This window comes from Triturus cristatus, chromosome 3_2 (genome assembly GCF_964204655.1).
Source record: "Triturus cristatus chromosome 3_2, aTriCri1.1, whole genome shotgun sequence".
NCBI classification, from domain to species: Eukaryota; Metazoa; Chordata; class Amphibia; order Caudata; family Salamandridae; genus Triturus; species Triturus cristatus.
Genome location: NC_140584.1, coordinates 1,158,344,739 through 1,158,633,096, shown reverse-complemented (window position 1 = coordinate 1,158,633,096; position 288,358 = coordinate 1,158,344,739). Strand labels below are relative to the sequence as shown.

The 288,358-nt window shown below is 47.2% G+C and overlaps 1 protein-coding gene and 1 long non-coding RNA gene across 2 annotated transcripts; one reads left to right on the top strand and one right to left on the bottom strand.

Moving 5' to 3' along the window:
* Positions 1 to 37,948: 37,948 nt before the first annotated feature.
* On the bottom strand, positions 37,949 to 38,384 carry LOC146859325 (uncharacterized). The gene is made up of 3 exons (XR_014979761.1): positions 38,327 to 38,384; positions 38,137 to 38,237; positions 37,949 to 38,053 (listed from the first exon to the last, which is right to left on the bottom strand). It is a non-coding gene; the product is annotated as an uncharacterized LOC146859325 (long non-coding RNA).
* Positions 38,385 to 75,005: 36,621 nt separating this feature from the next.
* LOC146859324 (purine nucleoside phosphorylase-like) lies at positions 75,006 to 236,992 on the top strand. Its single transcript, XM_085649986.1, has 6 exons — positions 75,006 to 75,450; positions 120,027 to 120,196; positions 121,253 to 121,356; positions 197,986 to 198,161; positions 199,626 to 199,816; positions 230,840 to 236,992. Exons 1-6 carry the CDS (start codon positions 75,374 to 75,376, stop codon positions 231,052 to 231,054), a joined length of 933 nt encoding a protein of 310 aa, XP_085506112.1. The 5' UTR covers positions 75,006 to 75,373; the 3' UTR covers positions 231,055 to 236,992.
* Positions 236,993 to 288,358: the final 51,366 nt, after the last annotated feature.

The following is a 288,358-nucleotide window of genomic DNA, read 5'->3' as shown; positions in this document are numbered from 1 at the left end:
CTGCCTCTCATTTTACTGAGTTATTCTTAGACAGACTTTACCGCATAAAAAATAGTACCGGTAACGAAATATTTACCACATAAATTGGCGCCCGAATAGGGACACTTTCTCATCTCACGCGCCGGCGGTGCGTTGCAGGCCCGGTCTCCTGCCACAGCTGAACGGACAACAAAAACGCGTATCTGCAGGATTTCCTGTGTCTCCTTCCGGCCAAGCGGGGACGACTGAGGCTGCGATCAACACCCAGACGAGGCGGTGAGAAGTGCGAAGTATCCCGACCAGAGCCTAGCTGAGAGAGCAAGATCCGAGGTATACAGAGACCCGCCAGGTTCCGAAGTTCCGAGTCCAGTCGAGTCGAATCCAGTCCGGTCCAGTTTCAAGTTCCGTTCCGAGGCCTTCCGTTCCGAGCTACCCGGTGAGTACCATTACCGGGGAGGCATTTAACGTGCACATAGTCTGTGCCGGTCAAGACGGGTTTGGGTACACAAATCCGGTCTGCACTGTTTTAGCAGTGTATCTGTACTGTTTAGCAGTATATATAGTATGTAGTGCATAAAAATAAATATTATCCAGTGTCAGTATAATGTCAGTAACTAGTTTCTTATTAGTTATCATTGTTCGTAAAACTATTAAGCGTTAAATGTTTTAAATACGTTCTATATATTGTGGTATGAATGACTGTTCATTATTGTGTTTTCTCGTATAAAGTGTGTTCTAGAAACAAGATCTAAAAATGCCGCTCTTTTCGAAACTAAGACAGATCAAAACTAGAAAAGGTGTACTCGAAGAAGCTGTTCCCATTCCACCTAGGGATACTCCAGGATACTTTATGTATCATAAGCATGGCCTAGATGCCGTATTATTTCTTGATTTATGGGTAGATTACACCAAAGAATTACAAGAGAGTCAGAGATGGCCCGCAGCGGGGACCTGGGATGCAGATTGCATCATGAGAGTAGAAGAAGAATTATGGAAAAAGAAAGCCAGACAGTCACAGAAAGATGCCATTGAATTATGGCGTAAAGAATCATATAGACGTACAGAAAAAGCACACCGACAGGAAGAGAAAGGTAAGGAGAATTCAAATAAAGTCCGAGAAAATCTATTACTTGAGGAAGGTACCCGAGTAAAATCAGAACAAGTAGATAGACAAAGAAACGCCCTTATGAAATGGTATGTATCCACTTCTGGCCGAAGGGTTACCTAAGGCTACTCCGGAAATACCAAAAGACTTGCCAACTCCATTGTTTCCGATAAAAGCACATCCCAAGGGGCATCCCCGAACCGCAGAAGATGTTTTTCTTTCCCGCTATTTAGATGACGCAGCTCCCGAGTATGCTAATACCGCATCACATAGACTGCTTGCCGATAATGCTCATCGCCAAGAGCATTCGTCTGTACCTCCGCAACAACCCGCTTCGACACACATTCCGACAAGCACATCTGTTTCTACAGCTTTTCCCGCAACGACGGTTGCTGTCTCACCCTCAACAAATCCTTTCACGTCCAGCACCCCAGACGGTGCTACAGGAGGTACGACAGACATTTTTTCTACACCACCCAGAGGAAATAAATTTTCCCTTAGAGATTTAGCACACCAACGTACGCCCAAACTAGCCACTCCCGACATGCTTAAGGAACTTCTAGTAGATTGTAGATATGATCCTGTGCCCGGTAAACGGGACGAAATGCTGCTGTCATCATTACGTATCCGACGAGCTGCAATATATTTAACGAAGTTACCAGGAATGGATACACATTTAGAAAATATATATCACTTTGTCCAGTCAGGGCGAGGTCCTGAAAGTATTAGCAGAGCCATGGAGTACCAGAAAGCGGAGGTACAGGGACAACTGTTACGTTTCCTCATAAACTGTGTAATTAGAAATCAAGACCGGCCTGGGGTAAATCCGGAAGAAATGCAAACACTTGTCACTTGGGGCCGGAATATATCAGAAGGAAGACATGATAAACAGTTATGTATAGTAGCTATGTACCGAAAGATCCGCAAGGAGGTAGAACGAATACACGAAGAAAGATTAGAGGTAGACGCCGCTGATCTAAACAGAGAAGAGGAGGAGCAAGAGTCAGAGCAAGTAGAAACGATAGCTTATGTAAGTAAAGGAAGACCCCATAATAATACCAGAGGTTTTAACGACCCAATACGTCCAATACGTCCAAAATATAATAGACATTGTCCAAACCCTATGCTAAATACAAAATCCCCTGAACACTTATTCCAAGCCGCTGATAAATTACTCCGAGATCAAAGGGGGTACCACGTGCTCGATTCCATGGACGAACAAGAATTAGCCAGGTCAGCAGTACAGTGGGCTGACAGTCCCGGCGAATACAATGATGATGTACTTGCACACACGTTTCTGAATCTAGACCCATATGAACAGCGTTTAGCTAGTATATACATGATTCAACACCTCCTTATATTATATAAAGGCCAACACTCCGATCCAGGACCCTTACCTGACATATTGACAGAACTACTCACGAACATATGGAGAGGGTCAGGTACTGATTTGATTAAGGAAATACTAGAATCCCGAAATCAATATTTAAATTTCGTATGCCCAGAACACGTCTCAGTTCCCATAATGGGAAGAAAAATGTATCACATAGATAGACAGAACCCGTTACGCGAAGTGCACCCGATCAGAGGTGCCGACGATAATTTCACACGCGTGTTTGTGTACACGCCTATAACTCAACTGGAATTATTAGAAATGAAGAAAGTAGTACCCAGCCATGACAAAGATCCAGCAGGTTTCCACCGTGAGATAAAAGACATGTTACTCATGGGAGAGTATACCTACCCCGATATTATGAAAATATTAAAAGTCCTATTACCCGCAGGTGTTTATGAAAAACTCAAAGAAAAAGAATGGGAGGTAGGAGACCAAAAGATAGATTGGACAGCATTAGAAAACGAAGAAAAGGCCCGAGCTGCAGGAGCAGGGCTTGGGGATAAGACTACAGCACTAGCAGGATTACTAATACAGGTATTGCCACGTTTATTAACTACGAAAAAGGAAGACTGGGGAGCAATCTCAGCCTGTAAACAAAAACCAGATGAAGACACTAGTGATTTCTATTCTCGATTTGAAAAATGTTTCAGTATAAATAGTGGCATAAAAGCCAGTAGTGAGTCATATCCACATCTGTTTGTGACAAAATTAGTTGAAAATTCTCTGCTACAAGTCAAGAATAGAGTATTAAAATTCGAAGTACCTGGCAAGGTAATACCCCATCACAGATGCTACAGATGTTACAATATCATCACAATAGAATTAGAGAAGAACAAGAACACGAACAAAGACGTATGAAAGATACAAAAATGAAAATGCTTGTTGCACAGTCAGTTCCAGCTGATAGTCATCAAAAGGGTGATTCCACAGGTCCTGCAAAAGGGACATGCAACTATTGTAAACAACCAGGTCATTATATACACGATTGTCCAGTCCTGAAACATAATATAGCCACAGGTAGAACACATGAGAGACCACGTCCACCCAGACAGGATCAGAATAAACAACAGACGCCTCAGCAGGCACAACCTAGGTTAGCTCCGCAACAATTAGCTCCGCAGCAGGCAGCCCCACAACAAATTGTAGTACCACCACAAGCGCAGCCTATGGCTGCAACACAAGCAACGACACAACAGATGTATCAGTATGCCCAAACAGATTATCCCGATTATCAGCGATACACATGAAATAGCCTAGAGAGGGAAGTTGGCTTACCCCTTATTGAGGTTCCTGTAGACCAAGAGGGACCTTATGTACATAGTGAACTATTAGGGGAAGACAGAAAGTTTTTACTTGATACAGGGGCAAGCAGAACAACTATAAGACACAGTGAAGTTCCAGGGGCACCCCTCTCAGGCTCACAGAATATTTCCCTTGGATTCTCAGGAAAACCTTTAATTAATGATGTAACACAACCTCTTCCACTTACGGTAGGTCCATTAACACGTACAACAGATTTATTGCTTACTAAATCATGTCCAGAAAACTTGTTAGGTATAAAAACATTGAAAGCTCTAGGAGCCATAATATGTTGTTCTCCGGAAGGAGTACGACTATTTTTACGTGACTTTAAAGGTCACTACGTATCCAGAGACATGGATCACCGACTGCAGAATTTACCTACACATTTATGGGCACAAGGCCCCACTGATGTTGGTTGCATGAACATTACACCATATCGAGTTACACTGAAATCAGGAATAGTATTACCACGAATGCGACAATACAAGTTACCTCCAGATGCTGTAGTGGCTTTACTGCAAATCATTGATGAGCTCATTGCACAAGGAGTTGTTGTCGAAACCGACTCCAATGTATGTAATTCTCCGATAATTCCGATTCTTAAAAGAACGGATCCAAAAGCTCCACCAGTATATCGATTAGTTATTGATCTGCGCGAATTAAATAAATGCATTGTACCACAATACCCCGTGGTCCCAGATATCTCTTCATTACTCACAGCTATTGACTCAGAAGCAACGTTCTTCACTGTAATTGATCTCAAGAATGCTTTCTTTAGTGTCCTAATTGATCCGGAAAGTCAATATTTATTCGGATTTAGTTTAAATGGACGAAGTTTTAAATTCACACGCGCACCTCAAGGATTTACAGAAAGCCCCAGCATCTATAGCCAAGCACTGAAACGAGAACTTGACAGTATCCACGTGCCAGTTAACACTGCCTTACTTCAGTATGTCGATGATCTACTGATCACCGCCCGAAGCGAACTTGAAAGTGAAAAAGCGTCACTGACGGTTTTAAAATTCCTGGCCGACAAGGGGCACAAGGTGTCCCCTTCTAAGCTGCAATTCTGTGTCCAGCGAGTTGTTTACCTTGGGCACTCGCTGTCCAAGGAGGGAAGGCAGCTTACATCCGACCGCATCCAGTTAATTGCTAACATGCCACCACCCAAGACACAAAAGGAGGTGCGGGCTTTTATAGGCCTCACTTCATACTGTAGGCAGTGGATCCCTCAATATGCATTTCTAGCAAAACCACTCATCCAGTTGACAACACAGGAGGCAGCCACATCGACTGTCCTCCCTTGGACTCCAGAACATACACACGCTTTTGAAAGCTTAAAGAAAGCTTTATGCCAAGCACCTGTCCTAGCAACACCATGTTACAGTAAACAGTTTACACTCTTCGTTACAGAACGCGAAGGTACTGCTTTGTCAGTACTCACTCAGGAACAAGCAGGATCACACAAACCATGTGCTTATTTCTCTAGTACATTAGATCCAGTAGCTCAGGCACTTCCAGCGTGCCTGAAATCGGTGGCAGCAACAGCTTTAGCAATCAGACAAAGCGATGCCATAGTGTTAGGACACCAACTGACAGTACAAGTACCACACGCAGTAGAGGTTCTCTTGAACCGCACACAGACACAACACTTGACTATAGCGAGACTCACTGGTTACGAACTGACATTGTTTCAGCCACATATAGAAATCAGACGTTGTAATACGTTAAATCCTGCCACACTGTTACCAGTGAGCGGAACAGATCCATTGGCACATGATTGTGTCGAAGTCATTACTGTCACGACGAAACCCAGACAAGACTTGACAGACATCCCTTTGACAGATCCAGACTTGACATTGTATGTAGATGGGTCATGTATGAGAACAAGTACAGGAGAGCTAGTGGCCGCTTACGCAGTCACAACAGACACTGAAGTCATTGAAACAAATTGTATTAACACTTTGTCAGCTCAAGCAGCAGAGCTCACCGCTCTGACACAAGCCTGTATTCAAGCCACAAATAAAAAAGTCAACATATACACAGATTCACGTTATGCATTCGGAGTCGTCCATGACTTCGGCGTACTGTGGCGAGAGAGAGGTTATTTAACTTCTCACGGTGCCCACATTCAACACGGACCCCTCATTCAAGCCCTATTAGACGCGATTCATCTACCTACTGCAATATCGATTATGAAATGCAAAGCCCACACAAAAGTTACCGATATCATTTCTCAGGGTAATGACCTAGCTGACAGAACAGCTAAACAGACTGCTCAGAATCAGACTCTCACAACTGACATGACAAAGACAATAGTTCCGACACCAACACATTGCATGACAGTTAAGGATCCCGCCCTTGATGTAATTGACATACAGACACACGCTACACCAGAAGAAATAAAGAAATGGACTGAATTAGGAGGGATCCAAACAGATCAAGGATGGATGACGAAGGAAAAATCTATATGGTTTCTTCCCGACTCTATGGTCCAAGTCATCATTAACACTATACATAGTCCAGCGCACCTAGGAGAAAAAGCTATGCCAGACAGCATTCAACACATTTGGTTTAACAAACACTTGCGAGCCGCAGCTAAACAAAAGGTTCGTACCCGTATGATATGTTGTCAGTTTAATCCAGGTAAAAGCATCCCCGTAGAACAGGGTGGATTCCAAACTCCCGATCATGCTTTTGAAGTCCTCCAGATGGATTATATCCAGATGGAACGATGTCGAGGATTCAAATATGTTCTCGTAGTTGTCTGTGCTCTTTCCCGTTGGACAGAAGCATACCCGGTTTCAGATTACACTGCCCCGACTACTGCCAAACAGTTAGTTCGAGAATTCTTCCCACGGTACGGTTTACCACGTGTTGTCTACTCAGATAACGGCCAGCCGTTCTCATCCGAACTAATGAAACACGTTTCCCTTCTATTAGGTTATCAATGGAAATTTCACTGTGTCCGACATCCCGAGGCAGCAGGTCTCGTAGAACGCCATAATCAAACTTTGAAAATTAGATTGTCCAAAATATGTAGAGAAAAAGGAGTTGATTGGATAGTAGCCTTACCAGTTGCGCTCTTTTACATGAGAATGGTAGCACATTCTCGAACAGGGCTATCCCCGTATGAGGTGATCTTCGGTAGACCACCAAATATGTGGGGGACGCCTATACCTCGTAAAATCACTGACGTTGACTGTAATATGCTGACAGATTACCTGGCTTCCTTGATGTCTGCACTACAATCTTGTCGTTCACAGGTATCCGCAGCTTTTCCCGACAATACTGAGGTGAAACCCCATGACGTGGTTCCTGGGGACTTGGTGTTGGTCAGGAATTTTGACCGGAAGACCCAACTGGATCCTAGGTGGAAGTCACCGAAGTTAGTTTTACTCACCACAAGGACAGCCGTGAAAATCGAGGGAAGAAAAGGATGGTTGCACTCGAGTCATATCAAGAAATTTCATGGACTACCATCCAATATAGAGACTAAACCCTGTATTTCCTCAAAGACAGACTCAAAGATCCCCTTGGTTGAGCAATCGAACTCAGAAATCTATAAACTAAAATTGAGATCCAGTAAGTCAGACAATTTGATTGTTTAAGTCCTCTCCAAGGTGAATCGGTTGAATTTGTTTCTGACATGTATCCTCTGGACCGGAATAGAGAAAGAAATAATCAAATGCTGCTCAAGAAGCAAGCGTATTGTAAATCATTTCGTAGTCATTGTACAGTAACATTATTAATTTTGTTTTTTCTAAGTCTTTTGATTATCATTGTCAGCATCCTATTGCACATGTATTACCCTATTCTTAAACGTGCTTACAATATAACTGCAGAACATTCTTTTAGCGAATTTCCTCCGCATGAGTTGTCCTATAGATTTGCGCTGCGCAACAACACTTTTATTAGTATGTTACATCATTCCCATCAAACCAGCAATGCCACAAATTGTTGGATATGTGGCCGACTCCCTCCCTATCAGAACTATAAGGGAGTCTTGCCCCTCTTTCCCTATCCGTTTACACACAATGGCTCCTGTGGAGCATGGTTTAGTTTGATTAATTCCCTAGATTTAAATTCCGCAGTTTATCAAGACAACTGGGTATGGGGAAACCTGAACTTAGTTTTGCTTAAAGTCTGCTACCCTAACAAGGAGGGACTTCCCAAAGGAACCGGAACTGATCTAGAAAATGAAGTATATGGATTAGGTAATTTTACACTTAACCTCATGATCCTGAACGTTGAATCTGAAGCTACACCAATCTTGCCCGCCATGTCCGTATTCCCAGTAAAAGGGGAACTATGTATAAGAAAGAATGGCTCCATACACATGGGCCATAGTAAATGCACCACTGTAATAAAATTCAGTGATCAAGGCAAGTCTACATTTAGAGCTTCTCGTCATTCCTACTTTATATGTGGCCAGACCGCATATATACGCCTACCTTTAAATTGGGATGGTACCTGTTACATAGCATTCCTTCTGCCACCTGTTTTCCTAGCTCCTCCTGATTATCATAGAAATACCCATTTAGTACACAATAGACGGCAGAGAGATCTCCCAATTGTCGATTACACTGAAACAGCATGGGAGAAATACACAGATTTCAATAAAGGTTTCTTTCCCTATATAGGTACAGTCACTAATAGTAAGCTGATACGTAGATTAACCAGAACCCTTGAAGCAGTAGTGAACGAAACTATTTCCGCCTTAGGCAATTTAACAGAAGAACAGTCTGCTATGCGGATTGTTGTGCTTCAAAATCGTCTCGTCCTTGACGTCATCCTGGCCGATAGGGGCGGAGCTTGTAGGGTCATCGGATCAAGTTGTTGCATTTTCATACCAGAAAATTCACCGTCAGTATATAAAGCCATAACCCGCCTTCATAAGATTGTAAGCCAGATACACCAGAGTCCAGGCACCTGGACTTGGTCCGGTTGGTTCTGGGGCGTGTTGTCAGCCTGGGGATGGAGAATACTATCCTTCCTAGGTATTGGCTTTCTCATACTATTCAGTTGCTGCTTATGTCTACAATGTGGGCCAGCGATTTGTGGTCTGTGTGCCACCTCGTGTATCCCACATCCAAGTTTTCGCTCGAGATCCCGGAAGAAGAAAGAAGAACAAATGATGCTATATGAACAGATCGATGGATTGATGAAGATCGATATCTCCTAAGGGTCCGAAGGGGACAAGGAGGGAATGAGGAAATATGAATTTTGTGATCAGTTATGTCCCCTATCGTAGACCCCAACGGCTCCATGTGCATGCTATAAGTACATGTATGTTCCCTCCTGCTCCAGTTCTGAAGACGCAAATATATGAGCGTCCACCGTCAACATGTCCTCTTTCAGATCCGCCATGAATGGGTCAGATATTCCATTCCTAAGTATGAAAGGCCACCGACTTTATGTGGTTCCCTTTCCACATCTCACAGATTCAGGCGAGTAGGCCCGAATTCTGTCATCAAGCCTTTTCCTGCCTTCTGCCTCTGAAAGCTCCAGTCTGAGCCCGCATCTGTGACCATGAACTTTGTCTTACTCCCTGCGCGGCTAACGGAGCCTGATCCAGCCTGTCGCCTGCCAAAAACTGTATTTCACCTTCGAGATTATCTCCTTCGCTCCTCATCCGATGCATTCCTGTCTAGTAGTTTAGGTAAACATTCCTCCAGCTACCGTGCAAAGGGCCAGGCCTCGCTGCCCTCATGCCAAGTAATTCATAGCCCCGTTACCATGGAATATTCCTACCCCCTCGCATCTAGTGTAGACACTTAGACGCTTGTACACGCACTAACAGTCAGTATAGTCAGTATAGAATAAGATTCTATCCTAAGAGACCTTTCCTTTTGGATAACACAGTTCTTTAAACATAGGATATTAGATATGATTTGGAATTAGGTTGACATAACCCCAGACTTCTGTCTCCACATGTAGAGCTAAATGTCAAGTCTCCTTCACCCTCTAGTTGCACGTCAATCACACGTCATGCAGCTGCGCGCGCATCTCTGCCACATATTTCTGCTGACATTGCAGGATTCTTTTATGGATCCACCCACTTGTAACATCATGTTTAAATGACGTATTTTAGTTACACCCATGTTTAGTTACGTATGTACAGCTTATCTGAGTTATCATCTGTCACGCCTCTTGCATCTGTTTTACTGTAATGTATTTTCTATAAAACTGCCTATCTGTCAATAATATATGTTCCTTCCTTCCTGAACTTTCGTGGTGATGGAATAGAAGGCCCACAATTCGAATTGTGTTCCTTTGTATAGGAATAAAGCCTTTTTAAACCCTCTAATACCACGGATTCTGCCTCTCATTTTACTGAGTTATTCTTAGACAGACTTTACCGCATAAAAAATAGTACCGGTAACGAAATATTTACCACAAGGGCGCCACCAGCACTAAAGCCGGCCCTGCCCTCATCCCATTGGGGTAGGTGCTGTGGGGGCAGATTGCATGATTTTGTAACCTCTTCTGGTGCCATTCGGTGTTCTGGAGGTATCCTTGCGCCTCTGGGAGGCGAAAACTGCCTCTGTGGAGTCCTGGATCCGTTGCTGCCTCGCTCTCCCTGGCTGAAGCTGTCACAGAGCTCTGGGCCGGTCCGTGCGCATCTGTAGGCCCCTAACACCAGCATCCCTCTGCAACCCCTTAAGGTGAGAGACGCTAGATGTTGCAAGCAGTTGCACCTCCATGTAAGGGCAGTGACACACACAGAGGAAAGCTCACATTCTGAGATATAGTTGCCATAGTAGTTTATTCAAAAGTTTATTCAAACGACTGATGTGTTTCTACCGAATGGTCTTTGTGGAATTATTTCTGATATTTATATGTGTTGATCGTCTTCATTGCTTAAGTTTGCTCGCAAGAAAGTGTCACTCATAGTCATAGAAATGTCACTCATAATTTCACTGAAATTATGAAAATGTCACACATGATAATCTAAAACCTTGGCAGCTATGCCCCCAGCAGCCCCTGTTTTCCAGCCTCCAGGGGCCCCATCAGCGCTGTAGCGCACACAGGCAGCACTACACTCTCTCGCCGGCATTGGTTGTACCAGAGAGTTGCCTCATAACAGTCCTACCTTATAAATTAAATGGTGCGTGCCACATGCTGTGGGTGCAGGTGACCCGAGCTTCCAGGCCCAGAAACAAGGGTTATTGAAAGCAACTGCCTCGAGGCCAGAGACCATTTGCATATTTACATACCTTTATAAACTGGTTACAGAGGGTTCGTTTATTTCTGGTTCCAGTACCCCCTGGGCCCCCACTCTGCCTACTCCTTGCATTTGAAATTTACATTTACTGCTGTAGTGTGAGAATGCATTTCATGAAAAGGAATATAAAGTAGGGTTGACAAAAGAAAAATGCCAGCCATGTGTTTAAAGAGCCTGGAAAGACGTTGTTTTGGCACTAAATAGGGCTATAAATAAAAAAGTATGTATTCATTTGTAATGTGACTTTTCTGTCTTTGCTCCCTTAAATTATCAGTCATGGATAAAATCATTCAGGCAGCCCTAGAACACATTAAAGTGCATTCTATTTATATTTGCTGTTCGAAGTATGCACAGATAAGTGCTGATTATGCGGCTTTAGGTGACTGCTTATTTTGGTATATTTGGTAGGTGGTGGGCCGGGCTGCTGGGGAGGCCCCCTCATTGTGCTTTGCAGGGGGGCCCCCTCAAGTTTTGTTACGCCACTGATTTGCAGCTGCCCTGACATTTGGACATAGGGCATTTGAGCCCTCTGAGACGGCCAGTTGGCCAGGGTGACTGTTAGGTTGATAGGGCGCCAGGCCCTAATGTGATTTATGTGGTGTGCAGGAAATGTGATTCATGTACTGTTATTTATGCACCTGATTTATGCCTCTCCCGTGGTTTATGTTATGAGGTTTTGCATACTGTGGTTTATGCTTGGGAGGTTATTCTCCACTGTGATTTATGCCTAATGTGAGTTATACTTAGGAGGTTATGGTCTATTGTTTAGGCTTATGAGGTTGGCGTATAATGTATTTTGCGCCTGATGTGATACTGTACATAATATGGTTTATGTTGCAGGATAATGCTGAGTACATTGTTTGCCAGTAATTACTTGTTGTGTTCTAAGTTTATTATATGTTCTACATTTACTATGTTCACTTTGTGATGGTTCTGACAGTGGTCCAATTGGCCCTGTCAGGCGTATATAATCCCCTGTAAATATTGCCTAGTGCCAGTTGGCACCATGTATGTTGTGTGAGTACTATTCTAATGTGTTTATGATAATACAAAGGCTATTTTTGATATACCCTTGTGTGGAGTTCCTTTTGTGGTGTGCCTGGTGTGTTGCTCCTGTGTGTGTGTGTGTTGTGCAAACGCTTTACACATTGCCTCCGGGATAAGCCTGACTGCTCGTGCCAAGCTACCAAGGGGGTGAGCAGGGGTTATCTTCAGCGTGTAACTCCCTTGCCCTGACTAGAGTGGAGGTTTCTGCCTGACTCTGGCGCAAGCCTTAGCCAACCAGAAATCCCATTTCTAACAAACATTCAAACCTGGTGGCCTCCTCCTGCTTTTTCACATTAAAATTTTAAAAAAAGATCTTACCATTCTTACCATTATAATGTAGGAAAACAGTAATCATTGTCTTGGTATTATCAAGGATTAATTATTGTAATGTACTATTTGTAGGATGTCAAGTACGTCTTCTTAATAAACTTCAGACTCTGCAAGATGCAGCAGTGAGAGTTCTGTGGGAGTTACCAAAATTCTGATCAGTTTCTAAATCCATTTGGAAACTTCACTGGCTTCCAATTAGGGATCGGATCCAGTTCCAAGCACTTTGTTGGGCGCTTAAGGGTTTACATCATGACTGTTCACTCTTTTTGCAGGACATTTTTCACTGTTACGTTCCCCCACATACTTTAAGATCTAGTACAGCTAACAAAGTACAAATACCTAAAATAAAGAAAGTTTATCAGGGTGGAAGAGGTTTTTCCTAAATGGCAGCAAAATAGTGGAATCTGTTGCTGAATCACCTATGAGCTCAACCAAACCTTCTGAAATTTAGTAAGGATCTAAAAACCTGTTTTTCTCCTTGGACCAGCAGGTTGGTGCCCTTTAGAAGATGGATTTGCTTTTGTTTTCAGATTATTGACAATATTGAGGGTGTGGCTATGTCGAGCCTTGGAATGGCCGCCTTTTGAAGGGGCTCCACAGACCAGGCTCCATTATCCTTATATATCGCCATCTGAATACGCAATCAGCCACCACAGAACAACACAACATGCTGCGAAGCTAAGCTGCAATGCCTGAGTGCACTTTGGAAATTGGGTACTCTTTGGAAGCCAAGTTACACAACACAACTGGGTGCAGACATGTTGGAGGGTAACATGGCTGCCGTGCGACTCTAGAAAACGAAACTGATCCAGCGAGCTCCTGAGACCGCGGGCGCCTCCAACAAACTGGGCGGTAGCGGTGAATTAGTGGAGCTAAGTGCGCCAGTCAGGAGTCAAAGACACACACATACAAAGATCCTGAGCCCTGCAAAGCTCCTGTACCGAGGGCAGAGGCGCAGGTGACACTCTAGGCCATGTACCTAGGAGCGAGCAGCTGATCATGTATCCGAACAGCAGAGATCGTCGGACCCCCAGTGACTGTGGAATACACTGCACAAGCTGGCCTGAAGGACCAGACGCAATCGTGAGGCGCCATGAGTGACGGTCAGGGTTTGGGGTGGTGCGGGGCTGAGCACGCTCCTACTACATAGGCTTGGACCCCTCACGGTTCCAATACCGCAGGGGCCACATGGCGGTGGGTAGAGTAATTGGGCTTGTGCCGCGGTTTCTCCCATTGGGGCTGGCTCACCGAGGGGCTCAGGTGCTGATTTTGGGCGCCTAGGTGGGTGAGTGAATTGAGTGACCCCTGGTCTGCCTTGTCCTACATCCCGCATTCGCATGACGGATGCGAGGGCCCGATTTGGAGCCACGGGTGACACTTGTTCCTGGCCTGGTCTGGCAGACTGAACTAGGCACTGGGCCCCCGCACTGACTCGAGTGGGTGCAGGTTTTCTCCCCAGTGGTACAGGACGGCGTATACTCCACTGAAACACACATCTCAGGCCCACACTAGACCAAGCAAGATGTAGGCTGGGGAGGAGGATATAGCGGTCTGCACCACATAATGCTAAGCAGCACCAGTGTTATAGCGCTACTAACCTGCATCAGTCTCACGTGGTATAAGCCTATGGAGGCCTGATTTGAGACCACAGTTGTCACTCGCTCCAAGCCTGATCTGGTGAAATAAACACTTGAACCTCACCTCCACATACAGATCAACGTGATCGAAGCTTCTTTCTCACGATGGGAGGAGCGGGCATAGTCTCCTACTACACGCGCCTGGGGCCCACATTAAACCTTGCATGATACAAGCTGGTGCCGCGGATACAGCGGTCTGCGCTCTGTAAACATTAGAAACAACGCTGTAATAGTGCTGCTGCCCTGTATTAGCTCCACGTTAATTAAGCCTTCCATTACTGCATACTGTGTGCGCGGCTATTGTTCCAATGGGGAAGATGGACCCCAAACATGCGAAGATCCCCTTTGAAAATAAAAGCCTAATCAGGACAAACGATACAGGCCTGGAACTGGACAATGCCCACGGTTCCAGAGAACACGCAGAGCAACAGGAAGAAGACATTTGTACTATTCTGCTGGACGTGCGCACTGGCATCAAAACAGTGGACAACAAGATATACGCTCTTGCCTCAAGGCTGGACACAGTAAGAAGCGTGTAGACACTTATGAGGGTAGGCTAGACACTCTGGAGAACAGGCTGTCGGATACTCAAGACTCTAATGTAGAATTCAGAACACAAATCCTTAATATGGAAAAAGTATTGGCTGTAATAAAAGCTAAAAATGAAGACTTGGAAGCGAGCTCTCGGCGCAACAACCTATGAATTATTGGGCTGCCGAAATCGACTGCCATCCCAAAAATGGAACCTTACATTGAAGACCTACTGCGTGACTTATTTGGGTCAGTATTCTTGCAAGTCATGATCATTGAGAGGGCTCATCGCTCGTTGGGCCTTAGACCCCCGCCAGGAGCAATGCCGTGTCCAATAATCGCACGCCTTTTGAACTACAGGGACAGAGACGCCATTCTCAGAGCAGCCAGGGATAAGAGCCCTGTAACCCATCAAGGCAACTCCCTCTCCTTCTTCCCTGACTACACACCTACTGTTCAAGCAGCACGGAGGCAGTTCATGCCAGCGAAACAAATTCTACAGAATGCCTCTGTCTCATATGCGATGCTGTATCCCGCCAAGCTTAAAATCACCTATGACGGAAAGACGCAATTCTTCACAGATGCTAAATCAGCTCCTAAATATGCTAAACACATAGGTGCAAGGAAATCGCTCTCGCTTTCTTCACAACAAGCCGCCTTGGAGAAGAACCTAAAGTGACAATGATTAATATACTAATCAAGTAGCTCCACACTGTGTTCCATGCATTCTTCCCTGTAGTTGCCGCGGACAACTCGCGAAGCCAGTGTGAGGTGGCTCAAGTTCCCTTTGAGTGGGGGAGGGTCTCAGGTACTCTTCAAGTAGCTGTGAGGCCAGCCATGCCTGTTGATTGTCTGTTGGGCAATGATTTAGAGAACTCCCATGGGCTAAGGTGGAGAGAAGGTCTCATTTGGAGATGTTGGGTCTGCCTGAGTGGGCGTGTATGATCACTCGGTCTATGGCAGCCAGTAGGGGTGTTCAAGAGGCTCTGGAGCCTGAAAATATGGCTCAGACCCCTGCCTTAAAGAGAAGAGGTAGGGGGCGCAGGAAACCGGCCCCCATAGTTCCCACAGTCCAAGAGGAGGCAGACCTTGAGGGGGATGCCCTGGAACCTACAGGGGAGCAAGTGGCCATACTGGGGGACCTGCCTGAGCTGACCCATTGGCAGAAGGAAGGAGGCCCCTCCAGGGAGGAATTTTGTGAGGAGCAGAAGTGCCCTTCTCTTGTGAGTTTGCGGCAACAGGCCACAAACCAGGCAGCAAGTTATCAGTCTGGATCACATTGGATCTACTGGGAGAACGACCTCCTGTAGAGCAAGCCTAAGGTTGCTGAGCCTGGGTCAGCCCATGTGCTGGTGGTACCCCAGTGCTTTAGAGCCTTTCTACTGGGTTTGGCTCATGATGTACCTTTAGCTGGACATCTGGTGCAGGACAAGACCTTTGAGAGGCTTGTCACCTACTTTTATTGGCTCCAGATGCGCAAGAGTTCAGATACTCATTGTAGGACTTGTCCGACCTGCCAGGCAAGTGGGAAGAGTGGAAGGAAGCACAAGGCTCCTTTCCAACCTTTCCCTGTGGTCGGTACCCCCATTGAACGGGTAGGCATTGACATTGTGGGGCCTCTCGACCCCAAGACAGCCGTGGGAAACAGGTTTATCCTGGTCTTGGTGGACCATGCTACCCGGAAGACATCCCTCTCAGGACAGTGACAGCCCCCGTGGTGTGACGTGCACTGATGGGGATTTTCTGCTGTGTGGCGTTCCCCAGAGAGGTGGTGTCAGACCATGGTACAAACTTCATATCTAATTATATGAAGTCCCTGTGGCAGGAGTGCAGTGTTACATACAAGTTCACCACTCCTTACCACCCCCAAGGTAATGGGCTGGTTGAGAGATCCAACCGGACCCTCAAAGGCATGATAATGGGTCTTGAGGAACCTATGAGATGTAAGTGGGATATCCTCTTGCCATGCCTTCTGTTTGCTCACCAAGGGGTGCCACAGAAGTCCTTGGGGTTCAGTCCCTTTGAACTGCTGTATGGTCACCCGGTAAGAAGATCTTTGAGTCTGGTCAAGGAAGGCTGGGAGCAATCACCCAGGAAACCTCCCCAGGATGTATACAGTTACATGCTGGCCTTCAGGAACCAGACTAGGCGATTCAGGCAACTCGCTCAGGTGAATCTGGAAGCCAGCCAGGAGGAGATGAAGCGGTGGTACGATCAGAATACCACTCTGATTGAGCTTCAAACTAGCCAGAAAGTTTGGGTCATGACCCCTGTAGAGCCCTGTGCGCTCCAGGACAGGTGGACCGGACCATTTGAGGTGGCGGAGCGCAAGAGTGATGTCACCTACCTGGTGAACTTGCGGTCTCCTAGAAACCCTTTGCGGGTCCTGCATGTTAACTGCTTGCAGCACCACTTAGAAAGGTCCAAAGTGGGCATGCTCCTAGCAACAGATGAAGGAATGGAGGAGGAGACTGAGCCTCTTCCTGACCTCCTGTCTGCAACAGAGCAAGATGAATCAGTGGATGGTGTCAGCCTCTCTGCCACACTGACCCCTGAACAGCAGCAAGATTGTCACCAATGGGGGGGCGTGGCCAACTGCCGACAGGGATGGCCGCTTGGTAGCTGAGCTCCGGCGTGCCACTCGCGAACTATCCGCCTAAATTGATCAGCCCCGGCCAAAACATCGCCCGAGGAGTTTCCTGCATGCTGCGGATGCTTGCAGAGCCGCGGGTAGATTTTGGTACTGCTGTTCGGGGATGGTTCCGGACACCAGCTCCGACTGAGGCGGCCTCGCCGGGCAGAAGTATTGCCCTGCGGGGCAAGTGCGCAGAGCAACACCGTGGCTGAGGCCTGGTTCACGAGTGGATTGGAAGAGCAGGCCGGGCGGTTCCCCCGCCCTGACTGCATTCCGTCACCCCGGAGCCTGCCAGCACGATAACGAAGCAGGTTGGTGAAGACTGCGGGAGGGGTCAAAATCGGCATTGCTTTCTGCGGACCCCCCTGAGCTGCTGCGTGTCTCAGTCACCGGTAGGTTGCATACCCGGGTGGGAGTCTCCCCGCAGAACCTAATGACCACAAAAACTGTCACCCCTTGCACTCCACAATACACTAGACGATTCAGGGGGCCGCGGCTATTTTTGAGTGGAGGCTTACTCTAACACTGCAGAGACCCTTGACTACCACAGGGCCTCTCCTGGCTTACGCGATACCCCATAGACGGGGACACTAAAGGACTGTTTGCCACCAGTTGTGTGCAAGGACCCAGCAGTGCTTCCCTGAGGGGGCCTGGGAGCGTCTGTGGCCCTGTTGGAGTGGCGAAGGCAGCGGTTGCACACCATGTGAGGGGCTGCCGCTGCTTTTGAGAGGAGGCTTGGTCTGGAACTGCAGAGACCCTTGACTACTACAGGGCCGCTTCTGGTCAATGCGATACCCAACATAGAACACTGGGCTTCCGGTAGGGACACTAAAGGACTGCGTGTTGCCCGTCATGTGCTAGGACCAAGTAGTGCTTCCCTGGAGGGGGCTGGGGGCGTCTGTGGCCCTGTGCGAGATTTAAGGAGTGGCAAGGGCAGCGGTTGCATACCATGCAAGGGGAAGATGTGAAGCACTACTACGGCTGGGATTAGATCTGGGCCTAATACATTTGTGTTTGGTGGACACGGAGATACTGGACCGGAGAGCCCCAACTCGCACCTAAGTGGGACTCTTCGCACTTGGAGCTGGAGGCGAGTGATCGGAGCCCCCGAGAGAGCTCGAGGCGTGCTTCATTGACACAGGGTTGGAGGGCCAAGTGCGGCAGCCAGCAGGCTGAGTGTGTTACCACGGCAGGCGGCAGTGGTGGTGGGTGCCCCCTAACCCTGCAACCTCACCCCTCCCACGGTGCTGAGATAGCGACGGGCCGCAGCGGGAGAACGGCAACACAAGCCAAGCTCAACAAATTCGCATGGCAGAAGTCTCAGGAGGAAACGCAAGGTGGGGCCGGAGCTCAGGGGGAGGACCGGGAGGCTTCAAACAAAGATCTCCTAGCGGCAATCACCACGGTGTGGACCTCTCTCAAAAACCGAATCGACACGGTAGCTATGGAAATGGCCTTAATGAGGGAGGACATAAGGAAGATGGCGGACCGGGTGAGCACAATCAAGAGCACGACTTCAGAGCTAGTGACTGACACCACCCTCCTCAAGACACAGGTCACCGAACTGCGCAACTCCCAGGAGGCAATGGCGATGCAACTCGATGACTATGAAGGAAGAATGCAACACAATAATGTCCGAATTCTTGGTGTTCCGGAACGGGCGGAGGGGCCAGCCGCCGATCTGTTTGTTGAGGAGCTGATTTTAAAACGTCTCCAACCAAGAGGACTGTCCAAGTGCTTCTCCATTGAACGCACCCAACGAGTGCCTGGGGTAAGCCAAAACCAGGGCCCCCCCACCCGCTTCTGGCCTGAGTATTTAATTTTCGTGATCGCGACGTGATCGTACAAACTGCAAGAGCTGCCCCTACACTGATGCTGGAAAACAGTAGAGTTTTATTCTTCCCGGACTTCACTTTGAGGGTCCAGAAACAGCGCCAAAGTTTTCTGGAAGTGAAACGCGCACTCAGAAACCAAGAGATTAAATATGCCATGTTATTCCCAGCCAAACTCCGAATTGAAGCAGATGGAAAACTGTGGTTGTTTACCAGGCCTGAGGACACTTGGGACTGGCTCGACGGCTGGCGCACAATGGGCAAGAGAGCACATAAATCTACTCCTGTGGCTGGAGGTACCAATGAGTGGCGCCAGCAAAGACGATCCCCACCTCCCTCTGATTCAGAGTCTCGGAGCCCTCCGGGATGATAACAAACAATAGGCCATTTCCGGGATTGGTTGGTGTTCTTTCTGGTTCTCTTAGGTTGCAGGGACTAAATGTTGTATTCCTGTTATAGTTCCCTCTTGTGTCGTTTGCTGGACATACTCGTGTGCCACAGATCGTCTGAAATCCAACGATGTCTACATTTAAGAGCTATACCTCTATGTCGCTATATAACTTTAGTATAATGCAGTACTTTTCACCCTCGGGGGCTTTTGGCTGGGGTTGGGTATTCGGTTTAATGTTTGTTGCCTCAGGGAGTGGGGTTGTACACGTTCCTGAAGTTGATAAGGGTAGGCGACAGGCACTCTGCAAGTTGGGGGTGGCGGGTGGTTTCTGACCCGTTATGCATGGAGTCAGGGAGGGGGGGGTTCAATCTGGGAGGGGGGGCTGTTTCTGTTGTGTTTTTCTATGTTTTGTATCAGTACTATACAACGATTGGTTCTCCAATGTCACCAATTGGTTCACAGCATTTAGTCAATATAAAGGCCATTTATGCTGCCTCTGGCGACCAATGACACTCTGCTATGTGATGAAGGGAGGACCTGGGGACCCACGAACGGGTGAGTTCATCTGGCTGCACATATCTCTTAACGACTGGAGTGATGACTCGTGGCTTAACACTTAATTTGTCCGCGTGGAATGTCAACGACTTGATATGGTGATGCTGCAGGAGACGCACTTGGTCGGAAACTCCTGTGGGACTCTGAATAGAAAAGGTTACAAAATGGTAGTTCACTCCGGATTTACCTCGGGCTGCAGGGGGGTGGGGATTCTCCTTTGAAAGAGTTGTCCATACATTATCCATAATACCTGGACTGACGCTCAGGGCAGATACGCAGCAGTCACGGGCTCATGGGAGGGGCACGCCCTTAATGTTGTCTCTGTCTATACACTCCCAGGATTACAACGACTGACGTTACGTGACATAGGCACCTTGCTGTTGGAGATGCCTCTGGGGGTACTAGTGCTGGGGGGGGATTTCAACCTCACAATGGATGGTTCTCGAGACCGTCTGCCTCCCCGGGAGGAACCACGGAGAGGCTCGCAGCTCTCAGAATTTGCTAACGCAATGTGAGTGGTGGACATATGGCATTGGCTTAACCCGCAGCATACACACTTCACATTCCAATCTGGGGCGCATGGTAGCCAATCTCGAATATATTACATATTCACGCACGCTCAGGATATCCACTACTTCATCAGCTCTGGCCGCCTGGCCAGAGGGATCTCCGACCATTCACCAGTCCTTATGACTTTCGGGGTACAACAGAACAGACGTCCTGGTACCATTAAAATACAGCCGTGGGTTTTAAAGATACCTCAAATCAAAGAGGCCCTCCGAAAAGATACTGAATACTATTTCTCCGAGAACGTGGGCTCCGTCGACTTGGCTGTGATGATATGGGGAGCATTCGGAGCTGTCATAAGGGGCAGGGCGTTGTCGTTGACAGTGGGGTATGGGGCTGAGCGATCCAAGACGGTGGGTGAGCTGCAAGCGGACATGTTGAAACTTGAGGATGCGGTGGCGGGAACCCCCAACCAGGCTGACAAACATAGCCTTACGATTAAGCGACAGGATTATAAACAACATCTTCTAGAAGAAGCCACGTTGCGGTCTCTGTCTTCCCGACATAGGATCTACGAGCAAGGTGAAAGGACAGGTAAACTCTTGGCATGGCTGGAACACAAAGAGCAGGCGTCACGGTGGGTCCGTGCGATAGCCGGCTCAGATGGTACTCTTCTTACTGACCCTCAATTGATTGCTAATACATTTGCATCTTATTTTGAGGAAGTTTATAACATCCCACAGGCATCTCAGGCCCCGATGTCGACCGACCTCCAAGCGACTTTTAATATGGTCAACATCTCCCCACAGGATAGAGAGGCCCTAGAGGTGGACATCACGGAGACCGAGATCCAGAAGGCCATACATAATGTCTGATCTGGCAAGGCGATGGGTCCCAACGGGCTTCCTGTCGAGCTTTTTATACCTATGACAACAATACTAGCTCCACACCTGTTGAATTTATATAGCGAATGTTTTGCGTCGGGTCTCCTTCCGGCAGATATCCATACGGCCGCTATAGTAGTCATGCATAAACCAAACAAGCCGGAGGAAGATTGTAAATCGTATCGCTCCCATCTCGTTCTTGACCGTCGAGGCTAAGATCCTTGCCAAACTCCTGGCCAATAGACTCCTTCCCTATATTACCGACCTGGTCCATCCGGATCAGTCCGGATTCATGCCGGGGAGAAACACGGCTCGAAATCTGCGACAGGCACACGGGCCCTTGGTTGGATTAATACTATTGAGGAAGACCCGATCCTGTTATACTTAGATGCCGCCATGGCATTTAACACCATAAAATGGGACTTTCTCTTCGCGGTGATGGCCCGTATGGGATTCAGACCCAAGCTAATACGCTGGATTAGGCTCCTATATACACTACCCAAAGCGCATGTTGTCGTCAACAATCACTGCTCGGCCGCTTTCACCCTTCACCGGGGCACGAGACAGGGATGCCCTTTGTCTCCCTTACTATTTGCCTTGGTGTTGGAGCCACTCACTGTCTGGGTTAGGGGGGGTTAGGGGAGATCCGGAGATACGAGGGATCAAATGGACAGCTGATCACTAGGACCGTATTTTGCTATACGCGGATTATATCCTTTTATATCCGGTATTTCCAGCGCAATCTCTGCGGCGGGTGTTACACATTTTCCATATGGATACAGGATAAACTGGTCCAAGTCCCAGATGTATGTGTTATGGGGCACTCCCCCAGCTAGCCCTAGGGGCTATGAGATCCCGGTGGCCCTCAGAGGGTTTCGTTACTTGGGCATTTTTGTAAACCCAGATGTTGACCTCTTTTCTGAACGTAACCTGCTTGGGCCTCTCCAGCATCTAAAATCTGATGCAGCTCACTGGCGCACCCTCCCTCTCACTCTCCTGTGGCGTGCATACCTGTTCAAGATGCTTGCACTCCCGCATTTTCTTTACGTATTACAAAACACTCCCAATCCTATTCCTGACTCCTGTTTCTCCCAAATTGATAGCACATTGTGGAGCCTCTTATGGGAAGACCGTACCCCACGAATCGCGATGAATAAGCTTACCATGGGCTGGTATGACGGAGGTATAGGGCTACCAGACTTACGACTATATTACCAGGCCTCCCAGATAACTCCAATCAATAGGTGGGTGTTTGGCTCGCATGGCGAGCCTAGCTTCCGCACAGATCATTGGCTTATGGAACGGGCGGCTATAATAGGGTGCTATACACGAATCCCCATAAACTTCATTTAACTGGTCCTACAGCCCGTGCGGTAGAGACTTGGCACGTAGTCACTGGAAAATTGGGATGGAAGGGACGACTGACTAAGGCGATGCCACTATGGGAGCCTGACATCCTGGGACGCCTTAGTCGATGCCCAGGATTTGATAAGTGGGACACAATTGGTATATACACGGTTGGGGACATGTGGGTTAAAGGGAAGCTGGCCTCATTCACTGAACTCCAGACAAAGTACCAATTGGCTTCATCCGAGACCGTTAGATACTTGCGGATTAGTCACGCAATCTCGTCCGCTCTGCCAAAGGATACTTCTCTCCCTGAAACTTCCCCCTTGGAAGACACGTTATTATTGGACCCCATGAATAACAAGGCTATATCGCTCACTTATAAGAAACAGGTAAATAACAATGCAGATACAATGCTAAAAGTGAGGGTTAGTTGGGAGACATACCTGGGAAGCATGGAAGATGACGACTGCTGAGACGCACTGGCCTTCCCCAGGGAAGTGGCCATTTCCATGCGCATACGGTTCATTCAGCTGAAAGTGCTCCATCGGGTCTACTTTGACGCTAAGCTCCTATTTAGAATTGGTAGACGCCCTGACCCGCTCTGTCGCCGGCATTGTAATCAAGTGAATACCTTTGCACACATAATATGGGACTGTCCACAAATCCAGCAGTATTTGGTGGAGATCACCCGCCAACTTGAGAGGACGTGTGACAAGCCCCTATGGTTGTCTCCACAGCTCTGTCTTCTTAATATTTGGGGAGCGACAGACCTTTCCCAGGCAGAACAGAGTTGGGCCTTGATGGGCTTTGTAGGAGAGTAGGATCTGCTTCACATGTTTACCCCCACTTTTTGATGATGTTTCACTGTTTTTCGACTTTAGTCTGGCTGGGACCCTGCTATTCAGGGCCCCAGCCTAGCTGCTTCCTCTCTAAAATGATTCCATGTACTTTAGGTACAGTTCAGATTGGATCTGAGGTGCCCTTGTAAGTCCCTAGTATATGGTATACTATGTACCCAGGGCATAGGTACTCCAGAGGCCTACCAGGGGCTGAAGCATGTATTATGCCACCCCAGGAAAGCCACCCAAAATGACACCACAGGTCTGCTACTGCAGCCTGGGTAAGGTGGTGCATGCACCCCTTACTGTGATATAGGTTACCTATATCACTATATATATACATATATAAACCTATAAGTCACTACTATGGCAGGCCTTATCAATCCTGAAGGTAGAGTGCTTGGTTCTTATGTGAGAGGATGTCCCTGCATGAGCAGAGCCCCTCTGCAGCATTTGGAGACCCTTCTCTGATGCTTTTTGTAGTACAGCCTGACAATATACTCTTAACTTGGGACTGCCTGCACGGAAACATGTCTTGTTTGGTGTCAAACACCCTGGAATCATACCCCCACACCAGTAACTGGTGTGGTAGTATGATCCCACCCTTCTAGAGGGAGAGACATGACAGCACTGGTATACCCGGTACAAATTTAATAGAGCCCTGGCATCACAAAATGGATGCTGTAGCCACAAACACGGGTCTTGCCTCCTGATGCTGACTGAAACTCCGGCAGGGGAGGCCTGGACAATAGGTTTCCTGTCACAGGGAGGTGTAACCACCTCCCAGACAGGCTTATGTGTATTGGGGCTGGGTGGGAGCACTCTCTGAGTGCTTTGAAGTCCTGCACTGGGGGCACATTTGGTGTCCCTGTGCATAGTCCAGCTCAAGCCGGTTCAGGGGCTTCGAGCCTCTGCTCTGGCACAAAACTGGACAAAGGAAATGGGTGTAGCCACCCCTCTTTCCAAACCCTCCCATAGGTGGGTCCCCAGAGTATGTCCAACCCCCTACCTTAGTATAAGAATGGGACCCCTGTCCTTAGGACTTTAGAATACCCTGGACGAAACTCTGAAGCTGAATCATGGACCTTCAACGCTCTGCTCAAGACCAGAGGACTGAAGAAATCTCCCTTGGGGTCAAGGAATGACTCCCCTGCTTGGCAGGCACCAATGAAGCAATTTGTCGGTCTGCATCATCGAAGCTCCCGTCGGACTCCGAAGTATTTGCAGCCCAGGAAGAGGATTTCCAGACATCGCAGAGGCCGATCCGAGTCCCCAGCAAAGCTGAGACCCGCAGCCCTCGTGAGTAGCGTGGAACCAGAACTCCTGGTCAACGTGCATTTCTGCAAGTGCATTGACTTCTCAACATCTCTTGAAGTCATACTTGGGCTGACTTGTAGCCCCCACCTCGTGCACTGAATCCACCAAAGATTGTCAGCCTGGTCATTCCGAGTGATCCGTGGGCCACCATTTTGTGTTTCATCTCAAGGTCCCTTCGCAATCCCTGGTCCGTTGACTGGTGGGTCCCTGAGGGGGTAACTTTGCTTTTCCTTGGGCTTTCCTGGTTGCTCCAGATGTGCTCTGACTTTCAACCAAGTGGTGAGTCCCACAGACATTGCTGGTCTGCACTGAAGCATCTTTCTTGTTTCTGCGTGGGTTGCTGTTGCCAAGGCTTGTTGTGTCCAATTCGGGCACTGACACTGCAGCACTCGACATCCTTTGTGGGACAGCTCAAATCCAGCTCCTGGTCATCCTCGATGCCTCCTGGACCTCGTGGCTGAAGAGTCAAGCTTCACCTCTTTCACCTGAAATCACCCGACATCGGTGGGCATCTGCTCATCGCCTTCCTGGTCACCGGCAAGTGACCCAGACTATGTCCCCTATGCTTTCAGGTTCTTCTCATCTTCGATCCAGGCTTGGATCTCTTCGGACACTTCGCATTTTCACAGCAGCAGCACTTCTTCACCAGCTCCCACTGAAATCGACGATGCGACCCGACACCAAAAGGCACCTATGCACCCGACTTCCCTGGGTGAGGTAACACGAGTACTCCCGTGGGTGCTAGCCCTAGAACTTCCTAAGTCCAAAAGGGTTTGGTCCTAACTCATTTCTAAGTGTCCCTAATCTTTAAAAATCTAACCGCGACTTTCCCCATAGAAGCTAACGGGAGCTCGCGGCTGTGTTCACACACTGCACACGGCCTCCGTGGGTCCCCTGTGTCACTACCTTGGGTGGTTCCTTGGGGTCCCAGTGATTCTATAGGCTCTAGGCCTTCTGTCTAGTTAAGTCGTGGTTCTTATACCACTATTTTAGTATATGGTTTTGCTCGCCCCTAGGGCCTGGCGTGTATTTGTGCTATTTTACTGTGATTATTGAAGTGTAACGTATCTGTTTTGACCTCTAGTCTCATAAAGAGACTAGGAGGGTGTGTTTAGTAATAAATACATATATTTTATATATATACCTGGTGTGGATATCTTTCATTTAGTGACTCAAGAAATTATAGACTGGTAAAACAAAGCTGCTTTACATTACTTCAAGACTTAGCCTGAAGGCTGCTCTCCATAGCTACCACTAGGATAGCTTTCAATAAAAGTTGTCTTTAACCTATAACCAATACGGGGTTGTTTGGACTGATAAAAGGTGCCCACTAGAACTAGTGGACAGCATATATCAGGCCAACTTCTCACAGGCTTTATCATCGCGACGCGCAACATAGCGCAGAAATGGGGGGTGTACGCAGGTGGGTACGTGGGCAAAAGACATAGACACAGCTATGATTGCCGAAAAGACAGTGTTCAAGGGACGGGACTGTCCTAGCAAGTGGGACCATAAATGGGGAAAGTGGAACAAGTACAGAGGAGACATTTGCATTTCCCCTATGGTAGAGATGTGGAGAGAACGACAACCTTTGATGGCCCGGTTGACAGCAGAGGGGGTGTCTCCTCCTCCTTCTAATTAGCAGATGTTCTGACGCCTGATATATGTCATTCTATTTGTTATGTTGTATAGCCTTTTCTTTGGCAACTTCTCTTGCACTTGGCTGGCTTTTTAAGAGGGATGGTGAACTGCAACACTATTTGCTTACTTCAGAGGTAGATGTAAAGCTCTCCGAAACAGGGGTGAACAACGCAAATATGGTTCAGATGTGTACTATGTAAAGATGCAATGTTGTTGGAAAACGAATAAAAAGTTATTAAAAAAAAAAAGATTGTCGCCAACTATTCTGGTTCTTCCTGGTTCCTGGTGTCACTGGGTGGTGCGTCCATGATGTGGACACTGGGTACAGTCTTCCTGTGAAGCACAAGGCTTACCAAGTGACTGACAGGGTCAGAGCTCACATCAAGGAGGAGGTCTCCATGATGTTTGCCTTAGGGATGATTGAGTCCTCTAACAGCCCTTGGGCCAGCCCAGTGGTCTTGGTCCCAAAGGCTACCGCGCCTGGTGACACACCCGGACTCCGGTTCTGTGTGGACTACGGAGGACTCAATTCAGTCACCAGGACTGACACGCACCCTATCCCCTGATGAGCTCATTGATCGGTTGGGGGCTGCCCGGTACCTCAGCACGTTTGATTTAACGTCTGGGTACTCACAGATCACCTTGACTGATGGGGCCAAAGAGAGGTCAGCATTCTCCAATGCTGATGATCTGTCCAGACTTTTCTGCCATAGTGAAGAGAACTCCCAAGGGGAAGGGTAGTTCTCCCCACATTTCAGCTGGAGGGGCATGTGTTAGACCTGGTACCACGGACGTGAGTCTCCTTTCCATTTTTCACTGATTGCCTCCTCTGTTTTTGATATGTTTTGCTGGTTTAGATGCTTTGGGCACTGTGCCACTGCTATTCAGTGCCACAATGCAAGTGCTCCCTGTAAGAAACTGGCTCTTTAGATACTGCACCAAAGTGAGGTACAGTGTGTATAGAGTCCAAGTGTCCCCAAAGGTAGGCAGAGGGTAAAGTTAGATAGAACCTTACTCTCTAAAGTGGTAGCTTGGTCGAGCAGTAAGGCAGTATCAGAGCACAGTGTTAAGCATTTGATGTACACACTCAGTCAGCAAATGAATTCACACACTCAAGAACTGAACTCTAGCCCAATTGTTTTTGTATGAAAAGATACACTTTTAGTTTATTAGAACCAAGCAAGCCTTATACAGGTAAGCATTCAATTCTTTTCAGTATTAAGTTACTTGTTGTCAACAGTTTTAAAAAGCAATGAAGATTGTACTTGATTTGATTTACAGGGGATGCAATAGGTTACTTAGTAATTGAAATGGACGGCTTTTTAAAGTAAATGCATGTAAAATTACTTTTGGGTTACTCTTGTAATCCAATGCTGGACTCCTAGGTTCAGCACTGGGACAATTACTTAAAACAGGTAAGTGATTACGTATTCGTAGTTTGTGCGATTTTTAAAGAATATTTTCAGATTTCAAAAGTCCACACTTTTTGGACCAGTACATTAAAATACTCAGGGCCCGATTCACAGAACTAACTTAAGACAAAATCCTAAACTTACTACCATTTTCGTATTCACAGAAGGCACTTACTCATTTTCGTATTCACAGAAGACACTTACTCACTTCGGTATTCACAGAAGTTAGGAGTCCTAAGTTTAGGACTCCTAAATGCCTTCTGTGAATACCGAAAGCCTTAAAATTAGGATTTTTCTCAGTTTAGGAGTCCTAAAGTTAGGACTCCTAACTTTACTACTACTAAACTGAGAAAAATCGTAATTTTATGGCTTTCGGTACTCACAGAAGGCATTTAGGAGTCCTAAAGTTAGGAGTCCTAACTTTAGGACTACTAAATTGAGTAAAATCCTAATTTTAAGAGTTTCGGTATTCACAGAAGGTATTTAGGAGTCCTAAAGTGAGGAGTCCTAACTATACTATTACTAAACTGAAAAAATCGTAATTTTATGGCTTTCGGTATTCACAGAAGGCATTTAGGAGTTCTAAAGTTAAGAGTCCTAACTTTAGGACTACTAAATTGAGTAAAATCCTAATTTTAAGTCTTTCGGTATTCACAGAAGGTATTTAGGAGTCCTAAAGTGAGGAGTCCTAACTATACTATTACTAAACTGAGAAAAATCGTAATTTTATGGCTTTCGGTATTCACAGAAGGCATTTAGGAGTCCTAAAGTTAGGAGTCCTAACTTCTGTGAATACCGAAATGAGTAAGTGCCTTCTGTGAATACCAAAATGGTAGTAAGTTTAGGATTTTGTCTTAAGTTAGTTCTGTGAATCGGGCCCATAGGCTTTTCCTGTAAATTGCAGGTAAGTTACTGTTGTGCTACATTTGTAATCCAGTGCTGGACTCCTAGATTCAGCACTGGGACATCTACTTAAAACAGGTAAGTAATTACGTTTTTGTAGTTTGTACGATTTTTAAAGAATATTCTTGTATTTCAAAAGTTGACAGAAACTTTTTTCACAAAGAACCCCAGATGTTATCCTATGGAAGGAAATTCAATTCACAGGTAAGTTACTTTTTAGTAACTTTTCTTACTCAGTGCTGGACACCTGGGTTCAGCACTGAGACCTTTCCTGCAAACAGTTGAGAAAATTCGGTTAGGTTATTGGTGCGATTTTTAAAGAATATTCTTAGTTTTCAAAAGTCGACACTTAGAAACTTTTTGGGAGAAAAAGTGTCAATGTAAAAAATCAGGAAAATCAGGTTATCAATTTCGAGGTAAGTATTCGGTCTTTGGACTTAGGGTTCTGGGGTTAGACTCAGGGGTCCCCCAGGGTCAGTGATGCACTGTTGTTGCACCCTCAGCGGCACTGGGGCAGCCGGGCGCAGAGTGTTGAGGCCCAATGTTATCCTATGGAGGATAGGGGGGCTCTGGTTGGAGGCTGCTGGCAAGCAGTCCACGGGTTTGTGGGAGCAAAGCTCCTAGGGTTTAGCTCAGGGCAAGTTGGGGACCAGGTTAGCTGTTTTGAGGTCGGGTGCCCTGTTGATTTCAATGGAGATTCTCCGGGACAAACAAACACTGCAGGCTCGGGGACGAGGATCTTCCAGGAGTGACCATCACCTTGAGGGGTAAGTTGGGATGTAGAGGGTTGGTTAGGCACCGCTGGGTTGGGCACACAAGGCCGTGGGGCGTCGGGTGCAGGGGTGCCATGGGACGTCGGATTTTCTTACCCGCTTTGGTCATGGTAGGGGCGGTCCTCTGGATTGACGCTGCAGGCGTCATCTGGAGGCTTGAGGCAGGTCAGAGGTTGCCGGATCTCGGGTTAGGATCACCGGGGGGACCTCCTCGTGGTATTTTTCCACTCGAATTCGGGCCGGTTTCAGTGGGTGCAAAGTGGACTGGAGGCGCGGTTCCTGGCTGGCACCAGAAGCTGCAGTTCAAACATGTCAGGTGTTCACGAGAGAAACAGCTTGGAAAGTGAAGGCAGGCAGGTCCTCTGGGGTTTTTGAGGTTGCTGTCCGCTGGACACGCCGGGTTTTGCAGGAGCAGGTTCGAGGGGAGACAGGCCTGTAGGGCTGGAGCCAAGTCAGTGGGTGTCGTCCTCTTGTTAGCTCTGCACGGCTTCTCGCCCTTCTTCTTCTCTTCTTTTTCTTGTCGTTGCTGGATCTGGGGAAGGAAGGTTCAGGGTGCCCCTAAAAACTAAATTTAGGGGCGTTACAGGTAGGTAAAGGGTAGGGACCAATGGGTCCCTTCCCTGGGGTGGGTACACACCCTATTCTGCCACTTTCCAGTGGGAGGGGGGCAGGAGCCTGTCCCTGGTTGGCTGGGTCCCCCATCCTCAAGATAGCGGGGCCTCGAGGTTGTGCTTCACCTCGCCTCCCCCACCTGAGGGGTGGAGTTGGCAGAGGTGGGCACACCTCTTTTCCTCACTTGCTTTTCCCGCTGGTTTTCCCGCCCAAAGTGGGGGGTAGAACCAGTAGGGACCAGTTGCTGAAAGCAGCAAATGGTCTGTAGAGGCTCACAAAGGTGGCAGGCCTTTGAAGTCTCTCCTTCGTGAACCTTGCCGATCCTGGGGGAGGAGGCTTGGCACCTCGTCCCAGGATGTGCATTGTTTCAGGCCCCCGAGAGCAGTGAGGTCTTGACCCAGGGGACCAGAAACATGTCTGGTGGTGGCAGCCTAAAAATCCACTCAGTCAGGTCACTAGTAGTTGGTGGAATTTCAGGGGGCATCTCTAAGATACACTCTGTCGTGCATTTTACATTAAATCCCACACAGGCATCAGTGTGGGTTTAATGTGCTGAGAAGTTTGATAGCAAACTTCCCAGTCTTCAGTGTAGCCATTATGGTGCTGTTGAGTTTGTAATGACAAACTCCCAGCACCATATACTCTTAATGGCAGCACTGCACTTACAGTGCCCAGGAATGGACTTGGGCACTGTAGGGGTACAGGGCTCATGCACCTGTACCCTCACCACTGGCATAGGGCACCCAGCTAGAGGGGTGACTGATGTATGCCAGGGCAGTGGTTTGTGGGCATGGCACACAGGGATGTGGGTCATGTCGACTCTTCACTTTGTTCTGCACCAAGGCACTCAGTCTGCAAAGGCAGTGTGTGAGTGTCAGGGTACAGTGCCTCTGCGGGTGGCACAATAAGTGCTGCAGCCCTTAGATACCATCTCTGGTCACAGTGCCCTGGGCACCTGTCATACCATTTACCAGGGGCTGACATGTGGCCAGAGATGCCAATTGGGTTTGTTTTTGGGGAAAGAACACAGGCCCTGGGAACCTGATTGGCAGGGACCCAGGGCACACCAAGGAAAAGTGCATCAGTAGTCTGGCAAAAAGTGGGGGGGTTACTGCAACAGAAACCCACTTTCCTACACTCCCTATTGTAAATTCATGTATTGATTAGTGACTCCATGATTGGAATATTTGATTTACTTGTCCGACCTTAGTATAGTGCACCATGTGTGCCCAGGACCTGTAAATCAAATGCTGCTGGTGGGCTTGCAGCACTGATTGTGCCACCCACAGAAGCAACCTGTAAAGTGTAACTCAGGCCTGCCATTGCAGAGCCTGTGTGCAGTCTGGGACTGCCATGTTGACTTGGCAAGTGCACCCACTTGCCAGTCCCTAACCCTTCCCTTTTCTACATATCAGACACCCCTAAGGTGGGCCCTAGGGCAGAGTGCATTGTACGTAAAAGGTAGGTCATGCCCTGATGTATGTGGCTTGACCTGATAGCGAATTACAGCCTATTTAGTTTTTCACTGTTGCACGGCTACCCTTCCCTATAGGCCAGAATAGGCAGTTTTATTATAACATCTTATAATCCTAACTGACCCAGGGAACATGGTAGAAATTCGAGTTTAGTATGCCTGAACTCAGAATGATAAAATACATCTTTTAGTGAAGTTGGTTTTAACATTCTGTGTTTGAAAATACCACTCTTAGAAAGTAGGTATTTTCATGCCTAACCATCTAACCTGCCTCTGCTAGCTTGTGTATTGTATGTCTGGTTTTGAGAGTGAAAGGGACTGGGGGGCTCCAGGAGACAGGGTGAGTCGGTACTAGGCTGAATAGGCCTATCTGCATGAGGAGTGGTGGGAGGAGTAGCATCTAGGCCTGAATAGGGCTGTGCCTGCCTTCCACAATGCTGGCTCCACCTCCTGGGGTGTGTCTGATGACCCCGGCCCACACTGACAAAGGAAGAAGGTGTGCATTGGCAGAATGCCCCCAGAACTGGTTTGGACTAGGTACAGACACTCTCTGCCTTCAGAGACAAAGGATTTGCTAGTATAAATATTGGGGCCTAGACCCCAAGACTTTAGATCACTTCTGGGAAATCAAGACAAACCTTTGCCAAGGAGAAGAACCAAGGAAGCTGCAGGAGTTTGGACTTCCCCTCTGCCAGTGTGCTGTTTTGCTGGGTTCGCCTGCAGTGGTTTCTTTATTGCCAAGGAAAGGAGAAGGAACTTTTAAGGAACTTTCATCATCTTGCAGGATATTTCTCCAAGGGCTTGAACTTGAGCTTGCCTCCTGCTAAAGTCTCAGGGCTACAAGACTTCACCACCAGCTCCCCCCTGAATTTCCTTCCTGGGAATTCTGTCTGCAGAAGCCTGCATGTCACTGGGAGCTGGAAGCGCGACTCAATGAGAAGAAGCATGTCGCCGTCGCAGCTGTTGCCGTCGCATCGACGGAGAAGCGTTTCGCCGCCACAGAGGCTGCCGCCGCATCACCAGAGAAGCATTTCTCCGTCGCAGCTGTTTGCCGTCGCATCACCAAAGAAGCGTGTCGCCACCGCAACGGTCGCCGGCGCATCACCGGAGAAACGTGTCACAGGGCCTGTCGCGGCTCAGAAGTTGTCGAGTCGCCGCACGGCCGTCGGGCATGCACACATCACCTTCACATCATCACATCGCATCAAGGGCGCGATCTTATCGTATCGCACCGGAATTGTTGCATCGCATCGAGGCACCATCTTGCCGCATCATAAACGGAACGCAGTACGAGGATCAACGCATCAACTCTCCGGTAAGGAACAGACGCTTCCTCTGCTCTGCACAAACATTGAGGCATGATGCATCGCCTCCCCCGAACCAAGGGACAGATGCATCACCCTCCCTGCGAACCTTTTGTTTGTTTTGCGTTACGCATCCAAGGTACTTTTGTGAGAAATGTGTTGTATTTATCATCAACTTGAACTAAGTTACTTCTACCACCTTTAAGTCTATTTTGAGTACAGTATTGTGGATTTTTGTCGTTTGTGGTCTTGTGTTGAGTCTAAATAAGGAATACATATTTCTATAAAACCTGTGTGGTGTCCATCTTTAGTGTTTTCACTGTATTACTGTATGTGTTCACAAATGCTTAACACACTGCCTCTGACATAAGCCGGTCTGCTCATGCCAAGCTACCAAGAGGGTAAGCAGGGGTTATCCAGGAGTGTAATCCCGTTTCCTTGACTTAGAAGCAATGGTCCCTAGTTGGTCCCTATTTGGTCAAAGGTACCTACCTCTGCCAACTAGAGACCCCCAGTTCTAACACTCGCTTTATACAGCAATGCAGAGCGCATCCCGCCCTGGTATTGATGAATATTTAGAATCAATTGAACTATTCTGGTTGAGTGATGCCCATTGAGATTACTTAGACAAACCTTTTTCGATAGAAGACATCACACAGGTTATTAACAGCCTACCTGGGAAAAGGTGCCTGAGTTGGATGGCCTGACCACCACCACATTCTATAAAACGTATGCGGAGGAGCTGGCGCCCCAGCTTTTGGATGTATACCAGTAGTCGATAGAGATAGGGATCCTCTCGCCGACCATGCGCGAAGCCGCAATTATCTCTCTTTTAAAACCAGATAAGGCACTTAACCTGTGTGATTCATATAGACCACTGTCATTAATTAATCTGGACGCAAAGATCCTAGCCAAACTAATTGCCAATAGATTACAACAGCTATTATCACTAATTGCCAGACCAGACCAGTCAGGATTCATCCCGGGTAGGTCGACGGCCCACAATCTGCGCACCTTCTTCGCTACGGTACACCAAATTGACCCCCAACTGCCTACAGTTGCGTTGTTTCTTGAAGCAATTAAGGCGTTTGACTCCTTGGAGAGGCCCTTTTTATTTACTGTCCTACCCAGATTGCGATTTAGTCCCAACTTCATCCAACTAATATGCCTTCTCTACTCTAAACCCGCAGCCCGTAACAGAGCAAATAACCTAATATCGTAACCTTTCGATATAACCCAAGGAATAAGGCAGGGATGCCCGCTCTTGCTACTGCTGTTCGCAGTGGCTATGGAGCCCCTGGCGGCCAGAATCCATCATCATCACACCACACGGGGGTTGGGATTCATAGAAAGAGGTCTTATATTATCAGTGTATGCAGACGACATAACATTATATATTCGCAAACCAGATGAAAACCTCAACCCCGTGCTGAGAGAAGTCCTTTGTTACGGAGGGATGTCTGGAATACAGAGCAACTGGTCGAAATCCTCCATTTTACCCTTGACTGATGCTCCGCTAGACACCAACTTAGAATTCCTGCTTAAAGGGGCTGATGGCACTGTTAAGTACCTTGGGGGTGTGGTTGATCAGAGACTTGCAGGAAATATGGCAAATTAACTTTGGTAGGTTACTAGTTTGGCTGGAACAAAAGTCAAAATTTTGGGCTGCCCTGCCTTTGTGGCTAGCTGGCAGAATTGCTATCACTAAGATGATAGTTCTTCCTAAATTTTTATACATTTTAGTTAATGTACCTATAAGTCTAACGAAAGCCTTTTTTAAGTCCCTGCATTCTATTGTAATTGCCTTAGCGTGGGCCGGTAAACAACCCTGCGTGAGCTGGGAACTGCTAACACGTCCATTGTCAGGAGGTGGAATGGGTGCGCCCGACTTTGAACTCTACGCGCTTTGTGCGCAGGCCCAATTCCTCCAATTCTGGATATATCCCATCCCATTCCAGCCGCACATGGCCATCGAAACAGATATAGCTGATACCACCCCTCTACATGCGGCTGTCTATAAACCATATCAAAGATCAGCAAATGAGATAATGATGTTGAAACCTTGCGTTGGGCTTGGGAGGATTTAAGGAAGCGTGTCAGGAATAAACGATAAACGGAGGAACTAACACGCGACCCCGACAAGCGACGATCAAGGGAAATGACAAATTATATGTTTGCCCCTATATAACAATCAGGAAACGCGATATATGGATTTATACCTACATGGAATGTATGCGGTTCCAGATATAAGAGCGACCGAGATTGCATCCGGCCACTAATATGAACACGGAATGAAGACTACTTTGTCTATGCGTCCTATGACAAGTATTAAGTCATCTTTGCAAGTTCTCAGCCATCCGCCAAGGACTCTAGAGGTACTCCTATGAGAGGAGACATTTTTGCCGAAGTACGGTCGTACCGGTGAATTCGACATCAGAGTTGAATATATATATACATAAGGAGAAAATATCTTGGGTCCTGAAGAAGGTGGTGCTATGTGGAGTTTTCACCACCGAAACGCGTCGACGCCTGTCTTTTTAGTTTGTTAAATTTGGTGTAGTTAGGGAGAGACAGGGATCAGTGACTTATGTCTGATACTGCCTTTGGTAAATCCAAATTAACACATATGTATGACACACTGCTTGTCTATTATTGTTCTCCTTTTTATGGCATGTTATTTTTATAACTGCAAAAAACTGTTTTGCGATTTTATCATTTTAAACTGTGTATGATTTATTGTGTTGTATAAAAGACCTTTTGGATGAATTTACATTGATTATTAAAATACAGATATATTTGATACCATTTTTTGTTTCATGATAAGTGCTTCTTATATATTCAGTATTGAGGGGGGCAAGAAAGTGGTAATGTGAGTTTGTGTGATGATTGAGAGGATAGCAATCTTTGATCAATAGCCAAGAGGTACACATATTTTTATACTAAGCGTGTCAGAACTCCACTGCTTTACGCGCCCTCTACCTCAGTTGCACATCACCCAAATTTTCACTTTCTTAATGACAGGGGTTCTATAGAACAGGCACGCAATATGGGCATTACTACATTAGGGGACCTATACCCACAGGATACCTTTTTAGAGCAACCACAACAACAGGAAGACACTCGGGTACCAATCCTGAATGTATTCTTGTATTTCCAGCTCCGAGCCACTTACAAGAAAATGCACTCTACTTTCCCAGCCCACCTAGATACAATGAAGCCGCTAGAGCACTTACTAGCTACACCATCACCTCGTAGATTAATCACTGGATTATATAATCTCACGCAAACAAACACCCCCTGGCTTCCCCCAGAGCCCTAGCGCAGTGGAGAACTGACCTGGAGGACCTACCCACAGACGAGCGATGGTCATTTTGCTGCTCACAGCTGAGCTTTTTATCCGCCAACTATACATTAAGACTCATCCACTTCAAATTCATACATAGGATGTATCGCACCCCCATGCAATTATACAAACTGGGGTTGCATCCGTATTTGCGCTGCTGTAAATGCAAACATGAAGAAGCTGCCTTTCTACATGTAGCATGGAATTGCCCACTCATTGCTGAATTTTGGAAAGGGGTCTACGATACTATACAAGCTGTTACGGGAGTGTTGCGGGAATGTACCCCTATGGTGGCACTGCTGGGTTATGTGAGGGAACTCCCACCTGAGAAACGCCGTTTGGTGGCCATGATGCTACTTGCGAAGCGCAAGCAATCCCTCTGCTGGGGTGCCCCTAGACCCCCGCCGGATTTCTGATTGGGTGAGGGATATTGCATACTGTCAGGAGCTAAATGAACATAATAGGGTCCCTGATATGGGGATGTGAGAAGAGGAGAGCAGGGAAAGCAACACAATTTAAACAAGGACCTCTTCTCTACAATTAATTAAACAGTGGGAAATATCTCCACAATCGTCACACAACAACAACAAGCAGGTTCCACAGAATTGGATTCACAATTTCATTAATCAAAATATATATATTATTTTTGTATTTATCATTTTATCTTTGAAGACATTATTTTATATGTACAAATAGACATGTGTTAATTGGGTCACATCACAGTAGGAATTAAACGTGAGACAGAAACAGGACATATATTTTGGCAACAAAGGCAGAATTCATGTTTTGATTCAAAACAAACAAACAAACAATACAATTACCCTATATAACAAAAATATACATGTAAAAACAGTGATACATTTCATAAATATGTACAATAAAATAGAAATGTAGCCTAGAAGACAACAGACAATAAGTAGAAGACAAAAGCGCCGACGCGCGTTTCGGAGTAGGATCAACAGACCCTAATTTCCTTCGTCAGGGCGCAACAATCCTTTAGTAGTTGGGAAGGGTGTCAGAATAATTCACAACTGATTCCATAGTCTCTTCTCACGAGAGAAAACTTTAGGACGGCTTTGAGAATTTATAATAATATTTGTATAGACAGTCTGTGGAAACAAGGAAAACAACAAATATAAAATAATCTAATTATACGAACAAGCTAGATGCAATCTAAAGTGGAGCCAGCAACACGGTTAGAGAACCAATAATTCCCAAAAGTAGGAAAAAGAGTAGAATGGATCACACTAAGTGTACTAGAATAGATGTATCGGTCTTCTACCGGAATATACAGATGAAGCAAGAGCTATCAACCAAATACACAAGAGTCAGCTGGGAAAAGAAAGATAGATAGAAATAGTGGAAAGAAGAAGATAACGAAAAATAGAATAGAAAACATCATGAAATAACACCTACTAGGCAACAAGTAGAATGAGGACACCGCTAAATGAAGGGCCAAGGGCAAATAATGCACTTAATTGGAATACCAATAGGCTGCGAATGAAAAAGGGGAGAAAAGTAAAAAAATATATGATATACTTAACAGACTTCATGGACAGACTTTATAAACTGTCGTGAAGGCAGGAGACTAGTAAAGTGAAGGCAAATACGAACCCAAGAACACAGCTGTTTAAATAAGTCCAGCCTATATGTAGGGTAATGGTGTTACAGGCGGTCTTGGGATCCTGACGTAGAGTGAAACAACTTAACTCAGAGCACGTATGGGCTGAAGAGAAAAAACGAAAATAATTAAAGAGTGTAGAAAACCGTAGACACTGATAAAGTAGCGCTAAAGGGGATCCGACTTACGCAAACATAATTGATTTAAGAAATGTAGGACCGGAAAGCAGATTCATAGTGCGGTCGCATATCAGGTCAGGAAGTGGATGCAGCAAAGTGCTAGGATAATCCTAAAATGAAGGCAAGAGCTCCAATTAACTACGAAACAGAAAGGATATGTAAGCTACAGCCATGAAAGCGTAGCTGCTATGTTAATTACCTGAAGGATGTATAGCAAAGCCGATAGCATAGACCATCCGGGGCGGTGTCCGTATCCAAAGACTCTCCGGCTGGAATGTCCAGGACTGGGGATATAAGTATTGAAGAAAGCCCGGGAAAATTACTTAGAGATAGGGGGCCTCCTGACGTCCTTCAGCTGCACGTTATTCACGCCCCCTATCTCTAAGTAATTTTCGTAGTTAATTGGAGCTCTTGCCTTCATTTTAGGATTATCCTAGCACTTTGCTGCATCCACTTCCTGACCTGATATGCGACCGCACTATGAATCTGCTTTCCGGTCCAACATTTCTTAAATCAATTATGTTTGCGTAAGTCGGATCCCCTTTAGCGCTACTTTATCAGTCTCTACGGTTTTCTACACTCTTTAATTATTTTCGTTTTTTCTCTTCAGCCCATACGTGCTCTGAGTTAAGTTGTTTCACTCTACGTCAGGATCCCAAGACCGCCTGTAACACCATTACCCTACATATAGGCTGGACTTATTTAAACAGCTGTGTTCTTGGGATCGTATTTGCCTTCACTTTACTAGTCTCCTGCCTTCACGACAGTTTATAAAGTCTGTCCATGAAGTCTGTTAAGTATATCATATATTTTTTTACTTTTCTCCCCTTTTTCATTCGCAGCCTATTGGTATTCCAATTAAGTGCATTATTTGCCCTTGGCCCTTCATTTAGCGGTGTCCTCATTCTACTTGTTGCCTAGTAGGTGCTATTTCATGATGTTTTCTATTCTATTTTTCGTTATCTTCTTATTTCCACTATTTCTATCTATCTTTCTTTTCCCAGCTGACTCTTGTGTATTTGGTTGATAGCTCTTGCTTCATCTGTATATTCCGGTAGAAGACCGATACATCTATTCTAGTACACTTGGTGTGATCCATTCTACTCTTTTTCCTACTTTTGGGAATTATTGGTTCTCTAACCGTGTTGCTGGCTCCACTTTAGATTGCATCTAGCTTGTTCGTATAATTAGATTATTTTATATTTGTTGTTTTCCTTGTTTCCACAGACTGTCTATACAAATATTATTATAAATTCTCAAAGCCGTCCTAAAGTTTTGTCTCGTGAGAAGAGACTATGGAATCAGTTGTGAATTATTCTGACACCCTTCCCAACTACTAAAGGATTGTTGCGCCCTGACGAAGGAAATTAGGGTCTGTTGATGCTACTCCGAAACGCGCGTCGGCGCTTTTGTCTTCTACTTATTGTCTGTTGTCTTCTAGGCTACATTTCTATTTTATTGTACATATTTATGAAATGTATCACTGTTTTTACATGTATATTTTTGTTATATAGGGTAATTGTATTGTTTGTTTGTTTGTTTTGAATCAAAACAGGAATTCTGCCTGCAAAATATATGTCCTGTTTCTGTCTCACGTTTAATTCCTACTGTGATGTGACCCAATTAACACATGTCTATTTGTACATATAAAATAATGTCTTCAAAGATAAAATGATAAATACAAAAATAATATATATATTTTGATTAATAAAATTGTGAATCCAATTCTGTGGAACCTGGTTGTTGTTGTTGTGTGACGATTGTGGAGATATTTCCCACTGTTTAATTAATTGTAGAGAAGAGGTCCTTGTTTAAATTGCATACTGTCAGGAGCAACATGTGGCATTCTGGGACCTTATGCCCACAGCATCTCGTCCAAGGGACATAGGTGAGCCTTTCAATGTCTGGTTCAGCGGCCGAGATGCGGACATCCCTAAGGGTTCTAGCCCAGTGCCATATGTCTCCCCATCAGGGTTGCCCCAATCGTAGCCTCAACACTCGCCACTTTGCAATACTGTCCCTCGCATACATGAGTTCGCTTAACTTGAAACACGAGAGAAGGGAAGTCAAAGGGCGGTTCTGGTGTTGCTGGATCTCTCAGCGGCCTTCGATACCGTCCCCAACAATGGACTACTTAGAAGGCTTGAAGAGGGCGGTATCGGAGGCATGGTACTCTCATTGTTTGGTTCCTTCTTAAAGGACCGACAGCAAACTATTTGGCCCCCGCCTTTCTCGGCTCCTATTCCTCCCATGAAGGTAGGGGTAACACAGGGCTCTATTCTGAGCCCAACGTTGTTCAACTTATATATGGCCCCTCTTGCACTTGTAGCCGAGAAACATGGGGCGAAAATAGTGTTGTATGCTGACGACACACAATTGCTGTTTACCAGTGAGAGGAGCACTGAGTTAAATGGGAACGTGATCAACACCTGTCTGTCTGAAGTGTTCTCATGGCTTAGGCACTTTCAACTAAAGTGTAACTCTGAAAAATCAGAGATTATGTTCTTCGGCTCCCATCCCAGTGCAGCTTGGCACAACTGGTGGCCACAAGACATGGCCCTGCCCACTATGTCACTCAACGTTGTGAAACATCTGGGGGTCAAATATGATGACTCTCTTTCTATGAAGGCGCAGATTCAATTAGTGGCCGGGACCTGTTTTGGAATTCTGGGAATGTTAAGGAATTTTCTCCCCTTGATTCCGGTCTCTCATAGGAAGACGGTAGTCCAGGCCCTGGTGGCGTCAAGACTGGACTATGTTAATGCTTTGTATCTTGGCCTTCCTGATTACTTACTCTGCGGCCTACAGGTGCTTCAGAACGTGGCGGCTAGAGCCGTTTTGCTGGCCGGGCCTAGAACACATACGTCCCCTCCTCTGGCCTCCCTACACTGGCTCCCTGTGTGGAAGAGGATTCATTTTAAAGCGTTGGTGCTTGTTTTGAAAGCCTTCCATAAGATAAGTGCCCCGTACCTTGGGGAAAGATTCCAGCACTATATTCCACGTCAAACCCTGAGGTCTTCCGCCAAGTGCCTGACCATCACCCCAAAGATACGGCTCTCCCGGATTGCAGGCAGATCCTTTCAAGTGGTGGCGTCTTGACTCTGGAATGGCCTACCCATCGCTCTCAGACAGGTTAAGGATCTCCTTGCTTTCAGGAGACAACTCAAAACCTGGCTTTTCAGACTATAATTTCCAGGGGCGGCGTGTGTGGCTCTGTGTTGTCGAGTTATTTGAGACTTAGCACCGGGACACTCCATGGAGTACCGTGCGCTTTACAAATACCAGCTAAGATACCATAACATAACTTAGCCATCCTTCCATTCCCCATTTACGGAGTCTAACTTAACATGTTTGTTTAGCCTACAGCTGACATAGCTAAGTTTCAGTCACTACAGTTATGGGAAATGTGATGTTGTAGGATATTGATGTTAATTAATGTTTTACATAGCGCGTACTTGACCCAAATGGGGTATCAGAGCGCTTTACATAGCACCAGTTACGTTACATGAGGACACATATTCATTTTTTTTTAGGTTTTCTTTATTCTGGTTTTTCTTTTCCTTCAAAAAGTACGAGACACAATGGAGCACTGTATCTAATGTTTCTTTGATATTGATATGTAACAACTATCATAATGATGTAATTTGAAGCAATTTTGTGAAGTGTTAACATATACATGTGCTTATGTTATATATATATGCCTGAACAAAATTTCAATTTTTTTTTTTAAAGATTATTATTTTTTTTTTTTTTTTTTTTTTGAAACCGTTTATTACAAAACTCAAAAAATATACAAAGATGGGCCTACAACCTTCTGGCCGGCCGCTAGTAAACAAAAGGAGCATATGATACACATTGTAGAGCGCGCGTTGCGGCTAAGGAAGATGCACAGGAGTTAGCAGCGTTGATAGCCACACCATCCGGACCCCACTGTACGGTTTCATTTTAAACTGAAATAACAACCAGAAAAAACAAAAACCACAAGGTAATCTACAATCAGAAATAGCAGCATGTGCTCCCCTGAGAGGGGGACCCTACCAATCCATAGGAGTATCAAGAAGGGGAAGAGATCAGGATTAGGGCTGGGTAAAACTCAATGCCCGGAACAGGGAAGATGGGTCGGCTACGGGGATGGGGCAGGCGACGGATCGGGCAATAACGGTGGAGTACAGATTCCCCCGCGGTAGGCGTTCCAGGGGCCCCAGACTTTCACCCATGTTCCAGGCTTACCTCTCGCAACATACACCACCTTTTCCCGAAACATGCACCAATCCATATGTTCCTTCCAGGCCGAGACAGTCGGGGACCTCTGAGATCCCCACAGTTGAGCAATATCACGCTTGGCCACCATATATCCCAGAGTCACCCACCACGTCTGTGGCGCCGAATAGTCGGTAGGTTCCCACACATTCAACAGGCATCTCCTCGCTTCGGGTAGCAGCACCACATGCGTAACCACACGCAGGACCTCATGCACACCACGCCAGAATCGCTCCACCTCCGGGCATTCCCACAATATATGCAGAAAGGTCCCCAAAGCGCCACACCCACGCTTACACAACCCGTCCACAGCATAGCCCATACGCAGAAGCCTCGGCCCCGTCATGTAGACTCTGTGGAGTATCTTGAGCTGGACGAAGCGAAGGCGGGCCGGTATGGCCACCTCTTTCGGGGAGGCCACCGCAAGGGTCCAGTCCTCGTCGTCCAGCTCCAGTCCATCGGCAACCCAAGCCTCACGAAGGGCAGTCAGCAATCCCGTGCGGTCATTGATCAGTTTTTTGTAGATCAGTGAGATCGTGCTGTCCGGAACGTGTCCATCCAGCACTCTATCCTCAAGGGGGGAACACTCCGGGATGGATGCAACGTCCGGGAAGACGGAGCCCAGTGCATGACGGATCTGCAAATACCGAAAGTACTCCCTGCCATGCAAGTGGAATTCCGTCTGCAGCATCTCGAATGTTTTAAATCCTCCCCTCGTCCAGAGATCCCCCACCTTGCTAATGCCTATTATGTCCCACTTCTCGAAGCCCTTCGAGGTCCACAGGGAGCCCAACTGCTCGGAGGCGTATAGTGGTGACGCCCGGGTCAGACGATCCTTCCACCCCATCGCCACATTAGCCGCGTGCCACACTCGCACCATGACACGCGTGGGGCCGGTCAGCCGAGCGTCGGGCGTGCTGGAGTAGAGCGCTCGATTATAGTCCCCACCCGGGAGTAGCATCTTATCCATTTCGAATGCCGGGTTTAAAGCGGGCCCATACAGGCCGTGATTAATCGCAGCCAGCTGGGAGGCCCAATAGTATCGTTTGATATCCGGGAGGGCAATCCCGCCGTCATACCATGGGAGCATCAGCTTCGCCAGGGCGATACGCGGCCTCCCGTCCCAGAACAGGCGGCGCTGCAAACTCTCCACCTCACGGAAGTAGCGCGCTGGGACGGGGTCCATAGTATTCTGCAAAGCGTAGAGGAAGCGCGGCAGAGACATCATCTTAAACAATGCCGCCCGGCCGAGCGGCGAGAGCGGCAAGCGCCGCCAGCGCGTGACATCTTCCTTCAGGCGCTGGAGGGGGGGAAGCAAGTTCCGATCATACCGGGCCTCCGGGTCCAGAGTAATGAAGACACCCAGGTACCGGAATCCCTGCGGGGCGATCTGGATCGGACAGCCCCGCGGGAGAATGGGCGCCTCCCCAGAGAGAACATACACGCACGATTTAGCCCAGTTGATGACAAGGCCGGAGTTACGACCAAATGAATGCAAAACATCAACCAGTACTATAAGTGAGTTACGTGGGGAAGCTAGGTACAAGAGGATGTCATCAGCGTATAGGGATACGCGGTCCTCATGCTCGGGGGTCCAACGGAGACCACGGATGGAAGGCTCCCACCGCAGCCACTCTGCCAGGGGCTCCAAGGCAAGCGCAAAAAGGAGCGGCGATAAGGGGCAGCCCTGCCGCGTGCCCCGGCCCAGCTCGAACGGAGCCGATACTCTACCGTTCACCACCACCTGCGCCAATGGGCCCGAATACAGCAATTTGACCCAACTGATGAACCCTGCGCCAAAGCCAAACTTCGCAAGCATCGCCCAGATGTATGGCCATTCAAGCGTATCAAACGCCATGGTGGCGTCCAGGGATGCCAAAATGGCCGGCTCCCGTATGTACTGAACACGTGCAAGCACCCCATGCAATCGCCGCAAGTTAAGAGCTGTGTTACGATGGGGAATAAAGCCGGACTGATCCTGGTGAACCAGTTCGCCCACCACGCCGACCAGCCGATTGGCCAGGACCTTGGCGAGAATTTTAGGCTCCGCGTTCAGTAGCGAAATGGGCCGATAGGATGTAACCCGGTCCCGAGGTCTCCCCTCCTTGTAAATAACCACGATTGTAGCCAGACGCTGGTCCAGCGGGAGGGAGCCCACCGAATGGGCCTCCAGGAACATCGATCGGAGATGTGGTGCCAGCGTATCCGGTCTCAATTTGTACAACTCGATGGGGAGACCATTAGGACCCATGGCCTTGCCGGAAGCGACCGAACGTATGGCGAGGGCGATTTCGTCGGAGGTTGGAGCGGCGTCCAACGACACTCTGTCCTCCTCCGAAAGGGAAGGCAGCGCGATATCCCTGAGCAGGGTACGGGAATCCTCTTCAGAGCAGGAAGACACCGGGGAATACACCCCACGGAAATAGTCCGCGAAGCAGGAGACAATTTCTTCCGGCTCAGTAACACACACACCGTCTGTTTTCTCAATCAGCGGGACTACACGACTCGCTCTCTCCTTTTTGTCCAGCCACGCAATCAATTTACCAGCCTTATCACCCACATCATACAATCTCCCCTGTTGCTCTCTACTGAGGCCCCTGGCTGCCTCCGTGACGAGGGCCCTATAGGCCGCTTGCTTGAGTTGGAGGACATGCAATACGGCATCCGTCACCCCACTTTCTAGATTACCCTCCAACTCGGCTATCTCAGCTTCCACCCGGGTCACCTCCTCCCGCTCGCGCCTCCGGGTGTGGGAAATGATGGACAGGGCCTCTCCTCGTAGTACTGTCTTGAATGCCTCCCACAGTGAGACAGCCGAAGGCACGGACCCCAAATTCTCGTCAAAGTAGCGCTGGAGGGATGTAATCAATTCAGAGCGAATAGTGGGGTCGCGCAAGTACCAGGGATTGATCGGGACCACCCTACCCTCACCCCTCGGAAAAAGGTCCAGGTGTAACAGGAGCGGGGAATGGTCCGAGATACCCCGTGCCAAATGGCGCACCTCTCCCACCCTCCCAACATAGGCCGCCGGGACCAGGACATAATCTAGTCGTGAGAGACTACCATGGGCCCCCGAATGGAAGGTATACTGTAAATGCGTGGGATGTTTTAAACGCCAGCAATCCACCAATCCCAAAGTGTCCAATAGACCAGAGAGCCACGCTAGGGCCCGGGGGAGGTCCCTAGGGGGGTGACGATCCACAGTCCCGGAAACCACCGCATTGAAATCCCCCCCCACCACCAGAATCCCCCCCGGAAGGCCAAGGAGGAGGCGCCCCAGGTCCGCAAAGGTAGTCGACTGCAGCCCCGGTGGGACGTATACTGACACAAAAACCACCACTTTGCCCTCCATCCTTCCCACCAAGACCGCGTAACGTACCCTGTCGTCATGGAGCACCTCATCAATCTCCAGCGGAAGCGAGTTCTTAACCATGATGCCCACACCCTTTGAGCCAGACGTAAAGCCCGAATGGGCCACTAGGCGATAGCCACGCCGATTCATGGCGCAGAAGGAGTTGCCAATGAGGTGTGTCTCCTGCAGAAAAACTACATCGGGCGAGATTCGCTTCAAGAACTGCAGGACCACCCCACGTTTAATCCTGTCCCCCAGTCCATTCACGTTCCAGGACAACAGAGTTAGTTCCCTACCCCCCATCATAGACAAGAGCCACCATTCGTCCCCCCGAGAGCACTATAGAGCTAGCACAATGATACTTTTGCCTTGTGGTGAAAACGAACAACACCCCCCCATCCCTACCCACCCACCCCAACAAAACTCCCCCCTCCCTGCACCCCTGCATGAGCCTGAACAGCCCCCCCAACGTGCAGTGTGCCTGTCGTCCCATATATATAATAAAAACTAGCTAAGCCCCCTAGAGGAGGAGGGAGAACCCCCAAGAGACCCCACACAACCTCCATAGGAGGGGAAATTATACAGACAGATGCTTAATCGAGAGTGGCAACATTTTTGTCCAAAGTGAAGCCCAACATCACCCCCTCAGTCCCGATCCAGTGTGCCGTCTCCCCCCGCCGCCCTCCCCCCGCCCCCCAGATCACGATCCCCAGACAGAGTGTCCAGCCAGTCTCCGGCCGCTTCGGGGCGATCAAAAAAGTGCGTGCGACCCTCTACCTCCACTCGCAGCTTGGCTGGGAAGAGCATTGCGTATTTAAGGTTCAAGTCCCGAAGACGGCGCTTGACGCCTTGGAAGCTCAGTCTCTGCTTCTGGACCGCTGGGGTGAAATCCGGATAAAAGTTCACCTCCATGTTGTCAAGCTTAACCGGCCCCAACAGTCTGGAGGCTTGCAGGATAGCGTCTCTGTCCCGAAAGTTGAAAATCCGGGCAATGAGGGGCCGCGGAGGGGCTCCGACCTTCGGCCTTCCCCCGGGAACCCTGTGGGCCCGCTCCACCGCGAAGAATTTACTCAGCCCCCGTGGCTGGAGATGGGTAGCGATCAGGTCCTCCACAAATAGGTCCGCCGCCGCTTCCTCCCGTCCCTCGGGTACTCCGATGATGCGGATGTTGTTTCTCCGGGCCCGACTCTCGGAGTCCTCCAGGCGCCGATCCATAAGCGCGCTCGCATGACTAAGCCGGCGCACCTCTGTTTGTAGCGCCGCCACATCAGTAGTAAGGCCCGATGCGGTGTGGGCCAAAGAATCAACTCGGTCGTTGGTCTTGGAAAGATCGGCCCTCACCAGGCCAACATCCACGAGGACCGAGTCGATCTTCTGTGCCAGTGTGTCGAACCGCTGGCCTACCGAGGCCTTCATCTCGGCAATGGCGCCCATGACATCCCGCAGAGTCAGATCCGTGGGCAGGTCCGGGGCATCAGGAGGGTCCTCAGGGGATTTGTGCGGTCCGCCGGGAGATCCCTTCTGGAGGGTATAGCGGTCCATACTGTTGGCCTGATGGGTGGTGCCACGCCGGGTCGGCTTGGTCTTTGCCCGGTCTCCATCTTGTTTGGTGGCCATGGCCACTAGTCTCCCGGTCGCACCAGTCACGTCGTGAAGGGCAGGCAATCAGGGCCACAAGCTCCGGGGGGGGCCACCCCCGATCGGCGGGGTGGGTCACAGCCGGCGGGCAGGCCAAGTCTCCCAGCGAGACCACACCAACACAAAGAGCCCCGCAACCCAACCCTGCAGTGATTGCAAGGGGGTGCGAAAGCGAAAGAGCGGGGTGCGCGACTCGCCAGGCCCGGCCCGCCGCTGTTGTTCACTTTGTCACTGGGTCACCCCTCAGCGCAAATCCGGGGTCTGGCGAGGAGAAGGCCGCAGACCTCAGTCGGTGCTCACTCCGGTGTCCGAGGTCCGATTTGACAACGGGAAATGGGTGCCACCTCAGCTCAGGCTCACCGACACATTCCCCTCATCCAAGACAGGATAAATTCAGGATAGTCGTGGGAGGTTGCGGAGGTCCTCGGGAGCCTCGCACCTACGCGGCCATCTTGGTTGCGCGCTAGGCTCCTCCTCTTTTTAAAGATTATTGACAATATTGAGAGTTCTTGCCATTAACGCTAAGATGCCCATTTTTGGGTAAAAGTGCACTCTATAAAACTATTTAACATAACATAACTTCTCTGGAAGCTTCCCACGCTGACACCTTTAAGAACATTGCCTTGGTAAATGCTAAGTCGGGATGTCACGCTAATGATAGTGTAAGGACAGACTAATGCTTTACACCTACGAACCTCCAATGAAGGGGAATGTTCATGTCTGTGCAGTTCTTTTCTGTGTTCTGGTTCTTGAACTGATTATTTTGTGCATGTTGCACCACCTTAACTTCGCCCGTAGGTTTGGCTTTGTATTCCTTCCAATGTATTTTAACACCCTCATCTTGAGGTGCTTGTATATCCAACTGTTCTTGGCTTTGTAATAAACTAACTAAACCTAATCGGGAGTCTGTGATTTTTCGGAATCATAGTTCAATGGAACGGTAATGATTGATTGGCTAATGATTTCTCCTCCCCCCCCGTGCTTTCATCCTGATACAAAGAGCCATTGACCAGGGGTTCCAGAGCAGATCTAGAACGTGAAACCCGACTTCTGCTGATGCTTTGGAGTTGTTCAGCCAACCAGGACAATGGGCGTGGGGATCATCTCAACATGACCAGCTCCAGGATCCCTCCAGGCCCTATATCACCGCACAGCCCTGCCAAGTACCACGCATCAGTCGTTAGAATAGCGCATTTCAGTGTGGTGGTCAAGTAATCATGCACCTGACCAATACTGCCCGACGATTGAAACAAAAGATAGCTGATGTGGTCTGAGGGGCAGCGCGTAGTGCGCATGGCTTCCACCAGGCTTGGGGGTGTCTCTGCAGCTATAAGCTGCTACAATGTAATAGATTCACCCGAAACACGCCACAGCATCATTAACGTCTAAAAGTTCAGGACAGGCGCTGGGGCGCAAGTGGTGAGTGGTGGCTGCAGTTTGAATAAACTGGTGGATACAGGGAGTGGCAGTGGCAGCGGCGCGCTGCTCACACCCTCAGTCAAACAGTTGAAGGTCCCAACCAATGAATCCGCTGAACTCGCACGGACCATGGCAGCCTCTGGGGTTGTTCCCCAGCAGCACACCAGCCCAATCATGCCCAGACTGGTGCTTGCTGTGGTGGGACTCTTTGCAGCGAGGTGCAGCCCGCACAATTGCCGTTCCTCAAGTCGACTCACTGACTAAGTTGTGCCACAGCAAGGTATCTCTCTTTCCTTCAAAGTGCACTTTCAATTTTATTAATAGCGCTTTCGCGTCTCCAGTGCTGCCAGTCCTATTACTTTCAATTCCAGCGACCTTAATTCAGAGCACCGCTCACGTGGTCAGTGCCTGCCACTGAGTGTCAGTGTAGTAGCTCTGTGACAGCCCACAACTGAAAACAAATGTGTGCAGGAGCCCCTCTGTTCATCTGGACAGTGTGCGGGCTCTGCATTCACACTACATTACGTTATGCAAGTTAGATGTGTTGTAATGGCCTGCTTTGGAATTGTTTAGCAGTGACATTAGTATATTTATATCTGAACCCCTCTCGTTATGCGCATGCTCAGAGTGCTTCTGATCTTCATGATGCGTTTTTGTCTAAACAATTACATTTTATGTTTTTTAGTGCATGATGGCGTCTTGAGGTCATCTAAAAGCGCTGGGAGTTCTGGCGTCAGTTTTCATGTTACAGAGCGCTGCCATCCGCATGTGGTGTCCTGCTCTCCTTATGAGACCCGCTAAGCAGCATATTGCTTGTAAGACATGGACGCTTCTGTTTTTATATATGCTGAAAACAAAAACCTTTTTTGAAAAACAGTATGAAAACGGAAAAGGGAGAAATGGTCCCTTGAAAAGAAATCCCACTTGGACTAAGTTACAGTTCACAATTATTGGTTCTAAAATGTATGTCTCAATTACCTCCATTGATCAGCTATGTGCAATTTCCACCTCCATGGAGTTTTAAAAGTCAAGCCTGTTGCTAGCCTGAAATATGAAATGGCTCCTCACAGATCCCCCTCCTGTAACAATAATCTTAGAAAGGGCAAATAGGTTAGTAACTTTGCAAATCAGGGGTTTTGTAGCAGCTTGAAAGTATTTCCAAAGCTAATTGTTTTAAAGGGCTTAATTTCTGATATTTAGTTTTTTCCATGGAATTATGTGCTTGGTTTTATTTCGGGGGGGAAATGTCCATTTCTGGTGATTTGCTGCAGTTTTAAGATCTTCTTAGAGTTTCTTAATGCTTAAATGGGTATAATTTCTGATATTTATGTGTTTCCCTCGTCTTCATTGCTTGATTTTGCTCTCGAGAAAGTGTCACTCATAGTCATTGAAATGTCCCTCATAATTACTCTGACATTCTGAAAATGTCACACATAAGCAATCTGAAACCTTGGCAGCTATGACCGCCCATGAATGCAACAGCTCCCTGAAGGCCTGGCTGAATATGCACGGCAAGAACCCCAGCAATGGCAAGAAGATCATGCTTGGTGAGTATGTAACTGGTTCTATTGTAAAGCGCTTAGGGTAAAGCTCGCGCTATATAAAAACGCATACATAAATACAAGAGGTTCGTGAAAAGTCTAAAGCGGTCTCTATGCCAGACAATAAAACAGAACTGGAGGCTACATGCAGTCCCTGACGTCAGAGATTAATGGTCCACTACTTTCACTCAGCACAGTCCCGCCCTTGGTGGTGCTATGGAAACGGGACATTTCCTGGGCCCCTCCACTGCTCTCCAATGACCTGGTATCTGAATTCCTTAACAGCTGCTAGTTGATTGTTGTGATGGAAGTATCAGAGGCATGAGGTGAGCATAACTGACTTTTATTTCGTGCAATAATACCAGGACGAGGAGCCCACATCCATCTTCATGCAGCATCGAGTGCCCAGCAAGATGGCGTCCGCTAGTTCAGACGTGTAGGCTGACCGCTCCCAATGCCGGAGCCCGCAAAACGCTAGTCTTGGGGGAAAAAGGAGACAGCCGCACTACAGAAGGAGGACCGCGTGGAGGAATACAGCGGACGGGGGAAAAAAACACAAGAAGAAAGGGAAAGAAACTTCGGAAAATCATTGACTTGGTGCAACGCCGGAAAATCACTGACCTGGCGGTCACCTGCGGCATGGGATGCTAATTGTTTCTGCGGTGCTAGCGGCAACGTTGGGCAAACTCTGCCGGAGCCGCTGGGCGGTTACATTGTGCAGACTTCGCTGTTGGGCTGCTGATTTCATCTGAAGGCGATTCGGAGGCTTAGGAGGGAAATTCCTGCAGTCCATGGTGTAATGATGGGCACTAGGCCCTCATGCTGCGCTGCAAAGACTCCCGCAGGACACATAGTTAGTGTAGTGGGAATGGCCACGAGCATGGGCGCTCGGCCTTTTTATTAACCACGTCACCTGACACAGTGACGTCGGTGGTGGGTGGGTGTATAGTGTATCACTGGAAGTTAGAACACTAAAACGTGTCCAGGCACGGACACTACATCCCTCCCAATTTTTAATGACAAAAACCCAAAGTCAAAATTCAACCTGTGGGAGAAAGAAAGATATACACAGATGTGATACAGTGACCAAACTTCTGCAGAGTCTCTCACGCCTCAACTGCTTGGAGTCACAGATGACGTTCTTCCTGCCGCTGAGACCAACAGTTCACTGTGGCACCAGCCATGGGTGCTCGATGGATTCTGTCTGTTGCCGGCTCTGCCTTGAAGTTGTCCTCACAGTCTTTTCTTCACTTTACTTCCATGGCGACAAACGCAGTTGGAGTTCATGTGGTTCACCGCTAGATGTTGCCGTTCATCTTTCAGTCCTGTCCTTTTCGTTATCGGTAGCGTGTGTCTTGCTTGGCAAAAGACGGATTGTTTGCAAGACACCCCTCTCACCATGATGCCCCTCTTGCGGGTGTTCCCCTGCCACGGGATATCCCTGAGGCCCTCTTTATCAGACTTGTCCTGGGCTGGGTGTACTGTATCGTGTTACTCGCATGCCGATCAGTGTGGGTGCAGAGGAGATGACAAGTCTCACCTCAGGTTCCGCAGTCGTACCTGGAGGGTAGCTGTTGGCTCCTGTCTTCGCGCGCGATTTCTTCATCCTCCTGGGACCTTTGCTGGAGGGCGGCTGATGACCATCTCTCGTCGCGGGGACGCTCTCTCACTGGCATCCCTGAGGCCTCTGCCCCTGAGTCACCACGGCTGGCGTTGTCCAGTGTCTGTGTGACCCCAAAGGTGGATGTTCCGAATGATCCAGCCTGCTCACCTCTGCAGATCCCAGGTGTGCTGAAGCATCGTGAAGCAGATGGTCTTCTCTCCGTGCTACGGGTGTTCTCAGGACTTGCGCTCCATGTTCTGGCACTTGTCGCCTTCCTTATCTTCGAGGTGTGAGAAGTCTTGCCACACTCCTCTCTCTTTCCTCGGTTCTTTTCTCCGTGAGGGTGTCGAGTCACTCTGACTTCTTCTCCTCCCACTCTTAACAGTGGCCAACGTGCCACGGATCTATTTCCTTTTTCTCGCCTTCTTGCAGTGGCAACCGTGCCACTCAGATCTCTTTCTTTCTTCTCTTCTTCTTGCAGTGGCAAACGTGCCACTCCGATCTCTTCTTTCTTCTTTTCTTGTAGTGGCAGTCGTGCCACTCCGATATCTTCCTCCATTCGCTTCACGACGTAACCTGGACCGTTTCTGTTCTCCTCTGGTCTGGCCAGGCTTCTCCATGCAGCGCGCGCACTCTGCACGTGTTCCCCCTGGTCTTGTCCTCGTCCGAGGACACTCTCTCCATCTTCCTCAGCATCTAGAGTTAGCGTCGTGACCTTCTCTTCGTCTTCTCCTTTCCCCGGCTACTTTGGTTGTCGAAGTTCGTGGGGCCATGCTCTTGGTCCTCTTCGTTCTTGAACTTCTTGGACCACTTGACGGTCCACTCTGCCGATCTCTGGCAGGATACCTTCGGTCTTTTCGTCAGACCTCTTGTTCCGTAGTTTCACTGACCCTTGCGTCGGTCACCTCCTTTTGCAACCCCTGGTGGGTTGGCTTCTGTGTGTTGACCACCTGGCTGGTCACTTGTTGGTGTGCTGTCCACTCTGACCCTTGCGTCAGTCACCTCCTTTTGCAACCCCTGGTGGGTTGGCTTGTTGGTGCGACCATTTGGCTGGTCGGCTTGTTGGTGCGATGTGCACACTGACCCTTGCGTCGGTCACCTCCTTTCACAACCCCTGGTGGGTTGGCTTTTGTGGTGCGACCATCCGGCTGGTCGGCTTCACGAGGTGCGTCACGTCGTGTGACTACCTGTGTTCACGAGGTACGTCACGTTGTGTGACTACCTGTGTTCGCTGCCTTGTCGGGCGCTGGTGCGTGCTCATCTTAGTACCGTCGTGGTACATCTTCAGTGTAGCATTGCTCATTGCACCGTGTGATCTCTGGTTGTGGTGGCTTCTTGGCGCCACTGGGTGTGCCTCTGCATCCTTACCCTTCAGTGTCGTTGGATACTTGCTGCGCCCATCTTCTTCAGTGGGTTCCTCTCTTGTAGGCGCTGCTGTGTACCTTCCGCGTCCGGGGTACATCTGCGCTGAGTCCTTTAGCTCGCTCGAGGGTTCGTTCCACTTGATGCGGCGACAGTGCGATCCTCGCTGGGGTGGGTGTGGCTAGACCCTTTCCTTTCTCCTTGTCGCCGTGGGATGGCACTGCGTCCCTCTGGCACACTGTCGTCCGCCTCCATGGCTTCCCCTTGTTTGCTGACTTTGAACATGCTGTTTGCATTGCTTCCAGTGCAGTTGCTGGAACCGGCCACTAGATGGCAGTGTTGCTTCCTATTTCATTCCACAGCAACCTTCTTTGCTGCTAGAACTTTCTGTCTTGTTTCCTTTCACTCTTCCAGGCTTCACCCGGCCATGTAGAAGAGCTGGAGCCAGCAGAACATTGGAAGCAGGACACCACCAGACAGCAGGTAAGTCTTTTACATGTGTGTGTTTGGGGGCAGGAGGGCACAGGCATTGTCAGTGGGCTGCCCAGGGATGAGGCATCACTCTATGGGGCATAGTGGCAGTCAGTGCCATCGCGCGCACGTTTTGGTTTACTTTTGGCGGCGCTGGCCGCTTGCCTGCAGTTCTTTCGTACCGCTGGGGGTCCTGCGAGATGGGGCATGACCCAAATGGCCGGCGGCGGCCGTTCTTCGCTTGTCTGATCGCCCTCCCTGCCCGCGGCAGCTTCCTGCAGTCCTCGCATGGCAGGGAGGGGAGGGGCACTCGCGGAACTCCTCGCCGCTTTTACGGGCATTTCCCTGGGCTGTGGATCATGAGGCGGACCGCCTCGCTGCCTTCTTGTGCACTCCTGCAACTGCGCTTTCGCTGACGCTGTTCTGCCCATGCTCCTCCCGCCTGCGGCTCACATGCTGCGCGGGCGGTGGGCGGTGGAGACAGGGGTCGCTGCTCGGTGCTGTGGCTGCGGGTGGGCTCCGCTCTTGCTTTTATGTTGATTCCGCCCCCTTCCCGCAACCGGTCTCCTCACTTCACGGGCCGCGTGGGGGGGTGTGCTGATGCCACCCTCCTCTGCCCGCGGGTCGGGAGCTTCCCTTCTGTTGCTCACCGGGAGGACGAAACGGGGTGGGCACCCGTAGTCCTCCGATCACGCCCGGTCGCCTTCATCGTGTTCCCCATCGCGGGGCTCACCTTCGGCCGGCGGGCCTCCTCCGTCCCGCAGGTGGGCTCCGCGTGGTTCACTGCACGTGCAGGGGTCGTGGCCGACGCGGGTGGGCTCCGCTCGGACCACTCTTCAAACCGGGCACGGCGGCAGGCTCGACGGGGTCGGGGTGGGCACCCGACCTCCTCCCGCGGGGTCACAGCATCGCGGCCGATGCGGGTGGGCTCCGCTCGGCTTGCCTTCACCACGGGGCACAGCTGCAGGGTTTGACGGGGTCGGGGTGGGCACCCGACTTCCTCGGCGCTTTCTGCCTGCTGGGGGGCCTTCACGCAGGCAACTCTCTCCCCCTTTTCCTACAGCTGGGCTGCTGCACGCCAGGGCACAGCCCCCTCATCGCCAGTGTAATGATGGGCACTAGGCCCTCATGCTGCGCTGCAAAGACTCACGCAGGACACATAGTTAGTGAAGTGGGAATGGCCACGAGCACGTGCGCTCGGCCTTTTTATTAACCGCGTCACCTGACACAGTGACGTCGGTGGTAGGTGGGTGTATAGTGTATCACTGGAAGTTAGAACAATAGAACGTGTTCAGGCACGGACACTACACATGGTAATGCCTCCTAAAGGAATGCGCGGGAGACCGCGGCCGCAGGAAGATGTACAACCTGAAGGAAACGCCGGTGTTGCAAATAAGACGCCAGGTAACTTTACTAAAAGCACAAAAACGGATACAAATATTGTTGGGGCTAAAGCTGATACCCGTGTCAACTAAAACTATTCCGGCACTTTTCTCAGCTGGTAAAGATTTTTAAAAAAAGAGTAAAAAGATGGGCCATATACAAACTGAGGGAATGGATGGTGTGGGGGAACAAGATGGTATGGAAAAAAATATGGAACTTAATGAAGATACAAGGCTTGGGGAAAACGCAGCTTTTATGCCTTCAGTTAGTCCCTCATTAACCCCCCTCTATAGTGATGATATGCCTGAAAATCAGATGGATAAGGATCAGCACTCTATACAAGACGATGTGGGTTTTCATATTCCTCCTAGTACCCCAGGTGTGACGCAGATGGTGGATACTCCTGATTGTAAAGTTACTTCTAAGCCTAGAACTGCAAGTATTATTAGGGACATTAACATTGGGGTAACTGTAGATGAAAACTGTGATATCCAAACACAAATACTAGATGCTGAATCCGGAGATTTTTTTCTCTTTATCTGATCAGTCCACTTCATCATGTGAGGACATGGCGGCAATTTTTTCCACACAGGCGAATGGGGTCGGTGGCAGCGACCACAACAGTGTGTATTTGGAAGACTCTGGCGAATTCCTGGAAGGTAGCCCCCATACTGTTCGTAAGAGAGTGGAGCATAAAACTGTTAACTCTGAGTTTGAAAAAGAACAGCTGAGTGGTCTACAAACAGACACAACACAACCTCCAGAAGATATATCTTTGACTCTAATTTACCCATCAATTATGTCCAACTGGGAGGAAACAAGATTGGAAAGTCAGAGAGTACAGAATCTCTGCGGAAACTGTAAAACTCAGTACGACATGTCGATAAGTCCTGCTCGGATTTTACCTCAAGATTCACTGAGGCGGAAATCACGCATCTCAAATTTAGAAGTTGAACTTGTGGCTCAAAAGGCTCTGACTGAATCTCTGCGCACTATCAAAGAGGACACACAGTGGAAGTTGGCTGACTTAGAAAATCGTGCACGAAGGACAAATCTCAGAGTGTTGCAGATTCCGGAGGGGCGGAAAGGGCAAGACTCTCGTAAATTTATAGTTGACTTGTTTACAGATGCTTTTCCCGAGCTTACTAGATGGGATTGGAATAGAGAGATTGAACGAGCACATCGCCACCCGTTTAATATTCGTACGAAAGCAAGTCAAACACCTGATAGACCTAGAGCTTTTTTAATCTCTTTTAATAGCTTTTTAGCTAGGGAAGATGTCTTTCAGTTAGCCCGGCCAGACAAAAAAAGAGCAGGGAAGGATTTTGAGTTTTTTGTGTAAGACCAGACTTTTGCCATTTTACTGTAGAGAACCGCTGGCAGCTACGCCAGCTTATCCCGCTGTTTCAAGGTAAAGGGGCACAAGTATTCTTGATGAACCCGGCTAAACTTAAAGTGATCTTTCAGGAGCGTACTTGATTATTTTCCACCGAGGTCTCTGCTAAAGAGTATTTAAAGTCCATGTAGGGTTTTTTTGAGTTGTGGTATGGCTGGCGGGATGGGACTATGCTATCTAATTGGAGGATAATGCATTTGATTTGTTGGATTATCTGGTTTTTGGTAGTCTTGGACAGAATTGTCTTTAGCTGCACAGGCATATCCCGCCCCCTATGTAACGCTACTCTATCGGTTTTCCTTTTTTTCCTTTTTCCCCACTTCTCTTTATTATGTTTTATGTTTATTTGTTCTCCGCCCAGTCCTGAGAGGGAAGGTTCTCTCCCTCTCCACATGACTGGGATGGGGTTTGCGAGCAACGGCTTTGGGTTGACTCGAAGCTTGTCATCTACTGGATCTACTGGATCTTACCGACCGATTTCCTTGGTTAATTGCGATGAAAAAATCTACGCTAAAATATTGGCCAATCGGCTAGCAAAGGTTATTCTCCCCTTAGTATCTCTGAATCAGCATGGGTTCATACCTGGTCGAGGGACGGTGGCTCATGTTAATAAGGTTGTGACTTTATTTGATATTGCCGAAGGAACGGTTGATACTGTTAGACGCTGAAAAAGTGTTTGTTCGCGTTGCTTGGGACTATTTATGGAACATCATGTATCGGGCAGGATTTGGACACGGGTTTATGCAGGCCTTACAGATATTGTACAAGTTCCTGGTTGCCAGAATCTCTGCAATGGGTATGGTTTCGGAACAGGTTAAAATAAATAGAGGAACTCGACAAGGATGCCCCTGCTCCCCCCTGCAGTTCGTTCTCTATATCAACCCTTTTGTAGACATGCTGGGAAAAAGTTCCCTAGTTAAACCCTTTATGGTTCAGGAGGTTTCACACTCTGTCTTTGCTTATGCGGACGATATAGCCATTACTACTGTAGATCCGGTCACGGCTATTACAGAGGTGGAACACTTAGCACAAGAATTTAGCTAGATATCAGGTTATAAGCTCAATATAACAAAAACACAAATATTATGTACAAATAATATTATGTCAGATGATTTAAGAACTGTTAAAGAAGTAACATATTTAGGGTTTAAATTTGAGTATCTATGAAAGAACTGGTAGAAGTTAACTGGCTGGATAACGACTAGGATTAAAGAATCCTTAGAAAGATGGGGCGGCTACATCTAACATTGGTGGGTAGAGGTAACATCTTAAAAATGAACATATTGCCTAGGGTTTTATATTTTTTGAGATCTTTCCCTTTAGAAGTGACGCGGGCTCAACTTCAACTACTGCAATCTCTGTGTGTTAAATTTCTTTGGGCACCAGGTAAACCTAGACGAGCTTCAAGGTTTATGACTCTTCCAAGAGAACGGGGGGGGGCTGGTCGATACCCGACTTTACATTTTGTTATTATGCATGAGAAGAGGTTAGTAATATAGCAGAAGCTCCGTCAATTTTTCAATTGTTGCTTGGGGCGGAGGTAAAAAATTGTCTGTTCAAAGAAGTTGATGGTAGTTACTATAAGAGGACACGTTTTAAAGTCATTGATGCTGTATTTAAAGTGTGGAAAGGTATACGGAAATCATTTTTATGGGAGGGGTTAACATATCATACACCTACAAATGCCTTAAAGATCTTCCCACCCATCTTTTGGGACCATGTTGCGTTAAGTTGGAGAAATAAAGGCATCCTGCAAATTGGTGACTTTAATGAGGCTGGGGGGCTTTTTCCTACCTTTTTGGACTTTGCAAGGCGATATAATCTACCCAAGACGCAGTTTTTTAAATTTCTTCAAATTCGGGACTTCCTTGGTAGGAAAAAGTTAGTACCAGCACCGCACAAACTCATTGAAAGTATAAGGCGCCAGGAGAAAATAGGGGTGCTGTATAAGATTCTTTTATCCTCTAGGGTAGACGATTTGGAGAAACATAATATTAAATGGGCTAATGTATTTGGGAGAACATGAGATATCCTTAGAGAAAGCCATCATAATGTCTAGGGAAACCCTTCAATCGGCAAACCTAAAGGCCCAATTTGTTTAAACTGCCTTCAATTTATATTATACTCCCGCAAAGATGCTGAAATGGGGGGGAGGCAGGATGGTAAATGATTTCGTTGTGGGGAGGATAATGCTGATAATTTAAAAAATGTTTTATTCTTGCAGCAAACTGTTTAGCTATATATCGGATATCGAAAAGTTTTTGTCAGCGATTACTGGAATATCTATTAAAATTACTTCAGCTATGATGCTGTTAGGTATTGGACAGGAGTTAGAATCAGGGAAACCTATGTTCAAACATCGTTATTTTATTCTTATGGCTATGGTTGTTGCTCGTCTCTGCACTGCTGCTGTTCGGCTTCACTCTGGGGCCCCCGCTTTTGAAAGGTGGCGAGCCAAAATGTATAATATATTTAATTTAGAATTTAGTCTGTACTCGGCAAAAGGCTCAAGGCAACGAAAGACTGGTATTTCTATCTGGGGGGCGTTTTACGAGCATATGGATGTATGAAACAGGATGTTTTAGATTGTTCTGATACTGTGGAGTAATAAATAAAAAAAAATTAAAAAATGGCCCCCGGCAATTTCCTGAGCAACCGCTCCACCTGGAATCCAAATCATCAAACAACAACTCGCCAAATAAGAACACAGTGCCTGTAATTAAATTTCAAGTGTATGAATGAGGGGGTTTCGACTAGTTAGGTGGGGAGAGCGCAGGGACCGAGGGAGTTGGTTTGTGGGACTTCAAAGGGACTGTTAATACAACCATATGTCTTTGCATTGTAGTATGTGTATCTCATTGAACATGAATGTAACCCAATGTAAGTTTAAGATCATGTTTATGAATGCTATTACTTAATAAAAAGAAGTTTAAAAAAATGTATGAACGAAACAAGGTACAAAGAGGATACTGGGCCAGGCGCTGCATGGTTAAAGCTTCGGATAGATTGGCGGCTCGGAGCCAGAAGCAGTGAGTTGCGGGGCTCAGGAGCTCCCGGGAAGCTGTGATGTGTGCGGCGGCGGGGTTTTCGCAGTCCTCACAGGCTACGTCCAAGACTGGCGGGGACCTTTGAGAAAGTGAATTGTTTAGTGGTGGGCGGTGCCTCTGGCATGTGCAGTGAACTTGAGTAAACAAGCATTGCCATAGCCAATAGGTCTCGCTTTTGGGACCTTATAAGTATTTAGTTATGCAGCACAATATCCTTGGTGCAACTACATCAACTGTTGCATGACTAAACACTTAAAAGGTCCCAAAGGCGAGACCTCTTGGCTATGCCAATGCTTGTTTGCTTTGGTATTTGGGTATTTTCTTTATAGGTTCACGATCTCCTTTCTTGACATGTTGAAAAGGAGTTTTGAAATGTGTTCTTAATATCTGTATATAATAATATTCGATTGAAATGTTTCACTATCACTATGAAATATTTCACTATCACTAAATAAATTTATATAAATTTTGCATGTCCTAGTAGAAAAAAAGAAGAAAAAAAGTCAAAATTGAGACCCGTAATTGGGTTAACTTTGCAGCCCTGTTGAAGCCTTGTTGAAAGCAAAATGCCTTGGCTGCACTTGCATGAATTGAAACAATAAAGCAAGATTTGACTTCAAGATTGAAGGCCCAAGAACCATTCTTTGTTTACTCTGTTCAACTATTGTTGCCTCTCTATTTATGTGTGTATTATTGTTTTGTATGGTCTATAAGCAGCGGACCTTAGAGTCAGGCAACTTTGTAATATTTAACAAAACAAAAAAATTGTGACTACACCAGGAGGTGCAACCACAAATCCATTGGCTGCTGCTTAATTTGCGTATAGTGATTTACGATATGTACTACGATGATCCTTATTAGGTTTTCTTATGAGATATAGTAATTGGCTGTATCAACTGTATTACTCTGCACTAAATCCTACAGACAGGTATTTTGTTACATGGAAACTCACAGATTATGGCAATATGCAGGGGTTATGGTACTGGTTACCCCCCTGGACCAACTTAGTATAGAAGATTTGCACTGTTAGGACAGGTATGGTCTGTTTATAGTGAAAAGTTATGATCCGGGTGGCTGGAACTGCGATTGTGCAGTTGTGGTGGCATTTACACTTACTTACGGATTTAACATAATCCATCATCTGCTACACAGTCTGCATATTTCAACAAAAAACAATGTTTCCAGTTCAAAAGTTACTAAACGCTGTGACACGTATTGCCACACAGTGGAAAGCCCTTTGCAAAGGCTGACTGGCTACCTTTCTGTTGCTTATAGCTATACTTGATTGTTAATCTGCTAGTAATGAAGTGCAACGAATGCCCAGTGTTAAAAACAAGCATTTGCAATGCAATAGCACCTCAGGTTTGCGAGAGTTTAAGCAATTGGCATTGTATAGGACAATGCCTTATTTTTCTGTTTTGCTAATTAACGCATAAATAAAAGACAGTAATTTACAATGCCAATAGGTCAAACTTGTAACTGCGAGACCTATTCAAAGAAGCGGCCGTGATTGTCTCGGGCTGCTCGTAAAGTGAAATCACGCATGGCGAGCTGAATATTGCAGGGAAGAATGTCTTGCCTGCAGTAGGAGAAACTCATTAAAGAAAATAGTGCTTACAGACTAAAAAAGACGTACCGTGTAACAACCGAAGTAAAAGGGCCAGTCCTCCTGGGAGGTTACAAATTAAGACAAGGTGGTACTAAGGAGGGACTAAAAAACCTATTAACAAATCAGAAGTCAGCATTTTCGAAGGGGAATGACACAAGCCAATGACAAATATGGGCGGAGAGTGGGCGGGGCTTCTATTCCATACTCCAATACAGCATGCCGCAGAGCAGCACCCAGTCTGAACTAATGAGAAAATAATGAAGTGATACTGTCGCAAAATGTGCTGCATTATGCGGCAGAATTTAGCCAACCCTGCCCCATAATTTGGGCCTGTGCTGCTGCCTAATTCCAGTGGCGCTGTTTATGATAAAGGCAGTAGGACTGACATATTGATTGTGAGAAGAATATATTAAAACATCAACAGGCATTTAGGAGTGGATTGCTATTTCTCTGTATTAAAATCAGACCACCGATATTTTGTAACATGAAATGTTACAGACTACATTTGTATGGAGGACTTTGGTTTTGGTTACTGCCTCATAAAACCCTACGGCTAAAATATTTGCACTGTAATAGTTCTTGCTAGCATCTCTTCGGAGGCCCTGACAAGCTCAGCTGTCTGGCACAAAACTTGTAATAAACAAATCATTATATAATAAATATGTATAAAAATAGCCATACAAATACATAGAGGGTCTTTGGGTGAGCTCTCTTCTGCCAATGGTCTGTCTGAATGTCATCTACACTCTTCTTCCATCCATGACCGTGTACTGCATGGGACAATGGTTCAGTTCACATCAGTGACTGTCTCTCCTGCCCTGGGAGTGACAGTATTTTCTCATCACATATACATATCCACAGTAAAATGTGTGCTCTTCGGTGTCGGTGCTAGTTGCTCCTTTAGTTTTCAATGGTCTCCTTTTATAATTCCTCTCATTTATTTGCTTCTCTTTTTTATCATCATTTTTCTTAAGAGGATACTACAACCTCAAAGGAGTACGGACAGGTCGCTTGCTGCTTATGTCATCTGCAGTGCACAGGATCACAAGTTGCCTGTTCATCCAAACCAAGAGACCATTCTGCAACGCTGTTGTCCATAATATATCCTTTTACCATTCCAAGATGTCAAAAATGTTGGTCCTAAATGTGGCAACCATGCTGGAATTTTAAGACAACCACAGACTGTGTGCTATGCCTCACGAAACAGACACCCATTGCTATATTCAGTTTCAAGCATATGCTAGTAGTGTTTAGGCTCCAGGCGGTTTTCTTTTTTCTAAATGTATTCTTTAAATTTATCTTTAAAATATTGTTGAGCTTGCATGTTTTTTATTACAGTTGTGTCAAAAAAGGCAAAAAGAATAGTTTATCTGAAGAAAACTGACACACATGACTCCACTTAGCATGCACTTTCATAACTACAACACATCACAAATATTTACTAATACATTAGCAGAGTCTTTTACTTTATAGCAGCAACTGACGTATAGTGCAGAGACATTAGGACGCATGGGCTGTTAGGTTTATGCAAATAGGAATAAACTGCCAGATATTTTGACAGTCAATATAGTTCCCTATATAGTTATCTCGATAACACTATCTAGTAGCAAAATGCAATAAGTAGGGTGAGGTAACCTACTTACATGGCTGGTAGACAGAGTGCCTAAAGCAAGTAATATTTATTAAACATGCGGGCTGGTCAAACACCCGCTGTGTTTTCCTCTTGCTGGCTACTGATTGAAGTATGTTACCTGATTATCAGAAAAGTAGTCAATGGCACCACAAGGATAATATTAGGATTTTTCAATCTGAAGCATAACATCTGGTTGTCACTGCAGACCAAGTGTTACTCAATATTTAAATGCAAGGACAAAAGGAATGCTGTACGCCTGGCAGAAATATCACTGCATCTTAACACATCTGTACAATTGGAAAATCAGAATTCCATTAAATGAATGGCTCAGCCCCTAGTTCAAGCGTGAATTTGGGGAGTGTGAGAAGTTGGCCTGGTATATGATGTTCACTAGTTAAAGTGACCACCTTGTACCATGCCAAGCAACCCTTATGGTGTGGTTGTAAGTCAACCTTTTCGGACTAGCTGCCCTAGTGGTAGCGTAGGCTAAGCAGTCTTTGAGGCTAAACTCGTGAAACGTGTTAAGCAAGCTGTTTTACCAAATGTAACCCCCTTTTATACCAATGAAAGGACACCACACAGATATATATTCAAAATATATATGTATTTATTTCTCAAAGTAACCCCTAGTCTCTTTATGAGCACAGGAGCACAAATCGTCAAACAAGATTACAATAGAATACACAGAAGTTGCACTTTATATGGATAGGCCCTGGTGGCCACTCAAACCATATACTAAAATAGTGGTATAAGTACCACGAACAGAAAAGGGAAAAGGCCTAGGGCCTCTAGAATCGCTGGGCCTACAAGGAGCTAACTTCAGTTAGTGACCAGGAGGTCCCCGGGTTGCGTGTGCAGAGCAAATAGTCACACGCGTGCTCCCATAGGTTTCAATGGGTGCGTAAAAAGTACAAAGTTACTGCAAAGAGGATCTTCCGGATGACCTAGGAACTTAAGATTGGAAACACAGACACTAGAGATGATTCTCTACACTTGGGCACCGGAGTGCCAGCTTTACCTCACCCACAGGAAGCGGGTGCATAGGCGTCGAAGTGCGTCGGGTTTCTTCTATCTGTTCAATGGAGCCTGTAGATAAAGATGCTGCAGGCGGTCGGTCGGGAAGAGATGCAGTGGATCCAAGGGTGGATCGGAGATGTTGAAGACCTGTAAGCAGAGGGGACAGTGTTCACAGCGTGGCACCAGGTGGGTACCAGGCGATGTCGGGTGCAAACAGGAAGGAAGGTGTAGCTTGTCTCTGCAGCCACGTGGTCCCTGAACGTCGACGACGTCCAGGAGTCGGTTCACGAGCTTTTCCACGCAGGCTCTCGCTGTCGGCGGTGTCGGCGACTTGATCGAAGCAACCAAGCCTTGGCAAAAGCAATTGTTGTAGGAAAGGAAATAATCTGATGGTTCTGACCAGCAAGGTCAGAGGGACTGCTCCTTTGGAGGGGAGCAAGGGCCAGTCTGGAGCAACCAGACCAGCGGTGTATTTCGTGAAGTTCGTCGCCAAGATGGCCACTAGCCAGCGGGCCAGCAACCGGTTAGGCGCGTCGAGTGGCAAAATGCAGAAGGGCCCCACGCAGATCGTGGAGATGCTGGAGGGCTCACCTTTGGTGCAGATGCTGCTCGGGTGTTGGGCTTCTCAGATCCCAAAGCACAACTTGGAGGGAGCCTCGGTTGTTGCACTTGTCAGCTTGTCGTAGTCGTTCCAAGATGGCTGGCTCCACGTGTCTCGGTGCCTCCACGGGTCTCCTCTTTTCAGGGACTGTGGATCGGGCGGTGAGAGGTCTGGAGGTCCAGGTCTTGTCAGTCTCTGGGCTCGGGCTCCGGCGGGAGGCGGCGGCAAAGCAGACGTTGATTCGCTGGATGGTGCTTGCGTTAGCAAGGTGGTCACTCCCTGACCACAGGGGAGATTGGCTTCAGTCCTCTGTGCGGCAGAGCGTCGAAGTTCCCGTCGTCTTCTTAGTTTCAAGTTGATTCCAGGATGTCTGAAGTCTTAGGACACAGCTCCTACCTTTAAGCGGATTCTAGGGGCCGGACTACCTGCTAGGTCCCTCCCTAAGGGTGGGACCAGGAAGGGGGGTGGTTACACCCCCAATCCTTTGTCCAGCTCGCCCCAGGCCCGGGACTGGTGTGCCCCAGGACCGGTTTGAACTGGCATATGCACCGAGGCTCCTTGTGAGCCTCAGGCATGTCTGGTTTCTTTCAAGCCCTACCTGACCAATACACAAAATCCTGTCTGGGGTGGTGCACGCACCTCCCCTGGCAGGCAACCCTTTGTCCACACCTCCCAAGCTAGATGGACTCCCAGCAGCAGGAGGGCAGACTTGTGTCTGTGGTGGCAGCATCCATTTTGTGGAGCTGAGGCTATGTCTGATTTTACCCGGGTTTCAGGTACTGTACATGTCGTGTCCCTCTAGAAGGGTGGAATGCTAACCCCGTCGCCAGAATTGGCGAGGGGTTAGTATTCCAATTCGTATGACACCTTACTCGACATGTTTTGATAAAGCCAAACCAAAGTTAGCATTTAACCGCGAGGTTCATAATGCACTTAAGAGTATATGGTATGACGATATCTGGAAACAGTAGAAGGAAGTGGTTCCGACCACTGCAGACAGGCTCAGCTCATGCCAGAGCACCATCTCACATGGAACCAAGCTCTCTGCCTTCAGGATTGTTAAGGCCTGCCATAGGAGTGACTTATAGGTTAACATGTGTCCCATTTAAGGTTAGGTATAGGTATACTACACCTAAGTAAGAGGTGGTTACACCAACTTACCCCAGCTGAGTGATCAGCCAGTTGTGTCAAATTTGTTAGGCCAGTCCAGGGGTGGCATAATACATGCTTCAGCCCCTGGTAGGCCTTAGATACACCAATGCCCTGGGTACCTAGTGTACACTGGTACAGGGGCTCACAGGGTGATCCAATTCCAATAGGTTATGCACCTAGGGTGCACAGTGTCAATTTAGTAGAGAGAACAGCAGGCTGGGGGTCTGATTGGCAGGCCCACAGCCTCAATATGTCAAAAACCAGTGAAGCAAAAAGCAAAAATTTGGGGTGACCATAGGATAGCAGACCCTACTCTCCTACACAACCCCCCCCCCAAACGCTGGGACATTAAACTAGCCTTGACCAGTCTCGTCTTCATGTCCTAAGTGGAAGTACCTGGAGAGACCATCTGCATTCCCATGGTCAGTACCTGGCCGGTGCTCCACTGTAAAGTCCATCCCCTGTAGGGAAATGGACCACCTAAGCAGTTTGGGATTTTCACCCTTCATCTGATTTAGCCACAAGAGGGGCTTATGGTCGGTCTGAATCTTGAAGTGAGTGCCAAACAAGTATGGCCTCAGCTTCTTCAGGGCCCACACCACAGCAAAGGCCTCCCTCTCAATAGCTGACCAATTCTTCTCTCTGGGGGTCAACCTTCTGCTAATAAAAGCAATGGGTTGGTCTTGACCATCTACATTAAGTTGTGACAGCACAGCTCCCACACCCAACTCAGAAGCATCTGTTTGGACAATAAACTCTTTGGAGTAGTCAGGACTTTTCAGGATAGGTGCAGAGCACATGGCCTCCTTCAGGTCATCAAATGCCTTTTGACAGCTTACTGTCCACTGAACCTTTTTGGGCATCTTCTTGGATGTCAGATCATTAAGAGGAGTCACAATGGACCCATAGTTCTTAACAAACTTCCTGTAGTACCCAGTCAAGCCCAAGAAAGCTCGAACTTGAGTCTGGGTGGTTGGAGGGGACCAGTCCTTGATGGATTGTATCTTACTCTCCAGTGGTTGAACTTGGCCTCCACCTACAAGGTGGCCCAAATACACAACCTTACTCTGCCCTATCTGGCACTTAGTAGCCTTGATAGTGAGGCCTGCCCTTTGCAGAGCCTCAAGAGCCTTCTTCAGGTGGATCAGGTGATCCTCCCAGGTGGTGCTAAAGACAGCAATGTCATCAAGATATGCTGCGCAAAAGTCATCCAACCCAGTAAGGACTTGGTTCACCAGCCTTTGGAAGGTGGCAGGTGCATTCTTCAGACCAAAGGGCATCACCACAAACTGATAATGCCCACCTGGGGTTGAGAATGCTGTTTTGGCCTTAGACTCCTCAGCTAATCTGATTTGCCAATAGCCAGCTGTTAAGTCAAATGTGCTCAAAAAATTTGCAGAAGCTAGTTTGTCTATGAGCTCATCTGCCCTTGGAATAGGGTGTGCATCTGTCCTGGTGACAGCATTGAGACCCCTGTAGTCCACACAGAACCTCATCTCTCTCTTGCCATCTTTGGTGTGAGGTTTGGGGACCAGAACCACTGGGCTAGCCCAGGGGCTCTCTGAGGGTTCAATGACACCTAATTCCAGCATTTTATGTACCTCAGCCTTTATACAGTCCCTGACGTGGTCAGGTTGTCTGTAGAGCTTGTTCTTTACAGGCAGACTGTCACCAGTGTCCACAACATGGGTACACCAGTCAGTTTGGCTAGGTATTAGGGAAAACAGATGTTGAAATGATTGTAGAACTTGTCTACATTCTGTCTGCTGATGGGCAGTGAGGTTGCCTCCAAGGGTCACTCCTTCAACTGAGCCATCTTCAGGGTTTTGAGACAACAGGTCTGGGAGAGGGTCACTCTCTTCCTCCTGTCCCTCATCTGTAGCCATAAGCAAGCCCATGTCTGCCCTGTCAACATATGCTTTTAACCTGTTAACATGGAGTACCCTGTGGGGACTCCTGGGAGTTCCTAGGTCCACCAAGTAGGTGACCTCTCCCTTCTTTTCCAGGATTGTATGGGGTCCAGACCATTTGTCTTGGAGTGCTGCTGGGCCCACTGGCTCCAACACCCATACCTTCTGTCCTGGCTGAAACTCAACCAAGACAGCCTTTTGGTCATGCCAAGCTTTCTGTAAGGCCTGGCTTGCCTCAAGGTTTTTGGATGCCTTCTCCATATACTCAGCCATCCTGGAGCGGAGACCAAGTACATAGTCCACTATGTCTAGCTTAGGCTTTTTGAGAGGTAACTCCCATCCTTCCTTCACCAAACACAGTGGGCCTCTCACAGGGTGCCCAAACAACAATTCAAAGGGGCTGTAGCCAACCCCCTTTTGTGGGACCTCTCTGTAAGCAAACAGAAGGCAGGGTAGAAGGATGTCCCATCTTCGCCTGAGCTTTTCAGGTAATCCTTTGATCATACCCTTTAGGGTCTTGTTGAATCTCTCAACAAGCCCATTGCATTGTGGGTGATAAGGGGTGGTGAACTTGTAGTTGACACCACATTCCTTCCACATAGCTGTCAAGTATCCTGACATAAAGTTGGTACCTCTGTCAGATACTACCTCCTTAGGAAACCCCACTCTGGAGAATACTCCCAGCAGGGCCCTGGCCACAACAGGTGCTGTAGTGGTCCTAAGGGGAATTGCCTCTGGATACCTGGTGGCATGATCCACTACCACCAGTATAAATCTGTGCCCAGATGCAGTGGGAGGATCCATGGGACCCACTATATCTATTCCCACTCTTTCAAAGGGGACCCCCACCACAGGTAGTGGTATTAGGGGGGCCTTTGTTGTGCCACCTGATTTGCCACTGGCTTGGCAGGTCACACAGGAGCGACAAAACTCCTTTGTATCTTCATTCATGTGAGGCCAGTGAAAGTGAGGGACAAGCCTGTCCCAAGTCTTGTTCTGGCCTAAGTGTCCTGCTAAAGGAATATTATGGGCCACGGTAAGAAGGAAGCCCCTAAATTGCAGAGGTATGACCAACCTCCTGTTGGCACCAGGCTTGGGGTCTCTACCCTCTGAATAAAGGAGCCCTTCATCCAAATACACTTTATGGGTACCTTGAGCATTCCCAGCAGCCTCAGCAGCAGCCAGCTGTCTGAGGGGTTCAAGAGAGGGACAGGATAACTGAGCCTGCCTCAAGTCAGCCCTTGAAGGTCCCCCTGTCCCCAGAAACTCAACCTGATCAGGTTCAAGCTCTTCAGGGACAGTTCCTTCAGGGTCCTCTAGATCAGCTTCCTGGGAAGGCTGATCATCACTCTGAGGCAGGGGGGAAGGCACAGCCTTGACCCTCCTGTTCTTCTTCTTGGTAGGTGCTTGGTCCATTGTTCCAGGATCCAAGACCTGAGGTTCGGTGAGGCACTTTTTGGCCTGTGACCTGGTCACAGCAAGGACATGTGATGATATACCTAACATCTCTGCATGAGTCCTGTACTCCACTTCTGACCATAGAGAACTCTCTAGGTCATTGCCCAACAAACTTTCTACTGGGAGGTCTGCACTAACCACAACCCTTTTGAGGCCAGTTACCCCTCCCCATGAGAAGTTAACAACTGCCACACTATGTGAAGTAGTGGCATTGCTGGCATTGGTCACCAGGTAGTTCTCACCTGGTATGTACTGTCCAGGGTCCACAAAGCCTGGTGTCACCATGGTGACACTGGCACATGTGTCCTGTAGGCTTGAGCCACTTTTTTCATTGATTAAAGGAGTCTGTCTGTACTTGCCCAGGTTACTGGGGCTCACAGTCAGGGACAAATCAATGTCCCCATCACAGATCAAGACTGCCTGTGTCAGGGTTCTGTCTAAGTCAGAATCTCCTTCAGTTCCCATAGTGATTCCCACTACACCCTTTGTCTGTGGACCAACACTGCTAACAGTAGTACTGGGAGCAGGTGCCTTAGGGGCAACAGTGTTGGGGGCTCCACCCTTTTTGCAATCACTAGTCCAGTGAGTTGTATTTTTACAATGATTGCACCAGGGTTTCTTTTGACCTTCTTTCTTCTTTTTGGACTGTTGGGACCCACCCTCCTTAGCAGTAGTTTGGGGCCCTGTTGAAGACTTCTGGTCTTTAGGTTTCTGATCTCCACCCTTTTGGTCTGTTTTCTTCTGATCACCCCCTTGGCCCTGGTTCTGGTTCTTTTGCTTAACCCTGGTTCTGACCCATTTGTCTGCCTTCTTTCCCAATTCTTGGGGAGAGGTCAGATCAGAGTCAACCAAGTGTTGATGCAGTTGCTGGTTTTGACAGTTATTTAAAATCTGTTCTCTCATCATCAAATTATACAATCCTGTAAAATCAGATACCTTACTTCCCAGCAACCAACCCTCCAAAGCCTTAGTGGCACATTCAATGTATTCAGACCAGTCCTGAGTCTGTGTCTTTTGGGTGTCTCTGAACATTAACCTGTACTGTTCAGTGGTTAAGCCTAACCCATCAACTAGGACACTCTTCAGGACTCTGTAGTTTCTGACATCCTCTTCTCTAACAGTGAGGAGTCTGTCTCTGCCTCTTCCTTCAAAGGAGAGCCAGAGGATTGCTGCCCACTGGTCTTCAGGAACCTGCTGTACTTTGCAGGCTCTCTCAAGAGCAGTTATCCATTTGTGGATATCATCCCCGCTTTTGTAGGGGGGCACAACCTTAGACAGGTTCCTATTATCAAAGACCCTATCTTTGTCCTTAGGGACAATGCTGCCACCAGTGGGTATAGACCCACTCTCTCTAGGTTGCCTAGCCTTGTTCAGTTTTTCTTCCATCAGGGCTACCTCTAGCTCCTGCTTCCTGATCCTCAGCTGGGCTTCCTGCATTCTGGCCTCATGTTCCCTCCTCTGAGGGGTGGTCATCCTTTTCCTGGAGTGACCTTGAGAGCCTCTAGAGCCATGAGAAGCATTGGATTAGCCTGAGCGATTCCTTTGCCTCCCAAGCCCTGTGTTAAGTCCACTGGGGAGATCCAATGGGGTAAACCCACTGTCAGTCCCCAATAGCCTTAGTTTAGCTGGGCCAAGTATAACACTTGGCACTGGGCTAGTTCTCCCTTCATCCTCACTCACATCTGTATCCCCATCACTTTCCTCCTCTGTAGTATGGTGTTCATCTAAGGGATGGCTATTGGGAGGGGGTACCTCAGTGGCATCTTCAGAAGGGGGGCCTCCTGTTCCTGTCCCTAAGGGGGCTAACTGGGAAGCTTTCTCGAGCTCTTTCTGATTCTCATCATTTTGTAAGAGTTCTCTGAGCTCTGCAGAGGTAGGGTTCTTGGGCTGTTTAAGGCCTCTAAGAGTTGCCAAATGCCTGAGCTCATTCTGATTTAGGGAAGCAAAGATGGATGGTGCCCTCTTGGGGTCACTCTCAACAGAGATGGGTACCTTGGACCCCTCTGCCCCAGCCATTGCTCTTAAGTGTGGGTGGATGTGTTGCAATCTACCTACACTTGGGTTTACCTACTAAACCTATCTAGTAGTTGTAGTCAGGGTGTGCTACTCCCTTTGCTCTACAACAACTAAGTTCAGTAGAACTTAAGTATATCTAATCTTGTTTTATATGTACCTAAAGGTACCTGTATAATCTTTCAATTGGTAACAAAGAGATTACAGAGGTAAAACACAGCAAGCTCAAATCCAACCGCTGCTCACCAATGTGGGAAGTTGGCCTGGTATATGATGTTCACTAGTTAAAGTGACCACCTTGTACCATGCCAAGCAACCCTTATGGTGTGGTTGTAAGTCAACCTTTTCGGACTAGCTGCCCTAGTGGTAGCGTAGGCTAAGCAGTCTTTGAGGCTAAACTCGTGAAACGTGTTAAGCAGGCTGTTTTACCAAATGTAACCCCCTTTTATACCAATGAAAGGACACCACACAGATATATATTCAAAATATATATGTATTTATTTCTCAAAGTAACCCCTAGTCTCTTTATGAGCACAGGAGCACAAATCGTCAAACAAGATTACAATAGAATACACAGAAGTTGCACTTTATATGGATAGGCCCTGGTGGCCACTCAAACCATATACTAAAATAGTGGTATAAGTACCACGAACAGAAAAGGGAAAAGGCCTAGGGCCTCTAGAATCGCTGGGCCTACAAGGAGCTAACTTCAGTTAGTGACCAGGAGGTCCCCGGGTTGCGTGTGCAGAGCAAATAGTCACACGCGTGCTCCCATAGGTTTCAATGGGTGCGTAAAAAGTACAAAGTTACTGCAAAGAGGATCTTCCGGATGACCTAGGAACTTAAGATTGGAAACACAGACACTAGAGATGATTCTCTACACTTGGGCACCGGAGTGCCAGCTTTACCTCACCCACAGGAAGCGGGTGCATAGGCGTCGAAGTGCGTCGGGTTTCTTCTATCTGTTCAATGGAGCCTGTAGATAAAGATGCTGCAGGCGGTCGGTCGGGAAGAGATGCAGTGGATCCAAGGGTGGATCGGAGATGTTGAAGACCTGTAAGCAGAGGGGACAGTGTTCACAGTCACTAGCCAGTGACCAGCGTGGCACCAGGTGGGTACCAGGCGATGTCGGGTGCAAACAGGAAGGAAGGTGCAGCTTGTCTCTGCAGCCACGTGGTCCCTGAAGGTCGACGACGTCCAGGAGTCGGTTCACGAGCTGTCCCACGCAGGCTCTCGCTGTCGGCGGTGTCGGCGACTTGATCGAAGCAACCAAGCCTTGGCAAAAGCAATTGTTGTAGGAAAGGAAATAAGCTGATGGTTCTGACCAGCAAGGTCAGAGGGACTGCTCCTTTGGAGGGGAGCAAGGGCCAGTCTGGAGCAACCAGACCAGCGGTGTATTTTGTGAAGTTCGTCGCCAAGATGGCCACTAGCCAGCGGGCCAGCAACCGGTTAGGCGCGTCGAGTGGCAAAATGCAGAAGGGCCCCACGCAGATCGTGGAGATGCTGGAGGGCTCACCTTTGGTGCAGATGCTGCTCGGGTGTTGGGCTTCTCAGATCCCAAAGCACAACTTGGAGGGAGCCTCGGTTGTTGCACTTGTCAGCTTGTCGTAGTCGTTCCAAGATGGCTGGTTCCACGTGTCTCGGTGCCTCCACGGGTCTCCTCTTTTCAGGGACTGTGGATCGGGCGGTGAGAGGTCTGGAGGTCCAGGTCTTGTCAGTCTCTGGGCTCGGGCTCCGGCGGGAGGCGGCAGCAAAGCAGACGTTGATTCGCTGGATGGTGCTTGCGTTAGCAAGGTGGTCACTCCCTGACCACAGGGGAGATTGGCTTCAGTCCTCTGTGCGGCAGAGCTTCGAAGTTCCCGTTTTCTTCTTAGTTTCAAGTTGATTCCAGGATGTCTGAAGTCTTAGGACACAGCTCCTACCTTTAAGCGGATTCTAGGGGCCGGACTACCTGCTAGGTCCCTCCCTAAGGGTGGGACCAGGAAGGGGGGTGGTTACACCCCCAATCCTTTGTCCAGCTCGCCCCAGGCCCGGGACTGGTGTGCCCCAGGACCGGTTTGAACTGGCATATGCACCGAGGCTCCTTGTGAGCCTCAGGCATGTCTGGTTTCTTTCAAGCCCTACCTGACCAATACACAAAATCCTGTCTGGGGTGGTGCACGCACCTCCCCTGGCAGGAAACCCTTTGTCCACACCTCCCAAGCTGGAAGGACTCCCAGCAGCAGGAGGGCAGACTTGTGTCTGTGGTGGCAGCATCCATTTTGTGGAGCTGAGGCTATGTCTGATTTTACCCGGGTTTCAAGTACTGTACATGTCGTGTCCCTCTAGAAGGGTGGAATGCTAACCCCGTCGCCAGAATTGGCGAGGGGTTAGTATTCCAATTCGTATGACACCTTACTCGACATGTTTTGATAAAGCCAAACCAAAGTTAGCATTTAACCGCGAGGTTCATAATGCACTTAAGAGTATATGGTATGACGATATCTGGAAACAGTAGAAGGAAGTGGTTCCGAGCACTGCAGACAGGCTCAGCTCAAGCCAGAGCACCATCTCACATGGAACCAAGCACTCTGCCTTCAGGATTGTTAAGGCCTGCCATAGGAGTGACTTATAGGTTAACATGTGTCCCATTTAAGGTTAGGTATAGGTATACTACACCTAAGTAAGAGGTGGTTACACCAACTTACCCCAGCTGAGTGATCAGCCAGTTGTTTCAAATTTGTTAGGCCAGTCCAGGGGTGGCATAATACATGCTTCAGCCCCTGGTAGGCCTTAGATACACCAATGCCCTGGGTACCTAGTGTACACTGGTACAGGGGCTCACAGGGTGATCCAATTCCAATAGGTTATGCACCTAGGGTGCACAGTGTCAATTTAGTAGAGAGAACAGCAGGCTGGGGGTCTGATTGGCAGGCCCACAGCCTCAATATGTCAAAAACCAGTGAAGCAAAAAGCAAAAATTTGGGGTGACCATAGGATAGCAGACCCTACTCTCCTACAGGGAGTACCTTCACTTATTTTCCCCCACCTAAAGAGCGGAATACAAAATAGTGTAATGGCCAATAGTCAGTTCTCTTAAAATGAGAAAGAGTTATTATGGTTTGTTATTGGTCATGCGAAATCACTAGACCCAAAGGACTCTTGGCTACCTTTCAACAAACGGTTCCAGGTTTCTTATAGAGCCACTGAGTAATGTGCCGATTTAAAATCCAAAATACAGCGCCGGATGGCCGTGGTAACTTTTTGATGTTCTTAAGACTCTAGAAAGTTGGACTGGATGCCTTAAGGGCGGTGGCAGTGTCCCCATCCAAGGCTTGGCGTACTCAGTGAGCAGGCAAACTTGGTCTGAAATACGTAGCGCACAGATGCGTCACGGGGAACAACGGAGTGCCTGCTCGCAATAACAAAACCGCCCTGAACCAGCGAGTCGGAGAGGTGAGTCAGGAAGGTGAGTCAGGAAGGTGCGGGGCTCGGGTTGCGCAGGCGTGGTAGCACCGCAGGCAAACCAGCCCTGAGCGAAACCCCAGGCCCGTTTGCAACAGGGGATTAGTGTGTCGGAAGAGAAACGAAACTGAGGAAAGTAACATAAACCCAGGTTGAATCAAGGCTGTCAAATTAAAGAGGCGAGGGGGTTGGCTGAGGCCTTATGTAAACGGAAGTAGTGCTCGAGTTGTGAGGTGTGTGGCTAGCACCTGGGAAACAATCTGGGGAGGAGAAAAGAGCATTAAGCAAACAGGGAAACCGGTTTAGTGAAGAGAATTTGCGCACACACGGTAATACTGGAGAGACACGTAGCAGCAGCAAGAGCCAGGTGGCGCAGCTGCTTTTAAGAGGGCTAGGTTTTAACTTTTCTAATGTATATTTACATTATAAGGATCGAAATGTAAGGAGGCTGCATTTAAAACACACAAAAAAACAAGCCATCGCGGCCGGGAAAGTGATCGTGATCAAACATCAAAGCGGCCATGCGGCCGCGAAAGTGAAAGTAATCGCGGGCAAGCACATGACCACGCACATGCACTGTAGCTCTAGGCTGGCCTGGTAGCACTTTTTGGAGCCCTCTCAAAAAGTCTCGCCAGACCAGCGCATGCGCCGGGTCAGGCGAGACCTAAAAAGCTCCTCACATGGAGCGGCTCCATCAGCTGAGGTGGCGGGTCCCCGGACTGGGCTCGGAGCGGGAGCGGCGTCTGGCTCTCAGCCAGACCTCCGTGCCAGCGCCATGGGCCAGCCCCCAGAGTGCGACGGCTGCCCGCGCAGCAAAGGCGTTTCGTCTATCCTGAGTATCCTCACAGTCTGCTCTGGGTCTTAAAGTTGATGTACTTCTGTACCCCGGGTCTGCCTTTTCTTTCCCGCGTGCTGTACCTCGACTTTCAATCTTCCAATGGCTCCGCACCCTCAAAACCCTCAGAGGAGAGAGGACGAAGGCACCCCAGAGGCTGAGCAGTCCCACAGCAGCAGGTGAGAGTAGGTTAGGCCCATTCGAGGAGACTGAGCAAAATACTGTGCGACTGATGTGTGGGCACAGATTGGGCAGTGAGCGGAAGACGCAAGGTGGGAGGAAAGGGAGCTGAGGAGGAAGGGCGTTGGGTGTGAGGGGGGAGAACGAGGATGGAGGGCGGGAGAGACGAGGGAGGAAATGAGGATGGAGGGCAGATGAGCATTAAGGGCGGCAAGACGAGGGAGAAGATGAGACTGGCGAAGATGTGATAATGCAATAGACAATGGATGGAGAGGAGAGAGCTGAAGGTCGTGGGGTGACGGGAGATGCCGATGAAGGGGGCGGCGGGGAAATTGAGACGTGGAAGGAAAGGAAGATTGAGAGGTTCTGGGGAGGATATAAGTGGACGCCGGAGAACTTTTGGAAGCGCATGGTAGAAAAGAATGCAGGAGCGGGTGGATGGAAGGGGCAGTGAAAGAGGATCGATGGAAGGGGAAGTGAGAAGAGGATGGATGGAAGGGGCAGTGAGAAGGGATGGATGGAAGGGGCAGTGAGAAGAGGATGGATGGAAGGGGCAGTGAGAAGAGGATAGATGGAAGGGGCAGTGAGAAGAGGATGGATGGAAGGGGCAGTGAGAAGAGGATGGATGGAAGGGGCAGTGAGAAGAGGATGGATGGAAGGGGCAGTGAGAAGAGGATGGATGGAAGGGGCAGTGAGAAGAGGGTGCATGGAAGGGGCAGTGAGAAGAGGATGGATGGAAGGGGCAGTGAGAAGAGGATGGATGGAAGGGGCAGTGAGAAGAGGGTGCATGGAAGGGGCAGTGAGAAGAGGATGGATGGAAGGGGAAGTGAGAAGAGGGGGGATGGAAGGGGAAGTGAGAAGAGGATGGATGGAAGAGGCAGTGAGAAGAGGATCGATGGAATGGAAAGTGAGAAGAAGGTGCATGGAAGGCGCAGTGAGAAGAGGATGGATGGAAGGGGAAGTGAGAAGAGAGTGTATGGAAGGGGCAGGGAGAAGAGGATGTATAGAAGGGGAAGTGAGAAGAGGGTGCATGGAAGGGGCAGGGAGAAGAGGGTGCATGGAAGGGGCAGGGAGAAGAAGGTGCATGGAAGGGGAAGTGAGAAGATGCCGATGAAGGGGGCGGCGGGGAAATTGAGACGTGGAAGGAAAGGAAGATTGAGAGGTTCTGGGGAGGATATAAGAGGACGCGGGAGAACTTTTGGAAGCGCATGGTAGAAAAGAATGCAGGAGCGGGTGGATGGAAGGGGCAGTGAGAAGAGGTGAATACAAGGGGGAGTGAGAAGAGGATGGATGGAAGGGGCAGTGAGAAGAGGATGATGGAAGGGGAAGTGAGAAGAGGGTGCATGGAAGGGGCAGGGAGAAGAAGGTGCCTGGAAGGCACAGTGAGAAGAGGATGGATGGGTGGATGGAAGGGGAATTGAGAAGAAGGTGCATGGAAGGGGCAGTGAGAAGAGGATGGATGGGTGGATGGAAGGGGAAGTGAGAAGAAGGTGCATGGAAGGGGCAGGGAGAAGAGGGTGCATGGAGGGGGCAGTGAGACGAGGGTGCATGGAAGGGGAAGTGAGAAGAGGGTGCATGGAGGGGGCATTGAGAAGAGGGTGCATGGAAGGCACAGTGAGAAGAAGATGGATGGAAGGGGAAGTGAGAAGAAGGTGCATGGAAGGGGCAGTGAGAAGAGGATGGATGGGTGGATGGAAGGGGAAGTGAGAAGAAGGTGCATGGAAGGGGCAGTGGCACGAGGATGGATGGGTGGATGGAAGGGGAAGTGAGAAGAAGGTGCATGGAAGGGGCAGGGAGAAGAGGGTGCATGGAAGGGGAAGTGAGAAGAAGGTGCATGGAAGGGGCAAGGAAAAGAAGGTGCATGGAAGGCACAGTGAGAAGAGGATGGATGGGTGGATGGAAGGGGAATTGAGAAGAAGGTGCATGGAAGGGGCAGTGAGAAGAAGGTGCATGGAAGGGGCAGGGAGAAGAAGGTGCATGGAAGGGGAAGTGAGAAGAAGGTGCATGGAAGGGGCAGGGAGAAGAAGGTGCATGGAAGGCACAGTGAGAAGAGGATGGATGGGTGGATGGAAGGGGAATTGAGAAGAAGGTGCATGGAAGGGGCAGTGAGAAGAGGATGGATGGGTGGATGGAAGGGGAAGTGAGAAGAAGGTGCATGGAAGGGGCAGGGAGAAGAGGGTGCATGGAGGGGGCAGTGAGACGAGGGTGCATGAAAGGGGAAGTGAGAAGAGGGTGCATGGAGGGGGCATTGAGAAGAGGGTGCATGGAAGGCACAGTGAGAAGAAGATGGATGGAAGGGGAAGTGAGAAGAAGGTGCATGGAAGGGGCAGTGAGAAGAGGATGGATGGGTGGATGGAAGGGGAAGTGAGAAGAAGGTGCATGGAAGGGGCAGTGAGAAGAGGATGGATGGGTGGATGGAAGGGGAAGTGAGAAGAAGGTGCATGGAAGGGGCAGGGAGTAGAGGGTGCATGGAAGGGGCAGGGAGACGAGGGTGCATGGAAGGGGCAGTGAGACGAGGGTGCATGGATGGCGAAGTGAGAAGAGGGTGGATGGAAGGGGAAGTGAGAAGAGGGTGGATGGAAGGGGAAGTGAGAAGAGGATGATGGAAGGGGAAGTGAGAAGAGGGTGCATGGAAGGGGCAGTGAGAAGAGGTGAATACAAGGGGGAGTGAGAAGAGGATGGATGGAAGGAGCAGTGAGAAGAGGATGATGGAAGGGGAAGTGAGAAGAGGGTGCATGGAAGGGGCAGTGAGACGAGGGTGCATGGAAGGCGCAGTGAGAAGAGGATGGATGGGTGGAATGGAAGGGGAAGTGAGAAGAGGGTGCATGGAAAGCACAGTGAGAAGAGGATGGATGGAAGGGAAAGTGAGAAGTGGATGGAAGGGGAAGTGAGAAGAGGATGGATGGAAGAGGCAGTGAGAAGAGGGTGCATGGAAGGGGCAGTGAGAAGAGGGTGGATGGAAGGGGCAGTGAGAAGAGGATGGATGGGTGGATGGAAGGGGAAGTGAGAAGAAGGTGCATGGAAGGGGCAGGGAGAAGAGGGTGCATGGACGGGGCAGTGAGACGAGGGTGCATGGAAGGCGCAGTGAGAAGAGAGTGCATGGAAGGGGAAGTGAGAAGAGAGTGCATGGAAGGGGAAGTGAGAAGAGAGTGCATGGAAGGAGCAGTGAGGAGAGGGTGCATGGAAGGGGAAGTGAGAAGAGGGTGGATGGAAGGAGAAGTGAGAAGAGGATGGATGGAAGGGGCAGTGAGAAGAGGTGAATACAAGGGGGAGTGAGAAGAGGATGGATGGAAGGGGCAGTGAGAAGAGGATGATGGAAGGGGAAGTGAGAAGAGGGTGCATGGAAGGGGAAGTGAGAAGAGGGTGGATGGAAGGGGAAGTGAGAAGAGGATGGATGGAAGGGGCAGTGAGACAAGGGTGCATGGAAGGCGCAGTGAGAAGAGGATGGATGGGTGGAATGGAAGGGGAAGTGAGAAGAGGGTGCATGGAAGGCGCAGTGAGAAGAGGATGGATGGATGGAAGGAAGGGAAAGTGAGAAGTGAGTGGATGGAAGGAGAAGTGAGAAGAGGATGGATGGAAGAGGCAGTGAGAAGAGGATGGATGGAAGGGCAAGTGAGAAGAGGATGGATGGAAGGGGAAGTGAGAAGAGGATGGATGGAAGGGGCAGTGAGAAGAGGATAGATGGAAGGAGAAGTGAGAATAGGGTGCATGGAAGGGGCAGTGAGAAGAGGATGAATGGAAGGGACAGTGAGAAGAGGATGGATGGAAGGGGAAGTGAGACGACGGTGCATGGAAAGCGCAGTGAGAAGAGGGTGGATGGAAGGGCAGTGAAAAGAGGGTGCATATAAGGGGTAGTGAGAAGAGGGTGGATTGAAGGGGAAGTAAGAAGAGGTGAATACAAGGGGGAGTGCGAAGAGGGTGCATGCAAGGGGCAGTGAGCGCGTGATGGGGAGACAAGGACAGGGGAGATACGAGGAGATGAGGCTGGCTGGGTGCAGGGGAAACAGACGGACTGATGGAGACGACGATGAGGAGGAAATGAGAATGTACAGGAGAAGGGGATGGAGCAGAGGGGAGCTGAAGGTGAGGAGAGATGGTGGAGGAGCGATGGAGTTCTAAAAGAGAGAGTAGAGAGGTAGTGGAAATAGAAACTCAGAGAGGTAATGATGAGGGAAAGGGATGAGGATTTAAGGGGAGAGGAAGAAGGGGGAATGCGCTGGAGTACGGATGAGGATAGAGGGATAGGTAGAGAGGGGGGAAATGAGGATGAACAGATGGGGACAGATTTGGATGGAGGGGTGATTTTGAGATGGGTGAGAAGAGGTGGATGGTAGGAGTATGGAGAGGCAGGGAGGTAAGGACCAAGGATGCAAGAGGATGAGGACGAAGGGGTGGCTAGGATGCGAATGGAGGACCAGGGTCAGTGTGGAGGTATGGCCAGAGGGAGGAACGGAGGGGCAAGAGTCTGATGATGGAGGCGTCGGGGTATGAGGTTGGAGAGGTTCTTGTGTATAAACGCACCGGACGCAGTTTATGTATACACATTTAATGTCTGGAGCACAGCCTGTACACTTCCTTCAGCGACCTCGCCAGCTGTTCACTGCCTTTCTACTGCATTCAGATACTTGAGCACGAGCATCAGAATGCAGTTACCAAGCAACATACATAACACACCCCCCTCCTTTATATTTGGAAAAAGAGTATACAATATACTACAACACATTTAACACAATTACAATATTCATTTAAGTAAAGGAGGTATGATCTATGGGAATCCTAACAGTACTAAGTAACTATATAATACTAAAAACAAGCATTTGCAATGCAATAGGTCTCGCATTAGTAAAAGTTTGAGCTTTTGGCGTTGCAAATAATAATGCAACACCAATAGCTGTTATTTTCAGTAATGCGAGACCTAAGTATGCCACTATGGCACAAAATGCACACACAGATGACAGAACAAGGGGAGTACGTATTTGGTAAACAAAAGATATATGATTACGATGTAAGCTATAGAGACAACACATTAAAAAAAAAGTACAACATAATAGAGGGTCGGAGTGTCCTTAATTATTAAAGAGAATCAGAATGTCAATACGCCAAAGGCTTCATCATGTTACTAATAGGAGCTCCCTTCACAAACACTTACAGCAGTTCACAGTTAATTCGACACACATCCCCCATACCCCTGGACAGTAGCAATTAAACATTTCTTATATAGACTATTAAATAACTACTTGCCAGTGAAAAACAGCCCTGCACACACCATCTACACTAATACTGCAGCTTCCGGAACACATACCAGAAATAGTACATTGCATATTGCACAACTACACGCTGGTAGTATGATTGGAGTTAGGAAGGCGTGGTTATTAGGGGCAGTTTTTGAAGGTATGGGTTAGAATCACAGAGGCAGGAAAAGCAGAGCGATGAGAGGTAGGCGGGAGCCGTTACTAGGGCGGTGTTTGGGGATAATAGGATAGAACCACCGGGGCAAAAAGGGCAGTATCCCTGGAGTTACGAGGGCATAGTTACTAGGTGTGGTTATTGGAGGTAGGGAGTAGAGTCACAGATGCGAGAAGGACAGAGTTAGTGGAGGGACGAGGGAGCAGTAGGGGTGGTGATTATGGGTAATAGGGCAGAACCACTGGGGCAAGAAGGGCTGGGCCACCGGTGGTATGTGGGAGCAATTACTAGGGCTGGTGACTAGGGGCAATAATGTAGAAGAACCTAGGCAATAAGGTTAGAGTGGCATCAGTAGCGAGTAGGGCTGTTTATTGAGGGCAAGAGGGCAGTAGAGTAAGAGTTCCCGCAGCCGGTGGAACACACATCCCGTGGGACTTGCACGTGCATGGATTATATGCTCTGGTGTTTAGGGTGAGAGCAGAGGCGCTGAAGCAGGCGGCGCGCGCACTGGTAGCACGCTTATGGGGCAGTGTAGTGGCTTCATATACGGGTGCATTGACACAGGGGCAGTGGGCACTGAGGCTGAGGGGGCGGAGACTAATTCTGAGGCAGAGATACTGGGGCAGGAAGGGAAAGGGGAAGAGACACCGGGGCATGAGTGTGCACGGGGTGGGGACAGGCATACAGAGCCCGCGGTAGTATTAGGTTGTGTGTTGTGGCAGGGCGCAGCTATAGCAGGTAATGGTGGGGAGAGTGTTTTTGACAGGGCTACTGGCACCCGGGGCAGGAGTGGTCAGGGACACAAACACAGAGGACAGTAGAGGTTAGGGGGTGGGGGATACAGATATTGGTAGTGTTAAAGGGACACAGACACCAGGACAGGAGCGGGCATGGGGTTAGGGGCACATACATAGGGCACAGTTGGGTATGGGTTTATGGGCAGGGCTACAGGGACAGGCAGGGGGGCAGGATCGGATAGGGGCACAGACAGGAGCGGGAAAGGGCACAGACATGAGGACAGGAGCTCAAACACGAGGATACTAGCGGCCAGGGACACAGACACGAGGATAAGAGCGGGCAGGATTATAGACAACGAGGAGAAGGATGGCCAGTGAGTTAGGGACACAGACATGGGGAAGGTGGGTATGGGGTAGCAAATGGCAGCCCCGGGCAGCATGTTCACAGCATAAGAAGCAAGTAGTCGAGAAGGGAAGTAGCGCTGCGGTACTCACTAGGTCCTTGGAGGTGCCAAGGCGCTTCACCTGGTCCAGGGGCAGCAGCTGGTTGGAATCCTCTGCTACGTGGTGACAGGTTCATAATGGCGAGTCCGCAGCCACCAATGCTTTTGGGGCCAAGTGGACCTCAGAGAGACCGAGGCAAGCCTGCAGTAGTGCGAGTGGCAGTGGCGTGCTCAGTAGTGCGAGTGGCTGTGGCGCGCTCAGTAGTGCGAGTGGCAGTGGCGCGCTCAGTAGTGCGAGTGGCAGTGGCATGCTCAGTAGTGCGAGCGGCAGTGGAGTGCTCAGGAGTGCGACCGGCAGTGGCGTGCTCATCGCCTCAGCTACCCCAGACCTTTTAATTATCTGTGACCCTGCCTCTGCCATGACTGTGCTACCCGCAAGATAATTAAACAAGGGTTTCAGCTATTGGCATTGTAAAAGACAATGCCCTTTTTTACGTGTTGTTTTTTAAAACAGATAAACTAAAGGCATTGTCATTTACAATGCCAATAGCTTACAACTCTCGCAAATGCGAGATCTATTGCATTGCAAATGCTGGATCTGTGCCCCATGCCTCTTGCAGGTTGTGATGTTGTCACGACCATGGAACCAATGAAAGTTAGGAGAAAATACATCTATAGTTATACAATGCTACAATTAAGACGTTAGTAGTGAACGTCTTAATTATAATAGTGCATAATTATAGTTTTCTTTTCTACTAACTTTCACAATGCAAAGGGGAGAGGATGTGGCCTCACGGCTAGAGCTGCTGACTTTGGAGCTGAGGAACGAAGTTGGAACCTCGGTGTCAGCTCAGCAACCTGTGATTCTGGGCGAATCACTTAATCTGCCCTTGTCGACCAAAAAACAAATGTTTCCTTGTGTAACGTAACTGGTGCCTATGTAAAGTGCTTCAATACCTTCGGGTCGAGTTCACGCTAATAAATCTGCAAAATATTTTTTAAAAATGCCTTCAAATACCAAGCAGTAGAGGAGGAGGTAGCTGCAGTTCTGGTATGCAGTGTCAAACAAAAGCGGAGGGGTGCCACATTTATGCAAGGATGGGGTGGGGAGCTTTCCTTTCGGGGCACTGTCCTGCATACAACAAATGCATTTTCGCAGAGAGGCTGAGTGCCCTACAACTTTTACTGGCATAGCAGGCATTTGTTTTTCTCCTCTTAAAGTGCAAGCTTTGCTGCTGTTTTTTTCAACATTTAAAAACAAAGTATCCCTTAATTACATCGTCCCAGAAAATCGCTTGTGCGTCGCAGCCGGGTACTCGCTGGCTACAGGTTAGTGCACCAAGTGGGTCCATGCTGGTGCTTCAGCCCGCGAGACGCTCTACAATCAATCAATCAATCACTGCATTTGTAAAGCGCGCTACATACCCGAGAGGGTCTCAAGGCGCTGGGGAGGGGAGGGTGCTACTGGTCGAAGTGCCAGGTCTTGAGGAGTCTTCTGAAGGCCAGCAGGTCCTGGGTCTGTCGTAGGATGGTGGGGAGAGTGTTCCAGGTCTTGGCGGCGAGGTAGGAGAAGGATCTGCCACCGGCGGTGGTTTTTCCGATGCGGGGGACTGTGGCGAGGGCGAGGTTGGCTGAGCGGAGGCTTCGGGTGGGTTGTGGAAGCTGAGTCGGTTGTTGAGGTAGGTGGGTCCGGTTTTGTGCAGTGCTTTGTGTGCGTGGATCAGGAGCTTGAAGGTGATCCTTTTGTTGATGGGGAGCCAGTGCAGGCCTCAGTTGGAGTGTGATGTGGCTGCGGCGGGGGGTGTCGAGGATGAGTCGGGCCGAGGCGTTCTGGATGCGTTGGGAGTCGTCTCAGGGGCTTGTATGTAGTTCCTGAGTAGAGGGCGTTCCCGTAGTCGAGTCTGTTGGTGATGAGGTCCTGGGTAATGTTTTTTCTCGTGTCGAGGGGGATCCATTTGAAGATCCTGCGGAGCATACGGAGGGTGTCGAAGCAGGACGCGGAGACGGCGTTGACTTGCCTGGTCATAGAGAGAGTGGAGTCGAGGATGACCCCCAGGTTGCGTGCGTGGTCCGTGGGTTCCGGTGTTGTGCCTAGTGACGTGGGCCACCAAGAGTTGTCCCAGGCTGATGGGGTGGGTCCAAGAATGAGGACCTCCGTCTTGTCTGAGTTCAGCTTCAGTCTGCTGTCCTTCATCCAGTCGGCTACGGCCTTCATTCCTCTGTGGAGGTTAGCTTTGGCGGTGTGGGGATCTTCGGTGAGGGATATGATCAGCTGGGTGTCGTCGGCGTAGGAGATGATGTTGAGGTTGTGTTGTCATGCGACGTGGGCGAGGGTGGCCATGTAGATATTGAACAGCGTCGGGCTGAGGGAGGATCCCTGTGGGACGCCGCAGATGATCTCGGTGGTTTTGGAGCGGAAGGGTGGGAGGCGGACGCTCTGGGTTCTGCCAGAGAGGAAGGATGTGGTCCAGGCCAGGGCCTTCTCTTGGATACCGGCGTCATGGAGGCGTGCTGATAGGGTGCGGTGGCAGACCGTGTCAAAGGCTGCTGATAGGTCCAGGAGGATGAGGGCGGCTGTTTCTCCTTTGTCCATCAGGGTCCGGATGTCGTCAGTGGCAGCGATGAGGGCGGTCTCGGTGCTGTGGTTGCTGCGAAAACCGGATTGGGAAGGGTCCAGGATGCTGTTAACTTCGAGGTAGCGGGTCAGCTGTTTGTTGACAATCTTCTCGGTCTCTTTTGCCGGGAAAGGGAGCAGGGAGATGGGCCGGAAGTTCTTGAGGTCCTTGGGGTCCGCCTTGGGCTTCTTCAGAAGGGCGTTGATCTCGGCGTGCTTCCAGCTTTCTGGGAAGGTTGCTGTCTCGAAGGAACAGTTGATTGTTTTCCGGAGGTGGGGCGCGAGGGTGCGCTGGCTTTGTTGAAGACGTGGTGAGGGCAGGGGTCCGATGGGGATCCGGAGTGGATGGAGTTCATGGTTGTGATGGTGTCTTCATCGCTGACGCTGGACCAGAAGGTCAGACGACTGGTGCGAGTGGTAGTCGCAGGGGTGGTGCACTCGGTGGTGGGTGCGGGGGGGGTCGGAGTTGAAGCTGTCGTGGATGTCGGTGATCTTGCGGTGGAAGAAGGAGGCCAGGGAGTCGCACAGGTCTTGAGATGGCGGGATGTCGTTGGTGTTGGAGCTGGGGTTGGAGAGTTCTTTCACGATGCTGAAGAGCTCTTTGGTGTTGTGTGCGTTGTTGTCTAGGCGGTCCTTGAAGGCGGTCTTCTTGGCGGTCCTGATGAGTTGGTGGTGTCTGCGGGTGGCGCTCGAGGTCTGTGTGGTTGTCTGGTGTTCGGTCGTGGAGCCATTTCTTCTCCAGCTTCCCACAGGTGTGCTTGGAGATCCGGAGGTCCTCGGTGAACCAGGCGGCTTTCTTGTTGGTGTGGTTGGTTGTAGAGGTCTTGAGAGGGGCGAGGGTGTTGGAGCAGTCGTTGATCCACTGTGTGAGGTTGGTCGCGTCGGTGTCTGGGTCGGTGGGGTCAGTGGGTGGTCTCAGGGCGAGGGCGTTAGTCAGTTGGTCCTCGGTGACCTTGCCCCAGCAGCGGCGTGGTAGCTGTTGGGTGCGGTGGTGTGTGGTGGGTTTCCTGAAGGTGAAGTGAACGCATCTGTGGTCGGTCCAGTGTGGTTCAGTGGTGTGGTTGAAGGAGACGTGAGGGCTTGTGGAGAAGACGGGGTCGAGCATGTGTCCAGCGGCGTGGGTAGGTGTCGTTACGAGCTGTTTGAGTCAGAGGTTGGCGAGGTTGTCAATCAGGGCGGTGGAGTTGGCGTCGTTGTTGTTCTCGAGGTGGAAGTTCAGGTCCCCGAGGAGGATGTAGTCCGTGGAAGCGAGGGTGTGGGTGCTGATGAGGTCGGCGATGGTGTCACTGAACTGTGGGCGGGGTCCGGGAGGTCTGTAGATGAGAGTTCCTCTGAGGGTGGTGTTGGGGTCGGTGTGGATCAGGAAGTGCATGTGCTCGGTGGTCGGTGTTTGTTGAGATTGTGATGGAGTCTTTGTGGATGATGGCGATTCCTCCTCCCACTGCGTTGGTGCGGTCTCTGCGGCAGATCTTGTAGCCCTGTGGGATGGCTATGGCAATGTCTGGTGCAGAGGTGGCATTCAGCCAGGTCTCTGTCAGGAAGGCGACGTCGGGGGCGGTGGAGTCTAGGAGGTCCCAGAGTTCGATGGCGTGCTTGCGAGCGGAGCTGGTGTTGAGGAGGATGCAGCGGAGGTGGTTGGGTTCTCTGGCTGGTGGTGTGGAGGGTTGGATGCTGGTGAATCTGCAGTTCCGGCAGGTGAAAGGCCCCTGGGTGCGTTTCGAGGTGGCCCGGTAGCAGGGGTGGTCTCGTCTGGAGTTGAGTGCGTGGAGGGTGCAGTCTGGCGTTGCGGGGGGTGCGGGGACTAGGGGTTCTGGTGCTGGGTGCGGTTCAGGCACGGACGGGCGCAGACGGGCTTGCCTTAGGCGCGCCCGCTGCGCTCGTCCGCTGGGTGGCCGCTTTGCGGCCTCCATATGAGGGCAGAGGGAGGGAGGAGCAGCTGGGAGGTGGGAGCGGGGCGGCCAATGGGAGTGAAGGGGGCGGGGCCACAGGGGCTCAGCGGCGGGGGAAAACCCGGGGAAAAAACGGCGGGAAAGGATGGCGGGAGAGGGACAACAGAGCACAGGGGTACAGAAAGCAAAACACAGGGGCACAGAATGAAAAAAACAAAGTGGCACAGAAAGCCAAGCGCAGGGGTACAGAATAAAAAAGGGAGCGAGCAGTCAGGCGGCAAAAGTGGCAACGGAGGTTAAACTCACAGGGGGCTGCGTGGCGGATGGGGGGAGCGACCTGCCTGGTGACAGAGTCAAAGGTCGCTCTCTACCACCGCTTCGCGGCCTCCATATGAGGGCAGAGGGAGGGAGGAACAGCTGGGAGGTGGAAGCGGGGCGGCCAATGGGAGTGAAGGGGGCGGGGCCGCAGGGGCTCAGCGGCAGGGGAAAACCCAGGGAAAATCCGGGAAAAAACGGCGGGAAAGGACGGCGGGAGAGGGACAACCGAGCACAGGGGTACAGAAAGCAAAACACATGGGCACAGAATGAAAAAAACAAAGTGGCACAGAAAGCCAAGCGCAGGGGTACAGAATAGAAAAGGGAGCGAGCAGTCAGGCGGCAAAAGCGGCAACGGAGGTTCAACCCACAGGGGGCTGCGTGGCAGATGGGGGTGCGACCTGCCTGGTGACAGGGTCAAAGGTCGCTCCCCCCTGTAGTCACTAGTAGAGGAATGAGCTGCGATGGGCAGGGAAAGGCTGCGACGAAAGGAAGGGGCGCGTGAACGTTGAAATACTGCCCAGCGGAGCCTCGTCGCTCGTCCCCCGGGGATGAGAAGACACGGGCGGAAATGACATTCCAGTCAGCGCCGAGAGGCCAGCCGCCATTTTCACAGCCAGAGGGGAAGCCATGCGCAAGACAGGGTGTAGGTATTAGGCGGGGTAGAGCCCTGTGCAGGCAGAGGAGCGGGGGACTTTACATGCTGGAGGGCGGGTAGCCGCTGTCTTGGCCGGGGGTATGGTGGAAGCAGAGCTCTCTGTCAGTCAGTATGGAGGGAAGAGGTGCGGCCATGACTCACCGGGGAAGATGAAACGCTCTGCCCTTCGGGTATGGAGGAGAAACTGCAGCCAAGTGAAAAATCTGCAGTTCAAGTTCAAGGGTTTCATGCAACATAGCCGGATTTAGTGGGCAGTTCAGGAGGGGAATAGTTTGGCATTCTGTCTAATGCATTTTATGCTGCCTGCTTTTATAGTTTTCGCCATTCCTACACATTAGATTTTGGCATTTAACCCTTTCAGTTTTCTAAAGAAAATGTTTCCTCTATCGTGGAAGTCTAAACCTTCGTAGCTTGAAGATATTCCTCTTGATCATGACATTGACAATACCTCATCCTCAATGCATGGAAGAATGGTTGGCTGTCGACATCAACCCGGAATTTGAATGCATGGGCATTTTGAGAAAGCATCGTAAAATCAACACATGTCGTGCAGTCATTTCTGTATCCGATAGCCCGAAAACTCACTAGACAATGACTGTAGGCATACTAAAATCACCATTTCTTATTTAGTGATTCCATCCTCATGATGACCTTTTCCTATTGTATTTTGCTATTGTTTCACGCGCTAGCATAAAATTAACAACTTTTCCAAAAACGCACTCCGATCATGTTCCAGAGTAGTGGTTGTGAATTAAGATTGGCGGAAACTGAAACGCTACCAGTGGAATTTGGTGAAAATCACATCTTGTGAGCTTCCCTTTACCTAGAGACAACAAAAAATCACATCTTGTGAGCTTCCCTTTACCTAGGGACAACAAGCCAGCGAGTGGTGCGCGCACGCCACAGCGAGCCATGTGGTTTCAATTATCGCGCCCGTGTCTGGGCACGATAATGGAAACCACATGTCAGCGGTGCGTGTAATAGACACCAATAGGCCATGGGCGGAGCAATGCGCCCGCCTTTGGCCAATTGCGTGCTGCCTTTTATACAAAGAAGCATGCAAAGGCCAATAGCGTGACCCAAAAGGAATCACACACGCACGAGCGTGTGCGATTCCTAGACCTGTTTTCAAACCCCCCTACAAAAAGTCTCGCGCTGCGCGAGCAGAGCTGCACACTGCACCGCTAGGTGCGAGACCTAAAAATATGATAAGCATAAAAATTGGCAACAAAAGGAGAAAAAGAAAATGAAGGATCATCTACTCTTGTAATTCTGTTTCGTCGTGTACGTAATCTTGCAGCCACTTCGAGGGGTTTCTCACCTCATGTTTGCTCTCATTTCTCCTTCCTCTTCCCCAACTATATCATTATCACACAAATAGTCTGACATAAGTTGTTCCGCAAAATCATCTCAATCATTCTCTTTTACATTTTCTGTATTTTCCTCAACAACATCCTCCGCCACATTCTCCTCATTAGTGTTAACCTCATTTATCTTCTCATCACACGTTTCCAACCACTGAAAATCTTTACTGATCGTAACTGGGAACTCCCTCCCACCCCCCCTGTTTCTTTGAAATAGGAGCCACACGTTTAAGATTCCAAACGTTGCCATTAGTTACCCGAACTACATTTTTAAGAGCTTCTACTACTTCCCCTGGTTCAAAATAACGCCTCTCTCCTTTCCTTAGTTTGTTTGGTTTCGTTACTCAAATCCAATCCCCCACTTTAATATTACCAGGTTTCGCACTGTGTTTCGCATCATAATACACCTTCGTTCTAGAGTGATTATCAGCCAGTCTACGCTGGACAGATTCCGGGGACCAATGTTGTACATCAGCTTTACATAACCATTGTGGGGTGTACTAAGACTTGGGGGTGCGCCTTTTCATAATTTTGAAACGGGCTAACTGCATAGCATCATGTTTAGTAACTCTGTATGCTCCAGCAGCTTTGAACAATTGAATTTCCCTAATCCAACTTGTTGATTATCGAAGACTGGATAAACCCCTTAATCACTCTGTTGAACCTCTCAATGGTTCTATTCCCACTTGGATTGTATAGAGAGGTTGTTTTCTGTGCTACCCCACTTTTTTGAAGTACTCTTTGGTAGCATTGGAAGCGAATTGCACCCCATTATCACTGAGAACGGAGCTAGGCAAACCTTATGACATGAAAATTGAGTCCATAAATTCTAACAGTAGTGGTGTCAACCTTGTCAACAATGGTTACTGCAGGCCATTTGGAAAGCAAATCCATAAGGACAATGATACATTTCTGACAAATTCCCACTGGACCTAAAATATCTATTGCTACCGTATCCCATGGTTGCTTAGGAGTAGGTTCATCTTACATAGGTGGTCTCAAGGTCTGTAAGGTCTTGTCAGCCGAAGAACAGGCAGAACCCTCCCTCACAGGATGCTATCGGCTGTAACATTCATTTTAATAACAAGTTCTGAATCTTTAATATTCAGAATCATCTCTTTTGCCAATGCGATGCAGCACGCGCAACAAAATTCGTTTTATTTATTTTTCTCATTACTTACCTGAAATCGTCCGTATCACGCATTTTACAACCCCCCTCCTGCCCCACCCCACCCCACGTCACCGCTCAGTGGCACGCCCTATACGGGCCGTGGCTGCTGTTCAGAGATCTAGGGCTAAATCCATTGTTTCTTTGCTTCCCATGCCATTTCAGTTTGAACCCAGCCATATGGAACTCAATCTTGACCCTACGCCCAGGAACAGTCCAGCACAAACTGCCAGGCCAGGTCCTCCCTGGATTGGAAACAAGCATCCTAGGACTGGTTTTGGGGTTTCACCCCTCATCAGCCAGGTTAGCTTGACTCCAGTGGCATGGAAAGCACGGGACCCTCGTTTGGGCATGGGATGGGTATGCCCACACGTGGGTCCTGTGCTCTCCATGTCACTGGAGTCAAGCTAGCCAAACTGATGAGAGGTGATACCCCGAAACTGGTCCTAGGATTCTTGTTGCCAGTCCAGGGAGGACCTGGCCTGGCAGTTCGGCTGGACTGTTCCCATTGGGCTCAGGGTCAAGACTGATTTGCATATGGCTTGTGTTAGAAGTTGGGGTCTCTAGTTGGCAATGGTTTGCACATATGTCCAAGTAGGGACCCTTCTTCCTTTTCAGGGTAAGGGGGATACACTTCTAAAATAACCCCTGCTCACCCCATTGGTAGCTTGGCACAAGTAGTCAGGCTTATCTTGGAGGCAGTGTGTTAAGCATTTGCACATAACCAACAGTAACACAGTGTAAGCACTACTAAAGCATACCACACCAGTTTAGAAAAATATCCAATATTTTTATATACTTAAGACAAGACTAAAAACAATAAAAATCCACAATACAGTACAAAAAAATCTTCAGTTATCAAAATAAAGTTCCTTGAAGTCAATAGCTCCATTGGGGGCTATCACGGCGTTGAGAACAGCAAATTTCAAACAGTTCTGGATGACCGCAGCGCTGTGGGCCAGCTACGGTGTCGGGGATACCTGCAAAACAGTAACTTTAGAAATGCAGGGTGTTGGTGACCTCTCATTGAGCTCCGAAAGCACAGCGTCCGCAGGCATCGATTCCGGGGGTTCGGTGCAGGAGTCGTCGGGCCCTTGAAGTCACTCGCTTTGCAGATCGAATTCCTCGCGGTTGAAGTCAGGAGGGCTGGCGTCGGGTGCTGCGGTGCGAAGTGCAGCGGGGCTCTTCGCGGTGCTTGCAGGTCACGGTGCAAGCAGTAGTGTCGTTGTTGCTGAAGCGCAGTTGTCGGCTGACGAACTGGAGTCGATGGTGCCGGCGTCGGTAGGCCAAGGCTGCGGTGCGGGATGATGACGTGCGTCGTGTAACTTATGAAAGGTGCCCTCGAACTAGGGTGCAAGCAGCGGCGTCGATGTCGACGTGGAGCGGCGTCATCTGGGATACCAGAGCGACGGCGTGGAGCAAAGCATTGTGGAGTGCAGTGCCCACAGGTCAGGGTGCAAGCAGCGGCTCGGTGGGGACATCGGGAGGCATCGTCAGTGAGACCAGGGTTGCGGTGCGGCATTGCGGCGGGGCCCTCTGCGGTGCCTTCAGGACACAGAGTCAGCACCGGCGTCATAGACGGCATCAGGTTGTTTTTATGTTGCAGCACAAAACACACAGTCCCCAGTGCTGAGGGCAGGAGAATTTGAAGTCTTTGCTGTTCCTGAGACTTCTTGAACAGGGGACAAACTCTACCTCAAGCCTTTGGAGAAACTCACAAAAAGAGATTGAAGAAAGTTCTGTCCAGTCCTGTCACTGCCCAAGACAGAAGCAGCCACTGCAGGCCAGCACAGAAAAGCACACTGCAAAGTGGTAGTTCCTCCTCACAGCTTCTCCAGCTATTCTTCTTGGCTGTCTTTTTGGTCCACAAGAGTTCTAAAGTTCTGGGGTCTGGGCCCCAATATTTATACCACTAAATCCTTCATTCTCTGAAGGCAGAGAGTGTCTGTACCCAGTCCAAACCAGTTCTATCCTCACTGGTGAAGCTTCCTGGCAGGGAATGGAGATGGCTTTGTGCAAGGCAGACCAGGCCCATTCAGGTGCATGGGAATCTCCTCCTACTACTCTAAATGCAGCCCAGGGCTATTCAACCCAGCCCTGACACATCTGGCTCTCTGGAACCACTGCCCTTCTCCAGCCCCTGTCATCCCAAAGCCAGACAGAGAAGCCACAACCCCAGCAAAGGCACACAGGATGGCTAAGCAAAAAAATACATACTTTCTAAAAGTGGTATTTTCAAACACAGAATGTAAAAATCATCTTCACTAAAAGGTGCATTTTAACATTCTGAGTCCAGACATACTAAACTTTATTTTTCTACCTTGTTCCCAGGGGTAGTTATGTTTATAAGATGGTATAAACAAACTCCCCATTCTGTCCTATGGGAACAGGCAGCCTTGCAATGGTGAAAAACAAAATACACTGTAATTCACCACCAGGACATGTCACACACATCAGTACATGTCTGTCCTACCTCTAACAAACACAGCACCCTGCCCAAAGGGGTATCTTGGGTCTACCTTAACCCCTTCTGTGCCACGCCCTTTCCCCCTCCTCTGCCGGGCGTTGTATTAGTGGGTGGGGTTCATGACAAGATAGTCTCGTCATGGGCACAGCGCGACCGTGCTCCATGACGAGACTATCTCGTCATGGGCACTGAAGAGGTTAAGGGTGACTGACATGTAGAACAAGCATTTGCAATGCAATAGGTCTCGCATGTATGCAAGTTTGAGCTATTGACATTGCAAATAACACTGCCTTTTATTTTAGTTTTAGTTTTTAAAACATAAATAAAAGGCTTTGTCATTTACAAAGCCAATATCTTAAACTTGTGTAAATGTGAGACCAATTGCATTGCAAATGCTTGTTATGTCTCCCGTCTTGGACTGCCACCTCAGAAGTTGACGGATGGCTTTGAGGCTACTGAAAGCATAAAGTCGTGAGGTACGTTTAAAATAATTTTCTCCGCTAATTCTGATAGTGTTACATTTCTGAAACCCAGAATATATGACAGAAAGCATTTTGTGAGAGTTTGGGCCACATTGGGTGTCGTGCACAACTGACGCATGCGTATAACATACAGGACACTGTGCCGCCAATAGAAGTTTAGAACACCGCCTCCCTCTAGAGAGCTTCTTGCATGTACTCGGAAAACGGTCCTGGGCTGAGTTTACTTTGCACAGTGTATATATCCCTACGAAGCTTCACTCTCTCAAGCTTTTTCCAGGCAGTCGATTACACACCTCGGAGTGAAAAGGTGTGCCAAATGCGCAATAAAAGGTGCAATTCAATTAGAGAGCGCTATTTCCCGCAAGGGCCCTAATGCAAGCAAGGAATATATCCCCCTGTCATCTGGTTTGGTAAAAACAAGAAAGCTATGAGTGGGATGCAGGGGGCCCCTAAAATCCCTGGGCCTGCTCTTGCACCTGCTGCGCTATTGATAGCTAGACCGTATTAACAGAGGGCTTTCGAGGCCCCAGTACCTTGCAAGTGATGGAGAATGCCATAACCATCTGGTGTGTGCGGGTCCTGCAATTAGTATTCATTGTTTGCATTTTATTTTATTGTAGCATTGGTATTGAAGCACTTCCAGCTTGCTACCCCTTCAGTCTAAGAAGGGTGTTTCAGAGCTACTTCAAGCATCATGCAGAGATACCTAAAACACCCTCTGGTGAATATTGTATCAAATGAATTGTACATCTGTTTCTTCCTATTCTAGTATCTATATTGGGAACACCTTGAAGCAACCAGTGATTACTTTGTGTTGGGGAATTAGCAAACAGCAAACCTGCAACACTCATGGCGCTGGTAATACCTGAAATAGGATTGGGTGTAATGCATTAAGGAGTATGATACACAATCTAAACTATAACAATGAAATATAGTGGTGATGGGGCTTCAATGTGCATGGACACCACCCAGTTCATAGCAGTGCTGTGCGCTACAAAAATGCAACGCCAAAATGCACGTCGGAATATTGTAGCCAGAGACGTTTCAGGCGTGGTCAAAGTGGGCTCTGGCCCAGGGCCCCAGCCTTTCAGGGGCCCCCTGATAGAGCCAGCTCTGTTCTGCAGAGTCTTACCCTGATACCTTGAATAAAGTTTGAACAGATGGTTTTAAATACCGTTTTCCTTACACTTATTTTTAATGTGTGTGATTTGGGAGAATATATTACATACATCAAAAATATTTCATTTTGATCAAAACAGGACCTCATATATGAGAAATGGGAGGGGGTGGGGTAACAGAGATTATTTGCACTAACAACATCGACATTTTTACAAGTTTGGACAATCAAATTCAGCGAGACCAGTGGTCCTATGAAGAATTCAGTGAAGGAAGAATTCCGGCAACCCGTAAAGACATTGTTTCAATGAAACTTAGGGAGATTCTGCTATTTATGGGAAGTTTAAGTAATGTTAACATTTTCAGGGAATTTCAAATTAGCAATGTATGTCTCGGGACAAAGGCCGGTAAATGCGCTCCGAGGCTACTGCGCAGTCGTATGAAGCGATTTTAACAGCCTTGGTTACTCCAAGTAAAATAAAGAAATAAAATCTGCCCGTGTGATTGTTTACCGGTCAGGGAGACCAAGTGGAGTCGAACTGTAGACAGTGGCACTTACCTAGCACTACTCGTCCATGGAGACCCTTGATTTTCCTGCAGGTGAATCCCAGTTTACAGCAGCTGTAAATCCTCTTGAAGTTGTGGAAGAGATGCTGGTGGGGAAAGACAGGCCTGGGGGGTCCCGAGTCAGCAGGGGGCACCCGGAGCCTAAAAGGGGCTTCGTCATCCAGTGAGGCCAATTTGCTGTGCCCGCTGCTTCAGGGCTGGCTCATGTGCAGGCACTGATGCCGCGGGTCTGCTCTGCCGAGGTCATTGTAGTCCACGCTGAGACCCATGTCCTCGGGCCTTCCGGTGGCCCAGTGCCGGGCGGACACTGGGCTGTGTCTGGGGTAGAGCGGCAGGGCCCGGCCCTCCTGGAGGAGAGAGAGCAGACAGCAAAGGGCCAGAGCGTCCAGCATGGCACGGCGCAGAGGGCAGTGGGTGAAACGCAGTCTGTGAGGTGGCATAACATAATACAGCATGAGCAGGGCCCGTAAATACTGCTCCGAAAGAAATAATACCAAGCTAAACTTAAAGCACGGCGAGCATGTTGTAATTAATGAATGTGGGCGCTGTGCTATACATAATGCGCAGGGCCCGTGTATGTCAAAGCTATGAAGCGTCTGCTGTGGCAAAATAAAATAAGTAGTTCTCAAAGGAACTAACAAGTGCAGCGTAAGTAAACTGTACTTAGTCAGTGCTGCCTCGGCAGAAAACGGAAATGACATGACTGATCGCCAGCCAACAATAAGCCACATATGAAGAGCAATGCCAGAATTAACCAATGGCAAGGGGCAGGAGAAATTACCCTCCATATTTTGTTTATTATAAGTCTTGCAACAGCGCATGCGCTGTCTAGGCTCGACCTAAAAAGGGAATGTTGGGGCCTGGCAAGTGGGTGCACTTGCCAGGTCAACATGGCAGTTACCATCTGCGCACAGACTCTGCGGTCGCAGGTTGGAGTTACCTTTTCAGGGCTACTTCTGTGGGTGGCACAACCAGTGCTGCAAGCCCACTAGTAGCATTTGATTTACCAGCCCTGGCACTCTCAGTGCACTTTACTAGGGCCTCACCAGTAAATCAAATATGCCAAGCATGGAAACACCAATCCATAACATAATTTACAACAGGAGCACTTGCACTTTAACACTGAACAGCAGTTAGAAAGTACGCAGAGACACTAAACCAGCAAAAACAGTCAAAACCAGGAGGTCAGAAAGCAAAAAGACTGGGGAAACACGTCAAAAGATGCCAAGTCTTAACAACTGGGTTCAAACTGATATGTCATGGAGAGCACAAAAACGATGGATTTCGGCCCAGATCTCTGTACTGGGGTGAATGTATGACATTGTTCTGCATTCTGTCCATCATTTGATCTTTTTTCATTTTGTCACCCCGAGTGGGACGGGTATGCCCAGATGGGGGCCCCATGCTCTCCATGCCACTGGAGTCAAGCTATCCTGGCTGATGAGGGGTGAAACCCCGAAACCGGTCCTAGGATGCTTGTTTCCAGTCCAGGGAGGACCTGGCCTGGCAATTTCTGCTGGACTGTTCCCATTGGGCGCAGGGTCAAGACTTATTTGCATATGGCTGGGTTCAAACTAGAATGGCATGGGGAGCAATACAACTATTAATTTAGGCCCAGGTCTCTGTACTGAGGTGAATGTATGACATTGTTCTGCATTCTGTCCATCAATTGTTCTTTCTGCCTTTGTCACACTGAGTGGGACGGGTATGCCCAGACATGGGTCCCACGCTCTCTACGCCATTGGAGTCAATCTGTCCTGGCTGATGAGGGGTGAAAACCCAAAACCGGTCCTAGGATGCTTGTTTCCAGTCCAGGGAGGACCTGGACGGGCAGTTTGGGCTGGACTGTTCCCACTGGGCGCAGGGTCAAGACTGATTTGCATACGGCTGGGTTCAAAGTGGAATGGCATGGGGAGCAAAAAAACGATGGATTTAGGCCCAGATCTCTGTACAGGGGTGAATGTATGACATAGTTCTGCATTCTGTCCATCAATTGTTCTTTTTGTAATTTAAAACAATGCATGGCACAGTTTCTGTTAAAGTCCCTAAGTAGTACACGGCACACACCCGTAACCACCATCCAAACAAAAAAAACATAGGAAACAGGAAATAGCGTGGGCAAAGTAAAAATCATTTGATCTTCTAACGAAGACATGGCGCACAACAATAAATATATTATAGTTCAAGAATAGCTCACTGATAACTTGGCTGGCATGTATCCAAATGAGCCCTCAGGCATAGATCCCTTTTAGAAAAAAAAATGAAGTCTTGTGATAGGCTTTAACTTCCAATTAATAAACAACCGGAACAGTCGAAGAAACAAATCGCTTCAAAATGTCCATGGCAATAGTATCAGCATCGGTACAGCTCCGAACTCATCATCAGTTTTTCTTGTGTATAAACGCACTGGACGCAGTTTATGTATACATATATATTGACTGGAGCACAGCCTGTACACTTCCTTCAATGAACTCTGCCAGTTGTTCACTACCTTTTTACTGCATTTCAATACTCGAGAATGAGCATCAAAATGCAGTTACCAAGCAACATTCATAACAGACGTGAAGGGAGAGGATGAGGGGTGGATGAGAATTGGGGTTTCAAATGAGCTTTTCAATGAGTATAACAAATGTTTTAAACGTTTAAAGTGATGTTGCTGACTGAAGAGAATCCAGATGGCTTTGAACTGCAGTTATGTGTGCATCCCCTGCAGCAGGTTGACTTGCTAATCTTTCAACACTTTTCCAAGGTAGGAAATATAAGATGGGTCGCTCGATGGCAATACATCAAAAGAACATAATAGTGACATTTCATACATGTGATTAACTCCCTCCTAGCCCCCTCAGCCTCTGCCAACACTGAGGTCTCACAGGAGCTATGTGATAAAATGGCATGCTTTTTTTATGACAAGATCAAGGACATATATTCCTCCCTGGAGATATCCAATGTTGGGGGTCAAAGGCTGATCGTCCTTCGGATTCTCTGGTAGCTCCTCCAAAGGATTGCCGCTTGATCGCCTTTCCCCCTATACTTCAAGAAGACACGGAGCAGATGTTAAGTGGAATCAGTTCTGGCTCCCCTATGGAACCCTGTCCCCTGAAAATCCTGAAACTAGGAATAGAGGCAATTGTGCCTCCTTGACCATAGTTCTTAATGCCGTTATTACTTCTGGCCAGTATCCCACCGCCTGGAAAATGGCCGTGGTTAAACCTCTCTTACCGAAGCCCTCTCTGGATCCGGCGGAATTAAAAAAAACTATCGGCCCATTTTCCTGTTGCCCGTCCCAGCTTAAATCTTGGAGAAACACCTGAACCTCCATCTTAGTACCTATTTGGAGGATCATCAGCTGCTAAATGGCTCACAACATGGGTTCAGAAGTGAGTACAGTACTGAGACGGCTTAACCGTTGTCTTTAACAACATTCGACAGCAGGTTGACACAGGTCACACTACCTTACTGATCCTTCTGTACCTGACGGCAGCCTTCCATACCATCTCTCCCCATAGATTAGCTGGGAGGCTCCAGAAAATTGGGATTGAGGGCTCTGCCCTCAATTTGCTTACATCTTTCCTTACGGAACGAGCTTGAATTGTTAAGATGGGTCAATTCCTTTCTGCTCCTAAACGGCTGTTCTGAGCAGTTCCCCAGGGATCCTCATTGAGTCCTACCTTCTTTAACCTTTATGTAGCACCGCTTGCCAGGGTTGTAAGATCTTTTGGCCTAGAAGTGTTATCCTATGCTGATGACACTGAAATCATGATTACCATCACTGAGAGTGTTGAAGCATCAGCAGCAAATTTTAAAAGCTGCATGCAGGCGATAGCTGCATGAATGGTAGAGAACTATCTAAGACTTGATGGGGAAAAAACCGTGATGTTAATTTTCGGAGACAATCGGGAGATTAGGTCCAGGGCCTTGGTGGCCTGATACACTTGGATCCTGCCCTCGCCCTGGCCTCAGTGCCAAAAATCTAGGCATCATAGTTGATACCTCGCTTTCCTTGGGCCCCCAAATAAATAGAACAGTCTCCACCTGCTTTGGAATGATAAGAACCGTCAGAAAGATATGTCAATTTCTTTCCCTCTCCGCGTGGAAACAAGCAGTGGTGGCCCTTGTGTTGTCCAGATTGGATTACTGCAATGCCCTTTATGTAGGAATAAATAAGGGTCTCCTACACCGACTCCAACTTGTGTAAAATGCTGCTGCAAGGCTGGTGATGGGCCTTCCTAAATCCCACTCTGTTGCGGCAACCATTCGGAGCCTCCACTGGCTTCCTTTGGTTCGGAGAATTGTGTTTAAAGCCCTGTGTTCGGTGCACAAGGCCTTTTACAACACGGGATCAGAAGGCATTAAAAAACTGTTTCGGAGATATGTCCCTGGTAAGCAGTTAAGATCTCCCAGTAAGAATTTGGTGACTGTGCCTTGATTCAGAAAATCTAGATGGGGGGGGTAGGTCCTTTTCACTAGCTGCAGCCAAATTGTGGAACTCCCTTCCTCTTTCAATTTTGATTCTGGAAAAAAGAAATTATTTCGTAAGGCCTTCAAGACCTGGCTCTTTACCAATACGAATCTGTAAGCCCTCTATCCATGGACACCCCTGATCATGATCTCTATCCGCAGCGCCTTAATGCCCATGGGCTAAGTTCACGCTTTATAAGGCCTGTATTCATTCATTCATGTCATATTCAGTTCTATGAGCTTAATGGCTGAACACTGATTTACACATGTTTTGTAGTGGTTTTTACACTCAGGTACAGCCTTTTTTTTAAAAACCCTCTTATATTCTGTGTTTGATGCAACTGGTTAGCTTACAGGACTGTATTTAGTTTAGACTCCTGTTCTTTCTGTTTTTTAGAAAATTTGAGAGATGACCCCTTATGAAGGGTAAAGTTATTGACCCAAAATGCATTGGGTTTTTGATTTGATCATGGAAAATCATCATTGAATGGAATATTTTTCATTGTTTATGAATATATCACTGAGAAGAAAGAATAAATAAATATTTGAAATGTGAAAAATACTGGATTATATTGGAATCATTGGATCATAATTTGAATGAACTTGATGACCATCACTTTTTAATCATTGCTGTTGTGCTCCCGCCACATTTGACACGGCTGGAGTCCCCGTGGCAGTAATTGCTCATGGGTCATCCTAGATGTGGCAAAAAAAGGTAGGGGAGTTCCAGAAGACAGGCAAAAGATTAAAGAGCACATGGGATGCACGAAAGGGGCAACGTGGCGTAGAAAGAAGAGGGCCATGGTAGAGGCAGTGCATTCACATTGGAAAGGATCCAAAGTTGTGTCTGTGCCAGGTTAGTTGAAGAGACAATAGGCAAATCAAAAAAAGAAAAGTTTGGAAAAAGAATCAAGAAGCTGCAGAAAGAGGTGCTAAGCTGATGAGGGATGAATATGGAACTTCATATGGGAAACAGGAAAAGGGTTATGCCAAAGGGAATCTGCCCGCATATCCAGCAGGTTAAAGAAAAGCCTGGAACATCACCATATCGGCACCCGCAGGTGCTTTGCAAGATACACAGGGCAATGTCTGATAGGAAGGTCAAATTGAGTGCGGCCTCAGACCGGGAGAGGCAAATGAGATGGCCTGGGCAAACCCCCCTATATCCTTGATGGATGAACAGGGAGGAACTATCTGAGAGCTGCACTCAGAAACACCAAAGAAAGCTGACAGATTAGAACAATATGCTGGACAGAACATTGGAGGCCTGAGGAGGAGGCCTGGCCATAACAGGGACTGACGGACCTTGTCACTGAATGAGAATTTCAAGAAGAATGAGGTAGCATTTAAAGAAGTGACAAGTTTTGGAAAGAATGCAACAGGGTTTACATTTACAGTCCTGGGGAAGTATTTAGCTTCAATCAGGGCAGGCAATATGCCTATCTGTGAGTGCCAGTTCTGTGTGTGGGCTGATTTTTGGTGTTTGTGGGCCTATGTTTATGGCCTGGTGGGCCAATTTTTAACTGTCAATTTCCCCGCTACTGGCACAAACGTTGACTGCATCAAGTAAAAATGCACGTAGCCTCCCATACCTTCCAAAACACAAGTTAAAAGTTATGGTAGACCAAGATGGTGCACAGTTCGGATAACAAGGTGCATTGGGCCTGGTCCCAGGTTACCTTCGAACTTGGAAAAACTTTCAAGAAAAAGTCGCTGAGAAGGTAAAGTTCAGTGGGGCAAGGCAGCTGGCGGTGTCCGAGGAGGAGGCATCATTGGCAGAGAGCTATTGGATGTAGTCATCGTGAAGATTTTTATGTTGGGACTTTGACACCCTTTTGGAAGTCAAGAATCTCCTAAGAATAATACAGGCTGTAGCCGACTAGGGCTCCACAATGCTGGATACCATTCATGAGAGACCCCAGTGAAAAGGATTTGCTGCTGTGGAGAAAAACATAGCTGGAGCTACAGCAAAGTCATGCTGACCAGCGATGCACCTTGTACGGATCAACGAGAAGGTAGATCATAGGTTTCCTGTTGATTCTCAGGCCACTTCTTAATGGAAAATTTTCAAAGTCCCAAATTTCGGCTTTTAGCTGTTTGGGCACCTTTAGCCCCACTTCCAATGGTTCAGTACAGGTTGGGCACCACTTGAAGGGCAGGAGTCACTTCAGGGAGGGTCCAAGTGCAGGGTTCAAGGTTGTTGGCGCTTGTGTCTTGGTGGCTCAGAGCAGGACGCCAGCTAACTAGCCGTTGGAGTCACTCTAGCAGTCCTGGGTTAAAGCAGCAAGGTAGTCCTCAAGCAGCAGGGCGGTCCCCTGAAAATGTAAGGCAGGCTTTAGGCTGTAGGGCCAGGAGATGCCCGTGCAGGTAAGAGCGGTGGGGCAGCGTGATGGGGAGCTGACAGACGATGAGGGAAAATAAAATATTTTTAAAAAAGGATACATTTTACCTGGCGTTGACCGAATCGCCAAGTCAGCGATGCAGCAAGCGCAAGGAATATTTTCCCTCGTCATCTGTGGACACCCTCCACCCCGCCCCACCACTCTTACCTGAATGGGCCACTCCTGAGCAGGGCAGTCATCTAGAAGTAGCATGGCAATTCTCTGAGGTACAGCATGACTGTCCTCTGGAATACAAGGCAGTCCTTCTGAGTGTCCTCTGCAGTTCCAGGAGTGAACTGAAGAGCTGGTCTGAGGTCCAATATTTATTTCTCTTGCCAACCTTTGAAGTGGGAGAAACTTCTACACTCTCACCCATCTGGTTCAGATTTTTTTTCCATCGTCTGCCCTAGCTCCAAGTTGTCCAGTGTGACAAAGGCTGGTGTCAAATTCCTTTATGAGTGTGCTGCAGGCAGCCCTTTGAAATGTAAGTGAGACAGGGAACCGCTCCACCCCATCCATCCTGGCAGGATGGCCTATCCTACCAACATTTAGTCCCCCTTTGTCTCACTGTCTGGGAGGAATAATCAAAGGCCAACTGCCAACTATTCACAGTTATGTGACTCCGGACCCAGACTGAAGGCACCAAATGTTTAGAGCAAGAAAATGCAAACTTTCCAAAAGTGGCATTTTTGAAATTCAACTTTTCTATTAAAGAGTATTTTAAATTACAATTCATTTGAGACCAAACATTACATTTCTACCTGTTCCCTATCGAAAGTTAGCATTAATTAAATATGATAAGGTAACCCAAAATCATCCAATGAGAGAGGTCGGCCTCACAATAGTGAAAATCTGATGTGGGAGTTTTTCACTACCAGGAGATGTAAAACTTAAAAACATATGTCCTATCTTTTAATTGCAATGCACCCTGCCCTAAGGGCTAGCTTTTTAGGGCCTATGTTAATGGTTACTTATATGTATTAAAAAGGGAGATTTAAAGCTGGCTAAAGGGTAATTTTGCCAGATCGAATTGACAGTGTAAAACTGCACAAAGGTTGCACTGGCAGTCTTGAGATATGTTTTAAAGGGCTACTTAAGGGGGTGGCACAATAAGCGCCACAAGCCCACTAGTAGTAATTTACAAGCGCTGAGTTTATGTAGTACCACTTTACTAGCTACTTATAAGTGAACTAAACATGTCAATTGTCACCATAACCAACTGAGAACTTCTGTATTGGACATAAGCCTTCCCACAAGGCAACCATCAGGTATACTAGAATAAAATGACAAATATGTACACAATACTGTTTTCAAAACAATATAAAAGCCCTACAATTAGAGGTTTATAAGGATTACCAAAGTGCAAATCCTCTATTCCCATGGTTTGGATGGGTTACCAACACCAAAACCCTTGCCTACTATGGTAATTTGAAAGTTTTGATGTAATACCTACCTTTAGGCTTTAGCACAGTGTAATACACAACCTTCCGTAAAAGCCTATGGTTTTCAACATGTGCTTTTCTTAATTAGTAAGGCCCACTTGCTTTGTAATAACTTTTCATTATAAACAGATCAGGAATCTGACCTACATTTTTCCAGTCAACTGACAAAGTCTCTAGCCTTTACCAGTGACTTGACACTATACAGAACATAGGCCTACTGGAGTGTGTTTAAGATGGCAACCATCAGACATCTAGTTATCTGATATGTACCAAATTACTCCTGGCAAAACAATATACAACCCCTCTCAATACATCCTAAAAAGAACCATCAAAGTGAAATTCTACTCTCCAAGTTTATCAGAGTGGGTGATTGATAACAAAACCCTTGCCCACTATGGTAATCTGTGGGATTTCATGTAACCAAATTCCTTTCTTAGGCCTGCTACATGTGATAAAATCCACTGTTAGAGGCCTATTGACTTTACCATATGCTTTTTGCATTAAGTAAGGGAAGTTAACTGCCTTTGTAGTCATTTTTTATTATGAACATCCCAGACCTATGGCATGTGGCATATCATTTCCCTGCACACCTATCAAGCCTACAGCTGTTATCACTGCCTTGTCACCATAACCAACTCAGGCCTACTGTATTGAGTGTAAGCATTATCACAAGGGACAATCAGCATACAGTCATAAAATTGCAATTATATACAAAGTTACATTTGGCAACGGGTTGTTTAGGGTTGGCCAGCCAGATCTCTGAACATACAGAATATGAGGTGTAACTTCATGCCATCTCCACCAACCACTAATTCCCTTCACCCGTAAAAGAATAAACCATTCCACACACTTTCCTTTTTGTCTTGAAACATTGAAGGGCTCAGTAAAAGTTTTCACAATCCTGATACAACCTCTTTTCTAACGTTGGATGATGTAATTTGTCTGTAGGAACCTGGATGGAATCAGTGCCGCTGTTAGAAATGGAATTTTTGGCAGGTTAGAGCCTAGGCCAAAGCCAGGCAAAAACCACCACTCTAGTCAGGATAAGGGAGTTACACATCTAAAATAACCCCTGCTCACCCTCTTGGTAGCTTGGCACGAGCAGCCAGGCTTATCTTAGAGGCAGTGTGTAAAGCATTTGCATATGACCAACAGTAATACAGTGTACACACTACAAAAGGACACCACACCAATTTAGAAAAATATCCAATATTTTTATATAATTAAAACAAGACCGAAAAAGTTCACAGTTCCAAAAATATGCTGCTTAAAAAGAGTTCCTTGTGTGGATAGCTCCATCTGGGCTGCCACAGCGTCGTGAACAAAAAAAAACAACAGTTCTGGCTGGTCGGGGTCGCGGGCCAGTTACGGTGTCGGGATGACCCGCAAAACAGTACCTGTGAGAAATGCAGGACGTTGAGGCCCTTGAAGTCACTCGCGTTTGCAGGTTGAGCTCCTCACTGGTGGAATCAGGAGCGCTGGCACCGGCAGGCTTCGGGTGCTGCGGTGCGAAGCGGTTCTAAAGTTCAGGGGTCTGGGACCCAGTATTTATGTCCAAAAATCCTTTGATCTCTTAGGCAGAGAGGGCCTGTGTCCGGCCAGAACCAGTTCTGCCTTCTCTGGAGTGATTTCCTGGCAGGAGGTGGAGACGGCATTGTCAGAGGCAGACCAGGCCATTTGAGGTGCAAGGAAATCCCCTTCCCCCATCGCAACCCAGGTCTATTCAGCCCTTTCCTGACCTACCTAGACTATCTGGAGCTCCTCCTGCCCCCCAGCCTTCTGTCATCCAAATCCCAGACAGGCAATCCACATTCCAGCAGAGGCACACGGGATGAATGAGCAAGAAAATACCCACAGTGGTATCTTCAAACGCAGAATGTAAAAATCACCTTCACTAAAAGATGCATCTTTAGATTCGGAGTTCAGGCATACTAAATTTTATTTTCTTACCGAATTCCCTGGGCCAGTTATGTTTATATGTTATAAACAAACCCCCCATTCTATCCTATGGGGAACTGGTAGCCTTGCAATAGTGAAAAACCAAATTGGCTGTAATTCACTATTAGGACATGCCACATACACCAGGGCATGTCCTACCTTTCACATACATTGCACCCTACCCACAGGGGTACCTTGGGCCTACCTGAGGGATGTCTGACATGTAAGAAAAGGGAAGGTTAGAGTCCGGCCAGTGTGTGCTCTGGCCTAGTCAACATGGCAGTTACAACTGCACTGCAATGGCAGGTCTGAGTTACCGTTTTCAGGGCTACTCACGAGGGTGGCACAACCAGTGCTGCCGGCCCCCGGGTAGCATTTGATTCACCGGCCCTGGCACATGCAGTGCACTTTACTAGGGGCTAACAGGTAAATCAAATATCCAATCATGGAAACACCAATCCATAACACAATTTACACAGAGAGCATATGCACTTTAGCACTGATTAGCAGTGGTAACGTGCCCAGAGTCCTAAAACCAACACAAACAGGTCAGGGAAAAATAGGAGGAAAAAGCAAAAAGTTTAGGGATAACCCTGTAAAAAGGGCAATTTTCAACAGCCGCTAATACCAGATTTCATTGAATTTAATACTTTAGCACAGACAACAAATAAAAGGTTGATTCAGTGACATGTACGTTCCAACAAGTCACCAATGCTCTCATGAAGAGCACGCACAACAGGCGGAGCTCCAGGCCCAAGTGGTATTACTGTTGCATTATTTAAGCACAATAAGAGGTGGAATGGAATTTGACCTGACTAACCAAATGTTGGCCCTGCATTCGAGCTTCCTTAAACATTGCTATAAGATAAAGGGCACCAAAGAATCCTCTTTAAAATCATATATCTGATCAGAGATAAATCTAGAAAAGAGATCCCATGAAATCTCCTGGAGGCTACACTTGAATTCTGCACTTGGGACATTACAGGCACCAGACCTCTGGGGTACTCATCTTTCATTTCCTGGTTTTAATGGGCAATAAATAAAACTAAGACTTTGCTATTGTTAAGGAGGTCATGTATGTTTGGTTATAAATACTTATGAGCAACTCTGCCCACAAAGATATTTGGCAAATACTTACTTAAACGCTGACATTTATGTGTCTTTGGTTTGGCATCATTCTCAGCCGTGGAGTTTTTCCTAGCTGGACACAACTGCTGAGCACTAAGGAATGTACACTTGGTAAATACACTGTTTGCAAGTGTCCATCCCTAATGTCAGAATGGTGAAAATGTCTTCTCTCTTTTTTAAATCACTAAGCAATTCGATCTTGTTGCCAGGCTTTGAAGTTTATCATTAATGGAGAGTATTGCCAGTATGTGACTAGATTCATTGAGTATATGATAAGTCAAAGCCAGCTTGACATATTTTTCTTTTCATTTTTGCTAATTTTATATTTTACGTGTGTTCAAATATATGTTCACAGATATTTAACACGTCATTATTGCACTGTAATGGAAGCATTTTAATGTAAATGATCATATCATATTGTTGATTGTACTTTACCAATAGGTTTTGATTCAGAGATTGTTGCTGCTTATTTTAAATGTGTTTTAATGTTTTTAAGTACCAAAAATAAATTGCTTGCTACAATTGGCAAAGCAAACTACTATCTCTACTAATAAAGCTAAATAAAGATTCTCATGGTGCAAACTTTACATGCCCACGGTTTGTCAGAGGTGTACCCAACACTAGAACCCTTGCTTATTACAGTAATCTGTGAGAGTCCATGGAACAAAAAACCCATCTGCAAGCTTTAATTCAGAGTATTAACAATCCACTCTTAAATGCCTATTCACTTTAACGTGTGCTTTTAGACAATTAATATGCCAGGTCTACTGCATTTATTGTAACATTTCATAATAATCAATTAGGCCTGAAGTCTTTATTATTGACGTCACCATAACCAACACAACCCTACTGCTCTGAGTGTAAGCTTTCCACAAGGCAACCTTCCAACATACAGTCCTAAAAATACAAATCTATTCAAAATTACAGTTGTTCGTGTGGATCACCAACACAAAAATTCTTGCCTACTACAGTAATCTGTGAAATTCCACATGAATAAATACCTCCCTACAGGTTTAGAACAGTGTAATAACATTCCTTCTTTACAAGCTTATCTCTTTAACACGTTTTCATAATAAGCAGTGCAGGCCCACTGGCTTTGTCATAATGCTCCATAATGAGCAGATCAATCCTATGAAATCATCTGTCATTTCCAGTGAACTGATGAACCCTTTGCCCTTTTACCATTGGATTTACACCTTGCCCAACACTGGCCTACTGTAGTGCTCATAAACTTGCAACCATCATGCATACAGTCATAAATGGTAGAGCTGGAGCCCAGCCAGGATGGCTACATTCTTGGGCTAAATGCACATGAAAACAGCCGTTGCACACCTGTTTATCAATTTACTCTTGGTTATCATTGTAATCCTTTTTTGCGTGCAGTCTGGGCCCGCGCCTCACCTCGTTGCGCGGTTTATATTGAGAATCAACAGCAAGCAGCATAAATATGCTGCAAACCCATTCGCACTGCTTCAAGAAATATGTTTACAAATTTTTCAATATTTAGTTCATTTTATTTCTGAAATGTTCGCTTAGTTTCCAACTTGACAATTAATCACAATAAAGTCGTCCGAATGTCCATAAGCTTAACACAAAATAGTTGTGCCCATCCGGGCCTCTTACTAGTTGCGTCAGGACATTTCATTCATGAATTGCAGCAAAAAATCTTATTCCCAATGCATTTCGGGCGACTTTAATTGCCCTTCGTCAGGGCTGTTACAATAGAATAATACAAAACCCATGTTATTTTGCCATATTGCTACTCAAAAACGTTTTTACAACTTTGCACATTGTAAACATTGCCTGCTTAATCTGCCCTTTTGAATAAGTGATTAACAGAATAACTAACTGTGGTAATCCTCCATATGTGGAACATGCAAGAAGAAATACATACGAAGATCGTAGTTGTGGTTGTAAGGTTTATTCCAAGGAACTGAGTACAACAGGGACCAGCAGCTCACCCAGCACAACGGATACAGAGTGCAGAACATCCCTTCAACCCATAACATTCTAGATATCTGTGTAGATTCTAATCCAACCCCATGAACCTACTTAAAGCGATATGCCATCGCTACACATCTCCCTTCTCAATTATATTTAGTTTACAGAAACAAATTCACAAAACTCACATACAAGATTGTTAAAAATAAAAACACAAGAACTTGCATAATACATTACTTAAAAACTACAAACCCTTCAAGTTTCCTGGGAGCTGTAATACTCCTGCCAAACCTGCTCACCCTGCTCCCAGCGGTACCTTCCTTGATTGGCTCTTTATTCTGTGTTTCACCCTCGATGCTCTCTCCCTGAACCTGACCATCCTTTACTTCCACCAATTCAGGGGTTTGCTCACAGATGTTACCATGATCACCAGAGACAACTTCACCTGCTCCATTCTGCACCATCTGAGATCCCAAAAGGGATGTAGACTGTGCACTCATGCCAAAATCCATATCCCCTAATCTCTCATTACGTTTTCCCAACGACGGGAACACATCCATCCACCAATAGTCTCTTCTCCCTTCTGAAACACAACTTTTTACTGAACCACGATCATTCGAAAGAGCAATGCGACTCATGTGATGGATACTTCCATCATCAAGCTGCACCATGTTTCTCATGACCTTTTTAATGGTTCTAGGATCTGAAAATCTGGGTTGCAACTTGCTTGATTTTTTTGCATGTTTAACCCTTACACTTTGTCCTACTTGGACACATGGTTCTTTTGTACCATGTTTCTTATCGAAATAAACTTTATTCTTCCCCTGCAAAATCTCCATGGCCTCTCTTATCAGCATTCCAATCATACTTCCTGCTTTTGCCAATCCACCCAGGATTAATTTTACAATGTGGAAATCTTCCACGCATTAAACCAAAAGGACTCTCCCCGATTGTGTCATGGGCAGTAATTCTATAAGACCAAATCAACTTGTCCAATTCATCATCCCAATTTTTATTACCTCTCTTTGCCAATTGCAAAATACCTTTTAGGATTCTATTGACCCTTTCCACTACTGAATTACCTCTAGGGTGATAAAGCGCTGTGAACTTCTGTTCAATCCCCGTGTTCTCCATAAATTTTCTCATTAAGTCAGACTTGAATTGAACACCATTATCCGTAAGGATACACGCTGGAAAACCCTCTCTCAGAAAGCATTTCTGCAAAAAACAAATAACTGTCTCTGTGTTCACTTTCGTAACCACTTCAACCTCAATCCACCTTGAGAACAAATCCACTAGAACCACTAAGTACTTGGTGACACCATCCTGCCATTCCAAAGGACCCATAATGTCTAAAGCAACTTCTTCCCAAGGTAAATTTGGACAAGGCAGTGACGACATCGGAGGATTGAGTGTTTTCTGTGCTTTGTCAGAAGATTCACAATTAATACACTCCCTTACAAATCGTTCAATTTCCAAGACAATTCTTGGCCACCAATATAGTGCTTTAATGTTCCTCTTAGTACGAGAAACTCCTGGGTGTCCTTCGTGACCAATCACTATAATTCTATTTCTCATGCCAAGTGGAGGTATAACTCTCCCACCTCTGCAGACAAATTCCCCATCAAGACTCAACTCATCACGCACTTCCCAAAAAGCTCTTAATGTCACATCACGTTTGCAGTCATTTGACCAACCTTGGATGACCCTATTTCTAACAGTCTCCAAAATTTTGTCCTTGCTACACTCCAGGTGCCAGTCACTTTTGCGCAACCCTATAGTGTCATCAAATATACCCGCTACAGAGAATTCACACCAAGGATCTAGGTCAATTTCCTTCATGGGTAAAGAAAGTCTCCTTAAGAAATCCGCTATGATATTCTTTGCCCCAGGAACATACTTCACCTCATACACAAAATCTTGGAGTCGCATAGACATCCTTGCAATTCTCGCTGAAGCTCTAGATAACCCCTCAGTTGTCAAAAGCTTCATCAGCGATTTATGGTCTGAACGTAACAAAAATTTCTTTCCCCATATGAACTTCCTAAAGTGTTCCATTGCCCACACACAAGCTAAAGCTTCACGTTCTATCACTGAATACTTCTCTTCTGTTGGATACAAAGAGCGAGACGCAAATGCTATGATTACTTCTTTACCATCATCCGATAATTGAGACAACACTCCCCCTAGACCTGTGCCGCTGGCATCAGTCGTGACAATTGTGAACGCCTGTGGATCAAAACCCTGTAATGTGGGAGCATGAGCAATCGCTTCTCTTATGCTAACGAATGTGCTCTGACATGCAGGCGTCCACTCAAACACAACTTTGTTTTTCAATAAAGTTCGCATCTCATGCGTTTTCTTTGCAAAATTATAGACAAACTTGGAATAAAATTCCGCCAATCCGAGAAAAGAACGGAGTTCATCCTTTGATTTAGGTGGAGGCGCCTTAAGAATGGCTTCAACCAAACTACATTTGGGTTTTATGCCAGAACAACTAATCTCATGGCCCAAATATGTGACTGACTTTTCAGCAAACCTACATTTGCTGCCTTCGGCCACTAAACCATTTTCACGAAGAATGGATAATACCTCACTTAAAATCATGTCATGGTGTGTTCTATCCTTCCCCATGATTAAAATGTAATCCTGAATACTGCTACTTCTTGGATGTGATTAAAAAGGTTTGTCATGAGCCTTTGAAATACTGCAGCAGCAGATGCCAATCCAAACGGCATGCGTTTAAATCTGTAACACCCAAATGGGGTGCAGAAAGTGGTAAGGTGTCTGCTACTCTTCTCTAAAACCACTTGATGATAAGCTGCTGATAGGTCCAAAGTGGAGAACCACTTTGCATTCCTAGTTACCGACAGCATTTCATCAATCCTTGGAAGAGGAAACTGGTCCACCAGTATGTTATCGTTGAGGTATCTCAAATCCACGCATAAACGGGCTTTGCCATTCGATTTGCGTGCTACGACCAATGGAGAAACCCATTCAGCAGCTTCCACCGTTTCGATAACATTATTTTTTAGCATTTTCTGCAATTCTGCTTTCACTTCATCTCTTACAATGAAAGGGATGTTCCTTGCCTTGTGAATTTTAGGAATAGCCCCTTCTCTTAAGTGAATACGATGTGTAAACCCCTTTAATTTGCCCATGCTGTTTGTGAAAACTTCTGGAAATTCTTGTAAAACCCACTTCTTGTTGTCTTCCCCATCACAAGAGACTAGAACTTGCTCTTTGCTATTCGGGTTCAAGATAATGTCTAAAGACTTCTGATCCTTCCACCCCAACACTGATGGGCCTTCTCTGGCTACATATAGTTTCCCTACTGCTTCTCTTTCTTTAAACCTGAAGATTAATGTTCTAAAACCTAACATATCTATTTTGTCCCCTGTAAAGCTTTCAGCAGAGACGTCATTAGGTTCCAACCACTCACCAATTTTACCAATGAATAATTTGTTCCAAATGTCTTGTGAAACTATGGTGAATGGAGATCCCGAATCAGCAGCAAGTTGGACTAAAATGCCACCTAACGAGACCATGCATAATGGTTTAGAAGCAGAACTTCCAGTTATATTCAGTACCCCTTTCTTCCTTTGGATGCAATTCACCTGTATTTCTGCATCGCTAGCAGTTGAGGAACTATCATCATCCTCTTCTTGAACGCACTTTACTTTACTTTTATCATTAATTTTTTTCTTTCGTCTGCAAACTCTAGAGAAGTGTCCAACAAGCCTGCATTCTAAGCACTTAGCCGACTTCGCAGGACACTTTTCGTAACCCGCAGAGTGTGAATAGCTCCCACATCTATAACAAATCAGATTCCCACCCTTCCTATCATCAACATTATCCATTTTTTTCTTTGTAGTGAAATCTGATTTGCTTTTTTCAAGCCTTGTGCTTGCGTTATTTTTGGACACACTTTTCTTTACACTTACTTTGCCTACAACCTCACTGGTGTTCGTTTTATCATTCGAGAGCGTGGCTTTCGCACATCGCTCTGAAAGTTCGCCTTTCTTAACAATTGCAATTATGTCCTTAAGACAACTTTCCCCTTCAATCCACAACTTATTCTGTAAAGATTTATTCTTAGTATACATGACAACCTGATCACGTATTAACTCGTCATGCAGTTGGGCAAACCTGCACTTGCTCGCTAATTTCCTTAGCGCAGACACATATTCCTCTATGGTTTCTTGTTTATCTTGTTTCCTGTGGAAGAAAGCATGTCTAGTAACAGCAATACACACAGACGGAGAAAAATAATCATCCAGATCTAATATGGCCGATTTAAAAACGTCTATGTCCCCCTCTGATCTTTCAACCTTGACCATTTCATTGTAAATGCGTAAACCTTCGGGGCCTAAGGAATACAGCAACATCCTCTTCTTCCTTTCAGGTGAGAATGTTCCACTGATGTCCTTTAAGTTAGCAATGTAATTAATTAAGTACTCCTTCCAGACTAACCATGCTACCAGTGGTTCGCCAGGCGTGGATAAAAATTCTTTTGGCGAATTAATGTGTGGATTTGCAAAAGTTCCATCACCCGAAGCGGCATTCCTCGTGTCAGTGGATGAGGTGCCGGTAGGCATTTTGGTGAAGAATAAAGCAAAGGCCCCAAAAAAAAAAAAATTAATGAATACGAACTATTCCGCAAAATTGTGACTTAAACACCACTTCCAGTCTGTTCCTCTGGTAATTTCAAAGGAGAAAAAAAAATCACCATAAAAAGTTGCTGTGCAATAGTAAATTACCAACTTCTAGAAATCTCCCTGTTGTACTCAGTGCAAAATATCTTTTTTTTTATATATAACTTGAGCTGCTTAAAAGATAAAACAGTAAATGATGAAAAAACAATCCATTTGTTCGCTACGTTCCACTTTTCTTCCTTCTTTTTTCTTAAAATTTTTTTTTACCTTTATCCCCTCCTAATTAAACCGTTCACTTCAACAATCTGACAATCTGTTAGAATCGTCTACAGCATACTTCAAGCTTCTTTGTGTGAAATTGCTTCGTTCGTGACACGTTGTCATGGTAACGAAACTTGCTGATGGAGTTCTGGGGGCGTTTCACAGCGCAAGGTAGTGACGAGTTAATACGTCTTCCCCACGTACGCTCTGTCCGTCATGAACATCGAGCTGTCCTTGCATCAATGCTGACGTGCAGTTGTTGCAGACTGAGCGCGAGGTAAAGGACTCGCGGAACCCAGCAGCGTTCGTTACCACTTTTGAAAGTAAGCCAACTCCTTTAATATTATACAGTCACGAAACTTGGCAAAATTAGACAAAGTATGCTTACCGCAATAAAGGCGGTCCCCACAGAATCCAAATGAGACCAAACGATGCGTAGACAAATTAATATTCCCTTTTGAGCTGGTTGAAGCGAGAGCATGGAACCCCAAAAAAAAATATGTCCGTTTCGCTTCTTCTGAGGATTCTTGGTTACGATGGTCCGTCCGTAAATATAGGGAATAGATTGCTTTTACTACTTTCTTCGTTTTTTCTTTCTTCTTCTTGCTTAAAGTAGTTTTTTTTTTTTAAAGATGATCCCAAAACGTCGCCCAAATTGTGTGGTAATCCTCCATATGTGGAACCTGCAAGAAGAAATACATACGAAGATCGTAGTTGTGGTTGTAAGGTTACAACAGGGACCAGCAGCTCACCCAGCACAACGGATACAGAGTGCAGAACATCCCTTCAACCCATAACATTCTAGATATCTGTGTAGATTCTAATCCAACCCCACGAACCTACTTAAAGCGATACGCCATCGCTACACTAACCCTCAACTCACGTACATGTATTAAATGCCTGCATTCCCATTAATACATGTACGTGAGTTGAGAGCAGAGATGCATGAATTTGATTTCAAGGTCACGTTAAATTCACTGGGGGACGTTTAGTGTTTATCCAGCAATGCGGGTATAGTTCTGGCAGGTTTTACATCGTGGTGGAGAGGGGGAGGTTACCGCGCTGAATTAACTCTTTACATTGACAGAAGGGTATTGAGGGTTAGTTATTCTGTTAATCACATATTCAAAAGATTAAGCAGGCAATGTTTACAATATGCAAAGTTGTAAAAACGTTTTTTAATTGTCAAGTTGGAAAATAAGCGAACATTTCAGAAATAAAATGAACTAAATATTGAAAAATTTGTAAACATATTTCTTGAAGCAGTGCAAATGGGTTTGCAGCATATTTATGCTGCTTGCTGTACATTCTTGGGCTACCCATCTAACGGTAAGTAGCCCACACTTCCTATTGGCAGCTGCCTGCACTGGGCCAACTCCCCCAATACTCCCAGGGGCATACCTCCCCTTAGTTTGCTGCCTCTCAAACCACTATTGTCTTTGAGACTGTGCCACACAGCATGCGTCGCCCTTCTTTGATTCAGAATCACCTACTAATTTTTTGGTATAGATGCAAGTAGTGATAGGATATGCCTGGGAGCCAAATACTAGTGGGTGTGTGTTGTAATTGTTAAATCTTAATTGGTATTTCCCATGTTCCACTTCTCCCCCTCCCTCCCTCTCCAATTGTTCTCTCCCATGGAATGTTGGTAACGTTCTAAGGTGAGCGCCTCTCAACTGTCACTGAGGCTATGGAATTCGACATTGTTAGATTAAACTTATTTACCTGGTGATTCGTCTGTCTTTATTACACTGGCGACGAGTTGTTGCGGGAAGGGCAACGGTCGTTTTCCCCTTCATCGGTGGCCTGCAGTCAGTGCAGTAAGATTAAGAATCCTTTGGATGTCGTTTCGGAGAAGTCCGTGACGGAAGGTGCAGGAGGAAGGACACCGCGCCGTGTCAGGCATCCGCATTGAAGATTTTGAAGGAGGAGTTTCTCATCATGTGATTTAGTTTTCTAATCACGTGTGGTGAAAGGCGGAACCTGTTCTCACGAAGTAGGAGGAGCGTCCGACCGGAGTGCTTTGCATTTGCCTCAGCTTTGGGAATCTTCGCGTCCCTCTGGCAGATTGATTCTACGGAGCAGGTATCATCGTCGATCAGGTGATCACAGGAATTGTGCTGGACGTGGAGGTATCCTGGTGCGAACAGGTATTTGAGTGCTTATGGCTCTGAGGAGGCTCCGGTGAGTCTTGCGTAAGAGTTTCAAGTACACTGAGGCATTGGGATAATTGTGTTCAACTCTCTGAGGAGGCTCCGGTGAGTCTTGTGTAGGAGTGGAATACTCTGAGGTACTCGTTTTATTTCTGTGACACAGGTGAAAATATGGAAGGTGTTCGCGTCTGACTTTGACTTTGGTGAAGTTTTCAGCTACAGTGGACCTTTTCCTCCGTTGAGGTGTCCTCTCAGGCAGTAACTGGAACTGAGGTGCAACTTTGATTGGTTAAGAGGATTCTGACCTAGGGATTTCTAAGTCATCATATTTATATACCGCATCCATTGGCACCCACTTTGAGTTCAGTAGCTTTATATATTATTCCATTTATCATAATGGCAGCGGCAAGTATGAGTCAACCGCTTCCGTTTTTATCGGAAGCAGGGGAACCAAGCATGACCTGGAAAAATTGGAGGAAGGGATTTGAAACTTATTTGATAGCTATAGGTGCTAATGGGTTTTCAGCATTACGCAAACAACATATTTTATTACATAACTTGGGGGCGGAAGGGAGAAAAGTGTTTGACAGCTTACCTGAGGTAGAAGAGGATGATGAAGAATTAGAAGAAAGAGATGTGTATACAGTGACCCTCAGGAAATTAGAATTACAATTTGCAGATGACATTATTGTGGTCCTGGAAAGACATAAATTTTATGGTAGAATCCAAGGAAAAAATGAAAGTGTAAGCAACTACATTGCCATTTTGAGAGGTATGGCCAATACTTGTGAATTCAACGAGCTAACAGATTCTCTTATCAGGGACCAGCTTGTTAGGTGTACAAATAATAAGAAAATACAGGAGAAGTTACTAGTGGGTAATCCCGATTTGAAAAAAGCTATAGAAATCGCTAAAAGCATAGAGCATACTGCTGTATGCATTAAAGAAATGTCAGTTCAGAGTGATAAAGAAGTGAAAGAAGTGGGAGAAGAACTCAATAGCGTATGTGCTGTAAGCAGTAAAAAAAAGTATGATAGTATCAATGAGCAACAGAGGAGGAATATGGCTCAGGAGAACAGAATGAGATGTTTCAGGTGTGGGAGCTCAGGACATTTAGCTAATAATATGGGATGCTGGGCAAGAACAGCGTTGTGTAGAAAATGTAACCGTAAGGGGCATTTTGCACGCATGTGCAAGGACATGGCAGAGAAAAATGTTAATTATATCGGCAGCTATGAGGAAAGCAACAGTAAATTTTAAAGGTTGATGTGGTTGGGGAAAATGGTGTTCATGCGATTGATTTACCCAAATGTGAAATTGAACTTGAAGGACAAAGGGTAGAAGTTTTTGCAGATTCTTGTTCCCCGTTTACCTTCATAAATAAGGAAACTTTTCAATCTAAGTTTGAGGAAAATTCTGTAACACTGGAGGAACCCGATATAGTGCCTGTGGGGTATAACAAAGACCCCATACCATTAATGGGCATGACAGTTATGAAGATAATGTTCAAAGGAAGAAGCACGGTGGGTAAAGTATATGTAGCGAAGTCTGGTTCTAACCTATTGGGGTGGGCCCATCAGAAAGATTTAGGCATCAAACTTGATCCCAGTGCTGAATGTCCTGTCATGTTAGTGGATAGATCGGTGTGTGGCATGGATGTAGTTAAGGAATTCCCTGAAGTGTTTACGGAGAAAATTGGATGTCTTAAGGATTTCCAGCACAAAATAATTTTGAAGGAAAATGCTAAACCTGTGGCACACAAGTGTAGAAATGTTCCCATATTGCTAAAAGAACCTTTAAAATTAGAATTGGAGAAATTAGTTAAACAAAAGATTATTGAGCCCATTGAAAGTGCTGAATGGGTGGCACCCATTGTCATCACCTCCAAACCTGATAAGAAAGCTATCAGGTTATGCATTGACTTGAGGGAGTTAAACAATAACATATGGATTGACAGACATCCATTACCCAATATCAATGAAATGCTGAGTCAGGTTGGGGATGCTGAGATTTTCTCTGTGATTGATTTGTCATCAGCATATCACCAAATAGAATTACACCCCACCAGTAAACATTTAACGTCTTTTATCACTCCATTTGGGGCTTTCAGATTTTGCAGGATGCCATTTGGGTTGGCATCTGCAGCTGCAGTTTTTCAGAGGGCCATGCAGAAAATTCTAGAGGGTGTTAAATGTGTATTATGTTTCCAGGATGATTTACTTATTTTTGGGAAAAATGAAGACGACCATAATCAGAATTTTAGAAATGTGTTGGAAAGATTGAGAATTGCAGGATTAACATTAAGGAAAGAAAAATGCCAAATTGGAGTGAAATCTGTTACATACTTAGGTCATGTAATCTCTAAGGAGGGTATTAAACCTAAAATCAATTTGGTAAATGCTATCAAATCTGCACCAGAACCTACAAACAAAGATGAAGTCAAGTCCTTTCTAGGATTGTTGGAATATTATTCCAAATTTGTAAAAAATTTTGCGGAAGTTACTTACCCTTTAAGAGTATTGCTAAAGAAGAATGTAAGATTTACATGGGATAGAGAGTGTGAAAAGGCTTTTAATGAATTAAAAGAATGTATAAGCAATGCACCTTTTTTAGGAAACTTTGACACATGCAAATCCACCATACTTACTACCGATGCTAGTATCAAAGGCTTGGGAGCCACACTAAGTCAAGTCATAAATGGAGAAGAGAGAATTGTGGCTTTTGCGTCACGATCTTTGACGGATGCAGAGGCAAGATACTCTGTCATTGAAAGGGAAGCGTTGGCATGTTTTTGGGCAGTGAGGCATTTTAGGGTGTTCTTATGGGGAATTCCTTTCGTCATAAAAACTGATCATAAACCTTTGACAAATGTTTTTTCTGTAAAAAACATAGAAAGAACCACTCCTAGAATTTCTAAGTGGTTTTTGGGGTTAGAAGCATACAATTTTAGAATTGTATACATTCCAGGCCCCAGCAACCATGCAGCAGATTTTTTATCTAGATTACCTTTAAAGGAAAAAGGAGAAGAGTTTTGTGAACCGGATGAATTTGTGGTGGCTAACATCACGGAGGGAATACAAGAAGATGAGTGGAAAATGTGTGTAGAGAATGATGCTGTGTTCAAAAATGTAAAAGAACTCATAACCAAAGGGTGGCCAAATGAGAGTTCTAAATTGGAGAGTAACATTAGAGGCTATTGGGATGTGAGAGATGAACTTTCCTTACAAGATGAAAAGGTTGAGAAGTGAGGGTGTACCCCAAACTTTAATAACAGACAATGGGGTACAATTTACGTCTTCTTTAATGAAGGAGTTTTTACATACTTTTTCTGTAAAACATCTATATTCTGCGCTTTACTGTCCCAGAGCCAATGGCCTGGTAGAACGGGTGAACAGAATGATCAAGGATTGCATTCAACTCAACAGTTTGAGAGACACAGACATAAACAAAGAATTAGATAACATGATTTGGTCATATCTTATAACACCCCATTCTGTTACAAAGATAACACCGTTCCGAGCCCTTAAAGGTAGGGAACCTGGCACCAAATTGAGTCCGTTATGGTTGGTAGGAAACCATGCGGAAGTAGTAAAGCGTAAAGAGATGATGGAAAGAATAAAAAGTCATCAAGATCGCTATGTAGAGAGATACAATGCTAAGGTATCTGAGAGAGGAACTAACTGGAAAGAGGGTGATTGGGTAAGGGTAAAGTTACCCACCCATACACCTTCAGGATCCTCGAAGTTTTCAGAAAGAAAGAGGATCGGCAAAGTTTTCAAAAATGTTGTGTGTTTGGATGATGGTCAAAGGTGGAGCCAGGACAGAATCGCCAAGGATGACATCATTGGTAGTTCCAACGCAGGTGGCACACCTTCAGTAAAAGTCTATGGTACAGAGAATGCTATACACGATGACAGATGTTTAAGAACTCATTGTAAAAGACCTGTTTGGCATAGGGACTATAAAATGACATAGTTGCTTGAGGAACATGTTAAATTTCTCTGTATGGGAGGAAGATGTGTTGTAATTGTTAAATCTTAATTGGTATTTCCCATGTTCCACTTCTCCCCCTCCCTCCCTCTCCAATTGTTCTCTCCCATGGAATGTTGGTAACGTTCTAAGGTGAGCGCCTCTCAACTGTCACTGAGGCTATGGAATTCGACATTGACAGATTAAACTTATTTACCTGGTGATTCGTCTGTCTTTATTACAGTGTGCCCTACTAGCAACCTAAACTAGGTTAAGACAGACGCGTTTAAGCTCTGCCGTTTCTGTTCACCTCCAGTCCCTGTTTAAACAACAGTATGCTTAATGCATGGGACAACATTTCCCTTCGTATTAAGGGGTGGCGTAATGCTTTATCTTTGCCTGGACAGTGTTGGGTACTTGGTGTCATTCGGTATAAGTGGATGTCTGCACACTGTGCCACCAGGAAGAGCAAACGCCTTGTTCCAGTCGTCTAACAGTGTCAGGCTTTTGCCTTTGCTAGTGGTCACTTTTTGTACATTCCATGATGTTTTCTCTGTGACCTCAAGGTTATCATGCTTTGGGCTTCCTTGGCCATGGAACCGGAAGAATGTATGCCAGAGGCACTAGTGGCCCACACTCCGCGCACTTAACAAAACGTTCTTCTTTAAACCATTTCACATGTGCATGGTGTGCGGTGTGTGTAATATCGATGGGATCACCAATATATCTTGGTTATCTGGATCCCAGGGATAAACTACTCTGGGCGGGGATGAGTCAGATAAGATGCTTGTGCCAGTCTCCATTCCACTGTGCGTCTGCATTTGGCCAGTTATCTCGCTGTATAAACTTGCTCTTCAAATAGACAACTCTAACAATGTTATCACACGTGATGAGGTTCAAAGGTCTTTAGGGCTGGTGGTTTCCGGTTTGTGGAAGCCAAACACCCCTCCTTTATGAGTGAGTTTACTTGGAGCACACCTTTATGGACCTTCTGCAATCCACATCTTCCCTGCTCTCTTCCAGGAACACGTATGAGGAGTACAAACACACGGCTGACTGGCTGCTGGCGAACACCCACCACCGGCCCACTGTGGCTATCATTTGCGGATCTGGGCTAGGAACCCTGGCAGACCTTCTGAAAGAACAAGTGATCTTTAAATACGAGGACATTCCCAACTTCCCAAAGAGCACAGGTAGGGGGCCACCTGTCCAGGTCATAAGGACCAGTATCTTGGAACTCGTTGTCAAATGAGATGTCATCTGTGATTGGGAGGGAGACAGTGTACTACTTTTACCAGTGGTTTAGTCACAGACTTGACTGTGAACTGGATTTCTGAGCCCGCAGAGGTACACAAGAGAAAGGTTTAAAAGCACACTCTGTGTAAGTGAAAGCAACTTGAGTACTGGAAAGGGACTGATTATCTGTAATCCATAGGGCTCCTACTATAGTTTTATGGTACACAGCAGAGTTAGCTCCAGTATGGTTATCCGTCTCATAACAAATATTCATAGACTCCTGTTTATGCCTCCCTGCTTAATATATTTCTGGGCTTGTAATCAGGGAAAAGTGCTGTGCAGAAGAAACGAGGTGTTCAGACCAGGGGTTCTGGCCGGCCCATGCAGGGATCTGTGAATGGGATAGGTGCAGTTGAAACTGAGACCGCCATCCATCCTTGGACATCCCTGAAACCAGAGCCTTTCTATTGGGAAGCTCCCTTTGCCCTATAGTTTGAAGGGAAGCGGTGGTGGTCTCCTTCAGACAAATCTCTACCTGCCTACAGCGTTTTAGAATTTGTTTACAGGACAGTGAAAATGTAAATGGGCAGTTTAACCTTAAAGCTGCCCCCTTCTGTAGTGGGATGCTCTCCCTTCTTCAGTCCATCAGCATGGGTGTCACAAGCTGTGAACATTACGCTATCACCCTCCTTGGAATATTCAGATTGTGGATCTAGAAAGGGAGCATGGCAGAGAAGCACCTCTTCGGCGTACATGTGATGATGCTCTGTTAATCAGCCACTGTCTTACTTTATATGCTGTACTGCAAATAGTTTCTTGTAAAATCTTTCAGATCTTAACTCACATGGAAGTGCACATTGTTTTGGTGTTGCTGCCATTCTAGTTACATGGCTGGTGTTTCACTTACTTTAAAATGCATGCGTAACACAGGCATTCACCACGTCCAGTTTGCCAGGTGATGCAGGCTGTGAACTGTGACCTTCTTCTGACCATCTTATCTCTACTCCACACAGTGCAGGGCCACGCTGGGCAGTTGGTGTTCGGTGATCTGAATGGTAAACCCTGCGTCTGTATGCAGGGGAGGTTTCACTTGTATGAGGGGTATCCCCTGTGGAAGGTGAGTGCATCTATTCCTCGTTCTACTTGTATGACATTTGTATTTCTCAAGATTAACATGTTGAATCTAGTGGTGCATCTGTATGTACTTCACAGTTGGTGTCACAGCATGTAATTGTGGCCATCTCCGCTTGGTGTGCACAGAGATCATTTCAAGAGTGATAGTCCTGATAGACCTGCTCTTTAAGTGAGCCACAAGTTAAAACATATTATTCAGGGTTCCATATTCCTGCAGTCACTCACTGCACAGAAAATCTATAGAGGTACCATGCACCTCCATAAGGTATCCCTCTGGAGCAGGGTGAGTTACAGTCACAGGGCGATGTAGGTATCTGAGTTGAGAGAATGGAGGTCTTGTTGAGTTGCCCCACTAACAAAGGAGAAAAGAGAATTTATGCTAGCTTATGTGTCTTTTTTACTACACTGCAATCTGCTACACTCTGTGGTACTATGTTTTTCCTCAATTGTTGAGGCATTGGGAATGCTAGGATTTAAACTCCCTCATCAAGCAAATCACATAAGGGACCGTACTTAATTATTTTCTGTAGGCTATCTCCTTTCAGCATTGATCTCCTTTCAATATTGAATATCAATGCTGGAATGGCTAGCAAGACTACTGGAAACTTTCCATGAGAGCTTGGGGATGGAATTGATGGGCAGAATGGGTGGCTCCCAAGGACTGTCTGGGGTTTCCGAGGGCAACCCTGCAAGCTGGTCTGTCTAGTGGTTGTTCTGCTGCAGTGTCACAGCACATACTGCCAGATCACGAGTTGGTGCCAGTTTCTGATAACTCTGGGGGTGGGGAGGGCGTCTGGACTGGGATCAGCCAGGCCAGTTAGGGGACTGTTTGTATGCCATGGACAATTCTGAACATGCACTGGCAACAATACAATCTGCTTTAGTAGGTCGGGTTGAGGGCATAGTTGCTTCAATGATTTTTTGCTTACAGTATACACAAAAAAGACTTTGGGTCAACCCCTTTCAACTACTGACTTACTTGTTTGAGCCTCTTTCAGGCATTGCCTTAAGGCATTTACAACCACATTTATCTCTCTCCACATGTTATTGGCTGCTTGATGTATCACCTCACCTCCTGTGGAATACTTGCATTGCAATGTATGAGGGACTATTTCACATCTAAAAGGTACACTCAACCGTTACACTGTTTGTCATATTTAATTCTTTATTTAATTCATGCATTCTATACTGAATGCAATCTTTTTTTGAGGTCTGTATTTTGACAGCAAAGGTGTCTGTTAGTAATTGAGCTACTGGTTGAGGGGGTGAAATCATACTCAAGCAGTGATCACAATTTCTGTGAGGGTGAAGTCACTAGCAAACCCCAAATCAACCTGTGTTTAACCTGAGCTGAGAGCTTTGCACACACAGACAAGCTTAACTTAGAGGCAATGTGTAAAGTATTTATACAGCACTTCAAACCGTAATAAAGTGGAAAAAAACACAAGAAATATTCCACACCAATTTAGAAAAATATGATAAAATGTAATACATTATTTGACACCAAAACAACAAAAATCCAATCAGTCGAACCGGAGATATGCACTTTTAAAGATTTAATTAAATATAGTGCCTAGAAGCACAAAGTGCCATCTCTGGTTACCTGATCACCCCTAACCAGTACAAAGTTGCAAGGTCAGGCTGACTGCAATGGAGCACATGCAGGATACAGGGATCAAGAAAAGTCTGCTGACAAGAGTACTTTAAATCCCAGTGGCAGAGCGTTAGGAGATCACACATCAAGGATGCGCTGTGTAGCAGAGGTGATGCAAGGTTCTGGTGTGGAGATGTGTCATGAAGATTGCCAGGCAAAGTCCTGCATCATCATCAAGGATGCAGTGGAAAAGGGGCTTGCGATGTGAAGTCCTGCACCGAACATGCATTGCTCACTGGCTGGTTCAGAAGAAGTTGCCGGACTGGGGTGCACCACTTGGGATGGTAGGACTCACAGCAGACAGAGTCCAGGTGCTGGGTCCAAGATGGTTGAAGCCTTCTGTCCATGAGGCTGTGGTCAGGAAGCCAGCAGACTCGTCCTTGGAGTCACACTGGTGGTCCTGTCCTCAAAATGCAGTTCCGGTCCTTCAGCACCTTGAACTGGAAGTGGCCCTCTGGGGTTGAGAATGCTGCTATCTCTTTTGCCCCTTCAGTCAGAGCAATCTGCCAGTGTCCTACTGTGATGAAAGGTTTTGAGGAACTTGGCAGAGCCTAGCCGGTCAATAAGCTCATCAGCTCTAGAGATGTGGGGTGTGTCAGTCTCAGTGACAGAATTCAGTCCTCAGTAGTACACGCAGATTCTGGTGTGGTGCCCAGTGGGGCAGCCTTGGGTACCAGCACCACTTGGCTAAACCAGAGATAGTTGGAGGGCTCAAACACCCTTAGCAGCATCATCTTGGAGACCTCCTCCTTGATACTGGCCCTCATCCTATCCAACAGCTTGGAAATGTTCTTTTTGACAGTCAGGCTGGCTCCATTATCTATGATGTGGGTACACAAATGTCTAAGGGATGATGGAGAGCAGAGAAGAAAATGGCACCAACAAATGGTGATAGTCACTCTACTGGGGTCAGAGTATGGGAAAGGTTAACACCCTCTACTGACTCATCGTGTTCTTGAAAAGACTGGAGGTCAGGGAGAGGTTTCCTCTTCCACTCCTTCATCTGTCACCAAGAGCATGATGACCTCAGACCTCTCAAAGTGTGGTTTGAGGTGTTCATATGGAACACCCTTAAAAGGTTTCTAGGGGTCTTGAGATCCACCAGGTGGGTGCTATCCCCCTTCCCATCTTTCACCTCATATGGGCCTGTCCAGCGATTCTGGAGAGCACTGGACTCTACAGGCTCCATGAACCACACCTTCTGGCCGGGCTGAAACTCCACCAAGAGTGGGCTTCTGGTCCTACCAGAGTTTCATTACTTATTTGCTGGCCTCAAGATTATCTATTGCCTTTATCCAGAAGTGCTGCATCTAATTGCGGAGTTCCAACATGTAGCTGATCACATCCTGAGAGAATTTCCTTGGAGCCTGCTTCCACCCTTCTTTTATAAGGCTGAGAGGTCCCCTAACAGGATGTCCGTAGAGCAGTTCAAATGGGCTAAACCCAGCCCCTTTCTGTGGCATTTCCCTGTAGCCAAAAAGCAGGCATGGTAAGAGCATGTCCCACTTCTGCCTCATGGACTCAGGTAGGCCCATGAGCATGCATTTCAGGATCTTGTTGAATGTCTCAACAAGCCTGTTGGTTTGATGGTGTAAGGGTGTGGAGAACTCATAGGTTACCCCACATTTATCTCGCTCAAAGATGGAGTGCCAATGACAGGTAAGGGAGTCAGAGGAGCCTTAAGTTTCTTCCCTGCTTTCCCGCTGGCATGGCAGATGGGACAGGACCTGTCTAAGCCTGTCTTCATCCTGGGCCAATAGAAGTGGGGACCAAGCCTGCCATAAGTCTTGTCTTGCCCCAGATATCATGGCAGGGGTATATCATGAGCCAAACCTTATAGGAAGGCCCTGTAACACTGAGGGACCACCAGCACACGTTTTGCCCAGATCCAGGATCCTTAGATTCACTATATAGGAGGTCATCCTCCCAACAGATATGGTGATCTACAGAGATACTACCTGCTGCATGGGCCTCAGCTTGCCGCCTCAAGCCCTCTAGAGTTCAGCACTCTTTCTGCACCTTGCAGAATTCCTCCCTGGTGGGCCCACCCTCAACTTGCTGAGCAAGCTCAAGCTTGTCTCCCAGGGCGGCAGTGTCCTCCCCTGTAGGATTGACTTGCTCTGAGGACACCAGATGACACCTCACACTAGTCATACTGACTCATGTGTCTCTCAGAGCCTACACCCTTTGCCCATTGATGGTGACTTACTGCCTATATTTAGAAGTATTTGAAGGCATATGGGCTTTTGGCACCATTACTCTGTCACCTAGGGACACCAAGGTAACCTCTGCTCTCTATCCCAAGCTAACTGGGACAACCTCCTCCCCAAGCGCTACACTCGCCAACCCAGATGTGGGGGGCTGTGCTCCCTTGGGATATTTGGTGTCACCATTTGAGTGTTCATACTTGGAGCACTCCGTATGCTGGGGGACAAACCTCCCTGCCTTGTGATCAAAAAATCCCTTCTTCTTCTGCTTAGGTTGGGACTGGTTACTATGGTTCCTTTAGGAATTATTTCTGGGCCCATAAAGAACTCCTTATTGTTAAGTTTTTCTCCCTCCTCTTTCATCTGGTGGGAGCTTGGACCACTGTTCTGGTGATGCCCCCAGACACCTTTTTGGACACTCTGGTGCTGGCCCAGGTACGCCTCCTTAGCAAGCTCCCTCAGGTCAGTGAGCTTACTATCAATTAGGTGCTGGCTAGCTCTGTAAAACAAAAATTGAACATGTGCACTCTTAGTATCAGATTAAACAACCAAGTAAAATTATCAACTTTGTTGCCCCACGCCCAACCAGTCAGTGCCTTGCTGGCATAATCATGAAAATCCACCCACGTCTGGTCTACATCTTAAGGCTATCCCTGAGCCTGATGTGGTATTTCTGTAGGGTGAGTCCAAACATGGTGATAAGGATGGTTTTCACTGGGATGTACTTCATCTAGTCCCCCTCCTCTATTGTAAGCAAGGTATCCCTCCCTATCGGTGGCATGTGTTTCCAGAGTGATGCTCCCCGAAATTCTTCTGGGGCACTGTGTATCTTAAGGGTCACCTCATAGGCAGAAAACCATGTCTTGCTTGTCTAGCTTTTAGGTGCAGCTCTTTGAGACTTATTTCATGACCCAATCGCTTCCAAGGCTAGTCACGCCTCCATCTTGAGTTTGGCCATTTCCAATTGAAACTCCCTCTCTGCCTCCCTGTCCGCCAGCTCCTCTCGGGGCAGGCCATGAAAAGATACACTGTTTCCTGCTCTGGTAGGGAGTTCCAATTCCATTGATGAGTCGGCCACCTCTGCTGAGTGCTGCCTCTCAGGGCTGGTTTCCAGGCCTTGTTCTTGTGCATCCATATCGTCCTCCCCATTCCCATTCTCTGTTGCTGTCAGTAACTGGTGGACCTCCGTCCAGGCCTTCAGAGCTATTTGAAGCTCCAACTTTTTGGTGCACTTATTGCTTTGCAGTCCCCTTTCCTTACAGAACTGTTTTAGCTCAACTACAGTGTAAAGTTCCATGTTGGTCAGCTCAAATTCCATTACTGCAGTTATGGTCAAAGATGGGCACATAGCAATGAGAGTAGATTTGGAAAAAGCAAAAGAGTCAATCAAGGAAAATTAAAAAAGTTGTATCAAATGATTTATCTGAATTCTTTTTTAATGTAACACAAATTTACTGTGTCGAACTGCACAAACACAAGCCTGAATCTCATCGCTGAACACCAATGCTGGAAAATGGATTTCTGGTTGCGGGGAGGGGCCCTACTGAAGTAGCCACCACAATTGCTGTCAGGGTGAAGTCACAAGTAAACACCAAATTAACCTGTGCTTAACTCTCTGGCAGCTTGGCAGAAGCAGTCCGGTTTAAGTTAAAAGCTTTGTGTAAAGTATTTGTACAGCACTTCAAACTAATAAAGTGACAACACAACACCACACAAGAAAAATCCCACACCAATTTTATCTAGTCACACCGGACCAGGACAAAGTCACAAGTTCAGGCTGACCACGATGGTGCGTGGGCCGGACACAGAGATCAAATTAGGCCCGCTGAACAAGAATACCTAAAATCATGGTTGTGGAGTGTTGCGAGATCCCGCAGCGAGGATGCATCGCTCAGCAGAGGCGATGCGAGGTCCTGGTGTGGAGAGCCATCGCGCAGTGGCAGTTCCAGGAAGTTGTGAGGCTGCCCATAGTTTCCCTGCTGCGATTGCTTCTCCCTTTTCTTCCACTGCCAACTGGCTATTCACTTAACAGGTCGAATACTACTTCTAGGCAGCGCCGAGATGCCCCAGGGTGATTTGAGCGATATCTAAAACAGCTAACATAACATAACAATGCTCTAGGATGCTTCCTCTTCTTAACTCGTTACAGCCCCGCTCCCCATAGCAGTTGGCACAGAAGTCAATCTTGGTGGGTAGCAGCACCAGCGGTGTATTTCAGATCCAGATCTGAGAGCCATGCTACCTATATATCTTTATGGGTCTATTCACCACTGTGCCCCCGGCAACCAAGAGCTGGTGCTGCTGTGGATTAGTGGGAAGTGGATGAAATGGGTTGGGGGTCTTCGTGCCTTGGGAATAGGGGGCAAAACCGGTCTTGGATTGCTTGTGATACCTTTCAGGGAGTACCGTGCTTGGCAGATCAGGCTGGACTGTTCCTGTTGGAGTAGGGGCAAGACTGATTTGCATATTGTTGGGTTCAAACTGAGGTGGCATGGTGTTCAAGATAATGTTGGACAGGGATCTGGTCAGAGTAATTACCAGTAACTAAGATTCATTCGGCATTCCGTCCATCACTGTTTTGTATAAGTTCGAGGCATGTGGGCTGCTGAATTCATATCTGTGCATAGATCGCCGCCTAGTGTTGGGTCCGGATGTTTGCACGTTGTTGTCCTGGAAGAGTCTTCGAAGTATCCTTGGATAGGTGACTCCTCCCCTGGACTACAGTGCGCATGGGCATCCTCTCCATCCTCAGATTGTTTTTTTCCGCCATTGGGTTCGGATGTGCTATCTTAGCTCAAGTTAGGAAAATATTTTTTCAAGGCCAAAAGGCCTTTAGTTCGCGTCGGTACTGTTTATCGATCGGGTTTCGATAGAATTTGTTAGTTTACTAACTTTCAGCACCGACTGCTTTCGCATTTACCTGTCCATCGACTACTTCGACGATGGAATCCAGGACGCCATTCAAAAGGTGTCCGGTATGCAATGCGAAGTACCCACACATCGACGTCCATCCGGTGTGCAACAAATGCCTTTCGCCGGACCACGACGAATCAACATGCATGGCCTGTGCCCGGTTCCGCTCGAAGAAGACTCTGCGGAATCGACGAGCGGCGAGACTCGAGGCGCAGCACGCGGCACCGGCCCCGACAGACATCTTCGGCGAGGCCGAGGACGTCGAGGAATTGGAAGTCTTGCCCTCCAGTCCCGTTTCCGAACACGAACCCGGATCGGACGAGGAAGACGAGTCACTCTTCCACAGAGGTGAAGACGACACCGAGGTAGGAGACGACGAGGAGGCCTTCGGGGCCGAAGAAAGTAGCTCCAATGATGAACAAGGCCTACCTGTTCAAACCGTTCAAACACCAGTGCCACAGCCTATGGCTCCGGTCGAGGGATCGCCTTCGGGCCTTACCCGAGACCCATCCCGCAGTTCTTCGGCCCCGCCCTCGGGCCCGGCCTCGGACGTTCAGCGGCAGCCATTACTACATAAACAGGCTGGTTTCCCTATCACAAAACCGAAACCGAAAGCTGCTCAGGTTCCACCGAAACCGAAACTGAAAGTAGCGCTGGTCGGATCGAGGCCTTCGACGCCAGCGCACCGCGTCGGCACCGACCGCACCAAGAGGGACTTCGGTGCCGAACTTGAGGCGGGCGACGTTGGAGTCGACAAACGGCAAAAAGCCATCGGCACTGACAAACCTGCTCGGCTACCGGCACCGACGACACCAAGGGCCGTACCGCCTGCTGTGTCTCACATCGCTCCCTCGACGACACCTAAGCCTCAGGCATCGAAGACTTCGACGGTGATCTCTTCACCCCGACTCGATGACCCGCCGGCACCGAAAAAATCTACGGCCGCCTCTACGAGCCTGGCCGGTGCCAAAGCCTCGAAGGCGCCCCAAGTACGACCTGGTGTGACGCAAGGCAGCAAAACCACACCTGTCCTCCAGGACACATCGGGCTCCGGTTCGGTCGGAGCTCCCGCAGCCTCTTCGGTGCCGACCAACATTACCTTCGGCTTGCCTCCGTCAACAATCCCAAAAATGTTCCAACTCAGGACACGGGTCACCCAACCTACGGTCACACCTGCTGAGACGTCTCCAGCACGTATCATCGACGCCGGCACTGGCAGAATGATTCTCCAGGACCGAAGGATAACTTCGGAGCCGCCATTGGACCCTTTCAGGATCCCACTAAAAAGGAAGTTGCCTGCAGAATCGGAACCTCTCCTTTATGAACCCTTCCATTCATCCTACCAGGATCCACACCGGTTCTCCCCCACACGCTCCGATACAGACGCATTGGAGGACTACATGGCTGACCAAGTCCCCTACCATGTAGACACGGACCCTGATGACCAGCAGGACCCTGATCAAACTTGGGGCGACCCTGCAGACCCCAGTGCACCTCTCGATGCACAGGATCCACAACTCTATGGGGCAAAGACATCTCCTACGGAGGATACTGCAGCGTTCAATGCTCTTATCGAACGTGCTGCCAATAACCATGGGGTGCAGCTTCACTCTGATACCATCGAAGATGACTTTCTAATGGACACCTTTGCATCCTCAGAAAGACATGTAAAGACTCTGCCAATGTTGAAGGGGGTCCTCAAACCAGCCAAGGACATTTTCAAAGAACCCACCAGGGCACGAGTGATAAACCCCAGGATTGATAAAAAATACAGATCAGCACCTGGGGATCCTACTTACATCAGAGGACAATTACCACTCGACTCCATCGTCGTAGCGAATGCACGCAAGAGGGCACACTCGCAAACAACAGGTGACGCTCCTCCCCCGGACAAAGAGTCCAAGGTGTTAGAAACCTCTGGCAAGCGAGTTGCCGCCCAAGCTGCCAACATATGGCGCATAGCCAACACTCAGGCGCTCCTTGCTCGCTATGATAGAGCGCACTATGACACACTTGAGCAAATATTCCAACATCTCCCTGACCAGTTCAAGGAAGGCGCAGAAATGCTCATCAGAGAAGGACAGCTACTAACGAACGCTTCCATCAAATGCGCACTAGATGTTACAGACACGGCTGCCAGAGCCATAAACACAAGCGTCATGTTGCGACGACATGCCTGGCTACGGATCTCAGGATTCAAGCCTGAGGTACAAAACAATATACTGAACCAGCCCGTCAACCCCGACTATTTATTCGGGCCAGAGGTTGACACCACCCTCGAAAAGATAAAAAAGGATACGGACACTGCAAAGTCCATGGGCGCACTACAAACTCAGTCCTTTCGGAGCGGCTCCTTTCGTCGCCCCGGAAACAAGGGAGCAGGTAGAGGACAGGGGTCACAACAAACATATAACAAAGGCAATACACAGACCACCTATGATAAAAACACCCGAGGTGGATATCGTGGCTCCAGCACAAAGGGCAGAGGACGCGGCTACGGCAACACCAGGTCCTCCCCCAAGAACAAGCAGTGACGCCCTCTCCCTTCCTCCCGACCACATAACACCTGTCGGGGGAAGGCTACAAAGGTTCCTGTCCACGTGGAATTCCATCACCACGGACAGGTGGGTCAAAGATATTATAAAATACGGTTACTGTCTGGAGTTAACCTCCACTCCACCCACAATACCACCAAGAAGCCGTCCTATGTCCTCAGAGCACTTAACGCTCTTACAGCAAGAAGTGCAAAGTATGCTTCTAAAAGGCGCTATAGAGGTCGTACCCATCCACGAGCAGGGTGCGGGAGTGTACTCCCTCTACTTCTTAATTCCAAAAAAGGACGGGTCGCTCAGACCTATATTGGACCTGAGACCCCTGAACCAGTACATTCTTTCAGAGCACTTTCATATGCTCACTCTACAGCAAGTCCTTCCGCTTCTCAAGCAGGGAGACTTCCTAGCCACACTGGACCTCAAGGATGCGTACTTTCACATACCCATCCACCCCTCACACAAAAAATACCTCAGGTTCACTGTTCAGGGGCAGCACTATCAGTTCAAAGTCCTTCCCTTCGGCGTGACAACAGCGCCCAGGGTTTTCACGAAGTGCCTAGCTACGGTGGCAGCACATCTACGGAGGCAGCATATACACGTCTACCCCTACCTAGACGACTGGCTCGTTCAAGCGAAGTCAGCCCAGCAATGTGCAAGCCACATGTCCCGCACCATTCACCTTCTTCACAGTCTGGGATTCTCACTGAATTATCCAAAGTCCCATCTCCAGCCCGCACACGTACAACAGTACCTAGGTGCGACTATAGACACTCTGGCGGCCACAGCTCAGCCAAATTTAGTGAGGATCGACAGCATACAACTGCTGATCTCCAAATTCAAACCCAATCACTCACTTCCAGCGCGAGTGTTCATGCAGTTGATAGGCATGATGGCCTCCTGCATCTTCATAGTCCCGCACGCGAGATTACATATGCGCCCACTTCAGGAGTGCCTAGCACGTCAGTGGAATCAGGCTCAAGGACAGTTAAAGTACCTAGTGTTGGTGAGCGGTCGGGCATACAACTCTCTGCATTGGTGGAATCCACAAAACCTTTGCAAGGGCCGACCGTTCCAAGAGCCTGTCCCACAAATAGTACTGACAGCGGACGCGTCTCTCCAGGGATGGGGAGCTCATGTACTCCACTACACAGTGCAAGGACTATGGACAACACAACAAAAGAAGTTGCACATCAACCTTCTGGAATTGATGGCAATCTTCCTAGCCATGAAGGCATTCAAAGTACATCTATGCAACAAGGTCGTGTTGATCCGGACGGACAACATGACCGCAATGTACTACATACAGAAACAGGGAGGCACACACTCTCCACAGTTGTCTCATCTGGCTCAGAGCATGTGGAAGTGGGCCATTCAAAGGAACATGTTCCTCATGGCGGAACACCTCCCTGGCAAGGACAACCAGATGGCGGATCTGCTCAGCAGACACAGCCACCAAATGCACGAGTGGGAGTTACACCCATCAGTACTCCAACCGTACTTTCAGCAGTGGGGTCATCCGGAGATAGACCTATTCGCGACAAGCGAAAACGCAAAATGCCCAAGCTTCGCCGCCAGATTCCCACATCCGCAGTCGCAGGGCAATGCGATATGGATGAACTGGTCCGGCAGATTTGCGTACGCTTTTCCCCCAGCGCCATTGATACCGCTAGTGGCCCGCAAACTCCGACAACACTCCCTGACACTCGTCCTAGTTGCTCCCACGTGGGCACGCCAGCCGTGGTACACCACCTTCCTCCAACTTTCCGTGGTGCCGCATCAAAGGCTGCGGATCAAACCCGCGCATTTGACGCAGAACCATGGAGAGGTTCAGCACCCAGATCCGCAACAGCTGAATCTGGCGATCTGGCTCCTGAAGTCCTAGAGTTTGGCTATCTCAACCTGCCACCTGACTGTATGGACATCATCAAGGAGGCCAGGAGACCCACTACCAGAGCTTGCTATGCAGCCAAATGGAAAAGGTTCGTCATTTATTGCGGTAATAATGACATCAACCCGCTGGACGCATCCATCCAAAACATCATCTGTTATCTCTTACACCTATATAGATGCAATCTGGCGTACACCTCTATACGTGTCCATTTGACCGCAATATCAGCCTATCTGCAAACCAGGCAGCACCTCTCTCTATTCAGAGTGCCTGCCATCAAAGCATTCTTGGAAGGGCTCAAACGAGTCATTCCACCTAGTCACCCACCGGCTCCAATGTGGAACCTCAACTTGGTCCTCACACGCCTGATGGGTCCACCCTTTGAACCTCTACACTCATGCGAGATTCAATTCCTTACCTGGAAAGTGGCCTTCCTAGTGGCGATCACTTCCCTCAGAAGAGTTAGTGAACTCCAGGCACTAACCGTTCAAGAGCCATTCATTCAGGTTCACGCTAACAGGGTCGTACTACGTACCAACCCCAAGTTCATGCCCAAGGTAATATCGCAGTTCCACATGAACCAGACTATTGAACTGCCCGTTTTCTTCCAAAACCCACAAACTGTTGCAGAAAGGGCACTACATACACTAGATGTACGGAGGGCCCTCATGTACTACATCGACAGGACTAAACCATTCAGGAAGACAAAACAACTGTTCGTTGCCTTTGCCCCACACCACAAAGGTAACGCCATCTCCAAAGCAGGGATAGCCAGATGGATAGTTAAGTGTATTCAAATCTGTTATCAAAAGGCAAAACGCACATTAACTATTCCACCACGAGCCCACTCAACACGTAAGTTGGGGGCTTCCATGGCCTTCCTAGGAAATATTCCCCTGCATGATATATGCAGAGCAGCCACATGGTCCACTACACACACATTTACAAAACACTATTGCGTAGATGTGCAGTCAAAACAGCAGGCAGCTGTAGGACAGGCTGTTCTCAAAACACTTTTTCAGACCGCTGCAGCTGGCACGGGTAGCCGCCGCTAATAGAGGGCACTGCTATGTATTCTATGCACAGATATGAATTCAGCAGCCCACATGCCTCGAACTGAATATGCTACTTACCAGTATGCATCTGTTCTTGGCATGTAGGGCTGCTGACATTCATATCGCCCTCCCTCCTCCCCGGCGCCTGTCGCAGCTGCAGCTCTCAGAATTACTGCAAGCATGGTCATCACTTTATGTTTCTACTCCATCACTGCCACAATGGCGAAAAACAATCTGAGGATGGAGAGGATGCCCATGCGCACTGTAGTCCAGGGGAGGAGTCACCTATCCAAGGATACTTCGAAGACTCTTCCAGGACAACAACGTGCAAACATCCGGACCCAACACTAGGCGGCGATCTATGCACAGATATGAATGTCAGCAGCCCTACATGCCAAGAACAGATGCATACTGGTAAGTAGCATATTCATTAGGTATCGAGTATGGCAAGCACTACCCAATGACACTGCAGTGGCAAGCCCCACACACGGAGGACCAGCAGCATCTGTGGTGCACTTTAGTGCTGGGAGCCTTGCATGTGTGATCACTGGATTTCCACTGAAGAGGTGCTGATCTCCTGGCACACAAGAGCTGGTTGTGCAGCAATAATCCGGGTGTAAATCGACTGTCTCAAGCTTCTCATGTAATACATATGTGTTTAATTTTTCTGCTTGTTCTAGACTGTCAGTATAGCGCCACTTATTAAATATTTTCTATTAGGCTATACTTGCCCACTCTACCTATTTAGGTAGTGTTTTGCCTCTGATCAAACAGTCCTACGTCCCGTGGATATTAACACCTTCTGTGCAGGTATGTGACCATTCACATCCTCCACTTTACTTCTGTAGTGAGTAAACGTTGCATCCCTCCAATATGAGCAAGCACCAGAGGGATTCCCTTTTATAGCCCCCACCTCAACAGCTGCCTGAGGCTTTTTCTGTGAATGATCAGTGTGTATAGCAAACTGACATCACTGTAGCAAGTGAAAGTAAAAGGATCCATGTTCAGTGCTCAAGGGCACAGCTCAGCCATCCGAGCACTGATCACAACATGAGAGATATAATTGCAAAGAAGAGTGTTAGACCTGTCAGCTTTAGGGTGGTCTTCCATACAACTGTTTGCCTTCCTCCATTTTTCTGATCTTGTTTTGATGGCCTTAGGACTCTGAGCACTTTGCCACTGCTAACCAGTGCTAAAGTGCGTGTGCTCTTTCAGCTAAACATGGTAATTATGGCTCATACCCAATTGGCATATGTAATTTACTTATAACACCCTAGTAACGTACACTACATGTGCCCAGGATCTGTACATTAAATGCTACTAGTGGGGCTACAGCACTGAGTTTTTCCACCCACTAAAGTAGTCCGTTAAACATGTCTCAGGCATGCCATTGCGACAGCGCACACATTTGGCACTGGAGGCTTCTTGGTGCTATTAAAAGATGTGAGCCTGTGTTGGCAGCTTAAACTGCCATTTCGACCTGGCAATAAAAAACCTTTACTATACCCAACACTTTCTTTTTAATACATATAAGCCACCCCTAGGGTAGGCCCTGAACAGCCCAGCGGGCAAGGTACAATGTATTTACAAAGTAGTACATGTAATTTTAAGTTTTACCTGTCCTGGTAATAAAAAAAACTCTTAGATTAATTTTATCACTACTGCAAGGCCTATATCTCCCTTAGGATGACATTGGGATTACCTTATCAAATTTTGTTAGTGTAATATACAAATGGGAAGATATATTTGATTCAAGTTTGGTGTCTCCGGGAATCCTAATTTAAAATCCTAACTTATGGGGAAGTCGAATTTTATATTACAATAATGGAAATGTAACTTTTGTAAAGTTGGCATTTTCATGCCTTAGCCGTTTGATACCTGCAGCCTGTCGCTGTTTACATGACTGGGGGATCACTGACAGAATATCGACGATAGGAATATCGAGGTACACAAATATCGTGTACAGAATATCGATGACAAGAATATCAACATCCTATCTCTACAAAGGTAAGTACAAAAATATCGAAACCACAATATCGCTGTTTAAAATATAATTGTTCAAAATATCGTTTTTTTTAAATGTGTTAAAAATAATATAAAATAAAGTAAATAATAAATATAATTAATAAAAACATAGTTAAAATTATTAAAAAATGTTTAAAATTAAAACTGATAAATGTAATATAAAAACAATTAAACATTCATATATAAAATTATTATATATATTTACTTAGTAATCTTGATAAATATTTTTTTTTTAAATTATAAAATGTTAGAAACATAATAAATATTATATATATATATATATATACCTACACCTGTAACATAAATATAAAAAAGAAATATATATAATAAATTAAAATAAATATTTAATTTTAAAAGAACATTTTAAACTACATTAACTAAAACAGTAGGGAAAATGTTGAATAGCATAAAGAATAAAATTACTATTCCCACTCCAGGGAGTGTAAAAGTGTTGGAAAGCGGAGGGGATAACATTAATATTACCACTACAGCGAGTGCAACAGTAGGGAAAGTGTTGGATAGCGGAGTGGAATAATTTACTATTCCCACTCCAGGGAGTGCAACAGTAGGGAAAGTGTTGGAGAGCGGAGGGGAAACATTTACTATTCCGATTCAAGGAAAGGCGGTGCAGATCCATTTGTCCTCTTAATGGGAGATTTAAATTGCCATTTATGCCCATATTTAACCTCAGTAACCATGGACTGGGATCTTTGTCCAGTTAGTAAAGGGCCACACTTCGAGCACAGCTCGGAGGGTACATCACTTACAAAATTAATAGGTAGTCACTCATTAGTACATACCATGGATCTAGTAATCCCAGGGCCAAAGGCTACCTTGGTACCAACTTTTAAAGGCAGGGGATGTTCGTCTATTATAGACTACATCCTGATAACTGCCTTTGCCAAACAATGGGTGGGGATGGTATGCACTAAATGGAGTCCCTTTAGTGATCACAATCCCTTATTTATAGAAATACTCTGCAGGGGTTATGTTGAAATGAATAAACAGCTAGATATTATCTTACAGCCTTCAGATCAAGGAAGGCGCTTAAAATGGGCAAAAATCAATGCCTCAGAATTTTATATTGCACTGATAGTAAAGGGGAAAAAGTGGGTTGAAGAGTGTCTAGATTTTAGAATAGAAGGAGCTGATTTAGTATCTGCCTTCAGCGAACTAACTAAATTGGCCGAAAAATTATTGGAGGCGAAAGGTCCTAGAAAATCTGGGACCCACCCAAGATGGTTTGACGCAAGTTGTGCACGAGCGTTAAGAAATCTAAAATTAAGCCTTAAAGTAATTCCAAGGGACACAGTGGAAGTGGTAAAGTGTAGGAAAATTTATAACATTAAGATCAGAGAAAGGAAGGCTTCCCTAAAAGCAGAACTATGGGCTGACTTAAGAGAGGCCGGTGAAAACAGGGATTTTACTGAATTCTGGAAAATCATAAATAGGCCCTGTTTTCACGACCAAAATGCCCCAGTTATTAGCACAAATATCCTCCCGCAGCAATGGATGACCCACTTCGAGAGCCTTTATAACCAGTCTAAAGATCCTAAACATAAAGGGGAATGGGATGGTAATAGGAGCTGGGTGCAGGATTTTACACTCTCCGAGATTATCCAGGCAATTAAAGGGTTGACTCCAAATAAAGCCCCCGGGCCTGATGGCACCCCCCCAGATTTGTATAGAAGTAATATTGACTTGTGGGCCCCAATTTTAACGAGGGTGTTAAATGCAGCTATCAAGACAGGACTCCCTAGGTCGTGGTCCACCGCCTTAATTGTACCTATTTTCAAGAAGGGAAATAGGGACAATCCTCAGTGTTACAGACCCATATCACTGATCGACGTTTCTGCCAAAATACTGGGGCGGGTGATCCTAAACCGTTTAATGATCTGGACAGAAGAGCACCATACAATAGTGGATACCCAGTATGGTTTTAGAGCAGGAAAGTCGACCAGTGACCAATGTTTAAATTTATACCTTTTGGTCGCTAAATACACCAGAGCGAGCAATGGTACTATATATATGGGTTTTATGGATCTGGCGGCGGCCTTTGACAATGTAAATAGAAGTAAACTTTGGGAAAGGATGAGCACTTTGGGGATTGACCAGGGACTTATAAGTATCCTAAGAGAATTACACTGGAACACCACAGCCAGGGTTCGCTTAAGTATGGAGGGAGGGCAAACTGACTCCTTTCCATGCTCTAGCGGAGTAAGGCAGGGATGCATTCTTGCCCCCTTCCTTTTCTCATTATACATTAATGACCTGGAGTCATGCCTCATAGCCCGGGCGGTGGACTGCCCCAAGGTACGGAAGCGTCAAATACCGGTACTATTGTACGCAGATGACGCGGTCCTGCTCGCCCGGACACCAAGAAGTCTCCAATCTCTGATCAATGGATTTGTGGTCTTCATGGAAAAATTAGATCTGTCCGTGAATTTGACCAAGTCCTTTGCACTGATTGCAGGCAAAAAACCCATCAAAAAACCGGTGTTTAAAATCGGGACTCATACCATGGGCATTGTAACCACCTTCCCATATTTAGGTCTATTACTTGATGGCAAGATGCAATTTGACAAATTACTAGAGGAACACTGTACTAAATTGGCTTCCTCATGTGGTGCAATTATGAACTTTGCACAGAGGCTGGGACGTTGGTCCCCAGAGCAAATAATGAGCTTGTATCGCTCAATAAGCACAGCCAAAGCAGTATATGGAGCCGAGGTTTGGGGCTTTAGGGATGCCAAACAGTTACAACTAGAGGAAGACAAATTCATCCGTAGAATCCTCAAGATCCCACACTCAATACCAGCTGAAATTGCCCATTCCGAACTCGGAATTCCGTATATTGTAGATCAGGTCAAGATTAGACCGGTCTTGGCTTGGCTTAGTATTTGGGCTAACCCGGAGGCTGTATTAAGCCAAGAAATCCTCTCTGACTGTATACAAATGGACAAAGGGATGTCAATCCCTTGGCTGAATTATGTTAAACTAACTTTAGAGTCCGTAGGTCAGCACACCCTTTTTAGCACCCCTGCATTAATCACAAGGAACAATAAATTACAAATCAAAAGACTGTTGCTTGACAATTTGGAGAGGCTTAGGGAAACTAAAGCTTTTGCACTAAAACGGTCAGTGGTAGCACACTCCTTAGTTAAAGAGGCACCGGGTATGGAACCGTACCTATTTCTGATGTATAATCACCAGGATAGGTTTTTAATGTGCCGTTTTAGGCTCAATTTGTTGCAAAATATTTTAGCTTATCCGTCTGGTTTTACTGCAACTATTGAGCAGAAGGGTGCCTGCGGCTGCGACAACATGTCTCCGCAGGACACCCTTCATTTTGTATTACTATGTCCATTTTATTGTTACCCAAGGCGTATGTTTCTGGTTGAAATCTTAAAAAATGGAAAATTTCGGCATGCTAAAATAGCCCTCTTGTTTTTACAGAGAGCAAATGATATGCATACCTTATGTTCAGTAATAGGTTTTCTAAAAGCGGCAGTAAGACTAAGAAATACCAGAGACTAACCTATCATGAATAATATATTGATTCTTTTTTTTGTATTTTAACAGGGTGATAGATGGTTAATTTTGATATTGATGTGATAAAAAATCATGTATGTTTCTGTGTTTTAAAATATGTACTTTTTATGATGATTTTTAACCATCGAAATAAAGAATTAATTGATTGATTGATTGATACTATTCCCACTCCACGGAGTGCAACAGTAGGGAAAGTGTTGGATAGAGGAGGGGATACACTTACTATTCCGACTCCAGCAAGTGCAACAATAGGGAAAGTGTTGGGTAGCAGAGGGGATAAAATTACTATTCCACTCCAGGGAGTGCAAAAGTAGGGAAACTGTTGGATCGCAGAGGGGATAAAATTACTATTCCCACTCCAAAGAGTGCAACAGTAGGGAAAGTGTTGGATAGCGGAGGGGAATCATTTACTATTCCCACTCCAGCAATTGCAACAGTAGGGAAAGTGTTGAATAGCGGAGGGGATTAAATTACTATTCCCACTCCAATAATTGCAACAGTAGGGAAACTGTTGGATAGCAGAGTAGAATAAATTACTAGTTCGAGGCATATGAGCTGCAGATCACACACTAAGGATAAGATCGCCATCTGGTGTTGGGCTCGGATGATTGCAGGTTGTTGTTGTCTTAGGAAGAAGTCTTTGGTCACAAGATAGGTGACTCCTCCTCTGGACAACAGTGCGCATGGGCATCCACTCCATCCTCAGATTGTTTTTTTCCGCCATTGGGTTCGGATGAACTTTTTTCCGCTCCAGCAGAAAACTTCTAGCAATCACAACAACTCTCAAAAATTTATAACTCGACATCGAAATCCCATCGGACCGGATCCGGACGCGGCTGATGGAAAGGACACCCTTTAAAAAATGCCCCCAATGTGGAGCAAAGTTTCCTCATACTCATAGTGATCACCACGAGGTCTGTAATTTGTGCCTCTCACCAGACCACAACGAATCCAGCTGTCCAGCCTGCGCCGCATTCCGTTCGAAGAAACTATCCGGGACCGAAGAGCTCGACGCCATATCCTGGCCAAACCGGTTCCGGAACCAGAAGACATCTTTGCACAGGATGTCCCTGACGACGACTCCGAAGACCTCCAGATCGTGTCCGAGGCCGACGATTCTGATCCGGGGCAGCCTGTGAGTACCAGCTCCCCTACCCCAATCCCACCAAAAAAGACATTGGTCAAGACTCTGCCAGCTGGGCCCAGTCGCGATCCAAAATCATCTTCAGAAGCCCCGCTCCCGGGCCCGGCTCCGAAGAAAACTAAGCCTGCAGGTGGCTCGGGCTCGAGCAAACCTCATATTATTGTGCCTCTAATACCTTCGGCACAGAAGCAGGCTCCGAGGCCGAAATCTCCATTGGCTCCGAAACGTCACTCGGCACCGACGTCTCCACCGGCACTGAAACGTTCTTCGGCGCCGAGGTCTCCACCGGCACCGAAAGGCTCGTCGGCACCGAAAGGTCCTTCGGCACCGAAAGGTTCTTCGGCACCGAAAAATCCACCGGAACCGAAAGGTTCTTCGGCACCAAAAAAAAAAGTCCACAAAGAAACTGCCGATCTCACAAAATCCAGATCGGAACCAAAAAAGTCGGCGCCAAAGCCACCTTCGGACACTGAGGAACTTTTTTGGCCAGATCCAACGCAAAAACGGATTTACATAAATCCTAAAACCGGACATGTCACAGAGGTGCCGTACAAGAAAAGGAAGCTGGACACAACACCTCCTCCAGCTCCTCCAAAGAAGAAGGACTGTGCCACTTCACCCATATGTCCTTCCTCTCCTACATTACCTCCTATCCCATCCCCCCCACCCCCACCGCCTTCACCTCTACCATCTCCTTCTCACACACCACCTCCACAGGATGATGATGATTTAGGGGGAGGGGGAGACCCAGATTACTTTAATGATCCCACTGATCCTACTGATCCCTTTACACTCCCGAACACAGCACCGGTAGATGAATGGGCTTACCCTATGCCTTATATGCCTGATCCCACTCCATACCCCTCAAAACCCTCCCCTCCTGATGACCATTTAGGGTTTGGTCAGCTTATAAACAGGGCGGCACTGTTTCATGGCGTCACTATGCATACCGACACACCTGAGGAAGATTTTCTCCTCGACACCTTTGAGCAGTCGCAAAGGACAGTTCACATTCTACCCATGATTAAGGGAGTGATAAAGCACGCCACTGAGGTTTTTAAAGACCCTGTTAGGGCCAGGGTTCTCAACCCCCGGATCGAAAAAAAAATACAGACCGGCGCCACAAGATCCTGCGTATATCAAAAAGCAACTCCCCTTAGACTCTCTAGTCGTGTCAAATGCCAGAAAAAGGGCGAACTCCCAAACAACCGGAGACACGCCGCCCCCAGACAAAGAGTCTAAACTCTTGGAGGCTTCCGGCAAAAGGGTTGCCGCACAAGCGGCTAACCACTGGCGTATTGCCAATACACAAGCCCTATTGGCTCGCTATGATAGGGCTCATTATGATCAACTAGAGAACCTTTTGCAACACCTGCCTGATCAATACAAATCACAGGCCAATGACCTCATCCAAGAGGGTAAACTAATATCAAATGCCTCCATCAAATGTGCATTAGACGCAGCGGACACCGCCTCTAGGGCAGTCAACACAAGCGTATTGCTTAGACGCCACGCATGGCTACGCATTTCCGGCTTTAAGCCAGAAGTACAAACCACCATTCTTGCTCAACCCTTTAATCAGGAGCAACTATTCGGACCCGCAGTAGACACTGCATTAGAAAAAATGAAGAAAGATAATGAGACTGCCAAATCAATGGGAGCATTGCAGTCTACTCTACCCAGAGGCTCCTTTCGTCGCTCCTTTTATAGAGGGGCTTCCAAAAATGTGGGAACAGACACCTCTTCCACCTTCAAAACATCAGGTCAAACATCCCCTAACAGAGGATATTGTAGAGGAGGTTACAGGGGAAACAATACTAAAGGCCGAGGACGGGGCAACAACAACACCCGCACCTCTCCAGCCACTAAACAGTGACTTGCCACCACTCCCCCCAGACCATTCCACTCCGGTCGGGGGAAGACTTCAACAGTTCCTACCTGTCTGGAATTCCATCACAACAGACAGGTGGGTAAGACAAATTATCCAGTCTGGCTACTGCCTCGAACTCATAAACACCCCCCCAAACATACCACCCAAGCACCGTCCCATGACGTCTCACCACCTCACGCTCCTCAAACAAGAAATTCAGTCTTTGCTTCAAAAACACGCAATAGAACCTGTTCCACTACAACATCGGGGCACAGGAGTATATTCTCTATACTTCCTCATTCCCAAAAAGGACAAGACCTTAAGACCCATACTAGACCTCAGACTACTAAACCAGTACATACAATCGGATCATTACCACATGATCACTCTCCAACAGGTCCTTCCATTACTTCAACAAGGCGACTTCTTTGCCACATTAGACCTCAAGGACGCATATTTTCACATCCCTATGCATCCCACTCACAGGAAGTATCTACGATTCGTGGTAGACGGTCAGCACTATCAGTTTACAGTTCTTCCATTCGGAGTAACAACCGCACCCAGGGTATTCACCAAATGCTTAGCAGTTGTGGAAGCATATCTCAGGAGACAACAAATCCATGTCTTCCCCTATCTGGACGATTGGCTCATAAGAGCCAATACTCTAGACAGATTTGTTCTCCACACTCACCGCACTATTCAAACCCTACACAACTTGGGATTTACCATCAACTATCCAAAATCTCAACTACAGCCCTCCCACGTACATCAATACCTGGGAGCCACCATAGATACATCCAAGGCCATAGCTTATCCCAGCACAGCCAGGATAGCCAACATACAAAATCTCATAAAAAAATTTCAAACACAACACTCTCTTCCAGCAAGAGTGTTCATGCAACTCTTAGGCATGATGGCGTCATGCATCTCCATAGTACCCCACGCACGCCTTCAAATGCGTCCCTTACAGGAATGTCTTAGCACAACAGTGGAACCAGGCCCACGGACAACTTACTGATCTGGTGTTGGTGGACAGCCGCTCACTTTGTTCACTGAAGTGGTGGAACACCATCAACCTGTCTAAAGGGCGGCCGTTCTTAGAGCCTCTTCCACAAGTTGTGCTGACCACCGACGCATCTCTCACAGGGTGGGGAGCCCACCTCCTTCAACACACCACTCAGGGCAGGTGGACCACTCAACAAAAACATCTCCACATCAATCACCTAGAACTTCTGGCGGTGTTCCTGGCACTGAAATCCTTCCAAGTGCATCTAAAAAACAGAACTGTCCTCATCCGCACGGACAACATGACCACAATGTATTACATACAGAAGCAGGGGGGGACACATTCTCTACAACTTTCCCAACTTGCACAACAAATCTGGAGATGGGCAATTCCCAAAACATCTACCTGCTAGCAGAACACCTCCCAGGGGTTCAGAACCAGGTGGCCGACCTCCTAAGTCGCCACACACAGCAAATACACGAATGGGAATTACACCCCAAAGTCCTACTCCCATTCTTCCGAAAGTGGGGACAACCAGACATAGACCTGTTCGCCACACAAGAAAACGCAAAATGCCCAACCTTCGCCGCCAGGTTCCCACACCCACGGTCAAAGGGCAATGCAATATGGATGAACTGGTCAGGCAGATTTGCGTACGCCTTTCCGCCTCTCCCACTCATTCCATTTGTGGTACGCAAACTGAAACAACAGTCGCTAACACTCATCCTAGTAGCTCCCACTTGGGCACGTCAACCCTGGTTCACCACACTTCTGGAACTATCGCTAGTTCCACATCAAAAACTGCGTCTCTCCCCGGATCTATTAACCCAGAACCATGGAGAAATCAGACACCCAGATCCTCAAACACTGAACTTGGCAATCTGGCTCCTGAAGTCTTAGAGTTCGGGTACCTCAACCTTGCTCCAGACTGTATGAATATCATAAAAGAAGCCAGAAGACCTACTACTAGGGCATGCTATGCTGCAAAATGGAAAAGATTTGCTATTTACTGCACTAACAATAACATACAACCACTGGATGCTTCCATCCAAAACATCATTTGCTATTTACTACACTTGCAAAGATGCAATTTAGCGTATTCCTCTATACGTCTACACCTAGCGGCATTAGCTGCCTACTTGCAAAATAGACAACACCTGTCCCTCTTTAAGGTACCAGCCATTAAAGCGTTTATGGAGGGTCTAAAAAGAATTATTCCTCCAAGGTTACCGCCTTCCCCAGTGTGGAACCTTAATATTGTTCTAACAAGGCTCATGGGTCCCCCATTTGAACCAATGCACAAATGCGAACTGCAGTTCCTAACATGGAAAGTGGCTTTCCTTGTCGCAATCACATCCCTGCGAAGAGTAAGTGAAATACAAGCCTTAACTATTGAAGAACCCTTCCTACAACTACATCGTAACAAAGTGGTTCTTAGGACAAATCCTAAATTCCTCCCTAAAGTCATCTCCCCTTTCCATCTAAACCAGTCAGTCGAACTGCCAGTCTTCTTCCCTAATCCAGACTCAGTAGCTGAGAGGGCACTTCATACCTTAGATGTTAAAAGAGCCTTGCTTTATTCCTGTCAAGAATTCCTGTCATGCGAGGGGAGGAAAACGGTAACCAGCGAAAACGGACTACATCTCCCAGGATGCTTAGCGGTTGAGAGGTTATGTAAACAGGAGAGCTGTTACATAACTCAAGGAAAACACGCCCTTATGTAAACAGGAGAGCTGTTACATAACTCAAGGAAAACACGCCCTTATGTAAACAGGAGAGCTGTTACATAACTCAAGGAAAAACACGCCCTATAAAGGGAGGAACCGGGAGGTACAACGCTGTCGGATATTGTGTTTACACCGACGTACCTGCTTAGTGAAGAGCAGTGTTCCGGAGTGGTGCTCCAGTAAGGCAAGAACGGAGGTAGGTCGAGTCGTTACTCCCTGGGCCGTGTCTTGCCCCATCGTCACCTGTGACGGACCCGGAAGCTCTACCGGATAACCATTGAGCTTCGCTTTTTGACTCGGCTGAGTCAAAGCGCAGTGGCGCTTTTGCTGGTTGGAGTCGTAACTCCCAGCCCGACCAGAGATACAGGGACTGCCAGCTGTAACGCACACCAGGAGGTGTTTGCCGCGTTACAGACTCGGAAGTCCACGGGATCGATCGAGCGGCTGCTCTCGGTTCAGTCTTCTTTGCTGGTGATTGGGGTATCGGTGACGCATCACCAGGAGGTGACTCCGCGTCCCAGTGCAGTCTGAGGAAGAGGTTGAGCGGCTGCTCCCTTCAGGTAGAGACCCCGGCTGGGTGTTTCCCTGACTCCTCGATTCTCCCCAACACTCTTCGTGCCCCTCACAGCCTACCGATTGGCATTGTCGGCCATTTCATTTCTGCCCTCTGTTGGCATACGCCGGGATCGGCGTATATGCAGAGGACAGTTAGGACCATCCGTGCTGTGGGCTGGTAACGTACTTAGCCTGGAGGATTCCAGTGACTATAACCTTTGTTTATTCCTTGTATTATTTTTGCCTTCATTAAAATAACTAAACCTTCACAAGTGGTTGCGTTCTCATTATCGTGTCTGTTAAACGATCCTGAGACGTTCAGGGCGTTACAAAATATCCGACCTTAATAACACTAACTGTCTCCCGGTCGATAACAGACATGGCAACACTTGATGATGTGCTGGCTGCTTTAGCGACCGTGCAAATTGAATTGGCTGCCTCCAGGCAAGAAACAGCCGATGTAAAAGCCAGACTGGATGCTATCCAATTGGACCCGCTCACGCCCAGCACCTCCCTCACGAACCAGACCCCTGCGGTAGTAGTGGAAATGCCGGTAGCCGTCCCCTTGGCAACACCAGAGAGGTACAGTGGGGATCCTAACACAGTGCAGGTATTCCTCACACAAGTGGCGCTACATTTATCGTGCAAACCAAGGGCGTTCCCCACGAGTCAGGCTCGTGTGGCTTTCCTTATATCCTATTTGGCTGGAAACGCGGCACAATGGGCCGTACCTCTGGTGAGCAGGGACGACCCCATCTTATGTGATTGGGGTGCTTTTCGCGAGGAATTCCTGAAGGTCTTCGACAGAAGGGCTGACTCGTACACGGCGGACCGTGAAATGCTTGAGTTGAGACAGGGATCCAACGACCTGGTGCAGTATCTCAACGCGTTCCGAAGGCTGGTTGCGGAAACCAAGTGGCCTGTTGCTAAACAGACGGCGCTCTTCCATCACGGGCTGTGCGATGAGCTCAAGGACGCCGTGGCTCATATTGACCCACAACCCAAGACATGTGAGGGCCTTATCAACCTGGTATTACGGCTGGAACATAGGCTAAGTGAAAGAAAGGGGGATCATGGGAGAAAAGGAAAATCCCTTCCATCCTATGTGACAGTGGGAAGTCCTGAAACTGCCACCGCATCCAAGGGAGAACCCATGGACATTGGCGCAATACGAGCGAGCCTCACAGCCACGGAGAAAGAGTCACGCCGTAAACAAGGATTGTGCCTATATTGCGGCAAAAAAGGCCACTACGTACGTGAATGCCCTGCCAAACCGAAGACGTCACGTTATCGGGCCAACCGGTCGGTAACAGCCGTGGTGGACGTACCGGCGGAGAACTAGAGGACTCTCAGACCAAAGAAGGGGCATCTCGGAGTCACTCATCCATCCCTTCACTTTCCAACTCGGTCACTAAGGGACAACGACACCTGTTTCTCACGGTGCACGTGGGAGTGCATGACCAGTGGATACCCGTTGTGGCCATGGTGGATTCAGGGGCCACTGGCATGTTTATGGACCACAACGAGGCATGCAGGCTAGGGCTAGTGCTTCTTCCCAAAGCTGTACCCGAAGACGTCTATGCTGTAGACGGAAGGCGATTGGTGACGGGGCCCATCGGGCAGCACACGGGGGTCCTTCCGATGAGATGTGGGAGGAACCATTTGGAACAAATCGATTTTAACATCATCCGAGCGCCCCAATATGGCGTCATATTGGGATTGCCGTGGCTACAGAAACACAACCCCTCTGTGGATTGGCCAACACATCGCATCGAACTGACGTCACCGTATTGCATCCTGCATTGTGGAATAAGAACGGAATCCCTTGACGCAGATGAGAGCGGGAGTCAGACGGTGGCTACAGCGGCAGAAAAAGATGTGGCTCTCCCCCAGGCTTATCACAGTTTTGAGGATGTATTTGATGAGGTGAAGGCGGAAGTGCTACCACCACATAGACAGTTTGACTGCCAGATCGACCTGGTGCCAGGGGCCAGCGTTCCCAGCGGCAGGCTGTATGCCCTGACGGAGCCTGAAAACGTGCATCTCCGGGGGTACCTGGATAAACTCCTCAGGCTAGGATTCATCCGCCCGTCCAAGTCTCCGGCCGCCTCGCCACTCTTCTTCATCCCGAAGGCTAATGGGGAGCTGAGAGCCTGTGTGGACTTTAGGGCATTGAATGCGATAACCGTAAAAAATCGGTACCCCTTGCCTCTCATCAGTGTACTTCTGGAACAGGTCAAGAAAGCTCGTATCTACACCAAGTTGGATTTGAAAGGGGCATACCATCTGGTGCGCATGAGGGACGGAGACGAGTGGAAGACCGCCTTTAAGACCAGGTTCGGCCTTTTTGAGTACCTCATCATGCCGTTCGGTCTGTGCAACGCCCCGGCAGCCTTTCAGTACTTTTTGAATGAGGTTTTCAGAGAGGAGTTGGATATCTACGTGGTCGTATATATCGACGACATCCTCATCTATTCGTCCAGTGTGGAGGAGCACGTACACCACGTCAAAGCTGTGCTCCAAAAGCTGAGGGAAAACATGCTGTTTTGTAAACTCAGCAAGTGTGACTTCCACGTCACATCCGTGGAATTCCTCGGAGTGATGCTGAGTCCAGAGGGACAGGAGATGGCAGAACGAAAGATCAAGGCGGTGAAAGAATGGCCGGTGCCCCAAAGCGTGAAGGACGTCCAAAGTTTCATTGGCTTCGCCAACTTTTACAGGCGGTTTATAGATGGATTTTCAGGATTGGTGGCCCCAATCACACAGCTACTGAGGAAGTCCAAGGAGTTTGTCTGGTCCCCTGAAGCGAACACAGCCTTTGAGGCCCTGAAAAGCGCCTTTGGTAAGGCGCCGGTGTTGGCTCACCCCGATCCGGATCTCCCCTACGTGGTGGAAGCGGACGCATCGGATGTGGCGCTGGGGGCTATCTTGTCCCAATGCAACCACGACACAGGGGTGCTTCATCCCGTTGCGTACATGTCCCGCAAACTCAACGACGCCGAACGCAACTACCATATTGCGGAGAAGGAGCTTCTCGCAATCAAGGACGCCTTCACCGAATGGAGGCATTGGTTGATGGGGGCAAGACATGTGGTATCGGTGTACACGGACCATCGGAACCTACAGTTCATGACGGCCACAAGACACCTTTCTCCCAGACAGCTGCGGTGGATGATCTTCTTTGCGGGGTTCAACTTCCGCATCACATATCGGCCAGGGACGGAAAACCGGAAGGCGGACGCCCTGTCCCGTCAATCTGCAGTTAAGGAACCATTGCCTGCGACCGAGCATTCCATCATTTCCCCGAGGATGGTATTGGGGGTTATCCAACCGGATACTTTCCTGAGGGGAATAAAGAGAGGGATCAGGTCATTCGCATGGCGGAGGTGGCTCCTCAGTCACAAAGAATGGCAGCTGAAGGACGGGATACCCCTGAAGGGCAGGTGCCTATTGATACCCACGCCTAGGCTAAGGAAACAAGCATTCATCTGGTGCCATGACTCTCCATGCGCAGGTCATTTGGGCTTTGAAAAAACGGTGGCTAGCATGGGACGGCATTTCTGGTGGCCAACCATGAGAGTGGATGTCAGGAGGTGGGGACAGGAGTGTCCTACGTGTGCTACCATGAAGGCCGACCATGGCCGAACCCAAGGGCTCTTACATCCACTTCCGACCCCGGATAGACCATGGGATAGCATATCACTGGACTTCGTGGTGGGCCTACCGGTAGACCAGGGGATGATGGCAATACTGGTGGTGGTGGATTACTTGACGAAAATGGGGCACTTCATCCCCTGCAAGAGAGTCCCTACGGCCGGGGAATTGGCGTCACTACTCCTAAAGAATGTGGTACGACTGCATGGATTACCTGGGGTGATCGTGTCGGACCGGGGGTCGCAGTTTACTGCGCAATTCTGGAAGACTTGGTGCACTGCGCTGCATGTTAAGACCGCCCTGTCCACCAGCTACCACCCTCAAACGGATGGCCAAACCGAGCGCCTGAACCAAACGCTCAAACAGTATCTGCGATGTTTTGTGGACCAGGGCAGGGAAGAATGGGTCGACTTGCTATGGGTTGCAGAGATAGCCTATAACAACGCCACTCACAGCTCCACACAGTCATCTCCGTTCTATAGCAACTATGGCCAACATCCCAGGTTCTTGCCATTTCTACATCCGTTCAGAGAGGACAGGATTCCCGCCACAGCGGACAGGGTGGCACACATAAAAGACACGTTGATGCGCTCAAGGGCTGTCCTAATAGAGGCCAAGAGAAGATACAAGGCTGCGGCAGACAGGAAGAGAAGGCCCGGGCCACTGTACCGCACTGGAGACTACGTCTGGATATCCACATGAGGTTTCGAAAGAACAGTGTGTTCCATCCCAAGTACATGGGCCCCTATCGAATTACCAAGTGTATGGGTCCCGTGAACGTGAAGGTGTGCTTGCCCCAGTCATTGCGGATACACCCTGTCTTTCATGTATCATTGCTCAAACCAGCACCCTCCAAGCCGTCTGGGACACCTAGGCCGGTATGCGTGGAGTCGGAGGTGGAGTATGAAGTATCGGGCATACGGGCGTCCAAATGGCACAGAGGGAAGCTGTGGTACCTGGTTGCGTGGAAAGGCTATGGCCCGGAGGAGCAGTCATGGGAACCGGCTGAGGGGGTTCATGCTCCGCGCTTGGTCACCTTGTTCCATCGGCGTTTTCCTGCCAGCGCTGGACCCGTGGGGAGCCGCTGAGAGGGAGGATGTACTGTCAAGAATTCCTGTCATGCGAGGGGAGGAAAACGGTAACCAGCGAAAACGGACTACATCTCCCAGGATGCTTAGCGGTTGAGAGGTTATGTAAACAGGAGAGCTGTTACATAACTCAAGGAAAACACGCCCTTATGTAAACAGGAGAGCTGTTACATAACTCAAGGAAAACACGCCCTTATGTAAACAGGAGAGCTGTTACATAACTCAAGGAAAAACACGCCCTATATAGGGAGGAACCGGGAGGTACAACGCTGTCGGATATTGTGTTTACACCGACGTACCTGCTTAGTGAAGAGCAGTGTTCCGGAGTGGTGCTCCAGTAAGGCAAGAACGGAGGTAGGTCGAGTCGTTACTCCCTGGGCCGTGTCTTGCCCCATCGTCACCTGTGAAGGACCCGGAAGCTCTACCGGATAACCATTGAGCTTCGCTTTTTGACTCGGCTGAGTCAAAGCGCAGTGGCGCTTTTGCTGGTTGGAGTCGTAACTCCCAGCCCGACCAGAGATACAGGGACTGCCAGCTGTAACGCACACCAGGAGGTGTTTGCCGCGTTACAGACTCGGAAGTCCACGGGATCGATCGAGCGGCTGCTCTCGGTTCAGTCTTCTTTGCTGGTGATTGGGGTATCGGTGACGCATCACCAGGAGGTGACTCCGCGTCCCGGTGCAGTCTGAGGAAGAGGTTGAGCGGCTGCTCCCTTCAGGTAGAGACCCCGGCTGGGTGTTTCCCTGACTCCTCGATTCTCCCCAACACTCTTCGTGCCCCTCACAGCCTACCGATTGGCATTGTCGGCCATTTCATTTCTGCCCTCTGTTGGCATACGCCGGGATCGGCGTATATGCAGAGGACGGTTAGGACCATCCGTGCTGTGGGCTGGTAACGTACTTAGCCTGGAGGATTCCAGTGACTATAACCTTTGTTTATTCCTTGTATTATTTTTGCCTTCATTAAAATAACTAAACCTTCACAAGTGGTTGCGTTCTCATTATCGTGTCTGTTAAACGATCCTGAGACGTTCAGGGCGTTACAATTACATCGACAGAACCAAACCTTTTCGAAAAACCAAGCAACTGTTTGTTGCTTTCGCTCCACCACATAAAGGCAACCCTATTTCCAAATCGGGTATCGCCAGGTGGATAGTTAAATGTATCCAAATATGTTACCAGAAAGCTAAACGTACTCTTACAGTTCCCCCTAGGGCGCACTCCATGCGTAAAATAGGGGCTTCTATGGCATTCTTAGGGAACATTCCCTTAGAAGACATTTGCAAAGCAGCCACATGGTCTACTACACACACCTTCACTAAGCACTACTGTGTCGATGTGCAATCCAAACAACAGGCTTCAGTAGGCCAAGCTGTCCTAAAAACTCTATTCCAAACTGCTGCAACGGATACAGGTGACCACCGCTAGGGGGGACACTGCTATATAGTCTATCCTTAGTGTGTGATCTGCAGCTCATATGCCTCGAACGGAATATGCTACTTACCAGTATGCATCTGTTCTTGGCATGTAGAGCTGCAGAGCCACACACGCCCACCTGCCTCCCCGGGACCTGTATCTGTTCCAGCACTGTCTTAATTAGACACTACACATGGACATCCTTTCTCTTTACTTCTTATACACTCCGTCATTTCCCATCATGGCGAAAAACATGGATGGATGGAGTTAATTAATTAACTAATAACAATGAACAATCAAATAAAAAACAATCAGTAATCAATTAATTCACACTATTAAGACTATAAAATAGCAAAAACGAAATATTAAATAAAAAATATATTACATTTTAATTACTTCCCACAATACTCCCCTACAAAACTTCAACACGCTCCTAAAAAATGACACAATTTACATATTTACCAATTAATTATTAATAATGAATAACCAATTAATAAGTAATAATACATTAATTAACAATATAGCATATTATATACACAAATATTAATGAATAAAAATTATTAATGACTTATTTATAATTAAATTACTTCCCACCGTATTCCCGAATAAACCCACAACCCACTCCTAAAAAATAAGACAATTAACATATTTATCAATTAATAATCAATATCCAATTAATAACTGATAACAAATTATTTAACACAATAAACAAAATAAAATAGTAAATACATAAATAGTAATTAATTAATTATAATTAAATTACTTCCCACCCTACACCCCTATAATCCCACAACCTGCTCCTAAAAAAGACCCAATAATGTATTCACCAATAAATAATTATTAATTAATAATTATTAACTAATTATTAACAAATTAATTAACAAAATCAACAATATAAATCATTAAATACATACATATTAATTAATACAATTATTAATTAATTAAATATAATTAAATAACTTCCAACCCTACTCCCCTATAAACCCACAACCCGCTCTTAAACAAATCACACAATTAACATATTCACCAATTAATAATAACCAATTAATAACTAATTATTAACAAATTAATTAACACAATTAACAATATAAATGATTAAATACAAAAATATTAATTATAATTATTAATTAATTATAATTAAATTACTTCCCACCCTATTCCCCTATAAACCCACAATCCGCTATGGAACTAAAACGCAATATTTAATTTTTATAGAATTAATAACTTCTAAAAATTATTAATAAATATGTTATAATTAAAGTACTAAACACTAAAATACATTTTGATATTATTAACAACGATATTTTGACTAACAATATTACTAACTTCGATATTAACAAAAACAATATTTCTTACCTGCATGTCGATATTGTGATCAACGATATTCTTGCAGGTCGATATTGTGTCTCATCGATATTTAAACATCAATATTATGGCAAATAGAACCCATGTATCTCCTCGGCTGAGCGGCGTATACCTGAGCAGAAACCCAGACATCAGCACTGTAGTGTGGATTGGATTCATCACAAATGACCCACATCGTAGCACCACAGTCCTTGGAATTGACGCATCGCCCCGACGGCATGGTGTGTCCACATCCCAGGTCCTCACATGTCTCATCAACGGCAGCCTCAGCAACAAACTCCCCATCGCAGCCTTGCTTCTCCTCCAAGCCGACGCATGGCCAGCTGTGCGCTCTATCGCTGATGCCAGACTTCACATTGCCAGTCTTGTTGATGGGACCCTCAATGTTCACGCAACAGGACCTCGCACTGTAGCATTGCCGCATCCTGGAACTGGCGCATCTATCGGCTGCGCGGCACAGCTTCATCGCGGATCCAAGCTACACTCCTTAACCAGGATTTAAGCTACTCTGTTCAGCAGGCCTAACTTGGTCCCTGTAGCCAGCCCACGCTCCATTGCAGTCGGCCTGAACTTTTGACTTTGTCCCGGTCCAGCACAACCAGATATCCACAGTAGCGCTTTGTGCTTCTTGGTGCTATTTTCGCTATAAACTTTAAAATTCAATATCTCGAGTTTGACTAATATGATTTCTTCATTTTGTTCTTGTTTTATTTATTAAAAATTACTCTCTTCTTCTAAATCTGTTATGGGCTTCCTTTGTGGTGTGTTTTCACTGTTTTACTGTTTGAAGTGTTGCACAAATACTTTACATATTGCCTCTAAGTTAAGCCTGACTGATCTGTTCCTAGCTACCTAAGGGGTGAGCACAGGTTAACTTGGACATACACCCCAGTCAACTAACAACCCAATTCCTTGCAGGGAAACACTCCCCTTTCCAGTTATACTTCTCCTTGGTGGATCCCTGCTAGCTGCTCGCAGCTGGAGGGTGGTTCCCAAGCAGAGATCCAACCATTAGCCACCAGGCATAATTTCAAGGGGGCGTGCCCCCTCAGGCATGGCCAGTTAACCCTCCCATTTCTACCCACCGAGGAACACTACAGTTTTTCCACTACCATGGGGAAGTGAATGCAGGATTTACCCCGGTCAGAAAGCCCACCAGTCACTAGCGATCGTTTTTTTTTAAAGAATAAAAAAACAGCGCTTTTGGGGCCATTCCGTCCTGATATTGCTCCACATCCCTCACCCCTAGTGCCTATACAGTTTGAGTCCCAGGGTGCAGATGGGAGAACTTACCCCCAGTCGCCCACCTGAAGGGGGGAAGAAAACCAACCAGTCAACAGGTATAGACTGATCTCAGAACATTTTCACATGGTCATGCTACAGGATGTCATTGCCCTTCTACAACAGGGCAACTTTATGGCAACACTGGATATCCATATGGATTTAACTGTATAATAATATTGGTCCTTGCGAACATTGCATATTAACGAAAGTATTGTATGCTTCATGTATACGTTTTGATGCATTATTGTTATTGACTGCATGCCTGATTTCATATCCTTCAGCTGAGCTGTATTATCTATCATTAAACTTATAAATAAAGATTTAAAAAAAAAAAAAAAAACTTTATGGCAACACTGGACCTAAAGGACGCTTACTTTCACATACCCATACACCCTGCTCATCGCAAGAACCTCAGGTTTACCATAGCAGGAAAACATTACCAATTCAAAGTTCTTCTGTTTGGAGCCACTACCGCCTGCGCCTTATGTTTTCACAAAGTATGTGGCTGTAGTGGCAGCACACTTAGGACGATAAAACATTCACGTATTCCCGTACCTAGACGACTGGCTCATCAAAGCCAGCATTCATCACCAATGTCAACAACACTTTCAGTTGACAGTAGATCTACTCCACAGCTTGAAATTCACCTTCAGTGTCCCAAAATCTCACCATCACCCTCTTTAGATTCAACCTTGGCTTAGGGGCAACACTCAACACACAGTTGGGGTTAGCCTATCACCTTCCAGCTCGCATACAACATTTTCAAGTTATTTTACCTCACTTCTAGCCAAACATAACTCTCACAGTTCAGACCGTATGGAATTGGGCTCTTCACAATCACATTCATCTCATGGCGGAATATCTGCCGGAAATGGACAATATTCTGGTGGACCTGCTCAGCAGGACGCACTAGCAAACCCATGAATGGGAGCTGAATCTACAAGTTCCCCCTAATAGAATTATTAGCCACAGCAGAAAAATGCAAAATGCCAAAACTTTGCCTCCAAGTTCCCACAACCACTATCCACGGGCAACACACTATGGATGAGTTGGTTAGGGATATTTGCCTATGCTTTTTCACCTCTACCTCTCATTCCATCTCTGGTTCGGAAACTTAGGCAAACATCATTGCACAAGATTGTTGTAGCTCCCACCAGGGCACGTCAACCCTGGTTCACTACCCTACTAAATCTCTCACTTCGCGGGGCGTGGCCAAGCCGCGGGCTGAGATGGCCGCGCGGTGTTGAAGCTCCGTGGTCGACTCGGCGCCAAACCTGTTTTTCCCGACATCCTGATGCGGGCGAGGGCTGCCCGGACCCGGCGCTGACTCCCCTGCTCTCCCGCAACAGCCCGGAGGGGTGATCCGGCCCCGACAGCGCCCGGAACGACCAAAGAACGCCGGGGCCTAGCGGACCCGATGCACAAGATGGCGGCCTGGCTCGGTGGCCGGAGAGGTTAGTGCGGCGGTGGCGGCCGACGGTGATGCGGGTGGCCGGGGGGTAACTGGGGGGGGGTCTGAGCACTGGGGCGGGGTCTGGTGTGGTCCAGCTTCACCCCCTTCGCCGCCGTTGGCCTGAGGCGGGTCGGGCGTTGGGCCGTTGCTCGGCGCCGCGGCCGCCTCCTCCATTGCCGGCCCCGCTCGGGTTCCCCGCGCGGTAGCGGTCTGGGGGGCCTGGGGGAGCGTCGACACGGCTGACTGGTGGTGAGGGTGGGTTGGAGGGGATCTGCGCGGACCTCGGCGCCCGGGCCGCCTCTGCCCCCCTTCCCTGGGACCTCGCTCGGCTGCCCCTGGGGTTCTTGGCCTGCACCGTCCGTGTGCCCCCTCCCCGGTCCTGAGTCGCCTAGCCGACTCTACTGCCGCCCGGATTGGTCCGTGTCTCGGACCCCCTGAGAGGCGCCCCCTGGTCTTTGGCGCGGAGAGGACACCTGGTGGCGGTGCGGCCTGTGCTGGTGCCCGAGCCCGGTTGGACGCGTGGCCGGTGCTGGCGGGGGACCGCTACGTCGCCCGCGCTGCGGGCCGAAGAGGTTGCGGAGCCGTTTCTCCTTCCGAGTCCTCGTCCCAGTACCCTGGCACCGCCTGTTGGCACCCTGCCCACAGCTGGCAGTCGTTCCTGGTGGGGGCATGGGGCGAAAGGACCCTAAGCAAAAGACCTTGCCCTTTGAGAGGCTCCACGATCAGCCTGCGGACCAACGCCCAGACATGTCGGACCCTGCTGGAGGCCAGTCCTCTGGCCCGGCGGCTACCGCTCCACCCCCTGAATGGCTTCAAGAGATGCGTGCTGGATTCAGGGCCCTCGATGGGCGCTTTGATGCCCTGAACAAAACGCTAGAAACGATGGGGGCGAAGGTTCAGGCCCACGATAAGCGTTTGGGGGAGGCCGAGACCCGGATATCTGCGGTGGAAGACGGCGCAGCGCAGGACACTAAACGCCTAGACCGGCTGGAGCGCATACTAAAGGACGTGGCCATCAAGAACGAGGACTTGGAATCGCGCAGTAGGCGCAATAACGTCCGAATCACTGGGCTTCCTGAATCCACGGCTACCGGCAGGCTGGATGTTTTTGTTGAGCAACTGTTATCGGACATTTTTGGGAGAGACTCCTTCACACCTGGCTTTGTGGTTGAGAGGGCGCACCGCTCCCTTGGGCCGCGACCTAACCCGGGGCTCCCTCCCCGCCCTCTGATCGCCCGGATCATGAACTTCCGAGACCGAGACACGGCCCTGAGGCTGGCCAGGGAGAAGGGCGAGATCACCTGGCAGGGCTCGAGACTCTCGTTCTACCCTGATTTCACCGCCATGGTACAGGAGGCTAGGCGCAAATATGTTGGGGCGAAAGCTGCGCTCCGCAATCTGGGCCTCAAGTACGGTATGCTGTATCCGGCCCGGTTGAGGGTTGACATCGATGGCCGACCGCGAATCTTTGACAATCCTACTGCGGTGCAGGAGTTCTGCCGAACATATAAACCACGCAGGGGCCCTTCGGGGGGCGATGAGGATGGACACACTCCACCGCACAGTGGTGCTGCACTTAGCCAAGACCTGTTCTCCGACTCTGGGCCTGGCTGAGTCGGTGCCCGCGACGCAGCTTGGACTTCTTTTTCTGCCTGTTTGCAATGGGAACGTTTGAGACACTTTGCTATGCCTTTGTTTTTTCTGTGGCGCTGGGTCGGCGGCGGGTCGTTGCCATTCCCCTTTGGTTGACACCGCCGGGAGCATTTTTTGACCTACAATGCCTATTTTTTGTTTACTTGTTTATCAATGGTTTTGCTATTTGAAACTTCGCTTTTCTTCCACAGGTTGGGGATTGCCTCACGTTTGCGTGATGTGGCTGGGTGGGGGGTGGGGGGATGGGATGGGTAGTTTGGACACTCTTGACATGGCTGATCAGATTGTAACTTTGCGAATACACGGAGACACTTCTGCTTTCCTGCTCTCATTGTTAGGGATATGGCGGCAACAGTACACATAGGCTTACATGAAGCCCCCCAGGGTCTTTCACTCATGTCATGGAACGTCAGAGGCCTGAACAATCAACGGAAATGTAAGCAGGTGCTACACTATTTGAATCGGCACAGGGTCGACATTGCCTTCCTGCAGGAAACGCATTTACACACCTCTGTTCCCGCTCGCTTTGCAGCTTCCTGGGGCGCCCACAGATACTTCTCCAACTTTAGCAATTACGCCCGAGGCACCGCGGTGCTGATTCACAAGAGAGTCCCGTTTCACTGCCAACTGTTCCGGGGGGATCCTGAGGGTCGCTTCTGCATAGTACGGGGGGTGTTGATGGGTCATGCGATCATCCTGGTATGTGTGTATGCCCCCAACACTGATTCCCCGGAATTTTTCCACGCACTGTCTGCCCAGCTTGCGACGCTTGAGCCTGCGGGCCTCCTTCTTGGCGGCGACTTTAACTTATTGCTCGATGCAGCTTTGGATAGTACATCTGGGGCTGCTCCTTCCAAGCCCGGGGCGCGGCGCGCTCTTGCGGACCTCTGTCAACAGTTCTCCCTAGTGGACATTTGGCGCAGGCGCAACCCAAACACCACTGACTATACACATTTCTCGGGGCAACACAACACTTGGACCAGACTTGACTATTGGCTGCTGTCCCCGGGCCTGTCCCCATGGTTTGGTGGGCTCCTTACTCTCCCTAGGACGTACTCTGACCATTCCCCGGTCTTGCTCCGCTTGGATGTCCCACGCCCCGAGGGTTTTGAGCGGCAGTGGCGATTCCCTGGGAGAGCTCTGCTGGATGACTTATTTGTCCACGAGATTTCCGAAGCAATAGAAGACTACTTCACGATTAACACAGGGTCTGTAGACTCACAGGCTGCGCTCTGGGAGGGGTTTAAGGCCTACATCAGGGGGGTTTGCATAGCCAAGCACTCTGGGGTCCTTAAGGCACTACGCGCAACCATTAAGCAGCTGGAGGCACAGCTTGAGTTGATTGACGCTGAGGCGCAGCGCGGGCTGGACGGGGACGTGTCCGCGAGGCGTCTTCGCCTCCTGACTGACTTCAGGGAGGCTGCAGACAGAGAGATTCTGTACCTTGGGAAGTACCAGACGGCGCGTAGATATGGCGAGGGAGATAGACCGGGACGCACACTGGCTCAGGCTTTGAGGCCTCCGTATGGTAGGTCCTTGATAGTTGAGGTGAGGGGCGTGGATGGCTCGCTCCGCACAACTCCCACGGCGATCAGAGACGAATTCCTGTCCTACTTCTCCGACCTATACAAGACCAAGTTGGGGGAACCCCCAGCCTCTCGTGCGGCCTACTTGTCCGAAATCGCACTTGTGTTTCTCGATAAGGGTATGCAGGAGTTCATGGCTGAGCCTATTACTGTGGCGGAGGTGCGCGGGGCGATTAAGGTGCTTCGCGGGTCCACGGCCCCCGGCCTAGATGGCTTCTCTGGGGATTTTTATAAGGCGTTCACTGATCAGCTGGCGCCACAACTGATAGAGGTATATGCGGAGGCCCTGGAGCGCGGCTCCCTACCGGCCACCCTCAGCGAAGCGGTGATAGTTCTCCTTCCTAAACCAAACAAGGACCCGACGTTGTGTAGTTCCTATCGCCCCCTCTCCCTTTTAAACTTCGACTACAAGATCCTGGCAAAGATTGTGGCCAACAGGCTCTCGCAATTGATGGAATTTATCATTTCGCCCGTCCAATCGGGCTTTGTCCCGCGTCGCTCTACGTCTTTAAATCTGCGAACGCTTTTTACGGTCCTCCATAGAATTAACCCTGCCACGCCGGCGGCGGCGGTCCTCCTGGATACCGAAAAGGCCTTCGACACTCTAGAATGGCCCTTTTTTCTCGCCGTCATGCAACGTATGGGCATGCCGGAGACCTTCCTTGCCACTACGAGGCTTTTGTATAGCCGCCCCACGGCCCGATTGCGTATCAATGGCACGCTGTCCTGTCCCTTCTCTTTAACGCGTGGTACGCGGCAGGGCTGCCCGCTCTCACCACTACTGTTCATTTTGGCCATGGACCCCTTGATCCGACATTTTCAGGAGCGCCACCTCCACAGGGGTCTCCAGTTCCGGACGGGCCCACTGCTGGCGTCCCTCTACGCAGACGACACCATACTGTATGTAAGAGAACCGCAGGTCAACCTTGCCCCCCTGATACGGGAGATCCTCCGCTTTGGCGCACACTCCGGGCTGGGCATCAACTGGCATAAGTCCGTCATCTTCCCCTTGACCAGCGGCACCTCCCCATGGCAGTGCGAGTACCCGTTGGAGTGGTGCTCTGACTCGGTTAGGTACCTGGGTGTGCAGATCCATCTCAACACGGACGAACTTATTCGTCTCAACTATGGCCGCGCTTTGGACAGGCTGGAGACACAGGTGGAGGGATGGTTGAGACTCCCGCTGTCTATGTCGGCCAGAATTGCAATCATAAAAATGATAGTTCTCCCTAGATTTTTATACCTCTTCAATAATATCCCCGTCCCCATCACCCGTGCCTTTTTCACCGCGTTGCGATCCCAGCTGATCAGGCTGGTATGGGGCGGGAAGCACCCCCGGATTGGTTGGAAGACCCTCATGCTCCCTCCTGATAGGGGCGGCCTCGGGGTACCGGATCTGTATTTGTATTATCTGGTGGCGCAATGTGCACATGCCTATGCCTGGTACCACCCTGACGCTCGCATTCCGTTCCTGCGTCCCGAGGCGGATTTCGTTCTCCCGGGCCGTTTAGCGGCGGTGTTGCCGAAGGGGGTCCCCAGAGACCCAGTTGATATCCAAACGGTGTCCACCACAAGTTGGGCGTGGCACCGTCTTACTCGTTATCTAGCCCAGCCCCTCCTTTACTCCTCTTCTCTTCCACTTCCTAATCCCGGATTGCTGTCTGGCACGGGGGAGGCGCTGGTTCAGCGTACACTGACCAAGTTTCACCTTGCTACGACCGGGGACCTCTACCCGGGGGGCCACATATTTTCGGTCTCGGAGGAGGAGCGCTTCAGTGAGGCCACGTTCATGGACAAATTTGTCCTGCGCCGGCTTTACTGTGCGGCTCGTTCAGACATTGCGGGATTCCCTCTCGAGCCAACATCCTTCGAGCCTCTGACTCTCCTCATTGACGACGACTCGGGTGCCCATATGGTATCTAAGCTGTACAGGGCATGCGCGGCGCTGGTTCCATGTGAGGATGGCCGGTTGAGAGCGGCCTGGGAGGCGGACTTGGGTAGGCCGATCACAGATGAACAATGGACCGCTTGCTGCAGAGTCACTAATGCGATCTCGCTAAATAGTCGGCATAAGCTCCTCCATTATAAATTTCTTCGCCGCTGCTACATGACCCCAGCTAGGCTCCACGCCATTGACCCGGCGCGCCCGCACACATGTTGGAAATGCGCTGCACCACACGCTGACTTTGCACACCTGTCCTGGACGTGCCCCAGACTGCAACCATACTGGACGCAGGTCCACGAGATCCTTGGCGCTATGTTGGAACTCACGCTGGTTCCCACTCCTGAGGTTGCATTACTGGGCTATACAGTGAACTTCCCCAAGGGCGTCCGCAGGCTTGCCTCCCTGGGCCTGCTGCTCGCCAAGAGGGAGGTGGCAAAGCATTGGGGCGATAGGTCGGCCCCCACTGCCGAGACGTGGCTCACGTCAATGGCTTATTGCAGCACAAACAGCGAGATATATGCTAGTCTCCTCCCTGCAGTTGCGCGTCCCAAGGATATCTGGGGCCCCTACAAGACCTATATCGCTAACCTCCCGAGCGCTTCCCCACCGCGTGCCAGCTCTGGAATAGTACCCACAGGGGTGGGGTAGCTCTGATGGTCCTCCCTGTGGGGAATTGGGGGGAATGAGTGCACGCTGCGCGGGCTGCATAGGTGGAGATGTGCCGACCATGGGGGTGCCCACTGCAGATGGTTGGGGAGTCCTGACTGAATCATTTCCCTTCGATGGGCACGGGCGGAGGAGAAGGGTGGGCTCTGGATGGGGGGTCTATCTATGGTCTGCTGTCATACAATCGAACTGCTGCTTATATATGGGGGAAGAGTGTAATGATGTATCTCCGCACTTGTGCCTACAGATCTGTACAGCCGATATTCTTGCATTGTTCTGTTTTTCAAAACTCAATAAAAAAAAAAAAATTTAAAAAAAAAAAAAAAAAAAAAAAAAATCTCTCACTTCGCCCACACAAGAAGCTCCCCAACAGGCCGGACCTTCTTACTAGGGACAACAGAAAAATTATACATCCAGACCCCAAGATGTTCAACCTATTGATCTGGCACCTGAGGTCTTAGAATTTGGCTACTTGAACTTACCAACAGAATTTACAGACATTCTTAAACAAGCACACAGAACCACAACTAGAGCTTGTTATGCTGCAAAATGGAAACATTTAGTTTATTACTGTCAACCTAAACAAATAAATCCCCTAAACCCACAGTAAAGGATATTATACGTTATTTGCTACATTTACAGAAATCCAATTTAGCATATACTTCAATTAGATAGCATCTTGTTATCTTAGTTTCCAAAATAGACAGCCTCTAGGCGTCTTCAGGACTGCAGTCATTATGGCATTCCACCTTGTGTACCTCTAGCACCCTCTTGGAACTTAAATATCGTACTTACTAGGCTCATGGCTCCCCCCTTTGATCCTTTGCATTCATGCTCTCTTCAATTTCTATCATGGAAAGTGGCACTTTTAGTTGCTATTACCTCACTCAGGAATGTTGGCGAGCTCCAGGCTTTACCAAAGAATCTTTCTTTCAAATACATGAAGACAAACTGGTTCTCGTACTAATCCTACATTCCTACCTAAAGTAGTCTCTCAGTTTCACCCCAATCAATCTATTGAGCTTCCTGTTTTTTCCAAATCATGATTTTGTTGCAGAAGGAGCTCTTCATACTCTGGATGTAAAAAGATCGCTTGTGTTCTACACAGATGGAACTAAAACTTTCAGAAAAAGAAAACAACTCTTTGTAGCTTTTTCTCTATCTCATATCCAAATCAAGCATAGCTAAGTGGAGAGTTAAATGCATTCAAACTTGTTACATAAAAGCCAAGAGACCACAGCACATTCCACTCATAAATAAGGAGCAACTATGGCCTTTTTAGGAAATATTCCAATAGCTGATATTTGTAAAGCCGCTACATGATCTACACTGCACACATTTACAAAACACTACTGTGTGGATGTTTTAACAAGCAACAAGCTAATGTAGGCCAGGCAGTGCTAAATTTCTTTTTCAAACTACTGCAACTCCCACACACCAAATACCGCTTCTAAGGAGGGACTGCTCTACAGTCTATACAGAGCATGTGTATCTACTGCTACACATGCCATCAAATGCATTATGTTACTTGCCCTGTAAGCATCTATTCGTGGCATGTAGTGCTGTAGATCCACATGTGCCTTCCCTCCTCCCCCAACATTTGTGGCTGTTGCAGTTATTTTCACACATCTCTATGATATATTCATATATTAGCATGGACATCTCTATTTGTTACACATTTCTTACATTCCTTTCTCTCCCTCCTGTGGGAAAACAATATAACAAAGGAGTCAAAGCCCATGTGCAGTTTCACCAAGAAGAGGAGTCATCATGACTCAAAACAGTTCTTTGACGAAAAACAATTTGCACTACTCTGAACCAAACACTAGCTGGCAGGAGTTTGCAGAGCATGTGAATCTACAGCACTACATCCCACGAACAGGTGCTTACAGGGTAAGTAATATAATCCTTCTGACCTCCTGAGGTTTAAATTGAGGGTTTAGCTCCCATCAACACTACCCATTGGGGTAGAAAGCACACTAGACACCAGGGATTCAATTTGTATTCATAAAAATACAATAGGGTAGCAGGTGGGAGATAGCATCCCCACCCCTATATCCGAAACAGTCTTTATTCCCTACTGGGTGGCAGATTGGAGGGGTGGTTACCTTGCAGAAAGCACACCAGACACCAGGGGCCATATTGCAGAATAGTGTCCTGGAGGAGCAACAGGTATTTGCACCAGCTCCTTACTCCTCAATGGCACTCTGGTATTACATAAGGTGCCACAGATGCTGATATAGCTCAGTCGGTAATATGGGACTGTGCCAGTGCAGCTCTCCGGGTGATTTGTTCTTAAGGTGGTGTTTCCTATTTTACATGAGGGCCTGGTTCCATGAAAATCAGGAAAGACTTTTCCTTTATGCCTGTCAGATGGCACACTGACTGTATGCCACATAGAACTGATGCAAATGCTCCAGCGCTGAATACCACAAACCCCCTCGCTACTGACCGGACCACATTTCACTCACTCATTCATTGGTGGGGCATTCATCAATGGTCCTCGAGAGAGGGGAGTCTTGTCTTTATTCCATGCGCTGGAAATGGGAGGAAGAGTGCACCAATCACCTGATGAGTATCGACAAGTTTACTTATACCTCCCTACCTCACCAGGATCTTAATACAAGATAACCTAGCAGTTCCTCCCATACTATTGGCCAATGGATCAGCCAGTTGCTGGGAATAGCAACCCTTAATTCTGTACAACAATATACATTGAAATACTTCAAATAATACCCCAACACGGTTCTTTAAATGCAAACAATAAGTTTATCTAATTTTAAGCATAAGGAAATCATATAGCATTCAATATTTTAGTTCGCAAATTTACCTAATCTGGCTAAATGTCGTCCTCTATGTCAATTTCGGATCTTTCGGATCTTTCGGATCTTTCGTCTCTATGCCCATAAATCAAAAGAACAGTTTGTAAATTAATTGGGCATCAGATCAGTCCTTCAGAGTCTCTGGCAGCAGCTGTCCAGCAGTGTCACCGTCCTCTCCGTCCGCATAACGTCGGGCAATCTAGCAAAGTGATGGTGTGCAAGGAATAGGCGGCAGTCTAAAAGCAATGTCCTACCCTCTCTAGTCTACTTTTATAATAATTTTTTATCGGAAAATGTTTCAATACATGTTACAAAACAATTTTAATTTGTTAACCAGGATCATTCTTCTTGCTTCTCATAAATCAAATGTTGCATTAGATGCAGCTTCTCAAATTTTTGAGGACATTTGCAACAGTTTCTAATTCATTCAGGGCATGTTGATTCCCATGCAGGGTTGTGTCCTTTGTGTCATCAAATATAATAGTCCATAGTTTAAGTACATCCTTTGTTTGGTGCTTGGCGCTCCTCCCAAGACGACCTTCACGGATACAGTCTGCCTGGGGTCAGGACGAGGTTATTGTTGCTCATCTTTTAGCGCAGGCGCACTTCACTCAGTGACTTCTCTGTCATGTCGGGGCATCAGAATAGGGATGGCGGCCATTTTGTGGCCACTCCAGTAAGGTCAACTTAAGCAAAGAAACATAAAATGTAATTAATACATAGAAATGACTATTATTTATCTAGCCAAAAGCAACACGCATTGCAGTTTATACTCACAATTTAAAGCACGATTCACAAATCACATCACAAAAGCAACATTAAACATGCAAATTCTAAATATCTGATATTAGTATGCGTACGAAATTAGTTTTACGTATCAATCAAGCCATGCAAATGCAATTCCCACATGTATTTTCTAATTAGTAATGTTGATTAATTAAACACAGCAAACAATTAATACTATTAATGTTAAACAGTTATTCATGTTAATTCAAAATGATAAAATGGAGGAGGTATACATTTCTTAAGGAAAACCTCGCTCCAGCAATCCCCCCCTTTGGTGATTTTATCACCACAATACACCCAAATTTAGTACCCTTTTTCGAAGATTTGAAATGACTTCTTATTCATAGCTCAAAATTCAGTTTCTTCATAATCATCTCTCTTTACCTTCTTGTACATTTTGTCTTTCCACTCATCTAAGTCTATCTCTTCAAAATCCTTTTCTGGATCTTTTCCTTTTCTCTCAAGTTTATCTCTTTTTATTTTATTATTTGTTTTCTTTTTCCTGCAACACATACACCCTAATCTTATCACTACTACTGCAACTATCACACATGTTAATGGAAACAGAATTTTACCTATAACAGTACTACCTATTTTTAATAGCAGCTATTTTCTTTCCCATTCTTGTCCATACATCTTCAACCTCCAGTGGTACAAGTTCATCGTGCAATTCAGTAATATTTTTAATGTAAACCTTTACATCTTTACTTTCATCTGGAATGTAAGTCCAACAATGTTGAACTTTCAGCATTCCACAAACTCTTTTGCCAGAAGAATGTCAAGGGCAAGTCGATTTTGCATTACCATAGCACGCATGGCAACCATTTCAGTATTTACCAATAAGAATCCATGAGCAGTGCTTGTTGACAAGCGATCCACTACTGTAGATAATCTTCTAATTTTATTTGCATTCAGAGTTATTCCCAATGCCGGTATCAATGCACAAAAGATGTCACCCACAATTTCTGCCCAAGATTCTCCTTCTTCGCGCTAAATGACCATTTAAACTATTTACACCTTCTTCTCTATCCATGTGAAAGATTTTTGGAAATACCAGGCCTACATAACATGTGCCATACCAATGGTCTGGCAAACGATAATATGCCCTGTTCCCACAGATAAAATATATTCCAGGAAATACTGGATCTCTTCCACCTTTGAATCCCCATCCACCCATGATTCGGTATGTATCATGGCACTCACTATTACCTACAAACAAGTTATCGTATGCAGTTTGATTCCTTCTTATACAAAGTTTCCCTTTCTGAGGCCTGTCTCCATTTCTATATCCCAAGCTGTTTTCTCAACCTTTCCTTCTGTTGCCTTTTTGTGCATCTTGTGCCTTCTTTCCTCAACCATGTTCAAAAATGTCTTTTCTTCTTTCTGCAAACTGCATGTCAAATTATATTTAAACACAGCTTCTAATGTTAGTTCACTAGTCTCTAGGAAAAATTCACCTAAAACCTTTGCAGGTCTTACCTTATTCAACTTATTATTAGCAGGCACTAATGCAAAAATGTTATCTACATCTGAAAAATAATACTCTAATGTTCCTATTTCATAAAATAAGCTAGCTATTACACTACAGGTTATTCCGTAAGTAGCTGGAAGGTGATAAGTCACTCCCTCTGCCACAGAAGCTGGTAACTGCATGCAGACGTAGCAGTCCCTTACATCCATAGTCTTTACATATTCATTGTTAGACGGCGACCTCAGAGGAGCCCGGAAGGGGGTCCTGACTTCCCTGAGTCCCACCCGTGTAGTATTGTAGCCGGGCACTGGCGAGAGATTCCCCAGGGGGAGGAATCTCGCAACTAGGATCGTACTTCTGGCACCACACGACACAGAGAGACCACACTGGGTATTCTCAGAAAACAAGCTTTATCAAATAGGTATCACTGCAAATATGTACAAGGTGAGCACGGGCTCAAGAGTCTCGGAAAGGTAGGGGGTAGCGGGACTGTCTCTGGTAATCGGTTCAAAGCAGGGACGTATCCGGCGCACAGCTCACAATCCTCGAGCTGGGGGATACGTGGTCGGAGTCGGGGTCCGGCGGGACCGTGAGAGTCTGGGGGAGCCGCGAGTCACTCAGCGGGCTCAGGTACAGGTTCGGAGGTCTTACGATCTTCAAGGAGCCGCGAGTCACTCAGCAGGGCTCAGGTACTAGTTCGGAGGTCTTACGATCTTCAGGGAGCCGCGAGTCACTCAGCAGGGCTCAGGTACGAGTTCGGAGGTCTTACGATCTTCAGGGAGCCGCGAGTCACTCAGCAGGGCTCAGGTACGAGTTCGGAGGTCTTACGATCTTCAGGGAGCCGCGAGTCACTCAGCAGGGCTCAGGTGGGTTCAAGTTCCAGGAGCCGCGACCACGTCGGCAGCTCTCGTTGTTCCAGCGTCGAATCTGCTGGACAGTCTCAGAGCACCCCTTGTTATAGGTCGACCCCGCTTTGATGTCCGGAGTCTGTGCAGGCAGGGGTCTTGTCACCTGGGGGCCGCTTGTCGGGGTTTCCTGCTATTGTCTTTTGATCCTTTCAGGGCCGGGTCAGGAGGAGTCCCAGACACCCAGCAGGCACGGAGCCAGCCCGCAGGGAGGCCGGAGGGCCGATTGAAACCCATTGTCCCAGGGGAGTTAGAGGTGCGATAGAAACTGCTCCTCCCTCCCTCATCCCCTGGAAGCGTGATGTCCTCCAGCCGGAGTGGCGCCTCGAGGCCCGGGTCGCGCTGGAGCCGGGCGGCCATCTTGTTGCATGGAGTGGGCACGCGGGCCCGGGGTGGCCGAAAGGAGAGAGGCCATGGACGGGGATGTCCGGGGTTGGTGCGGGTGTCCTGGTGGGAAGGGTCGGCTGGGCCGCGTGCTTGGGCTGCAGGCACCAGGTTTCGGTGGTGCGGGGGCACGGAGGGCCATTCTTCGAGGCCGGGTCCAACACGCGTCCCCCCCAGCTGAAAGCCGGAGAGAACTGCCCATCATCTTGGGGGGTTCTCTTCGCTGAGGCGGAAGAACCGGGAGAGGCCGTCAGCGTTGGCGTGGTCCGTACCAGGGCGGTGTTCTACGGTGAAGTCCATTCCCTGGAGGGAGATTGACCACCGCAGTAGCTTGGGGTTTTCTCCTCGCATCTGCATGAGCCATCGCAAGGGCCGATGGTCAGTTTGGACTCTGAAATGAGTGCCGAACAGGTAGGGTCGTAGTTTTTTGAGTGCCCAGACCACGGCAAAGGCTTCGCGCTCTATGGTGCTCCACCTCTGTTCTCGGGGTAGCAGCCGCCGACTGAGGAAGGCGACGGGCTGGTCTAGGCCTTGATCATTCACTTGGGACAGGACGGCCCCAATGCCATGCTCGGAGGCATCGGTCTGGACTATGAACTCCTTGGTGTAGTCGGGAGCCTGGAGGACGGGGGCAGTGCACATGGCCTTTTTTAGAGCATCGAAAGCTTCCTGGCAGGCAGCCGTCCACTGCACCTTCTTTGGCTGTTTTTTAGACGTGAGTTCAGTGAGAGGGCCGACCAGGCTGCCATACCCCCGAATGAATCGGCGGTAGTAGCCCGTGAGTCCCAGAAAGGCTCGGACTTCCGTTTGGGTGATGGGTGGGTCCCAGGCCAGGATGGCGTCAATCTTTGGCTGTAGAGGGGTGACCTGGCCACTCCCGACTTGGTGCCCCAGGTAGACTACGGATCCTTGCCCGATCTGGCACTTGCTGGCTTTTACGGTGAGGCCTGCCTGGCGCAGGGCGGTTAGCACTCTCCGGAGGTGCTGGAGGTGCTCACTCCACTCTGAACTGAAGACAGCGATGTCGTCCAGATAGGCCGCGCTGAACTGTTCTAGCCCGGCCAGGACCCTATTTACCAGTCTCTGGAAAGTGGCCGGGGCATTTTTCATCCCGAAGGGCATCACGCGGAAGCGGTAGTGCCCATCGGGGGTGGAGAAAGCAGACCGCTCCTTGGCCCCTTCGGTGAGCGCAATCTGCCAGTATCCGCAGGTGAGGTCGAATGTGCTGAGGAACCGGGCTGCCCCTAGTCGGTCAATGAGCTCGTCGGCTCGTGGAATGGGGTGGGCATCGGCTCGGGTAACGTCATTGAGCCCCCGGTAATCCACGCAGAACCGGAGCTCGGGGGCGACACCGGGGGCTGCTGCCTTCGGAACCAGGACCACGGGGCTGGCCCAGGGACTGTCAGAGGGCTCGATCACCCCCAGGGTCAACATCTTCGAGACTTCAGCTTGAATGCAGGACCGGACCCGGTCAGGAACCCGGTAGGCTCGGTGTCTCACCGGCGGGCTGTCCCCGGTGTCCACATCGTGAACACACCAGTTGGTAACCCGGGGGGTCAGGGAGAAGAGGTCGGAAAATTGTCTGAGGAGCTGGCGGCAGTCCGCTTGTTGCTGGGCAGTGAGGGCTGGGGAGAGGTTCACTCCTTCCACGGAGCCATCCTGCTCCTTGACACACAGGAGGTCCGGGAGGGGATCCGACTCATCTTCGGCCCCGTCATCGGTGGCCAGCAGGAGGCTCAGTTCTGTCCGCACGAAGTGAGGCTTGAGGCGGTTCACGTGCAGGACCCGGAGGGGATCCCGAGGCGACTGGACGTCCACCAAGTAGGTGACTTGACTCTTCCTCTCAACCACTTTGTAGGGCCCAGTCCATCGGTCCTGGAGGGCGCCAGGCTTCACGGGGGCCATGACCCACACCTGCTGGCCCGGCTGGAACTCGACCAGAGTAGCATTCTGGTCGTACCAGCGCTTCATTTCTTCTTGACTCGCCTCCAAGTTGGCCTCGGCCAGTTCTCGGAACCTCCTGGTCTGGTTCCGGAGGGCCAGGACATATTGGAACACATCTCGGGGGGTGGCCTGGGGTGCTGCCTCCCACCCTTCCTTAACCAAACTGAGGGGACCTCGGACGGGGTGCCCATAGAGTTATTCAAACGGGCTGAACCCTAAGGACTTCTGGGGGACCTCCCGGTAAGCGAACAAGAGGCAAGGGAGCAGGACGTCCCACTTACGCCGGAGGGGCTCTTCTAGGCCAGCGATCATCCCTTTCAAAGTCCTATTAAACCTCTCTACTAGGCCGTTCCCTTGGGGATGGTACGGAGTGGTGAACTTATAGGACACCCCGCATTGTTGCCACAGGGACGTCATATACCTTGATATAAAATTAGTGCCGCGATCGCTCACGACCTCGCGGGGGAAACCCACCCTGGAAAAGATCCCCATCAGGGCCCGGCCCACCACGGGGGCCGTAATGGTGCGCAGGGGAATAGCCTCCGGATAGCGGGTGGCGTGGTCTACTAGGACCAAGATGAAACGGTGACCTTGGGAGGTGGGGGGGTCCAGTGGCCCCACAATGTCGATTCCGACTCGTTCGAAGGGGGTACTGACGACCGGGAAGGGTTGGAGGGGAGCCTTGCGCTTCCCCCCACTCTTCCCACTGGCTTGGCACGTGGGGCAGGACTTGCAGTGTGCCTCTACCGCTGCTTTCATCTTAGGCCCAAAAAAATGGGTCACGAGACGGCTGTAGGTCTTGTCCTGACCCAGGTGACCGGCGAGGGGGACATCGTGGGCTAAGCCCAGGAGGAAATCTCGGAAGCGGAGGGGTACCACCAGTACCCGTCCGGATCCCAGCTCCACCGATTTCTGCTCACTATACAGGATGTTATTCTCCCAATAGATTCGGTGCGTTCCGGTCTGGTCACCGGCGGCTTGGCCCTCGGCCTGGCGCCGCAGCCCGATCAGGGAAGGACAGGTGGCTTGCTCCCGGCAAAATTCTTCCCGGGTGGGCCCGCCCTCGTGGCGCCAATGGGCCAACTCGGGTAGATCCCCCAACTCGGGGACCGGGGCGGGGTCGGATGGTGCGGGTTCGTCGCTGGCGACGGACCCTTCCGATGGGGGAACGGGAGGACCCTCGGCGGGGACGGTACGGGTTTCTTCGACCGGGGTGCCCTCGACTTCTCTCCGGGGAGTGAGTCGGGCTGTCATAGATCGGGTGGTGGCACACACCCACTCGGGGAGTCCCATCATTCCTAGGTGGGCTTTGCGCTCTACGTGCTTCCAGGGAGAACTCTCCAGGTCGTTCCCTAAGAGGCAGTCGACCGGCTGGGAGGTTCTTACGGCCACCTTGAGTTTACCTATCACCCCTCCCCACTCAAATGGCACCAGGGCTACCTGACACATACTTTCCCTATTGTCTGCGGATATTACGGGGCAAAAGACATTGGGGAGGATCTGCTCCTCGGGAACTAGGTGCCTGAGGACACCGGTGATACTGGCCCCAGTGTCCCGCAGGGCCTCTACCTGGTGGCCATTGATCTTGACGAGCTGCCCATATTTCTGTGTGTTGGACGGTAGGAGGCTACCAGGGATCATTTCCCTATCTCCCAGGGATACTAGGGCCATAGCGGCGGGTTCCCACTCCTCGGCTTCCTCAACCTCCTCCCCCAGGGCTACGTTGGCTATCTGTCTCGCAGGGGTGACTTGGGTGGCCATGGGGCACTCTGGGTCATTGGCGTAGTGCCCGGGTTTCTGGCAACGGAAGCATGTGACGGTCACCCGGTGTCCTCGTCTCCCAGGGGGCCCTGTTACTGGTGGGGGGGCGCCGGGAAAGGTGGAGGTGGTGTCTTCGGGGGGCTAGGCTGGGACTCTCTCGGCCCTCCCTGGTTCCCTCCCCCTCTCTGGCGGGGTGGTCCCTGACTGGTTCGGGGGTACTCTCCTACCATGCCCCGGGAGACCCGGGTGTTGGTCCAGCGGTCAGCCTCCACAGCCAGCTTCCGGGGATCTGTGAGCTTGCTATCCAGCAGATGTTGACGTAGCTCTATGAAGCAGTTCGCAGCCAGATGTTCCCATAGCATGAGATCAGTGAGTTCGGCAAGGGTGGTGACCTTGCTGCCCTTGACCCACCCATCGAAGGCCCGACTGAAAAAGTTTACATACTCCACCCAGGTGGTGCCTGGGATCTTCCTGCAGTCCCGGAACCGTTGGCGGTACATTTCTGGGGTGAGGCCGTATCTTGTGAGGAGAGCCTCTTTCATGTGGCTGTAGGAGGTCTGCAGGGAGAGGGGTAGGTCGAGCAGGGTGTCCCTTCCTTCGCTCAGAAACCGCCCCCACAACCCCGCCCCCCAGTCCTTCTGTGGAATCCGATGGGAGGTCATGGCGACCTCGTAGGCCCGAAACCATTGCTGAATGTCATCGTTTTTATAATATTCCTTGACCACATCCTTGGGGATGTGGACCTTCTGTTCCGCTGGAGGGGCCGTCTCTCGGTTTCCCGAGGGCCTCCCGTCCTCATTTCGGGCCTTGAGCTCGAGTTCTTTTAAGCTGCGTTCGTGCTCCAGTTGGAGCTTCCTTCCTTCGTGCTCCCGTTGGAGCTTCTTTTCTTCCAGTTCGCCTTGTACGCGCATTTGCTCTACCGCTAGCTTTTTCTCCGCTAACTTCAATTCGCCCTCGATTTTGAGTTTGGCTAACTCGAGTTCATGACTGCGGCTTCTCTCTCTGTCCGCGAGTTCTTCTGGGGATAGGCCCCCGTCTGGTACAATGCCTCGCACCTGATTGTCGCTGCTTTCACTTGGAGGGGGTTCGGCTTCGTCGGGGCGCTCCCCCGTGCCTTCCGGGCGGGAGGCCCCGGTCTCCACCCAAGTTTTCAGTGCTTTCTGCAAGTCTTCCTTAGTGTTGAGGCCAGTGGTAGCGATTTTAAGTTCTTTGCAAAATTGCTTTAGCTCTTTGTGTGTGTATTCTTCTAGATGCTCCACCTGGAACACTCTGTTGGCGTTGGTTTCTGCGGAGCTCATGGCGCTTCCTTCTGCCATCTTTGTTGGTCGTGCGTCCGTTGTTCACTGTACGATCTCTAGGTGATGGGCCCGAATCCCGTCGCTTGCCACCAATGTTAGACGGCGACCTCAGAGGAGCCCGGAAGGGGGTCCTGACTTCCCTGAGTCCCACCCGTGTAGTATTGTAGCCGGGCACTGGCGAGAGATTCCCCAGGGGGAGGAATCTCGCAACTAGGATCGTACTTCTGGCACCACACGACACAGAGAGACCACACTGGGTATTCTCAGAAAACAAGCTTTATCAAATAGGTATCACTGCAAATATGTACAAGGTGAGCACGGGCTCAAGAGTCTCGGAAAGGTAGGGGGTAGCGGGACTGTCTCTGGTAATCGGTTCAAAGCAGGGACGTATCCGGCGCACAGCTCACAATCCTCGAGCTGGGGGATAAGTGGTCGGAGTCGGGGTCCGGTGGGACCGTGAGAGTCTGGGGGAGCCGCGAGTCACTCAGCGGGCTCAGGTACAGGTTCGGAGGTCTTACGATCTTCAAGGAGCCGCGAGTCACTCAGCGCGGCTCAGGTACAAGTTCGGAGGTCTTACGATCTTCAGGGAGCCGCGAGTCACTCAGCAGGGCTCAGGTACGAGTTCGGAGGTCTTACGATCTTCAGGGAGCCGCGAGTCACTCAGCAGGGCTCAGGTACGAGTTCGGAGGTCTTACGATCTTCAGGGAGCCGCGAGTCACTCAGCAGGGCTCAGGTACGAGTTCGGAGGTCTTACGATCTTCAGGGAGCCGCGAGTCACTCAGCAGGGCTCAGGTGGGTTCAAGTTCCAGGAGCCGCGACCACGTCGGCAGCTCTCGTTGTTCCAGCGTCGAATCTGCCGGACAGTCTCAGAGCACCCCTTGTTATAGGTCGACCCCGCTTTGATGTCCGGAGTCTGTGCAGGCAGGGGTCTTGTCACCTGGGGGCCGCTTGTCGGGGTTTCCTGCTATTGTCTTTTGATCCTATCAGGGCCGGTTCAGGAGGAGTCCCAGACACCCAGCAGGCACGGAGCCAGCCCGCAGGGAGGCCGGAGGGCCGATTGAAACCCATTGTCCCATGGGAGTTAGAGGTGCGATAGAAACTGCTCCTCCCTCCCTCATCCCCTGGAAGCGTGATGTCCTCCAGCCGGAGTGGCGCCTCGAGGCCCGGGTCGCGCTGGAGCCGGGCGGCCATCTTGTTGCATGGAGTGGGCACGCGGGCCCGGGGTGGCCGAAAGGAGAGAGGCCATGGACGGGGATGTCCGGGGTTGGTGCGGGTGTCCTGGTGGGAAGGGTCGGCTGGGCCGCGTGCTTGGGCTGCAGGCACCAGGTTTCGGTGGTGCGGGGGCACGGAGGGCCATTCTTCGAGGCCGGGTCCAACATTCATACAATAACTTTGAAAATACATAATTCTTTTTTTTTTTTTTTTTTTTTCCTCATTTTGCAATACATGTGTCAGGTTATGATATAGGAGACCAGTGCTGTCGTTTCGGGTTCCTAAGGACACGACTCAAAGTTTCGTCAACAGTGAGTTTTCCTTGCAACTGGAGATCTGTTTATCACCTCGACACCTCAAGGAGATCGATAGCCCTTAATCGATTGGAGTATTGCCAGTAGTAAAATCATTGGACTTGATTTTGGTCATAAGAATTGAGAAAGCACTCCCATAATTCCCAAAAGTTGTGTTTTTTTCTAGGTCTTCCACTTCTGTCCAATTTGTTAACTCTAGCTATTGATTCCCACCAATCTAAATGGTTAGGTGGAGTAGTACAAACCCAGTTTATACATATTTCTCTACGCGCCAAAAGTATTAATATGAAAAGAAGATTCTCTTGTTTTAGGCTTAGAATACTTGTGTTTACCTCTGTTTTATGAATCCCAAAAAACACCAGTTCCATACTTACAGGAATTTGTTTGCCGAAGAGATCCGTCAGAGTCTTACCAACTTTTATCCAGAAGTCTTCGAGCTGGGGGCACTGCAAAAACATATGGATATCGTCTGCCTTATCTTCCTCGCATTTTGGACATTTTTTCGGTTGTTGTTGGCTTTTGAACTTTGAAAGTTTCTTTGGGGTCCAATAAGCTCTATGGATAGTAAAAATATGATTTCTCCTTAGTGCGGCGGACTGGATAATATACCAACATTTTCTCGTTGTTACATGCCATATGTATGAAAGATCTGTAGTCGGCAGAGAGATTCCCCAGGTCGATTCTGGAGTCGTGAAATTTTCTTCTCCTGCTGTTATTAGAGACCAGTACCACAATGAGACTTCTTTTTTCTGGGGGGCAGATCCAATCATTTTAAGTTCCAATTTCTGGTTTCCCTCAAGAGGTTCTGTTATTGAACTTATCCAACTTGATAGTTGGTAATATTTAAACTTTGATAAGTGAGTTTCTGTGATGTCCGTCAGCAAGTCCCAGCTAATTAGTTTGCCATTTAGGATTAGAGCCCCCCAGGTCATGATACCTGCTCTCATTAACGGTAAAGCCAGTTGGTCTTTAAGGCAATCCGGAGTTCCAGGAGAATCCCAGAGTGGGGCATATTGACTGTAATAAGGAATTTTGGTGGATTTCCTAATTTGCAGCCATAACCTTGCTGCCGACTGGAGAATTTTCAGTTTAATCTTTTTGAAAAACTTTTGGTGTCCAAATTTGTATAGGAAGTGTCCCCCTGTATCTACCATCGCTTGTAAGTGTGGTGGATATGCCTCATAATTTTGTAGGAGTATCCTGGTGTATTTGAATTGGAAGGCCTTGCAATATTCTAATATGTCTGGGCTTGCTCTTCCGCCTTGGGTTTTTGTTCTTCTGAGTTTTTTCCAGGCTATTCTTGGGCATTTGGAATTCCATATGAAGCTGTTTATTTCTCCCTGTAATTTGAGTATGGCAGGTTTGTTAAATTCCAGGGGAATTGCACTGAATAGAAAGGTGAATTTTGGGAGAATAGCCATTTTAACAATATTGGATCTACCTAAGAAAGTTAAGGGAAGACCACTCCAAGTTCTTAGGAGCTTCTTTACTTCTGTTGTGACTCTATTAAGATTGGTTTGTGAGATCGTATTTATATCCTTGATTATATCCAACCCAAGATATCTAATCTTTGATTTTACCAGCAATGAGTTGCTCCTAGTATTCCATTCCATGATTTCTGATTTTGATTGGTTTATTTGATAGCCTGAGATAGTTCCGAAATCTTTTATCATTTGGTCAATGTCAGGGCTTGCTTCGGCGAAATTGTCAGTGAAAATCATTAGATCATCGGCATACAATGCAACTTTTTTTGTCCAATTTTTGTAACAGAATGGTTTTATCTTTATGTTATTTCTAATAGATAAGGCGAGGGGTTCTATGTATAGGTTGAAAAGAAGGGGGGAGAGCGGACAGCCCTGTCTGGTGCCTCTTTTGATGTAGATTTTTTCTGATAGGCTGTCATTTACAAGGATCTTAGCTGAAGGGGAACTATAGATGTTTCTAATGGCCTCCAAGAAACTTTCCCCTAATTTGAATTTCTCTAGGACAGCATGTAGGAAAGCCCAATTAACTCTGTCAAAGGCTTTCGCCGCGTCTAGTGTTATGATTGAAAGAGGTATCTTTTGTTGGACTGAAATGTCTATTGCCCCAATAAGTTGATGAGTGAGCTCTTGTAGCTGTCTACCTTTTATGAAACCTTTCTGATCTTCGTGGATTAAATTCACTGCACATTTGCTCAACCTTTTTGTGAGGATCTGAGTATAAATCTTGTAATCACAGTTCAAAAGTGATATGGGTCTGTAAGATTCACATTTACAAGAATTTTTGTCTGGTTTTAAAATTAGAGTAATTGTTGCTTCATCCCATGAGCCTGGTTGTTTCATTTTATTCACAAAGATCTCGTTAAATAAAAGTGTTAAATGAGGAAGTAAGGATTCATGGAGAGCAGTATAGAATTCATTTGGAATGGAGTCTGGGCCTGCCGCTTTCGCTTTTTTAAGGTCTTTTAGAGCTTGGGTAATTTCCTCTTCTGAGATTTCTTCATTTAGCTCTGCGATCTGGGCTGGCGTCGTACTCGGGAGAGTTAAATTTTCTAAATATCGGTTGATCTGAGATTTAGTAGGAAAGCTATCTTCTAAGTAGAGGCCCCCAAAGAATTGTCTAAATTCCTCCTTAATGATTATTTCATCTAGGGTTTTTTTAGGGGGATTACCTACTAAAAGTTCTTTGATTTTATTTCTAGAGTGATCTGATTTTATTTTCCAGGCGAGTAGCTTGCCACATCCTTCGCCATATTCATAGTGAGCCAGCTTACTCGTCTCCCACTTTTCTTTTGCCCTCGCCTCCAGGGAATCTCTTAGGAATGCTTCTTTCTCCTTCCTCTCCTGATTAAGGGATTTAATTATTGGATCAGGGTTGGTCCTGTGGAGCTGTATGTCAATCGCTCTTATTTCACCTTCTAATTTATTTATTAATTGTCTAGCCGTTAATTAATTATTATTAATTGTCTAGCTCTTAATATTTCCCCTCATCACCACCTTGTACGTGTCCCATACTACCCGGCTGCTCATTCCATCACTATTCTGGTTGAAGAACTGAGTAGTTTCTAACTTCAAGTGATTTATAAATGATTGATCTATAAAAAGGGATCTATCAACCGTCCATCTCTTGTGTGTGGGTAGCTATTCTAACTTCAGGTCTAATCTAACAGAAGAGTGGTCTGATAAGTGTGCCGGTAAGTGTTCCACTTTTTCTACTTTTACGGCTAGGGTGCTATCGAGGAGGAAGAAATCAATCCTAGAAGAATGACCCAATCTTTTATTTTGGAAGGTGAACCTTGCTAGTTGGTCCCCTTTAAGGCTCCAGATGTCCCTGAGCGCTAGATCTTTCATTGCTATTTTCAACCATTCTCTCATTTTCGGGAGAGGGATGCCTTTTTTAACTGGGGTTCTATCCATTTTCGGATCAATAATGATATTAAAATCCCCCCCCCCCAGATTATAGGTGATGTAAAATCGAGTAACTGTGAGTATAGACTCTGGAGGGGTTCTGGATCATCTAAATTGGGGCCATAGTATCCCACTATAGTGAATAGTTTTTGGTGTATGATTGCCTCTGCTATTGCCCATCTTCCCTTACTATCTACCCTTGAAGAAATTATTCTCATATTCAAAGACTTTTTAAAAATAATTGCCACACCTTTTATGTTACATGTCTGGTTTGTACAAATTGAGGTGTCTATCCACCTTAGATTTTTAGTGAAATCTTCCCATTCCTGCTTCAACAGATGGGTTTCCTGTAAAATTAATATTTCACTTGCCGAGTTTTTAAGATATTCGAATATGATTTTCCTCCGTTTTTGTGTTCTTAGGCCATTGACATTCCAAGATAGAATGCTAGTCTTTACATAATTGGCCATTTTTTTTTTTTTTTCCGGCCTTGGTTTTCGTAACAGAGTGGCTATAGGACTGGTTTCCTGCGGTCTTTGTAAACTCTGCAACTGGAGGACTAATTTTGTATGGTTTTTTCCCTACTTTGCACCCCACCCTAGTGAAGTTTTTTTGTGTTTTGTATTTTGTGTTTTTTATACTTCTTCACATTTGCCCACCCATGGGGGACCTCCCTTTTTCCTTTGGTGGGCCTCATACAGGCCCTGTTCATGCTCCTTGGCTCCGGACCTTAAACTCATTAATGTTGTAGGATTCTGCTGCTTCTATTTTTTTTTTTTTTTTATGGGTCTTTCATCTTCTCCATTAGCGAAATGACTTCTCTGGGTTCTCTTATATTAAACATTTTATTTCGCCACATAATTCTCAGACTAGCTGGAAAGCGCATCTGTGCATTGGCCCCCAGAGCTTTTAGTTGGGGTATCAGCTGGCCCAGCTCCCATTGTCTGTCCTGCGTGGCCTTCGAAATATCCGAGCGTATTTTGTAAGTTCAGTCACTGCTTCTGAGATTGCCTTTTTTCAGAGCCTCCGAGAGTAATCTCTCTTTAAGAGTGTAAGATTTGAAGTTTACTAATATTTTCCTTGGGTTCTTTTTTAACTTATTTCTTCCAAATGGATCTCGGTGTACTCTCTGAATGTCTTCAGCTAAGTTTTCTGATTTAGCCCAAGGGAAACTTTCTTCCAGCAAAGAAAGGACAAATTTTTTTATGTCTTCATTTTCCACCCCTTCTGGAATGTTCAGGAGTCTTAGATTATTGCGTCTAGAGTGATTTTCCAGCGACTCAATCTTTTCTCTTAATGCGCCTTCATTAAGTTTTAAGGCGTCAATATCTTTCTGATGTGTTTTGGTCTCTTTGTTGAGGAGTTCCATTTCCCTTTCTACTGCTGTGACCCTCCCTGTGAGGGCAGTTAGTTTGGTGTCTAGAGCTTCACAGGTGTCTTGAATCTTTGACTGGTTTTTTTCCGAGACGTCAAATCTGTTTTTGATCTCAGTCAATAGTAGAGCTAGAACTTTGTCTGAATTTGATTTGCCCATTCTCTCGGGGGTACAATCCTCTTCTTCATCTTCAACCTCCATTCTCGTGCTTGATGTCTGACTAGCTTCTCTTTCTTTCTCACTGGTTGCTCCCCCCCCTCTGTTCGTTTCTTCATGTGCGAGACCTGTGTCAACATCTGGCGCTGCATCTCCATTTAGGGCCGTTTCTTGGTATGGGGGCATCAGGAGAGATTGTGGGTCGAGGGAAGACGCAGGAATATCAGGGGTAGTTTTTGGGACCCTGGGCTCCGTTGATGTTAGCGGAACTGGCTGAGCCGGCCCCCGAGAGGTTATGCTAGAACATGACGAAGAAGGCATCGTAAGATCGGGTAGTGGACTTGACCCCTGAGGTGTTACGCTGAGAGGTGACGTGGAAGGCGTCGCCGCGCCGGAGAGTGAAGAGGTCTCTGCCAGTGAGTTCATCTTTCCTGGCCCTTCGACCTTTTGAAGCTTGAAAAAAGTTCTGAGTGACGGAGTTATTCGAGAGCTTGAGTCAGTAGATGTAGAGGGCACCTTAGGTCTGTTTCCTTCTTTAGATAAGGATTTGAGTGTTTTTCTCTCAGGACAACTTAGTTTTTTAGTTTTTTTCTTTGTATTCAGGGGGGTAATGCCCGAATCCGTGGTGTTCAGAGGATTCTTTGCAAAAAACTGTTTGCTTCTAAGGCAATAGCTTATCCCCTTAGGTCCTTTGTTTCCACTGCCCTTTTCTGCGTTTACAAACTGACTGTTTATTTCCCCTGAGGTCTCACTATTTAGTTTATGGCTCTGATGGTCTGCTACAGAGTCAATCTGCCCTTCTACCACCCCACGTGTGTTTTCTGATCGATGCATGCAGGCTCGAGGGTTCTGAGTTCTCTTTTTCACCTCTATTATGGAGCTGGGTAGAGGAGCTGGATTGGGAGACCGCCGAGAGAGAGGGGAAGCTAACGCAGACGCTGAAGCTGCTGAGACCGCGGCTCTGCCCTGCCCAACCCGGAAGGAAAATCTCCCCGTTGCTAGGCGATAGCTTCGCCGAGCATAGAGCGCTGCGGTCCAAGCGCTAACGGCAGACTTCGTCACATATGCTGTGGCAGGAGAGGACGGGGGCTTGCTAACAGTGATAGAGAGCAGTACCGTGGCGTTATCGCGCATCTCCGTGTTCAAGACACTCAAAAGACGACGGGGTGAGTGAGTTCTGTGCTTCTCGCTGGATTTTTTTTTTTTTTTGTTCTCACACACCCGTTCTCTCACCTCGGCTCACCTCGGCTCATCCAACTCCAGCGTTCTTCACCTGGTCTTCATCCGAGTAACTGGTGTTTGGAATGGTGACTCCCGCTTTTCATGCTCTCCCGTACACTCTGCCCCCAGGGACCCCCAACGCTGGCTGGAGACGTTTCCACCGGTGATTAGAAAAGAAAGCTCCTCTGATTTCGCCCAGCCGCCTTACGAAGATTTTTACGGAGCACACATCGGCGCAATCTTTTCGGTTATCAGCAGCTAAGCAGCTAAGCAATTGTCAGTCAGAAATCCTGTATCTTTTCAAATCAAGTCGTACCATAGGACCGGAGCTTCAGGAGCATCCGACCGGACTCCTTAGCCGGCCGCCATCTTCCCCCTCACCCCTCCTGACATATACATTATTAGAGAAATCATTAATAGGCCTATCTTTATGCAAATGAATGTTTGTTGCTACAGTCGGTACTACCATTGACATTTTACCTATGTTAGTTTTGTTTTGACCATTTCCTTCTATTGTATCTATTGTGACTTTAAATGAGATTACAAGAGCTAGGATGCTCCATAAAAGCATTAATAATCCTGTAGAACAGCAACATGTTTTACACCATCTTTTCATGAATGTACATCTACTTTTACTACCATCTGTGTTAGCCATTTTCTAAAATAGACCGTGTCTTTTGACTTAGCCTCTTCTACTTTGTGACCAGTTTCTACCCCAAAGCTTTTAAGCTTCTACTTGGTTCTACTAGTTTTCTACTTCTTCTCTTTTATTATAGTTCTCCACATCAACAGCTTCTTTGATTATTCAGTTTGGCATCTCATCATCCTTTGCCTCCTTCACCCAATCAGGATACAGAATTTCCTGAATCTCCGCTTCTTCTTCTCCAATGTCGGACAAGAGAACTCTCAGGATTTCTGATTCTTCTTCTTCTTTAACCAGTTTCAGTAAAGCCTCCTCTGGATTTCCTTGACTATCTGCCTCTTGGGATTCTTCAGGCAGGGCCACATACGTCCATTCCGGCGGCTTATACTTCTGGTTAGGTTTTCTTGTTCTTCCAGATTCTTTTGTTACAACTGTTTCTTTCTCCTTTGATTTTTCCTGACTTGTGACTTCATTCACCTGTTCAGCTCTGGGTGATTTCACTCAAGACAGTCGATATCTCCGTCTTTTTATTTTGTTTGGCCAGACTTCTGGTTTCACAGTTTTTCTCACTTTACTTTCTTTGACATTCTTTTCATTCTTTTCTTCTCTCCAAGCTCTCTTTCTCAGAACTCGACCTTCAGGTATTTCGTTCCCACTCTCTTCTGTTTCTGTACCAACTTGCTTTTCCTTTTCACCAGTTTCTTTATCCACCACTTGTTCTGGTTTCCCTACTTCTTTCCCTCCTCGGATCTCCGGCAAGCAATCTTCCTGCTGACTACTTGTCCCTTCACCTAGCTGGATGTTGCAATTCCCTACACCTCCTCGGGGGTCTGCCGCAATCTGTCCCTCTCTCTCTGTAACTGTCCCTTCTTCATTCAAATCTATTAGTTCAGGTGGAATTTCTCTCAAGTTTTCATCTGGGATCTGTTCTCTTTGACTTTCTTTTACTACTTCTTCTTTGTCTTTTCCTTCTTTCTTTTTAGGTTCTTTACTGGGACCTTTCTTTCTCTGCTCGTCTTCAGAATCTGAGCTTTCAGAAATCTGCAATCTTCTTCTCAGAGAGACACTTCTGGGGACTAGAATCTGCTTTGGTTCTTTTTCCCCCCTTTCAGGATCTTCACGTGTCTTTGGTTCTTCGTGATCTGATTCAGTACTTGACTCTGATTCGTCATAGTACTCTTTCAATCCACTGGATTTGGTATTCTCAGGGTGTGGCTGGCATGGCTCCAGTTTTTCAGTCCAGCACACTTCACAGCTGTCGTTGTGGTCAGAATGACTTGTCTTGGCTTTCCCCACCTGGGAACCAAACCGTTTCTTCTTCTGTGGACCTTTATCCTCACTCAATCTCCTGGGCTTAAATCATGGGCTTGCTTCTTTTCAAGGGTGGTGGCATCTGCTCCAACCTGATGAAACACAGAATGAACTGCGTCAGCCAGGCCTTTACAGTACTCCAACACCATGTCATCAGAAATTGTCATCAGTTTGTTGACTGGTATGTATGCATGCCTCATCGCACGTCCCATGATTATTTCATGAGGACTTAGCCCTGTAGTTCTATCTGGGGTTGCACGTATGGTCATCAAAACTAGAGGCAAGACATCAGGCCATTTCATTCCTGTGGCTAAACACATTTTCCCAATTCTGTTCTTGATTGTACCATTCATTTGTTCCACCACACCAGAAGCCTCTGGTCGGTAGGCACAGTGCAGTTTCTGTTGTACATTCAATGCTTCACTGACCAATTTTAGAATCTCATTATAGAAATTCCCTCCTCTGTCTAATCCAAGGGTCACTGGTAACCCGAACCTGGGGATGAATTCCCTCAAAAGTAGCTTTGCTTTTTCTCCTTGTCGGGTATGCTTCCACTCACCTGGAGAATAGGCAGACTTTGACCAGAACGTACCTCAATCTGTTACATGTTGGCATCTCAATGGAGTCTATTTGCATTCTGGTAAAAGGCCCTCCTTCTCGGCCTATAGTTCCCAGACTCACCACTGTCTTTCTCCCAGGATTGTACTGCTGACAAATTAAGCATCTCTGACATAGGCTTTCTGATATGATTCTGAATTTTGGGTTGTACCAGGTCTGCTTAAACGACCTGATCATAGCATCTCTCCCTGTGTGTCCCTGGCCATGATACATCCGTGCCATGGTAGACAACATGCTATAAGGCATGACTGGTCTTCCATCTCGATAGACCCACACATGATCCTTTTCCCTTGGTGCACATCCTGCCTTTACCCACTGCCTTGTTTCCTCATCTCCTGCTTCCTCCTGCAATTGTCTCACTTCTTCCCATGTCCCTACAACGTTAGTAAACATTAAGGAATAGGAAGTCATTTCCTTCTCTTTGGCCCGTTTTACTGAATAATGATTTCTAGCACAGTACTGTGCCATGTCATTGGCATAACGGTTGCCGACAGTAACATAATCCTCCCCTTGGTGATGAGCAGCACATTTCACCACAGCCAATTGTTTAGGCAGCTGTATCGCCTCAATCAACTTTCCAACCACTTCAGCATTCTTTATAGGAGTTCCACTTGAGGTCAGGAAACCTCTTTGCAGCCACAATTGGCCAAAATCGTGGACAACTCCGAAGCCATACTGGCTGTCAGTTATCACAGTCACTCTCACACCTTTCCCAATTTTGCATGCTCGAGGCAGAGCCACTAACTCTGCTACTTGGGCAGATTTCACTCCTTTCAGATAGGATGCTTCCATCACTGTGGAAACCGTACACACTGCATATGCTGCACTCAACACTCCTTCTTCTGTTCTCAAACATGACCCATCGACAAACATTACATACTCATTTTCGGCCAAAGGTACATCTTTTATGTTTGGTTGTGGTTATGTACAATACTCAAGCACATCCAAACAATCATGATCTGCTTCATCTCTCACTTCCACATTCTCACCATCAGGTAACAGCGTTGCTGGATTCACATTCACACATCTTGCAAGGCTCACATTCATTGCACCTAATATGACTTTCTCATACTTAGTCAGCCGACTATGTGTCATATACTGAGTACGACTCTTTGTTAAAAGAATCGCCACATCATGAGGTACAAACACTTTCAAAGGATATCCCATCACGATTGCTTCACTCTGCTCCAAACTTCGACATTTTGCAGCCACTGCTTTCAGACATCCAGGTAAGCCTACAGCTACTGGGTCAAGCATCGATGAGTAATATGCAATCGGTCTCCTCAATCTTCCATGCTTCTGGATTAACACAGAAAGTGCACATCCATTTCTTTCACTGCAATATAACTCAAGTTCTTTTTCATAATCAGGCATACCCAATCCTGGGGCTTCACACAATCCATCTTTTAATCGTTTGAATGCTGCCAATTCTTCCTTGTTCAATTCAAGGGGATCCTTTACATCACTCCTTGTTAGCCGTACCAGAGGTTTTGCAATCAGCAAAAAGTTGCTGATCCACTGGCGGCAGTACCCTACCATTCCCAGAAACATTCTCACTTCTCTTTGAGTCATGGGGGCTCTCATTCCTTTTATGATTCTGATTCTGTCTATTGTTATTTTCCTCAATCCTTTTTCAATGTTATGTCCCAAATACTGTACTTCCTTCTTACAGTGCTGCAATTTGGCTGGGGACACTTTTAATCCTCCATCTGCCAAGTGATTTAGTAAGGCTATAGTGGGATGTATGTCGTTACAACGCACACTTTTACAACGCATGCACTTACAACGCATTTTTTACAACGCAAAATCCATTACAACGCACTACACTTACAACGCATGACACTACAACGCATTTTCAAATACTACCTTTACAACGCATTCCATTACAACGCCTACTACCTTTACAACGCATACCATTACAACGCATAATATTAAATTGCATTTAAGGTAAGTATTAGATAGTATAGGGGTAAAAATTACTTTTCTAACTCCAGGGGGTGCAACAGTAGGGTAAGTGTTGGATAGTATAGGGGTAAAAATTACTATTCTAACTCCAGGGGGTGCAACAGTAGGGTAAGTGTTGGATAGTATAGGGGTAAAAATTACTATTCTAACTCCAGGGGGTGCAACAGTAGGGTAAGTGTTGGATAGTATAGGGGTACAAATTGCGATTCTAACTCCAGGGGGTGCAACAGTAGGGTAAGTGTTGGATAGTATAGGGGTAAAAATTACTATTCTAACTCCAGGGGGTGCAACAGTAGGGTAAGTGTTGGATAGTATAGGGGTAAAAATTGCTATTCTAACTCCAGGGGGTGCAACAGTAGGGTAAGTGTTGGATAGTATAGGGGTAAAAATTACTATTCTAACTCCAGGGGGTGCAACAGTAGGGTAAGTGTTGGATAGTATAGGGGTAAAAATTACTATTCTAACTCCAGGGGGTGCAACAGTAGGGTAAGTGTTGGATAGTATAGGGGTAAAAATTACTATTCTAACTCCAGGGGGTGCAACAGTAGGGTAAGTGTTGGATAGTATAGGGGTAAAAATTACTATTCTAACTCCAGGGGGTGCAACAGTAGGGTAAGTGTTGGATAGTATAGGGGTAAAAATTACTATTCTAACTCCAGGGGGTGCAACAGTAGGGTAAGTGTTGGATAGTATAGGGGTAAAAATTACTATTCTAACTCCAAGGGGTGCAACAGTAGAGTAAGTGTTGGATAGTATAGGGGTAAAAATTACTATTCTAACTCCAGGGGGTGCAACAGTAGGGTAAGTGTTGGATAGTATAGGGGTAAAAATTACTATTCTAACTCCAGGGGGTGCAACAGTAGGGTAAGTGTTGGATAGTGTAGTGTAATATTATGCGTTGTAATGGTATGCGTTGTAAAGGTAGTATGCGTTGTAATGGAATGCGTTGTAAAGGTAGTTTTTAAAAATGCGTTGTAGTGTCATGCGTTGTAAGTGTAGTGCGTTGTAATGGATTTTGCGTTGTAAAAAATGCGTTGTAAGTGTAGTGCGTTGTAAAAGTTGCGTTGTAAAGGTTGTTCCCCCTATAGTGTCTACCTCACAAGCTTCACGAGTTTTCGACGCCACAAGGAGGTCGTCGATATACTGCACTAGTACTGAACTCTCAGGCATTTGCAGACTTTCTAATGACTTTTTCAACAATTGATTAAATATTGAGGGGGCTTTCGGTATACACCTGTGGGATTCGGCACCATGCCAAAATACGGTCTCCAAACCGAAATGCAAAAATTTGCTGACTGTCGTGATGCAATGGAATGGAAAAGAACGCATGGCACAAATCAATTACTGTATACCATTCTGCATCATGGGGAATCTGATACAAAATCACTGATGGATTTGGCACAATGGGACAGCAAGGTACAACAATTTTGTTTACCTTTCTCAGGTCTTGCACTATTCTGAATTTCCCATTTGGCTTTTTCAGGCCCATTATGGGTGAATTACATGGAATGCTCAATATTTCCCTCAGAATTCCTTGCTTGATCATTTTCTCAATTATTGGAGTTACTCCTTCAATTATTTCAGGTGTCAATCTGTACTGAGGAATGTTTGGATAACTCACTCCATCTTTGACAGCAATTTTCACTTGGTCTACGTTTCTCATTAGCCCTACATCTTCTCCAGTCAAATCCCAAACCTCTGCTTTCACAGACAATTTCAATTCTCTGGGCAATTCATCTGGATTAAATACTGCATATGTCCCAATAGTTTCACATTCTCTGTTAGCTACAGTCATTTTGTACAATACATCCTCATCTGGTGTTTCAAAGGCTATTCCATCTGGAGTACAAAATATAGTGCAGTTCATCTTGCACAGCAGGTCCCTACCTAGCAAGTTTACAGGACTGGTGTCACACACCACAAATCGGTGCATGTCAGAACATTTCCCTATACTAACCTTTACAGGTTCTGTAAGATGTGTTTTTAGCTGTTGGTTGGATACACCAACTACTTGGATTGTTTCATCCGAAAGAGGAAGGTTCTTAACATCTGCTGATCTAACAGTAGATCGAGTAGCGCCAGTGTCCACTAGGAAAATAATGTTGGCATCATTAATCTTTCCATCTACAAATGGTCCTGTCTGGTCTACTTCTAGAGTTGCACCAAGTACGCACTCCTCTTCCTCCCTTCGGCACCGTCAATAATCCATTTCAGAATCACTCTCATCATGTTGCAGCCAATACTGCGAAACAGTGCGAGCACGTGATGGTTTATTTACCTGTTCTTCATTGCAGAATCCCGATTCTTTACTATACTTCTGTGAGTTTCTGTTCTGTGGTAAGGGTGGTTTTGGCACCTGGTTCTGGGAAGTAACCACCTGCTGCTGTTGCTGCAGTTGACCACCCACCTCTTTCCGCACCTGTGGATTCAACAATCGATTTTCACTATTAGTATTTGGAGGGTTTTTACACTCGGATTTCCAATGCCCTAACTCACCGCAATTGTGACATGGGAATTTCTTTTTGGCTTCCTCTATATTACCTTTCCCTTTCCCTGTACCAAATCGGGGTCTTACTCCTGGATTGTTCGCTTGCTCTACCAATTGAGCTTCCTGTCGTTCGGCTACCTTTACCTGTGCCCACATTGCCTTTTCTTTCAGCTTTCGTTGTTTTGCCTCAATCTCATCACTGAAATATTTTGCATGTCTCAAAACTTCATCTATTTTCTTATTTTGCCAATCAACTGTATGCTGCTTTATCATATCACCAATTTCTGGGCGTAAACCATATACAAACCTGTATACAAAATGGCTCAAGTCTTTATCACTCGTCTCCACTGAACTGTTTAAATGCCTGAATTAGTCTCTCATAATATGCATGTACTGACTCCTTGCGTTCCTGTTGGGTCCTGTCAATCTTTACCCAATCAGTTTCTTTAGGGGGTACCTTATTTTTCAGGAATGCCATGACTTGCTCATATTTCTTCATTACCTCTGGATCGGGAGCTCCTGTTTTAGGGTCCCTAGGATACTCTTGAGTAGGCCAATTTATCATTAGCTTGCATTCTGTCCACAAATCTGCTGGTACTATTATATTGAATAGAGTATTCAAATCTATCCATAATACCTTTGCCAATTTTACAAATCTGTCTACCTGCCGGTACCACTCGACGGGCTTTTCGCGTAGTCGAGGGAAATCATTTGTGAAAGACAAAATGTCCTGCCTTGTCTATGGAACATGAACATACCCTCCCCCTGGAATTTCTCTCATGGGGTATTCTGTCGTTACCTTTTCTTTCTCTCTAAGAGGAAATTCTGGAAATGTCTTTTCTGTGATATTATCACGTCTTTTACACCACTTGCTTCTCCATCTGTCAACATCTCCCCATTTTCTCAACAAACCAATTATGTCCTTAATTTGACCTATCCTACCTGCGGTATTCAGGTTTTCTATATCCTTCTCAGTGAAATCAACTCAATAGGATTTTTGCAGTGCTTTTACTCTGTCAAAATCTATTCCCATTTCATTTGCAATTTCCTCTAATCTTTCATGCAGGTTTTTCGCTCTCCAGGTTGCACTCTTGCAAAGGAACAACAATTCCTCATCCTGGTAATTTTTCAATTTCTCAGTAGGGATGGTTCCTACTATTAATTCTTCCAATACCATTCGTAAATTTGCCACATCTATTGACTGGGATTCTTGATCCTTTTTCTGTAACTCTCTGATCCACTCATTTAACTCATCTACGGAAGGTCCCACTGAATTATTTACATTATTTTGTTCTGGGGCCTGTTGTGGTACTAATAATGTTTCCATTGTCATTCTGCTCTTTTCTGCGTAAACCTGATTTACAAATGGATTAGTTGAAACATTCGGTTCAAACATATTCATTGTCGGTCCCCACGGATTGTCCATTTGACTCCGTTCAGTATTCTCAATTGTATTTTGGCCTCTGTATGGCACTGTCAAACAATGTTTAGTATCTTTTTGTTTCTCAAATATGGGCATTACCGGACCTATCGATACTGGAACTGTCACAGCTTCTAGATTCTTGGACAATTCTCTTATTTTCTCAGTTAATTCCAGGGTAGTTTTGGCCAGTTCTACTGAATTCTCATCATTTACCCTACTTCCTGTCTGTTTTTCTGTCTCTCTTGCAGAGTTACTTTTCCCTACTTCTGGTGACATGGTGTCTGTTTTAATTATTCGTAACGTTTCTCTCATTGGGGCACTTGGTGTCAATGCCTCTGGTTCTGGTCGATACGGTGGTGGGTTTTTATAAAACACTTCATCAAGAACATCATCCTCTGATTCATTCACTTCATACCCACTCGAATCCGTATTCCGCCTTTTCTCAGTACATTTTCTCCCTTCATTCTCTCCTATCATTCTCACGGGATACAGACCATCAGTCATACTTGCATTCCGCCACCTTTTCATCCTATCGTCATGTGTCTCATGTCCGTATGATCTACCAAACATATATCTGTAACCCCTACCACTTCTCTGTTTCTCTCGTTCATGCATCTCGTCTTCCCATTCCGTCAATGCCTCAAACTGCGTCGGTCTAGGTCTTGGTTCTAAGTTCATCATCCTATCTCGGAGGTTTCTCAAAACAGCTCAATTAAAGGAACCATGTTCTGGAAACGCCAGGACTCCATCGTCCTTGGTGTATTTTACCCAATTATCTAACCATATACAAGTATGATACCCATATTTCGCAATCATTGCAGATGCGGGGGTTTTCGGTGGAGGAAGTAACTGTCCTTCCCTAGTCTCAACTACTTTATCTTTCCTGAACCATCTTTTAATTTTCCCAAACCACGTTTTCTTCTTTTCCGGTGGTTGGTAAAACATTTTCTCGTTTTCCGTATACCGTTTAGTCCGTTTACAATGGTACCGCTATTCTGTCCACTCACAGCGTGACTCTTACCAACGCACCAATCAAGAGTGTCTACGTCACTAGCACAATCCTCCAGTCTCAGCGCGACTCACACTAACGCACCAATCAGGGAGCGTTTAAGTCACTCTGTATTCGTCCACTCCTGGCGCGGCTTTACACTAACACACCAATCCGGAACGTTTTACGCCTTTAACCTACTATCCAATTCCAGCGCGGTCGTTCTGACATCAGCAGCCGCTGCGGCAGCTCGCTCTGCTCTGCTCTCGTCTACCCCTCCTTTACAAGACCGCTCCGTGAACTCTTACTGTAACATTTTCGATTCAATTAGTAACAACACTAAAACATCTCCATTGTCTGCTTCGCTAACCACAGAACAGCAAAAGACCTTTCTCACAGAATTCCGTTTGTCCCGAGAGCAGCGCTTACCTCTGCCCTACTACGGAATCGTTACTTCCGTTGATAAAGTAGCACATCCCTCTACTTCACCATTCTAGCACGCATTAGCTAATTGTTTCTCTGGTATTTTAAAATAACCTAGAGTTTCGCAATCAACCCGAATGCCTTTACATTCACACTCATTCATACAAGAAAATGTAGTACATATACACAGAATCCTGTCTTTCCCGAGAACAGCAAACAGTCTGTCCTACTACAGAATTATAACGCTCGTTAACAAAGCAGCACTTCCCTCTACTTTGTCCTTCTACCAAGCTCAGAGAACACCTGCTACCTTTTCAGTGATAAGCGTTATCGGTATGCCAATTGGTTTCCTGGTACTTAAAGACCAAAATTTCACAGGTAACCTTCGCTATCATACACACTTCTCTCACACAGAAAATGTCTCTAATGGCAACACACGACGATGTCACCGAATCGAACCCAGACAATGCGCCGTGCAACTTCACTTGTCACACTTTTCCTTGTGTACCTACAGGGCTACAACAATCCCGTCTTTCCCGAGAGCAGCATCTGCCTCTGCTCTACTACAGAACTGTTAAACTTCCGACTTCCTACATCCCAGAAGCCGTGCAAACAACATATAACTCGACGCGACTCAACATTTGGGTGCCGATTACGATCCGGTAAAAACCGGGTACGAACCGTCGGTCGGAGCGTTTTCTCCGTCCGACTCGTACCCGGTCGTAAAACTTTAAAAACATGGAATTACGATTCGCACGGAAACACCATTTCCGTACGAATCGTAAAAAACACCGACCGACGAAAACATACATACGAATGTGATCCGGGAATGCTGCGACGTGACGTCGGGACGCTTTCAGGCAGCGTTTCACGACCCAGGAATTACGAATCGAACCGACAGCAGTCCGGACGGCAATATTTTCACGGCACCCAAAAAGTGCCGGAAAAGCGAAGTACGGCGCGAAACGACCAGAGTAGGTGGCCCGGTACGCACCGTACCCCCCCCAGCCCCCGTATGTACGCGCCGACCCCCCCCCCCCAGCCCCCGTATGTACGCACCGACCCCCCCAGCCCCCGTATGTACGCGCCGACCCCCCCAGCCCCCGTACGTTCGAGTCGTACCCCCCGTGTATGTACACCCCTGTACGTGTCGAACCCCCCCGTGTATGTACACCCCTGTACGTGTCGAACCCCCCGTGTATGTAAACCCGTGTACGTTCGAGTCGTACCCCCACCCGTGTATGTACGGTGCGTACCCCCAGCGCGTGGGGGTACGACTCAAACGTACACGGGTGTACATACACGGGGGTTCGACACGTACAGGGGTGTACATACACGGGGGGTTCGACTCGAACGTACACGGGTGTACATACACGGGGGGTACAACTCAAACGTACGGGGGCTGGGGGGGTCGGCGCATATGCGGGCACATGTCTCCATGGTTGCTATGGGAGTTCGGTGCGGACGGTGTTTTTTCCATACGGTTGTAACATCGGACGCACGGGATGGATCGTGATTCCGCGGTCGGACTTCACTTTTCACATTTGTACGGTATATCGTCCGAGGACGTGTCGGACACATTTTCCGACCCGAGGACGTGTAGGGAATAATTCCCAATGCGATTCGTATGGACTTTTTACCATGCGAATCGTAATTGGCAGTTTGTACGGCACTTGTACGATTCGTACGGTAAAAAGACCGGATACGAGTCGTACGGGGAATTTTTTTGCCGGATCGTAATCGGCACCAGAGTGTTAGTACATAAATCAATACCAATCAATAATCAATAAGCTATTTACAAGCAATCGTCGCTAAACCCAAAACAATAGCTAACCATCATTCTGCTACCAAGAAGACTGCTCCAGCGCTGAATACCACAAATCCCCTCGCTACAGACCGGACCACATTTCACTCACTCATTCATTGGTGGGGCCCATAACACCAAACATTCATCAATGGTCCTTGAGAGAGGGGAGTCTTGTCTTTATTCCATGCGCTGGAAATGGGAGGAAGAGTGCACCAATCACCTGATGAGTATCGACAAGTTTACTTATACCTCCCTACCTCACCAGGATCTTAATACAAGATAACCTAGCAGTTCCTCCCATACTATTGGCCAATGGATCAGCCAGTTGCTGGGAATAGCAACCCTTAATTCTGTACAACAATATACATTGAAATACTTCAAATAATAACCCAACACGGTTCTTTAAATGCAAACAATAAGTTTATCTAATTTTAAGCATAAGAAAATCATATAGCATTCAATATTTTAGTTCGCATATTTACCTAATCTGGCTAAATGTCGTCCTCTATGTCAATTTCGGATCTTTCGTCTCTATGCCCATAAATCAAAAGAACAGTTCGTAAATTAATTGGGCATCTGATCAGTCCATCAGAGTCACTGGCAGCAGCTGTCCAGCAGTGTCCCCGTCCTCTTCGTCAGCATAACGTCGAGCAATCTAGCAAAGTGATGGTGTGCAAGGAATAGGCGGCAGTCTAAAAGCAATGTCCTACCCTCTCTAGTCTACTTTTATAATACATTTTTATCTGAAAATGTTTCAATACATGTTACAAAACAATTTTAATTGGTTAACCAGAATCATTCTTCCTGCTTCTCATATATCAAATGTTGCATTAGATGCAGCTTCTCAAATTTTTGGGTACATTTGCAACAGTTTCTAATTCATTCAGGGCATGTTGATTCCCATGCAGAGTCGTGTCCTTTGTGTCATCAAATATAATAGTTCATAGTTTAAGTACATCCTTTGTTTGGTGCTTGGCGCTCCTCCCAAGACTACCTTCACGGATACAGTCTGCCTGGGGTCAGGACGAGGTTATTTTTGCTCATCTTTTAGTGCAGGCGCACTTCACTCAGTGACTTCTCTGTCATGTCGGGGCATCAGAATAGGGATGGCGGCCATTTTGTGGCCACTCCAGTAAGGTCAACTTAAGCAAAGAAACATAAAACGTAATTAATACATAGAAATGACTATTAAAATGTTATTCCCTCACTAAACCCACTATGTGTATGTATTTATCTAGCCAAAAGCATCACGCATTGCAGTTTATACTCACAATTTAAAGCACGATTTACAAATCACATCACAAAAGCAACATTAAACATGCAAATTCTAAATATCTGATATTAGTATGCGTACGAAATTAGTTTACGTATCAATCAAGCAATGCAAATGCAATTCCCACGTGTATTTTCTAATTAGTAATGTTGATTAATTAAACACAGCAAACAATTAATACTATTAATGTTAAACAGTTATTCATGTTAATTCAAAATGATAAAATGGAGGAGGTATACATTTCTTAAGGAAAACCTCGCTCCAGCACAAACTCAGTGCATCCCTGATGGTGCAACATGGGAGGAGGGCACATGGGTCTTAGGATCCCCTCACCTGCTTCCCACTAACAGGGATATGCCTCTAATTCTCTTCATAGAGCAGCCAGCCCACCTTCTGTGAAAGACTGAGCTGCGGTTTCGACTTGTGACCTTCTTGCACTAAAGTAATCTCCTCAGTGCAACATCAGACTGTCATAATCTTCTGTGCTGAAGACAGGGTTTTTTTAATTATCTCAGTCTCCGCTGGGTGCAATTAATTAAGGGTACAATGAGACAGTGCCCACCGTGAACATTACAGCTGTCTGAAAGGCAGGCGAGAGGTCATTTGGATCCTTTGGGCATAGTTAAGATATATGGGTCTTTCTGTTTCCACTGGGTGTCAGAAAGACTATCTGGTGCCAGGCGTATGAGCTGATGCCAAGATGGGCTTGTACTACCCTACACCATTCCTTTTTAGGTCGAGCATTCGAGACCTCTTGTATATACTTTAGTATATATACTTTAGTATATACGTATATGTGTATTTACTTTGTGGGCTCTGGAGATCAGCCCTAGGACTTGTCTGCGTCCGCGTAGGGAATTTTTTTCTGTTCAACTGCCTCTATTTAACTGTCTTGATAGAAAATTACCAGCAGAGGTCAGTAAACTACCAGAATTGCTTTCTGCTGAAGGACTTTCTTTTTTTGTTTTTCTGACAACTGCCTCTATTTAACTTACTTGATAGAAAACGACCAGCAGAGGTTCGTAAAATACCAGAATCACTTTAGCATTCTCTAGCCTCCAGTCCATATAAAATTGTCTTCCACGAGCAACCGTAGACAATAATATTTTTTTCAAATCTTGTTTTTTCAGTGATATGACCACTGAAGGCCGTGCTTTTATATTAAAAACAGAGCTTTGGACTATACCATTTCCTGCTGAAAGGCAATATTTTTAAATAGAGAAGAATTTCATTTCTTATTTTCTGTTCTTTCAGAGAAACACTTGAATGTTGTGCAGCACCAATAACTGTTTGTCTAGAGTAAGGTACGCTGTCCTTTGAATACATGGAGACTGAGACGCCGGAAAGGACTACGGATCCGGTCTAGATGTGGCTGACGGTTCCACGTCTTTAGCATTGTTTGAACCTTACTCTAGTCAAATTCTTCTCTATTTAAAAAACTTCTTTTCAACCTTTAACTACGCCTGAAAGAGTTAGAATATTTTTTGGGGGATACAGCTTGTAGTTCTATTGTATTAAACATTGAATATACTATCTAGAGGTGTCTCTCTCCCTATTTGATGCCCTGAAGAAACCCGCAACGGGTGAAACGCGTTGGCTGTATTGATTGTCCAGCATCTTATTTGAAATAAAGGACTGAATACCTAAAGATTTCCTCTCGACTCTTGTGTAGAAATTGAGCATTTGTGCTTTAAACTTCTTTGAAGTTTGTTTAAGGTGCCTCTCAGAGCTTTGTGTTTATTGTTCAATTATTTGTGGTTTTATGGTGGCAACCCATAATCTGAGGTCTGTCTTATGTGTTCTTGCAGTTATTTTTTGACTACACAGGATAGTGCGATAACAAGTTCCCCTGGCCATCATTGGTTGTTCTACTTGATAGAAAAATATGTGCATATTCAACAACAAATATGCTGATGAAGATAAAATATTGCATTTCTTAAACACATTCAAAGTTTATAGCAAAAGGATAATTCAATTTGAGTTAGGGAGACTTCCTGCTGTGAATATGTCCTTTGTTCCACAGGGTATGTGATGATTTGAATGTTACTCCATTACTCAGGTAGATGCATTTAATACTGATAAATGTTCTCCTGGCACGTCTGCTGGTAACCTCACCTAGAATGCTTGGGTGGTCCCTAGTGATAATTCTGCATTGCGTGGTTGTAGTGCTATGTTAACACATGTCAATATTTTACAGTGATAAAATAGTCAACTAGCTCTGCAGGAATTTCCTTGAGCAGATGTAGCTCTCACTACAGAAAAGGTTGGAGACCTCTGGGCTATCACTTAATTTATGTAGCGACAGATAAATACCTCACTTTATTATATTATTTTTCAAAATATCTTTCTTCTTACAGACAGAAAGGCATGGTTCTCCAGTATGATTGGTTAGGTTGCCTGGTCCAACGTCAGCGACGAAGACACCATCAAGAACATGAACTCCATCCACTCTGGATCCCCATCTGACCCATGCCCTCACCACATCTTCAATAAAGCCAGCACAGCCATCGCACCCCATCTCCGGAAAACAATCAACATCTCCTTCGAGACAGCAACCTTTCCGAAGAGCTGTAAGCACGCCAAGATCAACGCCCTACTGAAGAAACCCAAGGCAGACCCCAAAGACCTCAAGAACATCCGGCCCATTTCCTTGCTCCCCTTCCCGGCGAAAGTCACGGAGAAGATCGTCAACAGACAGCTGACCCGCCACCTCGAAGACAACAACATCCTGGACCCATCCCAATCCGGCTTCCGCAGAAACCACAACACCGAGACCGCCCTCATCGCCGCGACCGATGACTTCAGGATCCTCGTGGACAAAGGAGAAACAGCCGCCCTCATCCTCCTGGATCTATCAGCAGCCTTCGACACGGTCTGCCACCGCACCCTAACAGCACGCCTCCATGACGCCGAAATCCAAGAGAAGGCCCTGGCCTGGACCACATCCTTCCTCTCCGGCAGAGCCCAGAGCGTCCGCCTCCCACCCTTCCCCTCCGAGACCACCGAGATCATCTGCGGCGTTCCACAGGGATCCTCCCTCAGCCCGACGCTGTTCAATATCTACATGGCTCCACTCGCCCACGTCACACGATAACACAGCCTCAACATCATCTCCTACACCGACGACACCCAGCTGATCAGATCCCTCACCGAAGACCCCCACACCGCCAAAACCAACCTCCACAGAGGTATGAAGGCCGTCGCTGAATGGATGAAGGACAGCAGGCTGAAGCTGAATTCAGACAAGACAGAGGTCCTCATCCTCGGCCCCACCCCATCAGCCTGGGACGACTCCTGGTGGCCTACCTCCCTGGGAAAAGCTCCAGCACCCACCGACCACGCGCGTAACCTGGGGGTCATCCTCGACTCCGCCCTCTCCATGACCAAGCAAGTCAACGCCATCTCCACGTCCTGCTTCAACACCCTCCGAATGCTCCGCAGGATCTTCAAATGGATCCCCTCCGACACAAGGAAAACTGTCACCCAGGCCCTCATCACCAGCAGACTGGACTACGGGAACGCCCTCTATGCAGGAACAACAACCAAGCTCCTGAGAAGGCTGCAACGCATCCAGAACGCCTCGGCACGACTGATCCTCGACGTCCCCCGACGCAGCCACATCGCACCCCACCTAAGAGGCCTACACTGGCTCCCCATCGACAAAAGGATCACCTTCAAACTCCTCATCCACGCACACAAAGCCATACACAACGCCGGACCGGCATACCTCAACGACCGACTCAGCTTCTACACCCCCACCCGCAGTCTCCGATCTGCCAACCTCGCCCTCCCCACAGTGCCTCGCATTCGGAAAACCACCGCCGCCGGCAGATCCTTCTCCTACCTCGCCGCCAATACCTGGAACATGCTCCCCACCATCCTACGGAGACCCAGGACCTGCTGGCCTTCAGAAGACTCCTCAAGACCTGGCTCTTCGATCAGTAGCAGCCTTCCCCTCCACCCCTCCCCCTCAGCGCCTTGAGACCCTCATGGGTATGTAGTGCGCTTTACAAATGTAATGATGATGATGTTCTTGACTCAATTGGCTTGGTTATGTTTATTTGCTTCTGACCTTTTATCATCACCCCCACACAGTGCAGGACTCTATGATCAAACTGATTTTCCTTCCACTCTTGGTTCTAGAATCCTTATGGCACATTTTCTTATCACCACAGCCATCTTGTAACCCCACTGCAAATTTGGTAACGTCTTCAGTTATGTTTAATTCAACTGTACACTTCCTCAGTAACGTCTAACCCTGTGGTACAATTTGCAGCCTAAGCCCTGTCAAACCTCGGACAACACATTTTGTAACCTACTCAGTTATGTTCAAGTTGTTGATCTTGCTGACTCTTGATTGCCTCTCTTCTGCTCTTAGGTGACTTTCCCAGTCAGAGTGTTCCACCTCATAGGTGTTCAGACGCTCATTGTGACCAATGCAGCTGGAGGCCTCAACGAGGACTACAGAGTGGGTCATATGATGGTGATCAAGGACCACATCAACCTGCTGGGATTTGCTGGGCAGAGCCCACTGATGGGCCCCAACGAAGATCGGTGAGAATACCTACCTACCTCCCTAGCAGTAGTTCTTTACCTGCATCAGACTTGCTGTCTATTACTCCTTTTCTCAGTCTGTTTTGGTTTTCCCTTTTAATGTCCATCCTCTCTTTGTGCTACTTTCCTCCCACCCTTTCTGTTTACCTCTGTCCACACTACCTCCTTCTACTGGCCCTCCTCTCCCACCTTCTCCGCTTCCATCATCCTTTCCTTCTTTCACCTACCCCTCACTATCTATTCCACTTACCCTCTTAACTCCCCTTCCCCTCTGCTTCCCTCACAAGTCATGCCACCTATCCAACCATTTCCCCCTTCCTACTTTCACCAGCTCTACTTGCCTGACTCTCCACTTCACCTCAAATAGCCTTTCTTCTTCCTTACCCGTGGCATTTTGCTCCTCCTGTCTCTTCACCTGTGCTTTCCCACTGTCATCATCTCCCTCTTTCTAAACTTTCCTGATCTTCCCTCTTATATCTTGTTTTCCTACACCTCTTCTTGCTTTTACCCTTCCCCACAAAACCTCATGACATAGCCATCTATCTTCCACTAGATCTTCTCCATTTTACTTGACAACCTCCACCTTTCAGCTTGTCCCGGCCTAGCCCTCCTCTGCTTCCTTGACCCTTTCCTGACCCCACTGACTCCCACCCAACTCACTTAACCTCATTCCCCCACTGACACTCTATACTTCCATTTGGGCCATTCCCACCTGCTCTTTCGCCCCCCTCTCCATTCTGTCTGAGGGTCCCTCTTTGACTCTTCTCTCTGATCCCTCCTTAGCCCCTTTACATACTCCCCTTTTGGCTCCCCTCTCCACTTCCTCTTTGCCTCTCCCCATTCCATCTGTGGCTTCTAGCTCCATCTTTGGGCGACTTTCCCCGCTACTTTGGTGTCTTTCTTCACTACTTTGTCCCCTCCCCACTCCTTTGACACTCATATCTTCTTTGACCCCCTCCTTTGCTGCCATACTTCTTCTTTGGTACCCCCGCCCCATCTTTGGCTCCTTTCTCTGCTTCCTGGTTCATCCACTTCCACTTTTTTTGGTCCCATTTACCATTCCTTGTTTGGCCCATCTCCTCTTTGGTCCAAACTTTTCCTGCTTCTGTGGCCCCACCTTTGACTGCCACTTTCTTTTCTATGCCTTGTTTGGCTCCTTCTTTTGTGTCCCTTTTTTGGGCTCCACCCTCTTTGATCCTTCTTTGGTCTTCCCTCACCTCTCCCCTATTCATGCCTTCTTCTCTGTAACCTTCCCTTATTTTCCTCCCCATAATCCTTTGCTCTTGCATTCCTTTATACCTCACTTCATACACCAACCTCTATACACTTCTTCTACAGTGCCTTCCTCCTAGTCCTCACTCCTATCCCCTCCAGTTCCGAACGTGTTATTTTTTCTTCTTTCCCTTGCCTTTTCAGTCAGTTTATTATGCTCAGGTAATAATCACCAGATGCTTGTGAATGTAGGTTTGGCCCTCGGTTTCTCCCGATGTCAGATGCCTATGACCGCGACCTGCGAAAAGTAGCCATGGCCACATGCAGAGACCTGGGATACTCTGCTGAACTGCATGAGGGAGTTTACTGTAGTGTTGGTGGGCCCTGCTTTGAGACCATCGCGGAGAGCCGTTTATTGAACCGCCTTGGTGCTGATGCTGTGGGTAAGTATTTCATTTGCTTCTCCAGACAGAATCCTCCCCATAGTTATATGTTTACGATGCTTCTCTGCGGTAAAGGTGATGAGATACATTGGGGATATCACCCTTCCAGTATGACCACAAACTTTAAGATCATTTACTGCATTATGCATTAGTTGCTAATATGAAAGGCAAACACATTTAGTGTGGCATTACCGAGCACTCTGTCTGCCTGACATGCCTCTAGGGCAGAAGCAGCACTTTGGAGGAACTCCCTCCTTTGAAGTGAGTGCAGTGCCTCAGGCAGCTTGTGTGCACACTTTCAACATAAAAGGACCTGTCCTGGGCAGTGCAGCAGCAGTGGTCCTCTGTGTGCAGAGTTCAGAGGCATCTGATGTAGAAGACGTTGGGAGGTAATGGGCTAATCCAAACATACATTTAGGATTCACGAGTGCCTGTGTAAATCTGAACTTTCAGTAAGGATGAAAAAATGTTGGGTAAGGTCTAAATTTGCAATCAAAATTTCTGAATAAATAATGAAATCTGGTCACATGCTCAATATCTGGTTGCAGACCCAAATACAAGTATGCACTGATTATCAAGCTACAGAACCATACAGCCAGAACATGTCCTCTACTTCTCAAAGGTGACTACGTCAAGTCTACCCTTAAAGCACAGCACTGACTTTGACTCAAAGTCAGAATCAAATTCAAGATCTGTGCACTATTCATGAATCCTATTCATAAATCCCACTGTACAGAGACAAATTTGAGCAAGTACTAGATTCATTAATGACTGATAGTGCCATGCAGCTGAAACTTCTAAGTGATGGTACCTATCTGTGACATGGTTCAAGATGTTGGAGTAGCAAATCTATTTAACCTTCACAGGTCCATCACCATTTAAATCTGTTGCCACCAACTGGTACTGTCGAGACTAGACTACGGAAATGCCTCCCTCGCATGCGCTGCCAAATCCCACCTTGCGTCCATCTGAACCACTCAACGCAACAGCCAGGATGGTCACAGGAATCAAAACATTCGACCACATCTCCCCAGCCCTGAAAGATCTGAGATGGCTCTCAGCAGAAGCGCGCTGCAGCTTCAAAACAGCCTGTCTTACCCACAAAGCCCTACACACTGGAAAACCAACCTACCTCGTCTCAAAGCTCAAAAGGGCAGGACAAACAAAAAACCTCAGAAGCCCCTAAAATATTGAATTCCATACCGATACATATTAGGGCGAACCCCTCTTTCCCTTGCTTCAAGAGACAGTTAAATTATCTCCTAATCAATCGACATCTCAACTAACGAATCACCCACCACCCAACGAGACTACGTCCCCACGATCATTGCTTCTTGAAAACACCCCCGCAACTTCCCCTATCCTATACTTAACCACAGAGCTGACTTGATCTGACCTACTTGAGCTGATTTATCTAGTTACTTTGTTGTTTTAACATTCACTGAGTTGCCACACCTTGTTATCATGTTGTAATCATGTACTGAAGTAAAGCGCTCTGATACCCTCGGGTCCTGCTAGCGCTTTATAAAACTCCTAACGATATAAACTAGGAAAGCTAAATGCCAAAAAAGAGCACTTTACACATTTACAATATGTGTGTTTAAATCAATAAACAGCCAGGCAATCTTGGACAACCCCTAGCTATATGCATGCCATTGTGCAATTTTTGATCCACTAATATCAGTTTTCGGACGTCACCTAAGTGATTATTTGCTGTTTCGAACTATCTCGCCGACTACCTACTAGGCCCATTCCATTGGTACGACATAGTATATGTCACTTGGCCTTTGACTGCTGGACTGAGAAATGAGAAAATAACTGGATAACATCCTGCCACTGTATGCATTTATATAGTATGACTCCCTAGATCTTAGATACTTAGTTTAAAATATTCTTGTGCTCTGTGTTGTCCTAGCCAACTACACCGGGACATTGGCTTATTTCAGTACAGCAAATCTGTTATGTTGACTTTATGTGTACACAACTCCACTTTGTCCTATGTACCTTCTTCAATCCCCGGTCAACATTTCTGATCAAAACTTTATGGTGCTAAGAACGCTAAATAAAATGAGCAGAATAAAACATGCATTCTACATTACATGGATGAGTGATGGTGTAAATCTGAACATACACTAGGAATTACTAAGTTATAGGGCAGATGTAAACACAAGATCAATGAGTAATGGTGTATATCTGAACATGCATTAAGGTTTAGTGATTGATGGTGCCACTCCGAGCAAGCGTGCGTAATCGTGGTAATCCTTGACAGGTTATGGACATTCTTAGCATCATGGTTTCCAATCCTGTGTAGTGCATGCAATGGTATTAAATTAACTCTTGATGTTGCCCATCGCTGATTTAATTCTGCCAATGGCATACAATTGGTCATTTGTAATTTATATAACATTATTATAACCATTGTCGTAATAGCCTTAGCCTGTGAGATTGGTATAACCCATTTGCATGCTTTTTTGCACTCATTCACAAATGAACTTATTTATCAGCTGCACTCATTCAACCCTTCCTCCATAAACTCACCAATTTATCCATGTGCTAATTCTATTTCCATCTATTCAGTCACTCACTGATTGAGTTGTGCACATAGTCATACCCTCAGTCATACATTCAAGCCTTTACTCATTCACACCTATTTAACTCTTCTTTTTCACCCTTTTGTCATCCTCTCCTGGGACACTCCTGATCGAGTTCCAAACATTCTACTTACAAAAATGAGATTTTTGTTGGCAGACAAATATAAACTTTATCTACCTGATGAACAAATTAACAGCAGTTTCTAAGACGTTTCGCTTCTCATTTAGAGTTGGCGTTTGATTGTTACTGGACACACATTTAACCCTGCCGAGAAGAGGCTGCAGCACCTACCACATTTCAGACCATGTGCCGTATTAACAAAGTGCCCCAGGGGCGCACTTGGCATTAGCACTCACTTTTTCGCCCTCGGGGCACTTTGGTAATGCAGAAGACATTTTGTAATATAGGTAGCGCTAGTGCACATATGCCTCCAGTACTATCACCAGAAGGTGTTCCCTAATTTGCATGGCCCCATTCAAGTGAGGTAATGTACAAAAGCTGTGAGTGCACCCCCTACTGGCAGCCCTCTGGAGAGGGGAAAAGGGGCGTCCCATGGATCTCTCCTGACATCCCCTTGCAGGCAAGTGCAGTCACTCTCTGCACCTGCCTGCAAGGGGATCTCTCACCCCTCTTAAAAGTGCAGTGCACAGTGTAACATGGAGCAGCTGCTTCAAAGTCACTCTGATTTTCACTTGAATGCGCTGCCCCCAGGGCAGCACGTGTTCGCAGCAGGCCTGGGGGCAGCGCATTCAATGTAACTAGGCGCACTTTCACTGTATGTGCCGGGCGCACCTGTTTTAAGGTGCACCATGGGGCAAACAGGAAAAGTGCACCCTATCCATAATACCGCACCAATGTGCAAAGCATTTTTGTGGTCACAAACACTCCAATTTGTGAGTGCAAAAATGTTTTTGCAGTGTACTAAACCAATTTGAAGAATTTGTAAATGTTTTTCCAACTCTTACCATTTATTTACAAATGGATAATGATTTGCTGTTTGCAATGGGCTTGTTGTAGGAGTCCCTTTCAAATAGCAATTCCTATCCATTTGTATCAATGATTTTTGGACCCCAATAGCAGTTATAAACCAATGAAAAGTTACCAGCCCCAAGCTGGGGCAGTAACCCATTCGAAAAAGGGATTTATACATAAAGCGTTCCAGAAAATGATGTACTGGTCACAAAAAATACTGGTCACCAATTGTGACTAGTATTTTGCAACAAGATATTTATACATCTGGCCCTTTATACCTCACTCCGGTTTTAGTATCAAAGGGGCTATGTGGTATAGCCTGAAAAGATGGTGCTTGGCCTATTTGCATTAACAAGCACTTGCAATGCAATCAGTCTCGCATTACTGAAAGTTAGAGCTATTGGTGTTGCAAATGACAATGTTTCTTAGTTATGTTTATTTGTGAAAAATAATATCTCAGCAGTAGCATAAGCAATAAAGAAAATCCACAAAGTAAGGAAAGGGCTGCATTACCAAAGGCTGTTGCTAGGTGTCCACCTGGAGTTCTAAAGGGACCTCTATTAGCCACGTAAGGCACTGCACCCTTAATGCAGCCTACTAAATGATGTTTTCCTGTACTGTTTTCTATTGAATGCAGTATCAGAGGCGCAATGCTTTAATGTCTCTGTTAAACAGCAGACCCACGCACATTATTGGAGCCGTGGAAAGTGCCCCAGACACAGCACAAGTCTTGAAAGCAGAGATTTGCCACAGCACCACACACATTATTGGAGCTGACTTGCGAGACGTTCCTTTAGCCTTTTAGTCAACTGTACCTGCACGCTACTAAGCTTTATCAGGTAAACCGCCACCAAGCTTAGGGCCCAGGGGCATCGGTGTGCCTATTATGCGAGTTACGGTACTTTTAGTGATTTTTCATTCATGCGTAAAGTATGTCTTGGAATATGCAGGTTTAAATAATTTCGCTAAATGTATGAAGTAAACATAATACCCAGGAGTGAATTTGCTTCCTTTAGATTCCTTACAGCACCTTCTGCAACCATATGCAGTAATGACCAACTCAAAGCGGTCTCCTGCTCCTCTTGCGGTCTGCCTTAGAAGTCTACCCCGTAATGTGGAGGTGGGGCACTGTCCCAGGTTTTGGCGAGCTTTCAGCCTTCTCGGGGCTTCACGGCTCACTCTCGATGCCCCAGAGTCAGAGACAGATTATGTAGGGCTCCCTTCCTGCATGACAACAGGGGAGCGCAGGCTGGAGTCACGGCTTTGATGATGTCATGGCAGTTTTACTGAGCAGAGTGGCTTTTGCCAACCACGGTTGAAGCACAGGACAAACATCAAGCTCCCCCGGAGCATGAAAGGAGGACGAAGGCCTCGGATGCAGCACTGGGCAACTGGTGGATCACCCTCACCCAATCCAGGGGGGTGGCCAATGGCTTGAGCCCTGCAGGCGTGGCCCGCTCTTGATTTCATGGTAATGGGGCCACCTGGAAGGCGCTGCAGCAGTGTGTAAAAGACTGGGGGTGCCTCAACACTGTACTCTTGCCTAGAAATGTAACACTGTAACACTATGTGCTCATGTAAAGCACTGCTTCTGCTGTGGATTTTGGATGACGGCTGCAAACGCTTCACCAGGCGCTGTCCTGGCCAGAAAAAGACGCTCTGAAAACAGAGCTGTTGCAACAACTCCTCTTTCGAAGGGAAAGTGCTCACACCCGTTATTTTGAGCTCCAGCGCTATGGTAATCCTCCGACTAAGGGGACGTAGCGCCAAAGCAGCAAGTAAAAGATAAAGCGCAGTGCTCTTGAAACAGGCGGCACACTGACAGTCAAACTATGTTGGAAGTCAATAAAAATATGAAGTTGGGAGGGCCACCATTTATGCAGAATAAAAGAAAGGCGCTGAAACCATAATTGAAGATACAGCTCCAAAACAACACATGAACAATGGAAGCGGAATAGACTGTACTTGAGCGGTACTCTTGTGCGACAAAACATACGTGACATATCGCTGCATTTAAGAAGCAGCAAAGTAGAGCGACACTGCATTGAACGAATGGGATGGCAACAGGTGGGAGCTACATCCTTTATCGAGTACAGCAGGTCTTGCAGACAGCGCATGTGCGCTGCTTAGGCTTGACCTAAGAATAGAATAATCGGCATTCCTAATCCTTTGTACAAGTGAGAGCAACACATATGCATTTTAGGCATTGTATTTTTTGGACTGTACCAAACATTAATTTATTGTGCACGTTGGGCTTTTGAGAGGTAAGCAAAGTAACAACATAGGGGCCGATTCCGATCCGGGCGGAAGGGCACTGAACGCGATCTGGCCGGAAAAACTATGAGCCGTACGCTTTTTTTTCCGCCTGACTCGTACAGCTGTACGAGCTAGCAAGTACAATGCGAGCTACGTGAAATTCACCGACCGAGTCATTTCCTGGTCCGAACCGCTCCGTACGTCTCGGTCGTAAACTAACCGTGGCGTGCAATATATGCCATTTACATCCGAGCCAGTACGATGCGCGCATCGGACCGCCTGTGAGAGCCGGAGTGTCCGGCTCGCAAAATGTCCAGGTAGGAGCCTTTGGGGGTCTGCGTCGGACCCCCTGTCACCTGCAGCCCTACGACTCGGACACAGGAGGAGACCCAAGGGTCCCCCCAACACAGGCATGTACGGTGCGGATGGCACCGACACGTACCCACTGTAGGGGGCGCCCTTGTGCGAGACGTACCCATTCAGTCAATGGGAGCCCATGTGCGCGTCGTACGACTGGCTCCCATTGACTTCTTTGGGAGTCCGACCGAACTGAGTCCGGCAGCATACGGCCGCATCGTACTCGCTCGGTCGGACTGCAAGACTCCAGCTCGGTGGGAAAACACTCCGGATCTGGCTCGGTCGGAGTGCTTTCCGACCCGGATCGGAATCGGCACCATAGTTAACATAGTTCTTATTCAGTGTGAAATTCATCTGATACAGTAAGTATTTTGTTAGCCAGAAATACTGAGCGCAATGTACTAAATTAGCTTCTGAAAAATAATGCATCAACCATTGTATCTTTGGGGATAATCTGGAGAGAAAATGGATACCAGCCAGTGACGGAATTGCAGAGTGTGACTAGTAAACCTGGGATCAAATACCCTCTTGCCTGCTTAACCAAACTGTGATATCATAGGCAACTCACTTTGCTTCATAGGGTGTTAGACCTGGCATCCTGGGCGTGGTTTTCCCTGACTTTTTGCCTCTACTTCGTGTGTTTTTGATGCTCTGCTGGATTTCGTTTTTGCTGGCTTAGTTGCTTTGGGCACTTTGCCACTGCTGATCAGTGTGTCAAAGTGCAAGTGTTCCCTGTATAAATTGATATTGTGATTGATTCTCCCTAATTGGCATATTTGTTTACCAGTAGGTCCATAGTAAAGTGCACTACATGTGCCAGGGCTGGTAAATCAAATGCTACTAGTGGGCCTGCTGCACTGATTGTGCCTCCCACATGTGTAGCCCCAAAGGGATGTCTCAGGCCCTCCACTGCAGTGCCTCCGTGCAGTTTGCTAACTGCCATTTTGACCTGGCCAGTGTATCCACTTGCCAGGCCTTCCCCTTCCCTTTTCTTACACAAAGGACACCCATATGGTAGGCCAAAGGTACCCCCCTGGGCAGAGTGCAAAATATGTAAAAGGTAGGACATGTACTGGTGTGTGTACCATGTCCTGATAGTGAAATACTGCCAATTTCGTTTTTCACTATTGAAAGGCTGTCTTGCCCATAGGATAGAATGGGGAATGCTGTGTAACATTTTACTAGCATATATTCCACAGGAGTGAGATAGAAGATTGGAGTTTGGTATCCCTGAACTCAGAATGTATTAATGCATCTTTTAGTAAGGATGGTTTTTAAATTCTGTGTTTGAAAATAGTGCTTTTAGAAGGTGGCTATTTTCTTGTTCAACCTTTCTGTGAGCCTCTGCCTGGTTGTGGATTGGCTGTCTGGTTTTGGAGTGCCAGGGGCTGGTGTGGCTCCAGGAGTCTGGGTGAGTCAGCCAGGGCTGAATAGGCCAATCTGCATTTGGAGTTGGGGAGGAGTAGTACCTGTCCCTGACTAGGGCTGTGCCTGCCTTCCACAAAAGACTGGCTCCACCTCCCATAGTGCGTCTGAAGACCCTGGCCCACATTGACAAAGGAAGAAGTAGTGCACTGGCAGAGTTTACCCAGAACAGGTTTGGACTGGGTTCAGAACCCCTTACTCCTGGAGAACAAAGACATTTGGGGTAAAAATATTTGAGCTGAAACCCCTGTACTTTAGATCATCCTGGAATGAAGAAGAACCTTTGCTGAGGAGAAGAGCGGAAGAAACTGAGAAGAATGACTGCCCTTGCTGTGTGTTCTGGGACTGACCTGCAGGTGCTTTTCTGCCAAAGGAAGGAAGAGGACTTTGCTGTGTGCTGTGTCCCCTGCTTGAAAGGAAATCTCCCAAGGGCCTGAGGAGAGCTGACCTCCTGTTGTGGAAACTCAGGGACAACAAAGTTTCCAAGATCTCTACAACGCTGTGTGCGTGTGTCTGGGCACAGCGTGTACCTATCATGAAGTCTTGCGATCGTCTCCGCGACTCTGTGCATGTGTCAGTGCACAGTGGGAAGCCGCAATCCCCTGAGAGGCCGTCACCGCCGCTGGCCTGAGTCGTCAGAGAGATCGTAATCATCTGAGGAAGGGGACTGAAGCCGCGATCCACTGAGACGCTGACACCGCCGCTGACCCGAGTCGTCAGCAGGATCGTATTCGCCGTGGAAGAAGCCATGCGGCAGAAAGTTCAGCCGCGAGACGTTGCCTGGCAATGAAGAACTCCTCGACATGAGGAAGCCGGCGCTCGCCGCGCCCCACCCAGCAGGTCAATCCCAGCGGAAGAGTGAGGCATGCTCTCCCTTAGGCCGGAGTCCAGTACTTCCCGGGGGCCGTCCGATATCCCGGTAGCTACGCAGTGCAGATCAGAGGTGCCGGAGAAAGAGAGCAACTCCCACAGGTAACGCTCGGCCTGAACTCCTGAGCCGCCACTTGTGTCGCTGCCTGGGGGCTGGTTGCGGGCCTGCAGGAAACTGTTCCGATACCGGGGGCCTGTGTTTTTCTCTCCTTCCTTCGTGCTCAGGGGGCAGCCGGGGGCATACTTACTTAGTGGCTGACGACGGAACCAGCATTACTGTTGTGGACACGGTTTGTCGAAGCTGCAGGGGCATCGCACGCCATTGCCTAGGGAAAGGTGTTTATAACATCACGATCTACGCAAATAGCCTACAGTTGCTAAGGAAGAAATACAGTCTCTGCAAGTGACCTATTTTAATTCTGCGACTGTTTTGATCCCATTATATTTGCCTGAAAGAGTACTGCAACTACAGGATTATTTTTGGTAACACTTTTAAAAGTCATTTTTACTATGAAACCCTTTTTCCTATGTATGTTGAATTTTTGTTGTTTTGGTTTTGAGAAGCTTAGATAAAAAATACTTTATTTTTCTAAACCTGTGTGGTGTCCAGTTGTGGTGTTATCACTGCGTTACTGTGGGTGTTGGTGCAAATATTTTACACATTGCCTTGAGAATAAGCCTGTCTGCTCGTGCCAAGCTACCAAGGAGGTGAGCGATGTTATCTGGAGTGTGTTTCCCCCTTACCCTGACTAGAAGCAAGGGTCCCTATTTGGCCAAAGGTCCCTACCTCTGCCAACTAGAGACCCCCATTTCTAGCACAGAGTATTTTCTATGACTATCAAATATAGGAGTTTAGAAGTAATGTAGTCTGAGTATGAATCATATACAACATTGTCTATGATGCCTTTCTCATTCTTCCACCACAAAAAAGTCTGCATGGAGATAAAATGCTGATACTCACCTACAAGCAAAATGATGCCCCCACCACCCGCTCCTCTGCCGAATGTACTAAGGCACCCTGGCGCCTGAAAGTTTGGACAGATATTCATTGGTCTTGGCTCAGTTGGGGTCCCCTCGATGGTTGTGGCCCTCCTACACTGCAGGGGCCGGCTCGGTAACGCAGAGTGGCTTTCCTGAGCATTCAAGTATTTCTCATTCAATGCCATTTCAAGCATTCTGCAAGGCAATGGCATGGCCTAAAGGATGAGGGGCCACACTCCAAAACAAGAAGCCCGCACTGTGAGGGCCTCCGTCATCAGCAGTGGTGACTTCGTAATTATGGTTCAGATGTACTTTCTGGTTGAAGAGCATTTACTGGTTTCATCTGAAGAATATGCACACATTTCAGCATTCACGTGGCTCATCCAGTTAAATGTCAGCATGTCTAGCTCATGGGTAAAAAGTTCAAAATACGTTTTGTCCATTTGTCTCTAAAGGCAACTTTTAAGCTCTGTTAAGAATGACAGAAAATCTGGCATAAAAGAAAATCTTTATTTAGAAAGCCTGTTTTTTTTTACTGTTTTGTGTAAATCCGCTCAGTAGTTCAGAGAAATGAGAGTTACAACAAAAAAAACTCAGGAATGTAACAAAAGGTTAATTTTTATGTATATCTAGCTGGGAGGTTAAGTGAATCCAATAACTCCCACTGGCTGGCAGCAATTGAACATTTTTTCTCAATAGGTCATTTAAGGATACCAATCTCCAAATTCTCTGCTCTGAAAAGAAATGCTGGGGCTTAAGGGTGCAAGGGGAGCATTCACTAACTTTAAGGCGGATTGTGGGGAGGAGATATAAATACTGGCCTTCCCAAAAAAGGAACCATTTTCCCAGGTATTTAAATTTGTCAAAAGATTTATTATGCACATCCTAAAAAATATATATTTTTAAATTCAATAACTACTGTGCAGCCAGGCCCTGCATGGCTGAAATTCTTTGGCGCTGTTACAAGGCTTGACTAGAGGCCGGGGCCACTACCCAGAGAGTATGACTGAAAGCTATGCGCAGCAGTCTTTGTGCATGGAAGCGGGCGGGACCAGGCCCTGCATCCAGTGCCAGCTCACCACAACCGGAGCTCGGGGAGCATGGGCTGGTGCAGGGCCTGGCCCACAGCCCACTGACTAAGGGAGCTAAAAGCGGGGTTGGAGGAACAGGGCCAGGTCACAAAACAAGGAGAGCCGAAGGCCATATAAAGCGGCTTTGGTGAACCCGCAAACTGAGCACAGCAGGTTTGGAGCCAAGAATGGGGCAAGTGGCATGGAGGCTGGTGCCAGTCTGGCTTGCACTCAGACTACAATGCATGCTTCACACAGCTTAGTTGAGGGCATGAGGGCCTGGGGTAATTCCGTACATGGCTGCTTGCCAGGTACTGAAGGCAACCTTGTCTGAACGTGGATGAAGGCAGTGTACTGTGCTTTTCACTATTTGTGTGTTTGGCATAGAGAATTATAAGAATATAGGAGAGGTAAGTATTGAATATTAAAAAACACACACAAATTCACTGTAAATAGTTTGATAACCCCTTCCCTGCGGGGGTAATTACCTGTTATAACCTATTGTTGTTGTGGTGCATCTTCCTTATTTATATTCTGTCCCTTGCTGCTCAGCCATGAGTGATGTCACTTGGAATGTTGAGTGTGTGGGACTGGAGGAGTTGGCAGTTGGAAGAGAGGGGCTGAGCAGCAGTGAGGCTGCTCCCGGTGGGGCTCTACAAGAGATCTGAGGTTTATATATGGACTTAACAGAGGCTTTACTTGAACTTTACATGGACCTTGTAACGTATTAAATAAACCTACAACTTATTCTAAGCGGCCTGTCTACGAGACATCTTTCATTATTACACTGGCGACGATTTGGAGGAACCAACGCGTGTGCTACTTCAATGGATTATGGTTTTCAAGAGAAATTTCAAGTAAAGGAACTTCAAGAGAAATTTCAAGTAAAGGAACTTCAAGAGAAATTGCATATTTTGAGGAAGCTGGCACTCAAGAGCCCCACCAGTGACCACTCCATCGGTCGCCCTACTAATATGTAAGTGCCAGTTTCTGTTGAATCTCTAGTTCTCTTCAAATGAAACAGAACCTACATGTTGAGCGAGGATGGCTGTGAATGCTTTGGTAATGTTTCTCATGCCCTGCTGTCCTTTCTGAGATTGGCAGTAGTAACGAGTGTTTGGGAATTGGCACCAGCGATGTATGCTGGGGAAAACCGGCAACCCTGTGATCTGTGACATTTAAAAAAAAACAGAGGCTATTATTTCTTTTAAACCTGTGGAGATAAGCTGCTGAGGTGAATGCTGACAATGTGAGTCGTGACGCTGCAGAGTGATGGGAGCGACGTGTTCTGAGAGAAATCGGCACCATACACGAACTTCAGTGCAGGTCTGACTTCCCTGTTAATAATGCTTGTGTAACGTTTGTATTTGATGAGGCACTGAGTTGACCCCGGCTGACATTTCGATTGAATTGGCATCTGCAACATGTGCTGGGGAATTGGTGATACTGAACTGTGAACTGTGAGAAAAGAAGAAGTTGGATTTTGAACCTTTGGGCGTTGAACACCCGCCGTATTGCGATTTTAAAGTCTGGTGCGCGAGTTACAAACAGCGCGCGCAGCCTTATCTGAACTTGATTGTCCTACGATATCTCCCTCTGACGCGGTGTGTGCCTGCTTCTGGACGCCTACATGCACGGACGCGCCGTGAGCCATCCAGCCCAGCGTCATTTGCGTGCCGCCATGTTTTGGAAACTGACAATCTCTACTATTCATAATCTTGTGGTGTACACGTTTTGCCAACCACGTTTTTGTTGGGGGAGGTTGTCAAGTACAATAAAGTTTCGGAGCAGCAAGATTTAATTCCACTGTTTAGACTGCACTGCGGACTCCTGCAACGTTGGAAGCTTACCGGTACTTTTGTTCTAACATTATTCACCCTGTGGCATCTGGGAATTAGTTCACGTCATGAATGGTGCGGTCACACAGTTTTACTTTCTGATAAGTGTTCCTCTCCAACGGATGTTACTTTACCTGGCCGCATTTTGTGAATTTGGAATTCAAACGTACACTCTGCACAACCCAGCAAGTTAAAATGGATTAATTTGTGTAATTTAGTAATAAAGCTTTATTGGATTTTACTTCTTAACAAGTGGATTCTCGGGTACTAGTATCGAGTACCAGTGATGTTACCTCCAGACATGTTATTTGATATTTTAAATGTGCATTTATGTGTATTCATCTTGCAAAATCTGTTTATGCCTATGTGTTCTGTTCCTAAGGGAGGTAATTCTCCTATTACAGTGTGACGTTTTTCACGTTTTTCCCCTATTATAGTGTTCAGAGTATCATAGGGAGGTGTATTTTCCCTATTACAAGTGCGGTGAGTCTTCGGGAGGTGTTTTCCCCTATAGGGAGTTGTTTTTTTCCCCCTATTACAGGATTTTGGAGTGTCATGGGGATTTCCCTATTACAGTGTTTGGTGAGTCTTTGGGAGGTGTTTTCCCCTATAGGGTGACGTTGTTCCCCTATTACTGTGATTTGCGTTATGGAGTATCATAGGGAGGTTTATCCCTATTACAGAGTCTTTGGGAGGTGTTTTCCCCTATAGGGTGACGTTGTTCCTCTATTACTGTGATTTGCGTTATGGAGTATCATAGGGAGGTTTATCCCTATTACAGAGTCTTTGGGAGGTGTTTTCCCCTATAGGGTGACGTTGTTCCTCTATTACTGTGATTTGCGTTATGGAGTATCATAGGGAGGTTTATCCCTATTACAGAGTCTTTGGGAGGTGTTTTCTCCTCTTATGGTGTTCTAAGTCTTATAGGGAGGTGAGTTCCCCTATTACAATTACAATGTTCTGTGTGTCTAAGGGAGGTGTATTCCCCTTTAGGGAGGTGTGATTCCTCTATTACGCTGTTTTGGATTCTAAGGGAGGTGTTTTCCCCTATGGGGTGGTGTGTTTACCCCATTGCTGTTAATTTGTTGGTGGTGTGTACCCATCTAGTTAGTTTCCCTAGGGAAGGGGATGGGGTTCATTATTCTTTTGCTATAGTTATTTTCTTGCAAGTATTTTCTGATTTGATGTATATTTACTTGCATAATGTATTTTCTTATTGATTCCTGTTTATGTAACCGATGGTATTTTGGTGATATTTTGATTTGATGCATTTATATCTTTATGCTTAGTTTTCGTAAGGAAGGGAGATGTGTTATAACCTATTGTTGTTGTGGTGCATCTTCCTTATTTATATTCTGTCCCTTGCTGCTCAGCCATGAGTGATGTCACTTGGAATGTTGAGTGTGTGGGACTGGAGGAGTTGGCAGTTGGAAGAGATGGGCTGAGCAGCAGGGAGGCTGCTCCTGGTGGGGCTCTACAAGTGATCTGAGGTTTATATATGGACTTAACAGAGGCTTTACTTGAACTTTACATGGACCTTGTAACGTATTAAATAAACCTACAACTTGTTCTAAGCGGCCTGTCTACGAGACATCTTTCATTATTACATTACCCCACGGCGTGGGGGGGGGGGCGCGGCGGCGCTGTGCTTGCGACGAGCTCAGCTCCACATGACGCACAGTGGAGCTGTGCTCATGACGAGCTGAGCTCGTCACGACTCCGCCCACTGATTAATTCTCCAGCACAGGTGGGGAATTAATCGCGCGTGGCTGTGGCCATTATGACGAGCTCAGCTCGTCATGAGCACGGCTTCACTGTGACTGTCATGGGCATGCAACGGGTTAAAGTTCCCGCTAAGAAGCTCATAACCTATTATTTATCTGTAAAAAAAATCTGAAACTTACTGAATAAAAGTGAAAATGTTATAGCTCCAATGTAATCAAGACAACGACAGCTAAGGTAAGTACACAAACCATACCTCATGCTATAAGAGTGAGCACAATAAAGGACAGGAAATGATTTCGTATATTTATATATACCTCTTTCACACTTCCGTATACACAAAGGTAAAATATCCCAACGTACTATAAATAATCCTGGGCTGAACCGAAACTTTGCGCATCAAAAACACAGGACTTGTGTAACATGTGCTAGGCAAAATTGATGTTGTGTGTTCACAGGAAACATGTGGTCACTCAATGCATAGAGGAATGAGTGGGACTCGAAGTGTGTCTGCTGTATGTACTATTGGCATAATATGCATGTGCTCAAGTATGCTCTGTGTTGCTTGCCGGAAGTGCCAGTTTGGTTCAGGCTTGGTTAAACACTCCAAATTAATTAAATGGAAGGGCTTTTGTCTGCCTGCAGCAGGAAGCAACAATCTGAAACAGTTGGAATTTAATGTATCCCAGGTGGAATAATATTTTCTCTTCTTTATCTTCCAAATTCGTGTGCAACTCACTGACTCTTCTCAAAGCTGCTGTTATTTTAAGAGCATGGTCAGGTTTTAGATAATTCCCAGCATGCTGCACCATGCACAGTATCTGGAATCCAAAAGTACCAACTTCAGACACAAATACTAACAAATGTTCACTAGAAAAACAGTTAAAAATGAAGATATAGCTCAGGTATTGCAAACACTAAAAGTCACATGGGAAAAAAAAGACATTCTGTGAAGAAACAGTTAAAAGGAAGGCTAACAATCCACAACAAAACGTAAAGCACCCCCAAATTCTCTAGTTATGCACTCCTAATTCGCCACTTTCCAACTCAAACCATAAGTCGCCCACAAAAAGGTCACTTTAAGACCTCACACACCTGAAAAGACTGGTCACATCACTGCTGATATTACTGATCACCAACTAGTATTATGTCATCCCTATGGGTACTATTTAATTTAGTTACTTGGATATGTGCTTTCAGTCATTGATATTGTCTCGTGAAGTCCAGTTCTTTACTACTATAAATATATAAGTTCACAAATAGACCAGTGAGTTATAGTTTTATTACCAAGGTGCGTGTTAGGTATGTGCAGAACAGTTTTCTTTCATAAGAAATCCATGTATTTTTACAGCCCTAGGATCAGTTTTGTACCAAGGTGCATAAATGTGTCAAAACAGCAAATAAGAATGCCACAGAAAGCATTGCATGATAATCTTTTAATCACATAATATGTTTTCCTTGTGGCAAACGTCAGTGCAGTGCTGCCATTAAGAGTTTATGGTGCTGGAAGTTTGTCATTACGAACTTCACTGCACCATAATGGCTACACTGAACTTACAGTGCCCAGGAATGGACTTTGGCACTGTAAGGGTACAGGGCTCATGCACCTGTACCCTCACCACTGGCATAGGGCACCCAGCTAGAGGAGTGACTGATGTATGCCAGGGCAGTGGTTTGTGGGCATGGTTTGTGTGCCATGTCGACTCTTCACTTTGTTCTGCACCAAGTGTGTGTGTCAGGGTACAGGGCCAATGAGGGTGGCACAATAAGTGCAGCAGCCTTTAGAGGCCTTCTCTGGTCATAGTGCCCTGGGTACCTTTGGTACCATTTACCAGGGGCTGACATGGGGCCAGAGATGCCAATTGGATTTGTTTTTGGGGAAAGAACACAGGCCATGGGAATCTGATTGGCAGGGACCCAGGGCACACCATTAAAAAGTGCATCAGTAGTCTGGCAAAAAGTGTGGGGGGGGGTTTACTGCAACAGAAACCCACTTTCCTACATTATAGACTTAAAAGATTGGAGTGATTTGAGAGAATATAGGGACAAGTGGAAAATGAAAGCTAATGCTAAAACGATACCGAAAAGAAAGCAAATGAGATCATGAGTGCCTCAAATAGAATTGGTTTTGACAGAGTTCACTTTGCAAGAAGTGCATGGAGGAAGTTATGTGCACCTGCCTTGGTCTAGGGGTGATCTTTTTGCCTTTACAATATATTTTCTGAAATTGAGAAAGGAACCAGAAAGCTGGTACACTGAGGTTAACAGATTAGTCATTATTTCAAAAGTGCTTTGGGTTGATGTAAATACACTGTTTGCGATTACTGTTCCAAAGGACTTGTGGACAGAATGCAAACAGACTGTTGGATGGGCAACAGATGAACCGGTTATGGAGAAATACCAAGCAGTGACAGATCATTTGAAAAAGAAGGTGCCAGAAATAAAAAGTAAATTGGGCAAAAAAATGAAAGCACCTGAAGGAAATATCACACATGTATAGTAACGTCCGACGTTCATCATCATTCCAAACACTGTAGAATCTTCGGAAGGAAACTTTTCACAATCCATAACAGAAATGCTAGGGGCTTTAGGATTTGTAATACCGCACCCAATAATCGCATTCAAAATATTCAAATGCTTACAAAATAAACAAACGAACAATCAACCCATTTCAGCACAGCTGTGGCAAAGGTCCCCCAATCACAGCACAATCTACAATGACAGCCAACCAATGGCAGTGTATCTCACAATGACTTCTCACCAATCCCAACATGACTCTGTGTCAGTCTGCCAATTGCAGAGTGACTGTCCCGTAAATGAAAATCAAAAGGACGCCTTTTGCCACCACACATACACAAATAGACAAAACCTTGCCTGCTCAACTGAAATGAAAAAAATAGATAAATAGAACCAGATGAAAAACAACTCCACAATTGATTCAAACTTAACCAGTACCTCTATGGCACCTGTCAATCACAAATGTTCCATCAAGTCAGATTTCCATCCAGCAGTAGCCTGTCCCTTATTAGCCTGTTTGCTCTTGTGCACCAAAGAGTGAGCAGACATCAATCCAGAGTAAACACACGCAAACTAGAAAAAAAAGATAATAATTCAGAAAATCCATAAATTCAATTTGAATGCAGTACCTTGCTAAACCCGCCACCACTTTGCAGGCAAGTTCAACAATATATCTTGAGATCTTAGGCTACGACGAATCTGATTACCTTATCCAAAAAAAAACATTTCTCTGACGCCCTTCATAAGTATGACAAATACATTAAAATCATGATAATCAAACCACCAATTGAACCACTAATCAAAACCAAAAGTCTCACATGTAGTGTAACAATTCATGACTAAATTTCAGTCCGCACTCTCAAAGTCTAAATTCCATTATGCATCAGCAACGTAGCAAAAACACTCTTAATTCACTTGACATTCATTTGTCTAGTGATTCTCGCTATCCTTTCATTTGTAAACAGCACTGGAATACTTGAATACCACAAATAATCCAAATTACCAACATTTTGGGAAGAACAGACACAGATCCAGAACAAAAACTGTGGACGCTCACTCCCCTAGAAAATTGCATGAGAGTAGTGTACTCAAAATTGTCTTGATTGGAGAGAGTATTAAAATCTAAGGTCCATATGTATGAAAATGCTCATTTGCGATTCTCAAATAGCGTTTTTTTGTGAATCGCTATTTGAGTATCGCAAAACCCTATGTATGTAGGATTTGCAATAAATTTTGCGAATCCTACATATTCCTTAATTGCGAATCGCAAATTGCGATTTGCAATTAAGGAATACCTCCCAATTCATTCCTATTGGCCTAGAGGCCCATAGGGATGAATGGGAAGACATTCTCAATTTGCGATTCCCAATTAGAGAATCGCAAATTGGCAATGCAATTTCAAGGGTGCCAGGGTGTAAAAAGGACACCCTGTTGCACCCCTGAAATGAGCATGGGTGCAGATGTGGCACACATACATGCCCTAAGGGCATGTATGTGAGTCACATGGCACTTTGAAAAATGCATAAAAGTGCATTTTTCAAAGAAATCGCAAATTACCACCACCTTGAAGTTGGTGGTAATTTGCGATTCCTTAAGTCCAAATTGCACTTTTTGTGTGCTTTTTACATTGCATTTGCAATCGCAATCGCAAAATAGGGAATTGCAAAATTTGCGATTCCTTATTTTGCATGGGGTGGTTTATGTCATACATATGACACTGCAGTTTTGCGATCGCAAATGCCGAAATTTTGCGAATTTCGGCATTTGCGATCGCAAAATTGCCTTCATACATATGGCCCTATGTCTTTAAAAGGGCAACCAACAGGGCTGTGAACCTTGAATCTTGTTCAGAAGATAAAACAATTTCAGCTCTTGTAGGGAAGTACCCCTTTTTACATGGTTACCCCTACTTTTTGCCTGATATCTGATGCACATTGACAGAATGTGCACTGGGTCCCTGCCAATCAGATTCAGAGTGCCTGTCTTCTATTCCAAAACTGTACCTGTGTTTCCACAACTTGCACACCTCTGGCCCACATATAAGACCAAAGGTACCAAGGCCCTCAGACCAGAGAGGGTCTCAAAGGACTACAGCATGTATTGTGCCACACTCGGTGATCCCTCACCCGACACATAACCGCTGCCATTGCAGACTGTGTGTTTTGGTGCAGATAAAACTTAAGAGTTGACATGGCACACATCCCTATGTACCATGCCCACAAACACTGCCTGTGGCATAGGTAAGTCACCCCTCTAGTAGGCCTCACATTCCTAAGGCAGGGTTCACTATACCACCGGTGAGGGCATAGCTGCATGAACCTACAGTGTTTAATTCCATTCTTAAATATTGTAAGTGCAGTAAAGCAATGTTCGAGGCATGTGGGCTGCTGAATTCATATCTGTGCATAGATCGCCGCCTAGTGTTGGGTCCGAATGATTGCACATTGTTGTCCTGGAAGAGTCTTCGAAGTATCCTGAGATGGGTGACTCCTCCCCTGGACCACAGTGCGCATGGGCATCCTCTCCATCCCCAGATTGTTTTTTTCCGCCATTGGGTTCGGATGCAACTATCTTAGCTCAACTTCGGAATACTTAGTTTTAGGCCAAAAGGCCTATAGTTTTCGTCGGTACAGTTACCGTTCGGTGTCGACTACTAGTTCTAGTGCTCCACACCCTCTTCCAACTTTCGGACCGAATTGGTCCAAACTTCGACGCTCGATCGACGATGGAATCCAGGACTCCGTTCAAGAGGTGTCCGTTGTGCCACGCCAAGTACCCTCATATCGACGTCCACCCAGTCTGTAATAAATGTCTCTCGCCGGATCACGACGAATCCAAATGCATGGCCTGCGCGCGGTTCCGATCCAAGAAAACTCTGCGGAACCGACGGGCAGCGAGGCTCGAGGTGCAGCAGGCAGCGCCCGCACCCACCAATATATTCAGCGACGAGGACGCCGAGAGCGTGGAAGAAATAGTCTCTAGCCCCGCTTCACAGCATGGTTCCCAATCGGACGACGATGACGAAGTGCTCTTTCGACGTGAAGAAGCCGTCGACGAGGTAGGGGACTTCGACGAAGCCTATGGGGCCGAAGAAGACAGCTCTCCCGAGGAGCTAGGCCAATCCGTCGAAACGGAGGCCGAAATTGTACATCGTCGTCAGGCTCCGGTCGAGGGATCGCCTTCGGGCCTTACCCAAGACCTAATACATGGTTCCTCGGCCCTGCCTTCCGGCCCGGCATCGAACACTATGCAAGAGCCACTATTACCAAAGACGACCGGGTTGTTAAACCTAAACACATCCATCGCTCCAGTCCCTTCCAAATCGAAAGTGAAACTGGTGGTGGTCGGATCAAAGGCGTCGAAACAGTCCACTGCCCCGGCGCCGACGCCGAAAAAAGTCGTCGGCTCCGAACGCGTACAGAGAGACTTCGGCGCCGAGCTCACCGCAGCAGACGCGGTCAACGCACAGAAGAAGCGCGCCCTCAGGCACCACAAGGCACCAACACCTTCGGCGCCGACACCGAAGCCCGTAACCTCCGCAGTCAAAATGGCCGCCTCGGCTACGTCGACGCCTAAAGCACCGATGCCGAATAGGTCCTCGACTACGTCGACTATCGATGCATCCCTTCAGACCAGTGACCCCCTTCCAACAAAAAAGTCGGGGTCGGCCTCGACGCCTACTACCAAGATGCCCACCAAACCACCATCTCAGTTTGCTGTGCAGCAGGTCTTTGCATCTCTACAACGCATCCGTGACCGGGTAGCCCTCCACTCTACCTCGAGTCCCGACACTACATCACCCTGTAGAGTGCACTCGGAGCCCGCCAACATTACATTTGGGCTGCCACCGACATCGGCACCGAAACTATTTCAGATTCGGACACATGTCCTACATACACAGTCCACCACCACTGGCCTAACAGAACAAGATTCTTCGGGGCCACAATTTATCGACGCCGACACTGGCAGGTTAATGCTCCACAAGCGCAAAATAACGCCAGTCAGGGAAGAGGTGCCATACAAAATTCCTCTTAAACGCAAGCTACCGGCGGAGCAGGAACCAGTGCTACAAGAACACTTCCATCCCCTCCAACTAGATCCGCAGTCCTTTTCTCCTACCCCTTCTGAATCGGACCCGATGCAGGAATATGGTGGGGACGATACCATCTACCGCGGGGACGCAGATCCCGATGAACCACAAGACCCTGATCAGGCATGGGATGACCCCACAGACCAAAGTATCGCGCCACATACTCAGGATGCGCAACTCTACAATATTAAAACGTCCCCTACAGAGGACACGGCCGCATTTAATGCCCTTATCGAACGGGCTGCTGCTCATCATGGGGTGGAGCTACATTCTGACGCCATTGAGGAGGACTTCCTGCTTGACACTTTCGCATCTTCAGAAAGGACAGTCAAGACTCTGCCCATGCTTAAAGGGGTTCTGAAACCTGCCAAAGACATTTTCAAGGACACCACAAGAGCCCGGGTGTTAAACCCCAGGATTGAAAAGAAATATAAGCCTGCACCTGGTGACCCTAAATACATTAGGGGTCAGTTGCCATTAGACTCTATGGTGGTTGCCAACGCTCGCAAAAGAGCCCACTCACAGACGACTGGTGATGCTCCTCCCCCAGACAAAGAGTCAAAGGTCCTTGAAACATTGGGCAAACGTATTGCAGCGCAAGCAGCGAATATCCTGCGCATTGCCAATACACAGACACTCCTGGCACGTTATGACAGGTCACATTATGACACGCTGGAGTCACTGCTCCAACATCTACCAGAGGAGTATAAAGAGTCAGCGGAACTCCTCATTAGAGAAGGACAACTCCTCACTAATGCATCCATAAAATGCGCCCTAGACGCAGCTGACACAGCGGCCAGGGCAATAAACACAAGTGTCATGCTGCGACGCCATGCCTGGTTACGCATCTCAGGCTTCAAACCCGAGATCCAAAACAATATCCTCAACTTACCGGTTAACACGGAATTTTTATTTGGCCCAGACGTTGACACTACCCTAGAGAAAATAAAAAAAGACACAGACACTGCCAAATCTATGGGGGCGCTACAAACGCAACAATTCCGTAGTGACTCCTTTCGTCGCACTGGAAATAGGGGAACGTCAAGGGGTCAGGGGTCACAACAACAGTATGCTAAAGGTGGCACACAAACCACCTACGACAAAAACAACAGGGGTGGATATCGTGGATCCAGCACCAAGGGCAGGGGACGTGGATACGGCAACACCAGGTCCTCCCCAAAGAACAAACAGTGACGCCCTCTCCCTACCCCCCGACCACTTAACACCTGTCGGGGGACGACTCCAGCTGTTCCTGTCCGCATGGAAGAACATCACCACGGACAGGTGGGTCAGGGACATCATTCAACATGGGTACTGTCTGGAACTAACTTCCACTCCACCCAACATACCACCAAAGCACCGTCCTATGTCAGCCGAACACTTGGATTTACTCCAGCAAGAAGTGCTTGCTATGCTCGCAAAAGGGGCCATAGAAGTAGTGCCCATCGCCCAGCAGGGCACAGGGGTGTACTCTCTGTACTTCTTGATCCCAAAAAAGGACGGCTCGCTCAGACCTATCCTAGACCTGCGACCCCTAAACCTATATATACTATCGGAGCATTTCCATATGCTCACCCTCCAACAGGTTCTCCCACTACTCAGTCAGGGGGATTTCCTAGCTACGCTAGACCTGAAGGATGCATACTTCCACATACCAATACACCCTTCACACAGGAAATACCTCAGATTCACTATTCAAGGGAATTACTATCAGTTCAAAGTTCTCCCCTTCGGAGTAACAACAGCACCCAGGGTCTTTACCAAGTGCCTGGCGACAGTGGCCGCGCATCTGCGAAGACAAAATATTCACGTCTTCCCTTATTTGGACGACTGGCTAGTTCAGGCCAAGTCAGCACAACAATGTGCCACCCACATGTCCCACACCATTCACCTTCTTCACGATCTGGGATTCTCACTAAATTACCCAAAATCAAGTCTCCAACCTGCGCACGTACAACAGTACTTGGGCGCGACAATCAACACTCTGGCTGCCACAGCTCAGCCAACTTTAGTGAGAATCAACAGCATGCAACTGCTGATCTCAAAATTCCAACCTCAACACTCCCTTCCAGCGCGAGTGTTCATGCAGTTGATAGGCATGATGGCCTCCTGCATTTTCATAGTCCCACACGCGAGACTACATATGCGCCCGCTTCAGGAGTGCTTAGCACGTCAATGGAATCAGGCTCACGGGCAACTAAAAGACCTAGTGTTGGTGAGCGGTCGGGCATACAACTCTCTGCATTGGTGGAATCCACAAAACCTTTGCAAGGGCCGACCGTTCCAAGAGCCTGTTCCACAAATAATACTGACAGCGGACGCGTCTCTCCAGGGATGGGGAGCTCATGTACTCAATTACACAGTGCAGGGACTATGGACTACACAACAAAAGAAGATGCACATCAACCTTCTGGAACTGATGGCAATCTTCCTGGCAATGAAAGCATTCAAAGTACACTTGTGCAACAAGGTCGTGTTGATCCGGACGGACAACATGACTGCCATGTACTACATACAGAAGCAGGGAGGAACACACTCTCCACAGTTGTCTCATCTGGCTCAGAGCATGTGGAAGTGGGCCATTCAGAGGAACATGTTCCTCATGGCAGAACACCTCCCCGGCAAGGACAACCAGATGGCGGATCTGCTCAGCAGACACAGCCACCAGATGCACGAGTGGGAGTTACACCCATCAGTACTCCAACCGTACTTCCAGCAGTGGGGTCATCCAGAGATAGACCTATTCGCCACAAGGGAAAACGCAAAATGCCAAAGCTTTGCCGCCAGGTTCCCACATCCACAGTCGCAGGGCAATGCGATATGGATGAACTGGTCCGGCAGATTTGCGTACGCTTTTCCCCCAGCGCCGTTGATACCGCTGGTGGCACGCAAACTGCGACAGCACTCACTGACACTCATCCTGGTTGCTCCAACATGGGCACGCCAGCCATGGTACACCACCTTTCTGGAACTTTCCGTGGTGCCGCATCAACGGCTGAGGATCAAACCCGCGCTTTTGACGCAGAACCATGGAGAAATTCAGCACCCAGATCCGCAACAGCTGAACCTGGCAATCTGGCTCCTGAAGTCCTAGAGTTTGGCTACCTAAACCTGCCACCTGACTGTATGGAGATCATTAAGGAAGCTAGGAGACCCACTACCAGGGCTTGCTATGCAGCCAAATGGAAGAGGTTTGTCATTTATTGCAACAACAATAACATTAACCCGCTAGACGCATCTATTCAGAACATAATCTGCTATCTATTACACCTATACCGATGCAATCTGGCATACACCTCAATACGTGTCCATTTAACCGCAATAGCAGCCTATCTCCAAAACAGGCAGCACCTCTCTTTATTCAGAGTGCCTGCCATCAAAGCCTTCTTGGAAGGACTTAAACGGGTGATTCCCCCAAGGCACCCCCCAGCACCGGTGTGGAACCTCAACTTGGTCCTCACCAGACTAATGGGTCCACCCTTTGAACCTCTCCATTCATGTGAAATTCAATTCCTCACCTGGAAAGTGGCTTTCCTGGTTGCCATCACTTCCTTAAGAAGAGTTAGTGAACTCCAGGCACTAACCATTCAGGAGCCATTTATACAAGTTCACGCAAACCGGGTCGTACTACGTACCAACCCCAAATTCATGCCTAAAGTAATATCGCAGTTCCACATCAACCAAACCATTGAACTGCCTGTTTTCTTTCAAAACCCACAAAATGTCGCTGAGAGGATGCTCCACACACTAGATGTAAAGAGGGCCCTCATGTACTATATTGACAGAACTAAAAACTTTAGGAGGACTAAACAACTCTTCGTTGCCTTCTCTCCACAACACAAGGGCAACGCCATTTCAAAAGCAGGTATAGCCAGATGGATCGTTAAATGTATCCAAATTTGTTATCAAAAAGCTAAACGCACATTAACGATTCCACCACGAGCCCACTCAACACGAAAGTTAGGGGCGTCCATGGCTTTCCTGGGAAACATTCCTTTACAAGAAATATGTAGAGCAGCCACATGGTCCACTATACATACATTTACCAAACACTACTGTGTAGATGTACACTCAAAACAGCAAGCAGCTGTAGGACAGGCTGTTCTCAAAACTCTTTTTCAGACTGCTGCAGCTGGCACGGGTAGCCGCCGCTAATAGGAGGTACTGCTGTGTATTCTATGCACAGATATGAATTCAGCAGCCCACATGCCTCGAACTGAATATGCTACTTACCAGTATGCATCTGTTCTTGGCATGTAGGGCTGCTGACATTCATATCGCCCACCCTCCTCCCCGGCGCCTGTAGCAGCTGCAGCTCTCAGAATTACTGTATAGCATGGTCATCACTTCCTGTATCTACTCCATCACTGCCACAATGGCGAAAAACAATCTGGGGATGGAGAGGATGCCCATGCGCACTGTGGTCCAGGGGAGGAGTCACCCATCTCAGGATACTTCGAAGACTCTTCCAGGACAACAATGTGCAATCATCCGGACCCAACACTAGGCGGCGATCTATGCACAGATATGAATGTCAGCAGCCCTACATGCCAAGAACAGATGCATACTGGTAAGTAGCATATTCAATTGAGTACATGGGTTGGGAGTTTGTCATTACGGACTCCACAGCTCCATGATGGCTTTACTGAATGCTAAAAAGTTTGGTAGGAAAGTGCCAATGATGACACAGAGAGCTAACTGGTGAGTACCTACTAGCAGCTCCCCCAGTGTTGCGTACGTGAGACACTTCCTTGACTCGCCTCATTTTTTAGACCTGTATACTTGCCAAAGTTGTGTGGGTTACCGGCCTGATTTAATTTATTTTATAAAAAAAGACACATATGGCGGGTATATATCAAACCCTTTCTTACCCAGAAAGAAATGGTGCGGCTCTCCCTCACAATTTTGATTTATATGTGTAATATGTAACCAGTTATTTGTATGTAGATCAAACTTCTTAGAATAATAAACCCACATTGATGCCAATGTTGGATTTATTATAAAATACACTCAGAGGGCATCTTAGAGATGCCTCCTGAAAAACGATCAACCCCCCCTAATGTACAGCTGACTGGTCTGCACCAGCTTGCCACACACAACCATGTTTTTGACTCCCTGAGGTGGAAGCCCTTGTGCTCTCTTGGGCCAGGAACAAAGCCTGCTTGGGTTGGAGGTGCTTCTCATCTACCCCCAAGGATGAACAGCATTCAGTGCGGTGAGCCTCCAAGGCTTCCCGCCCTTTGTTATGCTAGCCAGGGCCTCTCCAGATAGTGGAGATGCCTGCCCCTCTGACCAAGCCCTACTTTTGCCGGCAAGGCCAGTGGGAAAATTAGTAGTCAGGAGAGGTTTGTCCCCTCTCAGCCAGGACCACCCTTAGCTGAGTTGAAGTGACCCCCTCCTTTGAAAATCCTCCATATTGGATCAAAGGATTTTAGCAAATCAGGTTAGGGGATGCCCCCTCCCCAAAGGGAGGGGACAATCAAAGGGTGAAGTCACCTTAAAGGTAATTGTCCCATTTGCTACTACCTGCTAGTACCTGTAAGAACATTAATTTCAGTTTTTAGGAGCACCCCTGAACCTTGCTCCTCAGATTCCTGTGATCTAAGAAGAAGAAGGACAAAGAAGACACCGTTCAGCCAAGCCTGAAGACGTCTACTGATTTGGCACCAGCCTCACCACCCTGTCTTCCACTTATAGACCCTGCAAGGAAGACAATGTCTGTCCTGCAGCCAGCGACTTCCAGAAACCAGAGGAAGATTGCCCGCTCTTCAACAAAGACCAGATCTTGTGAGGACAGTGGCCCTGTCCACAAAAAAACATCTCCAAGGACTCCAAATCAAGCTGAAACCGCAGCGCCTGCCCACTCTGCACTGGGTGCCTGCAGCCCAATTCTGAGTGGCTCACCTGTCTAGAGAAGTCTCCCCAGCGATTCTGACCTCGAAACCGACATTGGCTGGACTCTCCTGGACTCCTCGAGGATGCCGGAGCCTCACCACAAAGAGTCCCTCTGACCATGACCTGCTCCAGTAAAGAAGTTCCGATGTTTAAAGGCACCCATGCATCCTCAGCCCTCCCACTCAGGGGAGCACTGACGGTGGTGCCCAGGCATCCACCAACAACTCTACTTACCTGTCCAGTTGTTGGTCACCTTCGTCCAGCCTAGTGGTTTGAGCCTGCAGCCTCTGTGTGACCGAGATTCCCATTTAATTGCACTGTGCCGCTGGTGGTGTATTGTTGGTGCTGCTTTGTGGCCCCCCGCTGTGCTTGCTTTAACCCCTGGGGCCTGTGCCCTGAAACTGCGGGTCCCTACCTGCAACTAGCACCTCTTGTGGGTGCTCCCAGTCTCCATTGACTAACATTGGGCACAGTGACCTCTCCAGCCGGCCGTCCCAGTGCAGCGGGTGGTGCAGTGCCTGTGTTGATCAGACCCTTACCCAGTGTTGGTCTTAATCCCTGAAGACTGGATGTTGAAGTCGAGTACTTACCTGTAAATGTGAATAACTGTTTTCTTTCCATAGGATTGCATTGTATTTGCACTAAGTGTCTATCTCTTGCAATTGTTAAGTTCTATTACTGTTGATTGACACCACAAAGTATTTTCAGTACTACTGTAAAATATTTCTATTGCTTCTACAACACAATTCCTAATGTACCTGAAAAGTATTGATAACTGAAAATTGATATTTTCCTGCACCTGAGCTCATCTTGGTTCTAGAACTAAAAGTAACAAAGTAATATTTTTTATACAAAACAATTGGTCTTGGATTCAGTCTTTGAGTGTGTGTAATCATTTCTTGCCTGAGAGTGTACATCTAATTCTTAAAACAGCCCTCTGATAAACCTGTCTAACACAACCACACTACCACAAAAGAGAGTAAGGTATTATCTACCATAACCTCTGTAAAGCCTCTGGGGATCCACTGGACTCTGTACTCACTATATCTTACTTTGGTATAGTATATTCAGAGCCAGCTTCCTACAGCTCTCGTTCACATTCGTGGATGGTAATGAAATATTATGATACATTGACACCAGTGCCATATCTGGCAATCCTGCTTCCGGCACATGTATAACATAGACTTATGATCCTACGATTGGGTAATATATCAGCTCGAGCAAATCTTCCAACTTGGAAATACACTGGTCCCACTTCATGTAGACTATGCAACTGAAAAAAAGAAAACTTCATCCATTTGATCTGCACTTGTCCTAAACTGGGTATGCTTCCCTTCCCTCACTATTACTAAAGAGAAGTTTCAACAACAGAGGCATCCACACATGTAGAGAATCAATAATAGTGTCCTTCAATCCAGGAAACCCACCGTTAAATTGAAAACGTGTTAGATTTCTTTCAGTGGCCCCAATCGAAAACCCCTAGGTCAATCCAGTATTAAGGTGCACTGGCAACGGGTGAAGGGATAGTCTCCATTAAAAAGAATTGACTGCCCAGGGTTGATCTTCGTAGATTGATCTCAAGTTTACATTGGCACAAACACAAATTGGCACTAGTTTGTTTAAAAAAATTACATTGTCAGTGAACACTGCCTAGGATTGAATTTGCAGGTTGAATATAAGTCTACATTGGTTTGCATAGTTGCACAAATACTGCACTAGTTTTAAATTATTCATGCTGGTTTTTTTAAGATATATTGTATTAGTAAACATATAATTCCAAGGTTGAATTTGCAGGTTAAATATAAGTTTACATTGGTTTGCATAATTACACAAAAACTGCACTAGTTTTAACTATTTAAGCTGGTTTTAAGATATATTCTATAAGTAAAAATGTAATACTTTTTTCTTTTTATTTATAAACTTTTTATTGATAACATAGCAGCGACATGTAGATCCTGTAACATCGTACAACATATACTTAGTATCAACATTAGCATTGTGGTAGTAGTGCCACTTAGTATACCAGCTTATCACAACATCATGCAATACTCATCCAAATTAAAACTGTCCAGTACCCAACACGATCAATATTCAGTGCCAGCATGTTAACCCTTTATTTAGACCATTGGGCTAGCTACTTCCCACAGTCTAGAGGGAGGGCTCAAGGCGTCCTGTAAGTGTCTCATACATTACGCTTCGGCTTACACTGTCCTTTTCTATTCGGGATTACGCAGTAGAGTTTTCTGCTCCTCTTGCCTCATCTTCTTTGGTGGCTAAATAAGTTTGGTATAGGCCCCAGAAGTTCTTAGGCCGGTTGGGGGGAGGGCGGGGGGTAGCAAGTCACTATAAAACTCTGTTTGTGTGCTACAGTATATCATGACTTTTGACCAGCTGGTTAAAGTAGGGGTTGGGCCCAAGGACCAGCATAATGCTACTCTACGTCTAGCCATCAGCAGTCTCCTATCTACTAGTCGTCTATTTGGTTTAGGTATTTGTCTGGAATACTCTAATAGGGCTAGCATACGGTCTGGTTCGAGTGTCGTGTCCATGATGTCTCCCAACGTTTTAAATATATAGGCCCAAAAGGCTGCAATCCCAGGGCATAACCAGGACAGGTGTAGAAAGTCTGCCAGTGCTGCACCGCAACGGCCACAGTCTGCTGTGTCACGTAACCCATACTTGCAAAGCCTCTCTGGGGTATAATAGACCGTGTTTAGAAAATGAAAGTGTATCAACCTGTGGCGCCGATTCAACGAGATGCGCTTGCTGCACTCGCAACAATATTTCCATGCTTTATCTTCGATAACCGTGCCCAGATAAAATATAATTCTTAGGGTATAATGAATAACTGCACTTTTAAGTACATGTTATTTTATGGTGTTGTAAAATGTAACATTTTATAGTCTTAACTCCGAAATTGTTATGATTGTACTTAACTGAAACAATAAACTTAAACCTGAACTTGATGTAAATCAATGAGGTAATGCGTTCCTGAGATAGGATTCAGACCAGCATTTCAAAACAAACATTCAGCAATAAATGACTGACTCAAAAAGGGAGCTCAAGATCAGAAAATTAGGAAAAACCATCAAACATAAACAGAACAAGCATTGGCATAGCCAATAGGTCTTGCCTTTTGGACCTTATGTTGAGCAGTGGAGAAAGTAAAAATAAAGTGATAATAACACTAAGTTATTTTCATTTTATTTTTCTGTTGTCAGGCAGATTTACGAGACGGGGTGGGGCTTGGCTTCTATCACAGCCAGCAAGGGGAGGAGTGGTGGACACTTGAGCGCACATGATGGTTTGGCCGGCTGACTTGGGCCGGCCAAACAATCATGCACACTTTGCAAATACCCCACCCGGCTCTAACATACAGCCTGGTGAAGAACATGCACAGACTTCCACTGCCTATCTGAGCGCTGAACCACGGCGCTCAGACCAATCACAGCGCTGCATTGCAGCATTGTGAATGCAGTGTTGTGATTGGCTTAGGAGAGCAGGACGACACAAGCCGGCGGTCCAGCAGCAAGGTTAGTAACTTTTTACATTTATTTTTCTAAAACCCCTCCACACCCCCCACCCCCGCCCACCCGTGCAACTCAGTGGCAGCCGCCACTACAGGAAATATTCTAAAAGTGAGGAATCTGCAGTTAGATAAAGTATCCACCAGAAAGAGTGTTACCAAAGGTAAGTAACTCCATCCGATCCCAACTACCTGTTTGCTTTTTTTGCCATGCTTACCACAATGCAGAAACTGAATAGCAACTGGCATACACCTACTGCTGGTCTCCGAGCTCCCTGCTGCTCAGATTGCTACAGAACTTCATTAGCCACCACCTGGTCGGTAGGCATCCTCCATATTGGAATAAGAGAGATCCAGAACATTAAGTGTGAAATCTTTTTCTTGTTGTTAATCACACATTGTGAACTATTGACAACTCTAGTTTATCTCTGGAGGTGCAGTCCTGGTTCTGTAGAGTGGGGAGTGCTTTTTGGCAGGGACTAGACTGATATTATCGTCACCATTAGTTAGTCTGCAGGAAAAAAAAAAACTGGCATGTATCAAAAATTTGAAAATGGTCCCATGAAGAAAAGAAATAGCAATAAAATAGCCAGTTAAGAAAAAAGGAAACATGAAGAAACAAGCATAGTTGAAATCCTGGGGCCTGTCAATAAACAGCACAATAAACCACTGCCGAATGCTGCCATGCACCTCTTTCCCATGAATGTCATCTTATTGTAATTCGAATTTAACCAGAGTGACACCACCTATGCCTTGCCTTGAATCATAGCTTGCTGCTCCTGGTTCCTAAGTGCTTCTTTGTGGGGTTGTGAGAGGATGAATAGTTGTGGATCTCCCCTGATAACTAAGGAATTGAGACCTGCTTACTGGTCTGTGTGACACTTCATTCTACCTCTTGTGTTTTTTTCTCAGGAATGAGCACTGCTCATGAGGTCGTTGTTGCGCGACACTGTGGCCTACGGGTGCTTGGCATTTCCCTCATCACCAACCAGGCCGTGATGGACTACAACAGTGAGGCACGTGTCAACCATGAGGAAGTGCTCAAAGCCGGCAGCGACAGTAGCAAGATGATGGAGAAGGTGGTGACCGCGCTGTTGCCATGCATCGAGTCCAACAATGTCAATTAAAGGTCTGTGGAGTGGGAGTGGTCAGAGATCTGGGCTTTTGACCTGGCCTGCGATCAATTGGACACTGTCATAGGTGGCTGTGGACGCCAATCCCACAGTTGAAGGCCAATACTATATTGGTGTTTTTTTATATTAATTATATTCCAAAGAGCACAATGACTGGATTGTTGTTGAAAGTTTAGTATAGAAACATTAACTTAAACCTCTTTCTAAAGAAAGTTTCCCATTGAGTGCCTTTCATTTCTCAAGCTGAGCATCATTGAGTCCAGCACTCCTTTGGTCCTTGGTAGCCTATTCTAGATCTTCATGAGTATCATTTCACATACAACTGTAATGAGTGCTTCACCCCATGGGCATGGGCAGAGTGCTCAAGCAGAGAGCCTAGTATATCAATGGCGTTCACTTGTGGACAAAGTGCTTGTCACAGATTAACTAATAGGTCTCAAGCTCCGCTCTTGATCTGCCTCAGTGTGGCCAGGTTCCCTTCCTCTAGCCCTCCCACTCTGAAATAGGTCTCAAGCTCCTCTCTTTATCTGTCTCAGTGTGGAGAGGTTCCCTTCCTCTAGCACTCCCACTCTGAAATAGGTCTCAAGCTCCACTCTTGATCTGCCTCAGTGTGGCCAGGTTCCCTTCCTCTAGCCCTCCCACTCTGAAATAGGTCTCAAGCTCTACTCTTGATCTGCCTCAGTGTGGCCAGGTTCCCTTCCTCTAGCCCTCCCACTCTGAAATAGGTCTCAAGCGCCACTCTTGATCTGCCTTAGTGTGGCCATGTTCCCTCCCTCTAGCCCTCCCACTCTGAAATAGGTCTCAAGCTCCACTCTTGATCTGCCTCAGTGAGGCCAGGTTCCTTTCCTCTAGCCCTCCCACTCTGAAATAGGTCTCAAGCTCCTCTCTTGATCTGCCTCCATGTGGCCAGGTTCCCTTCCTCTAGCCCTCCCACTCTGAAATAGGTCTCAAGCTCCAATCTTGATCTACCTCAGTGTGGCCAGGTTCCCTTCCTCTAGCCCTCCCACTCTGAAATAGGTCTTTTGCTCCACACATGATCTGCCTTAGTGTGGCCAGGTTTCCTTCCTCTAGCCCTCCCACTCTAAAATAGGTCTCAAGCTCCACTCTTGATCTGCCTTAGTGTGGCCAGGTTCCCTTCCTCTAGCCCTCCCACTCTGAAATAGGTCTCAAGCTCCACTCTTGATCTGCCTTAGTGTGGCCAGGCTCCCTTCCTCTAGCCCTCCCACTCTAAAATAGGTCTCAAGCTCCACTCTTGATCTGCCTTAGTGTGGCCAGGTTCCCTTCCTCTAGCCCTCACACTCTGAAATAGGTCTCAAGCTCCACTCTTGATCTGCCTTAGTGTGGCCAGGTTCCCACTCTTGATCTGCCTTAGTGTGGCCAGGTTCCCTTCCTCTAGCCCTCCCACTCTGAAATAGGTCTCAAGCTCCACTCTTGATCTGCCTTAGTGGGCCAAGCAGTGTAAAGCTGTTCTACTTTCTGCTTCTACTTGCACTTAAACCTCGCATAGAATATATGGTTATCTAGACTTTGAGGGCTTCATGTGATAACTGCGCGCACCCCATTGCTCCCTTAAATCATGGCTTCATGGGTTCAACATTCCTAAACAGACCCAGTCTGATTTGCTCATGTGTAATCCCAGTGACCAAGGCTCACTAGACAACATAGGTTGCTGCTGATGAGGGACCAACGTAGACTATTGACCCAGTTACGGGAATTATCCTTTACCACGAAATCTTTTCCACGCATGCCTTTCCCACGCATACCTTTACCAAGCATATGCTTTTAGCACACATGACTTTACCATGCATGGTAAGTATAGGTAGTTTATCCAATTCTCACCAAACCCTATGACAACCAGAGGAGAAGAGTGGAAATTTATGATTGTGGTGAAGAAAACCTAGACTCTGTGTAATGAAAGTGATAAGTAAGTCAATGGGCTGTTACCTCCTTGTCAGTCTTCTAGCCCCCGTCCCAACAACTTTAGCTATACCCAAGCCAATTTCAGTTGTCCCAGGGAGTAGAAATTAATATCTACACCAACCATCTCTGAATGACTGGGTTTACTAATGAAAATTAGAAAAACAATACCTGAATTCATGAGTTGATGGCACTCACAACATGAGTTGCAAAGTTATCTGAGTAAGCCCCCACCTGTAAGTGATAATGCGGCATGATTGCGGGAGGGTGGGCCAGGATGCAGCCTTGCATTCTGCCTTTAGAGGAGCGGACATACCTTTTGTGGAGCGGCCCTGAACTGCACCTGACAATTAAAAACCCTTTGTCTGATTTGCTAAGGAAAGAGCAAAACAAATGAATTTTGCTTCGTATGGAGGAAGAAGGCCCTGCCCTGCAACAATACCGAAAGAGACAAACAAAAAAGTACTCTCTATGTAAATGGAGAGAGCTCTGCATACATCCCAGCAGCGCAGCTTTTGCTCAATCTCAGACAAAGGGGATGGAAACAAAATGGGAACACCAAATTCTGAAAAGTAGAAAACTGGATGAATTTTGAGTTCAAAAGCCTGAGATGGACACAAAACAACTTGATCAGAGAAGAATTTTAAATAAGGCTCTTCGCACAAAAGGGCTCCAAACTATTCTATTCTAGAAGGAATCTAGGGCCGGATGGTGTCGCAAACGTCACAATTTGTATAATTAGGCTGTTGCTTTTTAAAATCTACAAGCACCAAATTGCGATTTGGTAACTTGTTACCATGTTCCAATTTGGGTTTGCGCCCCAAAATAAAATCGTTATTTGGAAGGGATGTGTTTAGGGCATCCTTTCCAAATGGGGAATATGAATGGTATGTGCTAATGTTTTTTGCGACCGAAATGAAGATGCAAAACATTCATACTTTACCGCCACATTAACCCATTCACAAATGGGAAGGGGGTCCCTTTGGGACGCCTTTCCCTTTGAGAATAGTTGAAAATATATATTTTGTTACGAGCAGGCCGTGCTCTTATGGAATTGATGTAAAACCCATAGTGCTTGCTTAGCAGGTGAGAGCAAGTGCACTTTGTAAATTTGGGTATCCTAAGCATTATAAAGAGGCAAAGGATATCAAGCCCTCAAAGCAAGGCGGACAGCAGAGAGGGAAGCTTTGTTGATGTTTCTGCCCTAAGAATGCTGCCTTGTGTTTATCAGCTCTCAAGGTACAGGCTGTACTTGCATCCACCAGAGCAGGCGTGGTTGCTAGTCAGTCACAGCGAGATATGTTCGTTGCTTTCTTCATCCCTGGCCAGTTGCCTCGGAGCAGCCCATGGGCACAGTTTGGCTCACTCTCCACTCATTGGCAGTAGCAGCTCCCCAGCCACGGTGAAACAGTGCGATGAGTCGAAGGTCCTGTTGGTTTCCACTAGTTCGACGTAGGCATTGTTCATGCCACAAGAACCTTTCGTGTCTGTGTTCACAGCGCCGGGATGCCCCTGGGTAACTGCGCGCGTTACAAATTTTATATAATAATAATAATAATAACACTTGCCTTTTCGATAGATCTGCCGACTTAGCTATGGTCTGCACTCCCCGAGTGTGGAGAGCTAGGGCCGGGGGGCCTTCCTTCCGCTGGCTGGAGGCGAAACTTTGGAACGCGCTTCCGACCCCTATCAGAACCATCCCCAATCATTTGGCATTTCGTAAAGCTTTGAAGACATGGCTTTTCCCCACTTCTACCATCTAATTGCTTTGTCTCTCTCTTAGGCTCTTGCTTCTGGTCCTGGTCTGCGCTGGGACGCCTCGTTGCTGAGGCAGCCATGCGCATTATAATTCTGTGCTACAGCTCCCCCTAGTTACCATGTGATAACACACCGACCCCCTCCCCACACAATGCTGCACATGCTCCAAGCTTGCAGGGCAGCCTAAGGAATCTCCTGCCGGGCCCCTCAAGGTGCCCCAGTGTGCCCATGTCAGACACTGAGTCTCTGCCAAAGAACCGGCATCTCTGTCATATTTTCCCTTCTGAAGATGACCCAACTCTGGCTTAGTATTGCATCGTCTGTGCCAGGATGCAAGCACTTCACCGGAGGTGAATTCAGAAGGTAGTGCGTGTGTGGACTCATCTGATGCACATATGCCATGGGCATTGAATCTACCCACTTACCTAAACATTTGTATGTGTCCTCACGGGCATCCACTCCATTCTGAGCTCTTGGTGGAAGCTGCGGAAGAAGGCAGAAATGGAAGCACGCGGTATAACTTCCAAATACAGCGGCAACTCGTGGCCTTTGCAACCAGCACAGATAGGCCAGCTCACACACCGCTGCGTGTGTCACCTGGCTTTGGCATCCTTCACATAGAGGCAACAAAGAGAGAAACCTTAGCACAGAGGTGAATTCCAACTTGTGTGTGGAGTCTCTGCACAGTAGTAATCGACGCTGGGTTTTGCATCCGCCCTGTGACATGGTGGGCACCGCAGCTCAGCTGCTCAAGCAGTGATGACCCAGAAAAGAACTGACCGTGTTTATATTTGTTATGTCATACTGCTCTACCACCTTACATACAAGTACACACACTCACCCATCACACAGTCCAAGCACCAGAGTGAAAGTTAATGTCAGTGAGTTTGTATGCTTGCTCACATGTGTTTTTTATGCTTGTGGGTTCTTTATGTACAGTCAACACGTGTTTTAAATGGGCAGGTACTGTTGGGTTGTGAAAACTTGCATTTCTTAAATTTGGAGGGTACTATCTATTTCCAGCAGAGCCACAACACTTTAAGCTGGAGAGTACTTGCACTTCTCAACAGGTAACAGGAGGTTTAGGGCAATGAGTACCTGCACTTTTATACTTCCATTCCAAGCAATAAACAATATATTCATATTTAAAAGCTGGTCTTGCAACAGTTCTGCATGCCTGCTATGTCGAAATCACAAAATCCACAGTGCCCCTCCCACAGCTTCAGTCTGCTAGTAAGTAGCACTAGTGTGCTTGAAAAATGTATGTTTAGTTTGCAAAAGAGAATACACTCCTTATGAGGGCCTTTGAAAAAACACTACGGATTACTGTTTTCTTCCTCATGTTTCGCTTCATCAGATTCCTTAGATCAGATTGTCATAATTGAAGCTCTTTGGTGGGTCTGTTTACTTTTTTAAGATACTCTGGACTTAGCTCATCTCTCAGACTCGGGGATGTCCGAATTCTGTGCTGTCCCCTTTACATTCTCATAAGCAGATCCCACAATCCATCTTCAGAGGTCATCCTTGGATGGCGCTCTTTTTTGGGACTGCTCTTTTCACTATAGATTGTTACAGTGCTTAATTTGTAACAGAATGAGTGGCGGTGCCCGAAGTTCCGCTCAGATGTCCGCAGCTGTGGAATTAAATAGTGGCACGCGGAAGGCCTACACTCACTGGCAGTCTTAAATCAACTCAAATGCCTCTTTAATTCACTACCAAACACTCCCTGACTCCTTATTTCACTCTTGCAAGTTCCTGCATTCTGCCTTGTGATGGCGTTCCATCTTTTACTTCCTGCGCCTTTCAGATTTGTGCTTTTTTCCCTCTCTTGCACTCAGGAAGTATCTGATGCTGGAACATACGTGCTGATTCCCAATAACAAGTGCTGGTGCTTCCCACCAGCAACCAACCGCTCACATTAAAAACTGGATTACTCTGTGAGTGTACATGTCAAGTGTCTGAGGTTGTTTGTGGGCAGGCAACTTGTGAGGGTCTGTCAGTCGTTATTGCCAGCTCTTGTCAATGAGGGCCAGTAAATGTGCCCTTGGCTTCACCACTTTCTGTGACTGGCTGTTAAAAAATATACTGTATCATGGTGGGCATTCCTGCATTTTGATTCTCCACATTCCATTGTATTTCGGTATTTCGCACTTAGCTCTCAAAAGTCTGTTTATATTTGTAGTGGCTTTGCTGTGTAGCATACTTAACTGTAATTTTCATTAATGCATTTTCATTAAATAAAATAAGCTTACTCATAGTGATGCTGTGTGGTTCTATTATTTCCTCGAACAAACCTAAAGGGCTGAGATGGCCTGCAGCAGCGGCGACTCTTTGTAAGGTGGGTATCACGCAAATCAGGACTGCCACTGACTGGGACCCCGGGTGCTTCGCGGGTGCCTGTCACCTCTTGGTCCTCTATGTTCAGTCTCATTACTAAGTTGAACCCCAAATCAAGCCACACCTTTTTTCATGACCACATTGTAAAGACTGAGGGGCATATTTACAAGGGCATTGCGCCACCGTAACGTCACTTTTACTGACGTTTCGGTGGTGCCCTGCTCTATATTTACAAAGTTGTGTTAAGCCACCTTTTGTGCATTAACGCCGCTTTGTAAATATGGTACCCTTTCACGCAGTAAATCTCTGCATTTTAACACAGATGATATGGGGTGTATAGATTGTTTAATTATCTCTCTTAGCACCTCATTGCCTTTGCTTTCCATGTTGGCCAGTGCTGTCAATAAGTTGTGTCCCTCGAGCTATGCAAAATTGTAACTGTATGGAATGTCCCCATCCTTCTTTATTGTAATCTGGCGACCCTGCAACTACGTGTGTATACACAGAATGGACTCGATTAGGGGATTGGTAAATTCGGAGGTGTTCGTATGTGTAGCAGAGTTACTGAGCGTAGTTACTATTTACGGAAAGTGTTTTCTGCTCACAGGACATGCCACTGATCTTCATTACAGTAAGGCCCTCAATTTGAGTGTCTCAGAATTACAGATTCAGGTGGAAACCAGCGTATTATTACTGCATTGTGTATTCCAGCACTCTGGGGTATTTAAGACGCATTTTACAAGGTAAAGAGTATGTCCTCAGAAACAGCCTTGAATTTATTTGTGAATTACAAACAGAAATCAGTGCAGAATTAGATAGTAATGGCTCCTTCCATAAAGGATATCTCGTAATGAAGTCTAAGATAACACCCAGAAATTACCACACACTGAGATCGTGGAATTTCCTGGGGCGGAAATTCTGCATCGGGAGTCCCGGAAAGGCCGCATTGAGAGGGCTTAAGCTTCACGCTTCCTGATTACAGTCTTAAAATGTTGAGGGGGACCCATTCTCCGACATAGGCACCCTGGCACAACAATACTACTTGAAAAAAAATATTTAGCAGATCTTCTATTAAAAACATCACACCACAGTTTAGCTGGTGGCCTCTGTACCAGAAGTGTTTGAGAACTCGCACACATCAGCTTTGCATGTGTTGGGGCTCAACCACTTCTACCTACTATTGAAGCTCTGTTACCAGTTGTGAGAGCCTCAGCCCCTTTTCACTTTGACCCAAATGCGATGATCTTTTATTGGAATTCTGATAGATAATGCGAGAACACTATCAATCATCCAAATGTCACAAAAAAGCGTAACCAATTGGGTCACACAATAATCCAAACCACAATTTAATTGGGATTAGTTTAATTTTACTTTTAAATTCAGAAATAAGTTTACATAGACCAATCTCAAAAAAGGAATATAAAAGTGCAAAACAAACAAAACATGACCAATTCTCCTGAAGATATGTACCCTAAACAGAAGAAAGAATACTACCAATTCAATAATCGTCAAACAGAAAACGAGGAGAAACAATTGTAAATTAAATTGCATCAATCAGTTTTCAAAAGAAAGCATTAGTCCTGTCTTTCCATATACTATTCTAATTGGGCCCAGCTATTCTAACAAGCATTGGAATTCAGAATGGGAATAAAAGAAGAAAGGTGTTTAACTTCTGGAGTCTTCAGTAGAAATACTCCAAGCATTGGGTGAAGTAGCATAAGGACACATATGCAGAGCATAGGTCTGGACCCTATGAAGTCCCAAGTTGTCACTCCTAAGAGGAGAAAAAGACAGAAAGAATGCTCTCCCTCCCTAAGCACAGCATAATATCAATTGCATTTAAGGTAGGCAATCCCACGGAATTCCTTTCCCAGGACATTTCCAATCCCCTGGCACACATTGGATACTATCATCTTCTTTCCCACATCAATAAATTTGAACTTTGTTCATCCTTGACCATTCTTCTCCTCCTCTATGTGAACTCCTCTCCTCACTCGTTGCCGCAATGATCTCTGCTAACTCCATCTTCTTATACCTTGCTATTTATTAAAACAAAGCTCATGTATGCTAACTGATGAGGCTTGTCCTCACCAGCAGTGGAAACAAAATCCAACAAAACATTCCACAGTGAAGGTTAAACACAAACAGAACGTGAGACCAAAATGTGAGATTCCACTGAAACATAACGTTGGAATAGAATGACATGGCACAAGAAGTTGAACTAAAATACATGTTAGACCTCAAATTAATAGCTAACTTCAGCAAGTGCATTAGGTTACAAATACGTGCACAAATGGAAATGCATTGCAAATGGAATCTCTTAACACATGAATAATGCAAAAGCTATTAAGAATTATGAATAAAATTACTATCAAGTGAACATAAATTCGTGTTACACCTACATCTCCTAAACATTAGTTTATACATTTTATTGAATTAGTTTCACGATAACTAATTTCGTGTTTATAGATTTTCCCTAATTATTGATAAATCAGTGCATTAAGTTTCCCAATTATGCATAATTTAAGCACACATTTTATAAAGTGTATCTGTTATACGTGAATCACTTTTTATATGCAGTACTTATTTACCCTTTTAGTACATTAATCACACAAAATATATTGGAGCGCTGACAACTCATAGATATGGTACACTCCTCCTTTTAGTTCAAGGTGGGATAACATGTATGCGTCTTCAACAGGCAAGGCCAGCACAGGTAAGAGTGGTGGGGAGGAGTGGGGCAGGGCAGGGGGGAGGGAACTCAACAGATGACAAGCTAGGCAAAAGTAAATAAAAACATTTTAAAAACACTCACCTTGCGCACACTGCATCGCCGAGCTCACGATGCGGCGAATGCAAGGTAAGTGGTTTTATTTATTTTCATTTAATTTGACCTATTCCGTCATATGTCGACTTCCCCCCACTCCACCCCGGCGCTCTTACCTGTGCTGGCTGCGCCTGGTCTCCAATCCCCTTGTGATGACATGTAAAGTCATCACACAATCTCCCTATCTTATCTCTTGATCTTATCTGATTTAACCAAGTTCAACCCTTGTCATGAAAATTGTTTTTCTTTTGAACTCTTCCAAGTTCTTCATCCCATTATAACAGTATGTCTCCTCTATTTCAAGTTACTCCTTTTCTCGCCTTGTATCTTTAGCATGTAATAGCCCCTAGAAAAATCTATGTGTAAATTCTGTCCCTCTAATGAGTATAAACCTCCATCTACTTCGTGTGATGATTTCTGCTCAGGTATATGTTTCTCTTCTTTAGCATTAGCCAAACCTAAACTCGCCCTATGATTAATATTATTAAGCCTAACACTAAAAGCGCAACACTACACTTATTATGTATCTAAGTCTATGACTAGTGTTATTTGTTTCCATACTTGTTCAGACTCAGACCAAATTGGTGAAAAAATAACAGCAACAAAATTCTCTTCTGTAATCTCCACTTATGCAAAACAATCTTTGTGAGACTTCCCTAGCCCTACCCCATGTTCTTCTAGGTGCCAACCTTAAATGTATTCTTCTTCCACTCGTGCCTAGGAAATCTTCTCTATAAATTCAGCAAAATTCATTCTACATCTATAATGGGATAAGGACCAAGTTCATCAATTAGCATTTCCTGTAACATTTTTCTCAGGTCTGCAATTAGCACAGGAGACCTTTCCGGATTCAAATGAGGAAATTCGGTTTTACCCAATATTACGTTTCTCAAACTACTTAGCCTTGTCGGGTAAGAAAGAGCAAATGCAAGAATACTATTCAAATCAGTCCCCAGACATTTCAGCAGAACCTCTACTATTAGTCTAGAACTCCCTGAAGTTTCCCTCTTTGTCATTCATCGCCAGATAAGTCCACTCAGGAAAATAGTACCTCTGATAAGGCACCCTCGATCTCTTGGACCTTCTTACTTTTGTTGCTTCGCTTTCGTCTTCATTCAACTCAGATTCTACAGACACTACGGTTATGGGATCAAGTGTACTTTCAGAGGACAACTTCAAACTTCCTTTTGTCTGCCCTCCTGGCCAGCTTTATCTGGCTGACACTCGTGATCTCACAACACTACTTCCTTCATCAGGGTCGTGTTCTGACTCATTTACTCTTACTGCATCAACTTCTTCTTGGTCAGCTTTAGTTTCAGATCCATCTGCACCCCCCATGAATCGCTTAAGTACTGCTTCAGGCTCTGTCTGAATGCCTACAACTTGACTAGCCTCTTCCTCTGGCCTATCAACCACCTCTGTTCGAATTGCTCTTTTCTTTTCTTCCTTGCTGTCCGAATGCGACGCACGTGTTTATCTGTAGAATTGCTCATACTCCCCACAACCGTCTCATGGTTTTTTCTACCAAGCGCACAATCTACAATATGCTCTTTTAATGTCCACATCGTGTCTCTCTTTCCTCTGCTTCTGTTCTCAGCCACTGGTTACGTCTGAACCATGTGAGTTTCGCCAAAGATTTATCACTCTACCAAGGATGTTAATTACTTATTGTACTGCCCAATCACTAATGGTGAGTACATACTGCACCATTTGTAATTCTTTCCCCGTTAGCCATTAGTTTTTTAAGTATCACCCCAACCTTTGTCTTTTTTGTTTTCCTTTCTCCCCCCCTAGGAGCGCCGTGGGCCCCCAGTCATATTGTCCAGCACGATGTTTGCCTGCTGATGCTGGTAATTTACGCTATGATTTATCTTTATTCATGAGATCCTTTCTCTTTACAACACACCGGAATACTATTCATCATTACCCTTGGGTGCTCCCCTTTGCCCGCCCCCCAACCCTCCAGTCCTGAAGAAGACCCCACCGCCAAGTCTCGCACTGTGCTGGCTCCCAAAGGGGTCGAAACGTCAACTTGTCTTTATTCTTCATCTCAAACCTGGATGACAGTGATATTACAACTGCATCCAACATTTATGTTCTAACATTCAATGTACTAGCCAGAAAACTGGCAGGATAGGTTGTTTAATTCAATATGGATGTATAGATTTGCACTACCTTCCCCTTGCACATCACATGCACTGACCCTAAATTTGCACTTTCACCTTGCTTGCACCTATTTTTACTAAATTTGTGATTTTGACATTCAGTCTGTCATATTAACCGTTGATTCTCTAACAACGCTGATCTAATTGATTAAATCATTGTGATTAATCACAACATGACTATTGGTGTTATATTTCTCTGCATAATGACTACTTACATGTTTTCTGACGTTTTGTAAATATTTTCCACTGTGACTACCATTTTTGTGTACCATTATCTACCCGAGTCCAGTGGTCTCTCGGGTCACCCCATTGATATATATATAACTCTTTCAACCACCTCTGGCATCTCTTCTAGGAGAGACGATGTTTCGTCTTTAAGGAGACACTGGGATCTACAGTTGTGAGAAGCATGCACCCAGTTTGGAAGACCCCCCACACTTTACAGCAGTCGTCATCACCATAATCACCTGGTACGGTCCATGCCAACGAGGCTCAAGACAGTTCTTTCTCACATGTTTCTTTACCACGACCCAGTCTCCCGGACTAAGGTCATGGCACTGCTCTGATGTGGCGGTGCTGTTGCCGCTTCAATCTGGTGAGACACAGAATGAACCATGTCAGACAGTCCTTTACAGTAATCGAGCACCAAATTGTCTGTGATGTTCACACGCATATTCACAGGCAAAGCAATCGCATAGCCCTCCTAGTGATTATCTCATGAGGGGACAGTCCTGTCCTCCGATCTAGAATACTGTTGAAGACTCATCAGCACAAGAGGCAAAGCATCAGGCCATTTCAGAGATGTTGAAGCACCCACTTTAGCCAACCCTGATTTCAAAATTCTGTTAACTTGCACCTCAATTCCTGAAGCTTCTGTATGATAACTGCAATTTTCTGCTCCACTTTCAATACGTACCAAGTAGAGTGCCAATGCTGCACAAGGCTTTTGCCTGCTCTTGTTTTAACTGTGTGTTGAATTAAGCAATCACAAAGTGGACTTCTTTTTCCGTCAGATTTAATCAAAGAGGTAACTCAATTACATCATATTTTTTTAGATTTAGAACAATTCATGATCTTTTCATAAAAAACCACACCATATTTTGATCAATAATAATGTGACACAGTGCAAATACAAATTCATAAGATTTCGACACCTTCAAAAATGCAATTTTGAACTGAACAACATTCATACCCATACACACCCATTCATATTCTTCAATAAATATCAAAAAAACATCAAAAAACTAGATAAACGCTGTGTCGACTGACACATGAAGGCCATCCAAAAAGATTTTCTGTACTTTCTTTGCCTGTACTCTTTCTTTTTTGAGAAAGGTTTTTTAGATGATCGATTGGCCTTTGTTCGTAAGGTCTACGCGTTTCGGAACCCGTATCTTGCTGGGAACCTCATCAGGACCAATGTACTGCAATAGATGAACAGAAAATTGTTTTTACCCAATGTCCTATCTCTTAAAAACTGGGGTGGAAGCGCTATGTTTAAAGTTCTCACCTGCAACTTCAATGCAGTCAATGCCTCACAGGGGATGTATTCCCTCGAACTGTTGAGCCCGAATTTGTTCTGTCAAACCAAAAAATACACGAGATGTAATCCAATCTGGCCTGCCTTAACATGACACAACAGATAAAACTCTCTTCTACAAGTCAGGGGTCAGTCAGACTAGTGGTATGGTGCTTACTTGAAGCGTACGTCAAGGTGCCAAATTTCGGGGGTCTTTGTTCGTTCTTTCCGACTCCTCGGTGTGACTGGTCGTCTAGATACCGGCCGTTTGTTTAAAACATGGCTCCAAAGTTTGCCGGTTGTATTCGTCTCACTAAATTAAACAAGAAAGTGTGACTCGTGAGTATGAAGTCTCCGTTATTGTTTGTATGTGCGCCCATGCTGATGGTTCAGAATCTCACCTTAATGTGACGAATTTCCCGCGTCTCGTTGGGGTTCTGTGACTTCGCTATTCTGCTCGGTTCCGATTCTTGCAGAGGAGTGTTCTTCACTGATTGACGCGTTACGTGAAAGCGTAGCGTCAGTCTGCGTGTTTCTGGGAAATGTAGTTTTCTGGAGTTAGTGGCCTCTCTTTTGAACAACAAAGCTTTATTTTGTCCAACACACGGGGATAATGATTGTTTGTATCAATCACTGTAGAATTCTTCTTTGTAAGTGGTTCAACTTGTTATGGCAGGTCAATCGTTGGTTTCGGAAGAGAATTAAGTATTTATTTTCCAAGGTGGGTGATCATAGTGCCTCTGGGCTGTTGTCAATCAGGCTTAGAACTATGGCAGGTTTGCCTCTCAGTTTTTTGGGGTCCAATGGTCATTATCTTCCTAAACTCTGATTTTATAGGTTGAAGATTTCGGAAAGTTCGTTAAGTTCGTCAACTGACGTGTTGAATTTGATGATCAACATTGCTTCCCGTCTTAGTAGTTTTGAATCCAGGTCCCCACCTCTCGCGTCCTTTTCGACTTTCGAAATGATGGTCCATCTCAACTCTCTTTCTGTGTGGTTTTTTGAGGACCAATGGTTGACGAGTGGTGCATTCACAGTATTTTTGCGAATTCTTGATTTGTGTTGTTGGATCCTCTGTCTGATTTCTTGATTGGTCTTCCCAATGTACAACTTCATGCAGGGGCATAGAATTCCATATACCACGAATTTTGATTTACAATTTGAAAACGTTTCATGTTTCCAGTTGATCCCATTGTGTGAGAAGCAGTCACCCTCGATGGTTGATTCGCAGCATGTACAGGTGCCACATTTGTGGTGCCCCTGTATGGGGGGTAAGCTAAGGAAGCTTCTGATTGTGGCATTTTTAGTTTTTGGCATGGCTGCCCGTACGATTTGGTTGGCGATACTTTTGTCCTTTTTGAAGGCAAACAGGGGAGTTTCTTTTAGTAACGGGTCCAGCTGTCTGACTAAGTGCCAATTTTGATTGATTGTTTTTTTCAACCAGTTGGATGTTGGGCCGAATGTAGTCACACAGACTATCCTGTTGATCTTCGCTGGTGTTTGCTTTTCTAGCAGTGTCTCACGTGGGGTCCACCACGCTCTTTTTATGGCTCTTTTTAGGAGTTTCTTAGGATAACCTCGTAACAAAAGGTTATTCTTCAGGGCTTCTGAGTGGAGAAAGTATTCATCTTTGAAAGTACAATTGCGGCGAATGCGCAAAAATTGCCCATACGGTAGATTTTCCTTGAGGCTTCGTGGATGATTACTAGAGAAATGTACAGCCTTGTTCTTGTCGGTCTTTTTTTTGAAGAGTGTCGTGGCTAGATGGCCGTCCGTGACGTAGATTTCCACGTCAAGGAATGCCATTTTGCTTTTTGAATGGTTCATACTGAATTTTATGTCTTCTGTGCGGTTGTTGAGCCACAGAAAAAAGGAATGTAGTTGTTCTTCCGCCCCAGTCCAAATCATAAAGATGTCATCTATATACCGGACCCAGCTTCCAATGAACTCTGTAAAAGGATTGTTGTGGTAAATGAAAGTTTCTTCATACATAGACATGAATAAAACCGCTAATTCCGGGGCAAAAGGACAGCCCATGGCCACGCCTTTTGTTTGGTAGAAGAACTCATCCTTGAAGCTGAAGTAGTTGTTTTTCAGTGCAAATGTTGCCAGTTCCATTAGGAATTGGGAAGGAACTTTCTCCGGTTTTGCTCGTGTGTTGAGAAAGCTATTCAGTACTGCTAGGCCCTCATCCTGCGGTATCTCTGTGTATAAGGATACGACGTCTAGAGTCACTAGGATATTGGTTCCTTCCACAAATGTCATCTGGTCCAATTTTTTAAGGAAGTCTGTGGTGTCTCGGAGGTAGGATTTAACTTCTGCCATAAACGGTTTTAGAAAATAGTCCACAAACTTTGAGATTGGTTCTAGCAGTGATTCACAGCCCGACACAATTGGTCTGCCAGGGGGGCAAGATAAATCCTTGTGGACTTTAGGTAAAACGTAGAATATTGGAATGCGTGGATGTTTGTTTTTCAAGAAATCATATTCGTGTTTTCCTAGAAAGCCTTGGTCAAAGCCTTTTTGGAGTATGTTGAACAGTTTTCCTTGTAGTTCAAAAGTTGGGTCATACGATATTTTTTTATAACAACGTTCGTTGTTAAGTTGTCTGTTCACCTCTGCCATGTAGCGATCTGTACCCCATACCACAATTGACCCGCCCTTATCGGCTTGTTTTATTGTTATTGATGGGTCATTTTTTAATTCAATTAAGGCATCTCTTTGAGTTTTGGTGATGTTCGCTTTTGTGTATCGTTTCCTTTTTTGTTCTGCATCTGTTATGGCCGATAATATAACTTTCTCAAACAAGATGACCTCTTTAGGAATCTTTCCCGGGGGAGGGCAAAATGTAGATTTTTTCCTTAAACCTGTGGATTCGACGTTTGTGGTCGTCGGGTTATCTTTGAAAAAGGTGGTCAGACGGATTTTTCTACAGAACTCAATGAATTCAGTTTTAGTTTGGATGAAGTTGGTATCTCTAGAGGGGACAAAGGTCAGGCCCTTTTCCAGCACGCTCAATTCCGCATGTGTTAAAATTTTGTCTGATAAATTGTAGATCAGTGATTTGTCTAGTTTTTGTAGTTGTGTCTCCTCGTTGACATTTCCCATGGTTGGTTGCTGTATCGCATCCTGCCTCGTGGTTTTTGGCGGCCCCTTCCTAAAAAAGACGGTTGTTGTTGGAAATTTTGCTGGTAGTTTCCTCGTCTATTGAACTCTTGGCGATTAGTCGGAGTTTCAGCCTCACTTCCGCTGGAAGATGTTGTGTCAGAAAAGGTAATAAAATTGGTCCTCGATCTCCCTTGAAATTCAGGCAGGAACCTGCGTGATTCCGGTCTCGAATAGAAATCTGATTGAAGATAGGGATAAGTTTTCTCCATTGAAAAGTTGTTTCTGTCTTTTTCGAACTTTGCTCCCTTTTGATTGATAGAAAAATCTTTAAACTCCAATATTTCTTTGTCCACTTTTTCCAGAAGTGTTTTTGAATCCGTAATCAATTGGTTTGTTTTTATTTCAGATTCCAAGATAGCTATCTCTTCTAGTTGTTGTTTCGATAGTCTTTGTGCTGTCTCTACAGTGAGGACCATTAGGTCCCTACTGCATTTGGTTTCGATAAGGCTGTAACCTTTTTTATAAGTCGGATCCTCTGTAAAGATTACAGGTACATTGCGTATTTGTAGACCTCCTGGAATTGTTCCTGCCCTTAGATGTTCCACAAGAAAGTGGCCGTGGAGGTCCGTTCTGATTTGTTTTTTCTTTAATCTGATCAACCTATAGCGAGGAACATATCTCAAAATTGATCAATGATCCTCCTCTTTTTGCTTCGGTGACATTAAGCGCTACAGCCAAAATCACAAATGAATCTGACAGGTTCATCTCGTGTATTTTTTGGTTTGACAGAACAAATTCGGGCTCAACAGTTCGAGGGAATACATTCCCTGTGAGGCATTGACTGCATTGAAGTTGCAGGTGAGAACATAGCGCTTCCACCCCAGTTTTTAAGAGATAGGACATTGGGTAAAAACAATTTTCTGTTCATCTATTGCAGTACATTGGTCCTGATGAGGTTCCCAGCAAGATACGGGTTCCGAAACGCGTAGACCTTACGAACAAAGGCCAATCGATCATCTAAAAAACCTTTCTCAAAAAAGAAAGAGTACAGGCAAAGAAAGTACAGAAAATCTTTTTGGATGGCCTTCATGTGTCAGTCGACACAGCGTTTATCTAGTTTTTTGATGTTTTTTTGATATTTATTGAAGAATATGAATGGGTGTGTATGGGTATGAATGTTGTTCAGTTCAAAATTGCATTTTTGAAGGTGTCGAAATCTTATGAATTTGTATTTGCACTGTGTCACATTATTATTGATCAAAATATGGTGTGGTTTTTTATGAAAAGATCATGAATTGTTCTAAATCTAAAAAAATATGATGTAATTGAGTTACCTCTTTGATTAAATCTGACGGAAAAAGAAGTCCACTTTGTGATTGCTTAATTCAACACACAGTTAAAACAAGAGCAGGCAAAAGCCTTGTGCAGCATTGGCACTCTACTTGGTACTTATTAAACGACTTGGCCTTGCTGCCATCAAGTCAAACCCTGAACTGTTTTTCCACTTTCAATACAGCATTCTCAAAATCTGATTATTGAAATTAGTTCCTCGGTCTGATTCTAAAGAGGTGGAAATCCAAATCTCGAAATGAGCAACGGGAGTTTCGCTACAGTAAGGTACAGTGCACATCTCCTAGTCGAGTAGGCTTCTACTCAACGTGAAAAGATGCAAACCACTACTAGAATGTAGAGCTCCTGATCTTCCTATGTGACTCATTGTAACAGCAGTTCGTTTTCCCACATTTGCTGACAAATAACACACTGGTAATACAAAGACTCAGCCATCGCTCAGATATTCTGATTGAACCAAGTCTGCCTAAACAATCGCATCATGGCACATCTTCCCTCATGATAGTACCTCGCCATGGCGACAACAAACTATTAGGCAAGACTAGTCTCTAGTCTCATGAAACACAAATGTTATCACTTTGTTTTCACACATCCTGCTTTGACACAACTATGCTGTTCCTCCTCAGTAAATTCCTTGTGAAACCTCTTTACTTCCTCCCATGTTTCAGCAATTGCCATCTAAAGGTTGAAACTGGTTTCATCAGTACCATCATTTGTATATTCCGCATTAAAAGTGCAAGCGTTCAGTGCACAGTGGCGTTCAACTTTGTCTGCAAAGCGATTTCCAACTGTGACAAAATGGTTTCCCTTACATTGGGTAGAACATTTGATGACAGCAACTTGTGCTGGCACTTCCAATAGCTTTCTCACATTTTCCCCATTGCGGATCGGGGAACCTGATAAGGCCATGAATTCCCTTTGAGACCTTAACTGTCAGAAATCATGTAGTACACCAAAATCATACTGGCTATTGGTAAAGATTGTCACCTTCAGCTGGTCTGAAGCACAGCATGCTGTAGTAAGGGCAATCAGTCCTGCTACCTGCACGGAGAATACTCCTTGAAGCCAGACAGCTTCTACCAGTCCCGTAATAGTACAAATAGCATTTTTGGGACGTTTTATATAGCGTGAACTAGACCAGATAAATCAAGTATCAGAGCACTTTACATATCACCATTTTAGTTACACAAGGACACATTAATTTTTCTTAGGCTCGGAGAGATTAATTGATTTGCCCAGAATCCCAGGATGTTGAGCGTCGTAGCCGAGACTCGAACCCGGTTCCCCAGCTTCAACGTCGACCCCTCTAGCCGTAATGCTACATCCTCTCCCCAAATTCAGGCAATGGCAGGCCAGCAATGTCAGGACATGGTTTGATCCTCGTTCTGTGGCATTGAGGCAGTTATGCTCTATTTCGATCTCAACAGCATCACAATCAGGTAGTGGAAGCAATGTTGCAGGATTTCGTATAGAGCATCTCTTTAAGGTCACGCTCTCAGCAGCCAAAATAGTCTGCTCATATCTAGTGAGCCTACTATTTGTCAAGTGCTAAGTACGATTCTGGTCAATAAAATCTCAACAGAGTGAGGTATGTATACAGTTAGAGGGTGACCCATCATGATGCTTTTCCATCTTTCGATATTAACACCTGTTGCAGCAATGGATTGGAGACATCCGGGTAACACTGAAGCTACTGGATCTAGAGTAGCTAAGACATAGGTGACTGATCTATGGGCATTTCCATGATTCTGAGTCAACACTGGAAGCGCACAACCTTCTTTTTCACTGCAAAGAGTGAAAACACCTTGTTGTAATCTGGCATTCCTAAGGCTGGAGTGCAACAAAGGCTCTCTCTCAACTCCAGGAATGCATTTAAGCAGTTGTTGTCCCAGGACACCGTATCGAACACATCATTGTGTGTCAACCCTTGTAGAGGTTTGGCAACTAGGGAAAAGCTGGGTATCCACTGGTAACAGTAGCACACCATTCCCAAAAACATCCTGACTTCTTTTTGTGTGCGAGATGGATTTATTTGCATGAACGCCGATATTCTCTCTTGTGACACCTTTTTCGCACCCTCCACAATGTGATGTCCTAGTATTGTAGCTTGCTTGGGGGTCACTTTATGTCCACTCTCAGTTAAATGGTTCAGTAAAGCTATTGTACCAGCCCTGCATGCTTCCTGAGTATTCGATGAACCAGCAGGTCATCGATATACTGCACTAGGACAGAACTGCAGGGCAGTGGAGAGGTGTGGCTCACTAGGTAGAGGCGGCAGACCCGTAAGCAGAGAATCGGCCATGGACCAGGGTTCAATTCCCGACGCGGCAGGGTCGTGGACCAGGGTCAAAATGGACTTGATAATTCTCGCCTCGGTACCTACTCTAACCAGGAACACACTCGGCAACTCTGGGCATTAAGCTTGCCTCATCTCTACAACGGCCCCCCACAGACTCCGGGGATGCCTGGTTTCACCTTGGAGATACCCAGAAAGGAACCATCTCACAGGGATAGCCAGGACGGGTTCCCCAGAGGTCCACAGCGCCGGGACGCCCCCGTTGGTGGGCAGCTGTGCGCTTTACAAGCTTACAACATTTACATTTACATTTACATAACCAAAGACTCCAGATTTTTTTAAACAATCTGTTTGAAAATGGACGGGCTGTCTGTATACCCCTGTGGGACAGGACACCATGTTAAAATTCGATTTCCCAGACGGAAAGCGAATAAAAATTGACTTTTCCCGTGGAGGGGAATAGACAAGAAGGCCTGGCAAAGATCAATGACCATGAACCATTCAGTCTCAAGTGGAATCTGAAACAATATCACTTAAGGATTCGGTACCACAGGACAAGGAACCACTATGTTATTATTTTTACAGAGATCCTGTTCGATACAATATTCACAGCTAGGCTTCTTTTAGCCCAAAATAAGTTACATGGACTCCCCGGGATCTCTTTCAAAATATCTTGCTCAATCATCGTCTCAGTCACAGGTGTGATTCCCCCCACCGTTTTGGGCATCAGATTGTATTTTTGAGTTCTCAAGTATTCAGCATATGGCTTTATTTGGATATGGACTGGCTCAACTCCTTTGATGAGTCCAATATCTTTTCCTGAAAAATCCCATACCATGTCTCTTACCGTGCCTTTAAGATCCAAAGGCAAGTCTTCCCCTGTTAACAAGGGAAACAATGAGCCATTCAGCTTCTGATTTGCTATCTTAAAGGCAATGCCCTCATCATTAGTTTGGAGCTCTATTTCTTTTGGCATGCAATAGATAGTACAATTTAACTTGCACAACAAATCGCGTCTCAAGAGACATACAGGACTTGAGTCACTTATTACAAATTGGTGATTATCTTCAAATGTCTCTATTTTTAGAGGTACTTCTGCAGACAGGGAGTTTGCTAAATTCTTATTCGCAACTCCTAAAACTTAGATTGTTTTTCCTTAGAGGGGTAGGTTTGGGACCTCTTATGTTCTCACAGTAGGCTGGGTAGCACCAGAGTCAATCAGAAACCTGACATTGTGGCTATCTGTATCAGCATTGACATATGGTCCACTCTGGTATACCTCCAAGACTGCGCCAAGTGTACAGTCTTCCTACCCCTCAGGCTCCATCATAAGGACTGGTCTCAGCCATATTCATTGGAAGCCTCAAACATCTGGAAATTCTGAGACAAATTTTGATTTTCACTCATGTCCATGTTCTGATTAAATCTATGATTGCCTCCAGCTTGCTGTGGCATCGAGGGGATGCTGAACTTGCATTACTGAACCTTGTCAGCGAGCATAATTTTGAGATCTAGGCCTAGAAACATTTTGAGACTGCACAACATTCCCATGAGACCAGACCATTCCTCCATTCTGTTCTTGATTTGCAGGATTTAAATGACATTCTCGCTTCCAATGCCTCACCCTTTTTCAGTAGTGACATGGGTTAGTCTTTTTGAAAGGGGAAATATCAACTTCAGTCTTAGGATTTATAGCAACACCTCTTCCTCTTCCTTGTCCCTGAAATCCTCCACCTTGTTGCACCGGAGCCCCAAACTGATAGACTTCCAGCATTTTGATTCCATACTTAAGGAAGTCCCTGACCTCTGGGGGCAGCTTTCATCTGTACCATCATCAACGTCTCTTTCAAATTCTTGCTTTTCATCTCAATTTCATCACAGCAATACTTTGCATAACACAGAATTTCATCAACAGACTTGTTCTGCCAGCAGATCAGATGTTGTATCATCATGCTAATTTCAGGTCTCAATGCAATCACAAATCTATACACAAGTTGTCCCATGTCTTAGGGCTCAAGGGTATCCATCCCACTATACTGTTTAAAAGCCTGCAACAATCTCTCATAAAAGGCAAGAATCATCTCTTTGGGCTCATGTGTCATCCTATCAATTTTCACCGAATCGATTTCCTGTAGTGGCATTTTGGATTTCATCCAAGTAATCACCTGTTCGTATTTCTTCATTATTATAGGTGATGGACCATGTGTCACCGAGTCTCTCTCAGGCCTACCTTCAGGCCATTCTATACTAATTTTACATGCTGACCATAAATCACTCAGGACAACAATTTCAAATAGATTGCTTAAGTCAATTACAAACACCTTTGAAATCTTAACACACCGATCAACCTGTTTGTACCACTCTACAGGCTTTTCTTTCAGTCTCTGGAAATCCTTTGCAAATGCAGCAAGATCACCTTTACTCCAAGGGACATGCACATAACCTCCATTCAATACTTTCCATCAGAGGAAAGCCTTGACACCTATCCTCTTTTCCCCTGTGTGTCCTGATCACTAAATTTAAGTCTGTGATTCTTCTGTAAAGCTTTAGTTCTTTCTATGTCAACATCATGTCTCTGTGTCTATTGATACAGTTTCTCATGTGCTAGTCCTACTCTTCTAGTGGCATCTTTACTCATGAACAGCAGTTCACTTTGTTGATAAGTGTCTATCCTATTGAGTTCCAGACTGACACTTATCATTTCATCCAATTCCGTCTTTACTTTGACCACATCAATCAAGTCGGCTTTTATTGCTGCTTTCATAGTGTCATGACTCATTTCTGTATTTTGGGTTTCATTTGAATTGTTACTGTGCTCTTTCAGCCACTGTTCTAAATCTTGGACATCAAATAGGTGTTGGCTTTCAGTAGCATTTATCTGCCTATCGCTTTCTTGAGGTGTACTATTGCTTACATTTTGGGGAGTTTCCCATACAGGAGTATCCATTCCAGCCAATCAAGGGAACGACCTTATGGGCCTAAATTAATTCTGTACTAGTGCAGGGTCTGCACTTGCTGCACATGGTGAGCTTGCATTCCTTGGAATCAATAGGACAAATTGCATTCTCTGACTGTCTGTTACCTTTACTTTTGTAGAAGCAGGCATTCTCTGACTTCCGTTCCCAAGTGAACTAGGATCGCACTTAGACACTATGGGCCATATGTAGGTAGCTAAATACCGGTCGGTAACGGCCGAAATTCGGTAATTATCCCGTTACCGACCGGTATTTAGTCAATTGAGATGTAGGAGGCCAAAAAGAAGTTTTCGGTAAATATGAATCGGTAAATACCGATTCATATCTACCGAATTCTAAATTACCGATTCATATTTACCGAATACATATTTTCCGATTCGGTAAATATGAAGTGGTAAAACGAGAAAAGAGATGTAGGTAAATTCGGTATTTAAGAAATCCATGAAATTCGGTATTTAAGAGTCGGTAATTAACACAGATTGAAAGCAGGTGGTAATCAGCAACAGTGCATATAAGCAATCCCAAAATGCAACAGCGTGGACACCATTGCTGCTCTGTATGTGATTGCAAGGCGGCTACGTCTACAGGCAGCAGGTCTGAGGATTTGGAGACGGGAGGAACGCATTTACAGACAGCGCATCACACTCTTTCAACAGACTGAGGCTGAGATACATGAAAGGTACAGGCTACACCCACAAACCATCATGGACCTGATAAGGGACCTGCACCCACTCCTGGACCAGCCAACAACAAGGGCGCATGCCATACCACCACATGTGCAGGTTCTCTGTAGCCTACATCTACTCCCTTCTGGCAGTTACCAGGGGGTGATAGCTGCGGTAGGCGGGGTATCCCAGAGTTGCCTGTCCCGTTTCTTCAGGAAGTTCCTGGATGCCATGATGTAGAGAATGCAACACTACATCAGCTTCCCAAACACACAGGCTGAACTGCAGAAAACCAAGACAGACTTTTACCAGATGGCACAGTTCCCGCATGTCATAGGCTGTATTGATGGCACACAGATTCCAATCTGCCCACCAGCAGCCACTGAGCACATCTACAGGAACAGAAAGTCCACCCACTCCATAAATGTGCAGGTAATCTGCGATGCAGGCAACATAATCACTGATATCGTGGCTACGTTTCCTGGGAGCACCCACGACTCCTACATCTTCCATAACAGTAGGATCTACACACGCCTGGTTGCCGGAGAATTTGGAGAAGGATACCTGCTAGGTAATACACTGTGACGCTCCCTAATACTGATTGCAAATGATTGTGTATTGAGGCATGTGACTAATGCTACTCTCTTACTCACCTAGGCGATAGTGCATATGCCGTGCGGTCATTCATCCTCACTCCCTACCTACACCCATCAACCCTGAGTGAAAGACGATATAATGTGGCACACAAATCAACACGCAACGTTGTGGAGCGCACGTTTGGACTATTGAAAAGCAGGTTCCGCTGCCTCCACAAAAGCGGAGGCGCACGCCAGTACACACCCATCATCTGCTGCAAGATCATTGCCACTTGTGCAATGCTGCACAACCTTGCCACGAAGAGAGGTACAGAGGTGGAAATAACTGAATGTGAGGACAATGATGATGAGTCTGCACAGCCAGAGGCCAACGCAGCAGGAGTGGCAACAGCAACAGATGGGAGAGAGAGACGGGCAGAGATCACATGCAACTATTTCTGATTAAGTAAGGGGACACAGCCAGTAGTTGGATGCCATGACGTAGTTTAATCATGCGGCACTACGCCACAACACAAAGGAAAACCTGTCCCATTAATATTGTGCAATCACTATTTGCGAGTCAAGGGTTACTTTACCCAATTGTCTCATGCTATTGTGTGCAGCATTAGTGTCTGCGCCCACGCACTCCAGTGCGGGATGCCATTGAGTGTGCGTCCTCACTGGCTGTGGGACCAGTGCCAGCCCCATGCCGCCTGCTGCTCCTCCGTGTGTCTGGGACAGGGGGGGTAATGCTGCTCCTGCTGGTGGTTTCTTCGCTGTCCCCAGCATCCACAGCACCAGTTGTGGCAGACTGGCTGGTGAGCAGCACTTCTAGTGCACTGGTGACCCTCACTATCCCCCTTGACACGTCAGTGCTGCAGTGTGTAAGGCCCTCCTGCATTGCCACCGAGCGCCTGCAGAGCAGCGAAGTGGCAGTTGCCAGCCGGTTCACTGCCCGTGTGTGAGGGTCTCTCCTCTGACGTTCCCGGCGCCGTGCTGCCCTGTCCTCATCAAGCTTCGAGCACAGCAGCATGACGGACTGGGACACGTCCCGCATGCCCGCAGCCATCTCACCCATTCCCTCAGCCATAGCGCTGATGCCCCTGTCAATATTTACAAAAGTATCATTGAGGCCCCGCATTTGGCGCTGCACCGACATCATTGCCTTTGCTTGTAGGCGCTGTATTTTGACCATGGTGGCCTCAAGCCCTCAGAAGACGCCATGGCTCTCCCCTTGTGGAGGTGGACTTTGCACCCGAGCCCTGCGGCGACGTCTGGCACCTGTGTGTGCTCCCTCAGAGGCGGAGGGCACACTGGCATGGCTAACATCCAGGGGCACAGTGGACGTTTCCGCCCCCCTCGAGTCTTCAGATGAGGACTCCGATACATCCAACCAGGCAGCAGCAGGCCTCCTCGACCTGGGCAATGCAGGTGGTGATGATGGCGGTGACTCCAGCAGGAGTGGCGATGCTGGCTGGGGTGGTGAGGCTGGCTGTGGTGGTGAGGCTGGCTGTGGTGGTGAGGCTGGCTATGGTGCTGATCCCTGGCCAGAACTTGTGGTGGCCTTCTCAGAGCTGTCCTTCCGGTGTGCCCTCTCTCCCTTCTCATGTGCAGTTCTGCGCAAAGTATCGCCTGTGGACAGAAATGCAACATCAGCTAAGTGTACCTGAAGCACAGCATTGCTTACATCACAATACATTTCTGAAACACTCTCTCATTGTCCTCTGTCTGCTTCTCGCTAATGTGTGTAACATGCCTTGTTGTTCTGTGCTATTCGTCTCATGTTTGGGGTTTCAGGGACTACATCTCCCATCATGCATTGCTAGTATGCACTAACACCTGTACTGGAGTGGGATTCTCATTGCCCATTTGGGGAGTTGGGATAGGGGTAGGGGGGCCACATTGCTGTGCATGCGTCTTACCATGTTTGGTGGCGGCTCTGGCAGAGCTGTCTGCATCCCCAATGCCCACGACACTCTCGGGCTCAATTGTTGTCTCCACCAGCTCCTCAAGTTCTGTCAGGGCAGGTGCCCTGTTCCTTCCCCCTCCTGTCCGGCTGGCCTCTTTCTGCAGTTCCCCCATCTTCCTCTTTGTGACGATACGTAGGTCGTACCACTGCTTCTTCAGCACGTCTATGTCCCGGGGGGTCACTCCAATTGCATTGACCTGCGCCTGGATTCCGAGCCAGATCTTCCTTTTCTCCGACTCAGGCACTTGCATGGACTGCTTCCCAAACAGCTTCTGGTGCTGCTTGACTACCTCCTCCACTAGTACCTGCAGTTCCTTTGGGCTGAATTTTTGTTTTCTCCTCCTTTCCCCTCCATCTCTCTCTGTCTCCTGGCTGGACATTGTCAGTTACAGCTTCACAATCAAGCACTGGCTCCCTTGCTCTGCTCTGCACTACCAGCCTCTCCAGAGTCTGTTGATTGTGTGCACCTGCCTGGGTGTGGCCACTTCCTGGTTGGGTGGGGTTGGCCTTGCACAGGATTGGCTGATTCATCAAGTGATGTATATTTGAATTACCGATTCGGTAAACTCCGATTCGGTATTTACCGATTCGGTAAATACCGATTCATGATTCCGGCCGGTATTGTGGATTCGGTATTCATTTACCGAATTTTACCAATTCGGTAAATTTTACCGAATGTTTACCTACATACTATTTACCGATTCATAAATACCGATTCGGTAAAATTCGGTATTTATGAATCGGTAAATAGTATGTTCCCTACATATGGCCCTATGGGAGCCAAATTAGTCTTACAATTTCCTGTTGAACCTAAAATGTGTCTCATTATTCCCTCCTGCTGTAGTCTGAACTGTTATTGTCAAACAGTGGTTCCTGTGGAAAGATAAGGCCTATCTTGATAATAGGATGTACAATCGCAATGGGAAGGGTTAAAGTAATGTCAGAGGGAGAAGAGACCACATACACCTTTGGTTCAGTTTAACACAGTTACGTTTTGTGATTCACAAAAAATTTTACATGTACAATGCAAAAAAAGGGAATGGAGAACAATTGTGTGTATTGTCCCCAGTGAAAGCAGGAACCTAAGGAAATGGTGACAAATTTGTGACAGTTCTTACAAGGTTTCCAAATTTCCATAAAAGTCAACCATTGTCAAATATATACAGCGACTATATACAGTAATACGCGCTAATTTAATGGTTCGCTTTATCTTATGTCGATGATGTTTCGACCCTCTGTGCAGTGTATGGTCTCATCAGGACCTAAGGATGTAGGGACATCTAAGAAGAGAAGGCTAATGTAAGCATAGGGCCCATGTATTGGCACCAATACGACAAATTGGAGAAAGCATGTATATGAAGTATCTGGTAGGTGAACTGCGCAGCCGCGTGCAGAGTGTGTGCCACAAGTGAGTGATAGCAGGAGAAAGAAGGATACTCGCAGGGGAACCCAGCCGGGTACTAATTTAATGAGGGAAAAAAAGAGAAAATCTAGTAAGGCCAATTGGGCAACACAAATTGCGTGTTTTAGTGGACTGTATATCACTATCTGTACTTATACTTAATCGCAATACGGAACTTACCCCAAGTGAGGGTGGGGGAAGGCTGGCAGTCAAGGGTAGCACAGCGCAGAGATTGAAGCGATGACACACTACACCATGTGTAGGCTGATAGTGTAAATCGGAATTCTATGGGAAATAGGGAACTCCATTAGGGCATACATGGAACAAGGTTCTGTAATATTATCCACAGGAGGTGAAATACCACCTTAAATTACCTGAATGAGGTTGCTGCGAACAAGAATTTGCGCTGCCCTGCGTTGCTTAAATAATCTGCTGATGCGGGCAAAGTAGTAGGTCATGAAGCGTAACCTACAGAAAGCAGGAGTAGTGAAATTACTTGTTGTTGTTAAGCGCTCATGGTGATAAGAAAAAGCGCGTACGACCAGAGAACCACAATCTTACCTAATTAGGCGCTTTCCACACACTTTCAGTTTTAGTGTGACTGCAGCCGTCAACGTTGATCAGTCTGCAACGGTCTGGATTAGAAAAGAATCCTGTAAATACAGGAACCAAGCAATTAATCTAGGAGCTCTTGTAATGAATGAAGGAGTGGGTAAACTGACACAGATGTCTCCCCTACATTTCAGTCTTGTCTGGCATGAGGCTGAGGAATGCAAGTATTAATCATTAGTGGGGCCATGCTCTGGGTTCCAGAGGCCAAGTGTCAAAAGCTATCCCTCAAATCTATCCAGCTAGGCCCTCAAATGGCAGAGCTCTGTCATTCCAGTTGCATGCCCAAGATTTATAGCTGTCACTGGGGAATTCACAGATTGCTACTTCAACCTCCAGGGTGGACTGGAGTTAAACTAAAAGACACACAAAGAATTTTAGAGCAGAGAAATGCCCACTTGCTAGTTGACAAAATCACATTTACTATGGGATAGGGGTTGTCATTGTGAATCCAATGATAGGAAACATGATGAGACTGCTCCACTGCAATCCACTACTGCAGCCTGAAGTAATTTTACTCATTCCCTAATGTTAAACTATGGTAAGAGCAAAGCTCTTAGGTAGTGAAAACACACATGGGCATTCCTCACTACCTGGGCAGGGAACACATGTGTACCTGTACCTGCACCTACCTCACACTTACCACCAGCTTCACCCATTAGGACTTAACCTAGGGGTGCTTCATTGTTAGGGAAAGGCACCCTCAGTATAGGCAAGTGGTTTGAAAGGCCAACCTGAGCATAAATGCAATTGCAAACACACAGGTCTGCAATGGCAGGCTTGGCAAATGTTTGAAAACACCACTAGCGTGAGTGTGTGCCCTTTGGCCTACAATGACAAGCTTGGACATATGATTAGAAACACCATGTCAGCACCACTTCCTAACATGTGTAAGTAGGATGCACACACTTTCACACTGTATTTACAGTGGGAGAGCGCCCAGATCCCTAAGGCCACAACAAGAGAGTCAGAAAAACCCAGGAGGTGTCCCAAGGGAACAGCAAACCCACATGGGGCTGTTCCCTACCAGGGCAGGGAACACACGTATGTACCTACCGGGCTGCTAACTTACCACGTGCTGCAGCCTTCTGGACTTACCCTCGGGGTTTTGTGGTGATAGTGAAAGGGACACTCAGGGTTGGCTATTGATTGAGAACGTTCAACCTGCGTGGCACCATCGGTACTGCATCCCACTACTAGCCAGTGCAGTACCCACCCTAGGAATGTGGGGACCTTCTTACACGGCACTCACAGGTACCACACCTAAACCCATCAAGTAAGCACTGCTTCCTGGCATGTAAAGGAAATGCATGCACCGTTTTCACATTACAATACAGTGGGAAAGCGCCCAGAGTCCTAAGGCCATGAAAAGAGAGTCAGCAAAAACCAGGAGGAAAAAACACAAAATGTTTTTGGGAAATTCCTTGAGAAGGGCTGTGTCCAACATGACACCCTCCCAGCCTATGGCAGTGAGAGTTTAATAATTCCCTTGATAAACTTCCCTACTCAGGGCGATGAAGCCTGGACGATGGTCTACCACTGCGATGGTACCCCTTCAGCTCTAGGCCCCAAGATCCCAGCAGGATCCCTTTGTATTGCAACTTTCTCCCAATTTCCTTTAAACCAGGTCAGGGATGGCTTCCTGCATCTGGCTCTCCAACCCAGGGTCTATATCCTGTGACTGGACTGGGGCCAGGGGTAAGTTCTTTGTTCTGCTGCCCCACTTTTGGGGGGCCTGTATCCCCTGTTAGGTAAGTGCACCCCCTGGAGCCTGAACTGGTGGGCTTCTGGTTCTGGTCGCCCCCCCATAAACCTTGCTACTAGAGGATGCTCCTCAGTGGATTTTCTCCCAGCACAGGCCTGCTTCCCTACCTGGTGCTCCCTTTGGGAACACAACAGGCCCAGGTGCTGGGTATAAGGCATCCTGGGCTTTTGCACACCTCCAACTCCCCCCTCACTTTGAGAAGGAACATGGGACTTCCTGGGCTGTAGCCTGCTCCTACTCTCTCCTCACTTTGAGAAGGAACATGGGACCCCTTCCTCACCCAGCTCCACAGGGAATTGCCTACACTAACACAAATCTCCCCCACCTGGGATGGGGAGATAGCCAGCCCATCTGACTGAGGGCCATCCCCAAAGTCTCTCCAGCATAGAGTAAGAAAACCCTCCCTTTTGGGGTGGACAGTTTGGGCCCTCCCCCAAACATATTGATCAAAATGGCTTTCTTGACCGGGTAGCTAACCATGCCCTTTTCTGCTGGTGTAAAGAGGGCTTCTCTCCCCTCCTTAGGAAAGAACCGTCATAAGTAACCTCCCCAGATTTCCTCTGGGATCCCGTTCACTGTTAAAGCCACCTCATAGGCAGGCAGCCATTTCTTGATGTTCACCCCGCCTATCAGGAACCTTGATATTATCTTTTTGGGGATACAACCTTTACTCTCACTCACAGACACTGCCGTTGCACTGCCACCTTTACTGTTGTTGGACCATATTTGTAGGGTTCTAATGTCCAATTCTCTCAAGCTAAGTCATGGGCCATCTTTTTCTCCTCCATAGCTAGCCTCTTCTCAGCATGGGCTTGCTTGGTTTCCAGTCTGGCAAGGACCTGGTCCTTTTCTAGTTGGGCTAGGGCTTGCTACTTGTTGTCTCTGGCAATTTCTAACTTCAGTGTCATTTCTTCCATTTGATCTCTGCAGAGGACATGCCCTGGAAAACACACTGCTACCAGTGGCCAAGAAGATCACCTGTCCTGAAAGACTGGGGTCCTGTTATGAACCCTAATGTACCCCAATCTAGGCCTAGGGTAGCTACACTACCTTTTACCTACATGTGTCTTGCCTTGCTCTGCATAACGGTTCTAGCACTGATCTTTTACCCAGTTATGTGCTGAATAAATGTCGATCAGTTTCTTGGAAACTAGCCTAATTTATTATGCGTGAGGATTCTTAGAGAAGTCCCCTCACATGACGTACATCACAGCATGAACACACTCTTCGTACAAGCCATGGTCATCTTCATCCTAGGGCGAAAGAACTACTTTGCATAAGAGCAGGTATTGTTCAAGGCTCATTTGCATAATCATACTTGTTAGGCCTGACATCCTTGGCGTGGGTTTTTCCCCTATCTTTTGCCTCTGCTACCTGGATTTTTGATGCTGTGATGGATTTCGTTTCTGCTGGTTTAGATGCTTTGGACACTCTGCCACTGCTAATCAGTGCCAGAGTGTAAGTGCTCCCTGTGTAAAATATCATATTGATTGGATATACCTGATTGGCATATCTGTATCACCATGAAGTCCCTCGTAAAGTGCACTGTGTGTGCCAGGGCTGGTGATGACAGTTGCTACTAGTGGGTCTGCAGCGCTGATTGCGCCACCCACCTGTGTAGCTCTAAAACAGTGTCTCAGGCCTGCCACCGCAGGCCTGCCTGCAGTCCTCGGACTGCCATGTCCTCCTGGCCAGTGTCCACACTGACCGGGCCTAACCCTTCCCTTTTTACACACGTCAGTCATCCCTATGGAAGGCCCAAGGTACCCCCCTGGGCAGGGTGCAGTGTATGTAAAAGGTAGAGCATGTACTAGTGCAGGTAACATGTTCTGGTAGTGAACAACGGCCATTTTGTGTGTTCTTGCAGCAAGGTTATCTTGCTCCATAGGCTAACATGGGGGAGGCTGGTGCCAATGGCTATCCGCCTATCTTCTCATAGGAACAAGATAAGACATGAGTGTTTGATATCCCTGAGCTCAGCATTTAATAACACATCTTTTAGGAGAGGTTGTTTTTAAATCCTGAGTTGGAGAATAGTACGTTTTAGAGAGTAGCTGTTCTCTTGTCTGACCCTTCTGTGTGCCTGGGCATGCTTGTGGATTGACTGTCTGGCTTGAGAGTGACAGGGGCTGGGGATCCCCCGGGAGGTTGGCTGAGTCAGCCCTCGGCTGAATGGTGACATTTGCAAGGAGAGTGGAGGGAGGAGATAGCACCTGGGAGTGAATAGGGCTGTGCCTGCCTGCCACGGTGCTGGCTCCACCTCCTGCTGGGCGGCTGACGACTCTGCCCCTCACTCTGAAAAGAAAGTAGAAGCCAGGAAAACAAAGTGCTCCAGCAACACCCAGAACTGGATCAGACCGGGCTCAGGACCCACTTGCACAAAGACTTCAAAGACTTTTAGGGGTATAAGTAAAGGACCCCTGACAACAGATTTTTAGATTCTACCATCAAGAGGAACCTCTGCTGAAAGACGGACCGCTGAAGAACTAAAGGAAGATTGCCTTGCTGTGTGCTCTAAGGTCTGACCTGTTCTGCTGTACAACTGAAGCTGAGGAGGAGAAGGGGTCTTGCTGTGTGCTGACCCTACCCACTTGACCAAACAAGACTTTGCTGTGTGCTGTGTCTTAAACCGAATCTCCAAGGGCCTGAGAAGAGCTGGCCTCCTGTTTCGCAACCCAGGGATAGAAAGGTTGCCAAGAACTCCAGACTGCTGTGTCCCCCCTGCGCTGCTGTGTGCTGCAGGGACCGGGGACTGTTCTACCAAGCTTCTCAACATCTGCCTGTGAAGTGGGCTGGCTGCTCTCTGTCTTGCTGGAGAGTGCCGCACTGACCCGGGCCTGACACCGGTTGCCGCATCAAGAAGACCGACGTGCTCATCGGCACGTGCCTTGCCGCGACCCGGAGGCCTGAAGCAGATCGAGAGTCGTACTCCCCTGCTCTACGCAGCCGCACTGTGAGTGGCTGACTCCGGTGACGTCGACATCGTCACTGGGGGCTCGTCGAGGGAGTTGTGGAAACCTTGCACCGAACAGCCAGAGGAGCGCTTTTACAACGAGCGCAGCGACACCGCCGGAGCAACGTAGCTGCCTAAACATCAAGAGCCTACGAACTGATTCATTCTCAGTGAGTATCGAATCACGCAAGAGACTAGAGACTATCGTCTTACGATCCCGACCAACCAAGAAAACGAATATGGTGTAAACCTGTGATGCTTGATTTCAACTGCGGAACCTAGATAAAGATATATTATTTTTGATATAACTCACCTGTGTGGTCTAAGTCTGTGGTGTGCGGAGGGGGGATCATTGTGGTGTCTATGTGCAAATACCTTACACATTGCCTTGGGGATAAGCCTGTCTGCTCGAGCCAAGCTACCTAGAGGGTGAGCAGGGGTTATCTACCGTGTGTGTCCCTGTACCCTGACTAGAAGCAAGGGTCCCTATTTGGTCTAAGGTGTATACCTCTGCCAACTAGAGACCCCCAGATCTAACATTGGTGGTCAGCGGTGCGGATTAGAACCAGTATTTGCACTTGACCTACAGTGATTCTTCGTACATCACTAATCTAGTAAGCAGTTGCATTGCACGAAGTTTTTGCGAAGACTATTCTTGGAGGATCGACGAAGCATCATGTCTCTGAATGGAGTAGGTGAGGAGTCGGAATTGCAATTCACAGTGAAAAAGTTGCTCGAATATAAGAAGGAGCAACTAAAGCAATTCTGCAAGCAGCTTGGATGCCCAGCGAAGGGCAGCGCCAACAAGACGGAGCAACAGAAAGCTCTAAGGGCCTGGTGGGAGGCCAAGAATGGCGCAACCGAGGAAACTACTGGAGGGGATGGCACACCGGAGCACGGATTTGGATCCGATGATCTGCCAGTGAATAGGCCAGCGTCTAGGGCTGGCAGCACCCATTCCAGTAGGAGCCTTTCTCCAGAGGAGCTGGAGGAGAATCAGAGGATTAGGGCCCATGAGATTGAACTTTTTAAGCTCAAAGCTCAAGCGGAAGAAAGGAAACTGCGCCTTGACAGCGAGAAAGAGGCGGAGGAGAGGAGGAATGCTCTTGCTTTGGAAGAGAGAAAACTCCAGTTGGCTCATGAGTTGAGCATGAGGGAGCTGGACATTAAAGCCAAACAAGTGGAGTCCAGTACGAATGGTGGCAGCGCACAGCCAGTACAGGCGGGTAAAGTATACATACCGAAAGATTTGGTACAGAATTATCAAAGGGGTGAGGATATCTATGCATGGTTTAGATCCTATGAGCTTGCCTTGAAGATGAATGAAGTACCTGAGAAGAGTTGGGGAGCAGGGTTGTGGAAGCATTTTGAGGCCTCTGGGAGGGATGTCTTAGCACCCTTAGAAGCAGCAGGGACCTTAACCTACCCCACGATGAAGGAGGCCTTATGCCTCAGGTATGGGCTTACACCAGAACAGTACAGCCAGAAGTTCAGGAACTTCAAGAAACTTGATTCGAGTACTTGGGTGGAGTGTGTGAGTATGTACACGCGTGCACTGGAAGGTTGGATAAAGGGCAGCAAAGTTACTGATTATGTGGGGTTGTGTCACTTGATTAGTTGGGAGCACTTGAGTAGTCTATGTGTTCCAGAGCTGCGCCAGCATCTTTTAGACAGCAAGTTAACTGATCCCAGTGAGCTTGCTAAAGAGGCAGACCGCTGGACTAGCACCAGGGTCAACAAAGGGGTGGTAAGTATGCCAGCCAAGGGTGGTCAGGGTCCCCAGCAGAAAGGTGGGGAGGACAAGGGTAACAGTAAGGAGTTCTCTAAAGGGCCCCAAAACAGTTCCCAGCAGAAGGAGTCCCAAGCCCCCAAGCCTAAGAGGTCTTGGCCCCCTAAGGGCAACAGACCACCGCCTACTTGCTATGCTTGTAGGGAAGTGGGCCACATAGCCCCTAACTGTCCCAAGAAACCCCCAGCACCAGCTGCTGCTCCCGTCCCAGGGTTAGCTAGTGTAGCTTTGGGAGGGGATTTGATTTCCAGTGGGGAGGAGGGATTAGCTATGATGACCCTTGTCTCTTTAGGAGACCAAGAGATGGTCCAGGATACCTTGATACCCGCTAACACTAAGAAATACGGGCAAAAGGTGACCATAAATGGGAGGGAGATAGAGGCTCTGAGAGACACCGGGGCTAGTGTGACATCTGTCAGGTGTCAGTGGGTGTCTGAAGAGCAAGTCATTCCCAATGTGCTCCGCCCAGTAGTGGCAGCTGACACTTCAGTGTGACTCTGCAAGATGGCGCGTGTTCCCTTTACATGGGGGGGAGTCTCTGGTACCTTGGAAGTCTGTGTCAGTGATGCCTTGCCAGTAGATTGTCTGTTGGGTAACGACCTGGAGAGTTCTCCATGGAAGGACGTAGAGCACAGAACTCACTTGGAGATGTTAGGACTGCCAGCGTGGATCTGTGTATCCACACGTGCCATGACAGCCAGTAAGGGTGGATTAGTAGAACCGGAGCCTGGAACAATGGCCCAGGGACCTGTCAAGAGAGGAAGGGGCAGAGGGCGCGGGAAACCAGCCCCCACTGTTCCCACGGTCCAGGAGGAAGCAGAACCTGAGGGAGATGCCCTGGAACCTACAGGGGAACAGGTGGCCGAACTGGGGGAATTGCCTGAGCTGACCCTTTGGCAGCAAGAGGGTGGTCCCTCCAGGGAGGAATTCTGCCAGGCTCAGAAGGAGTGCCCTTCTCTCATTGGTGTGCGGCAGCAGGCTGCAGACCAGGCAGCGGGCCTAGGGTCCAAGGAACATTTGATTTACTGGGAGGATGACTTACTTTATAGTGAGCCTAAGTTTGCTGAGCCCGGTGCAGCCCGTGTGCTGGTGGTACCCGAGCGCTTCAGGAACTTCTTACTGGGCCTGGCTCATGACGTGCCTCTCGCAGGACATCTGGGGCAAGACAAGACCTATCACAGGCTTGTCACCCATTTCTACTGGCCCCAGATGAAGAAGCACGTCGGTACCTTTTGTAAGTCTTGCCAAACCTGTCAAGCCAGTGGTAAGAGCGGAGGGAAGTGCGTGGCGCCCCTCCAGCCGTTTCCTGTAGTGAGCACCCCTTTCGAGCGGGTGGGCATTTTTATATTAGGGCCCCTGGATCCCCAGACCGCCTTAGGCAACAGGTTTATCCTGGTCTTGATGGCTCACGCCACTCGGTACCCGGAGGCAGTCCCTCTCAGGACAATCACAGCACCCGTGGTGGGCCGTGCATTGATGGGGATCTTTTCCCGTGTGGGGTTCCCCCGAGAGGTGGTCTCCGACCGGGGTACCAACTTCATCTCTAGGTATATGAAGTCTCTGTGGGAGGAGTGTGGGGTAACTTATAAGTTCACCACTCCTTACCACCCTCAAGGAAATGGGTTGGTTGAAAGGTTCAACCGCACCCTGAAAGGTATGATTATGGGCCTAGCGGAGCCCATGAGACGGAAGTGGGACGTCTTATTACCATGCCTGTTGTTTGCCTACAGGGAGGTGCCTCAGAAGTCCTTAGGGTTCAGCCCCTTTGAACTGCTGTATGGCCACCCTGTTAGAGGACCTCTCACACTGGTGAAGGAGGGGTGGGAGAAATCCCGTGGGAAAACCCCCCAGGATGTGTTCAGCTATGTGCTGGCCATCCGCAACCAAACGCAGCGCTTCAGGAAGCTCACTCAGGAGAACCTAGAAGCCAGCCAGGAGGAGATGAAAAAATGGTACGACCAGAATACCACTCTGGTAGAATTTCATCCTGGGCAGAAAGTGTGGGTAATGGCGCCGGTGGAGCCTTGTGCGCTCCGTGACAAGTGGACCGGGCCATACGAGGTGGTAGAGCGCAAGAGTGAGGTGACCTACCTGATCAACATGAAGACTCCTAGGCAGCCCCTTAGAGTCTTGCATGTGAACCGCCTCAAACCCCACTTCGAGAGGTCTGAAGTGACGATGCTCATGGCTACAGATGAAGGTGGGGAGGAGGATAGTGATCCTCTCCCTGACCTCCTGGCAACCAAGGAGCAAGACGGGTCAGTGGATGGTGTGGTCCTCTCGCCCACCCTGACCCCAGAGCAGCAGAGAGACTGTCGCCAGGTGTTGGGTCAGTTTGCCTCCCTGTTCTCCCTGACTCCAGGTGTCACCAATTGGTGCGTCCATGATGTGGACACTGGAGATAGTCTACCTAGCAGAAGTTTTACAGAGTAGCTGACAAGGTCAGGGCCAGCATCAAGGAAGAAGTTTCCAAGATGTTGGCGTTAGGGGTAATTGAGCCCTCTAGCAGTCCCTGGGCTAGCCCAGTGGTCCTCGTTCCCAAGAAATCTGCTACACCCGGTGGCCCGTCAGAACTTCGGTTTTGCGTGGACTACCGTGGGCTCAATGCGGTCACCAAGACTGACGCGCACCCCATCCCCAGAGCTGATGAGCTCGTGGATCGGTTGGGAGCTGCCAGGTACCTCAGCACCTTCTATTTGACTTCGGGGTACTGGCAGATTGCCTTAACTGAAGGGGCAAAGGAGAGGTCGGCATTTTCCACACCAGAGGGGCACTTCCAGTTTCGCGTCATGCCCTTTGGATTGAAAAATGCCCCTGCCACCTTCCAGAGACTGGTCAACCGGGTACTAACCGGGCTGGAGCAATTCAGCGCCGCGTACCTGGATGACATTGCTGTGTTCAGCTCCACTTGGGAGGAACACTTGCAACACCTCTGTGAAGTGTTGAGGGCGCTGCAGAAGGCAGGCCTCACTGTCAAGGCCAGTAAGTGCCAGATAGGGCAGGGATCGGTGGTGTATTTGGGACACCAGGTAGGGAGCGGCCAGGTGGCGCCCCTACAGGCGAAGATTGATACCATTCTGGCTTGGGAACCCCCCAAGACGCAGACAGAGGTGAGAGCCTTTCTAGGACTCACCGGGTATTACAGACGGTTCATCAAGGGATACGGCACCATTGTTGCCCCCTTGACAGAACTAACCTCTAGAAATCAGCCCAGGAAAGTGAATTGGTCCGAGGCCTGTCAAACTGCTTTTGATGCCCTGAAAACTGCAATGTGCACAGCACCGGTGCTTAAGGCGCCTGACTTTTCGAGTGAGTTCGTAGTGCAAACAGACGCTTCAGAGCAAGGTGTGGGAGCAGTACTCTCACAGATGGACGACGAGGGCGGGGACCAACCTGTAGCTTTCATTAGTAGGAGGCTACTCCCCAGGGAACAGAGGTGGAGCGCTATTGAAAGGGAAGCATTTGCTGTGGTCTGGGCCCTGAAGAAGCTGAGGCCCTACCTGTTTGGGACTCACTTCCGTGTTCAGACCGACCACAGGCCCCTCAGATGGTTAATGCAGATGAGGGGTGAGAATCCAAAACTGTTGAGGTGGTCCATCTCCCTACAGGGAATGGACTTTACGGTGGAACACCGTCCCGGTACAGAGCACGCCAATGCTGATGGTCTGTCCAGGTTTTTCCGCCTTAGCGATGAGAACTCCCAAGAGGGTGGGTAGTTCTCCCCACTTTCAGCTGGAGGGGACACGTGTTAGACCTGACATCCTTGGCTTGGGTTTTTCCCCTATCTTTTGCCTCTGCTACCTGGATTTTTGATGCTGTGATGGATTTCGTTTTTGCTGGTTTAGATGCTTTGGACACTCTGCCACTGCTAATCAGTGCCAGAGTGTAAGTGCTCCCTGTGTAAAATATCATATTGATTGGATATACCTGATTGGCATATCTGTATCACCATGAAGTCCCTCGTAAAGTGCACTGTGTGTGCCAGGGCTGGTGATGACAGATGCTACTAGTGGGTCTGCAGCGCTGATTGCGCCACCCACCTGTGTAGCACTAAAACAGTGTCTCAGGCCTGCCACCGCAGGCCTGCCTGCAGTCCTCGGACTGCCATGTCCTCCTGGCCAGTGTCCACACTGACCGGGCCTAACCCTTCCCTTTTTATACACGTCAGTCATCCCTATGGAAGGCCCAATGTACCCCCCTGGGCAGGGTGCAGTGTATGTAAAAGGTAGAGCATGTACTAGTGCAGGTAACATGTTCTGGTAGTGAACAACGGCCATTTTGTGTGTTCACTGCTGCAAGGTTATCTTGCTCCATAGGCTAACATGGGGGAGGCTGGTGACAATGGCTATCCGCCTATCTTCTCACAGGAACAAGATAAGACATGAGTGTTTGATATCCCTGAGCTCAGCATTTAATAACACATCTTTTAGGAGAGGTTGTTTTTAAATCCTGAGTTGGAGAATAGTACTTTTTAGAGAGTAGCTGTTCTCTTGTCTGACCCTTCTGTGTGCCTGGGCATGCTTGTGGATTGACTGTCTGGCTTGAGAGTGACAGGGGCTGGGGATCCCCCGGGAGGTTGGCTGAGTCAGCCCTCGGCTGAATGGTGACATTTGCAAGGAGAGTGGAGGGAGGAGATAGCACCTGGGAGTGAATAGGGCTGTGCCTGCCTGCCACGGTGCTGGCTCCACCTCCTGCTGGGCGGCTGACGACTCTGCCCCTCACTCTGAAAAGAAAGTAGAAGCCAGGAAAACAAAGTGCTCCAGCAACACCCAGAACTGGATCAGACCGGGCTCAGGACCCACTTGCACAAAGACTTCAAAGACTTTTAGGGGTATAAGTAAAGGACCCCTGACAACAGATTTTTAGATTCTACCATCAAGAGGAACCTCTGCTGAAAGACGGACCGCTGAAGAACTAAAGGAAGATTGCCTTGCTGTGTGCTCTAAGGGCTGACCTGTTCTGCTGTACAACTGAAGCTGAGGAGGAGAAGGGGTCTTGCTGTGTGCTGACCCTACCCACTTGACCAAACAAGACTTTGCTGTGTGCTGTGTCTTAAACCGAATCTCCAAGGGCCTGAGAAGAGCTGGCCTCCTGTTTCGCAACCCAGGGATAGAAAGGTTGCCAAGAACTCAAGACTCTGCTGTGTCCCCCCTGCGCTGCTGTGTGCTGCAGGGACCGGGGACTGTTCTACCAAGCTTCTCAACATCTGCCTGTGAAGTGGGCTGGCTGCTCTCTGTCTTGCTGGAGAGTGCCGCACTGACCCGGGCCTGACACCGGTTGCCGCATCAAGAAGACCGACGTGCTCATCGGCACGTGCCTTGCCGCGACCCGGAGGCCTGAAGCAGATCGAGAGTCGTACTCCCCTGCTCTACGCAGCCGCACTGTGAGTGGCTGACTCCGGTGACGTCGACATCGTCACTGGGGGCTCGTCGAGGGAGTTGTGGAAACCTTGCACCGAACAGCCAGAGGAGCGCTTTTACAACGAGCGCGGCGACACCGCCAGAGCAACGTAGCTGCCTAAACATCAAGAGCCTACGAACTGATTCATTCTCAGTGAGTATCGAATCACGCAAGAGACTAGAGACTATCGTCTTACGATCCCGACCAACCAAGAAAGCGAATATGGTGTAAACCTGTGATGCTTGATTTCAACTGCGGAACCTAGATAAAGATATATTATTTTTGATATAACTCACCTGTGTGGTCTAAGTCTGTGGTGTGCGGAGGGGGGATCATTGTGGTGTCTACGTGCAAATACCTTACACATTGCCTTGGGGATAAGCCTGTCTGCTCGAGCCAAGCTACCTAGAGGGTGAGCAGGGGTTATCTACCGTGTGTGTCCCTGTACCCTGACTAGAAGCAAGGGTCCCTATTTGGTCTAAGGTGTATACCTCTGCCAACTAGAGACCCCCAGATCTAACAATACTCAAAACATATTGATTGTGTAAGGAACCCCGTGGCTATCTTTTTGGTATAAAAGAACCATACCGAACACTAGATAGTGAGAGGAGAAGCTTCCACGCTGACAAAAGACACTGAGGTCCCTGCACGCAGAACTTCTAGTATGCAGTGGTCTGACATCCTGTTGTGTAGTTCCTAGGCATCCCCAATGACCTGCACGTTTTGGATGACCTAAACTGAGGGCTCGGTGTTCAAACAGACTCTGGACACCCCCACTGGATATGTCAGCCACTAAACAAGCTAGCTCTACAGTGCCACTACCACCCCCCAGTATTCTACAGTGGTGTAGGTAGACTCTTGCAACCACTGAACATGACAACCCTGATTCCTCAGGGAACGTGGAAAACAGTACAGTACATTTTGCTCAGACACTCATATACAAGATAGCGGGTAGGTCGTTTTCAATATGTATTTATTGCTCAAGCTTCAATCTTGTGTAAAACATATGTGCTGTGACAATAAGGAGACTTAAGCACATAAATGATATGCCAAGTATCCATATAGTAAATAGTGGATACATTCCTACCACTGGGCTAAAAAAATTAACATCAACAGCTCAGATAAAAACAGCAGCACTTGCATGTTCCTAAAATGCGCAAAGTAAAATAGTTTGCTAAAATGTACCTATCCTAGACCTCTGAGTGTAGCATGTATGTGCATATGTGTAGGTATCTACAGCAAAGAAATCCCCAGGGATAAACCAGCCACCTCACCTGATGGTTGTGAACGAAGGACCCCATCTCTGTTTCGAGGATGACACACAGCAAGGGATGTCAGACTGTTAGAAATGGGGATTCCTGGTAGGCTAGAGCATGGGCCAAAGCCAGGCAGAAACCCCCATTCTAGTCAGGTCAAGGAAGTTACACACTGAAGATAACCCCTGCTCACCCCCTTGGTAGCTTGGCACAAGCAGTCAGGCTTATCCCAGAGGCAATGTGGAAAGCGTTTGCGCAACACACACACAGCAGCAATACACTATGCACACCACAAATGAGACTCCACACAAGGTTATATAAAAATAGCCTTTGTATTATCATAAATACAATAGAATGCAATCACATACATATACACTGTGCCCACTGGTACCACATCATAACTTACAGGGGATTATATACAGGACAGCGCCAATCGGGCAGCTGTCAGAACCATCACATAGCACAAGTGGCACACAGCCAGTGATAAATGTAAAACAGCCACTAGCTACTGGTGAAACACTGTACTTGGCATTACATCACGATAGGCTTGGATCACATTAGATCAGGTATAATCATCGGCGTAAATACATTCGGCATAAAACCAGCAGCGCACCATAGTAACATTAACAGGGTGCCTACATCACCTTTAGGGCCTTGTACCCTGATGACACCATACAAATTACCAGAAATGGCCTCTAAATGTTGTAGCTGCTGTGAACTGGCGGTACCACTGTGCCCTGAGAGCCCCTGTTACCGGGACCCTCCTGGTGCAGCTACCGGCTCCGGGATTCTACAACCAAGGATTGCCCCCTTGGTGAAGCTGCCACAACTGCGGTGCAGCCGTGTTCACTTTACTCTGCACCACTGTGCCTCAGGAGCACTGGCACGGCTCCTTGTTCAGCCCCCACTCACCGGGTCTTCCTCGAGGGCTCTGTTCCTCTCCTCGTAGCCAGGGGCAGGCACCGACAATGTGCCTTGGCTGGTCTCCAACAGGCTCGCATCTCGGTTGCTCTCACCGGAGTGTTTCTTGCCTCCTCCAACGCGGGAGGAGAAGGCACCGACAATATGCCTCAGTCTCCCTCTGCGGCTGGCAGACGCAGCGAAACGGGGGGCTCTCCTCAGCTCACAGGAGCCCTCTCTGCAATCGGCCGTTACTTTGCAAGTCCTCCGATTGGCACTTTGCTTCCGGTCCCGCCCACAGTCAGGCTAAGGTGCCTGACTTCTGGTTTTGCCGCTCGCAGCGGCGGCGGCTCACATTCTCGCAATGCGGGGTGGGCACCCGCATTAAAGTAAAGCCCCAGTTCGGGGTGAGCACCCGCCTTTTAAAATGTGCATAAATGTGGGGTGGGCTCCCGCTCCGATCCCAGCAGCACAAGGGAAATCCTTCACGCTGGGATTCCCTCGCAGCAGTCGAATCCGGAGCAGCGCGCTGCGAGCCACCAGCACTCTTCTCTTCTTGGTACCGGGATACAGCGCTCACGGGCACTGGAAAGCAGGCAGAAATCAAAGTTCTTTGGTGCTGGAATAAAGTTGTAGCGCCCACAAGGCGCTAGGTCCAAAGCTGCAAAGGCAAGGCTGGGCAAAGATCAGCAGATCACAGGGCAGCTTCTTCCAGGCAGAGCAGCAATCCCTTGGGACAGTCAGTCAAGGCGAGGTGGCGATCCTGTAGTGCAGCAGCCCTTGCTCCAGCACCGCTTCTTCTGAGTTCAGCCGTGTATCCAAAAAGGCAGAGGGGCAGAGCTGGGCACAGGCAGGCCAGCATGTAGGGACCCCCAGGAGCCAGCAGCTGGGTCCCACGGTGGTTCCTCCTGGTGGAGTGTCCCCTCCAATCAAAGTAATCACAAGCACACACAACATGGGGTCACAGCCCCTCTATTTATATTACATCTCTTCTATGTCTGCCCCCTACTAGAAGCTTCTGGAAGGGTCTTTGGGGGAACCAGGCCCAACTGGTTCCGGTGGGGTGTTGAGCACTCTGTTTACCAGGCTTCCCCCCTCCTCTGAGAGCTGGGGCTTGGTCGTCAGACTCACCACAGGGGGGCGGAGCCAGCATTGTACAGACACAGACCGATTCAGGGACAGGGGACTTCTCCTCCCACTACTTCAATTGCAGATCTTCTATTCAGCCTAGTGCTGACTCACCCTCCCCTTCCAGAACCAGACATGCAATACACATCAGGCAGGAAGACACATAGCACACAGGAATGCCAACTTCTAAAACTGGCATTCCTAAAATAGTGACAATGAATCTGCGCCCACCATTGCGCAGTAATTATTTTTTCCATTCCAAACATACTAAACATGACATACTTATTTTGTTCCATTTAGGAGTTATGCCATAAGGGGGGGCATTCCCTATGTTAGCCTATGGAGGTCAGAGAGCACACGCACTTTACACTGGATAGCAGTGCTAAAGTTCCCAGTGTTCTAAAAACCACCAACACCATGTCAGAAAAAAACTTGGAGTCCAACACAGACCGCTACGTGTCGAAGATTCAGCATGCAGGACCCCTTTCTTCAGCTTGGAAGGAATTCTCCTCTAATTTGTAGAGGGGGAGTGAGGGTCTTTTATACCAAAGTGGTCACTCCAGGTTTTTTTCTAGAATCAATATGTTTTTAAAACAACCATGGATGTTTTGAAAACAATCACCTATGCTTTCTTAAACAAGTGTGATCATTCACAGCTGGCTGTTGGCCAAGGACGGAAAAAAAAGTGGTGACTGTTATACAGAATAAATCTGCATTGGCTGGGGACATGTTTATGTATGTCAGATAAAGGGATTGTGATAGAGTACTTAGAGCCTGGTGTCGAAGAGACAGGAGAAAGCTACTAGGTAAAATGTTACCTGTGTAGAATCGTTATTGACGTGTGGATGAGAAAATGTATGTAAAATGGGGTATACATGATGAACTATCCTAAAAGACATGACAATCCCTTGCGGGGTGTCTAATTCTAGACCAAGAATGGATCCTTCATTCTCTCCCATCAGGTAATGGGGTTGGCTCTTTCCTAGGGGAGTCTTGGCTTCATACCCACATATATGCTAGGTACATTTAGGTACACCTAATTAAGGCACTATGTGGACCCTATAGGTCCGCATAGTAGGAGTACGCTTGATTACTGCCATGTATCTATATGTCTGCATATATTCACTGTTTTGGCACCATGGTAGAATTCTACCTTTTATTTATACTGTTGGTGCTCGTAATCTTATACATCTGTTTCTGTCTCATGATTGTCGCAGCAAACATGTTTTATACTAGAATGACGCTGGTTCAATAAATGATTATTGAAAACGTCCACATCGTTTATTCTGTATATGTCTCTCAGACCAAGTGAGTACGAGTGACTGAGCAAAAAGTACTGTACTGTTTCCACGCTCCCTGAAGGATCAAGGGTTGTCATGTTCGATAGTTCTCAGAAACTATACGCTTCTTGGTAAGGTCAGGGGGCTTATGGTGGCACTGTGAGCTTGCTGGTCTAAAGGCTAACATAGTTTTTGTTAGTGTCTGGAATCAGTCTGGACACCAATCCAGTAGTTTATGTTGTCTAAACGCTCAGATCCTATATAGATTTATAGGCACTACACGACAGTCTCTTCTGTCCACAGTTAGTCCACCTGGAAACCCCTGCATCAGCTCTGATTCCTCACCCTGCTCAGGATCTCTCCCACCATTCACTGACTTTTTTGGCTGGGCTTCTGCCCATGGCCGCAGGGCTTTCTGAAGCTCCACCTTTGTGGCACTTCCCCTGTCAAGCACCACCCTCTCCTGGTAAAACCCCTCGAGCTACATCACCGTATACCAGATCGACCAACTCGAATAAGTCTCCCTCAGGTGGGATTTCAGGCATGGTGGAAAACTAATGGGAGTAGAAACAGAGACCTACAGGGAACAAAAATCACAGACCCAAAGGTCAATCTGTCCTTCAGGGACACCTTAGGAAACAAAGAAACACTTTACCTATGGGAAGCTGTGGTGCGCTATTAGCTACTGTGTGATGCTGGCAAATTAAAGTTCTATCCCATTGCTTGACCGCCAAATATTGGAACTGACACTTTCTGGTTGGCTGAGGTGATGCCGTAGCCAGGCAGAACCGACCAATCCTGTCAAGGGCAGGTGATTAAACTCGCTGTATAACCTGCGCCGGCACTTGGGTAGCTTGGCACTGAGCAGTCAGGCTTATCACAGAGGCAACGTGAAAAGCATTGGCACAGCACTTCCATGAAATAAGTAGATTGAGCGTCAGAACAGAGACTTCACATGTGGTTTATGTAAATAAAGTTTATCTTGAACATACACATTAATCAACACAATATCAACATCATGTATCCCTGGGCATTAATCACACGTGGAAATATTACTAGCAGTAATATGTCTAACTGTGTTAAAATGATATCAGTAGTATGCACATTTGGGGAAAATCTGACTTTACCCTCCAGCACCCTCTTGCAGTGCAAAAAAGTTGACCCACCCTAGCAAACTTAGAATTCAGTACCATACAGTTATAGGGTTCAGCCCAGATCACAACTATATCGGAAATATGTACATACCAAAAATTATAAAACCTTTTAGCAGCACCATGGGCTGAGGCTGCAAGGGTAAAACCAATGTCAAACATAATAAACTGATGGCAAGAAATCACCGTTTCAAGCAACACTGCAGGGTAATGTAGTGAATCCCGGCTGGTCTGCAGGCAGTCACTCCCACATGCACACACACTCACTTGGCACTGACCTGCGGTGCAACAGATATCGGGAAGGTTCGTAGAGTATGCACTCTCACACAGATGCACCCAGCTCTGTAATGCAGTGCCCACGATATCTGACAGGTCAATAGATAGCACGCTGCAGACCTCGAGGACCAAGCATTCCTCCACCCTCCTACTCACACTGACTACCCACGGGTTGAAGATAACCAGCCTCCACCCCCCACGGATACCAGCCTCTCGGGCCGAAGTCACACTGAGTAGGAGTCCTAGGAAGAAAGTGGGGGTAAGTATCAGAGCTCAGTAGTCAAATGGAGGGTTGCCCACCACGCGGGAAAATCACCCAGAGATGCGTAGCAGGAGCAGGATGCGTAGCAGGAGGGCGATTGTCAGATCATTCAAAAGGGTTCCTCAATGTGCCTTCTGACAACAGCCCAGTTCTGTGAAGAATAGGGGGGGGTGTCACACAGTGACTTTACCTGCTCCTGACCGCTCTCGGAAGCGTTCTTTCAGCCTAGTCAATCACTCTCACTACCCAGCCGTTCCAGGCAAAAATAATAATAATAATAATAATTGGGGGTCGGATAAGTAGAGGGCAGTTGGTCCACCAAACTGAGGGACCCAAAGAAACAGTTGCTGCAATAGGAATGAAGCAGGGGGGCATCTAGGAAGAAAGAGGCACCCTGTCAGGCTCACTTCGATCAGAGTGGCACTCAGGCAATACAGACACAACATCGGGTGCGCGATGATACAAGTCGCACCAGACAATTCAAGTCACACAACACGAAGAGATGCAAATTCTATACCTCCCTAGAAATGAGGCACAACCTCTGGTGCACGATGATAAGAGTTGCACCAGATGATTACGGTCACACACAACGAAGAATTGCAAATTTCGTATCTCCCTGAAATGAGGCACAACGTCTAGTGCGCAATGCTGCAAGTCGCACCAGACTATTCCAGCCACACACAACAAATAGCTGCAAATTCTGCACCTCCCTGGAAATGAGGCCCAACGTCGTGTGCACGTTGATAGGAGTCCCACCAGGCAGTCCAGGTCAGAGACAGGCGCAAGTTTTAGCAATGCCACACAAGGTAGAAAGAGGCACTACTACGGGTCTACCCTAACCTCAAAGGGTGATGCCATGTGAATAGGACACTACACACAATGAGCATGCAGTTGGCAGGTCTCATGAGAAAGATACAACATGATCAACATGTTAAAGATTACAGGGATCTGTTAGCATGAGCTGAAAGCCATTTTGTACTTGGCAGCCATTTTAGTTAGCTATGTGCTAGCCATTTGCTTTCTCCCTCTTCCAGAACCTCGCACATGCCCAGAAGGGCCTAGCTAGTAGAATGCATCTGCTCCTAGTATAGAACTGTCAGGCTGTTCTAACTGATGTCAGCAACTCATTACTCCTCCTACTTGTTGACTGTGCATTTTCTGTATGACCATCTATGTGTGTAACTCTTCTCATGTGTACTTGTACCGCCTTCTTTTGAGCCCCTGTTTGGTTATATAAGGCCCCTGTTCTCTGTACTCCTTAGAATGCCTCCTACAGTGACTTGAGGGTACTGTGTGATGCAATCTCCCTCATCTGAGGTTAATAAAAAAGATGTCTTTTATATTACAGCTTCTGTGCCAATCTCTTCTTTGTTGGTTTAAAAGGACCAGGTGTATCAGTGAAACCCCTGAGAAGGTTTTGATTTCTTCAAACAAAGCGGGCCACGCTGGATCACGCAACCGGTGAATCCACTCCCCACCAACAAGATGCTTAGGTGTTCCCAGTTTCACGGAACGTCCAGAGATCCTGATCCCAGATGATATTGCTCAAATTTAGTTTTGATGGGTGGAGGATATTGGCTCGAGACACTGGACCTTCCCTTCTCATGTGCAGTTCTGCGCAAAGTATCGCCTGTGGAAAGAAATGCAACATCAGCTAAGTGTACCTGAAGCACAGCATTGCTTACATCATAATACATTTCTGAAACACTCTCTCATTGTCCTCTGCCTGCTTCTCGCTAATGTGTATAACATGCCTTGTTGTTCTGTGCTATTCGTCTCATGTTTGGGGTTTCAGGGACTACATCTACCATCATGCATTGCTAGTATGCACTAACACCTGTACTGGAGTGGGATTCTCATTGCCCATTTGGGGAGTTGGGATAGGGGTAGGGGGGCCACATTGCTGTGCATGTGTCTTACCTTGTTTGGTGGCGGCTCTGGCAGAGCTGTCTGCATCCCCAATGCCCACGACACTCTCGGGCTCAATTGTTGTCTCCACCAGCTCCTCAAGTTCTGTCAGGGCAGGTGCCCTGTTCCTTCCCCCTCCTTTCCGGCTGGCCTCTTTCTGCAGTTCCCCCATCTTCCTCTTTGTGACGATACGTAGGTCGTACCACCGCTTCTTCAGCACGTCTATGTCCCGGGGGGTCACTCCAATTGCATTGACCTGCGCCTGGATTCCCAGCCAGATCTTCCTTTTCTCCGACTCAGGCACTTGCAGGGACTGCTTCCCAAACAGCTTCTGGTGCTGCTTGACCACCTCCTCCATTAGTACCTGCAGTTTCTTTGGGCTGAATTTTTGTTTTCTCCTCCTTTCCCCTCCATCTCTCTCTGTCTCCTGGCTGGACATTGTCAGTTACAGCTTCACAATCAAGCACTGGCTCCCTTGCTCTGCTCTGCACTACCAGCCTCTCCAGAGTCTGTTGATTGTGTGCACCTGCCTGGGTGTGGCCACTTCCTGGTTGGGTGGGGTTGGCCTTGCACAGGATTGGCTGATTCATCAAGTGATGTATATTTGAATTACCGATTCGGTAAACTCCGATTCGGTATTTACCGATTCGGTAAATACCACCTCGGTATTTACCGATTCGGTAAATACCGATTCATGATTCCGGCCGGTATTGTGGATTCGGTATTCATTTACCGAATTTTACAGATTCGGTAAATTTTACCGAATGTTTACCTACATACTATTTACCAATTCATAAATACCGATTCGGTAAAATTAGGTATTTATGAATCGGTAAATAGTATGTTACCTACATATGGCCCTATGGGAGTCAAATTAGTCTTACAATTTCCTGTTGAACCTAAAATGTGTCTCATTATTCCCTCCTGCTGTAGTCTGAACTGTTATTGTCAAACAGTGGTTCCTGTGGAAAGATAAGGTCTATCTTGATAATAGGATGTACAATCGCAATGGGAAGGGTTAAAGTAATGTCAGAGGGAGAAGAGACCACATACACCTTTGGTTCAGTTTAACACAGTTACGTTTTATGATTCACAAAAAATTTTACATGTACAATGCAAAAAAAGGGAATGGAGAACAATTGTGTGTATTGTCCCCAGTGAAAGCAGGAACCTAAGGAAATGGTGACAAATTTGTGACAGTTCTTACAAGGTTTCCAAATTTCCATAAAAGTCAACCATTGTCAAATATATACAGCGACTATATACAGTAATACGGGCTGATTTAATGGTTCACTTTATCTTATGTCGATGATGTTTCGACCCTCTGTGCAGTGTATGGTCTCATCAGGACCTAAGGATGTAGGGACATCTAAGAAGAGAAGGCTAATGTAAGCATAGGGCCCATATATTGGCACCAATACGACAAATTGGAGAAAGCATGTATATGAAGTATCTGGTAGGTGAACTGCGCAGCCGCATGCAGAGTGTGTGCCACAAGTGAGTGATAGCAGGAGAAAAAAGGATACTCGCAGGGGAACCCAGCCGGTTACTAATTTAATGAGGAAAAAAAAGAGAAAAACTAGTAAGGCCAATTGGGCAACCCAAATTGCGTGTTTTTAGTGGACTGTATATCACTATCTGTACTTATACTTAATCGCAATACGGAACTTACCCCAAGTGAGGGTGGGGGAAGGCTGGCAGTCAAGGGTAGCACAGCGCAGAGATTGAAGCGATGACACACTACACCATGTGTAGGCTGATAGTGTAAATCGGAACTATATGGGAAATTGGGAACTCCATTAGGGCATACATGGAACAAGGTTCTGTAATATTATCCACAGGAGGTGAAATACCACCTTAAATTACCTGAATGAGGTTGCTGCGAACAAGAATTTGCGCTGCCCTGCGTGACTTAAATAATCTGCTGATGCGGGCAAAGTAGTAGTTCATGAAGCGTGACCTACAGAAAGCAGGAGTAGTGAAATTACTTGTTGTTGTTAAGCGCTCATGGTGATAAGAAAAAGCGCGTACGGCCTGAGAACCACAATCTTACCTAATTACGCGCTTTCCACACACTTTCAGTTTTAGTGTGACTGCAGCCGTCAACGTTGATCAGTCTGCAACGGTCTGGATTAGAAAAGAATCCTGTAAATACAGGAACCAGGCAATTAATCTATCCAAAGGGCCGGACTTACCGTAAAAGCCAGCAAGTGTCAGATAGGCCAAGGATCAGTAACCTATCTGGGACATCAAGTGGGGAGCGGCCATGTGGCTCCCCTCCAGCCAAAGATCGACGCCATCGTGACCTGGGGGCCCCCAACCACCCAAACCGCTGTGAGGGCCTTCCTGGGACTCACGGGCTATTACAGGCGGTTCATTCAGAACTATGGAAGCATTGTGGGCCCCCTCACGGAGCTCACATCAAAGAAGCAGCCAAAGAGGGTGCACTGGACGCCCCGCTGTCAGGCGGCCTTCGAGACCCTCAAGACAGCGATGTGTACCGCTCCCGTGCTACAAGCCCCCGACTACAGCAAAGAGTTTGTGGTGCAGACGGATGCCTCGGAGTACGGAGTCGGGGCTGTCTTGTCCCAAGTGAACTCTGAGGGGGTTGACCAGCCGGTGGCCTTCATCAGCCGGCGCCTGCTGCCCCGGGAGCAGAGATGGAGCACCATTGAACGGGAGGTCTTCGCCGTGGTGTGGGCCCTCAAGAAGCTCCGGCCCTACCTCTTTGGCACCCACTTTCGGGTCCAAACCGACCACCGACCCTTGCGGTGGTTAATGCAGATGAGAGGCGAGAACCCGAAGTTGTTGCGATGGTCCATCTCTCTGCAGGGGATGGACTTCACTGTAGACCATCGGCCCGGCAACGACCACGCCAACGCCGACGGCCTGTCCCGCTTCTTCCGCCTCGGCGTGGAGAACCCCCAAGACGATGGGTGACTCTCCCTGCCTTCAGCTGGGGGGGACGCCTGTTGGACCCGGCCTCGTGGCGTGGTCCCGAACCCTCCTACCTGACCCGACGGGGGCAACCCCCACCCTTCGGGGTCCCCCTGGATTGTACCCCGCTACCCGCACCAGCCTTCCCGACGCGGCCCGCCCCGGCCTCCGTCCCAGCGAAGCCCCGATATCGGGGCGCCAAGACCCGACCAAGGGGGGTCGAGTGGCCACTCCACAGATCCCAGAGGAGGAGAGTTTCGATGGGGCCCCCAGCCGTCCCCCGACGCCTGGCTTCGATCGCCCTCCGACCTCCCTAGGCGCTGGCTCCACCCCCCGCTGGGTGTCTGGACTCTCTCATCCCGGCCCCTCCGACCCCCCCAGGCGCGAGGGTCCGGACACCAAAGGGCTCCAGCCCTATATCTGGGGCAGCCCAAAACCAGGACGGCAGTTGTATCCTGGAGTCAAGAGCCCTGCTGATCGGATCGCGGCTGACCCTACGGAGAGAGACTCATTACCTGGAACTTGGAACTCGAGCCCTGCTGACTGCGTCGCGGCTCCCCCCTTGCTGAGAAGAAGACCCTCACGGAACATCGGAGCCCTGCTGACCTCGTCGCGGCTCGACCTCGCAGAAGTAACCATCGGAGCCCTGCTGACCTCATCGGGGCTCGACCTCGCAGAAGTAACCATCGGAGCCCTGCTGACCTCGTCGCGGCTCGACCTCATCGAGGCAATCCCCCGAGCCCTGCGGACGACGTCCCGGCTCCCGGAAACCCCCCAGCTCGAGGATTGAGAGCTGGGCGCAGGGTGTTCCCGTACCAGGCTGGTACTGAGACTGTCCCGCTACCCCATCCCTACAAGACCTTGAGACTCTTTTGGATCCCTCGACCCACCTGTAAATATTACCACAGAAATCTGCCTTTATTACCGATAAAGACTTGTGAGAATTGATACCCTGGTTGTGTCCCTTTGTGGTGGTGGGGTTGCTTGGCTGGTACGATCATACGAGAAGGACCTCGCCCAGGAGGCTTCTCAGCGGCGCTCGGCTACTTGCCTACGGAACGGTGGCTCTCGGGGTGGCCAGTCCGACACCATCTGACTCTCCGGAGGGCGCCCTTCTAACAGCACCATGGTAGAATTCTACCTTTTATATATACTGTTGGTGCTCGTAATCTTATACATCTGTTTCTGTCTCATGATTGTCGCAGCAAACATGTTTTATACTAGAATGACGCTGGTTCAATAAATGATGATTGAAAACGTCCACATCGTTTATTCTTTATATATCTCTCAGACCAAGTGAGTACGAGTGACTGAGCAAAAAGTACTGGACTGTTTCCACGATCCCTGAAGGATCAAGGGTTGTCATGTTCTATAGTTCTCAGAAACTATACGCTTCTTGGTAAGGTTAGGGGGCTTATGGTGGCACTGTGAGCTTGCTGGTCTAAAGGCTAACATAGTTTTTGTTAGTGTCTGGAATCAGTCTGGACACCAATCCAGTAGTTTATGTTGTCTAAACGCTCAGATCCTATATAGATTTACAGGCAGTACACGACAGTCTCTTCCGTCCACAGTTAGTCCACCTGGAAACCCCTGCATCAGCTCTGATTCCTCACCCTGCTCAGGATCTCTCCCACCATTCACTGACTTTTTTGGCTGGGCTTCTGCCCATGGCCGCAGGGCTTTCTGAAGCTCCACCTTTGTGGCACTTCCCCTGTCAAGCACCACCCTCTCCTGGTAAAACCCCTCAAGCTACATCACCGTATACCAGATCGACCAACTCGAATAAGTCTCCCTCAGGTGGGATTTCAGGCATGGTGGAAAACTAATGGGAGTAGAAACAGAGACCTATAGGGAACAAAAATCACAGACCCAAAGGTCAATCTGTCCTTCAGGGACACCTTAGGAAACAAAGAAACACTTTACCTATGGGAAGCTGTGGTGCGCTATTAGCTACTGTGTGATGCTGGCAAATTAAAGTTCTATCCCATTGCTTGACCGCCAAATATTGGAACTGACACTTTCTGGTTGGCTGAGGTGATGCCGTAGCCAGGCAGAACCGACCAGTCCTGTCAAGGGCAGGTGATTAAACTCGCTGTATAACCTGCGCCGGCACTTGGGTAGCTCGGCACTGAGCAGTCAGGCTTATCACAGAGGCAATGTGTAAAGCATTGGCACAGCACTTCCATGCAATAAGTAGATTGAGCGTCAGAACAGAGACTTCACATGTGGTTTATGTAAATAAAGTTTATCTTGAACATACACATTAATCAACACAATATCAACATCATGTATCCCTGGGCATTAATCACACGTGGAAATATTACTAGCAGTAATATGTCTAACTGTGTTAAAATGATAACAGTAGTATGCACATTTGGGGAAAATCTGACTTTACCCTCCAGTACCCTCTTGCAGTGCAAAAAAGTTGACCCACCCTAGCAAACAGAATTCAGTACCATACAGTTATAGGGTTCAGCCCAGATCACAACTATATCGGAAATATGTACATACCAAAAATTATAAAACCTTTTAGCAGCACCATGGGCTGAGGCTGCAAGGGTAAAACCAATGTCAAACATAATAAACTGATGGCAAGAAATCACCGTTTCAAGCAACACTGCAGGGTAATGTAGTGAATCCCGGCTGGTCTGCAGGCAGTCACTCCCACATGCACACACACACTCACTTGGCACTGACCTGCGGTGCAACAGATATCGGGAAGGTTCGTAGAGTATGCACTCTCACACAGATGCACCCAGCTCTGTAATGCAGTGCCCACGATCTCTGACAGGTCAATAGATAGCACGCTGCAGACCTCGAGGACCAAGCCTTCCTCCACCCTCCTACTCACACTGACTACCCACGGGTTGAAGATAACCAGCCTCCACCCCCCACGGATACCAGCCTCTCGGGTCGAAGTCACACTGAGTAGGAGTCCTAGGAAGAAAGTGGGGGTAAGTATCAGAGCTCAGTAGTCAAATGGAGGGTTGCCCACCACGCGGGAAAATCACCCAGAGATGCGTAGCAGGAGCAGGATGCGTAGCAGGAGGGCGATTGTCAGATCACTCAAAAGGGTTCCTCAATGTGCCTTCTGACAACAGCCCAGTTCTGTGAAGAATAGGGGGGGGGTGTCACACAGTGACTTTACCTGCTCCTGATCGCTCTCGGAAGCGTTCTTTCAGCCCAGTGAATCACTCTCACTACCCAGCCGTTCCAGGCAAAAATAATAATAATAATAATAATAATAATTGGGGGTCGGATAAGTAGAGGGCAGTTGGTCCACCACACTGAGGGACCCAAAGAAACAGTTGCTGCAATAGGAATGAAGCAGGGGGGCATCTAGGAAGAAAGAGGCACCCTGTCAGGCTCACATCGATCAGAGTGGCACTCAGGCAATATGGACACAACATCTGGTGCGCGATGATACAAGTCGCACCAGACAATTCCAGTCACACAAATCGAAGAGTTGCAAATTCTATACCTCCCTAGAAATGAGGCACAACCTCTGGTGCACGATGATAAGAGTGGCACCAGATGATTACGGTCACACACAACGAAGAATTGCAAATTTCGTATCTCCCTGAAAATGAGGCACAACGTCTAGTGCGCAATGCTACAAGTCGCACCAGACTATTCCAGCCACACACAACAAATAGCTGCAAATTCTGCACCTCCCTGGAAATTAGGCCCAACGTCTTGTGCACATTGATAGGAGTCCCACCTGGCAGTCCAGGTCAGAGACAGGCGCAAGTTTTAGCAATGCCACACAAGGTAGAAAGAGGCACTACTATGGGTCTACCCTAACCTCAAAGGGTGATGCCATGTGAATAGGACACTACACACAATGAGCATGCAGTTGTCAGGTCTCACGAGAAAGATACAACATGATCAACATGTTAAAGATTACAGGGATCTGTTAGCATGAGCTGAAAGCCATTTTGTACTTGGCAGCCATTTTAGTTAGCTATGTGCTAGCCATTTGCTTTCTCCCTCTTCCAGAACCTCGCACATGCCCAGAAGGGCCTAGCTAGTAAAATGCACCTGCTCCTAGTATAGAACTGTCAGGCTGTTCTAACTGATGTCAGCAACTCATTACTCCTCCTACTTGTTGACTGTGCATTTTCTGTATGACCATCTATGTGTGTAACTCTTCTCATGTGTACTTGTACCGCCTTCTTTTGAGCCCCTGTTTGGTTATATAAGGCCCCTGTTCTCTGTACTCCTTAGAATGCCTCCTACAGTGACTTGAGGGTACTGTGTGATGCAATCTCCCTCATCTGAGGTTAATAAAAAAGATGTCTTTTATATTACAGCTTCTGTGCCAATCTCTTCTTTGTTGGTTTAAAAGGACCAGGTGTATCAGTGAAACCCCTGAGAAGGTTTTGATTTCTTCAAACAAAGCGGGCCACGCTGGATCACGCAACCGGTGAATTCACTCCCCACCAACAAGATGCTTAGGTGTTCCCAGTTTCACGGAACGTCCAGAGATCCTGATCCCAGATGATATTGCTCAAATTCAGTTTTGATGGGTGGAGGATATTGGCTCGAGACACTGGACCTTTCCAGCCTTGTTTATGTAACAGTACAGGATAATTTGAGCATCTACTCCTCCTTAATTAGCAAGTGTTTTGAACATCAAAAAAGAATTGCATTTGAATTCTGTTTATTTTTGTAGAAAGCAGTTTTTTTGTTCTTTTTATATTGTTTTCATGAACAAAATTATTTGTTACATCCTTGTTATTCCAGAATGTTATTTGGGTAATACTTTAAATACTGCAACTGCCGACACGTGTTTCGCCATAGGTGGTCAGTAGGACCAGGGCTTTCTCAAGGGCTGCAAAAAGATGTAATATAGAAGTATAAGTCAATGTAATTTAACTGGATGTAGGACATCACCGAGTGCACAGTGTGAGACGTTCGGGAGTAGAGACAACAAAAATTATTTAAATTGTTCAAAAGTGCAGATTCTAAAAAGTCAGAGAACAGGTTACCAGGATAGGTGTGAAGAAGAAGTGCACGAGAGCGATGTGAGAAGCAAAGTAATGCAAAAAAAGGAGAATGGAAGTACAACTTAACAAAGTTGAAGGTGCATTTTCGCTGCTGGCAAAGGAGGTTCAACAAGTTCAGCATTTAACAGTTTCTGCATCCAAACATGCCAGTACTTTGTGCATATATAGAATTAGTCTGGTGATCATGCGAAATTATTTTATAATATATATTATTAGTCAACGGTAAGTTTGTGAAATTTATGTGGAGGCCATAACCTTATAAGATTTGCACTTTAACGTTAGTATATAACAGAGAGCTTAGTGGGTAAATTAGAGGTAAAACTGCATGGTTTCACATTTTGGTTGTACCTTCTAAATATGTAAGTGGATCAACGTAGTTTCCTTTAGGCGTATTAAAATAATGCATCAGTCTTCAAGTAAACATAATAAATCAGAAATCTGAGAAGAAAGGAGACAAGGAGAAGAGGAGCAATGAACAGAGAGAAGGGAGAAGGGCCATTCAATTTTTGTGTAGTAAACAGGAGCATGACAAGAAAAGTAAGAACAAATAACAGAAAGGAAGAAGTAGAAGCCTTCAGAAACCTGATTAGATTGTGGGTCTACTATCATATTGACGTGCATCTAGTGCGTCGGTGGGATAACTGAAATTAGATCATGAAGGCAAACACTGCAACAAACAGGGTATTTAAAAAGGGCTAGGGAGAGCCTCTATTGTCAGTTTATTCTACGTCAAGTGTTGTATCCCAAAAATTGAATGGCTCTTCTCCCTTCTCTCTGTTCATTGCTCCTATTCCCTTTGTCTCCTTTCTTCCCAGATTTCTGCATTTATTATGTCAATTTGAAGACTGATGCCTTTTTAATACGGCTAAAGGAAACTACGTTGATCCACTGACATATTAAGAGGGTATAACCAAAATGTGAAACCATGCAATGTTTTACCTCTAATTTACCCACTAACCTCTCTGTAATATACTAACGTTAAAGCACAAATCTTACAAGGTTATAGCCTCCACATAAATTTCACAAACTTACATATGATTGATAATATATATTATAAAATAATTTCACTATGATCACCAGACTAATTCTATATATGCACAAAGTACTGGCATGTTTGCATGCAGAAACTGTTAAATGCTGAACTTGTGGAACCTCCCAACTTGCTCCTTTGCCAGCACCGAAAATGGACCTTCAACTTCATTATTTGTACTTCCATTCTCCTTTTTCTGCATTACTTTGCTTCTCACGTCGCTCTTGTGCACTTCTTCTTCACACCTATCCTGGTAACCTGTTCTCGGACTTTTTAGAATCTGCACTTTTCAACACTTTAAATAATTTTCATTGTCACCGCTACCGAATGTGCATTCGGTGATGTCCTACATCCAGTTCCTTAAATTACATTGACTTTTATTGCTATATTACATCTATTTGCAGCCGTGAGAAAGCCATGGTCCTACTGACCATCTAGAGCGAAACACGTGTCGGCTGTTAATATAACGCAAATAACATTCTGAAATAACAAGGATGTAACTAACAATTTTGGTCTTGAAAAGAATATCAAAAGAATACAAAACTGCTTTCTTCAAAAACAAACAGAATTCAAATGCGAGTCTTTTTTGATGTTCAAAACACTTGCTAATTAAGAAGGAGTAGATGCTCAAATTCTCTTGTACTGTTACAAGATGCTTAGGTGTGTTGAGGTACTCATGAGGCAGGGACCCCACTCCTTTGATTCAGGCACTGCTTTTGGGCTCTGCACAAGTCAATCCGGTTTCCAGGCGCAATTCTTTGTTTTAAGCTCACCCCATGCTA

Coding starts and splice junctions, on each gene's coding strand:
- LOC146859324 (XM_085649986.1), top strand. CDS start 75,374: ATGGCTCCGCACCCTCAAAACCCTCAGAGGAGAGAGGACGAAGGCACC. Junction 75,451..120,026: donor GAGCAGTCCCACAGCAGCAG/GTGAGAGTAGGT, acceptor GCTCTCTTCCAG/GAACACGTATGAGGAGTACA. Junction 121,357..197,985: donor AGGGGTATCCCCTGTGGAAG/GTGAGTGCATCT, acceptor TTCTGCTCTTAG/GTGACTTTCCCAGTCAGAGT.